General features: G+C 51.3%; 8 protein-coding genes, 1 long non-coding RNA gene and 1 other non-coding gene across 33 annotated transcripts in view; 5 read left to right on the forward strand and 5 right to left on the reverse strand.

Moving 5' to 3' along the window:
• UBE2Z (ubiquitin conjugating enzyme E2 Z) overlaps positions 1-13,539 on the forward strand; it is a 15,113-nt gene extending 1,574 nt beyond the window's left edge. The window contains exons 2-7 of one of the 2 annotated variants that reach the window (XR_007149425.1): positions 853-925; positions 2,876-3,063; positions 5,122-5,233; positions 8,419-8,784; positions 8,969-9,059; positions 11,445-11,485. Coding sequence is in view for 1 of the 2 variants with exons in the window: in XM_047845644.1 (XP_047701600.1) it covers positions 853-925; positions 2,876-3,063; positions 5,122-5,233; positions 8,419-8,531; positions 8,969-9,059; positions 11,445-11,615 (748 nt within the window). In the remaining variant the exon portion in view is untranslated. Of the gene's footprint in view, positions 1-852; positions 926-2,875; positions 3,064-5,121; positions 5,234-8,418; positions 8,785-8,968; positions 9,060-11,444 lie in introns of both variants that reach the window. The other variant, XM_047845644.1, reaches the window with a different exon arrangement.
• Positions 13,540-14,929: 1,390 nt separating this feature from the next.
• SNF8 (SNF8 subunit of ESCRT-II) lies at positions 14,930-23,680 on the reverse strand. Of its 3 annotated transcripts, none has more exons than XM_047845647.1 (8): positions 23,531-23,680; positions 23,114-23,164; positions 20,107-20,245; positions 18,699-18,803; positions 17,979-18,051; positions 16,895-17,036; positions 15,949-16,023; positions 14,930-15,154 (listed from the first exon to the last, which is right to left on the reverse strand). In XM_047845647.1, the coding sequence occupies exons 1-8, from the start codon at positions 23,582-23,584 to the stop codon at positions 15,017-15,019; spliced, it is 777 nt and encodes a 258-aa protein (XP_047701603.1). In that variant the 5' UTR covers positions 23,585-23,680; the 3' UTR covers positions 14,930-15,016. The 3 variants fall into 3 exon arrangements, with proteins under 3 accessions (XP_047701603.1, XP_047701601.1, XP_047701602.1); XM_047845645.1 differs by having other exon boundaries at positions 14,930-15,338; XM_047845646.1 differs by lacking the exon at positions 23,531-23,680 and adding an exon at positions 23,381-23,523 and having other exon boundaries at positions 14,930-15,338.
• A 4,250-nt stretch (positions 23,681-27,930) lies between these two features.
• On the reverse strand, positions 27,931-32,180 carry GIP (gastric inhibitory polypeptide). Its single transcript, XM_047846028.1, has 5 exons — positions 32,095-32,180; positions 30,311-30,457; positions 29,603-29,695; positions 28,806-28,907; positions 27,931-27,940 (listed from the first exon to the last, which is right to left on the reverse strand). Exons 1-5 carry the CDS (start codon positions 32,178-32,180, stop codon positions 27,931-27,933), a joined length of 438 nt encoding a protein of 145 aa, XP_047701984.1.
• Positions 32,181-55,878: 23,698 nt separating this feature from the next.
• On the forward strand, positions 55,879-96,923 carry IGF2BP1 (insulin like growth factor 2 mRNA binding protein 1). Of its 2 annotated transcripts, XM_047845812.1 has the most exons (15): positions 55,879-56,163; positions 57,445-57,505; positions 81,949-81,997; positions 82,530-82,581; positions 85,122-85,185; positions 86,749-87,030; positions 87,950-88,084; positions 89,244-89,366; positions 90,666-90,801; positions 92,290-92,412; positions 92,703-92,822; positions 93,391-93,465; positions 94,502-94,633; positions 94,882-94,995; positions 96,831-96,923. In XM_047845812.1, exons 1-15 carry the CDS (start codon positions 55,989-55,991, stop codon positions 96,921-96,923), a joined length of 1,734 nt encoding a protein of 577 aa, XP_047701768.1. In that variant the 5' UTR covers positions 55,879-55,988. The 2 variants fall into 2 exon arrangements, with proteins under 2 accessions (XP_047701768.1, XP_047701769.1); XM_047845813.1 differs by lacking the exons at positions 86,749-87,030; positions 87,950-88,084.
• A 15,123-nt stretch (positions 96,924-112,046) lies between these two features.
• Positions 112,047-184,136, forward strand: B4GALNT2 (beta-1,4-N-acetyl-galactosaminyltransferase 2). The gene is made up of 11 exons (XM_047846029.1): positions 112,047-112,156; positions 159,802-159,990; positions 160,521-160,658; positions 165,141-165,247; positions 166,266-166,303; positions 168,871-169,051; positions 169,872-169,958; positions 179,495-179,682; positions 180,631-180,771; positions 183,200-183,419; positions 183,946-184,136. Exons 1-11 carry the CDS (start codon positions 112,047-112,049, stop codon positions 184,134-184,136), a joined length of 1,590 nt encoding a protein of 529 aa, XP_047701985.1.
• A 14,740-nt stretch (positions 184,137-198,876) lies between these two features.
• On the forward strand, positions 198,877-198,948 carry TRNAQ-UUG (transfer RNA glutamine (anticodon UUG)). Its single transcript has one exon. It is a non-coding gene; the product is annotated as a tRNA-Gln (tRNA).
• Positions 198,949-208,462: 9,514 nt separating this feature from the next.
• GNGT2 (G protein subunit gamma transducin 2) lies at positions 208,463-212,014 on the reverse strand. 2 transcript variants are annotated; one of them, XM_047845670.1, is made up of 5 exons: positions 211,957-212,014; positions 211,296-211,579; positions 210,293-210,393; positions 209,582-209,682; positions 208,463-209,206 (listed from the first exon to the last, which is right to left on the reverse strand). In XM_047845670.1, the coding sequence occupies exons 4-5, from the start codon at positions 209,663-209,665 to the stop codon at positions 209,081-209,083; spliced, it is 210 nt and encodes a 69-aa protein (XP_047701626.1). In that variant the 5' UTR covers positions 209,666-209,682; positions 210,293-210,393; positions 211,296-211,579; positions 211,957-212,014; the 3' UTR covers positions 208,463-209,080. The 2 variants fall into 2 exon arrangements, with proteins under 2 accessions (XP_047701626.1, XP_047701624.1); XM_047845668.1 differs by lacking the exons at positions 210,293-210,393; positions 211,957-212,014 and having other exon boundaries at positions 211,296-211,692.
• Positions 212,015-212,042: 28 nt separating this feature from the next.
• Positions 212,043-221,774, forward strand: ABI3 (ABI family member 3). 5 transcript variants are annotated; one of them, XM_047845648.1, is made up of 9 exons: positions 212,043-212,252; positions 212,455-212,589; positions 216,786-216,953; positions 218,049-218,225; positions 219,609-219,694; positions 219,823-219,918; positions 220,108-220,265; positions 220,455-220,894; positions 221,264-221,407. In XM_047845648.1, the coding sequence occupies exons 1-9, from the start codon at positions 212,136-212,138 to the stop codon at positions 221,267-221,269; spliced, it is 1,383 nt and encodes a 460-aa protein (XP_047701604.1). In that variant the 5' UTR covers positions 212,043-212,135; the 3' UTR covers positions 221,270-221,407. The 5 variants fall into 5 exon arrangements, with proteins under 5 accessions (XP_047701604.1, XP_047701606.1, XP_047701608.1 ...); XM_047845652.1 differs by having other exon boundaries at positions 212,052-212,252; positions 220,763-220,894; positions 221,264-221,774; XM_047845649.1 differs by having other exon boundaries at positions 212,117-212,252; positions 220,111-220,265.
• A 296-nt stretch (positions 221,775-222,070) lies between these two features.
• On the reverse strand, positions 222,071-228,938 carry PHOSPHO1 (phosphoethanolamine/phosphocholine phosphatase 1). Of its 13 annotated transcripts, none has more exons than XM_047845656.1 (6): positions 228,691-228,913; positions 228,186-228,319; positions 227,433-227,531; positions 225,536-225,648; positions 224,582-224,703; positions 222,071-223,887 (listed from the first exon to the last, which is right to left on the reverse strand). In XM_047845656.1, exons 4-6 carry the CDS (start codon positions 225,578-225,580, stop codon positions 222,999-223,001), a joined length of 1,056 nt encoding a protein of 351 aa, XP_047701612.1. In that variant the 5' UTR covers positions 225,581-225,648; positions 227,433-227,531; positions 228,186-228,319; positions 228,691-228,913; the 3' UTR covers positions 222,071-222,998. The 13 variants fall into 13 exon arrangements, with proteins under 13 accessions (XP_047701612.1, XP_047701616.1, XP_047701611.1 ...); XM_047845660.1 differs by having other exon boundaries at positions 225,536-225,733; XM_047845655.1 differs by lacking the exon at positions 228,186-228,319 and having other exon boundaries at positions 228,802-228,938.
• A 5,810-nt stretch (positions 228,939-234,748) lies between these two features.
• On the reverse strand, positions 234,749-239,750 carry LOC125158488 (uncharacterized). 3 transcript variants are annotated; one of them, XR_007149427.1, is made up of 3 exons: positions 239,430-239,750; positions 238,250-238,400; positions 234,749-237,799 (listed from the first exon to the last, which is right to left on the reverse strand). It is a non-coding gene; the product is annotated as an uncharacterized LOC125158488 (long non-coding RNA). The 3 variants fall into 3 exon arrangements; XR_007149428.1 differs by having other exon boundaries at positions 237,918-238,400; XR_007149426.1 differs by having other exon boundaries at positions 234,749-235,563; positions 235,945-238,400.
• Between the last annotated feature and the right edge of the window lie 22,815 nt (positions 239,751-262,565).

The following is a 262,565-nucleotide window of genomic DNA, read 5'->3' on the forward strand; positions in this document are numbered from 1 at the left end:
CACCTCTAACTTCAGAACCTCAGCACCCCCCTCTCTACTCCTGTACAGTCTTCCATCCCTGACTTACCTGTGAGTTGCGCCAGTACCTTTTCCCCTCTGCTCTGTCACTTGTGTGCCCTTGATGTCCCTATGTACCCTAGCAAGTCCCCAGGCTTTTCCCACCTAGAATGTCCTTTAGACCCTTGCTGACGGCTGATGCATTCTAGGTTGTGCAACACACCCTACAAATCCTCCCGTCTACAGCAGCCGCTGCGTGTCCTTCTCTCCTTCCCGGTGTGAGATTCTCGGCTATTTCAGAGGGTCCTCCTCCCCCTCCCGTTCCCCCCCCCCTTGGACCCCTGGGCAGGCAGACCATTACTGCCCCTCGCTAGCTCACTTGCTTCCTACAGTCCCCTTGCCAACAACGGTCCACTGTATGGTTTACAGCATTCGTTTCTTAGTGGAGTTGGTGATGTCTTCCCAGCTACTGAGTACGCTTCATTTAGCATTCAGCGGTAGTACCTGGGAATCTCGGAGGTGGGGAGTGAATGAATTGCCCTGTGGGAGGAAGAGAGAGTAAATGGGATGTGGCTTTTCCAGGGTGACATCTGATGCCATTGGGATCTCTGATTTTTTTTCCCCCTCCCCCTGAGGAAACAATGCCCTTTTGATAATAATTCCGCTCTCTGCTTGCCTGACGAGTACTCAGCTGAGGTTTCTCAGCCAGCGAGACAGTGCAGACGTTTGTGGTACCAAGCACCACTTTCTCAAACCCTGGCCTCATTGAGGTGATCACAACTGTTCTGCTCAAGGGATTCCCCTTTTTTCTCCTTTCCCTCACTCCCTTCCCCACCTCCTCTTGGTGTTATACAGGGATATCATGTCCATTTATAAGGAGCCTCCTCCAGGAATGTTCGTTGTTCCTGATACTGTTGACATGACTAAGGTATGTAACTCGGAAGGGGTTGGGGGCTACTGGGAAATTGGGCCCAGAAAGTTGGAAGAGCCTAAAAGATTATCCAGCCCACATCTCTGATTACAGAAATGAATAAATCGAGATCCCAAGAGAGTCCGTGGCTTGCCCAAGGTCACCCAGTGAGGTGGAGCAGAGACTTGAACAGGTGTCTTTTATTTGGGTGCCAGTCGGTCTGGCTTGGAAAATCCCTGTTGATGCCTCTTGTCCCAGCCTAACTATTGTCAGGACACTTTCACTCTCAAAAATGCTCCAGTTTGGCTGATAAATTACATGATCACCCTGTTCCTTTTAACTACCCAGTTCTTCCCCCATCCTGCCACTCTTGGCTTTTAAGTAGGGTGCTGTAAATCAGATGCGGAGAAGGTTGGGTTGGGGCGAGCCTGAGTAAGCAGTTTATGCTTAAAGGGCCTTGTTCAGGCTCCTGTCCTTACTGGTTACCGTCGAATATCCGTTCCATCCCAAAGACCATTCCTGTCTTGTCCTCCGCATAAACATGGAGGAAGCTTAAATTCCCTTGGCATGGATACCTAGGCCTCTCTGTCATTGAGTGCTCTACCCCGAGGAGTCAATGTTCACTTGATCTGATGTTGTGAAGAAATCAGATTTCCTAAATCGAGGAAACTCTCCAGAGTTTCACATTCCCTTACAGTTAAAAGTTCAGACGTTCTAGTGTTGGTATATCTATTTTTTTGTTTTGAATAGGTTTCCCTGTACACTGATTTTTTTTTTTTTTTCTTTTTATGTGGTTGGAAATATTTTTCCTGGGACATCTTGTCCTCAGTCAAGTGTCACTGTTCTATGCTAGTCCCCCGGGTCCCAGAACTGATGTCATGTTGATGCCATTTGAGCTTGTTATTCCAAATGACTGAGGGCAAAAAGATAATCCGGGGTGCCACCCGCGCAGAGTTGGGACTGAGGCATTGGATTGCAGGGCCTCTTTCGTCTTGCTGTTACAATTCTGAGCAAACCTAAATGCCTAGGAGCCTTTGTAGAAAAAGAAATATAACGGGGTCCGTTCACCTTTTCCTCCTTTCAGGAGAGGAAAGCTCGTTCAGTGATTGTGGCCGGAGGAAAAGAGTTTAGCGTTCTGTTTTAAGTGCTGCCGATTTTTTTTTTTTCTCCCTTTTTAAACTAAGCTACAGTATCGGGGAACTTTCTGGGGATGGTCTGATGGCTCCAAGTGGACCCTGAGTTTTCCCCGTTACTCTGTGTGTCTTTGACCCAGCTGGAGGCTGCCTGAGCCACATCCTCCACAGTCGGTTTGATCCTATGCAGAGGAAGCAGACACCCTCGGCCTCCGTCACAGCCCTCAGCTCGGCGCTGTGACTGCCACTGGTGCTGTGGCCACCAATCCCTCTGCTCTTTTCCATTCATCTTACACCCCCCCACCCCCAGCTTTGTACCACGTGAACAGGGTGGAGTTGCCTCATAGGCATGTTTAACCTAGGCAGATCCAAACGGACGGACTCCGTGAAAACATGTATTTGTTTCTTAAAATCAGACACGCCAGGATAATATTTTACAGATGCCTACTTTAACTCGCACAGCGGTGTTCCATCTGCATTTGTTATATCTAACACTGATCAGGGAGGCCCAAACAAAAAGCCCGCCGCGAGGGAGGGAGTTTTCAGGGACCCTTGAGGGAGGGTGATTTTGACGCGGTTCGATCTCCACCTTGGGCTCTAACCTTAGAACCGTAATCCCTGAGTAAGGCGCCCCTCCACTGGAGTGGGATTTCTCAGAATTCCAGACATAACTTCTCGGTATGAGTGAGGACAGGCTGTTCAGGCTGCACGGTGAGGATGTGGAGGATGGAAACCAGATGAAGGTCCTGCCTCTGGTGTGGGTAGCAAGTGGAAGCCAGGAGGGGTTGGGATGGGACATCACCTCACAATTTTGAGATGGGGTTTTATTTTGCAGATTCATGCATTGATCACAGGCCCATTTGACACTCCTTATGAAGGGGGTTTCTTCCTGTTCGTGTTTCGGTGTCCGCCCGACTATCCCATCCACCCACCTCGGGTCAAACTGATGACAACGGGCAATAACACAGTGAGGTTTAACCCCAACTTCTACCGCAATGGGAAAGTCTGCTTGAGTATTCTAGGGTAAGAGGAGACTTCTAAGTGGCCAAGTTGGTTGTTAGCAAATAATTACTGCAGGCCAGCCTGTATCAACCAGGGTTCCTCGTCCGAAGCACGGAACACAGCAAATGACTGGAGTGACTGTTTCCTCATTTTTCCCCAGGATGGTACACAACCGTATATCATTCTAGGTGCAAAAGAGAGAAGTTAATTTATGACCCACAACGGATGCTTCAGCGAAGCCATTTCTCCCTGAGCGCCAACGGCACCGGGGAACTTGTGGCCCTGCAGATTCTGGGGTTCCACCCTAGACTTAGCACATCAGAAACTCCAGGGGTAGGGCCCAGCAGTCCGTGTCTTCCAAGCCCTCCAGGCGATGTCTGGTGCAGTCCAGCCTGAGAACCACTCCCTTAGGGCCTCAGGGCTTAACCTCTCTCCCGAACAGGTTGAGAAAGGCTGCGGGTCTGTGCCACGTAAGGTTGTGGGTGTCTCGTTTCTGAGTCTCTCAGTGAGTGGCTTTGGAGGCGGTGGTAGTGATGAACACGATTCTGATATGTTAACAACTGAATGAAAAACGAGGTTGGAAATCACATCAGGTCAGAAACAAGCTCCAGGAACATTTTGAGTCTGGGTGCTACTGAGGTTTTGCTCCGTGCAGTTCTCACTCGTTCCCTTTCATTGCCCTTTGGGGGTTACCAGTTCAGAGTGGAAACATCTAACGTCTTCTGGATAGGTCTTTCTCGTGTGGGTGTATTTCCCTAGGGCAGAGAACAAGTACAGGTTGAAGTTGGGAAAGTTGCCCAAACCGGCGGTACTGTTTCCTCTCTTGTCCAGCAATGTCTTTCTTGTCCAGCATGTTTCCCAGTGTGCGTGGGGGAAAAGGCAGCTGAACCAAACTGGAGATCAGGATTTTTTTTTTTTTTTTTTTTTTGAATCTCTTAGATCCAGGGATGTGTTCTGTGATGGTGGCAGTGAGGAAGTCCTTCAAAAGAGGCTGCCCTTCAAGAGATCTTTTATGTTGTCAGGGTTTTTGTCTCTGCTGGAGGATAGCGGTATATATAGCCCACAGTGGTGAGGCCCTCCGTTGTTTCCGTGTGACATTTGTGCGTGACAGCGTCTCTGTACGAAGTTCTCCGCTAGGCCAGGATAAAACTGTTTTGAACAAACAACAGCCCACGGTAGAAACAGGGGAAGTAAGATGGCAGGGTGAAAGTGGCAGAAATGGGTGGGGTAGAAAAGGAGAAGCTACCTTGACATTGTGAACTTTTCCCATGAAGCGTCATAGGGTAGAAGATTGGCCAGTCAGCTTGAACAAGCCTGTCCTGGCTTAGGTTGTGTTCAGCCTCCAGATCAGGGGCCAGCTGAGCGAAGTAATGTCATGTCCGAGCTGCCTTCCTCCTCCGATACGCAGTCACGTATGTGGAGGAGAGGACCGGTCTTGTTCTGGATGCTTTGCAACTCTATTATTGCAGACCCTCTGCAGTGTAGAAATGCCCCTTACCCCCTTCCTGTCCTTTGGCAGCGTTCTGTAGTCTTCAGAGAATTTGACGCTCTCTGGGGGCTGGATCCAGAACGGGATCCCTGATCATCAACACCCCCCACCCCCCCAACACGGCCTCTGATCAGATGGCTCCGGGCCCCTCTGTGCCTGTATCTCCGCTTCTGTCTCCTCCTGACTCCTTCACCACCCTTAAATAAGGAAGCTCTGAGATCCACAGAGGTTAACATTTAGACTGCCTTTGAGGCTGTTTTCTTACCTTATTCCTTTCATTTTGATGAATGGAACCTTCCCTGGTTACTGTTTCTTTCTTAGGCCAATGAAAATCCCTTCAAAGTTATCTTGCTTGCTTTACCCTCTTTTCTTTTGTCCCACTTGATAAGAGGATTAGGCAGTTGACTGACTTCTGGTGAATGAGGGTGAGACAGGCTGGGAAATTCCAGAGCATTAATAGTGAAAGAGAAACGTTGAGTCACTGATGGTGCTGTGGTGTGGCCAGGCCCCAGGGTACTGGTGCGCTAGTCTTTCGGTGGCGGCCTTCGCGCTGGCCTCACCCGGCTACTCCCCTCTGCTGTGTTTTGCAGTACGTGGACCGGCCCTGCCTGGAGCCCAGCCCAGAGCATCTCCTCTGTGCTCATCTCCATCCAGTCCCTAATGACTGAGAACCCCTATCACAATGAGCCTGGCTTTGAGCAGGTAAGACCGGGGCGGGGCGCGGAACTGTGGGCAGAATACTGGGTTTGAAGAGATCAGAGAGGTCTGCTTCGGGGTCCTATTTGTTTGTCACCATAGGAGGAAGAGGGAGCTGGTTCGTGGGCTCCTTAAAAATGAATTTTTTTTCCTCGTAAGCCCTGATAACACCGTCAAGTTCTTGCCACGTGACTTGGGTGAATCTGCGACGTGGGAATGAGTGGAGTCATCCGGAAATTAATTCTAAGCCTGCTTTGGGGGCTGTTTTGCAGCCAGTGGGTTCTTCTGCACGTGTCCATTCTCCAGTACCCCCTTACGGTACTTCCTGGTGACTTCTACTCCCGGAGTTACCAAGTGCTGTTACCTAAAGAGCCACAGGAGCTAGTCATTAGCCAGGGCAAGCATTTTTTGGTCAAGGGACGCCTGGGGGGTTCGGTCGGCTAAGCGTCCCAACTCTTGATTTTGGCTCGGGTCGTGATGTCACGGTTCGTGGGTTCAAGCCCCGCATCAGGCTGCATCAGGCTCTGCCTTGACGGTGCGGTGCAGAGCCTGCCTGAGATTCTCCCACCCCACCTCCCTTCCTTCCTCTTCCTCTCTCTCTCTCTCTCTCTCTCTCTCTCTCTCTCTCTCTCTCGGTCTCTCTTTCCCTCTCTTGCTCTGCCCCTCCCCCACTCATGTGCGCACGCACTCTCTCAAAATAAATAAACCTTAAAAAAAAAAAAGGAAAAAAAAAATTTTAGTCAATGCTACCGAAGAGAAGGCAGAGGAAAGTCGTATTTTCCAAAGGTTTGCTATTTGCCAGCTACTGCCGAATTTTGATATATAGTATCTCATTTAATCTGTACTCGGGGTAGATGTTGTTATGCCCACTGTCAGATGAGGTGTTGGTCACGTGGAGAGGTTGATTAACTTTCACAAAGACACCCAGATCATGGTAGAACCCAGCATTTGCCTGGAACCCAGCGTTCTTCCATTGTTTAAAACTGCCTGCCAGGATTACTCATGAGTACAAGAAAAGAGTTCCAGTGATAATCCCCAAAGATTATAATTCTGTCTAGGTGATTAAAACAGTTAACTGAGTTTTAAACTATTTGGAACAAAGGGAAGTACCTTTTAAGAATGAACAAAAGTTATTCCCAAAACCATCCTTTCCAGACAGTGTATTTGATTTCAGGCTTCGGTAGAAATGGAAAAGGGCCTTACTCACTAACCGAGGAGCTGATTTTAAGGTCTTTCCTTGTTTGGAAATTCAACAGAGGTGACTGATTCTTTTCTTTTTTTTTTTTTTAAGATTTCATTTTTAAGTAATCTCTGCACCCACTGTGGGGTCCGAACTCACAACTCTGAGATCAAGAGTCGCACGCTCCGCTGACCGAGCCAGCCAGGCATCCTGTGACTTTTATTCTTTTTTTTCAACGTTTTTTTTTGTTTTGTTTTTTTTGTTTTTTGTGGTTTTTTTTGGGACAGAGAGAAACAGAGCATGAACTGGGGAGGGGCAGAGAGAGAGGGAGACACAGCATCTGAAACAGGCTCCAGCCTCCGAGCCATCAGCCCAGAGCCTGACGCGGGGCTCGAACTCACGGACCGCGAGATCGTGACCTGGCTGAAGTCGGACGCTTAACCGACTGCGCCACCCAGGCGCCCCAGTGTGACTTTTATTCTTAATACCCCGAAACATTCTCACTTCACAGCCCCCTGGTGTCCAGGTGGCTTTTTCACAGCTCCCCAGAAGGAAGGAAGTGCCCAGCTGATCCATTTCTTAAGTCTTTTTTTTTTTTGTATACGTTTATTTATTTTGGATAGAGACAGAGCACAAGTGGGGGAGAGGCAGAGAGAGAGGGAGACACTGCATCCGAAGCAGGCTCCGGGCTCCGAGCTGTCAGCACAGAGCCCGACGCGGGGCTCACACCCACAAACCGTGAGATCATGACCTGAGCCAAAGCTGGATGCTTCACCGACTGAGCCACCCAGGCGCCCCCATTTCTTAAGTCTTAAGGCTAAGCAACTTCTTTCCTAAGTGACTAAAATGGCTTAATGACAGGAAGAGTACCCTTGTTGGGCCCCACCCAACCTTGAAGATCTCGGAATCAGATGAGATCCACTGTCCTCATTTGTCTTCCCCGCTGTTTTCCCATGCTACTTGGTGTTTGTCAAAGTAGTCACTGACAGTCCAGCGTCCCAAAGATAACGTATCACCAGAAAGAACATAATGCGGGTAACAAAAGAACTGACCCACGTAGGGGACGCCTGGGTGGCTCAGTCAGTTAAGTGTCCGACTCCCGATTTCGCCCCAGGTCCCTGATCTCATGGTTTGTGAGTTCGAGCCCCTCATCGGGCTCTGTGCTGACAGCGTGGAGCCTGCTTGGGGTTCAGAGAACTGACCTGCTGAGCGCCAGCTAGTAGTTTGCGTGGCGTTTGACAGGTGGGGACCACTGTGGCTCTCCTCAAAACGTTCAACACGCCCCACGGCACCCCTGTGGTCTCACTGCGGTGCCTTTTGGAAACCGTGGCAATACGCCGAGGGTGTGTATCGCTTTCTGGTTCGTGCCGGGTTTTTAATCAGAGGCCGGGGTTCTGATTGCCGGGCTGGTGGCAGGAGGAGCGTTGAAGAGTAAAGGAAGAGTTACGAGGATGGAAAACTGTACCCCCTTCCATTTATACCCGTGCGCTCATACAGGCTTTCTCCAAGTTGGAGTTTTCTTTTGGAAGATTCAAGTTCCCCTTCGATAGATTCATATTAGTTGGTGCAGTGATGGCGGGATCCCTGCAGACCTGAAAAAGAGTTAACCGGGAAGCATCCTGGTGTCTATAGAGTTCTTCACTGAGACTCCTGATAAGTGTGCCTTTTTTGTCCCGCCACCGTCCCTCCCGTTGGTTCTTTCCCACAGAATCGACCTCAGAGGCCTCTCGTTTCAGCCTTAGGAAAACGGTGACGGACCTAGGTTGCTGCTTACAGGTCGAGTGACCCGTAACGGAGGATGGGTATTGGCCCGCGTGGCGGGGGAGGTGAATGGTCCCAAAAATAAAAACTTGGTTGCTCTCCGAGGATCTGCCACCCAGCCGGAAAGGTGTTCTCTGGATTCGTCTGCGTGGGTCACGTGCCCCATGCTCATCGTGAAGTCTCCTCCTGTTGACTTTTCTCTTTGCCTAAATTTTGTACTTGGATACTCTGGTATCTGTTAACGTTGCAGGAGAGGCATCCAGGAGACAGCAAAAATTACAATGAATGTATTCGGCATGAGACCATCAGAGTGGCGGTCTGCGACATGATGGAAGGAAAGTGTCCCTGCCCTGAACCTTTACGGTATGTATGCGTCAGGAGAGTCAGTACCCACTTGGTACTCGGTATTCTTTTTGGAGGTTTAGCTGGTTCGTACCTTTGAGAGTCTTCGGGGCAAAATCCAGCGTTGGGCACCAGGGGAGATACGGAAAAAGGAAAGATGTGGCTCGTGCCCGAGGGTTACTCGAGAGGAAGTTCGGAGAGCTTCTCTTTCCTGGGAGAGTGCCGAGCCTGCTGGGAAAGTATTAACAGTCACTCTCCTTGAATCATCCCTAAGGTAGGAGAGAAATCAGCCACGGGCCGTCGGCTGTTCCTTTTTCCATTTGCCACCGAAAGATTTCTGTAGGATGCCACACCCGGGCTCGGGAACTCTTACTCGGTTTGGCAGCGAGGCTAGATGACGGAGGGGGGAGCCCTCCCCCGCCGTGTTCCTCACGTCAGCTTCTCTGCCTCTTTTCCAGAGGGGTGATGGAGAAGTCCTTCCTGGAGTATTACGACTTCTATGAGGTGGCTTGCAAAGATCGGCTGCACCTTCAGGGCCAGACTATGCAGGTAACGCAGCCCCTGCCACTGACTCCAGACGCCTTCCCGCAGACCATGTAAGCCCCCCGCCCCGGCAAGGATAGCGCCCGCGGCTCTCAGAAGTCAGAGCCGAGAGCAGCTTGGTCCAGTTTGAGCGGCCGCGGCCCAGAGAGGAGACTGCCTTGCCTGAGACACGCCGCATCGCTTCTCCGTTCTTGGCCTAAAGAGGCGCTCACGAGTAGAGTCCGAACCGTCCTGCTTGCTCATCTGGAATGCCTTCCTTTCGTAGTAGTCTTTTCAAACTCGAGAGCTTTCGGCCTTCTGGGAATCTCCGCGATTACAAGGGCGAATCTCCTATTGGAGTTCGGTCCCTAGGTCAGAGGGGTGCTCAGAGAACGAGGCCGAGGGAAGCGTTGGATGTGTGGCGTTGTGGGTTGGAGGATTCCCGTGGCCAAAAGATAGCAAGCCCTTGTGTAGTCTCTGCCTCTACCGGGGAAACGTACTTTCCACTTGCAATGAGAATGCAGCGCTTAGGGGCGCCTGGGTGGCTCAGTCGGTTAGGCTTCCGTCGGCTCAGGTCACGATCTCTGGGTTCGTGAGATCGAGCCCCGCGTCAGGCTCAGTGCTGACGGTGCGGAACCCGCTTGGGATTCCCTCTCTCTCTCTCCCTCCCTCCCCTCCTCATGCCCTCCCTCTCAAGTGCACACTCTCTCGTGCTCTCTCTCTTTCTTAAACTTTAAAACTCCTTTAAAAAAAAAAAAGAATGCAGAGTTTAGACTTGTTTTCAAGAGGAGATTCTTACTAAACCAAATTGTAAATGGTCTCAAATATAAAAAAACCCGGTTGTTAAGAGGACAAGACTCCTGCTCTCCCGAGGACCAGGTCTTGTGTCTTTTGGGTCATTTACTGGCCATCTTGCTTTAGAATCCTGCTGACTTGGGTAAGTGACTGACATGTCCTTGAGGTCCCTCCCCAGCTCTTTCTGAGCCATTTCCCCCGCCCGGTCCTCGCCACCAGCCGCAGGGGTGAATGTCTTCTTTCCTCCGCTGCTGCTTAGAAATGGCGGTGTCCCTTTCCTTCCTTCACAGACTTTCCACCCACCTGCCACGCGCAGACTCACAGGGCAGGGGCGCCTGGCTGGCTCAGTGGGTAGGATGTGCGACTCTTGATCTCAGGGTTGGAAGTTTGAGCCCCAGCGTTGGGTGTAGAGGTTACTTGAACAAACAAAACGAAACAACCTCAGAGGGCAGGGGCGGCTCGGGGTTAACTTGTTTCCCAACCCCGTTTTTAGAGGACATGGGAGGTGCTTCCTCCCATGGTTTCAGGAACCCTTAGTGCTGGTATTTAAAAGCATTTCCATCGCTCACCCTGTGGAGGAAAAATAACTCGTGATGAGAGAAGGAGAGGGAGGAGCAGCGTCTGGGGAGGAGGGAAGTGGGTGGCTGTGGAGCCGGGGATGAAAAAGGGAAGGTTTGAAAAATTGACCGCCTCGGAGGGAGTGTGGCGTCCAGCCTCGGCGGAGCGTAGCCCTCGTAAGTGGCAACGCGCTGGAGCCCCGGGGACTGTGATCTGTGTTCCCTGGCCCCTGACCCTGAGGGTGACGTGTGGGTAAGAGTGTGGAAGGCGTTTATGTGCGAGAAGCAGAATGTGAGGGGAAAACCGGCTGGCTTTTCGGGACTCTCGAGGAAGGCGGTCCCCTCGCCTGAACCCCGGCCCCGCTGCTTGCCCGCCCTGTTCTCTCTGTGGCATTTTAAATTCCTTTTGTTTTTGCCCTCCGCTCCAACCATAGTTCTTCTTGAGACTCTCGGGACCGTGAACCCCTCTCTGCAGAGTGTTTGGAGATCTTTGATCTAGGATTGAGCTGGGTGGCCCTGGAGTCATGCCCAGAAACCTGGACAGGGAGGTGGTGACAGGTCTCGGTGGAAGAGTGCACGGGTGCTTAATCTGGAAGTCAGAGCTCCTGAGTTCTCGACCTGCCTGTGACGTTGGAAAAGCAAGTTCCCCTTTGCCGAATGTGGGAAAGGAGGATAATTTTTCTCTCGTGTGGTTTTTGTGAAGTGAATTGAAAACCAACCCAGGCACGCTTCGTGATTACGGTTCTGGTCTTCGATTTCTGTTCCTTATCTACCTCGCCTTTCCTCTGACCTCCCGCATAGTGGCTTGATTTCAGGGAACAAAAGTACATTTTCACGTTGGCCCCAGCCAGACCTGTCTGGGGTGGTTCACCTGCCACAACGTTCCTGAACTAGTCCTGTGTCATGTCGTCCGCTGTTGGCCCCTGTCGGTGCGACGCCCTCCTCCGCTCCCGGGACTCGGAAGCGGAGCGGGCGTCCCGCGTGGGCCCGGAGCTGCTGTCTCTAGGGTGAGCCGTCCAGACTCGAATCTTCCATCCCGCTTGTCTCCTTTCCCCCACAGGACCCTTTTGGAGAGAAGCGTGGCCACTTTGACTACCAGTCCCTCTTGATGCGCCTGGGACTGATTCGTCAGAAAGTGCTGGAGAGGCTCCATAATGAGAACGCCGAAATGGACTCTGATAGCAGTTCGTCTGGGACAGAGACAGACCTGCACGGGAGCCTGAGGGTTTAGACCCTGCTCCCTTCTCCCCTTCCCCCACTCAAGAGTCCCAGCAAAGTCCCTTCCCCCCCCACCCCAGGGACGGAGAGGCAGTGTGTATCTCCCTCCAGACGTGACGTCATCCTGCAAGATGGCAAGAACCGAGCAAGCTCGGATCCCAGGGTGTGGGAGCGGGGAGGCCGTTCCTGATCTGACCTCCCTGGCTCTCGAGCATCCGGGGCCATGTTCATCCCATAGCAGGGGCCCAGGTACCTATGCAGGAGCACCCGGGGCGAGGGCCCCTGGCAAAAACACGGCAACCGACACACCTCTCCACAGGGCCGGCTCCTTAGGGATAGGTGGGAGACAGGCTGTAATTCCAAGAGGGAGTGTGCCCACGCGACGTATGGGGTTATCTGGAAGGGAGCTTTGGGGGGGGGGGGGCTGTCTGTGACACTTACGCAGTCTGGGTGGTTGTCTGTCTGTCTGTCTGCAGTCTCGAAGCAGGGCTTCCCAGCGCCCTTTTCCCCCCTGCCTCTCTTCTCCCACTACTTCCCATGGGCCAGCATAATTTTGTGTTTCCTAATTTATAGTCACTGTTCTAGACAGACCAAAGAGAAGGAACAGTGGTGGAGTCTAGGCTGCTGATCAGTAAGCTTTACCTAGCACCTGAGCACCTTTCTCCTCTGCCCCGCATTCCCGCGCCCCTTCCCGGATTGAAGACGGAAGGGGACTGGCACCGGGACCGAACCGCGTCTTGGTTAAAGCCCGCACAGGCACCCAGAGAGGCTGATTTTGTTCCCGCAATCACTGATCGGAGAAGTTCCCCACACAGCCAGCTGCTGTGTATATGGGATTGGAGCCACTACATAGAATAGTTTCTTACAGATTTTCAAAAAGGCTAGTAGCCACGATGAGGGCACTTCTGAGGGCGGGGTGCGGCGGGGAGACTGATGCTCGTCCTGTTGTGTTTCCGTTTGGCTGTCCTTGTGTATTTTCACCCCAGCCCCTCCCGTGCCACCCCCCACCCCCCCCGCCTCAACTTCAATGCCCAGGAACCTGTGGGGAGCAAGGTAGCCAATGGCGGGGGGTGGGGGGTGGCTGGGACTCTGGGCTCCCCTTCTCGCCACTCCCCTCCCTCTCCCTCCCAGCTGCTCTGCCGCTGGCTCTAAGGGGTGTCCCCTGGCTGTGTCGCTTCTCTGTATCTAGCTACAGTGATTCTTTAGCCGGTTGGCTCGGAAAAATGGGCTTTAGGTGCCCTGTGGTACTGGGCGTTGAGGGAATCCAGCCTTCCCCTTTTTGGTGTGTTCGCCCCATATTTTCCGGATTCTTCCCGTTAAGGCTCCCAGTGGGGTGTCGGTGACCCATGTGACGCAGGGCCTCAGGCAGCATCCAGCCACCTGGAAGGGAGAAGGGAGAGGAGATGGCGGCGTACCTGCCCCGCCCGCTGCCGTGGAGGCGGCTGCCTGGGGGTCGTGGTGGGACTTCCCTGGGGGAGTTCCGGGGGTGGGGGGCACAAAGGAGAATGTCCTACTTGGGAGGGCAGGAAGCTGAGAAACTGGACAGGACGTGGGCTTGGGGAACGGAAGTTTATCTTGGATACCGAAGGCTGAGTCTCTTAATGAGACTCGAAAGAGGGACCCTGCTTCCCATCTCCCTCTTCCATTCCCGGAGCTAGCGCAGGGCTTAGAAGAATGCCCTTGGTCTGTTGGTCCAGTGGTCGTCTGTCATCCATTTTAAGTGTTCCCACTTTCAAGTGACAATCCTCTCCTTGGCCCTGCCATGGGCAGAGCATGTCTGGCATACCGGCCCGACTTTTACGCCCTAATCTTGAGTTGAGGAAATATATGCACAGGAGTCAAAGAGATGTCTTTATATCTGACTGTACATAAATGAAGTTTTTTGTTTTTTGTTTTTTTTTCTTTTTGGTGCAATAAAGTTTGTTTTGGCAGAAGGAGGAAGCGCCTGTGGGTGTGGGAGGGTTTGCGTGAAGGGAGCATGGGTCTCCTCGACAACCACACCTCTCCCCTGGGTCTGGAACCGTCAGGGAGGAAGAAAGCACTCAGTGAACTGTCGAAGCTGGAAGCTCCCGGCAATGTGACCTGGGTAGATGGATGCAGGGCTGCTGGTGACCAGTTTCCCGCCCACCAGAAGGAGAAGAGAGTTTCATGAGCCCCCCTCGGGCCGCCAAGGAGAGGAGTGCCACCTCGGCCTCAGCCGCTTCCAGAGAGATGCAGGTCCCACAAGGACGGGCAGGCCTCGAGTCTGGGCACCTGGCCTTGGCCCGAGTGTCCCCTGGTAAGGATAGGGTGTCCACGTTCGGGATAATCCAAACCACTGGGTTTTCTGTTTTCTGGCACTTAACCAGCCCTCAGGAGCCCAGCGTTCAGAGACCGTGGAGACGCTGCTTCGCGCAGCCTCCGCCCCACACCCCCATCCCTACTGGGTAAAGGGAGGCCCCCGCTTTCCGGCGCAGAGGCTTTTCCTCCTGGCTGACCACGGGCGTGGGGAGAAACTTCATGAAATGCCGCCCCGTGCCGTGTGCAGCCAGGATACGGGAAAGTGAGGGGGTCTGGTGGGAGTGGACCTAGGCTCTGGCTTTTCTCTTTGCTTCTTCCGCCTGGTGGCCTCTGGTAGAGGACTTGGACCCTTCGCCTGAGACATTAAGGAGACCTACTTACCCAAGTAAAGTTGTGAAGATTAGAGGGGGTTTGCAAATGGGGTAGGTGGGGTAGGTGCTCAGTAAACGATGCCCTGGCCGCCACTGAGGCTAGAGGGACCCGGTGAGCAACGGGAGAGGGAAAAGCCACTAGGAAACGGGAGAACTACCACCGTGTAGGGCCACTGTCGGTCAGTTCCCCCAGATTCCACGGTTTCCTCTAACCACCACTTGACTTTGACCTCTGTTTCACACTCAGCCGTGTCTGTCAGAACCTGCAGGGCCTCAAGGAAGCTGGATGAGACCGGACGAGTGGCTATGACTTACGGGTCCGTTAGGGTCTGCTGGTTTGAGATCAAAACATCTTTCTAGGGACCAGCTTTGAGCCAGCGGGCTGTGATTTAGGCCTCAGGGCTAGAGAGAGACTAGGCTGTCGAGCCAGGAGGCGGACAGCCTTCGTTCTAGACCCGGCTTTGCCGTGAGCTTGGAAGACCGGCCCGTAGAGGTCCTTCCCTCCGTGCTCGCTGTTCTGTGTAACTCGGGTCCTCCTTACTGGATAAATGAAGTTTTCTCCACTAAAGATGCTACGGGAAGGCACTTTAAGAAAAAACAAGCCAATGGGGGAAGCGTACAGAGGGCGCAAGAAAACTTGGAACTCTTTCTTCTTGAAAGAAAACAGAGACAAAAGCAAAGTTGTTCGGGTTTTATTCGCCAACCGCTCTCCCCTCCTCTCCCTGCCAGCTGCTGGGCCCCCACCCCCTGGGCGCTCCCAGAGTCAGGGGAGGGCTTCTCTGGCCTCCTCGGCTGTAATCTCCTGGGAGTAGAGGTCCGTGAAAAGAGCGGGCAGCCAGTAGTGGGCCTCCCCGGGGGCCTGTAGGTCCAGCCAGGCCAGCCCTTCCTTCAGCAGGTGTTCCTGGAGGGAACGGGGAGGAAGAATCCTCTGGGACAAGGGAGCCCCCGTAGGGGAGACTGACAACCCCCCACACCTGTTTTGGCTTCAGTGGGGTTTTCAGGCTGCATCTACACGAGTGCCTTCCCGTATTTACACAATGGGAGCCACCGTGCTTAGTTCCGCGTCCGTTACCTCGCGGGTAAACCTTTAGGGAGAAGTTAACGAAAGGGCTGTTAGCTTGGAATGGACTCCCGATTCCTACAGCTGGAAAGAGGCCCAAGAGGGGCTGGTTGTGCCCCACGGCATTAAACAGATGTTTCTGTTACCCTGCTTTCCAGAAAAAAAGGAGATCTAGTTTAACTGCCTGGATGAGGAAGAAGGTATTGAAGGCCAGGGTTTACAGTCTCATGCTCCTCCTCCGTAACATCGGCCTCTCGTTAGCGCCACGAAATCTGTATCTACAGAACTGTAACTACAACACGCAATGTAACAACATGATCGTGGATGTGTCATTAAGTAGTTCACAACCCCCTCACTCTGTATTAACAGCGTTACTTCTGATACAAACTACGTGGTCTGACCAGGCTCCACAGGCCGGAGACAGGAGGGGGGGTGGGGGGGCTCGCCTGCCGCAGTCAGGAGCCTGCCTCAGTTGTACCTCTCAGGGCCACCCTCAGAGACGTGGGGTCACTTCTGTGGGCCTTCAAGGGAAGAGGCCAGCGGAGCAAGGCTAGGTCCTGCCCGTGTGCTGCCTGTCCGCCCTCCTCCTCCCATCTGGGGCCCATCTTTTCTGGGCCATTCCAAAATTCACATACCAGCACTTGCCGCGCTCGCTCGGTCTCCCATTTAAGACTGGCTTGGATATCGCTGACGGTCACGTAGCCATTTTTCTGAAGGAAGGAGGGATGGGGAGTCAGGTAACAGTGTACTTTCCCTAAGAGCCCAGCATCCGCCCAGGAACAACAGGTTTACCCACATGGGACAAAGAACTGCCCTTGGGCGAAGCCTATGAGAGCACAGAAAAAGAACGTTTAGAAGTCCCAGCAAAGAGAGAGAGAAGCAACTTTCGGGCTGATGAGGTGTGTGGGGGGAGGGGGGTGAGTCTTAAAAAGTGGGGTCCCTGGTACTGAAACATTAGACTTTCTCAGAGAACTTTGGAGTATGATCTGATTCAGGACAAAGAACGGACAGGAAGGGACGGTGACCATTCCCCAGGGAGAAAAGCCCTCTCCTTCTTGAGTCTTGTTCGGGGGTATAGATTTAAGAAACCCGAACCCCTCTTTCCTAAAACCATGGTAAGGATTTTGGGGGGGGGGGAGGGTACGTGCTGAGGAACAGGGGGAACGGTAGACAAGATTACACATTTGTTCTGCGGAATCGACACCCAGTTTTAAGAAGACCTCAAAGAACCCGTCTACCCAAGAAAATACAGTTCGTTGTCTGCATGTCCGCCTATCCCGCTAGACTGTAAGCTCCCGCAGAGCAGGAACCACGTGGTACCCGTCGTTCTGCGCCCCGCAGCCTGGCCCGGTGCTTGGCACTGTAGCTGCTCAATAAACGTCTTCTAAAGAAGCTCAGCTCTGACTGGTGCATCCGCTAGACAGTCTGGGCAGAAGACCCCCCCACCTTCCCGCCCCGCCCCCCTGCCCCCCACCCCGCCCCGCCAGAAGCCCCGCCCAGGCCGCCCCGCCCACACATGTGCACACACACGCCGCCCCTCCCCTCCCCACGAGCCCCGGCCCCTCGCGAGGCCCGCGGTACCTCCGCCAGCTGCAGCACCACCGTGTGGTCCATATTGAGCTCAGCCGGAACAGACTGAATGAGGTAGGTGCCACCCACGGGGATGATGCCAAAGCCGGTGCCGAGCGCCTTCAGCTTCTTGATGGCCCTGATAAGGTCGTCTCTGAGGGGATGAAACGCTGCTGAAACACCTTGGGCCGAGCGGACCTGGCAACGACGCACTTCCGGCTCGGCCCTGGGCAGGAGGCCCCGAGAGAAGACCCAAGAGGGCGGGCGACGTTCAGTGACATTAGCGAAGAGGCGGGGTCAAAGGGCACCAAATGGTGCCGCTGCCAGTCAAGGGAGACGGTGCCCGGCGATCAGCCCGCGCACTCAGCAAACCATGCTAACCCCAGACAGAGGTCAAAAATACGCCTACGGGGGCCGTCAGGAAATGTGAACGAAGGAGCTAAAGGCAGGGGACAGCAGGGAGCGGCGTGGACTACGGCCAAGTGCAAAACGCTTCTCCATTTTACAGAGGGCCACCCGGCTGATCACTGCCATGTGGCTTTTCCCTAGTTCCCCACTAACTCAAACCAGGGAAAAAGAAAACCCGCAACACGGTGGGTTCGTATACCCAGCCCACATACTGACGGCATTTCTTTTTGTTTTTTTAAACCTTTTCTCACCCTGAAGTCCCACAGAGAGGCTGGCGAACCAGATCAATCTATCTCCCCCCATCTTCTGGCCCCCACCCCTCTCCCCAGCCTTTCTCCGTGCGGGCGCGCTAGCTTCCTGAACCCCAAGTAATCCAGAGTCTACACAGCCCCAAGTTAAAAAAAAAAAAAAAAAAAGGCAACAATACATTACGTAGACATGAAAAAAATACATAAATGATGCTTAGAAGGAAATACGCCGGAACGCTGGCAGTTGTAATCTCCCGGTGGAGAAGTTACAGGTGGTTTTTGGTTTTTTAGATCTGTGCACTTTTGGCATTCTAAAAAAACATGTTGGAATAAAATGATTCCTAAAGAAGCCCAGACATACGAGCCGTAAAGAGAAAAGATTTCATGTGATTTCTAGAAAGGCTTTTCTACACGCCAGGGGACTGGAAGGCACGACCTACTGGCTGACATCCTGTGCGAATTTGCCCCTTCCTTTTAACACCTGCTGATGTAGTTCCTCCAGAGTTATCAGACCTGTTGGAGGGGACAGAAAGCAGATGAAGTCCGCTACACCAAACCAATTTAAAAAAAGCAAAGGCAGCAGCATCTCCGAAAAGCTACAAACACTCGCTCAACGTCGAGGCTGTTATCTATTTACGGCCAGTGATTTCTAACTGGGTCTAAGCTCGCTTGCTTTCTTGACTTCAACACAGCCCATTCGATGCGCTCATTAGGAGGACGCCGCTGGAGGCCCATTTTGGGGCCTCACGTTTTGGGGAGCACAGAAACTCGGCATCACCCTACTTTCCCGGGAGTGGCAGGGCAGACCTAGAGTTCCTCGTGATAAAGTCATAACCCAGACACGTTGTGTATCGGGGAAAAGGCCTTAGCTCCTACCTCCCTACTGTTTTCTATACTAACCAGGGGCTGGACCTCCCCGGGGCAAAGGTCTCTAGAGAACAGAGACAATCATCCAGGCCATTCCATTTACCCCTGGCCATGGAGACCTGGTATAGATTCAAGGGCATGAAGCGGCTGAGACGCTTCAGAAGACCAGTTTCTCAAGATCTCACTGGCCTGCAGACTGAAGGCTGGAAAAGCTCATCTTTCAGGGCTCTCTCTCTCTCTCTCTCTCTCTCAGGGAAGCCCAAAGCCCAGTCAAGAGACTTCGCCACACTCACCTCCATTCCGGTGCTTCAGGGCCAGGCACACTTCGATGATCTGAACACCCAGCTCATAATAGAAATCTCCCACGCCCAGCATCTCAGACCAAAATCCTTTTCCAGCTAAAAGACAGAAAGGCAACAGTCTAGGTCATATGTTAGCCTACGTCCATAGTTTCTTTCAAAGCTAGATCAAAACATCTATCCTGTAGGAAGCCTGCCCTGCCTAGCCTAACTCCTTATGCTCCATTTACTACTCAGGATCCCCAGACAGTTGGAACTCTTGGAAAAATTCCTGCTAAAAAACAGGCTCAGACAGTTGTAAAGGGTGGGCCTTCTAAAAGGCATTTCTGTTTGGCTAAGTGGCTCCAGGATACTATGAAACTGAGTTTTCCTTTCCCAAAGCATACAGGGAAATATAATGGGACAAGGCTAAGAAAAAAGAATATGCAGGGGTGCCTGGGTGGCTCAGTCGGTTGAGCGACCGACTTCGGCTCGGGTCACGGTCTCACGGTTTGCGGGTTCGAGCCCCGCGTCGGGCTGTCTGCTGACAGCTCGGAGCCTGGAGCCTGCTTCGGATTCTGTGTCTCCTCCTCTCTCTGCCCCTCCCCTGCTCATGCTCTGTCTCTGTCTCTCAATAATAAGTAAACGTTAAAAAAAAAAAAACAATATGCAGACCGGGCATTCAAAAATCCATTGAAGGCCATAGTTTATGGAGTAAAAAATGCAGGCTATAGACTAGTAATTATAGCATAATCCAATATGTTAAATAAAAAAAAAAGTTTATAAATACAATGTATGTGTCCAGCAAGATAACCTTAGACTGTTAATATGTATCCCTGCAATTAGGGGACAGGATCAGGAGACTTCTATTTTCTGTTTTTCTCTTTTCTCCTTCGTTGACCGACTGCATAATTACATGCTACTTTCATTAAAATGAAAATTTTTTTTTTTTAATGTTTTAGTTATTTTTGAGAGAGAGAGAGAGCGAGTAGGGGAGGGGCAGAGAGAGGAGACACAGAATTTGAAGCAGGCTCCAGGCTCTGAGCTGTCAGCACAGAGCCCGACAAGGGGCTTGAACCCACAAACTGTGAGATCATGTTCTGAGCCGAAGTCGGTCACTCAACTGACTGAGCCACCCAGGTGCCCCCGAAATTCTTTTTTAATAGGGGAAAAAACCCATTAAAAAATCCCACTGTAGATCATTCAAGGGGAGGTCAGGCACACTGGCTACCAACCTACTCTCCAGCCTCCCCAGCTTTCCCATCAAAGCGGGCCCTCAGCCACCCTGCCAGGCCCGCACCAAAGACTACATCCTCTGGCTCTCCCTGCAGGCCCTTCTAGAAGATGCCCTGACAACAGTGATGACAAGGAGATGCGCTCCTGTCCCTAGGAGAATACCACACCCCTACAGTCAACTCCTTACAGGCCAGAGGATCCACCCCGATGGTGGCGCACATGTCCTGGAACTGCACCCGGAATTCTGGATTCTTCCGGATCTCCTGCTTATGCTTGCTGGCAAATTCCTCCAGGTTGGTCTTGAACATGTCCAACTGCTTTGACATCTGTAGGGTGGACAAGGAGGAGGTTAGGGGCAGCCCAGCTAGGTGATAGATGTCAAAAATAAGTTCTTGGCCCAGTGGCAGGGCAAGGGCTAAAATAACCCATTTCCTCCAGGCCTACTATTATGCTGTTTCTTATTCCCCCTTTCTTTAAAAAAAAGAAAATTTGTTTTAATGTTTATTCATTTTTGAGAGAGAGAGAGACCGAGGAGGGGAAGGGCAGAGAGGGAGACACAGTATCCGAAGCAGGCTCCGAGCTGTCAGGACAGAACCCGATGCAGGGCTCGAACTCACGAACCGCGATCATGACCTGAGCCGCAGTCAGTTGCTCAACCGACTGAGCCACCCGGGCGCCCCTTGTTCCTTCTCTATTGATCCCTAACTCTCCTTCATGGTTCTGCTGTCAGCTGACTTGGATGCTATAATGTTTCCTCAATTCTAAAACACACATTTTGGGGGACGCCTGGCTGGCTCTGTCAGTGGAGCACATAACTCTTGATCTCAGGGTTGTGAGTTTGAGCCCCACACTGGGTGGAGTTTACTTAACAATAAAATGTTTTAGGGGTGCCCGGGTGGCTCAGTCGGTTGAGCGTCCGACTTCAGCTCAGGTCATGATCTCACGGTTCGTGAGTTCGAGCCCCGTGTCAGGCTCTGTGCTGACAGCTCGGAGCCTGGAGCCTGCTTCGGATTCTGTGTCTCCCTCTCTCTCTGCCCCAACCCCGCTCATGCTCTCTCTCTCTCTCTCTCTGTCTTAAAAATAAATTAAAAAAACATTAAAAAATATATTTTAGGGGCGCCTGGGTGGCTCAGTCAGTTAAGCGGCCGACTTCAGCTCAGGTCATGATCTCGCGGTTCACGGGTTCGAGCCCCATGTCGGGCTCTGCACTGACAGCTCAGAGCCTGGAGCCTGCTTCAGATTCTGTGTCTCCTTCTCTCTCTGCCCCTCCCCCACTCACCCTCTGTCTCTCAAAAATAAATTTAAAAAAAATTAAAATTTTTAAAAATAAATCAAACAAGATATTTTAAAAAGAAACATAAATAAAAAATAAAACACATTTTTCCCCCCACGTGTTCCTGTTCTAAATTTTTTTTTTTCAACGTTTATTTATTTTTGGGACAGAGAGAGACAGAGCACGAACGGGGGAGGGGCAGAGAGAGAGGGAGACACAGAATCGGAAACAGGCTCCGGGCTCTGAGCCATCAGCCCAGAGCCCGACGCGGGGCTCGAACTCCCGGACCGTGAGATCGTGACCTGGCTGAAGTCGGACGCTTAACCGACTGCGCCACCCAGGCGCCCCATGTTCCTGTTCTAAAGACAGGATGCCTCTAACAATCAGTGGCACATCTAATGTAGTGCCTTCTTTTTCTTTTTCCCACAGAAACTGTCATTACATTGAAGGTGCACCTCATAATCCATTTTGTCTTAAAAATGAGGTGGGGGGGGGGGAATGACTGAGTGGCTCAGTCCGTCAAACATCTGACTCTTGATTTCAGCTCAGCTCATGATCTCATGGTTCCTGAGATCGAGCCCTGCAGCGAGGAACCTGCTTGGGATCCTCTCTCTCCCTCTCTCTCCCTCATGAGTACTCGCAAGCTTGCTCTCTCTCCCTCTCTAAATAAGCTTTTAAAAACGAGGGAATGCAGCATTCAGAGAGAGGGAAATCTCCAGCCACTGACAGAAAGGCTGAATAGGAGAAAATGAATTAGGTGCGCAGTGACTATTTAATCTTTCGGTCATGGACCTTCTTGGAATCAACTCCAAAAAAAAGAATCCCTAAGGGAAGGGTGGGGGCCTACCAGACTGCATTCCAAAGCTACGGTGCTAATGATTTGGGGGATTTTCTGACTCATGGCTGTGACTCCTTCCCTTTCTCTAATTAACAAAGCCTACTTTCTACCTGCCGGGAGAGTAACCGCTCCTGGCCCAACAACTCCTCACTTGCTACATATTAGAAACATTATAATCACCGTATCCAGTTGATTCTCCTATGTCATCTCCCTTATGAGTGGGAGCTTTTGAAGAGCACAGCCCTGTGTCTCTTTCCTCAGTTCAAGGACCCCCATTTCCTTGCTTAACTGCTTCCTCCTCTCCTTCCCCAGTCGTCATAACTGAGTAAACTTGGGGCACGGACAGAAAAGGGAAGTGTTAGAAAAGGAAACCGCAGGCCCCGCACCCCATCACTGACACACACTTCTGGAGGGGACGGTGGTGGTGCTGGATGGCACAGAGTAAGCAATATTTTCATGTCATCCCCCGGCAGGTCAAGTGAAAGCCTCCAAAGATCTAAGTCAAACGGCTCTACCAACTACTACCCAGGTAACCTTGGACAAACCACCTGAATGTCCTCAATTCTAAACTGGGAAGAACAGAGCTCTCTCCTGATAGGACTGTCAGGATGAATGAACGAGACAGGGTCGAGAAAAAACGGGCACGTGCATGGGAGGATGAAAGCATGTAATCATTCAAAGATGTCAGCTATCACTGTCATTAGCAAGTCGGTAAATGGTCTGAGCAGTCCAGAAACCAAGATTTGCCAAAGAGTCGAGTTTTAGTTTGATCGGAACAACCTAGGGGCACCCCGGTGGCTCAGTCGGTCAAGCCTCCGACTTGGGCTCAGGTCACGACCTCGGGGGTTCTTGAGTTCAGCCCCCCCGCGGGAGGCTCTGTGCTGACAGCTCAGAGCCTGGAGCCTGCTTCGGATTCTGGGTCTCCCTCTCTCTCTGTTCCTCCCCCGCTCACGCTCTGTCTCTCTCTCTCAAAAATAAATAAAGATTTCAAAATGTTAATCCACACGATCTAGTCTACATCAAGGGCGTCCTGTCCACCCGGTCGGGTCTCCCTTCCTGCCTGGAGTCCTCCAACCGACTCACCTGGGCCAGCTGGTCCTCAGCCAAGACAGTTCCTCGCTCCTTGTACTTGGCCTGTCAGACAAAGAGACCGGCGTGAGTTGAGAGTGGGCACTGGGGGCTCCCACTTGTACTGCCCCGGCTGAAGTATGAAAAGAGGAGGGTGTCTTTTAAATGGTTTTTCTTAGGGAGAGGGAGAAGGAAGAACAATAGACGACTGGTCTGTAGCCAAATTTGGGGACGCGGGGGGAAAGGGCTGGTGGACCCGGGGATGCTGACATTCCAACCCACCGGAAGCTGAAGAGTCTCAGTTCCCCGGGACCCGAGCAGCCTGCTGTCAGACTGCGATGGGGGGCGATTTGAGGGTACAGAGCTCTCCGCTCCAAGACTTCAGTCTCTGTCGGGTCGGGGGTGGCTGTGGGTCGGCCTTTGTCCCCTCACCTCGGCCAGCTTCTTCTTGGCGATGGCGCCGGCTCCCACCCCGCGGCGATGCATCCCAGCCCCGGGCCCGCGGGCCGCCCCGCTGCCGGGACCCCGGGTCTCCGCGTCCCGGGATCCGCCGCCGGCTCCCGACGCGGAAGCGCGGGCCGCGCGTCATCTCCGCGCGCCGGAAGCTACGCGCCGACTTCCTGCCGCGGGGCAGAGCGGCCCCGCCTTCCTCGGGTGGCCGGGTTGGGAGAAGCCCCGGCGGAGCCCCGCGGCGGGGAGGGACGAGGCGGCGAGGCCGCGTGTGTCGGCCGCGCGTTCCCCCACTCACGTGGGTGCCTGGGACCCTCGCTTGTTGGCGCGGCTGCCCTTCCGCCGCCACCCAGCCTCCGGCCGCCTGATACGGGGCCAGGCGCGGAGTCGCCCCGAAGCTTCCACATTGAGCATGGAACCCAACCCATTCTGCTCTAATGGAGCCGACCCCGTTGGGAGTCAAACGCGGAGGTTCTGACTGGGGCAGGCCTTGCAGTTAAGAACTTGGACTCTGGAATCGGAAAGCCTGGCCCCAGAGCCCACGACCGCTGCTTATGATCTAGTAGCTTCCGGCAAAGTCCTGAACCTCTCGTGGTCTACTGGCCACGGTTGGTTTAGAGTAACCCACTCGTGAGGTGGTTGTGAGGATGAAGGGAGAAAATACGTAACCAAGCATTTAGGGCGATGCCTGACACATAAGTAAACATCCGCTATGATTGTTATTCACCAGATGTGGGGTGGAATCCGTCTGTGTGTTTAGGAAGCTCCATAAGTTTTTTTTTTTTTCTTTTAATTTGTTTAATGTTTATTTATTTTTGAGGCAGAGAGAGAGATAGAAAATGAGTGGGGGAGGGGCAGAGAGAGAGAGGGAGACCCAGAATCCGAAGCAGGCTCCAGACTCAGAGCTGTCAGCACAGAGCCCGATGCAGGGCTCGAACTCACGAGCGGTGAGATCATGACCTGGAAGTCAGGCACTCAACGACCTGAGCTGCCCAGGTGCCCCTCCATAAGTGATTGCTATAGCACTGAGCCTAACAAAAGGACTAGTGAAGGATTCTTAAGTCAGGGAGTAAGAAGATCAAATTCTGGTTTTTGGAAAAATTAGTGACAGCCCAGGACTCCTGGGTGGCTCAGTTGGCTAAGCATCCGACTTTTGATTTCTGCTCAGGTCATGATCTCCTGGTTCCCAAGACCAAGCCCCACATGGGGCTCTGCGCTGGCAGTGGGGAGCCTGCTTGGGATCCTCTTTCTCCCCTTTCACTGCCCCTCCCCCTGCTAACATGCGCCCTCTCTCTCTCTCTCTCTCTAAACATAAATAAACTTTAAAAACAGAAAAATCGGTGACAACCTAGAGAGACTTAAGTCAGTCATAGCAATCTCTAGGAATGAGAGCTAGGGGGTGCCTGGCTGGCTCAGCCCCAGGAGCATGCCCACTCTTGATCCCGGAGTTGTGGATTTGAGTCCCACACTGGGTGTCGAGATTACTTAAATGAATAAAACTCCCAAAAAAAGAAATGGTGAACGCTAGGACTAAGAGAGTGGCCACGAGGACAGGGAGAATGGGACAGACGGGATGTTTGGGACAGACGGGTATTTGGAAGGCAGAATGGTAAAACCGATAGATGAGGGCAGTGTGGGTCGGGGGAAATGCTCCCGTTCACTGGCTTGGGCAACAGGGTGGTGCTATTCAGAGAAGGGGCGTGGGGAGACAGGGACTGACACCACAGGATGAAGCTGGAGAGGTGATTAAGAGTGGTTTTGAACATGTTGAAATTGAGGTCTCTGTAACATCACAGGAGAGATGGCCAGTGGTCATCTGGATGTGCTGGTAGGAAGGTCCACAGAAAGATCTGGGCAGAGTTACACAGATCCAGAATCCGCAGCAAGGTAAAATCGTGAATGTGAGTAATGTTACCGGAAGTTTCAAGTTAAAGGATTAGAAGAGGACGGGCGATCGTCTGCCACCATTTTGGTCCTTAAGGGATTATGGAGCCAGGAGCCAATGAGCCTGGGTCCCTCAGGATTTCATGCAGCGGAACTGTCACTGTCACACCAGCCGTGAGCTCCCTGCCTCTGGATGATCTTTATTTTTGAGAGAGACAGAGACAGAGCGAGCGCGGGGAGCGGGGGACGGGCAGAGAGAGAGGGAGACAGAGAATCTGAAGCAGGCTCCCGGCTCTGAGCTGTCAGCACAGAGCCTGATGCGGGGCTCGAGCTCATGGACTGTGAGATCCTGACCTGAGCCGAAGTCGGACGCCTGACCGACTGAGCCGGGTTTTATTTTTTAGTAATCTCCACACCCAACGTGGGGCTCAAACTCACAGCCCAGAGATCAAGAGTTGCTCGCTCCACTGACTGAGCCAGCCAGGCGCCTCTCATACCATCATATTCTTCCTACGCCACTCCCTGACACAAAAATTTGGTCCCTTCGTGACTCACTGACACAAATAGACACACCTGCTTCATTTCTCACTCTTTGACTCACACCGTATGACCCCTTAAGATACATGCGCTGATCCCTCCCTCACACCCATGTCTTCAAATTGAACTATCCATACCCTCAAATGCACACACACACATACTCACTCCCATAGGTGCAAACACCTGGCCCGAGACAAACCTTGTGACCACACTTACGCGGACACCCTCACTCCCTTATTCGGACACGTTTGTTCTCTCTTACAATTTTAGAGAAAGTATGTTGACCAGTAATGTGCTGGTAAATGTTTAACGAGCCCCTCTCCCGGCTGGGAGGGAGGAGCTCTGATTTATGGCACTTGTCAATTTCCACGGTGCACCCTGGCCACGGCCAATTTCGAGCTAACAATGATTCTACAACCTGCTCACAAAACTCCTGACAACTTAACCACGGCTCCCAGAAGCGCTCAGCCCCAGTATACGCTGTGTGCAGCCCATCACATTTGCCATCCCTTGCTTTCAGTGACTCACTGGCCTTAGCCGGAGCACGGGACTTCAGTTCTCTACCTCACGGAGGCAGTGTAGTGCATGGTTAACAGCTATTACGTTCTTATCTTAAAATGACGTCCTGAGGCTTTAAGTGATGTTTGTAAGTACCGAGCACAGTGCCTGGCCCGTAATAAGAACACTGTACCAAGATTATTTTAAATCACCCTTTCTGATTCGCTGACCCCCTGAGAACCCAAGACTCCAGAGACAGAGATCCAACTTCTTCCCCAGGACAACCAGCTCTACCATAGAGAATCACTAAACTATATCCTCTGAGCAAAGGCACGCTCTGAATTGTGTGACACACATTCTCTCCGACCTCAAGGAGTTTAGGGGAGAGGAAATCTACAACATCGGAGTTGGAAGACAGAGCCTGGCAGCCCTCAGGCAAATTCAGTTCTCAAAAGCGTTTTGTTTGGTCAGCAGAAAGCGTGTCTCTTCCATTTTCACAGTCCCCATCCTTCCCATTGTCTTACAGCCTCCCCACTTTTCTCAATTATGCTACTGGCCCGGCCCTTCAGCCGATCCAGCTGGCCACTCCCTGATTTAAAACCAATACCCTTGTATTTCTAAATTGAGGTTTAGGTGGGTAAATGATAACAAAAGTTAACTTTTATTGACCATTTACTTTGTGCCAGGCATTATCTGAATTAATACCTCAACCCTAGGAGTTGGGTGGTTAGGAATCTTCTTTTTCACAGACAGGAAACAGGCCAAGAGTGAGGAACTAACTAACTGGCCAAGTCACGGACTGAGTAAGCGATTTGAATCTTTGAATCGAGGTGCGTTTGACTCTTGTCTCCTAAAATAGGACTAGATCGAGGGGAGCGAGGGCATTCCAGGTAAGATAACCCGAGGGAAAGGGGTGGGTAGACAGCCCTGTTTTCTGTGGACACCAGGCACTGGGGGGAAGGCGGTGTGAGGCTGCTCCATTCTTTCTCATAGCACCCTACTGTTTCTTCACATGGCTTAGGATGTTAGGTGATTATTAATGTGTGTGTGTGTGCGCGCGCGCGCGTGCGTGTGTATGTATGTTGAAGATTAAAGTCTGTCTCCATCACGGGACTGCAAATTCCTCAAGGGCAAGGACTGTGCTCATTTCCTTGGCTGCCGTATTCCCAGTGGTGACCACAGTCCCTGCCAATGTTAGCTTTCCAATAAGTGTTTGTAGACCAAAGAGACGAATTATGGGTGCCGGTGGGAGCCATAGCTCCTTTGCATTGGGTGGCACACACACACAGAAGACCATTCCCTGGTAGCGCTCGGTAGACGTCGGAATAAGTTTCGACCATGGGCACAAGGATTCATTTCAGCTTAAACTTTATTGGTTTGGCTTCTCTCGGGGGCCCTGGGGTGCAGCTGAGGCCTGAGCAAGTGAAGGGCAGAGTCCGGACCTGAGCTGGGTTTGGTCTGAGTCACTGAAACCTGGGGAGAGTGGAAAGAGGAGGGGTAGTGGTTGGAGAGGGGGGTCATTATCCACTTAGAGTCGGCAAAGCAAATCCATCCGGGTGCCCAGCCATGGTTCAGCTGCTCCTACCTCCCAATTACCTTCTTAATTATAAGTCATCAAAGTAAGTCCAGAAAGCACCCACCTTCCTACGGAGAATTTCTCATACTCTTCTCCATTGTTCTGATCCCGCCCCCCTCCCCCTTTCCCTTCCTGCCCTCTACAGGAAGCCATCCCAGATTTGGTCCCCGGCTTGCCAGCATGGAAGCCCGAGATGTATTTCGGTTTCCACGTCCCAGTGTTTGCATCTTGAAATGAGTGTCCTTTAGGTGGGCGGATCTCTTCACGGTGTTAGTCATCCCTTGCTTCTGGGACATAATAGATTAAAGGACTTCCTAGCCGGTGAGGTCGATTCAAGGACCACTGAGACCCACAGAGAGAGGAAACATGCCTCCAACTCTGCAAGTGCCGTCACTGGGAAGGGGCCATGGGACAAGGGGACAGTGGGAAAGCCGAGAATAGGATGGGGTGGGCGGGGAGGTGAGCGCAGCCTGTCACCTGGACGCAGTGGAGACAGAAGTTCAAGAAGGGATAATAGCCGCCAACATCACTGAACTCCTGTTCCTCACAGGTTGCTCTCGGCTCTCTCCCTGGATTATCTCGCTTAAACCTGACAACAGTCCCGTGAAGTGGTCTGAATAAGCCTTGATTTTCGTGAAAACACGGAGGTTCGGAGAGGCTTATGGGTTTGCTGGGGTGACGATCTGAACCCATGTGTGGCCCCAGAGCCCAAGCTTCTGCGCGCTGTGTATGATGCCCAAAGCCGCCGACCGCCGCCCCCACCTGAACCTGCAGATTTCCATCCGATCCGCCATCCAAGCCAGCAGCTCTCGAATCAGTAAATCCTTTAGCAGATCTTCATCACTGGGGTTCTTGGGGAGGGAGCTGCCAAGAAGAAAGCCTTAGGGCGGGCTTGGCCATTTTTTTTTTTTTTTAGCCTCGGCCCCACCCGAAGTGAGTAAATAGAGGGCCCAGGACTCCAAGGGGCAGCGGGGGTGGGGGGAGGGGGTCAACACAGCTGCTCTCTCTCTCATCTCAGCTTTCAAAGCTCCACCCTGGTCTGCAGGCCAGGGGAATAGGGGGTCTTCAATACAGATGTCCCACCCACCCACCCAGAATGCCTTCCCCAAACCCGAGAGGTGATTTAGGGCACATTCACTCTCTAGAATGATCCGAAGCTTCCTCAGCTTGCTCGGAGAGGGGGCAACTGATGTCAAGGGACTGGCTTTGGAAGGGTCCCCGTTCCTCAAACACGGCCTTCCTGAAGTTTGTCGGGGAGAAGCGGGGAAGCCAGATCCCTGAGGTCTCTTGCGCCGCCCCCTCTCCTTGCCTCTGTGACTCTGCATACTAGGTCATCAATCGTCGGGACTCTGGCCCCCAAACCCCTCCTTGGACCCCAGCCCCGATTTCTCCCAGGCTTCTCCCCTTAAGCTTGGGCTGGCCTCCGGGAACTCAGAGAAGACCCCTCTTTGAACTGAGAGTGGAAGGGGATGCTTATCTGGGGCCTTGCCCTGCTCCAGGGTCTGGGAGAGGGAACAATGAGGCCCTGCCCCCACTCCTTCCCTTGTGGGCTGACTCACCCCTGCTGCTCCCTCGCCGCCCCCTCCTTCCTGTTAGATTGATGGGCCAGCTCCAGGGCCCCGGCCTCCCTCTGGGTGATGTTGTGCTTCCAGCTGGTCAGGTAAAGATTAGGGGGTGGGTGGGGCTGGGGAGACTCCAGATGTCCCCCAGTCCCCAAGCGCTCCGATCTTTGGGGACCTTAACCCAAGTCGCAGAGGGGACGTCTTCGTTCAATGGCCCCACTGCCTGTCTTCAGCTGCCAGAGAAGAGCTTTTCGGCGTCTACCGTGCTGAGCAAACAGCGAGGGCAGGGGAAGGGACTTGGCCAAGAGAAGAAGAAGGACAAGGGCACTGTATCCTATTTCCTAAGTCCGAAGTGACCACCACCAAATCGTCATTGTCAGCAGCTCAGCGATCTCTGTCTTAGTCCCCAGCCCAGTGGGGATCCTCTGTGAGCCCCCCCAACCCCACCCCCACCCCCCGCCCGCCATCTTCCCTGATCCTTCTCCTTAGAAGAAGACTGGAAAATTGCCTTAGTCCCACGCCAGACTGGGCTACCGCCTGAGCCCTGGTCAGGGCCACCATGTTGCCCAGCTCCCCATCGGTGCCTAAGGGAAAGGCACAGCCTGGAGTTGAAGTACAGGCCCGTGTGGCACATGTGACATCCGGTCTACACGAAGGAAGGCACAGCCAGCCTGGGGCCAAGAGAGGGCAGGTGCATTGACTTACTCATTCTTCTTCCCCTTCTGGGCCAGCAGCCAGTTCACAAAGTCTTGTTGGCGGATCTTGTCCATAGCGATGCTGTAGTCACTGATGAAAGTCCCCTCGGCGTACCTGGGGCCTCGAGGTCGGGAGCCACTGACCCTAGTGTGGAGTCTGGGGGGGGGGCAGGGAGGGGAGACGAGAGAGAAAGCAGGACACCGTGGGAGGGGCAGGGGGCGAGGGGACTCACGATGCGGGGACAAACGATCGATCGATCGATCGTCACTGACAGGAGGCTGATGTTTGAAAACAACCCTCCCCCCTTTCTTGGGAGTCAGTTTTTATGGAGACGTCCTGTTGTCTAAGCATCAAGCCCCTGGGACTCTGTCCTCAGCCCAAGGGCCCACTGCATCCTTAGTGGGTGTGGCTCTCGCTTCTGGGCAGAGAGAGATCAGGGGTCCCCTTGATCTCAGGGGACTGATCTCAGGTCCCTCCTCTACTCCTCTTGCCTGGCCCAACCCCATTCAAGTCTTTGTTCTTGATCCATACCAACAGTAGTGAGCCCTCACATAACGGCACTTACTCTGTTCCAGATCCTCTATAAGCCCTTTACTGCGTAAACTCATGTGATCCTGATAACACCCCTACAAGGTAGACACCATATTTTTAAAAACTTTTTTTTTTTAACGCTTATTCATTTTTTTGAGAGACAGAGAGAGACAGAGTGTGAGTGAGGGAGGAGAAGAGAGAGAGGGAGACACAGAATCCGAAGCAGGCTCCGGGCTCTGAGCTGTCAGCCCAGAGCCCGACGCGGGGCTCGAACTCACAGACCGTGAGATCGTGACCTGAGCCGAAGTCGGACGCCCAACCGACTGAGCCACCCAGGTGCCCCCAGACACCATATTTTTTTGTGTATTTATTTATTTTGAGAGAGAGAGGAAGAGAGAATCCCAAGCAGGCACCAAGTGTGGAGCCTGATGCAGGGCTTGAACCCACGAACCATGAGATCACGGCCTGAGCTGCAGTCGGACATTCAACCCCCTGAGCCACCCAGGCGCCCCAGGTAGACGCTCTTTCTATCCCTTTTTGGGAACGAGGAAACCAAGGTGCAGCGAGATTGATGTAGCACACACAGAGCAGGGGGCAGATCTAGGATCTACCCTCGGGCAGTCTGAGCCCACGTTCCCAGCTTCTATGTGACGGCCCCTGTCCTCGTCCACATCTGACGCGGCTGATTTGTGGGGAAGACGGCTAGTCCTTGCCTCCTACAAGGCCCAGCTCTTTGCTCAGACAAGTCCCTCCTGGTCCTCCGGAGCACAGAGGCCCCGTGCTCCACGGGCTCAGAACATCCTGCCTTTCCTCGCGGTGCTCGGGACAGCCTGCAACTCGCCTAGGTGGTTCTTTGTCCCCCACCTTGGGCCTGTACGTTCCACGAGGCATTCGTGGACCACTCGGCACGTTTATGTCCTGTGGGTGGCGCCCAGGAGGCCTTCTCTACAGTTTGACCAAAGAATGAACATACGCGAACGCTGAAGGCTTTCGCTAGGAAGGGAGGCGTCGTCCTCTAGTTCAGACACTGAGCCACTGAGGAGGAAGTCCTTCCAGAGATCTAACCACAGTCTCTCTTGTGGCAATGGGAGCTCGGAATAAATACCCTCTGGTTCTGTCCTCACTCGGCGCACACCCACTGCTGGCAGGTTCTCCCTCCAGTTCTTCCCTCTTGGCCTGGGATTCCTCCCTTTCTCATCCCCTCCGCCCCCTCAAAGCCAGAACCCGGCCATCCTCTGCGGCCTCCTCCCCTACGCCCCTACCTGGAGTGACCCTCCCCTTTCTCTGCCAGCACCGCGGCCAGGAGCAGGGACCCCAGCAGCAGACTGAAGATCTTCGTGGCTCCCATCTTCCAAGGGTTATTTCCTGAGCGGAGAGACAAAAGGGGACCAGGATGAGGGAAGCAGCGTGCTCGGGGACAGCCGGTGTGGCCGGCCACGTCCCGCTGATGCCTCAGAGCATTGTGCGGGTTCTGAAAGCTGGGGACACTGAGCTCTGGGGATCAGGGCTTTTCTGGGAGGCTGGAGCCGCGCCTTGGGGAGCGGCAGGAGCTCTCAGATCGGCCGTCACCTAAACCATCACAGAACCTCTTCCCCGGAGTGAAAGCCACCAGCAGGACCGGACCATCTCATCCTCTCCTTCTCGGGCTTCACTGTTTCTACCCGGGGTCCCCCTGCAGGAAGACGAGCCCGGACATCTCTAGGTCTGGCTCGGGCTTCTCGGGGCTTGGGAGGAAGGTTTGTTACTGCTTTTCACCCCTTTTCAAGATGCCCCCCCCCCCCCCCCCCGGATGAAATGGGGTCAGACCTGCCTTGGCCACCTGGGTGTTACAGGAATCCTGAGAACCGCCGCCTTATTTCTCACGTAGAGGAAAAGAAAGGTGCAGGGGTGACGGTGGTGAGCATTAACGGGTGCCAAGATCCACTGCCCCTCCAGTATCCCGTCCGTTCCCCGTCCCAGCTGCTCTCTTACCTGGCTTCCTTTCCAGCTCTTCCTTAGATCGAGGACAGGGCAGGGATTGCTTCCTCCCGCCTTCTGGACCTTTGGAGCCTCTCTCAAGAGAGTCGGCGGTAGCCCCTTTATATCCAGGCATCGCACACCTGCTGATTAGCCTAAAAGCATCTTATCTCAAAAAATTAAGTCCGCAGCTCCTGCCACATTAAGTCCATTTTACGCGTAATAAAGTTGCCCTTTCCACCTGAACTGTGCTAATCGATGATTAACATTTGGGTATCTCGGCTGCCTCAGACGGCAGGCTACCTTAAGGGTCCCCTTTCTTCTCCCCCCGCCCCCACTTCTGGGCACGGGGCCCTGTATTCTTCCCGCCCCACTTCCTTTGCAGGTGCTCTCAGAAAGGATGCCCTGGGTGAGGGCACACTTGGGTAGGGTGCCATTGCCTGGGGTAGGACCGCTCCCACAGGCCACAGGCCGCCCCTGGATCAGAGAGAGCAGGGCACAGTCCTTTGAACCCCAGCCCTGGATAGTGGCCCACAGCTTTGGCAGTGAAGCAATGTCCCCGCTGCGAAATCTAGGGGGATATCCCACCCAGCTGGCTGGGGGAAAGGGCTGGAGAGTGAGACTGTTGAGGGGACACGAAGAATGGGGGGTTCCTGGGGTAGCTGGGAACCACAAACTTACAGCCAAGCTGCCTTCCTCCGTAGGGGCAGGGTAGAGGCAGCGGGGTGGGGTGGGGAAAGAGGTACATTTACCCCTTGGGAACTCGAGGGAAGGCGGGCAGCTACAATTCTATCTGTAAAGATTTATTGGGGCGCCTGGGTGGCTCAGTTGGTTAAGCGTCCAACTCCCGATTTCGACTCAGGTCATGATTTCACGGTCCGTGAGTTGGAGCCCCTCACGGGGCTCTCCGCTGACAGCGTGGAGCCTGCTTGGGATTCTCTCTCTCCCTCCCTCTCCCCACCCTGCCCCTCTCCCCCTGCTCACATACTCTGTCTCTCTAAAATATAAAATAAATCCTAAAAAAAAAAGTTATGAGACCCAAGCCTCTCTCTTCAAATGCCCTATACAAGAGAAGTCTGTGGTTCTGTCTCTGCCATCAGACTGGGGGATCTGAAGGTATGCTGTCCCTGTCAGGCTGGAGGGCTCACCAGGGCATGGCTTTGTCTCCCTGATCAGACTTGGGGGGGGGGGGCTCTCTGAGATCAGGAGTGTGAACCAAAGGCTACCTGTTCACCATCCCACAGAAGCTTCCGGAGTGAGGCTAAGGCTCATCCTGAAGGAGCTGCCTCTGACTCTCTCCAAGCACTAAGCACATGGCTCTGTCTTCAGGGCTCAGGCTCGAAGGGGCAGGGCAGACACTGCATTTGGGGCGGACCCCAAGGCCTCCTTCCTAGGCTCTTCCTTCTCCGCTCGCCGTGGTACTTTGAACCCCAAACAACCAAGCTCGTGCCCTGCCTATTAGCTCCAGGCTCGGCTGATAAAGGCCACTTTCCTTTCCAGGTAAACTGTGCAGCCGGGAAGCAGTTCCAGCGTGAAGTTAAGTGCTTGTGTGGGACGAGGGGGTAACTGGACTAGGGGAGCAACTTGTCTCTGCTCCCTAGAAACCTCGCCCACCCGCCGCCTATGTTTCACCGGTCGTCGAGAAGAACTTCTCTCCCGGCAAGCTCTGCAAATTCCATCTCCCGGCTCTCAATGGGGAGACATTAGGCATCATTTCAGATCTGGCCTCCAGAGGGGATGTGGGGGTGCTTGTGATCCTGTTTCCTGTTGAGCAACAGTTGATGGGCTCGCTCGGAAGGGTGTGTGTCAAAACCTGGGCACCCCTGCCTGGAGGCACAAGGTATCCAGGAAGGGTGAACGTCATTCCCTGGGACCCCTAGGTCTAATGCCCAACAAGACTTGAGGAGGGTTCTGGGATGGGTCCTGGCAGCCCTAAGTCCCTGCCTGGTGCTCTGGGGATTTGTTTAGGGGCCAGGCTCCTCCGAAGGCCAGTTGTGCCTCAAACCCGCACGTCACCCCGTCTTGGAGGGGACCTCTCTGCAGTCCCCCAACCTGTTTCCCTTTGATCTTTGGCTCTCAGGCAGTGGACAGACTAGAGAGAATGTGCCCTGGGCCCTGGGGGAGGAAGGAATGTAGGGAGGGCCAGAGGAGGAGATCAGAGAAGATGCCAGATGCCCAGGGAGACCCCCAGCCCCCAGCCCAGGGCATATTGGGAGGCTGGAGAATGGAAAAGATGGCCTTCCGCGTTTCCGGGGATCAGAGCCTGCTGAACTTGATCAAAATAGTTCAGTCAATCCCCTGCAACCCCACCAGCCCGTCCACGCATGATAAGTGCCCGAGGGTGCAGATTCCAGCACAGTGCAGCCGTGGGGACAGGGAGGGGGACCCTGGACGTGGCAGACCCCCAGTCCACTGGGGAAACTTTCCAGGATGTGGGGGGTCAGAGAGGTCACCAGGGACGGGAAGGCAGGAGGAAGCCCGGATACAAAGGCCAATGGCCCAGACAGGTGGAGAGCGGGTGTGTGTGTGTATGTTTGGGGGGGGGGGGGTCCTAAGGACTCATAGAAGCCAGGGAATCAGCACAGGAAGGGATAATGGCAGTATTGTTGCAAGAGAACCCAGGGTCCTGCTCCCCAGAGCCTCCTGATTCTGGATTGAGGCCCCAGGATGAGAACCCGAGCAGCAGAGAGGCTTTGGGGGTTGCCGGCTCTTCCAGCAAGAAAACTGGAAGGTGGTGACTCACCCCCGCCCCCCAACCCTCCAACCCCCCCACAGCCCAAGGGCCACAGCGGACATTCCAGGCCCAGCACCACAGCCAGGCCAGGGTGACTCAGAGGGCTGGTTGCAGCCTCCCTGCCAGGGACTCCGGCTCAGAGGTCGGTCGACTCGGGCTTCAAGCTCATCGGCTGACTCAGAAAGCAGATATCCCTCTCTGATCTCTCTTACATCAGGTGGCAGATTTATACTTCCTCTCCTGCAGAGGAGACAGAGACGCAAGCTTTGCTGAGCGATCTGCTCTGCGCCTTGCCTCCCCAGTCACATCTCGAGCGCGGTCGTGGGCCCAAACATGTCTGTGCACGCCAGCCCCAGTACCCACTCCGGTCAAGATAGGTCCTTTGCCGGAGGAATCTTCGAGAAAGAAGATACTTGGTCCGGGAGATCGTAATACCCTGGCATGATGACAGATAGGTTAACCACCCTTACGGCGGTGAGCGATTTTTAATGGATTATAATTGTCCGGTCACAATGCCATACACCCCGGGGCCAATATCTGAACTAGACTTTGATGAAAATAAATAAATAAATAAATAAAGGGGCGCCTGGGTGGCTCCGTCGGTCAGGCCTCTGACTCTCTTGACTTCGGCTCGGGTCGTGATCTCCCGGCTCCGCCCTGCCCTCGCGGAGCCTGCTTGGGATTCTCTTGTCTCCCTCTCTCTCCGCCCCTCCCCTGCTCACGCTCTCTCTCAAAATAGGTAACTAAACATTAAGTAAATAAAATAAAAGTCTTCGTTAAAAACCGGGAATGTACTACCTACCGCCTCTCTCGGCCAGCTGCTATAAGGAAGCCGTTTGGAAGTCCCTCTCAATGCCGACCCCGATCCCTCTTGCTGTTTTCAAAGGCTCTCTTTTGTCGGCCTTGGTCAGGAAAAGGGCTCAGCCCTTAGTAGTCGCAGCCTAATCAGTGGGAGGAGAGCTGCTGCGGCGGCGCGGCGAAGAGGCAGAACTGGGGGGTGGGGGGTGGGGGGAGCACAAGGCTCTCATTCCCCCCCCCCCCCCAGGAAGAGAGGGAAAAGCTGGAGGTGTTTTTAGGATGAAAAGCCAAAGGGCTGGGCCTCCCAGAGAAAGCTGCATTCCTGACCCTTTCTCTGCCCCAGGTGGGAGCACATTCCAGGGGGGAGGGAGGTGAGGGGGTGAGAAGAGAGGGCCTGCCCTTCGTTTTCCCTGCAGGGGGACACCTTCCAGGGTCCCCAGCGAGCCCCCCCACACACACACACCCATTCCTGGGCTAGGCGAGGGGCGAGCCCTCTATAACCTCAGCCACCAACCAACCACACCCTTCTTTAAGTAGATTAGGGAGTAGCCTGCGGGGCGGAGAGGGGGCATTCCAGCCGCCCGCCCCTCCCCAGGTGAGGTCTGGCTTTGGGCAAAGCCCTTATCCGCGCTGAGCTTTCGTCTGCCCATCTCGGAACTGGAGATAAGACGGGAGAATCCAGGAGCGCCTGGCTGGCTCAGCACGGTTGATCTCAGGGTGGGGAGTTCAAGCCCCACAGTGGGGCATAGAGCCTCCTTCAAAAGCACACGAACAGCCGCCCCCCCCCCCCAAACAAAAACAGAATCGGTCCTCCCTACCCCGTGGGCAAGTGTGGCATTAATGTCTGGTTCGCCTGAAGGCATCCTGCCAGTGTTGGCAGGTGGCATTCTCTGGAAAGATCTCCTCCACCTCACTCTAATGGCGAGAATTCAGTAAGACGGAATAACAAATCCAGGCCGACTCGGCCCTTCGCCTGGCGCAGGGAAGGTTCACGACATCCAGGGAAGGTTCACGACATCCGCCTGTTAGGGGTGAAGGCTGTGGAGACAGACCCGCCTAGGCTAGCAGCAGGGTGGTTTAGAGCAACTAAATCAAAGGTGCTTCGGATCAGCTTTCTGGAAAATGGGGAATGTCATGATTCCTGCGTCAGAGAATTGATTTGGGAAACATGTCTACTGAGCAGATACATTGTGTTACCTTGTATGTTGATACATTCCTGATCTTTTGCAGGGGAACAAATTACTCCAAACCTTTTTTATTTTTATTTATTTATGTATCTATGTATTTATTTTGAGAGAGAGAGAGAGAGATTGAGAGACTGAGCATGGGTCGGGGAGGAGCCGAGACAGAGGGAGACACAGAATCCGAAGCAGGCTCCAGGCTCCGAGCTGTCAGCCCGGAGCCCGACGTGGGGTTGGGACCCACGGACCGTGAGATCGTGACCAGCCGAAGTCGGACACTTGAACGACTGAGTCACCCAGGTGCCCCTAAAGATTTTATTTGTAAGCAGTCTCTACACCTAGCGTGGGGCTCAAACTCAACAACCCTGAGATCAAGAGTCTCACGCTCCACCCACTCAGCCAGCCAGGCGCCCCCAAACTTTAACAGTTCAAAGCCACAGACCCTTGACCTCTCACCGTTTCTGAGGATCGAGGACTCTGGCGGTGGCTTAGTTGGGTGGTTCTTTTTTTTTTTAATTTCTTTTTAACATTTATTTTTGAGACAGAGAGAGACAGAGCATGAATGGGGGAAGGGCAGGGAAAGAGGGAGACACAGAATCGGAAGCAGGCTCCAGGCTCCGAGCCATCAGCCCAGAGCCCGACGCGGGGCTCGAACTCACAGACCGCGAGATCATGACCCGGGTGAAGTCGGACGCTCAACCAACTGAGCCACCCAGGCGCCCCAAGTTGGGTGGTTCTAGCTGAGGGTCTTTCATAAAGTTGAGGTCAGCTGTCAGTCGAGTCGCTGACACCCCCAGAACCCTGGGGCCGTAGATCACCTTCCAACACCTTCCAAGCTTGTTGCAGCGACTGTAGACGGAAGGCTTCAGCGCCTCCCCGTGTGGACCTCTCTGCGCTTCTTCCCCCAGAGCAAAGTCACGCACTTAAAATGACAGCCTAGGTGAAACTCAGAAATGACATGCCATCCCACCAGCTTTATGCTATTGGTCACAGAGACCAACCAGATTCACGAAGCATTTCTTTCCATGGCCGTAAACTCTGGCCATTTAATATCTACTTATGCTCATCTCAGTCCCCTTCCCTCTGCAAGAGTGAGAACTGAGATGATTTTGCATCCTGAAGACAGGCAAAGCAAGTAATTTCGCTGATATTCCACAAAGACCCAGCAGAGTACAGACATCAAAATGAGTTGGATTCCAAGCCTGTACTTGCTTTCTAGGCAGAAAATACTGCTTGGGACGTACTTACACCAAAAAACAAAACAAACAAACAAACAAAAAAAACCAACAACAACGAAAAAAGTGGTTTGTTTGTTTTTAATTTTTTTAATGTTTATTTATTATTTATTTTTGAAAGAGAGCAAGCAGGGGAGGGGCAGAGAGAGGGAGACAGAATCCCAAGCAGCCTCCAGGCTCTGTGCTGTCAGCACAGAGCCCGATGCGGGGCTTGAACCCTGAGATCACGACCTGAGCCAAAACCAAGAGTGAGACGCTTGACCAACTGAGCCACCCGCGCACCTCACCTAAAATAAGTTTTTAAATTGTTGTCTATCTGAAATTCAGATTTGGGGAGCTTGAGTGGCTCATAGGGTTGAGCCTCCGACTCTTGATTTCAGCTCAGATCATGATCCCAGGGTCACGGGATTGAGTCCGATGTTGGGCTTCGCACTGAGCATGGAGACTAAGATCCTGTCTCTCCCTTTGCCCCTCTCCCCCACTTGCACTCTCTCTCTCTCTCTCAGATATATTTTCTTTTTTTTATTTTATTTTTTATTTAAAAAAAAAAATTTTTTTTTCAACGTTTATTTATTTTTTGGGACAGAGAGAGACAGAGCATGAACGGGGGAGGGGCAGAGAGAGAGGGAGACACAGAATCGGAAACAGGATCCAGGCTCCGAGCCATCAGCCCAGAGCCCGACTCGGGGCTTGAACTCCCGGACCGCGAGATTGTGACCTGGCTGAAGTCGGACGCCCAACCGACTGCGCCACCCAGGCGCCCCTCTCAGATATATTTTCTACAAAACTTAACTGCACATCCTGCCCTGTTATTTGCCATATCTGGCACCCTGGCCTGGAAAGCTTTTTAAAACCCCAATACCTCGGGGTGCCTGGCTGGCTGAGTTCATAGGGTATGCGACTCTTGATCTCAGGGCTGTGAGTTCGAGCCCCATGTTGGGTGTGGTGCCTACTTAAAAAAAAAAAAAAAATCCCAATGCCTCAGCGCCATTCCCAAAGACTCTGATGTAATGACTCTGGAGATTTTTGTTTAAAGCTCTTATTTTGAAATCATTTAAAACCGGGGCTCGGTTGAGCATCCCACTCTTGGTTTTGGCTCAGGTCACACGGTCCCAGGGTTGTGGGATTGAGCCCCAGTCGGGCTCTGTGCTGGAAGTTGCAAAAATAATACAGACAACTCCAACATACCCACAGATTCATCAACTTTTAGCAATTTGCCACTTTTGTGGTATCATTCCATTATTTTTTTTCTGAACGTGTGAACATAGGTTATACATGTCATGTTCCTTTACCACTTAATAATTCCACGTGTATTTCCTAAGAACAAGGATATTCGCACACATAACAGCAATAAGTAAATCATGAGATTCGACAAATTTAACATTGGTTTAAAGCATATAATCCGTATTGCAATTTTTTCAATTGTCCCAATAGTGTCTTCTGGGGTATTTTATTTTCCCTTCGTTGTGAGATTCACCCCAGGATCATGTATCGCATTTCATTGTCATGTCTCTTTATTTTCCTTCAATTTCTCAGCCTTTCTTTGTCTTTCGTGATACTGACATTTCAGAGTAGAAATTCGTTGTGTTATTGAACGTTTCTTAATTTGGCTTTGTCTGATCTCTCTTCCAGATGAAATTCGGGTTATGCATGGTGGCCAGCATACTATACAATTTAAAGTGTGTCCTTTTGGGGTGTCTGGGTGACTCAGTCAGTTAAGCAACCGACTCTTGGTGTCCGCTCAGGTCATGATCTCAACGATTTGTGAGTTCGAGCCCCGCATCAGGCTCCGTGGTGACAGTGTGGGATCCCTGCTTGGGATTCTCTCTCCCTCTCTCTCTCTGCCCCTTCCCCACTTGCTCTCATCTCTCTCTCAAAAACAAACAAACAAATGAACATAAAAAAATTTTAAAGTGTGTCCTTGCTAAGGGATTGCACTTAGAGGATCAAGATGTCTACCTGCCCATGAGTGATGGAGATTTTCATGCTGTATAGTTACGATTTTCCTCTTTTTTAAAAAAAAATTTTTTTAATGTTTATTTTTGAGACAGAGAGAGAGAGACACAGAGTGTGAGCAGGAGAGGGGCAGAGACGAGACACAGAATCTGAAGCAGGTTCCAGACTGTCAGCACAGAGCCTGACACGGGGCTCAAGCTCACAAGCCGTGAGATCATGACCTGAGCCGAAGTCAGGCATGTAACCGATTGAGCCAACCAGGCGCCCCTCTATTTTCCTCTTTATAACTAATAAGGAATCAAATTTTTTTTTTCTCAACGTTTATTTATTTTTGGGACAGAGAGAGACAGAGCATGAACGGGGGAGGGGCAGAGAGAGAGGGAGACACAGAATCGGAAACAGGCTCCAGGCTCTGAGCCGTCAGCCCAGAGCCCGATGCGGGGCTCGAACCCACGGACCGCGAGATCGTGACCTGGCTGAAGTCGGACGCTTCACCGACTGCGCCACCCAGGCGCCCCACTAATAAGGAATCTAATACCTCCTTCCTCATTAGACTTCCCCCACCCTCAGATTTATTTAACAACCATTGACGATTCTTGCTTGAACCCATTCTCACGATGGTGATGAAAAATGCTCATTTTCCAATTTGCCCCAGTGCTATCCAGGTATAACTGACACATAATTAACTGCATATATTTAATTTAAAGTGCACAGGGGCGCCTGGGTGGCTCAGTCGGTTGAGCGTCCGACTTCAGCCCAGGTCATGATCTCGCGGTCCGTGGGTTCGAGCCCCGCATGGGGCTCTGTGCTGACTGCTCAGAGCCCGGAGCCTGTTTCCGATTCTGTGTCTCCCTCTCTCTCTGACCCTCCCCTGTCCATGCTCTGTCTCTCTCTGTCTCAAAAATAAATAAACATTAAAAAAAAATAAAAAAAAAAAAATAAAGTGCACAGTGTGAGGGGTGCCTGGCTGGCTTCGTCCATCAGTGGAGCATGTGAGTCTCGATCTCGCAGTTGTGAGGTCAAGCCCCATGTTGAACGTATAGATTAATTAAAAATAAAAAATCTTGGCGTGCCTGGGTGGCTTGGTCAGGTAACCCTCCCGACTCCTGATTTTAGCGAGATCATGATCTCACGGTTTGTGAGACTGAACCCGATCTGGGCTCCTAGATATCAGCACAGAGCCTGCTTGGGATTCTCTCCCTTCCTCTCTGCCCCTCCCCTGCTCTCTTGCTCACGCTAGCACACACAGACACTCTTGCTCTCTCTCTCAAAATGAACATGTAAACTTTAAGAAAGAAAAAGAAAAAAATCTAGAAAAACCAAGGGGCACATTTTGACGTGTTTTTTTTTTTTTAATTTTTTTTTTTTTAACATTTATTTATTTTTGAGACAGAGAGAGACAGAGCATGAACGGGGAAGGGGCAGAGAGAGAGGGAGACACAGAATCGGAAGCAGGCTCCAGGCTCTGAGCCATCAGCCCAGAGCCCGACGCGGGGCTCGAACTCACGGACCGCGAGATCGTGACCTGACCTGAGCCGAAGTCGGACGCTCAACCGACTGAACCACCCAGGCGCCCCACATTTTGACGTTTTGAAATACATCTTCTCCCGTTAAATTGTCACTACAGTTAAAGTAATAAACACCGGGGCGCCTGGCTGGCTCAGTTGGAAGGGAATGCCACGCTCGATCTCCGGGTTGTGTGTTTGAGCCCCACATTGGGTGTAGTGAACATACCTATCACCCCCCCCACCCCCCAATTTCCTTGAACTCTCTCTCTCGTGCTCACCCCTCTTCCAACCGCTGATCCGCTTTCTGTCGCTATAGATTAGTTTGCATCTCCTAAAACTTTGTACAAATGGAATTATATAGTATGTATCCTTTTTTCATCTGGCTCCTTTCATTCAACGTACTTATTTTGAAATGTAAGTGTAGCACGATCAGTTGTCTGTTCTTTTTTATTGCTGAGTAATATTCTTCCGTCATATGGATATATCACAGTTTATCCATTCACCTGTTGATGGACATTTACGTTGTTTCAAGTTTTGGGCTATTGCAATTAAAGCCGCTGTGAATATCTGTGGCCAAGTTGTTATGCGGATAGATGCTTTCTTTTTTCTTTGGTGAATACCAAGGATTGGGGGTGTGTTGAACTTTTTAAGAATCTGCCTTCTCTGCCCCTCCCCTGCTCGTGCTCTGTCTCTCTCTCTCTCAAAAATAAATAAACATTTAAAAAGGAAGGAAGGAAGGAAGGAAGAGAAAGAAAGAAAGAAAGAGAGAGAAAGAAAGAAAAGAAAGAGAAAGAAAGAAAGAAAGAAAGAAAAAGAGAGAAGGAAAGAAACTGACAAACTGTTTTCCTGAAGTGATTGTAACATGTTTCATTTCCATCAGCTGTAAGAGAGCTCTGGTTTCTCTGCAGTCTTGCCGAAACTAGATACGGTCAGGCTTTTTAATTCGAGCCATTCTCATCCGTACGTAGTGGTATCTCTGTGATTTTAACTTGCGCTGCTCTAATGCTGTTGTCTTTTCATGGGCTTATCTGCCACCTGTACCTCTTCTTTGGCGAAATGTCTGTTCAATTTTTTCTCCCATTTCGCGGGGAGAGGGTTGTTTGTGTTCTTGTTATTGCGTTTTGAGACTTCTTTATGTATTTTGGGTACAAGTCCTTTGTGAGACACGTGATTTATAAATTTTTCCTCCCAGTCTGTGGCTGTTCTGTTCACTGCCTTAAGAGTTACCTTCTAGAGGGGCGGCTGGGGGGCTCAGTCGGTGAAGCGTCCGACTTCGGCTCAGGTCGTGATCTCACAGTCTGTGAGTTCGAGCCCCGCATGGGGCTCTGTGCTAACAGCTCAGAGCCTGGAGCCTGCTTCGGATTCTGGGTCTTCCTCTCTCTCTCTCTGCCCTCTCCCGCTGTCTCTCTCTGTCTCTCAAAAATAAATAAACATTAAAAAAAAAAAAAAAAAGAGTTACCTTCTAGAACCAAGAGGGTTTTTTCTTTCTTTCTTTCTTTTTGAAATTTTGATGAAGTCCAATTTATCGACTTGGCTTTTTATGAAGTTTGGCTTGGGTGGCGTATCTAAGATATCTTCGCCTAACTCAAGGTCACAAAGGTTTTCTCCTAGAAGCCTTAGAGCTTTTGGTTTTATAGTTGACCTACATGATTACATTTAAGTGTATGATTGAGTTAATTTCTGTGTATAGGATGGGATGTGGAAGGAAGTTTTTCGGGGGGACGTGAGCATCCATTTGTTCCAGCACTATTTGTTGAAAGGATTATCCTTTCTCTGTTGAACTGTTTTTATACCTCCGTATAAAATAAATTGTGACGTATGTGTGGGTTGCACCAGGATGTTTGTTTGTTCGTTTATTTATTTATTTTTAATTTTTTTAAACGTTTACTTATTTTTGAGAGAGAGAGAGAGAGTGAGAGAGTGTGAGAGGGGGAGGAGCAGAGAGAGAGGGAGACACAGAATGCAAAGCAGGCTCCAGGCTCCAAGCTGTCAGGACAGAGCCCGACGCGGGGCTCGAACTCACCAGCCGTGAGATCATCACCTGAGTCGAAGTTGGATGCTTAACTGACTGAGCCACCCAGGAGCCCCTATTCTATTTTTTTAATTAAGGAACGTTAGGGGGGGTGCCTGGGTGGCTCAGTCGGTTAAACGCCCGACTTGACTTCGGCTCGGGTGATGAACTCACGGTTTGTGAGTTCGAGCCCCGTGTCGGACTCTGTGTTGACAGCTCAGAGCCTGGAGAGCCTGCTTCCGATTCTGTGTTCTCCTCTCTCTCTCTCTCTGCCCCTCCCCTGCTCGTGTTTTGTCTCTCCAAAACAAATAAACATTAACATTTTAAAATATATACATTAACAAACAAAAATTTTTAAGCAATCAAAAATATTTTATTTTTAAGTCATCTTGACACCTCATGTGGGGCTCGAATTTACAACCCTGAGACCAAGGGTTGGATGCTCCACAGACTGAGCCAGCCAGGCGCCCCATGCACTAGCATTTTGAAACGCCGCACTGGTGTAGGAGCAAAGACTTGGGGGTCTAAGACACTGAGGTTGGAATCCTGTTTTTGCTGCCTGTCTGTGGCACAACTGACCTATAGAGTAAAAGCCATGAAGTTACCCACCTCGGGTGTTCCCCACATTTTGCAATGTCCTCTCCCTGTTCTCGTCTCTTCTGCTCTTCTCCTGGAGCTGAAAGCTGGTCCTGAGGAATGTTTCTCGAAGCCCAGCCTCCCCAGGATCTAAGAAGGAAGGAAGGAAAGGGTGATGGGCACAGTGGTATCCACAAACTATTTTCAGTCAGTTAGGACATCTAAATCAGACATTTGCTCCCGGCAAGGCTGTATGGACAAAGTGCAGTTCCGAGTCCCTTTACTTTTGGTGGGAAGAGTGTAACTTCTCGCCACGTGTGTAGAAGTTCTGCTTAGCCGCTCAGTACGAGAACAATCTATTACTACCTGATCAATGGAATTTGTTGATAGGCAACATTTTTCAAAAGCATTGGGCTCATGGAAAACTAATAAAGGAGATCTTAGTTGGTGAAAATAATGGAAACCACTCGCTGAGACAAAAGGAAACAACACGGATCCTGCCCTGAGGTTTCCAGTGCGTCGAAAGACATGATCTCACGACGAGAAACTCCCAGACCGATGCGGAAGAATTGGGCTTCATCCTTCGAGGCGTCCGGTGAATGCACACGAAAACAAAAATATTCATGCCCGGGAGTTAAAAGGAGCGATGCGTCTGTAAGAACTGGGACGGACCGGGCAGGTGTGAATTGGGGTGCTTGTATCATCTCAGTTTGTTAGGAATGCATATATAATTCATCAGACCTTTAGCTAAAGTCAAGCCACATCCGTGATTGATCAGGGTGAGTCGCAGTTAACCCTCAACCTTGGTTACTAATGGAAGGAGAATTTCTGGCTGCATCAAACCTGGAAACAGCGGATGAACCCAAACTATCCCGTTTGGTTTGTAAAGGTATCTTGGGGTGATTCACTTGAACATCCATTTGCCTTTTTTTTTTAAGTTTGTTATAAAAATATAATAGCCTAGAAATCTTGAAAAATATAGCAGAGTCGAGAGAGAGCAACAGGGAGAGGGAAAGAGAGAGGGAGAGAGAAACAAAGACAGGAATAGAAAGAAATCCACTAATCTTAAAACCAGAGACTTACTATCGACACGGGTTTCCAGACTTTTTATTATTTCAATGGATTTTGGTTTCTTTCTTTCTTTCCTTCCTTTCTTTTCTCTCTCTTTTCTCGCTTTCTAGCTTTCTCTCTCTCCCTTTCCTTCCTTCCTTCCTTCCTTTTTTTTTTTCTTTTTTCACTGCAAAAACCTTTATTGTTTCCATTTGGTCCAAGGCTTGGGAGAGGGCTCCAGGGTGGTTTAAAAGCTGCCTGGTGATCGCAGGTCCCTTTCTTTTCTTTAAAGTTTAACCTCTTCTGGACGCATCCCTAAATAACACGTTGTTAGTTTTGCATATTTTTGAACTTCTATAAATGGAGCCATACTGTGCATATTCATCAGTCTCCAGGTTTTTGTTTGTGGGTTGGTCAGAATTGGGAAGTTCACGCCCGTTGCAGAAGTTCCTTCACTGTTATTGGCCCCAGATTCCATTGTTTAACTATACTGTTTTGCTTATCCATTCTCCTGTAGATGCACATTTGTAGGATTTCTAGGTTTTAGTATTATAAACAATGTTGCTATGAATATTCTGGTGCACATCTCTGTGTAGCCACGGGCGAGAGTTTCCGTAAGGTGATTTCTCGTCTTTTATGTTCACGTAGCTTTCATCATTGTTGTTAAGGTGGTTCCAATCAGACAGACTATATGAGAACAGATGCTAAATTGCGTGATACGCATTTTTTAAAATAACCTTCACCCAAGTTTTCTAAACCCCTTTTGGACACGATTTTTAATGGCTGCATAATATTTTACCATCTGGCTATGTTGGAAGTTGTTTGAAGATCTCCCTATTTGTAAGCATTTATATTGCTAACAGTTTTTTGTTTGTTTTTTTCCTTGACAGTGGCAAATAACATATTTGTTCAGGGTTTTTTGTTTTTTTTTTTAATTTTGAAAAGGCTAAAATTTTTTGCCTTTAAAAGTCATAGTAAAATATACATAACAAAATTTATAACTTTAGCCATGTTTAAATGTTTATTTATTTTGAGAGGGAGAGAGAGAGAGAGAGAGAGCGAGAGAATCCCAAGCGGATCCGTGCTGAGCACAGAGCCCCACACAGGGCTCAATCCCATGAACTGTGAGATCTTGACCCCAGCCAACATCAAGAGTCAGATGCTTAACCGTGGGAGCCACCCAGGTCCCCCTAATTAGCCATTTTTAAGTGTAAAATTCAGTAGCATTAAGTACATTTACATTGTTATGCAACTATCACAGTATCCATCTCAAAAACTTTTTCAACCTCTCAAGTTGAAACTCTGTACCCACCCATTCAACATTAACTCCCCCTAACCCCTGGTAACCCCAATCCTACTTTCTGCCTCTATGAACTTTACTATTTTAGGTATCTCCTAGAAGTAGAATAATATATTTGTCCTTTTTGCCTGGCTTATTTTACTTAGCATAATGTTTTCAAGGTTCATCTGTGTGGTAGCTGGGATCAGAATCTCATTGTTTTTTTAAGGATGAATGAAATGTTTCACGTACTGGCTTTTTGGTAGGAAAATTTCTCAAGGGGCGCCTGGGTGGCGCAGTTGGTGAAGCATCCGACTTCAGCCAGGTCACGATCTCGCGGTCCGTGAGTTCGAGCCCCGCGTCGGGCTCTGGGCTGATGGCTCAGAGCCTGGAGCCTGTTTCCGATTCTGTGTCTCCCTCTCTCTCTCTCTGCCCCTCCCCCGTTCATGCTCTGTCTCTCTCTGTCCCAAAAATAAATAAACGTTGAAAAAAAAAATTAAAAAAGAAAAATTTCTCAAAAGTGCAACTTCTCACGGCGCCTGGGTGGCTCAGTCGGTCGGGCGTCCAACTTTTGGTTTTGGCTCAGGTCATGATCTCAGTTTGTGGGTTCAAGCCCCACATCAGGCATGGAGCGTGCTTAGGATTCTCTCTCCCTCTCTCTGACCTTCCCCAGCTCACATGTGCGTGCACATTCTCTCTCTCTCTCTCTCTCTCTCAAAATAAACAAACTTTTAAAAAGCGCAACTTCTAAGTCAAACAATATGAAATGGCAAGGTTTTTGTTGCCTTAAAATTGTTGTCCCACACAGCCACGTGGAATGTTTTATTTCACTATATTCTTGCTAGTAATGAGTATTATACATTAAAAACAAAACAAAGCACTTTGCTATTCTCACGACCTGCTTACATTTGATTTTCATTCAGCCTGTGATAAAAAAATTGGTTTGCCTTCTTCTTGAGTGTTCATAGCTTTGTTGATAGGTGGGTCTTCAGTCAACGTGTATTATGGCAGGTGGCTGTAAATCAGACATCCTGGGAATCACTGAGATGGAAGGCTGTCTGGGGGTGACACTTGCACTCTGGATGACATACAAAATAATAAATGTTCAGATGGTTGATGGGGTGCTAGGTACCTTCCTAGAAAGAAGATCCTGAGAGATCTGTCAGCAGGAGGTGCATGCGGACCATTTCTTGAGTTGTCATCTGGTCGGATGGCACCCAGGGAGACAAGGATGGCTGAGGGTTGTGCCAACTAATTCTGTCGGTTGACATTGACCGCCTAAAGCTTTGAGTTGAGAAGAACTCCAAGGCTACTTACCAGACAGAACGGGAAGGTGATGCTCATCTGGAGGGAGACATGTGGCACAGGACAGTCGTGGGTACAAGACTAGGGAGTGACCAGCCGAGAGATACCCCTTGGTTGCTGTTCTTGATGTAGACCAATCAGCCTTTTGAATGGTTTCATCTACCTGTATTCAATCTGATCATTGCAGAGTATTGTATATACAAAAATTAAAAAAAAAAAAAAAAAAAAGAAAGAAGAAAGAAAAGAAAAGAAGGGAAAAGACGAAAAGAAAAAGCCCTTACAGACAACACAGCATTTTATTTGATTGCACTGACCATGTCTTCGTGGAGAGCATCAAAAGATACTTATTTAATATATATTTTTGGACACCTGTCAGCATTGTGTGGGACTCCTTGGGTGATATACAGGCTTTGCCCTCAGGATTTGATACATAAAATGCTAGTAACAAAATCGTTGACAAGCAACATAAGACAGAAAAATGATACAAAGAAGTAAAAGTGTCCAGTGAACTTTCAGACAAAAAATGCTGTCAGAACCCAGAGCTCTGTGGTCTGAATCACAAAGATGCTCACCTCAAAAATGTAACAAGCTTTCCGGGGTGTCTTTTTGGTGTATGAGATAATCCAAGCATCTCTATAGCCTTTCACTTCACCAGAAGTAACAGTTTGAATGACAGCAGGTTAGTGGTGGAGGGACAGGAAGAAGGAAAAGGGAAAGAGCGAAGAAAAGTATAGAAGGTTGGGATAGGTATATTGATTAAAAAGAGGAAAGAAATGGCTTGGGGGGCAGAGGAGCTGGAGAATAATAAAAAGGGGAAGAGAAGTAACAAAGAAAAAAGGAAAATTAAAAAGAAGGTACAGGGAAAGGGGGAGGGGGAAGGGAATGGACAGTGTCGGGAGAAGAAGGAAAAATGGAGGAACAAAAAGGGGGGGGGAGAAAGGGGAGGGGCGGGGGGAGGGGCTGGGAGGAAGAGGAAGATGGGGAAGGACTTCATGAAGCTCATTTCAAAGCAATTTAGAAATAACATTCATGTTTGTTTCCTACACAATTTGTAAACACATTTTAGAAAGGAAAGGATAATCATAAACCTTTTATTCAAGAATTTACCATATAAATGCCTAACCAAGTACTTTTCAGGTTATTTTTTTTAAGAATGGAAGTTAAGCTGTGTTAATAGTGACTCTTAAAAATTTGGGAGTGTTTTCTGGAGAGGTGAGTGGACCCAGACTCTTTCTAGATTGTTAACCCATGAAAATCAGAAATCAGTTTTAGACTTCTATCTCAGTTTAGTCAAACAACCCAAATAATATTCTATTAGTCTGGGTCCCTTTTCTTTACAAAACTGCTTTGTGTTACAAAGACAGATGAAGTGCTTTTAAGGAGTATTTTGGTGATGAGATTTTAGTGAAATAGTATATGCATAAAATTTTTAAACATAACTATAAAAAAAAACCATAGCAGGATCCCCTCTTAAGCACTTTGAAATATTTGAGAAAATATTTCTGGAAAAAAAAAAAAAAAAGAAAAAGAAAAAGAAAATCCTAACTGGAGACAAGAGTAAAAGCAATTGATCTTATCATCAGGAATAAAATTTTAAATAGGCAAACAAAAAGAATTTGCTTTCTAGATAGAAAAATTCTTTTAGTCTTAAAAAGCTTAGACGTTATGCAGCTAAAATCGAATTAACTCTGTGCAGTTTGATGTTGTAACTGATGCATTTTGAATTAAAATCATTTACATACTTCGAAGACATGTGGATTTCAAGTACCAAGTTTTCTTCTTATTACTCCCACTTTAAATAATATTTCCAATAATCTTTTGCTGCTTTTTATAATTTGTGGAAAATAACATTTCCTTGTCTTTTCTTGAATGATACAGTCTTCCTCCAAATAACCTGTGCTTCATTTTGCACTCTGTGCAAAATATGGACTAAACAAAATTGTTCATTATCTTTTAACCAAATGATTTTAGGCTAAAAGAAAATGCAAAAGGCAGTGTTAGTGCAGTGTGATGAATGTTATTGACCATTTTTGGTACATGTGTCAATAAGGGCTAGTGTGGTATAGTTTAATTTACTCACAAACTGACTCTGGAAACATCCATTTTTAACAAGTTAATAAAATAAACGATTCCCTTCCTTATCTAAAGCTTTCTACATTGCAAACCTGAGCCGAAACAAAAAACTGAGCAGTTTAGTCACATAGGCAACGTGACCCATAGGAAAACAAATGATTGTTCTTAAAAGTTCTCTTTTCTCTTTGAGTCTTTTCTATCTCTGGAATAAACACATTTCTCTTTAAGGTCTTAAACATACAATACTTCTCTATAATAATTTGAAGGAGGAAATTTCCCTTTTCTGCTTACAACTCCCTTACATTTTAGGAGTTATCTTAAACACATAATTATCCTTACTTATTTGACAGGAGAAAATGCTTCATGTGCTTTTAAATGGGGATTAATTTACACTTTTTCAAAGTTTATAGGCATTTAAAAGAACCACACCAAGACTTCAAGTTGTAGGAAGAAACAAAATATCCCAAGGCAATTAACAAGGACAAAAACAAGCAAACAGCAGCAAAATAAGTAAAAACTAAGCAAAAAACCAAATTCCTCCAAAAACTGTTTAGTCTAAGTAGCCATGTGTCAATAAATGTGATTTTTTTTCCTTTTTCTGTATTTCATAGAAACCATAATTCTATTTCAAAATTGATTAGGATTCATTTGAAAATAAAATACAGAAAAGTTCTAGTTTAACATATTTCCTTCCTAACTGCTTTCCAGGTTTTGTGTCCTCTCTTTTGTAAAATATGCTGAACTTTTAAAAAGAAAGTCATTGATAAATGTAAGATTAAAAATGCAGTATATATTCTGGGGATTTATTCAAGTGAGCTCATTTAAAAGAGGAAAAAGTTATATGCCCCCAAATATCTATTCACTACTTCTTACAAAAGTAAAAAAAAAAAAAAAAAAAAAAAAAAAAGAAATTGATGTAACTTACAAACCTAAAAATAATGATTAATGATTAACTTACATCTAGTGGACTGAATGTTACATGTTGGCAAAAAAATGATAGTTATGAAAACTTTGAGGCAGCTTGGGGAAATACTTCTGGTAAAATAGCAAATGAAAAATGAAGATATACACATAAGATGAGAAAATCTAAACCTATTAACAATGGACAAATACGGGGAAGATACATTTAAAAATAAAATTCATATTGTATGCCCATGGAATTGTTGATTTTCTTACTTCAAAAAAAAAAAAAAGGAAATCCACTTTTTAAAAAAAGTTGTTTTATTGTCCTCAATGTTTTTCTCTCTCTGAATTTGTATGTTCACACTGAAGGAAAATGGATCAGAATCCCATCTTTAAAATGGAGTCAAGTTTCAGTGTTTCTGGATTCAGAGAATTGAACCTTACAAGTAGACCAAATACTTCTTCAGGAAAAAGGAAGAGGAAAAGAGGGAGAGAACAAGAACAACAACAAAAAAAAGTGTAACAACAATAATAAATAAGTGGAATAAAATAATCAGAATAGTGTTATTAAAGAAATAATTTATCCTGCAGCCATATATATATATATATATATATATATATATATATTCCCTCCCCCCCCCCCCGCAGCTATATTTTTAACTCTCACAAACTAAATTTAATTCTCCACTGAAGATTAAGCCTTCCCCAAAAAAGCTGTGTAGGAAAAAATATGAAAGACAAATACAATGTTTATTAGTTGTCTCTAAGAACAAAAGAAAGCAAGAAGGAAAGAAAAGGAGAATGATAAATTATGGCATTCCAAGTTGGCCCATTCCTGTTCCTATCCTAGGAATGTGAGTCTTGACAAGAAAGAACCCTTCTCTCAGGTTAATTTTAGTGCTGGGCTCACTCAGAGGGGAGACGAAGCACCAATCAGCATCCTTCAGTACCCCCAACCCCAGCCTAAAATAGCCAGATCACTGAGGCAAAACTGATTTGGGGGCTAAAAAGGTCTGCATCTCACCCGGGCTGTGTCCTCTCTCTTGTGTTCTTGCAGCCTCTGACTACACACAGAATCCCTTGGTGGGGGCAGGGGCGGGGGGAGGATTAGAATTCACCCAGACGTCTGATTTTTAAAAGAACTAATCAGTTTCAATTTAGCAATAGTTGGTCAATTTTTATTTTCACAAATTTGTATCTTGTCCTCTACTGTCATTTTAAAACGTTGAAAAGAAACTAATTTCAACTCCCATTTAGACTTCCATTGTATTTTTTAAATGGGGGGAAAAAAACCCCCTACAAGTGAACTGAATTCAATGATTACGTTCATAATTTTTGTTTCCCTTGGAATCTAGGGTAGGACAAGGTGAGCTGCATTTTACAGGAGTTTAGAGGTGTGGATGGAAATTTTTGTGGGGTGTAACTTGCTTTTGTTTTAGGACTAAAGAGATAGAGTAGTGGGTTATGTTCCCCAGGGAGAAACCCTGAGAGGTGCTTCTATTAATTCTTAGAGATTTAAATTAAATGGAGGAAACAAACAGTACTTAAAGTTTCTGGGAACTGCAATGCCCCGTCTAGGATCCTCTGCCTTATTCCCCAATGTAACAGAAAAGATTTCAGCAGATTGGGGCTCCTATTTAGGAAGAGGCCAAGAACACAACAGCCTTTCTGAGACCATCTTTTAGCCCTTTCAAAAGTCCACACACATCACCAAGAAAAGTCCCCGGGCAACAGACACACATTCTGGCAAGATTTTTTTTTTTTTTTTTCCTGGACTCTCAATTTTCCTCTTTATTCTCTTTGCTCTGCAGTTTGCATTAGCTGGTCTTTCATTTTTTAAATGTTTATTGAATGCCTACTACGTGGCAGACACCGCTTCCAGCTCGTGGGTTTGTGTGAAAATTACGGTCAAGAGCTGACTAAATATTAAGAGTCAGAATCTGCGGGGAAGGGCGGGGGGTGGGGGGCGAGGGTCGGAAGAGGTGGGGGGGGGGTAGGATACAGATGTCGCCCACCTTCCTGCGGAGAAAACAACATTCTTTTTCTACTCAGCAACTAACAGCTCATAGTATTTTAATTTCTGTTGCCCCGAGCAGAGGGGGAAAAAAAAAAAACAAAAAACCAACAACCCGTCACAACCCCCCAAATCCGACAAACACGTGGCTGGCTAGAACAAAACGCGGATTTGGAGAGTGGGTTTTGAAGGTGGTGATGGAGAAAACCGAGTTGGAAGCCCTCCCCCCACGCCCAAGCCCCATTTCTTTGCAGCGCGCGGGGAAAACCGGGAGGGGGACAAAGGTGCGGCGTGTGGTCTTTTAACTCCCGACTTTTTGAACGGTATAAAATCGTCTGACAGAAGAGCGGTGTGCCCAAGTCGGGGAGTCAGCTCACTGACTCTGCAAACAAAAAATAATAACAAGGAAAAAAAAAAATCCAAGGCATTCATATCAGTGCAGCCAACACGTGTTGCGGAGCCGGCCCGGGCCGCAGGCGACTGAGACAATGGGGTCGGGGACGGGGAAAGGGAGAGTGACCCCCTTCCTCACCTGCCCTCGCAGCACGCGTGCCCCCGACAGAATTGTTTCTCCCTCCCGCAGAACCCGGAGCAAAACCCGAGCTTCCGCCCAGTGCAGGGAGAGTCTGGCGTTACCGGGGGTCCAGTCCCTCCCCCTTTCTTTTCCCGACCCTCGGGCCTGGGGGGCTCCGAGGTCCCCCGGCCGCGCTCTCCGCCACCCGGCCCCCCACCCCCCGGCGCCGTCCCAGCCCCCTCCGCTGGAAGCTCGTTGCCCTCGCCCGCCACTCGGCCCGGGATCCCGGTTGCGCGTGGACCGCGCGTCCCGCTCTCCGCCGCCTATCCGGGACTCCGAAACGCGCGGCGAACTGCCCCCTCCCCCACCGCCGAGACGGGGTGCGACCGCCCACGTGTCGCCCCTAGCCCAGTCGGGTCCGTCCCTCGGGCTCCCGGGGCCGGAGGATCCGGAGCGAGTTGGTCAAAGGCGAGGAAAGGGACCAGGGCGGATCCGCTTCCCCCTCCCCAGGAACGGGCGGGGGAGGGGCCACCGCCCCCTCCTCCAAGCTCCCGCCCCTCGCTTCCCCGAGCGCCGAGCGGAAATTACCCCCTCCCCCCGCGGGTCTGACCTGGGGACGTGGGCGGGGCTTCGCGCTCGGCCCCCCGCCCCCGGCCCCTCTCCCGCCTTCCCGCCCGGATCCCACCGCTGCACCCCAAACAAAGTTCCGAGCCCCTAACCCGGCGCTGGGAAAGCTGCGGTCGCCGGCCTGGGTGGGGCGGGCGGAGGGGACTCCACCTGTCTGCCCCCGCGTCAGGGAGGGAGCAGGGGAGCGTTCGGATCTCCACCCGGTCACTCCCTCCCTGAGACCTCCCCCTTCGGTTCGCTCGGGTCTGCTCACGCTACCACTCCTCTTCCTCCTCTCCACCCCTCCCTCTCCTGGGGTCAGCTTGGGCCGGAGCCGCGCGTTCCCCCAGGACCCTGAGACGGCCTCGTTCAGCAGCCGAACCCCGGGTGCGAGCCACCCTTCCCCCGTGGGAATCCCGAAACATGATTTCTCGCGGCTCCCTCGTTCCCAGCCGCGGTCCCCCGCGGTCTCGGCTTCCCGGTCCCGCGCTCGCAGGGTCCCCCGGTCCCGGATCCCCGCAGGCGGGGGAGTCTCCCAGGGCTGGGGCCGGGAAGGCCGAGACCCCTCACGTAAAAATCTAGGGGAAAAGCGCCTTTCTTTTTAAAATCGCCGGCTCGCGCGACCCCCGCCTGAAGACCCCAGAGTCCTCGGCTTCTCTTTGTCTATCTCGGCCGTTCCCCGCCTGTCAGTCGCTAGCAGTTAACCGGGGTAGGGTGGGCAAACTCTCCCCCCAGCCTGCACACGAATAAAAAAATAACCGTACATTTTACCCATAAAGAGGTGGGAGATTCAGGGCCCGACCACCCTCCCCCAGCCGGGGCCGGGGTAGGGGGATGGGTGGGGGCGGGGCGCCTCCCTAGGGGCCAGATTCTTGCCAAGGGGGAGGGGGCAAGCCGAGCCTCGGGAACGCGGCCCCCGCCGCCCTGTTTCCCCCCCGGGGGTGAGTTGAGTGCCCCCTCCCCCCGCACCCCAGGCTAGGGATTGGTGGGCAGGGCCGGGCTGAAGGGCCGATGGGCCCAGAGGCGTCGGGGGTCTTCCCGAGCAGGGTGGGTGGGGGCTTTCACCACGTGGCTTCGCCTTTTTTTTTTTTTTTTTTCCGCTCCATTTTTTTTCAAGCCGATTTTATTTAGAGGCGGCGCCAGGGCGGCCGCGGAGAAACGTGACACACCAGCCCGCTCGGAGGGGTTTCGGACAGAAGGGAAGGAGCAGCGCCGAGTCGTCCGCCTCCCAGCGCGCCGCGGGCACTTCTCCCGGGCCTCGCCGAACTCTCCCGCGACCTCTGCGCGCCCTCAGGCCGCCCTCGCCGCCGCGGGCTCCGGACAACTTCAGGGGTGGGGTGCGAAGAAAGTTTGCGGCTGCTGCCGCCGGCCTCCCGCCTCTCGGCCTAGGAGGCTCGCCGCCCGCGCCCGCCCGCTCGGCCTTGCCAGGGACCGCGTCCCGCCCCGAGACCGCCACCATGAACAAGCTGTACATCGGCAACCTCAACGAGAGCGTGACCCCCGCGGACTTGGAGAAAGTGTTTGCGGAGCACAAGATCTCCTACAGCGGCCAGTTCTTGGTCAAGTCCGGCTATGCCTTCGTGGACTGCCCCGACGAGCACTGGGCGATGAAGGCCATCGAAACTTTCTCCGGTAAGAGTGCGCCCACCTCCCCGGAAAAACCACAACGAAATCCCCGAACAACGGAGACCTGCCCCTCTTCTCTCCTGGCCCGCCAACTCCTCTGTCCCTCCGGCCTGCGGGGCTTGGCCTGGGCACCCACCCTCCGCCCACCTCCTTCGACGCCCCCTGCATCCCCCCGACTCGCCCCTCGCGCGGAAATATCCTGGACCTCCCCACCCCTTCCTCCCAGCCCCAGAGCAGAAGCTGGAGGCTTTAGTAAGGCCGCCCCTGCCCCCCACCGACGGGGCGGGGGGCCCCATTGGCTGTGGCTGTGTGTGTGTGTGTGTGTGTGTGTGTGTGTTTGGGGGGGGGGTCCCCACTCTGGCGGCCCCGGTCCGGGCATTATTTTCACGTCCGCCCCTCCCTATCCGAGGCTGGCCGCCCCCCGCCCCACCCCACCCCACCCCACCCCCCTCGGCCCCCTGTGCGAACACCCCCTGCTCCCGTTCCTCCGCCCTAGGCCTTTCCAGGCGGGGAAGGGGTCCCCGCTCCGTCTCCGATCTCCCGGGAGCCCGGTGGGGACTGCAGCCTTCGGGCAGGACCTGAGACGAGGGGGTCCCGCCTCCCGCCCAGGGCCTGGGCTTGAGCCATTTTGATTTGAAAGTGGGGCGTGAGCGGGGTGGCGCGGCGGCGGCGGCGCCGGGTCGCCATGCTGCTTCCCGAGACGCCCAGGCTGGGCCGAGAGGCGCGCGTCGCGGTCGCCGGGGACCCTCCCCGCGGGGCCCCGCACCGCTCCCCCAGGGCCTCTGCCCACCACCGGCCCCGACAGGTGAGCGCCCCGCCGCCCGGAGCCCCTCTCCGCGGCAGGACGGGAAACTAAAGTTTCATTCTGCACCCCTCCCCCGCCACACACTTTGGGAGCATCGGGGGGCCCTTTCTCTCCCGGCCCCTGCTCCCCACATCTGGGAGTGGAGCAGGCAGCCCGCCCACACGAACGCCCTCGTCGCCCCTTTCCCGGCTCCGGCTCCGGCTCCCAGAGCGAGCCACTGCCCAGCCGGCCTCGGTGGGAGAACAGAACGAAACGAAAATTAACAAAACACAATAACGAATTTATAGATTCCACCATTCCCAGAGCGGCCGTTTCGCGTCCCGGCCGCGGAACCCACTGCCTGGATTCCTAGGCAGATCTCAAATCCCAGGAACTCCTTCCTGAGTGCCCCTCTTTCTCCGTCCCTTTCCCACCCCACACTCCTGTTCCAGCTCTTATATGGTCTTTTTTTTTTTTTTTTTTTTTTTTTTTTAAATCTTTAGGGAAAGTCGAATTGCAAGGAAAACGCCTAGAGATCGAACACTCGGTCCCCAAAAAACAAAGGTAGGAAAGGGCTCTTTGAGAAGGGAGGCAACCTGGGGGCGCTTAGAGGCTGTGTTAAGGGGTCCATAGTGTCTCCAGTGGAAGAAACCCATTACTGGCCTTCCCACCCCCAACTCCGGATGTTGGGGGCAGGGAGGGAAGATTGGCTAAGATCTTGTAATGGGTGGTTTACAGCTTGTAAAAAATAAGCCGGGTTTGGGGTGGGCTGGGAGAGATGGTATTTGGAGAAGTTAAAGGGAAAAAAATCAAGAGGGGAGAAGCCTTGTGGAGTTTATTCAAGGTGTATGGGGCCATTTTTATGGGGAAGCTAAAAATCTTTGAAGAGTTGGATCTCCTGGGCATTGCTGCAACTTCTAGCAGGCCTCATTTTCTCTTTTTTCTCCACCCATCCCTTAGCATAATTCTTAAGTGGATTGGGGGGGGGGGGTTCCCCTTCAGTTCCCTAGGGGAAGTGGATTTGGAGTTCCTGTCCCCAAAAGAATTGCTTGTGCTTTATATGTATTTCTGCAACAGGCAAGGACCTTTTTTTTCTCAGACCCCTACTCTTAGTCCCTCACATCACACATCCTCCCCTCCCAACTGGATTTTGCAAAGAATATGCTTTGGCTGTGTGCTATCCTTTCTGAGCCCCCCCCCCCCCCCTTCAGTCCATTGTTACAAGGGGACCATCTGGGGTGAGAGCTTTGTGTTCAGGCTGTGAGCTGGGGCTCTTTGGAGGGTCTAGAACTCCCTGGATGAATAGTGGAGAGAGAGAGAGAGAGAAGGAGTGTGTGTGTGTGTGTGTGTGTGTGTGTGTGTGTCTGTGTCCCAGTACCTTTCTGTTCTCACTGAAGCAAAAAGTGGGGTACCTCTGTCATGTTCCCCCCAAATCTGATTCATGGAGGGGGGGGTTCCCGATCTTTTCATTGAACTCTGGCTGGGAAATTATAAGAACAGAGTCGGCTCTCTCAAATCTGACTTTAAACATGTTGACAGTGCAGTTTTCCCTCCTGTGGCCGCTCCCAGGAAATTTTTGAGCCCTGTGTTACCCTCTCCCCTCCCTAGGTGTGTTCTCCCCCTCATTTCGCTGGAAACTTGCTGCATTGAGAATGATCCCTGGCCTTTTTCCTGGCTGGGAAGGTGTAGGTGGGTGGCTTTGGGTTTTTGTTGTTTTGTTTTGTTTTGTTTTTGAGCCTGTGAAGTTTAACTGCAAAGTTTAAGTCAGATAAAAATCTGTTCCGCGGTTTTCACTTTGAGATATTTTAAGTAACTTGGAGCTATTGTATCTATAGATGATCAATATGGCTTGTAACTATGTTTATAGAGTCTGTGATTTAACCTCACAGTGCTTCCAATACTCTTATTGGAAAGGCAATTAGAGTTAGGAGTAAAGAGGCAATAAAATCGGAAGGATGGGGGGCAAAAAAAAAAAAGGCTTATTTATTATTTTGAAACATTTCCTGGAGATGGGAACGGAGAGAGGCATACTGACACCAGTAGATTTATTGAGAAGATTGTGGCTAATTGAACTGAAAGCTGAGTGTTTGAAACATGTTGAGAGAGATGCAGAATAACTGGAATTCTGAAATACGTAGGATTTTTTTTTCCCTTTGGCACTTCAGGATGGTTTAAATTGTAAAGAGAATGCATCGAAGGCAAGAGAAATAGCAAAACGTGATGAAATGGGACCCAAAACATTTATACTTTAATTTCCATGGTGCTCTGTATTTATGGATCTTACCCCCTAAGCCATCTGTTTGCTTTCAAGCCATTTTTAGGCTCCTTCTTGTTCCCTCCAAAATGCATTACTTAGGGCCCTTTTGAGTTGGGAAGGGGTGGGGTTTGTGAGAAGAGTGGGTACAAAATCTTCCTTTCCCCATCCATATTAAATTCCATCTTTTGTGTGTTCTTCCCTTCCCCGAAATAATTTTTTGAGCTCAAACACTGAGTCAGTTGTGTGTGTGTGTGTGTGTGTGTGTGTGTGTGTGTGTGTGTGTTTGCGGGGTGGTGAGAAGGCCCTTCATTTTTCTAAAATGAATCAATTTTTGAAGTTTTAGGATTTAAAAAAAGAGTTTGTTTGCATGAAGTCCGTTTGCTCTATCATTTTGAGTTCTTTGAAGGAAGCATTTTGTGGTATGTGTTTTTAGTTAGTCTGTCTGAAAACCAGTTCTTCAGTTGGTCTGGGACTGGCCTTTTCAATCCCATGGATGTATAAAACAGGAACTAGTGAATTAACTATAACTAATATTTGAAGCAAGATGAACAACTGTGCATGTGTATTTTGTGTATATGTGTTTCTTTTCACTGTTTAAAGAAATAGAAGTAACTATTTTGGGTGCACTCAGTTCCAAATGAGATATGACTTGACACATTTCTGAGAGATTCAAGAAAGTCTAAATCCTGTGTGTTCCTGTTTTTTGTTTGTTTGCTTGGTTTTTTTTTGGGGGGGGGGATCAGACAAATGATAGAAGGTTACAGCAGTTACCTTAGCATCCCTGACTCTGAAGTATGCATCTATTTTGTTCTAAGTTTGTATCTATTTGAATATAATTTGTACCTTTTTAAGAACCCAAGAGACGGAGCACTATGTGTTTAAACTGAAAACATGTTTCATTTTAATTTTGAATCGGGTGACATTCGATTTCTTCCACCTTTCCAAACCCCTTCTTAGACAGTGTTGGAATTCTGGCTACCAGGTTTGGCTTTTTGCTGAGAATTTGTGTATATTCACTGTCAAATATTAGGACAGCGGAGAAAAGCCAAGAGCATTTTTAAAACAGTTGTGGAAAGGGTTCATATATGTGTTTTATTTTGAGAGACATAAGAGTCCTTAAGGTAAGGGGGGGGGTCCCATTTTAGACCTGTTTACCTTGGGAAATGACTTGCTTTTTTAAGGGAATTAAACTTTTATTTCATTTGCCACTGTGTGTGCCTTTTTCTGGAGGAATGTGACGTAAAGACAGCATACCTACTGTCAACTGCTGTCATAAAAATAAAAGGTGTTGGCTGTTAAAAGGAAAATGCAAGAGGGGCACTGCCTTTCTGCATGAAATGTGTTCAACTTAAAAGATTGATTTTCCTAGGCAGGTTAATGGTGGTTCTTTTCTCTAAGCTGACTTAACATGAGGTGGGCTAACCCCTTTCCCCTTAATTTTCCAACTCTTACTAAAAAAAACGCCCAAACAGAAATTGGGTGTCAGAGCCACGGAAGCGTGGGAACCCTCCAAAAGGGCTTCCACTTTATTCCGATTTTACAGTTGAATTTCCCAAAGTTAGCAGCTTTGGAAATCCGTGCGAAGGGGATGTCCTGTAAGTGGCAAAAATATTATTTTTAATTTTAAGTGATTTGCTCTGAAGTCCTTGGATCACTACATGTTTTCAAAACAAGCAAAAAGATTTTGCCTTCAGAAATGGATTTGTCTTTAATAAACATTGTTCTCAGGGGCTGAAAATGAATTATAAGGGGTTTAAGAAGCAAGGGAATGTCTTTAAAAAAAAACAACAAAGGAGTAAAAAATACAGGAGTGGGAGGATTTTCAGGCACTTTTACTTTAGTGGTTGCAGTTGAAAGATACATCTGACCTGTATTAAACCAGTAAGTTTCACACTTTTAGTAAAAGGTTTTCTTGTGAGTATGTGGTTAGGGCTTTTTGTTTTTGTTTTTGTTTTTGTTTTGGCCTTGATATAAATTTAAAAATGGTTGATTCTTAAATTTTTCTGCACTCTTTGGAGAGGGAAGGTGGAAATCCATTCATTCTCACTTAATTTCCACCTAGCATGTAAACCTTACAAATTCGTGAGTTCTGTTTTCTTCGCGGCCAGAGAAAACCCTTCACTTGTTGCCATTTAGGGCACAGCATTTCAAGATCCTTTCCTAAGGACAGTGGTGTTTGACTGTCCATTGGAAGAGTTGTGGGTTGCTAGAATCTTTTCTTTTCTGACCCAAAGTCAAAAGATGAAATTTTGGGGCGCCTGGGTGGCGCAGTCGGTTAAGCGTCCGACTTCAGCCAGGTCGTGATCTCGCGGTCCGTGAGTTCGAGCCCCGCGTCAGGCTCTGGGCTGATGGCTCAGAGCCTGGAGCCTGTTGCCGATTCTGTGTCTCCCTCTCTCTCTGCCCCTCGCCCGTTCATGCTCTGTCTCTCTCTGTCCCAAAAATAAATAAACGTTGAAAAAAAAATTTAAAAAAAAAAAAAAGATGAAATTTTACTTCAGTGCTTTCCCCGATGGAGAACTTTGGAGGAAAGGAGGGGAAGAGTTGTAATTCCCATCGCTAATTTATTCCAAGTATAGTCAACTCTTCCAAATGTACAATTTTAATGGCATAGCTTTTGGTGGAAAAAGAGCAAAACATTCTTGTAATTATGTTTCAGAGATGAAATACATGACATTAGCAGTTGGAAAAATCTTGATTCAAAGGTTCTGAGCTTCTAATCTTTTCACATTACCTTAATATACATCATTTGAATCTATGTCATGTGTTTGGGTAGTTTTAAGGCTTATTTTTTAAGAGTTTATTCTACACTTTAATGTGTAGCAGCCAGCTGACAAAGATTACCACTGAGATAGGCTAGGGAGGATACAATTATAAAATATTTTTAACAGTTTCAGATCTGGTTTAGTTGAGTAAAAAGGGGGGGTGGGGAGACCAGCAAATGCTGTGTGAGATTTGGGTGGGGGGGGGTTTGCTGACAGACCTTATACGGGTTCTATCTCTTGGGTGGCAATGTTGTCATTAGAATGAAAGTGTGAACCAGAGGCGTTTGAAGAACAGACATTTTGCCAGCTGTTAGGATTTGAATCCAGTCTCGTTCTCTGTCCACCCCCTATAAAGATTCCTAAAACGTGGCCGATGCCTTCCAGAAAGTGCAGCTTAGAATTTGGGGTGGGAGTGTTGAGGGAGAGGGGAGAGGAGGGGAAGGGGGGAAAAAAAAAAAAAAAAGGCAGCAGCAGGGGAGACTGGAGAAATCAGACGAGTTAGTCCCGGGTTGGAAATTCCAGACGGGGGAAAAAAAAGAGAAAGAGAGATGGGGGTTGGGGTGGAGTCCCCGCTTCCCTTTTTAAAGAGAGGCGGCCGGAGGCGCACAGCGCCCCACGGGACAGAGGGGGTCGCAGGCGGGCGCTTTCGAAGACGGGTGGGAGATCGGGGCGAAGGGCAAGGCGCTTTCTGCCGGCGGGGTTGCCCGCCTGCCCTTCCCCTTTTTGCAAAAAAGCCGAGAAAGTCGCGGCGGCGCCGGCTGCGCTTCCTGGAGGGCCCGCGCCGGCCCCGCTGCCCCACGCCTTCCCCGCCCGCAATCTCCGCCCGCTCCGTTCCTGGGGGGGGGGGGGGGGGAGGGGGGCCGCCGGCGCGCCCGCAGGCCCGGGGATTGGGGGGGGGGGTGTTCCCAGGAGGGCTTCCCTGCCCGAGACCCCCGGCCGCGGCGCGCGGCCAGACAGCCTCGCCTTGGACCTGAGAGCCCCCGGATCCCCAGCGTCGCCCACGTGGAGCGGTCCCTGGCTCTGGGCGCAGCCCTTTCCAGCGCCCGGGCTGTCCCTAGACCTTTCCACTCCAAGGCAGAAGCAAAAGGCCAAGGAGGAGCCAAGAGGGCTGGGGAGGGAGGGTGGGGAAGCAGAAAAGGGCGAGAGAGGTGGAGAGAAAATGGAGGTGCATGTGGTTGTTGTGGCCCTCTCCCAGCAGCTGAGGCCCCTTGGCAATGGGGCGTAAGACTGGAAGAGTCAACAGGGTCCAGGAATCTTTAGAAAATGGACTGGCTCCACGTTCCAAAGGCTGTGGGAAACAACCACAAAAGGGAGTAATGGTAGTCACCCGGGCTTCTAGGACGGGTTTTGTTCCCGGGGGTAAAAGGTGGACGACAGGTCCTCCAGTGGGCCACTGACTGGCCCTTGAAGAGTTTTCTCAGGGTCTCAGCCCGGGGTTTGACTTCCTGTGAACGTAAAATTTGCAGGCCATTTCCACCTGTGCGGGGCACATTTCCTCTCCTCGCCCACACCTTTTAAACCGCCTGTCAAAACAAAAGCAAGGAAAGGTCTCAGAAAACATGCACTGGAGAGAGTGCAGCCTTTTTTGGTTAACTGATAAAAAGTTTGATTTGGCTAGGAAGACATCTTTCGGGGGAGCGTCTGTGCTAACATACCCTTGGAAGGAAGGCACGGCCAGCAGGAAGATACTCAGTCTCCAGTTGGCTAACTCCATTCCGATAGAAAAACTTGGATGTCCCCTCAGGTTTTGTTCAAAGGGGCCTACGTGCTTTTTTAGTGAGTGGGAGGGGTCATCCTGATACTGAACAAGCAGAGCCAGCTTTGTAAGGCCTTATGTTCGCAGCTAGTAGGTTTGCAATAAATAGTCAAGGGATGAAAGGCACAGCAGGTTCAAACAAGTTTTCATCCTAAAGACAGGTCACCGAAATCAAACGTATGTTGATTACGGGTAAATCACAGGAGAAAAGTGGGTCTGCAGCTCATCATTGTGATACAGTCGGAGAAAACCTGATTGCAAGACACTGGAGTGTAACTGTACGGAACAGACAGGGCCAGAAATGGAGTCGCATCGCAGAAGGCCAGTCCTCCAGGGTCCGGAGTCCTGTCGCAGAAGTCCAGTCTCCCAGTTGTATGGCAGAGAGCATAGAGCATGGCGAGCCATCAGTAAACTGCTTTTGAGTGAAAGAGCAAACAGCTAGATGATGAGAAGAATTTTGGACTGGTATGTCCAGATATTTTCAAAGCCCCTAAGGACAAGTCTGCTTATTAGACAAGTGGCATTTAGGTGGCTCGAGGCAGCTGAGGGACCTGTCAGGATGGATGGGTGTGAATTTCGCTCCTAGCGTAGGGGAAGGGAATGGAGAACTGTCTCTTTGAGAGGAGACAGGAGGGGACCTGTTTCCCACACCATGTCTGTTCCCTGGATTCTCGTCCGCCCTCTCAGTATTTCTGTAGAAGAGGGTTAAGGAAAACTTCAGTTTTTTTATTCCTATAGCGTTAGTTTCAGTTGAAAAGCTAGTCCTTCATCCAGATGTTTTGGCCACTCGCAATGGAAAATGTTAAGTCTGCGTGAAATTTGATTGGATAGTTTCGTTGATTGGATGTAGTTAGACTCTTTCAGAGGAGAAATCAGAATTCAGGGAAAAATTGTTTTGTGTAAAGGTTGTTTGTGGGGTCTGAGTTCTTTGGCAACAGGAACCTGGTGGACAGGAATCACCGTGAACTCCTGAGGCTCAAGGAGAGAGGAAGCTCTATTAGGTCAGGGTCTCGTGACCTACCCTGGGTCCCTCCCTCCACCCTCTATTGGACTGTGGAGGAAAGGTCTCCCAGGAGAGCCCGGTGTTTAAAAAACAAGAGCTTTGGAGTCAGGCGATGACTATGAAACCGCAGAAGTTAATCTTCTTCAGCCTCAGTTTCTGTAACTGTAAACCGGTGTTACTACACATTAACTATTATTATTGCTGTTATTTGTTTTAGATAGGGACCTCTCTGCCTTCTGTCTCTGGACTGGCAGCTTGGGGCATAGGTGCTTATGTGAACGTGGCCTGTAGTTTACATGGGACAACGAGGGGTAGGCATGTGGCAGGGGCTTTGTGTGTAGGGAGCTCTGATAACCTGCATGTTGAAAGGAAAAGCCCCCTTTTGGGAGAGGGAGCTGAGGCTTACCAGGGCAATCCCCCCAGACCCCCTGGGATGTGGACCCCGCTGCCAAGTCTCTTACCCATCCCGTCAGACAAAAGGCTCGAAGAGAAGGTGCGAGCATGGTGGAGATTGCTGCTACTGGTTATTCCTTAGGGGAGGGGGCCGCAGATTCTATTGTTGTTGATGCCATGAGCCCGGGCCAGGTGAAATTTCACACTTGAGGGCTACCGTCAAAGGGGCATGTGGTGTAGGGATACTGGTGAGTGAGGAGCCACCTTCGTGCTGCCGATGAGGTAAGTGTTACAAGAATTCAGGATGGGAAGGGGACAGTGGGAGTCCTTGAGCGTCTGAGGAAGGAAGAAATGAGAGCAGCTTCCCCCATCTGGTGGGAGATGGGCGTGTTTTGCCTCAACGCTCCTCTCTCTCTCTCTCTCTCTCTCTCTCTCTCTCTCTCTGTAAGCTAACAAAACAGCCTTTCGGGAGTTGGGGATCCCTGGATGCCCGGGAAGTGACTGCATACACTGTTCCCCGTCCTGGGCCCTTGTAGACGGCAAAGCTCCAATGGCTCGCTTTCCCTGGCCCCCTGGACTGGAAAGGGAGCACTCCCCCCCCCCCAACATCCACTTCCTCTCTCTGGTGCTCCCTGTTCAAAGGGTGCACAAACACGCGCTCGCGCAGACCTATTGCCCCTTTCGAAATCGCAGTGTAGGGACTGAGGATTGAACCTTCTCTTAGCGGGCTGGGGAGAGGAAGGGCTTCCAATCCGGATGTGGGTTTTGGCCATTTAACAGGCTTGTGACTTTAATCAGTTACCATAAAGGGTTTTTACAATTAGTTGACGTGGAATGATATGTGTTGCCTCTTTACTGGAGTGGCGTCTGGGATTGCTTGGGGCTCCTCAGCTTCCCAGGAGGTGCTCTGAAGATGAAGAGGAGAAAATGAGGGGAGACAGGAACTGGGCTGGGGGCTGTCGGGTGGAGTAAACTTGTTGAGGATGTGTGTTCAGAGCTAGAAATATTTACTCTACTTCCTCCTCCAGGTCTCTAAGTTGCTTGGGAGAAGTCCGTCTGTAATAGAGCATTTGCTTTGGCAGGATTTGGAGACAGAACCCTAAATTAAAGAGTAAAGATGATCCTCTGCAGACCAGGCTGTTGGTGGCTGCAGCCAGTATGTTCTGAGCAAGGACTAGACAGAGGATGTTGGCTTGGGAAGGAAGGCAGCAGGGTTCAGAAGAGTATTTTCTTTGAGTTCTTTGGTGGAGCGTCCCCCACACCAGCAACTTTTTACCGAACGTAAAAGAAGGGAAAAAATCTAGCTAGCTGACTAGCTTTTTTATCGAGAGGGTTTTCCTGAATATGGTCATTACCATTTTGAACCAAAGCGGCTGCCGCCGCTGCTGGCTTATTTATTTATTTTTTATTTTTTTTTTAATGTTTTTACTTATTTCTGAGACAGAGAGAGACAGAGCATGAGCAGGGGAGGGGCAGAGAGAGGGAGAGGGAGACACAGAATCCGAAGCAGGCTCCAGGCTCAGCTGTCAGCACAGAGCCCGACGCGGGGCTCGAACTCACGGACTGTGAGATCATGACCTGAGCTCAACCGACTCAGCCACCCAGGTGCCCCGCTGCTGGCTTTTTAGAACAGGGTAGAGTGAGACCTGTCCAGAGTAAGCTGGGGGCAGGCAGGCAGTGGAATAAAATGATCTTCCCAAACATCCTAGGTCTTCATGAGATAATCTTTCACTTTCCTACCCTTGTCCCTCGCCGGGCTATCTTGAATGAGTAGTTTGCTGAATTGAAACTTTTTTCTTAAAAAAAATTTTTTTTAATGTTGATTAATTCTTGAGACAGAGACAGAGCGTGAACAGGGGAGGGGGAGAGAGAGAGAGAGAGGGAGACACAGAATCCGAAACAGGCTCCAGGCTCAGCTGTCGGCACAGAGCCCGACGCGGGGCTCAAACCCACGAACTGTGAGATCATGACCTGAGCCGAAGTCAGACGCTTAATTGACTGAGCCGCCCAGGCGACACGCTAAATTTAAACTTCTAACTGGAGGAAGAGCCATGCCTGTCTAGGCCCAGGCTCCTTCGGTCTCTTCAGAACATCCCATGGTCAGCAACTTTAGCCTGGGCGTGTGTGTGGGGGTGCTCTGGCATTCTGGCATTAGCCGTTTTCTGCAGGGGGATGGAGAGATTTTAAAGATACGTGGTTACAACCAAATGCGGCGTAAGAAAATCTTTAACAAGATGGTACGGACTGGTGGGATAGCTTGCTTGCATTTTGCGGTGAAGTTGGGTCCCTCTGAAATATTTGTAATTTAAAATTTCAGTTTTTTACGTTAAAAAAGAATTTTAGATATTTTAATTTGGCTTTTTATTTTTAACCTTCTATTTACTTAATTCTAAGTGGGCTCTAGGCCCACAGTGGGGCTTGAACTCATGACCTGGAGATCAAGAGTCCCATGGTCCACTGACTGAGCCAGCCAGGTGCCTCTTAGATAATTATTTTAAAATAATTTAAGTCAGGGGCACCTGGGTGGCTCGGTCGGTTAAGCGTCCGACTTCGGCTCAGGTCATGATCTCACGGTCCGTGAGTTCGAGCCCCACGTCGGGCTCTGTGCTGACCGCTCAGAACCCGCAGCCTGTTTCAGATTCTGTGTGTCCCTCTTTCTCCGCCCCTCCCCTGTTCATGCTCTGTCTCTCTCTGTCTCAAAAATAAATGTTAAAAAAAAAAATAAAATAATTTGTCAATTAAATATTTTTAAAGAATAATTTTATGTGGTGAAGCATACGTAACATGAAATTTAGCATCGTAAGCATCATTTAAAAAAAAATTTTTTTTTTTTAACGTTTATTTCTTCTTGAGAGAGCATGAGCAGGGAAGGGGCAGAGAAAGAGGGAGACACAGATTCTGAAGCAGGCTCCAGGCTGTGAGCTGTCGGCACAGAGCCCGATGTGGGACTCGAACCCATGAACAACGAGATGGTGACTTGAGCTGAAGTCAGATGCTTAACCAACTGAGCCACCAAGGCACTCGAGCATCGTAACCATTTTTAAGTGTGCAGTTCAGTGCCGTTAAGAACATTCGCAGTGCTGTGCAGCCATCGTCTCCACAACTCTTTTCATCTTGCAGGACTGAAACTGTACCCAGTAAACAGAACCCCCCCCCCCCCGCCCCTCTCTGGGGGATTTCAACTGTTGCCAGTTTTGCTTTTTCCTACATGGTGGTCACCTCTTCATCCTATATAAAACGGGAGTCTTTGCCCTGCTTCCCCCCCCCCCCGCCCCCCGCACTGCATTAAATACTAATTATTGGGTTTTTATTTAGCACTATTGGGTCTTTTTCAGGGTGGGGGAGAGAAACGAGGGTTGAGAGGGTGCTGCACAAAAGAGGTACAGGATGAAATCTCTGCCCTCCAGCATTTTCACTTCAGATCCAGGAAAAAAAGCTGTGGGACAGCAGAGGCCAAGAGACTACGTATTAAAATGGGAGGTACACAACCTCAGGGACTAAAATAGAGGAGGGAGGCTTTGAGTGAGCTAAGCTGTGTTTTGGAGGATAGGCAGACAAAATAGGAGCGGATTAAGGAGAGCATTATGGATCGACAGGGAGATGTTGATGGGAAGACAGTTCATCTAGGAGAGAGGGGTAGGTAGCATTGTAGTGAGGAGGCCTCAGGCAGGGTAGGGCACATATCCCTGTTTCTTTCCTTCGCTGAGCATCTTCTTTGCGCCAGAGTTCTGTTCGAGGCGACTCGGGTCAAAAGATGAATTCCTTCGACAATTATAGGGAGCATTTATGGAGTATCTGTTCACATTTAACCGACGGTCGCTTCGCTGAATTCTCATAAGAGCCCTGTGCAGGTATCTTCACTCTCCAGAAGGAAGCTGAAGCTCTGAGTGGTTCAAGTAACTTAGCCGGTCAATACCCAGTCAGTACCTTGAATAGGGAGTAGCACTGGGATTCACACCCAAGCCTTTCTGCCTCTAAGGCTGAGCTTTCTAAGAAGGTGGGAACAGGTGATCTTTTAACCGTCCAAAGGAATTTATTTATTTATTAATAGAATTTTTTTAATGTTTCTTTTTGAGAGAGAGAGAGAGAGAGAGAGCGCGCGCGAGAGCGAGCGCGCGCCTGGGTGGGGGAGGGCCAGAAAGGGAGGGAGACACAATCCGAAGCAGGCTCCAGGCTCTGGGCTCTCGGCACAGAGGCCGACTCAGGCCCAAACCCACGGATCCGTGAGATCATGACCTGAGCCGAGGTTGGATGCTGAACCGACTGAGCCACCCAGGCACCCTAGCGCTTCAAAGAAATTGAATCTTCAGGCGCCTGGGTAGCTCGGTGGGTGGTGTCCGACCCTTGATTTAGGCTCAGGTCATGATCCTGGGGTTGTGGGATCAAGCCCTGTGTCAGGCTCTGTGCTGTATAGAGCCCAGACAGCCTGCGAGCCTGCTTGGGATTCTCTCTCTCCCTCTCTTTCTGCCCCTCCCCCTAATAAATAAATAAATAAATAAATAAATAAATAAATATTAAAAGAAATTGAATCTTACTTTGAGCTTTTTTGGGGGGGGGGAGAGCATAAGGTTAGCAAATGAAGACATGCCCAACGTTAATGCCTCCGTGAAATCCCATGAAATAAGCTGTGTCGGTATTTTGAGTTACAATTTTGAGTTACAAGGGCCTCCGTCGTGTGGCGTTCTGGTAGGCACCAGCCCAGGAGCCGGTGGCCTGTCCCTCCCCCACCTTTGTTTGGGTTCAACTGGGAGAAAATAGGAGGCTGGGGGGAAGGGCAGGGATTGAGACGCTTCTCCCACCCACCCCCCTCCTCCTAGCAGGAAGGGACAAAGAGTTGACCTTTGTGACAAGCCTACAGAACCATAATTCATAGCTTACGTATGTTTTGAGGCAAGAACCCAGGTACCTGCCCTTGGCTGACAAGCAGGAGGCAGGCTTCACGTACAGCGACACTCGCTGGCTAGCGTCACCTTGAGTTAGTCACCTAACCTCTCTGGGCCTGTTTTTGAGCTGCAGAATGGAAATAAAACAGTCTTCTGTGGTGGCTCAGAGGCTCAAGTCAACCTCTTGTCGCTGTTCTGGGTTCCTAGGAGGTGCGAGTGTAAAGGACTTTGTAAACTCTCAAGTACCGTGCAAATGTGAGTTATTAATAAGATTATCATGAATTGATGACACCCCAAGAGGGCAGACAAAGGAGGTCCTTCTCACCCCCAGACGAATGCCCTACGCTGCATGGGGGGTATGACTCTTCGATTGTAACTTTTCAGAGGAGGCTCCTGGGACGCCCCGGGAAGAGGGTCTTTTATTCTCCAGGCCCGGAAGGCCCCTCCGTTCCGTGCCCCCAGCCCAGCCCAGCCCAGCCCAGCCCACTCCCGGGCCTCAGTTCCTGCCTTCTCGGTGGGAGGCCTCCCTGGCCTGGTCCTGCCTCCTCCCGCAGCCCGGCCGAGGTCTCTAAGGAATGCCGCCTCCCGGGCCATTTTCTCCCCTCCAGCTTCTGCGGCCCCACTTCCAGCCCTCTCCCGGCCCCCTACCCCCAACCGGTTCCCACTTAAATGCTTGCAGGCCTGTTTGCAGGCGGGAAGCCCCCTCCCCCACAGGACCACCTCAGTCACAGCCCTGACCACAGGGAGGTCGGGTCTGGATTTACTAAAGGACCCCGGAGGGGGAGCCTGCCCCTCGCTGGCTGCCTGGCTCGCTCATGGGGTCGGGTTTCGGCCGGTGGCTCTGGAGAGAGAGACAAAGGGCAAAGTCCCGTCCCCACCCCCACCCGGCAGCCCGGGGGCGCTTGTCCCCTCCCCCTCTGGGCCCCGCCGGGGAGGCGAGGCCCCCACCCCACCCCACCCCCTACCCTGGGCCGGGCGGGACCCGCTCCCAGCGAGTCGGGGTACCGAGGGGGTTCTAGCGGCAGAACATTCTAGACTGCCGAGCCTGCGACGGGGGCGGCGGGGGGGGGGGGGGTTGGGAAGGGGGGGACCGGGGGCATCGTCTGCCCCCTCCTTGAGCTCTGCCGACAGGGCCCACCCAGTGGCTGGGGTGGGAGGCCGCGCGCTCAGCTTTCCCTGGGCGAGGTGAGGGGCTGGGGGAAGGGGCCGCCCGCGTGGGGCGCAGGCCCGGCGACGCCAGCGCGGCCGCTCAGCTGCTCGGGCCTTCTCAATTGCCCGTTCATGAGGGCTCCCCTCCTCCCCCCCAGCTGCTGCCAGCCCTCCCCCACCCTCAGCTGCTGCCGCCCTTCCCAGGCACCTCTTTCTCCTCCTTTGCCCTGCCTGCCCCCGCTTTCCGCGGCCCTCCTCGGCCCTCCTCGCCGGAAGGCCCCGCTCGCCACCCTGGGGCTCCTGGCAGGCCTGCGACCTTCCTTGCCTGCTGCACCATCTTGGGACGCGCCGGTGCAACCCCACCCCGGCCGCGGTCCTTCTGCCCTGGGCTGGGGAAGGGTAGAGAGGCAGGATGGGTGTCCGTGTCCGAGGAGAGTTGTTCCGATGAACTACTCACCCCACGAGGAAGAAACAAACACCAGCTTCCTGAAGTTTGCGACTACCAACAACAGGTCTTGGCCGGCAGCCGGAGGGGAGACAGGAGTGAATCCCTTGAGGTGGTTACCCTCCTGCAGGAGGGACACAGCCAGCGCCCCTTGCCACTGACAGGATGATCAATGTTCATTTGTAAAAATGTGTACTGGGAGGCATTTACATCCTTTCATAGGGAGCACTTGCGATTCCGAGAATTAATGCTAAGTCCCATAGGGTCTTGTCTTCCCTTCCGGGTGGAATGGAGTTGCTGCAGACTGATTTCTCTTGAGGCTGGTCTAGTTTCCTCTTCCTTGCTTCTGAGAGCCCCCCCCCCCCCACCCCCCGCCTTGCAAAATCTTGTCTTGAACTGGGCTCTCCAGGTTTGCCGTTCCCTGCTGAGGAGAGGCTCAGCCTCTCTCCATTCCCAAGGCATGCCCCATGATGCTTTCCACCGAGCCCCAGCTCCGTCCTCAGCCAGGTCTCCTCTGGGTCCCAGAGTGCCAGATCTTCTGGCTCTTAAGCTTTCTGGAGAAATGCTGAGATCCCCCACCGGAGGGTGAGAGTTCAGCCTGCACCCCTTGTGCGGTCAGGGCAGGAAATAGTCTTTCTAGCCCTCCCTCTAAGAGTATATTAGCCTACCCCACTGGTAATATGCTGGAAGATGCTGGAAAGGTCTCACTGCTAGCCTGAAGAAGGTGGTGAACAATGTCCGCAACAGTTCGTTTCTTTTCTTTAAAAAAAAAAAATTTTTTTTTAACATCCATTCATTTTTGAGAGACACCGAGAGACAAAGCGCGAGTTGGGGAGGGGCAGAGAGAGAGAGAGAGAGACAGACACAGAATCCGAAGCAGCTTCCAGGCTCTGAGCTGTCAGCACAGAGCCCGACGCGGGGCTCGAACCCACGAACCATGAGACCGTGACCTGAGCGGAAGTCGGACGCTCCACCGACTGAGCCACCCAGGCGCCCCCGCGACAGTTCATTTGTCATCCCACACCATCGCTACCTCCGCTAGGAAGGCTGCGCTGCTCACCGGGGGTCACCTCGTTATCGTTTGTCCCTGCACAGTAGGTTTATTCCGAAGGCTGCTTCTGCCCACCTCCCCATCCCCAGATTCCCCTTCCTCACACTTACTGGCCTAGATAGAGCTCACGCGGCCCCCCCCCTCCGCTCTAGGAACCACTCAGGTGAAAGACAACAGTTCTAGGCAGAGAGCAAGGTGGAGGGAGGGAGAGGCAGTTGGCCCCGGGCGGACTTGAAATTTGTCTGGAAAGAGCTCCACTGTCTCAGAGCTTCTGTTTTGGCTTCCTCTGGTGCTGCCCAGATGGGCAAGAAAAAAACGTGGGCTGTCTTGTCAAACCATGTATTTCCAAGATGAGTGAATTGAGCAAAGTATTCGTCTTTGAGGTTTGCTTGCTAACACCAGTGAACGCCTCCCCTGCTCCGTGTCTCACCTTTGCTTCCTCGCCTGTCCCTAGACGTACACGAAAATTCGCAAGAATTTTTGGTGACTACCCTCTTACGCTGCTAACGTTTCTCTGACAGTCATCCAGCCGTATTATAGTATAGTTAGCTTTTCTGTGAGTTAAACCCTGTGCCCAAATTAGAGCCGCATGCAGTAAAAGCCAGTTGGCACGCGCTTAGCCATACAGAATATGGGCATTTTTCCTGCTGCTGACATGGGGGCTATACAGGCTTCTGCTGTGTTAACACTTCTTGTCAGAGAGAAAGCAGCAAGGTTTGGTGAGATGAGCACACGCCAGCCTGGAAGGAGAGCTGGGTTCTAGTTCTACCTTACAGCTGCCAAGGCAAGCTTTTCCTTTTTTCTGAGCCCCCGTTTCTCCAACTGTCAAATGGAGGTGACTGGTTGAGGACCCTCTCAGCCTCGAGGGGCTTACTCCTCCTCTCCTGCTCAGTCTATGAATCTGATCTCCTTTAACGGGAACTTCCCAGTGCTGGCTTACGGGCTGTGTGTGTATGTGTGTGTGTGTGTGTGTGCGCGCGCGCGCGCACGCATGCATGCATGTGTGTGTCCTTGGTCCCATAAGAAGCCTAGCGATCCCTCACCCCATCCTTCTTCTCTGCCTCCAGGTAGGCCAGGAGCACGTTAAACATAGTACAGAGCCTTCGAAGGAGAAGGCTGTGTGGTTCATTTCAGAGTCTCTTCTGGAGATTTGCTTTTTCCCTTCTGCTTGTCTCCGGCATTATTAGCACAGGAATCAGCACATGTGGGACAGTACGTGTGTGCTACATACATTTAAAACAACATGTTCACACTGGGGCCCCTGGGTGGCTCAGTCGGTTAGGCGTCCGTCTCTGGGTTTCGGCTCAGGTCATGATCGCAGGGTTTGTGAGTTCGAGCCCCGCATCCGGCTCCGCGCTGACCATGCAGAGCTTGCTTGGGATTCTGTCTCCCTCTCTTGCTCTGCCCCTGCCCTGCTCGCTCGCTCTCTCTCTCTCTCTCAAAATAAACAAACAAACATTAAAAAAAAAAAAAAAAGACCATGTTCACAGGACCACAGATACACCCAGTGGTGTCCCTGCCTTCCCGTACCCCCACCTACACCCTGGCATTCACCTGGGTGGTGCATCTGCTCTGCCTGGTCTTGTACCTTTCAGTAGGTTAATATTTTCCTTTCCAGCCCCTACCCTGCCCATCAGCCCACCCGACAGCCTGCCTGTCTGGCTGCCCTGCCTCTGGATCAGCCTGGCATGGAGCCCTGGGCACGGAGCCAGCTCCTCCTCCCCCCCCCCCAACCCCGCCCCCTTTCTCAGCTACTGCCATGCCTGGAGCGTGCCAGGTCCGCCTCCTTCAGAGGCTTTCCTGGACCATTATTTTCTTCACCTCTCCACCCTACAGGGGTGCGGGGGCAGGGTGGGGAGGAAGGATGGGGTCAGTGGTGATCTTATGGAAAAGGCAGAGGTTGGCACTTCGGGACATCTTTTATGTGTGACTTCCAGCTGGAAGACACTGGGAGGAGAGCCAGCTTCGGGAGGGTGCTTCTACTCCAGCACTAGTCACAGGGGACTCTCTTGTTGAGAGAAGTCCACAGCATCACCCACTTCTGAAGGGATCCAGTGGACAGCCGCCCTCTCCTCTCCAGTTAACCCTGTCTGTTCCCTCCTCCCATCCCCAACAAAATGGGGTCTCCTCCTGGACTGTCTTCTCCATGAGAGCAGAAGGCATGCCTGTCTTCCATCATGTTAGCTCTGCACTGTAGCACCTCTCAGCCTCCTGCAGTAGAAATGCAGTGAGAGCCACATACGTAAGTAAATTTTCTTTTTCTTTCTTTCTTTCTCTCTTTCTTTCCATTTTGCTTAGATTGTTTTTGATTTTTGGAATTTTCTAAGACCCATGTCAGAAAAGAGTGAAAATAGTGAAAAGGATTAATCCTAACATTAATTGAAAAGTTCAAAGTATTGTTATCGTTAACGTTTATTTATTTGTTGAGAGAGAGAATCCCAAGCTGGCTCTGCACTGCCAGCACAGAGCCCGACTCGGGCCTTGATCTTACGAACCATGAGATGATGACCTGAGCTGAAATCAAGAGTTGGGATGCTTAACCGCCTGAACCGCCCGGGTGCCCCTGGAAAATTCAAAGTATTATTCATGCAGCATGCCATCAATGTAATAATGAAGTCTCTATCTTGGGGGGTGGGGTACACAGTGGTAAAGAATCTGATGCATGTTTTTTTACGCTTAGGGCCTGTCCTGATTCAGTTGCTAGTAAGTTTTCATCGGAAACGTTTGATCTGTATTTAGACTTCACAACTTTTACGGAGGAAAAGTTAAAGTTGTATAAACACAGAAGACAAGAAAATTATGATCCCGGTTGCGGTAGCCACATTGCAGTTGTTCCCAAGCCACATGTGACGAGCGGCTACTGTGGTGTAGACAGCACGGGCCCAGTGCTTAGTAGGTGCCAGGAAAATCTATGGAATGAATGACTGCGGCAGCTGGTCTACAGAAACCTTGAGGCAAGTCACGGTAGCGAGTTTCTTGACTGCTTCTTAGGATTGAGCAAGCATGATGCGTCTGCCGGTGTGTAACATCTTTGCTCTTTTCCAACGTGCACGTGATAACTCGAGCCCCATCCCCGGCCAAGCTTATTTTCTAATTGCCTTGGGTTAGTTTCTTCCCAGCTTTTTGAGAAGATACCTGTAGGCTCGAATGAAGACTTGGACGTCATTGGGAAGAGTTAAATGCGTAGATGTGTGGGAGGATGTCTTAATTTGGGATATAACGGATGGATTCCGAAGTTTTCATTAGCTCCTGAAATCTTGAAATTGTGTGCAAACTGTTGGCGTTTTTCTGGCGTAGAGTGTTCTTACCTTTTCTCACACTGCTAATGGAAACCCAAGTCTCAAAAAAGGCAGGGGGGCGTCTTCAGAACCACTTAACCTAAGACCATCAGGGCCCAGAAAATTCCTCTGATTAAGAAAGCCTTTACGGGGCACCTGGGTGGCGCAGTCGGTTAAGCGTCCGACTTCAGCCAGGTCACGATCTCGAGGCCCGTGAGTTCGAGCCCCACGTCAGGCTCTGGGCTGATGGCTCAGAGCCTGGAGCCTGTTTCTGATTCTGTGTCTCCCTCTCTCTCTGCCCCTCCCCCGTTCATGCTCTGTCTCTCTCTGTCCCAAAAATAAATAAATGTTGAAAAAAAAAATTTAAAAAAAAAAAAAAAAAAAAAAGAAAGCCTTTTCCTACAGGTGGACCGACTTGATCCCTGTCTGGGGAACGCAAGACTCGGTAAAAGGCTAATCCTAATCCTTGTTTCCCAGATGTGAGAAACTGAGGTCCGGGGAGTTGAAGGTTTGACTTGCCCAAGGCCACATAGCCTGTTAGTCAGAAAATCACAGCCAGGGGGAGGCGTAGAGGTGCAGGATCTAATCTGGAAATCCCAGTTTAATCCTGGTTCTCTGCAGAGATGAAAGTCCAGGTTTGACTTTTGATAAGGGGCCCAGAGCTTGACAAGATTTCCAAAACCTGTTGCTGCTTCCCTCCCCCCACCTTCCACTGGTTGACCCCACCCTGGTTTAAAGGAACCCCTCCTAGAGAGGGGTGAGGTCATCTGCTTGACTGAAGATGGCACCTTCCCCTGTGGCTATGGGGGCGGAAAGAAGAATCCAACACTCCCTGGGGCAGTTTTCAGCTTTGCTCCAGGAGACTTGGAGTTCTTCCTTATACCTAGGGTGCATTCTGCCCTGCAGGGAGCCCCCATTCTGTCCTCTGCAGGCTCACAGCAGAGGCTCGCATTCTTTTTTTTTTTTTTTTAATTTTTTTTTTTAACGTTTATTTATTTTTGGGACAGAGAGAGACAGAGCATGAACGGGGGAGGGGCAGAGAGAGAGGGAGACACAGAATCGGAAACAGGCTCCAGGCTCCGAGCCATCAGCCCAGAGCCCGACGCGGGGCTCAAACTCACGGACCGCAAGATCGTGACCTGGCTGAAGTCGGACGCTTAACCGACTGCGCCACCCAGGCGCCCCCAGAGGCTCGCATTCTTGCTAATACAACACCAACTGGAAAACCTCATTTGTTAGATGCATTCATTTAGAACTTGCTGTGACTTTAAAACGGGGTGAGCTATAGGGCGCCTGGGTGGCTCAGTCGGTTAAGTATCCGGCTTTGGCTCAGGTCATGACCTCACGGCTCATGAGTTTGAGTCCCGAGTCGGGCTCTGTGCTGACAGCTTGGAGCCTGGAGCCTGCTTCAGATTCTGTGTCTCCCCCTCTCTCTACTCCTGCCCCGTTCGTGCTCTCTCTCTCTCTGTCTCAAAAATAAATAAACATTAAAAAAAAAAAGCTGGGTGAGCTAGAGTAATTTAAAAAACAATTTTAATGATGGGAAACAAATACAAAAAAGTAGAAAGGATAACGTAATCTCCCGTGTACCCATCACCTTGCTTTAAAAATTACCAACCCATGGGGCGCCTGGGGGGCTCAGTCGGTTAAGCGTCCGCCTCTTCAATTTCAGCTCAGGTCATGATCTCCTGGTTCGTGAGATTGAGCCCCGCATCAGGCCGTGCGCTTGCAACAGAGAGCCTGCTTCTGATTTTCTCTCTTCCCGTCTCTAAGTAAATAAATAAACAAAAAATTACCAACTCCTATCTGATCAGTGTTTTCTTCACCCCCTGATTATTTTGGAGCAAATTCTAGACACCTTATTTTATCTGTAATGGTCTTTTTTTAAAATATGAGAACTTGAGGAATCATTAGTTCTTAATAGTGTAATCAGATATCTAGTCAGTGTTCAATTACGCCATAGAATCACTTCACCCACTCACGGAACTACGCAGCTAGGGAAAGTTACTAAGCTCGAGAAATTACGGGTGGAATGTTCTGATTTATTGGAGAACAGTACCCACTTTAGCCGGGCCCATTGTTGACCGTGTTGTATGAACTCCGAATATTTTTAATTTGTCCCGCGGCCTAACTTTGACTGTATTTTGGCAAAGGCTTTTTTTGTTCCTTTTCTTCCTTCAAAACAGCAGCTCAGGGGACAGTGCACCGAGCCTGGAATCAGACAGGTTTTGAGTTCAAAGCCTGACTCTGTGTGACTTGGCCAAGATACTCAATCAGTCTCCCATTCTTGGGGCCCTGGTCTCTAAAAGGGAGCCATGGACCCCCAGCATCATGGGTCATGGGAGTCTTCTAAGCAAGTGCAGAATCTCAGCTTGGAATCTTTCAAGTATTCCTCAAGTGTTAGGCCCTTCCCTAATTGACCTGTTTTCCTTCCCCGTGTATACTTCTCTGAAAAGGTGAAAAGGATGAGAGCTTCCTTCCCAGGGAGAACTCCCAACCACATCCCTTTCCTGATACCCAACTCCTGTCCTTCCTGAAATTCTTGGTTTGCTGCTTAGCTCCTACTGCCGTTGAATGGGTGCTCTCTCCCTCCGTTCTCTCCTGGAATCTTCCCAGGGCTAGAAAGAAATGGTCACTCGGCTCTGTGGCCTTCCCCTCTCCCCCACCGCCATTAGAGAAATCAATCCCCTGTGGTTGCTCTGTACTGGGAGCTGCCCCAGGGCACGGTCAGGGCAAGCAATGCCTTCAGATCCGGGCAGGCAAAGAGGTCAGAAGCCACAGGGTGTTGGCACCCAGGGAAGCAATTAGGTTGGCGAAACCATTGCCTTCGCTGCCAAGAGCTATCACTCAACAGGTTTGTCAGCTCCTTCGTGGACGGACGGGTGGTTGTTCTTGTACCTCTAGGCATTCTCTGGCCTTTTCTGAACAAGCGATGTTGGGGTTCAGGCCCTCCAGGCTCCGCTCAGACTCTAGAGCCCTGCTGCCTGTAGAGTAAAGGTACCGCGCGACCGTAGTGGGAGCTGATGCTCTAGAATGTGGAGTGGGTCCCTGGGCCGAACTAGAACCCTTTGGTTGTCAAGGGAGGCGGGGGAGTGGGACTATGGGCAGTGGTATTTCCCACGATTTCCTCAGCACGGCAACCTGAATACTTACAACGGTTACCATCACGTTGAGTGCTCATTGTCGGCCCTACCTGGCGGTCTCCTCCCATCCTTGTCTGGACCCCTGTAGGCTCCTGAGGGACCTGGATAGGGATTGAGCACTCCCTCCGAGTCAGGTGCCCCAATTCACATGCCTTGTCTCTTTTAAGCCCTCACAAAAGCTTTATCGGTTTCCACAGGAAGAAACCAAGGTACAGAGCAAGGAAGTACCCTATCAAATGCTCTTAGCTTCTTCCATGGACTCCCAAGCCCTCGGCGCACTGCCCCGGCCCAGCGTGCATCAGGCCTACATAGTTTGGGAGTTACGCGGGGGTCCCGGGAAGGGGGTACTGGGTGTAGTTCCCGACATTGCCCCATGTGCTCTGGGCCTGAAAGAAATTAGGTAGCACCATAAGTAATAGAAACCAGGCCAAGGGCTTAAAAGACAAAGGGCCTTCGTGGCTTCTGTTGTGCTTTTATCAGGGTTGGGGGCTTTGCTGAAAGGAGGTTTGGAGGCCTGAAGGAGCCTGGCATGGTTTCCCAGGATTGGGTGTGTGTGTCCTGGAGGGGTGGGTGAGTCCCTGCCTATTGGGGGTGGGAGGGGGCTGCCAGGAGGTCTTTTCTTTCATTGGTTGTGTGGCCCTGCCCTCCTCCCCTCTCCTTCTCCTGGAACATTCCAGACATTCCAGACTGCCATTGCTTTCAGGATATGGATTAAAATCCCAAACTGAGATTTGATTTCCTCACCTCATCCCCTCCCCAACTCTTCCCTACCCTGAAAAGAAAGCCCCTAAAACTGGGAGTTTGAAGGAGGAGGGGGAGGGTACTTTTGACTTTTGACCTGAGATTACACTAAGGGACCCTCTCGAAAGAGCCATCTTCAAACTGAGCTCCTGTACAGGGGTTGCTTTAAGCCCTTGCAGGTTTGAACTCCCAGGCAGGCCGCCCCCACCTCTTCCATCCAGAAGAGTTTGTTAGGGCCTCCTCCCTCAGCTTGAGTGACTCCTGTCATTGGCATCAGGCTAGATCAGTGTCCTCAGTCTTTGAATGGTGTAACCTCAACCCTCCAAGAGTTGGACTTGCACTGTGAGGGTTCTTGAGTTTTCTCTGCCCATTTGGGCACAAAATGAGTGCTGTATGGGACGTCCCTCGCAGGGGCAGAGACCGTGGGGCTCCCTCTTTTGCCTGTGAACGAAACCGAAGAAGGTGGTCCGGTATGCGATCCACAGAGGACCCACAGAACTGGACTGACTTCTTCTGGTTACTCTTTTTGTCCTGCACAGTCGTCTGACTTTAGGTCGGGTTCACGAACCAATCAACCGAGAAAGCCACACACAGCTTCTCAACACCTATCCTCCTTTGCCCTGAAGTTGTTTCGTCCCGGGGAGAGGTTTCCTTAGTAGTGTATTTCATCAACAAAGACTTTATGTGCTCAGAGCTGCATAGCTAGAAGGGATCTTAGAGACCCTTTGGTTTCCGTTTTGCAGCTGAAGACACTTGAGGTCACAGGGATGGAATCGTGAGTGAGCTGGCTCAGGACAGAGCCAAGAGGGAACCATTTCAGTTAGAGCTCAGCATCCTTTCTCTTGTTCCCATGTGTTTACACTCCCGCCCGCCCCCCCAGCCTGGCAAGAGCCGACGCGGGCCTTGTTAGGAACACTGAGGCCTGAAACTTACTTGGCTTAGTCAGTTGAAGACCCAGTCAGGGTAATTTAAGGGCTAGAACTGGATTTTCTTGCTTCCCAGGCCAGTTTTCCCTCATGCCGTCAGAATTTCCTTGGACCTTGTCCCTGAACTAAGTTTGTGATCCAGGATACATGCAAAGACCAAATGACAGTTGACCGATGAAGATCAAGTCAATTGAAATGTTGTAAGCCCAGGGATTAGGGCATTGATTTGGGTGGTGAGCAGTTAATTGCCCTGGGAGTCAACGTTGAACCTAAAAGCCTTCCTGCAGGTGCCGGGGGCCGGGGGGGGGGGGGGGGGGGGGGGTGGTGGTGGGGGTGGTGGGGGTGGGGAGACTACATTTTTAAGAGGTATTTGAAAGCTGGGAAGGAGAGGGTGTAGTCATTTGGGAAGAGGAGTGGTCGTGATGATGTGTTGTGTGTTAGCCATTCTGGCCGGAGCATTCCAAGATGCCTCTGTTACAACACTTCTGAGTACTTGAAGCTCTTTGCTAAGCTCTAATATTACCTAACAGCACCTTAAACCCTGTGAGTAGGGATTATTCCCCTTATACAAAGAAAGGAAAGTGAGCCTCAAAGAGGTCAAATTTTAAGAACAGTGCTGTTAAAAGTGGAATACAGATTGCAATCCAGACCTGTATAAAAACCACTTGACGACCGCACTATTATCCTGCTGTAATTTGGCTGCACGTATGTCTCCCCTAATAAATGGTGAGCACCTTGAGGCCAGGGACTTTGTTTTGTTTATCGCCGGGTCCCCAGCATCTAGAGCAAAGTCCAGCGCGAAGTAGGCAGCAATTAAATAGGTAGCAGATCAGCGACTGATGTTTTCTGTAGCAGCTTTGTACTCCAAGTGCCTGAAACGTAGTGGGAGGTAAAAGACGCTTACTGGAGAAAAGGATCAGTAACACCTCAGTAGAGGGATAGACACAGCAGACGCGAGTTTTAGGGAATTCCGCGGCCCTGGTGCTTAGGGCATCTGGTTTCAGGTTTCCCATCTGTGGTAGCACTGATAATTTACTCTCTGGAGTGAGGCACCCCTGCACCAATTCTGTATCCCCAAAGGTTATCATTCATGGATTCTCAGACTTCGGTGTTGAACAGAAGGGAGGGAGCTAAAGACTGAGGCAGGGATTAAACACCGCGAGGTCAGAGGCTCCTGAAGCATCCGGAGCCGTCACTAATCCTGTTCCTTCTAATTTCAGGAGTCGGAAAATCCAGATTCGAAATATCCCACCCCAGCTTCGTTGGGAAGTAAGTGATTGGGGGAGACTCAGTGGGTGGGGTAGCGGAGACCGGAAGGGAAGTCCTGGTCAGTCTGAGTTGGTAGAGACGACTGGGGAGGTTCCCTGGTGGCCTGGGGGTAGGCCAGGGCTGCTAGTGCTGAGGAAGGTTGCTTGGATCTCATCCTCAGCCTAGGACTACCAGTGTTAGCCCTTTGGGCTTGGCCCTGTGGTGAGAGGCGTTACGGAGGTGGGTAGGATGTTCCTCGGGCCCCAAACTTAATGATGGCAGAACTTGACTCAGGGACCCTGGCGACCCAAGTCCACTTCCAGAACGGCCCTTAAATGCTTTTTTGTGCTCAAGCACATTTCTGTAAAGATACCCCGAAAGGTCACTGCTAGTGTCGACGCCCCAGAAAGGGTAAGCCGAACCCGTAGTATTCAGTCCCCATCTAAGGCTCGGCCTGTGCCACTGTGCTTTGGGGTGAGGGGTGTCCGGGGCTGGCTTTGTCTCAGTTCCTGGGATGCCCAGAGTAGCCTTCCTCCCTTCTCTGTGCTCCTAGGTGCTGGATAGCCTGCTGGCCCAATATGGTACAGTGGAGAATTGCGAGCAAGGTAAGAATGCAGAGGGGGTGGGTGGCGGGGAAGGAGGGTAGGAGTTGGGGGGGGGGGGATCTTCTTTGCTTCCTTTTCCGTGACCACATCTACCTGGTGTACCGAAAGAAGACAGGCAGACTATGGCTTGGAGGGAGATACACCACACGGGGGCTGTGGGCATGTTCTCCTAGTTTGACTGGGCCGTTTATCTCTGGGACGGGTTTCTCCTGTGAGTGAGCAAGGTGGCTCATTTCCAGCATGGTGTCCCTAGGCCCCATAGGGATCAAGCACAGTAGAATGGGGTCCCGCTGTTTTATTTATTTATTTATTTTTATTTTTATTTTTTTTAACATTTATTTATTTTTGAGACAGAGAGAGACAGAGCATGAACAGGGGAGGGGCAGAGAGAGAGGGAGACACAGAATCGGAAACAGGCTCCAGGCTCTGAGCCATCAGCCCGACGCAGGGCTCGAACTCACGGACCGTGAGATCGTGACCTGGCTGAAGTCGGACGCTTAACCGACTGCGCCACCCAGGCACCCCTGGGGTCCCGCTGTTTTAAAAGCCGTAGTTTAAGAATGGAAATTGGGCGCTCGGCCTGAGTATGTCTGCAGCCTTTTTTTTTACTTTAAAAGCTTCGTGATTCTTTGTTTGGCTGGACTCGTCCGTCAACTGATGGTCTCTTTTTAGAAGCTCTGATTGTCAGGTGCACATCTTGGGTCAATAATAATAATTACAAAAAAAAAAAAAAGCCGAAGATTTATTCCTTGGCACATAGTGATGGGGAGGCATAGTCTTTCAAGAGTGGGCCCACAGCAGAAATAATAAGAAAGCGGTCTAGGTCAGAGCACATTTGGCTACGATTTCTGAGGATTCTCCATTGTTTAAGATTATAAATAAGTTTCAGAAGAAAGGAGCTAAAATGTGGAGTGATTTTGGTTGGGCATACGATGGTAGAGCTTGGCCAATAGAAAAGCTTGTACTATTTGAGTTTGTAGTTCTTCAAGGAATGTGCATCATCAGCTCGTGAAGATTTAAAATTTCCTCTCAAGTCTCCATGGAAAGGTACGAGCTAGAAATCACTCTAGATGGAAATATGTGCCTGTACCAAGGTCAAGGCCCATCAAACAGGATCTCCTGCTCTGATCCTGTAGCTTGCCCTTTCATCATAAATATTTGCCAAGACACGACCGGGCACACTGATAACCATTGCCCGGTACTGCTCATGCGTTAGACTAATGACGGAGTTATTCCTGGACAAACGGCAAGACGGAGCCCTGGCTTGGGAGCACATCGGGAGCCTCACCGGGCAGCCCGGCAGGAGCCCACATGAGTTTAAATCTGTGTGGGGCTCACCAGGGAGCGATGGCACGAGGAACTGTATCAGGAGGGGACGCCTGCTACCTGGAGGAGAGAAGAGAGTGGGAAATGTTTGGTTTTGCTGGACAGCAGAGTCTTCGAGTGTCAATTTTCCTTTCTGCCCACCGCATTTAAGATCGTTACTCCTCACCACCGCTTCCTTTACCCTGGTTTACGTTTCTCCATGGCCTTGATCGATCTGTGATGCTCCCGTAGAATTTGCTTATTGTGCTTACTGATGTCTGTGCCAGCTGGAACGTAAGCTCTGGGAAGGCAGAACTTTCGTTGGTTTCGTTCATGACTGTGTGTCAGTTTAACTGGAAAGATGATGATTCTTGGAGAATCTCCCTCACCACTGTGGTGGGAGAGCTCTGTGGAGGAAGGCCAGAGGGGTTAAAGAGTGGTCTGCCCTAAGGATTTGTGGCCCACTGACTCACCCTCAGCATGGTTGGGAGAGAGGCGTGGTTTTTGTCAAGTGTCCTCCACCCCAGGGCTGAGCAGGCCCAGGAGACCCCAAATCAAAAGACAGTGGTGCACGAGACAGGTTGATTTTATTCATTTAAAATGAGAAGTATGTCCCCAGATCGCCTGGAATTCTAACGTCCAGCCCAGTCTCCCGTAGGAAAGAGTATATGGTAATCAAATGAAGACCAAGGGGTTTCATGATGAGAGCCTAGGACGTTGATGGGATTAATGGCATGTGCCATGAAGTCATGATAGAGTGCATGTGCGTTTCCCCTGTCAAGATCTTTGGAATGCCCCGTCAGGACATTGGCTTGCCAATCTCTGTGTGTGTGGAGTTTTAACTAGTTTAACTTCCCGAGAATAAATTTGTATCCCAAGCCAGGTGTGTGTGTGTGTGTGTGTGTGTGTGTGTGTGTGTGTGTGTGTTTTCCTGCCGCCTAACTGCTGATATGTTGATCACACCCTTTTATTGCCCAGATTCTGAGGGGCTGGGTAGGGACAATCAAAGGAAGACACAGAAAGGAAAATGCAAAACAGGTTAATTTCAATTTTCCAGTTCTGGTGAGAGGGGCCTAAATTAGGGGAAGTATTTTGCCTTGTCATTCAGCTCTTTCCTTCTCATAACGCATGTAACTTCTCATAACCTGGAAAGATGAGCTTTTAACACTTGGGGTTCATCGGTGGCATCTCCAGATCTCACGGCTCTAACCTTGGCCTCTGTTTTGCTCCCCCAGTGAACACCGAGAGTGAGACGGCAGTGGTGAATGTCACCTATTCCAACCGGGAACAGACCAGGCAGTGAGTGGGCCGGAAAGTGGGGCAGGGAGGGTCTTTTGTGGGGTATTGGGAGCCAGGTACCCCTGCTTCCACAGGCTTGGGGGCCTGGCCGGCGGGAGTTACTCCTTCGGTTCGGTTATGGTGATAGCCAATCCCAGACTCTTGTCTGTTGGTTCAGGGATCTCAGAGGTACAGAAACCCAGAAACTCAGGGATCGATAGCAAACACATGGAAGGGAACGGACCCAAAGACCTCCCAGGAAAGGTATACCCTGGAAGTGCAGAGGGCCTTTGCTGTGTTGATGGCTCCATCTAGTGGTAGTCGGGAGGGACTGCGAGCTCTACAAAGGGGATTTGTTCATCTTCTGATGTGGCGGGGGCAGACATTTTATTGCGGCGATGCCATGAGCCCAGTTTATGCCTTTTGCAGGATCCTTTTTGTCCCGTCACACCCACGATTTCTAGCTCCTTAAGCCCTTGGGCTGAGCAGTTACACTTCTCACCCACTGGTGCTGACAGAGTTTGTACATTTTGTGCGTGTACTCATTTATATCCGACCCGTTTGCTTTTGGTGGCTTTCTTGTTCCTGCGGCAGGCCACCTTTATCTTTTCGGTGCCCTGCAACCTAGTGTTAACGTCGTAAAGTCCCACTACTTCCTCAAATAACCACTGTCTTTTCTTCTTTATTTATTTTTTATAAAAGTGTATTTATTTTTATGTAATCTCTACACCCAACGCGGGGCTTGCATTCACGACCCTGAGATCAAGAGTCGCATGCTTTTCCAGCTGAGCCAGCCAGGCGCTCCTAAATATTTTTCAAAGTAATCTCTCCTCCCAGCGAGGGGCTTGAACTCACGACCTCAAGATCAAGCGTTAGCACACTCTGGCGACTGAGCCAGCCAGGCGTCCTGCCCCCATTGGGCTCAGACGGCTCAGAATTTTCTGGAAGTCCCTACTGCCCCTTGTGGCCAGTGTATGGTCCTTAGCCTGGCTTTGAACGTCACGGCAACACTCTCCTCTGGCTGTTGTTGCCTTGTTGATATTTCTAACCTGCATCAGCCAGTGTGGGACTGGATGGAGCACGTCTTCCTGCACAGGGGTGAAGAACACCCCAGGTTGGCAGACATTTCCAGATACACTTAAACTCCTGCTTCCAAGTGGTAAGCAGGGCGCTGTGGCTCTCTCTCTTTTTTTTTTTTTTTCGTACGGTTTCATCAAACATGGGAGGTGCCAGACTCAGCAGGTGCAAAAACAAGCCTCTTGTGTCATCCTCTTTTTATCTGTTAACATTTATTCACCATCACGACCTGCGATTCTCACGTGAGTCTTATGATTGAAATTATTATGTGGCTGAAATTCATGAGCCCGATGGAAACCACCGACGTAGGTTTCCCTTCGATGTCATCAGCCATCTAGACTGGAAAGTTCTCTGAGGTGGAGGTTGGAAGGGGGAGGGGGGGCACGTGGTCATCTCCCTGGCTTTTAGCGGGTTCCAGTTTGGAACCCAGCGTGCTTTACACGTGGAGGGCATTTGCTGTGACTGGCATGGATTGGTGTGACTGGTAGATTCTCCCTCTGTCCCCAGAGCCATCATGAAGCTGAATGGCCACCAGCTGGAGAACCACGCCTTAAAGGTCTCCTACATTCCCGACGAGCAGATAGCACAGGGTCCTGAGAACGGGCGCCGAGGAGGCTTTGGCTCTCGGGGTCAGCCCCGCCAGGGCTCCCCTGTGGCGGCGGGGGCCCCGGCCAAGCAGCAGCAAGTGGACATACCCCTGCGGCTCCTGGTGCCCACCCAGTATGTGGGTGCCATCATTGGCAAGGAGGGGGCCACCATCCGAAACATCACGAAACAGACCCAGTCCAAGTGAGTCTTGGCTGCTGGGAGATGGAGATCGGGTGCCTCCGGGAAGCACACCGAGGAGCCTCAGTATTGACCTCTTAGGAAATGTCGCCTGGAACGCGTTCCCTTTTCTCTGTGTTCGTTCGGGAGTCGCTGCTTCCAGTCACGGCCTCCTAGGAAGGCAGGGGCCGGTAGGGGTGGGGGGGGGGGGTGTTGAAAAGGCCTGGGGCGGGCCATTTGGTGGCAGCGGCTGGGCCGCACAGACCTTAGAGGGGTTCTGTGATTTCTTGTAGGAAAGTCTCATCGGGCAAACCTAGTCTTTGTGAGTCAGCCCCTCCTTGGTGTTCTGTGGTTTCAGTACTGCCTGTTGGTGGCCGGAGGGCTGGGCAGCCTGGCCAAAGTTGGCCCTCAGTAACAGGTCATGATCCTGCCCCATCGCCCATCCACCGAGGCTGCTCCTCTAATCCCTTTTTAAAATTTTTTTTTTCCAGTCGCGTATAGTTGACCCCTCTTCTCTAATCTTTATGGCTGATCAGCGTACTCTGGAAAAGAACGGGTCACGTCGTGTCCTTATCGCGAAGGCATCCTTTAGTATTTACTTTTAATTTGGGACAGCGCGCCTTCCCTTTATAGTTGTACGCGGGGCGGGATCCAGAATTTAAGGGAGAAGTGCAGCTTTCGAGCCGTGGGCTGACGTCCGCCAACCCCGTGTTCCCACCCCAGACGCCACCGTTGTCCCTCCCCACCTCCTGGTTGAGACACAATCCGGAGCGGCAGGCTGGCCGGGTTTCCCTGGCCCTTTCTCTGCCCCTCCCATTCTTCACTTGGACGTGTTCCAAGGGCCCCTTCTGTACCTTCGGTTGAGGAAAGGTGGCCGGGAGTGGGAAGACGACCCCGGCTTTCACCAGGGACGCCTAACCGTCTTTGACCTTGTGGTCCTCAGGATCGACGTGCACAGGAAGGAGAACGCAGGCGCTGCGGAGAAGGCCATCAGTGTCCACTCAACCCCCGAGGGCTGCTCCTCTGCGTGTAAGATGATCTTGGAGATTATGCATAAGGAAGCGAAGGACACCAAAACGTAAGGCTTTCGCCCGTCGTGTCTTGTAACGGGAGGATTGCCACTTCCCCCACCCCAACTACGAACTGTTAGCAAGAATGGCGATAAATGAGACGTAAACTGGGAAACGAGGTTCTCTTTCCACAAGGAACACCCTGTACGTATCCTCTTAGCGATCCCGTGAACTCACGGGTGTTTGTACATCGACGTGCTGTGCACAGGTGTATGTGTGCACACGTACGTTGTAGCACAAATAGGGTCCTGATGAACGCGTTCTACAGTTGGCTGTTGCACTTAACGTGGATCAGTAATCCTAGACCCACCTCATTTTTTTTTTTTCTTTTTTAATTGCCTGGAATTCGGTAGTCCGCGATGACCCCGGTATACGGTTGGATGAGTTTAACAGGCATACACCTGCGAAGCCATCGCCCCACTTCTGTAACGAGCATAGCCATCGCTCTGGTTGTCCTTCTTCCCCTTGGCAGCCCAGCCCCGCTCCCACATTTCCGTAGCCCTCAGCAGCCACCGCTGTGCTGGTTCTCGGCATCTTTTATTTATTTATTTATTTATTTATTTATTTATTTATTAAAAAAAATTTTTTTTCCAATGTTTGTTTATTTTTGGGACAGAGAGAGACAGAGCATGAGCGGGGGAGGGGCAGAGAGAGCGGGAGACACAGAATCGGAAGCAGGCTCCAGGCTCTGAGCCATCAGCCCAGAGCCCGACGCGGGGCTCGAACTCCCGGACCGCGAGATCGTGACCTGGCCGAAGTCGGACGCTTCACCGACTGCGCCACCCAGGCTCCCCAACGGCATCTTTTAAAATGTAACTCTGGGGCGCCTGGGTGGCGCAGTCGGTGAAGCGTCCGACTTCAGCCGGGTCACGATCTCGAGGTCCGGGAGTTCGAGCCCCGCGTCGGGCTCTGGGCTGATGGCTCGGAGCCTGGAGCCTGTTTCTGATTCTGTGTCTCCCTCTCTCTGCCCCTCCCCCGCTCATGCTCTGTCTCTCTCTGTCCCCAAAAAAATAAATAAAGGTTGAAAAAAAATAAAAAAAATAAAAAAATAAAATGTAACTCTGTCACGTGCTTTGGCCTGGAAACCCCACGTCTGTGGGGGCAGGATGCTCGAGTCTGAGCGTGGCCTGCCATTTAAGGAACTCTTACTCCTCACTTCTTCCCAAGGGCCGACGAGGTTCCCCTGAAGATCCTGGCCCATAATAACTTTGTGGGGCGGCTTATTGGCAAGGAAGGGCGCAACCTGAAGAAAGTGGAGCAGGACACCGAGACGAAAATCACCATCTCTTCGTAAGGCTCTCATTTGCCTCTTTATTTATCAAAGGACTTTTAGAGCACGAGCAGGGGAGAGGGGCAGAGATTTTTGTTTGAAATTGTTTAATGTTTTTTTTTTTTCCCTTTGAGAAAGACAGAGCATGGGCGGGGGAGGGGCAGAGAGAGACAGAGAGAGAGGGAGACACAGAATCCAAAGCAGGCTCTGGGCTCTGAGGCATCAGCACAGAGCCGGACGCGGGGCTCGAATCCACGAACCGCGAGTTCGTGACCTGAGCCAAAGCCGGACGCTTACCTGACTGAGTCACTCAGGCGCCCCGAGAGTATTTTTTAATAATGTTTATCTGTTTTTGAAAGAGAGACCGAGCAGGTGAGGGGCAGAGAGAGAGAGAGAGAGAGAGAGAGAATCCCAAGTGGGCTCTGTGCTGTCAGCACAGAGGGCTTGAACTCACGAACCGTGAGATCACGGCCTGAGCCGAGATCAAGAGTCGGACACTTAAACCAACTGAGCGACGCAGGCGCCCTGAGGGAGAATCTTAAGTGGCCGGATGTGGGGCTGAGCCCCAGTCACAGAGTCGGACGATCAACTGACCGAGCTTCCCAGGCGCCTCTTTATGAGTGGGATGCCCCAGGGGCTCAGGGTCAGCAGTATTTCATTATTGAGCCTCAGTACTTGGCCCCTCAAGTTGGATGCGGTTTCTGCCTATTGAAGGGTAGTCAGCAAAGTGGCAGAGAGCATTTCTCTCCGTGAGGGCTGGTGGTGTGGGAGTGCCTCCCTTCAGCCCTCCGGCCTGCGTCTCAGAGAGCCTGCGGCCAGGAGCCAGGGCCTCGGGGTTTCAGACCTACCTGCCAGGCTGAGAAGGGGCCGGACCTAGGTCCTATTCTGAACGGGGACGGAGCGCGTGCTCTCCCTGTGCAGTGGCCTTGCCTCTCCGGCAAGAAACAAGGCCAAGCAGCTCGATTAGGTGGGTCTTTGGTGAGCGCTGTGCCTTGTGGACTTGCTCTGCTCCGGAAGCACAGGAAGTGGATTGCCTTGGACCACGGGGGAACGTTCCGGTCCTGAGCATCTTCCTTTCCTGGTTTTACCAGTGGTGAAAACCTGTCTGAGTGGACTCCTTGCAAATGGAGGGGTGTTTTCCTCTCCCTGGCACTGTGCCCCCGGCCTGGGTTCCAGACCGAACGCCGGAGACCAGGAGCTACTTGCCAAAAGTGAAACAGCCTGCAGACACGGTTTCTGTGGCTAGTTACGAGCCGGGGTCCGCTCCTGGCCCCGGCCGGTCAGTGTGGAAGGGTGACTCAGCTCTGCTCTCCCACCAGGCTGCAGGACCTCACCCTCTACAACCCCGAGAGGACCATCACCGTGAAAGGGGCCATTGAGAACTGCTGCAGGGCCGAGCAGGAGATCATGAAGAAAGTTCGGGAGGCCTACGAGAACGACGTGGCTGCCATGAGTGTGAGTGCCTCGTGCCCCTGCTGACCGCTCTCCGAGCGTGCGCCACGGCAGAAGGGGGTCTCCATGTGGGGTGGGGAGGCCACGTGCTTTTGGACCTCCATTCCTCAGAGTCTTTTAAGTGTAATTAATTGAGATTCTTTATCGGATTCCTGGGGCGGGTCTCCTCTTGGGCTTCAAGGTCCGTGATCTTCCTGTACAATTGGTGTCGGCGTGTAGTTCGGTGAGGAGAAGGGTCTGTTATTTTAATCTGATCAAAAAAAATTTTTCTAGTATTTATTTTTGAGAGAGAGAGGGGAACAGAGCGCGAGAGGGGGGGGAGGGGCAGCGAGAGAGAGGGAGTCACAGAATCCGAAGCAGGCTCCAGGCTCCGAGCTGTCGGCACAGCCCAGTGTGGGGCTCGAACCCACGGACTACAAGATGATGACCTGAGCCGAAGTCGGATGCTCAACCGACTGAGCCACCCAGGTGCCCTAAATTTTTTTCTTAAGTTTATTTATTTATTTTGAGAGAGACAGAGACCGTGTGAGTGGGAGAGGGATAGAGAAGGAGACAGAGAATCCCAAATAGGCTCCGTGCTGTTAGCGCAGAGCCCATCGTCTGATTTTTATCGTATTTTTAAATTTTATTTTATTTATGATGAACAGGCTGTAAATTTTTTTTTTTTTAACGTTTATTTATTTTTGAGACAGAGAGAGACAGAGCATGAACGGGGGAGGGTCAGAGAGAAGGAGACACAGAATCCGAAACAGGCTCCAGGCTCTGAGCTGTCAGCACAGAGCCCGACGCGGGGCTCGAACTCACGGACCGTGAGATCATGACCTGAGCCAAAGTAGGACGTCCAATCGACTGAGCCACCCAGGCGCCCCTGTAAATTTTGTTTTAACGTTTATTTATCTTTGAGAGACAGAGAGGGACAGAGCACCAGTGGGGGATGGGCACAGAGAGAGGGAGACACAGCATCTGAAGTAGGCTCCAGGCTCTGGGCTTGAAACCACAAACTGTGAGATCTTGACCTGAGCCGAAGTCGGACACTTAACGGACTGAGCCACCCAGGCACCCCGCCCTTCCCCCACCCCCCATCTGATTTTTAAAGGGGAGGGAGGATGGTGGGTACGGGAAGAAAGGGGAGTCCTGGAAGTTAATGGACATCTGTCCTCGCTGTGCCTTCTCATAGGAATGTTCCAGTGCAGGGTTCAGTGGAGTAAACCACCAGAGATGGGGGGGACGACATCTGAGGCTCTGTTGGACCCTTCTGGGGGGGTGGGGGGTGGCCGGTTCTTAGTCCAGGGATAATGTACCACGGCTCACAAGTCCACGCTCTATGTGTACGCGAGCGTGTGTGAGAACCACAAGGACACACCGGTTTTGTGCAGGTACAGCACCCAGCGCTCCTGTGTTGGCCGCCCCCCCCCCCCTTTCCCTGCCTCTGGGCTCAGCCAGGCCCCTGCAGGGTGAGCTGACCTCTTCCTCCTCACCTTCCTTCCCCAGCTGCAGTCACACCTCATCCCCGGCCTGAACTTGGCGGCTGTGGGTCTTTTTCCAGCCTCGTCCAGTGCGGTCCCGCCACCGCCTAGCAGCGTCACTGGAGCGGCTCCATACAGCTCCTTTATGGTAGGTGCAAGATCTCACCCCAGGGGACCCCGGGCCCTTCCGTGGCCTCCCTTCGGGCCCAACCCCCCGTGGGGGCCCGATGCTTGGGGATGCATCTGCAGGGAGAGGGAAGGAGGAAGGTCTCGGATGCCTCCTCATGCGCACTCCCGGCCGCTGGTGCCCCGCTGTGTGGAGGGCGCAGCCCCTGTTGGCCGCCCGCTGCCTGCACCCTTCTGCCTCGAGGACGCGCGCCCCGGGTGCGGGAGGGCTGCACCCCTCGCCCGTGCTAACGGCACCCCCTATCTTGGCAGCAGGCTCCGGAGCAGGAAATGGTGCAGGTGTTCATTCCCGCGCAGGCCGTGGGCGCCATCATCGGGAAGAAGGGACAGCACATCAAACAGCTCTCCCGCTTCGCCAGCGCCTCCATCAAGGTGACCTGCTCTGCCTGCCTCCGGGTCCCTCGAGGAGGGGAGCGCTCTCTGGCTGCCGCGGGCTCAGACCTCTGTTTCCCCACGCCCCGGGCGGCCTGCCCTGGGGCGGGGCCTCTTCCTCTGAGGGATCGCAGCCCCCTTTGCTTTTCACCTTGCCAGGGTCTTCCTTGCTTCCGTGCTCTCAGACGAGGGAGGGGGCGGGTGTTGCAGCGTAGAAAGCGAACTTGGGTTCTGGCACGGACTGACGTGGGTTCAAGCCCCCGCCTGCCCCTAAGCCAAGGACCTCAGCCTCCGGTTTGCTCACGACTGCGGAAGCCGAGGCCCCGGGCTCAGGGCGCCTGGCGCACAGTGCCTGCTTTGCTAAGTGTCAGGCTGGCTCTACACCTTGGTCGGCCAGGGTCCAGGGCAGAGAGCAGGGAGAATCTTTCCTAGTGAAACTAAACGGTTAAGTTTCACAAGCCTGAATCCATCTGTGGTCTTAGAGGAGCTGGTGAGACGCAATGATCCGTCTCTGGTGAAGTGTGGGCGGTAGGGGGTGCCTCTTTGACCACCTCTGTTTGCTTTGTAGATTGCTCCTCCCGAAACTCCTGACTCCAAAGTTCGTATGGTCATCATCACTGGACCCCCGGAGGCCCAATTCAAGGTTCTCATCTTTGTTTTTCCAAGCTAGACCCGGGAGCTGAGGCTGGGTGGGAGTGCAGATCCGCACGACGCTTTTTAAAAACGGTTTTTATCCATTTCTTGGAGTAATCTTTTTTTAAACATTATTTTTCAAAACGTTTTTATTTATTTAGGGGAGAGAGAGAGAGAGAGAGAGAGAGACAGCGTGAGGGGGGGAGGGGAGGAGAGAGAGAGAGGGAGACACAGAATCTGAAGCAGGCTCCAGGCTCCGAGCCCGACGTGGGGCTCGAACTCGATAACGGTGAGATGAAGTCGAACGCTTAACCGACTGAGCCACCCAGGCGCCCCGATTTCTTTTACATAATCTTTATACCTGGCGCGGGGCTCGAACTCACGACCCCGAGATCAAGAGTCTCCCGCTCTACCGACTGAGGCAGCCAGGCGCCCCTGCAGGATAAAGCATTGCAGTGCTGCTTCCAGTTGGGCATCACACTTAATTTCTGTTGACTTCTGTTTCCTTCTTTACGTCGGAAGGTGAACAGGAATTCGGGACAGAAGGAAACCCTAGGGCTTGGCTTCTTCCTTGGGCTTTGCCTTAGTTACATCAAAGGAAGACCTTTGATGCCAAATTTCCTTCTCTCCTTTGTACCCATCGCTAAGTGCCTGCACTTCTGGTCACATAGCCCAAGAGCCGACAGTGAGCACATCCTGACCGAGGCAGGGATGGAGAACACAGCCTGTTCTCGGCGGCCTCATTCAAGTCCATGGGGTCATCCCAGACCCTATAGGGATTTGTAGCTTATGAATTGTTCTGGGAGGTATGGGTTCAGTTACTCTGCCCCGGCTCTCCAGTGTTACAAGCAATCAGAAGGAACAGGCCAATGCCACGACAATGGCATTTTCGGTCACCTGGGTAGATGGTTGATCTACCCCTGGGTGGGGCCTGGGGGGCAGCAGGGGAGGGGCTGGAGCTTGGGGACCGGACGTCTCTGTTTACCTCGCTTCCCTTTTCGTCGCGTGTTATGGCCTGCTGATTAACAAGGACCTCCTCCTCTCAGGCTCAGGGAAGAATTTATGGAAAACTCAAGGAGGAGAACTTCTTTGGTCCCAAGGAGGAAGTAAAGCTGGAGACCCATATCCGGGTGCCAGCGTCAGCTGCCGGCAGGGTTATTGGCAAAGGTGGCAAAACGGTGAGCCTTGAGGGCCAGGCGGAAAGTTCTGGATCTTTGTCCTCAAACCCGACAGCTCTGCTCTGGCTTCCCTCTCCCCTACCCCGCACAACCTGAGGACTCCCGACGTGCCCCTTGACCTAATTCTCCTCCACAGCCCAGCTCTGGAGTCCTCTAGTTACCTGCTAGCGATTTGCCTCTTGTCCTTCCCTCCACCCCCTCCCTTTCTTGATGGCGCCCTGAGCTGCTCTTCACCCCTGGCCACGCAGGTGAACGAGTTGCAGAATTTGACAGCAGCCGAGGTGGTGGTGCCCAGAGACCAGACCCCAGATGAGAACGACCAGGTCATCGTCAAGATCATCGGGCATTTCTATGCCAGCCAGGTACACGTGGCACCCCCCCCCGTTTGCGGGAGAGCGTCAGGAGCGCGGGGATCAGAGAGGGAAGACTCCAGATGTTGACCTCCATGGCCTGGATGAATCCGGTGGACTCTGCCTGCCTCCGGGCTGGCTCAGTTTTCTTCTAATTTGTTTTGAGAGAGCAAGAAGAGGGGCAGAGAGAGGGGAGAGAGAATCCCAAGCTATCTCTGCGCTGTCGCGTAAGCCTGAGGTGGGGCTCGAACGCACAGGCTGTGAGACCGTGACCTGAGCCGAAATCGAGAGTCGGACACTTAACCGACCGAGCCACCCAGGCGGCCCTGGGTCATTCTTTTCTAGGTGTAGGAGTGTGACGTGTAGATGTCTTATTTCCTCTTGAGGCTGGAGGGAGAGCGGTCTGAGGATTTTGTATATGATATATATCCTATATAATAACCAGTATGTATTCTATATTCTTGGTCATCAACTAAGGGTCTTTCCTGTTGTCTAACGTTAGTGCTTCGCTAACGCCTTGTGCACAGGATGAGAAAGGAAATTGGTATCACCCCCTTCCCCCGCCAAGTCTTGTTTGTGAAATAGTAATGCCAATAACAACATTCTGGATGGCCCTTCCCCAGTACAGTCCCTTAGCCTTTCTCACAATGACTTTTCCATCCCTGCTTCCAGTTCTTCCACCGTCCCATTGCAGAACTCCCCACCCCCACCTCCAGGGAGCCGGTCGGCACTGCCCAGCATTGGGACTGACCCCAGAGCCTGCAAAGGAGAGTGGATGTCGGGGTCAAATGCCCTGTACTTCGAAAAGTCAGGCAAAGGATGACCGGAAGGGAGTGAGGTTTTCCTAATATCCTCCAGTGTCGGAACCGGAAGGGGTACGGAGGCCTTTGGACGCAACCCCTTCCTCTTAGAGGACAGACGTTTCACAGCAGGCTTGTGGCCCGACCGACACTGTCTAAGGCAGTACGGAGCCGGGAATCCGGGCTCTTGGTTCCCAGTGTGGTGTGGCCGCGCAGCAGCAGGAACGTGGGCTCTGGAGGCAGAGGCCTTGGAACTCAAACCCCCCCCTTGCGTGGTCTTCTGCGCCGTATGGCTTTGGCTAACTTTTCTGGGACCGTCTTTTGAGAAGTATTAACGGTAGCGTCTGTGGCCGAGTCTGCTGCACCAAGCACCATTCTGTGTGGTTTACATATATTAACTCGTGTAAGCCCCACGATAGCCTCATTTTATGGATGGGGGTGTGAGCTTAAGAGGGTAAAGGGCGTACGCAAGGATGCACAGGGCCAGGAGGTTTTCAGTACCGAAGCGGGGATGGTTTTCATCTGTTAGGATGAGGAGTAGAGAGAAGAGCTACGTAAGCCGTCCGCTCGGGGCTGACCGAGTAGGAAGTGATCTCAAAAAAGGGAGTCCACCGTCTTGCCTCAACCTAGACCGCCTTTCTGTTTAACCAAGAAACCAAGCACGCCGTGGGTGGGAGGACGCGATTCTGGCGACCGGTTCCGGGCGTCGCATTGTGCTGTTGATTTCCCTCGTGGAACCGTGTTCTTGGGGAAGGCGCCTTTGAGAAGGGGAGGGGAGAGGCACCGATCCATTTTGTACGGTGGGGCTTCGGTGTCACTGCTGGTTTCTAAATCCGTCTCTGGACGTTTCGTTCTCTCTCCTGGGAACGTCGACGTGTGTGGTGGGGCTGTGGTCAGTGGGGAGGAGGTCTCCGAAGTGGATGACCCTCCGAGGGAGCACACGCTCCTGGCGACTCCAGGAGGTTGATTCGGGGTTCCGCGGTACGTGTGGCAACTTTGTTAACCGGAGGCCCTCACTCCTGCCGCTCGTCTGTTTTTTCCTTACAGATGGCCCAGCGGAAGATACGAGACATCCTGGCCCAAGTGAAACAGCTGCACCAAAAGGGACAGAGTAACCAGGCCCAGGCACGGAGGAAGTGACCGGCCCCTTCCCTTCGCGGCGACTCAAGGACAACGGGCTGAAGTCGAGAGCGCGTTCTCCCCAGCAGGCCTGAGAATGAGTGGGAATCAGGGACCCTTGGGCCGGGATGTAGACCAGGTTTGCCCGCTTGGCTTGAGGAAAGACGTTCCAGTGAGGAACCCTGATCCCTCGGCCCCACACGCCCAACCAATTGGCCCGACACTGCCCGCCCCTCAGGGTGTCACCATGGAAATTCTAGCTCAGGGTGCTTTTAAACGTGGATTGTTGAAGTAAGTTCTCCAGGTCCCACCAAGAGAGTGGGTCAGGCCCCAGTGGGAAGAGAAATAAAATTTCCTTCAGGTTTTTAAATCATGCAGAGGGGTGTTTTAATCAGCCTCAAAGGATGGTTTGCTTCTCAACCCGAAAATCCTTCCAGCCTTCTCCTACTTGGTTCGTTGATTAAAATACCTCTACTCTCGTGCCCTGACATAACCTCTTCCTAGATAGCCTCTTCCTGAAGTCACGCTAATTGTTTTATCTGTACTGCTACCAGAAAAGGTGGGAGCCAGTGCATTGTTTTGCTTACGTTATTGACCCAGAGGAGAAGACACACCAGCATCCTATAGTTTAAGTCCACTCCTTCCCTAACCGACCAGTAGGAACAGCAAGGAATAAAGAACGGGGGAGAGATGTGATTAAACTATATAGTAATCCACGTTTAAAAGGAGTGCCCTTATGGCCGATCTAGTCCAGATCGCCATCTTGAAAAATTGGCGCGATGAAAATGTTCTCCACTCTGTCGGGACTTCCCCACCGAGATTCCCTGCCCCATTCACGTCCTTCTCCCCATCTAGGTGCACATGGGCGGTAGTGAATGCTCGGCAGGGTAGGGGCTGACCACTGTACTGTCCCTGATTCCCACCATTCTCAGGCAGATTTTATATTTTTTTAAAGTCTATTTTAATGATTGGATATGAGCACTGGGAAGGGGACGTAACTCCCCTTGATAAAGTCTCAGTTCCATGGAGGACTTGAGTGGCCCCAAAGGCTGCCACTGTGCCCTCACTCCAGCCCGTGTGCTCCTATAAGGGCTGGTTCCCAGAGGCAGGGGTTGCGGGGCACTCCCCCGCCACGGCACTGTTCCCTTGGTGGAGGTGGGATGTGGAACCCAACCCCGAGCTCCCGGTAAAGCTGAAGTCCACCATCTGGCGTACGTTATGAATATTCAGTAAATGGGAGAGTATTTGCTTCTGTCGTTATCCCAGGGGCATATTTAACCGATGGCTTCTGCCTCCGTGAACCATCGGCATGACGAAAGTTGTGCCTAAAAAACAAAGTTCAAAATACCAGCAACCTTATGCACAAAGGGGTAAATAAGCTTAATTTATTAATTTCCCAGGCTCAGTAAGATCCCGTTGGAAGTTCAGCCCTTGTGGAAGACAGCAGCCATCAGTTGAATGAGGTTGGGCCTCCCCTCCTGATATACTGATTGTCAACGCATATCAGCCAGGTGGTGCACTTTAGTTAGCTACCTTGGACAATGCTATCAAGTGTGCTGGGAAGGGAGGAAGGCCTCTCTGCATGTGGAAAAGCCCATGCGTGGAGTCCCCTCCTTCCGACACTGCAACAACAACAGTAGTAACAACGAGACAACCATGACACGTGGGCGGAGTCAGTCAGGTAATGCTGTGCGCGAAGTAAACTACCTCAAGGTATGAAGTTACCTCAGCAATTACTTTCCTTTTTGTCCCCCCCACCTTTTTTTAACCTTTTTTTTTTTTCTTTGCGGCTTGCTGATATTTTATATAAAAAAAGAAAAGCAAAGCAAAAGAGAAGCTGATAGTCTTGAATATTTTATTTTTTTAATGAAAAGAAAAAAAAAACGAGAAAGTTATGTTTCATAATTTCTTACAACATGAGCCAGTGTAAGCCTTTAGGATCTCTCTATGGAGAACAGGCCCTATGGGAAGGGCAGCAGGGGCTGGCTCTTTGGGAGGAGGCTGGGGCTCAGCGGCCCAAGGTGGAGAGAGCCCGGGGTGAGGCCCTGATCTCTGACCCCCAGATCCCTAAGCCACTGGCCTCTCCTGGGAAATCCCGCCTGCTGGGGATTCAGAGACCTGGCAGAGCTGTGGGCCTCCAGTGGCCAAACGGCCGTCCCCAGCCACCTGCTCGTGGCGTCTCCTCTCTCCCTTTTTGGTTAAAGGGCATCCCAGCCAGTTCTCCCCGCCAGTGGTGCTGTTGAGATATTTTTAAATAATTGCCTCCGTTTTATCGAGGAGTGAAATAATACCTAAAAAGTATACCCACTTAAAAACAAAAACAAAAACAAAAAACCCTCTATTTCTCTTTCTAGAAGTATGGGAGCCAAGATTCCGTTGGTGGAAGAGACACAGCTGCTCTCTTACCCCCAGAGAGGTCCACCTGGTTTGTCATCGCAGTCTTTTCTTTTTTTGGTGTTGTTTTCATTTCAGTCCCATCGTGCTGTTCCTTTGGGTCTGCGTCAACAGACCCAAGGAGCAGACAGACGCTCAGATGATTGCCCCTTCGTCTCCTGTCATCTTTAGATTGATCTGATTGGTTCTAACAGTGGACCCAAACCTAAAGGAATTCTTGATTTAGGGTGGTGGGTGCAAGAGCCAGTAGGGTTAGGGTTATGTGACTGGGGACAGGTTCCTGCCTCGCTCGTGTCTTATCCTTGCGTCCCCATGACATTCCTTTACAACCTCCAGAACTGTCTACCCCAAAGAGAGGAAGAAGCAGGAGAGCATTTAGGGGTGATATCAGGCCTATGTAATTGAGCTTCCCACCTGCCCTAACCACAAAAAAAGGGTCTCCCAACTTCCATCTCTGGCTCTGTATGCTTTAGCCCAAAATGAAGCAGATAACGTTCAGACATCGGCCATTTGGTGATTTAAGGCGAATTTCCAGCAGCAAGCATGCTTTAATATCCGGTTCGAACTACCAGCAGAAAAACAAAAAACAAAAACCAACAAACAAAAAAAAACCACCCACAGTACCTGAAATGTGATTGTTGCAGTGTTCAGTTTCCTTGGGATCCTGCTCCCGTCACACCTTAAGCCCACGTCCTTTACCCTTGGCTGGTTCAGCTCCCGGAAGAGACCAGGAAGTGTGGCAAGGGACTGTCAGACGTTAGTTGAATTAGGCACAGCTTCCACCCATCGCTGACATTTGCCCAGCAGGAAAGTTGTGAAAGTTACCCTATCAGAAGCAGAAGGAATATGGTTTGGTGGTTAAAGTTTAGCGGGATAAAGGGACCTGTCTCGGTGGGCCCGCCTTTGACCCTTAGGCTAGGTCTTGGGGCAGTGCCTTGCCCTGCTGCACATCACCTCCATTTCCCCGTCCTTGGCGAGATAAGTCAACGTGGAAAGCACTTGGGAGATTTGGATGATCAGAGAAAAGTGACTTAGAAAACCACTTCTATACTGAAGAGAGAGAGAGATATATATATGTGTGTGTGTGTGTGCGCTACATATATATTTTTAAGAAAGGACCATCTCTTTAGGATATATTTTTTATTCTGTGGAACACAAAAAAACCAAAATGGTTTGATTCACTTAACTTCAAAGCTGCATCTGACAGTTACACCCGGATGGCTTTAATCCCCTCTAGGGTCTGGTTGCCTTTTGCAGTTTGGGTTGTGGACTCGGCTCCCCAGAAGGGTCTGGGTAGGAGAGAGCCATACGTAGGGACAGAGTTTTATCCCCTGCTGCCCTTTCCTGCCCTCCCCTGGGTCCTTGTCAAGTCCTTATTCCTTTCCCGTGAGCTCTCCACCTCCGGGCGGGGGGGGGGGGGGGGTGGTTGGGAGCTATTCTTAGGTATGCCTCACTATTGGCAGGAAAGACCCCATGTAAAACCCAGAGAGCACTGCGGGGAACACTCCAGGTGGCTCTGTGTCCGTTTTCCTCTGTGCCAAAGACAGACAGACAGACAGGGGCTGAGAGAGGCCGTTTCTGAATCCGAGCAGTTGCCATCTTTCGACGTATACTTGGGCCCTCTGAGAGGGGCTCCTGGAAACAGTGCGAGCTAAAGACGCGTCCCTTCCCTTCTGAGGCTCCTGGGGGACGTGGGGGCGGTGCTTAACTTGCCAAGGGGTAGGGAGCTGAGAAAGGGGTCCATTGGCTCCCGGTTGCACTTTGGGGAAGGAGGGGAAGTTTGGGGCTCCTCCACGTGGGACTGCTCTCTGTCCCCTGCCCCCACTGCAGAGATAGCAGGGCGAGTTCCCTTCAGGCCTGGCAGACTGGCAGCGAGGAGGGGCCTCAGTTAGCTCTCAAGGGTGCCTTCCCCTCCTCCCACCCCAGACATAACCCTCTGCCAAACTGGGAACCAGCAGTGCTATGTAACTACCTCACAGAGCCCCAGAGGGACCCCCCCCCCCCCCAGGCTTCCAGTTCACTCCGAAGCCGAAGCCGGCACCTCTATTCCCCCCTTTCCTCCCACCTCCCACCCGGGTGGGGGCGGGGAGGGGGGGCCCATCTGCTTTCGTTCTCCTGAAGTGTTTTACGGGGAGATCCTAGTGGCTTTGACATTCAAACCGCGCCACTGTTTTTTTGCCTGTTTGTGGCAAACTGGTGGAAGGAAGACAGCACAGCCTGACCACAGTAATTGCAGGAAGATGGGAGACCTCCATGCCAGGGGACATAAAGCCATTTTCCTTCCAAACGCTCGATGGCGTAGACGCAGAAACGTCTCTCTGGTACCCAGACTTCGAGTAACGCCAGCTGAAAGCTTCGGTTTCTTTGGATACGTAAGGCTTCTCTGTCGGGGTACAGGGCAGGGAGGAGGCCTCGTGACCGAAGGTGAAGGTAGAGGGCGAGGGCCAGATCCCAACCTTGACCCTTGGGCCCGTGCACCCCCTTGGGGCACAGCCTGATGCGGGCACCATTTGCATGGTGTCTTAGCGTGGTTGAATCCGGACTGACGAGACATGGAAGAAGTTTTTGTTCTCTTAAAACAGCAGGAAGCTCCTCGGGAGCGTGTGTTTTCGAGTTACCACAGGTGATGGATACTACGAGTAGAAATGGATTAACTACCTCAATCCTTACAATAAGATTGGAACCGAGGGCAGGGACTCGTGCATAAGGGTATGAATCCTAGCCAGGAGAAGTGAGTTGAGGCTTGTGCCACAAAAAAGGTTTGTTCTTGAGGAACAGGCAGGCCTGCCAGGACTCCCCCCACCCCTGTCCAGGGGGCTGGGCGGTCCGGCAATTAGGTCCCCCCCCCCCCCCTTCCGCCTTCCTTGCCCGGGGGTCCAGCGTGTCACCCCTTTCCCTCCGGCTTGACCTCCGCTCACTTGCCCTAGCCTATCTCGTTGGACCAGAGAGGCTGGCTGGAGGTGAAATCCGGGGCTTTGGCCTGGAACCCATCACTCAGCCCTAGCGTCAGGAAGCCTGGGGAAGCCAGAGCTAAGACCTCTTCAACAGGGTTTCTTTGAGATGCTCCGCCTCCGCTGTGTCCTCAGTCTTCACAGGGGGGGCGGGGGGGGGAGGGGGGGGAGGACAGTTGGCTCTAGAAGAGGTGGTGCGCGATCCTTTGTCCTGAGAGAGTCCAAGGCCCCCGGTCCTCTGGTCGCTCAGGCGTCTTTGTAGTCGGGGAGTCCACTGGGCGATCCCAGCCCCTCCCCACCCTCTAATGGACCTCCTCATAGAAGCCCCATTTCACTTTTGTTTTATCTACCTCTTAGCAAGACAATAGAGAGAAATTAGGTAGTGGCAACTCCACTTGCTTAGGTTAGGGGGGGAAAAAGATTTCTTTTTCCAAAGGAAAAAAAAAATATTACCTTAAAAATACTTTCCAAAAAATTTAAAAAACCAAAAAAAAAAAAAAAAAAAAAGAAAGAGGGAGACATTTTCCAGTGACCACTGGATTGTTTTAATTCCCCAGACTTTTCTCTTTTTTTCCCCCGTAAATAAGTTTCACTCTTTGGCGAGTTTCTCCACTTGTTTAAGATAATGTGCTGTCCTAATTGGGACGGCGATCACAGTCTGCCCCCCCTGGCTTGTCCCACCCCTACACCCTGTTCCCACCAGTGAGTCTTAACCTGCGCTCCTCCCCCTGACACCCACCCGGCCAGGTGACTTCCGTCCCCCCAGCAAGAATAAAGACTGTGTGTGTGTTGGGGTGCTTAAGTCTTGACTCACCCTTTTCCCCCTGTGGGGGTTGGGAGGCCACTTGTAACACTTCCGTGTACATTTTATGTAACCCACTGCGATGTAAAGGTGTTCAAAATGAATTTCAGCAGATGATGAGTTAGCCTAATGAATAAACATCCTCTGTCGCCACTTGGATGCTCCCCTTTTCTCCAGCATCTTCCTCCTCCTGGTCCCGGAAACCAGAATAAGTCAGAGGAGCCCCCTCCCCAATGCAAAGTGAATTCGCATCCAGTCCTGAGACCCCTCTTAACTCAGGAGAGTGGAAAGTGTTTTTCTGGAACGCGGATCCTGGCGGCGGCCGGAAGGGGCTCCTGCATGTGACCGAGCTATCCCATTCTGTAATTCGCGGCCACTTTGAAAATTGTACCTGGCTGGAAGTCTGCCAGCCATCGCCACGGTATTTCGATTGTACCCTTTTTCCCACCCTTTAATCTGTACTTTGCTTTGTCGGGGGAGGTGGGGCAGCTGACTCAGACTTTGCGAATTTGTTCTTTTGCTGGATGGGCGCTCCAGCTTTTCCCATGAAGGTTGTTTAAGCTACAGACCACTTCATTCTGCTGTTTTTCAATTTCAAAAATAAAAAGGAAACTTCTATCGAAAGCTGCGCACGCGCGTGCGTGTCTGTCTCGTCTCGTCTCGGGCGGGAGGGGGGTTGGTGGTCTTTGGGGTCTGGTAGCGGGAGATACTCAGACCTCCAGCAGCCGACTTCAGTGTTGAGAGTCCTGGTTCCCAGGGACCAGAGTCACTCAAATGCAGACGAGGCCTTTTTCTTAAATTCACTGACAGCCAACAAGGAGTGGCCTTTAGACGGTGCCTTGCTGTTAACGTCCTTTGCATGTTGGAATACGGCCTCCGCCGTATTGCAGAATCGGTGCATGTTGGGGAATCAGTGCAGAGCAGTCTCGTTGGCTCCGGAGGTCAGGAAGAGGTGTTGCCCTTCCTGACCCCTGCCCCAAGAAAAACTATGCAAATGGCTTCTTCCTTCCGGGTTTCCGTCACCAGCTACCGTGACCCTGCCCTCGCCTAGTTTCCTTTCTGAATGTCCGCAAGGTGGAGGGACACAACCTAGACTCCCAAGCGTGGCTCCCCGGATTCTTGGTCCAGCCCTTTCTGCCCTGACATCTTTCAGAGATGACCTGATGGTACAGGACGATACCATGCTTAAAGAAACGTTCTAGGCCATCTGTTCAGACCTAGGGCTGTTTGGACCCTGAATAGATGGGTCTAGCGCCAGTTACGGTGTTGTGAAATCTGATGTCAAGGGGACAGCTAAGAATGGAATGATCTGTCCCTCCTCCTTATGTCCGCCCTGGGTATTGGGCAGATCTGTGAAGATTTCGATTCCCCCCACTTCCAGGACGGTGGGGAACATTTGCTAAGAATGGTTATACCTGTCTTTTCTCCTCCTAATCCTCTCCACATCTTTTCTTTTTTTCCCTACGTAACCCAATCTTTTTTTTTTTAGTTTATTTTGAGAGTGAGAGTGAGAGTCAGTGGGGTAGGGGCAGAGAGCAAGGGGGGGGGGGGAACGCAAGCAGGGCTCCATGCTGTCAGCGTGGAGCTCAAACTCACGAACCCCGCAAGATCATGACCTGAGCCGAAACCAAGAGTGGGATGCGCGACCGACTGAGCCACCCTGGCTCCCCAAATCCAATCAATGTTTACAAAAGGTTTAATTAAGGTGGATCTGGATAAAAGTCATTAGGCTGGGTTTAGTGTTGGCGGTTATTTGTGCCCTCCCACATAAGGAGATCAATGTCGGGACATGATTTTCCAGTCTTGCTAGAAACTTCACGCAGGAGGTGAATATTTATTTGTTCCCTGCCCTGTTTCCGAAATCATTTAAGGTGGCTGAAACACGGGGATGAAGCCCTGTGGACACTTTGCTGATAATGGCCAACGTGTGTTGGGATCAACAGTGTGCTCACACCCATTTAAGGCATTCGGGGCCTTACGTGACGGCATGTTTAACTCTCCCAACAATCCTGAAATGAGTGTTACTCCCCTTTTATACACAGAACGGAAAATCAGACAGGTTATGTTACTAAAGCCACAAAGCGTTTGATTCTAGAACCCAGACCTTTGCCAGTACAGCTAACCACCAGCTCTGCAAGAGGAACCTTCGCTGGTGTAGGCGAAACATGGAAGCTACTTCTGCTGACGGTTTGCGAGAACACCCTTCTTTTCACCATCTGTGTGAGTAATCAGTGGTAAATTCACAAAAGCGGCTTTTTGTATCGTTTCTGGTCAAATCGGTCAGAACTGGCTTTGGCCTTGCCTTCCCATGTGTGCACGAGCCTGACAACTTTGGTGCCCAGTGTGGGGGCCCATGAAGGTACGGTGCCCTTAAAAGACTGGAGGCTGGGGCGCCTGGGTGGCTCAGTCGGTTAAGCGTCCGACTTCAGCCAGGTCACGATCTCGCGGTCCGTGAGTTCGAGCCCCGTGTCGGGCTCTGGGCTGATGGCTCGGAGCCTGGAGCCTGTTTCTGATTCTGTGTCTCCCTCTCTCTCTGCCCCTCCCCCGTTCATGCTGTCTCTCTCTGTCTCAAAAATAAATTAAAAACATTAAAAAAAAAAACATTAAAAAAAAAAAAAAAAAAGACTGGAGGCTGCATGGGCCAGGGTAGGGGGTGCTACACGTGGCCCAGGGTCTGGTAGCTTAGCCCTCACCTAAGTCGTGGGCGAGAGGGCAGGTGTCCTACTTATTCGGGAACTGCGTGGGTCAGGTTGGCGTATAGGACTTTCTGGAACCTCATGGTTAACACGGCGGCGAGAGGGAGGATCGGTGCTTTCAGGTGTTAAAGGTGAGTTTGAGGCTGAGTTGATGGCCACTTAAAACTGAAAGGAAGTGCGGGGCGCCTGGATGGCTCAGTCGATCAAGCATCCGACCTCAGATCAGGTCATGAGTTCAAGCCCTGAGTCAGATTCTGCACTGATGGCCCGGGGCCTGGAACCTGCTTCAAACTCTGTCTCTGTCTCTCTCTCTTCCCCTACCCCCACCCCCGCTCCAGTGCTCATGGGTGCTCTCTCTCTCTCAAATGTAAATAAACATTAACAAAACCCAACGCGAAGTTGTGCAAGTGGCTGCGTAATTCCCACAGTGTCTGTGTTAAAACTCCCTGGTTTGTGTTTCTGTTTTTTTTTTTTTTTTTTAAACACCTAATGGATTTGGGCAAAAAACTTGCAGGAAAGCGGTGGGGGGTGGGGGGGGTGCTGGAGGTAAAGATAAAGGAACTTTGCAAGTGAAGGGTCCAGACCATTTACTGTATGAACTGTCATAACCGGGACTGAAATGCGTCACAGGCTGTACTGTGAATGTACACAAAGTGCTAGAAAATTCTTCTGGTGTCCAAAATTTTCAGTCTATGATGATATCTTTTTTTTTTTTAATCTCTGCATAGGAAGGTTTTTATTTTTTCCATTGTACATTATATTGCTCTATTTGTCTATAATAAACATGTATAGTTATATAATATTTATTTACTTATTTATTCATTCTTTTTTATGTTTATTTTTGACAGGGAGACAGAGCATGAGCAGGGGAGGGGCAGAAAGCGAGGGAGACACAGAATCGGAAGCAGGCTCCAGGCTCCCAGCTGTCGGCACAGAGCCCGGCGCAGGGCTCGAACTCAGGAACCGAGAGATCGTGACCTGAGCTGAAGTCGGATGCTCAACCGACTGAGCCACCCAGGCGCCCCTAATTCATTCATTCTTGAGAGAGGGAGAGAGAGTACGCGCTTGCTTGCCCATAGTGGGGGAGGGGCAGAGAGCGAGGGAGAGAGAGAATCCCAAGCACGCTCAGGGCTGTCAGTGCACGGCCAGACACGGGGCTCGAACCCCCGAATCGTGAGATCGTGACCCGAGCCGAAATCAAGAGTTGGACGCTTAACCGAACTGAGCCACCCAGGTGCCCCTTTATTTTGTATTGGGGTCAAATTGGTATATAACGTTATGTTAGTTTCAGGCGTATGGCACAGCAGAGTGACACGTGTATACTCCCTGCAAAGTGATCGCCACAGTAAGTCTAGTTGCCATTCCTTACCATACGGTTGACCCCCCCCCCAACCCTTTTCACCCACCCCCTCCCTCCTTTCCCTCTGATAAACACCACTGTATCTATCTTCTGCGTCTCTGAGTTCTGTTTGTTCAGATCGCTTTTTAGATTCCACACAGAAGTGAAATCATATGTTATTTATCTTTGACGTATTTCACTTAGCTTAATGTCCTCATGGTGCATCCATGTTGTCACCAATGGCGACCACATTCTTCTCTATGGCTGAGTGGTATTCCGTTGCCGATACGGATCACATCCTCATCCGTTCATCCACCAATGGACACTTAGGTTGCTTCCATATCTCGGCTGTTGTAAATCATGTTGCAATGAACGTAAGGATGCGTGCATCTTTTCGAGTTAGCATCTTCCCTTTCTTTGGGTAAGTACCCAGAAGCGGACTTAGAATTGCTGGATTGTATGATCGATGTACTTGTAATTTTTCGAGGAACCTCCGTATTGTTTTCCTTAGTGGCTGCACCAATTTACTTTCCCACCAGCAGCATCCGAGGGCTCCCTTTTCCCCCACATCCTCATCAACTCTTGTTATTTCTTGTCTTTATAATGATGTCTTGTTGTTTGGCGAGTTCAAGATCCCATTCTTCATGGCCTTGGCTGCCTGCCAGGGGGAGCAACCACAACCAGTAATCCCAGCAACTCTCGAGGCCTGCCGGCCAGGGAGAGCGTCTTGAAACAGTGAGTTTCCCTGACAGTCCAGGGAAAGCGGCTGTTTTTTTACAAAGTAAAAAATCCCATGTTCCTAATTCAACATTTGTAACTCTTGGCAGAAGTTGGTCAAAGTTGGCCTATGTGTCTTGCTGTAAAGAGGCTCTATTAGGGGCGCCTGGGTGGCTCAGTCGGTGAAGCGTCCGACTTCGGCTCAGGTCATGATCACGCTGTCCGTGAGTTCAAGCCCTGCGTCGGGCTCTGGGCTGACCGCTGGGAGCCTGGAGCCTGTTTCAGATTCTGTGTCTCCCTCTCTCTCTCTGACCCTCCCCCGTTCATGCTCTGTCTCTCTCTGTCTCAAAAATCAATAAATGTTAAAAAAAAAAAAAAAAAAAAAAAACCCGAGGCTTTATTAGTTTCCTAGGGAGGCTGTTACAATTCCCTCGAAGCTGGTGGCTTAAAACGGTTCCGGAGGCCGGAGGTCTGAAATCAAGGTGTCAGTAGGTCAGTTCTGGAGACCCTTAGACCTACGCCTCTCTTCCAGCTTCCAGTGCTTGACAGCAGTCCTTGACCCTCCTTGGCCTGTAGACAAATCACTCCAGTCTCAGCCTTCGTCTTCACATGGTCTTCTCTGTGGCTCTGTCTCTGTCTCCTATGAAGACAGTCGTTATTGGACTTACGGCCCACTCTCATCCAGGATGATGTAATCTTGAGATACTTACAGACATCTGCAAAAACCCTTATTTCAGATAAGGTCACATTCTTTTGTTGTTGTTGTTTTAACTTTCTTTTAATGTTTGTTTGTTTTTGAGAGAGAAAGAGAGAATGAGTGGGGGAGAGGCAGAGAGAGACGGAGACACAGAATCCGAAGCAAGGTCCAGGCTCTGAGCTGTCAGCATAGAGCCCGGTGCGGGGCTCAAACTCACAAGCAGTGAGATCATGACCTGAGCTGAACTCGGGCACCTAACTGACTGAGCCACCCAGGCTCCCCTTTTAAAAAAAAAATTTATGTTTATTTTTGAGAGAGAGGGAGCATAAGCAGGGGAGAGGCAGAGAGAGAGGGAGGCACAGAATCCAAAGCAGGCTCCAGGCTCTGAGCTGTCAGCACAGAGCCCGACGCGGGGCTCGAACCCACAAATGCGAGATCATGACCTGAGTCGAAGTCGGACGCTTAACCAACTGAGCCAGGTGCCCCCAGACAAGGTCACATTCTAAGGTCCAGGGTGGGCATATCATTTAGGAGGATGCCATTGAACCCATACAGAGGCCATACTTCATGGGGCTTGGCCCACCTGCCCCTGACAAGTTGCTTATATTGGATTTTTAACACCTCTTCTTCTGGAAGTTGAGGAGATCGCAGTGTCCTTTTGGAAAGACATAGGTGAGACCCTGCAGCCCAACTCACCAGCTATGGGTTAGGATGTTTGGATGGTGGTGACCGTGGTTGCTGAAGCATTTGGTGACAAGGGGGACAGGTGGTACTTTACTGTGGCCCCAAGACCCCAATGTTTTGGGTTGGCTAGAGTTACAGATGAAGGGGAGGGGCTTATAATTGTTCCCCTTCTTGCACAGGAGAGAAGGACTCCTTCCCTCCAACCTGTGGCTGTGACTGTAGGTCAAATACTCCCTGGTGGTCAAGGGCAGTCATTTATGCAGAGTTGTACTAGGGTCTGCTCTTGAGTGAGTGGGAAGGGAGGAACATTGGGGATGGTTTGGGGCAAAAGCTAGATTATCTTTTTTTTGAGAGAGAGAGAGAGAGAGCGAGAGAGAGCATGAAAGCGGGATGGGGGCGGGCAGAGGGAGAGAGAGAAAGAATCTTAAGCAGGTTCCACGCTCAGCACAGAGCCTGAGGCACGGCTTGATCCCACGACCCTGGGATCATGACCCGAGCCGAACTCCAGAGTTGGACGCTCAACCGACTGAACCACCCTGGCGCCCCAAAAGCTGAATGTCTTGGTCAGCCTGGGCTGCTGTAACAGAATACCACAGACGGTGTGGCTTATAAACCACGGAAATTTATTGTGCACAGTCCTGGTTCCCCGGGAGCCTGGGAAGTCCAAGGTCAAGTCATAGGCAGCTTGGGTGTCTGGCGAGAAGCAGCTTCCCGGTGTAGACAGCCATCTTCCGGCTGTCCTCCCATGGTAGGGGGATGACGGAGCTCTCTTGGGTCTCCTACAAGGGCACCAATCTCAGTGGGTCTTTACCTCAACAAGGAAGCACTGGCCTGTCCGAGAGAAGCTTTCTGAGAGGTCCCCGTGGGCGACAGGAAGGGAAAGCTGTAACTTCCCTCCGAGTCACTGTGACCTCAGCCTGGATTTATAATGGAAAACGTAAGCACCCAGATGATGAGGTAGCCACTCGGGGGTCGGACTGACCGGTTCGTTCGATTGGCACCAACTGTCAGGGACAATTAAATCCAGAAAACTTCAGCCACTGGGCAACTAACTCCCCCCCAAATGGCGGCCCAGACACGGGTTCAGGTAAATCCCCCTTCGGGCTGCAGGGGAGAAAACAAATCGAAGGTGCAGGCTGCAGGCCAGTTGCACGGGAAATGGGTGTCCTATCACTCAGGGACTCTTAGATGGGCTGCGTCACGTTCTGGGGCTTCCTGAGCACAGCCCTTGGTAGCAAAAAGTACCCAGCAGTGGGCAGCACCTGGGACATTCGCTGGACCTTTCAAGCTGGCATCATCCCCAGGCAGCAGGTGGCCCCGAAAGATGGATGGACTCCTGAAAGGGGAAAACCCAGAAATGATAACTAACCGGCCAGATGAGGGTCACCTCCCCGCAGAACACATTTCAGACGGTTCGGTCTCTGCATGTGGCAATTCCCTGGAAGGTACCTCCCACTGAAGTCAGTTATTCAAGGGGGCGCCTGGGTGGCTCAGTCGGTTGAGCGTCCGACTTCAGCTGAGGTCACGATCTCGCGGTCCGTGAGTTCGAGCCCCGCGTCGGGCTCTGGGCTGATGGCTCAGAGCCTGGAGCCTGTTTCCGATTCTGTGTCTCCCTCTCTCTCTGCCCCTCCCCCGTTCATGCTCTGTCTCTCTCTGTCTCCAAAATAAATAAACGTTAAAAAAATTTTTTTTTTAAAAAAAGAAATACAATTCCACTCAGCCATATCATCCCGTACCATAAAATTCACCCACTTGAAGTGTGTAATCCCTTGGGTTTTGCACAGTCAGAGTTCAGCATCTATCCCTGCAGCCCCGTTTTAGGGCATTTTCATCCCTCCCCCGCAAAGAAACCCCGTTCATGGTCGTTCCCCATTGCCCCCTTCCTCCAGCCCCCGGCAACCAATCTGTCTCCCTAGATATGCCTGTGTGGCCATTTCATAGACATAGAACCGAAGGAGCTATGGCCTTTGGTGACTGGCTTCTTTCACTTAGCCAGTGTTTTCGAGGTTTGTTCAGGTTGTAGACGAAACCAATACAGGCATACCTCGTTTTATTGCACTTTGTAGACGCCACGGTTTTTTTTTTTTGCTGTTGTTGTTTTTTGTTTTTACGTTTATTTATTTTTGAGACAGAGACAGACAGAGCATGAACGGGGGAGGGGCAGAGAGAGAGAGGGAGACACAGAATCTGAAACAGGCTCCAGGCTCCCAGCGGTCAGCCCAGAGCCCGACGCGGGGCTCGAACTCACGGACCGCGAGATCGTGACCTGAGCCGAAGTCGGCCGCTTCACCGACTGAGCCACCGAGGCGCCCCGCTGTTTTTTGCCGTGAAAGCTTGTGGCAGCCCTGGAGTGAGCAAGCCGATGGCGCCATTTTTTCCAACGGCACTCGCTCGCTTTGTGTTTCCGTGTCCCCTTTTTGTAATTCTTGCCACGCGTCAGACTTTTTTCGGTTATATATGTTTGTTACGATGACGCCTGCCCAGTGATCTTTGATGTCACTTACTGTGCCTGTTTCAGGGCACCACCAACAGCACCCATGTAAGACAGTGAACTTAATCCCCAGGCATCCCTATTCCCCGAGACCCGGCAATACGGAAGTCAGGCCCGTTAGAAACCCGACAGTGGCCTCTAAGTGTTCACGGGAAAGGGAGAGTTTCACATCCCTCCCTTTAAATCAAAAGCTGGCAATGATTAAGCGTGGCGAGAAAGGCATGCCGAGAGCCGAGATAGGCTGAAAGCCAGGCCTCTCGTGCCGAACAGTTAGCCAAGTCGTGGATGCCGAGGAAAAGCTCTGGGAGGAAATGAGCAGTGGCAGCCGCGGGGAACACAGGAGTTAGGAAGTGGAACAGCCTTATGGCCGATAATGGAGAAAGTGTCAGCGGTCTGGAGAGAAGATCAAACCGGCCACAACATTCCCGTAAGCCACGACCTCATGCAGGGCAAGGGCCCCAAAGTTCTTCAGTTCTGTGCAGGGTGAGAGAGGTGAGGGAGCTGCGGAAGGAAAATACGAGGCGAGCAGAGGTTGGCTCGTGGGAAAGAAGTCCTCTCCATACCATAAAAGTCCAAGGTGAAGCAGCACGTGTTGATGTACAAGTTGTAGCACGTGATCCTGGAGATCTAGCTAGGATAATTATTGATACCAGATTTTCATGGGAGGCAAACCAGCCTTCTTTGGAGGAAGAGGACTTTCATAGCTAGAGAGGAGAAGTCAATAACAGGCTTCAAAGCTTCAGAGGATAGGGTGACTCTCTTGTGAGGGACTAACGCAGCTGGTGACTTTCAGTTGAAGCCAGTGCTCCCCTAGCATTCTGAAAACCCTCGGGCCCTGAGGAGTTATGTTAAGGGACGCCTGGGCGGCTCAGTCGGTTGAGCCTCCCAACTCTTGATTTCGGCTCAGGTCATGATCTCAGGGTAGTGGGATCGAGCCCCGAGTCAGGCTCTGTGCTGACCATGGACTCGCATGGGATATTCTCTCTCTCTCTCTCTCTCTCTCTCTCTCTCTCTCCCTCTGCTCGTGTGTGCTCTCTCTGTAAAACAAAACAAAACAAAACAGAAAAAACCAGAATGAAAAAAAAAATTTTTTTTTAATGTTTATTTATATTTGAGACAGAGACAGAGCATGAACAGGGGAGGGTCAGAGAGAGGGAGACACAGAATCTGAAACAGGCTCCGGGCTCTGAGCCGTCAGCACAGAGCCCGATGCGGGGCTCGAACTCACGGGCCACGAGATCATGACCTGAGCTGAAGTCGGACGCTCAACCGACTGAGCCACCCGGAGGCTCAACCGACTGAGCCACCCAGGCGCCCCAACGACGAGGGGACTTTTGTCCTCAGGTGTAATCGAATTATCCTGAACTTCAGGTTCCTCTTCCTCACCGAGTAGTTAACTCTTTTTAGCCTGTGCTGGAGAAATGGAACAAAGCCTGGATGAGAGCACATCTGTTTACATCATGGTTTCCTGGATATTTTAAGCCCACTGTTGAGAACTGCCGCGTTGGAAAGGAAAAAGGTTCCTTTCCAAAAGATTACTGCCCACTGACAATGCACCCTGGTCACCCAAGAGCTCTGGTGGAGATGTACGAGATTAATGTTTTTTTCATGTCTGCTAACACCACATCCATTGTGCAGCCCTTGGATAAAAGAGTCATTTTGACTTTCAAGTCTTGTTGTTTAAGAAATATGTTTTGTGAGGTTTCAGCTCTCCTAGATAGTGATTCCTTTGATGGATCTGAAGCAAAGTAAATTGCAAACCTTCTGGAAAGCTTTCACCATTTAATTTTTTTTTTTTTTTTTTTTTAGAGAGAGAGAGAGAGCACGAGTTGGGGAGAGGAACAGAGGCAGAGAGAGAGAGAGAGAGAGAGAGAATCTTAAGCACACTCATGCTCAGCAAAAAGCCTGACATAGGGCTTGATCCCACAACCTTGAGATCATGACCTGAGCCCAAAATCAAGACTCGGACGCTCAACCGACTGAGCCCCCCCGGGTGTCCCAGGATTCACTGTTTAGATGCCACGAAGAACATTTGTGGTTTGCGGGAAGAGGTCAAAATATCATCGTTCACAGGAGTTGGAGGGACTTGATTCCAACCCTTGTGGATGGCTTTGAGGGGCTCAGGACTTGAGTGGAAGAAGTCCCTGCAGACGTGGTGGAAAAGCAAGAGAACTAGGAGCAGGAGTGGAACCAGAAGATGGGAGTACATTGCTGCGATCTCGTGACTAAGTTGAACAGATGGGGGGGGGGGTGCTTCTGAGAGGGACCCGGCTCCCGGCGAAGATGGTGGGAAGAGTGGCAAAAAGACAAACACCAGATTTGGGATATCACACGAACTTCATTGATAAAACAGGGCTTGAAAGCCATGACTCCACAATTTCGAAAGTTCCGTTGGGGATGGTGCTCTCACGCAGCACGGCACGCTGCAGAGAAGTCCCCTGTGAAAGGAAGCGTCGGTTGACACAGCCCGCTTCCTTGCTGTCTTATTTTAAGAAATCGCCACAGCCACCCCAGCCCTCAGCAGCTGCCACCCTCATCCGTCACCAGCTGTCCGTCTCAAAGCAAGACCCTCCACCAGCAAAAGATCACAACTCGCTGAAAGCTTAATGATAGCATTTTTTTTGCAATAAAGCATTTTAAAATTAAGATGTGTCCTTTTTTTTTTAGACGTAATGCTATTGCACACTTGCTAGACTATAGTAAGCTGTAAACCTCATTTTATATGTACGAGGAGACCAAAAAATTCATCTGACTCATTTTATTGCAATATTCGTTTTATTGTGGTGGGTCTGGAACCAAAGCCACAATATCTCCGAGGTATGCCTGTGCTTCTTTTTTTTTTTTTTTTTTTTGAGATGTAATTGACATATAACGTTATGTTAGTTTCCAGTTTCCAGCCTAATGATTCGATATTTCTCTATCTTTTGCATACATCATTGTTTTTATTCCCAAATAATATTTCACTGTATGAATGTGCCATACAGTGCATTTTGTTTATGCATTCATAAATTAAAAAAAATTTTTTTTTTCTTAATGTTTATTTATTTTTGGGACAGAGACAGAGCGTGAGCAGGGGAGGGGCGGAGAGAGAGGGAGACACAGAATCTGAAACAGGCTGCGGGCTCTGAGCTGTCAGCACAGAGCCTGACACGGGGCTCGAACTCATGACCTGAGCCGAAGTCGGTCGCTTAACGGACTCAGCCACCCAGGCGCCCCTATTGTCTGTCTTTTTGATAATAGCCATGCTAGTGGGTGTCATAGCTCACTGTGATTTTGATTTGCATTTCTTTGATGGCCGATGATGTTAAGTATCATGTCATTGCTTCCTATTACTTAGAAAAGTTTTTTCTTGTAATGAGCACTTTAAGATTTACTTTCTTAGCAACTTCAAAATATGCAACACACTATTGTTAACTGTAATCACCATGCTGTACATTACATCCTCATGACTTATTAATTTTATAATTGGAAATTATTAAAAAAATGGAAGTTTGTATGTTTTGATCCCCTTCACCCGTTTCGCCCACCCCCCACTTGTGGCAAGCATCAGTCTGTCTCTTAAAACTTTTTCTAAGCTTGGGGTGCCTGGGTGGCTCAGTCGGTTGAACGTCCGACTTCGGCTCAGGTCATGATCTCACCTTTCGTGGGTTCAAGCCCCGCGTCGGGCTCTGTGCTGACAGCTGGGAGCCTGGAGCCTGCTTCGGATTCTGTGTCTCCCTCTCTCTCTGCCCCTAACCCACTCGCATTCTGTCTCTGTCTCTCTCAAAAATAAATAAACATTAAAAAAAATTTTTTTAATTTATTTTCTAAGCTTATTTATTTTGCTTCTTTTTGTAAAAATTTTTAATGTTTATGTATTTTTGAGAAAGAGAGAGAGAGACAGAGTGAAAACAGGGGAGGGCAGAGAGAGAGAGGGAGACAGACCCGAAGCAAGTTCCAGGCTCTGAGTTGTCAGCACAGAGCCTGATGTGGGGCTCGAACTCACAAACTGTGAGATCATGACCTGAGCTGAAGGTGGACGCTTAACCGACTGAGCCACCCAGGCGCCCCTATTCATTCATTTATTTATTTATTTATTTCGAGAGCACAGTGGGGAAGGGCAGATATATATATATATATATATATGTGTGTGTGTGTGTGTGTGTGTGTATACACATATATATATATATAGAGAGAGAGAGAATGAGAGAGAGAGAGAATCCCAAGTAGGCTCCACACCACCAGTGCAGAGCATGGTGCGGGGCCCAAACCATGAACTGTGAGATCATGACCCGAGTTGAAGTCAGACTCTTAACCGACTGAGCTACCCAGGCAGCATTATTTACAACAGCCAAAGGTGGAAATGACCTAAGTGTCCACCAGTGGTTGAAAAGATAAAGAAAAAATGGAAACCAATTTGACAATAAACTTCATATATTGAAAAAAAAAGAAAAGATAAAGAAAATTGTGTAACTATATATGGTGAGAGATGTTAACTAGCCTTACCATGGTGATTATTTCACTATATACTATAAAGATAGATAGATATCATCCTATTGTATACCTGAAACAAATATAATGTTGTCTATCAAATATACCTCAATAATAATTTAAAAATACCGTGTGAACCAGGTATAAAGTTGTTAAGGAGTTCACTCAGAGTATAAAAAGAGAGCTCTAGGTTATCATGGAGTTAGAAATTGTCTGAAGTAGCTACAAACAAAAGGAAGAAGTTTCTTCTATGGGCTCTTTTGTCTGCAGATCATTGGTTGCATTTTCCTTCTTTTCATGTGCAGTAATTTTTTATTGTATGTTGGACATTGTGCGACTACGTTGTAGAGGTTCTGAAATTACTTTATCTTCCCATAAAGAATATTACGCTTTGTTCTGGCAGGCAGTTAAGTTACTGATACATAACCCTGTCTTGCTGAGGCATGGTTTCAGGCTTTGTTACAATGGGTCTATTTCAGTTTTATCCCTAGAGTGTATGTAGCTTTACTGCTAGAAGAGTTCAGACTATTTGCCAAGCTCTCTTCCTTCTGTACAGGGCACAATCCAGGCTGACCACAAAAATCCATATGTATGAAAATAAAATAAAATAAAATAAAATATAAAAACACTTTAGATTTTATGGGAAATTTGCTGCCCCTCAGCTGGCCCTTCTAGAGAGAATTTTTTTTTTTTTTTTTTAAATATGCCTCGCTTTTCATTTCTCAGGATGGGATTTTCTTCCTCACACTTTGAACAAAAGTCTAGAAACTGAGCAGATAGAACAGAACAGGTGTAGTTTGGGGGGTTAAAGGTGTCAAAGATTCTAGAAGAGGGGCCAAGATTTAGTCTTTGGTGGAAGTTGTGAAGAGATTAAATTTTAAAAAGCGGAAGTTAGGAGAATGGAAGGAAGAAATGAAACGAATGGAATTTGATAGAAAAACAAATGCTGGGGCGCCTGGGTGGCGCAGTCGGTTAAGCGTCCGACTTCAGCCAGGTCACGATCTCACGGTCCGGTCCGCGAGTTTGAGCCCTGCGTCAGGCTCTGGGCTGATGGCTCGGAGCCTGGAGCCTGTTTCCGATTCTGTGTCTCCCTCTCTCTCTGCCCCTCCCCCGTTCATGCTCTGTCTCTCTCTGTCCCAAAAATAAATAAACGTTGAAAAAAAAAATTAAAAAAAAAAAAGAAAAACAAATGCTATCTTCCCCTTTAATAAAAAATTAGATTGGTCAGGGGTGCCTGGGTGGCTCAGTCGGTTAAGTCTGATTTTGGTTCGGGTCATGATCTCACCATTTGTGAGTTCGAGCCCCGCGTGGGGCTCTGTGCTGACAGCTCAGAGCCTGGAGCCTGCTTCATGTTCTATGGCTCCCTCTCTCTCTGCCCCTTCCCTGCTCACACGCTGTCTGTCTCTGTCTCTCTCTCACAAGTAAATAAACATTAAAAAAATATTAAAAAATTCGATTGGTCTGTAAGTTGCTATAAGCTAGGCATTAAGAATCGTCTATCCATCTATGACTGTTTGCACAATCATCAGGAATGTTTATTTTAGCCAAGTCTCAGTTATGCATTGTTGTTAGGGGAGGCCTTGGATAATCAGAAATTTAAATGCTCATCCTAAGCAATAGATTTGCCTACCTTCTCTTTCTTTTAAATTCTTCACTAAGAACCACTCACACATAGGGAATACTATGATGCGCAAAATCATGATTTGGAAAGTTTCTCTCTCATTTTCTTCCTGTTTGGTGGTGGGGCTTCCGTGCAAAAGACGGGGATGGTTAATCCATAAGCGGAGAGCATCACGCCCTTGAATCCCTGAGAACCGGCTGCCTCCTTCACTCTCAGGGGCTCAGTTTTCCATCTGGCCTCTCTGGGGGCTTCCAACAGGCCATCAAAGGATGGGCCCTAGTCGGAGGACGGGGGTCCTAGAACCCGCAGCCCCCTCCCCTTGGGAGGTGGGCACTTGAGTAGGTGCCTTCTGGTGCCCACGGGTGGTTGTCTGCTTCAGATCTCCTCGCCGAGGGCGACAGAATGACGTGCGGGAGCCGTCGAGGCAGCCGAGGCTTCTGGGGTGTGCCCTCGGTTTGGACCCGGATGTGGAGGTGGAAGGGCGTTCTGGCCTCACAGAGGCCTCCAGCTGCCAGAGCCATTCCTGGCCCCTTCCTTCCAGCGGCCACGGGGGCCCCGCGGCAGCGCTGCCTGAACAACCCCACCGCCTCATCTCGCGCTCCCTCTGTCCCCTTAGACGCATCTGACCTTCGGGAAGGAGTTCACAGAAGCGGAAGAGGCCAAACAGGTGGCTGGGCAGGAAGGAGAAGCAATTCCCAAGGTCAGATCGGAAGGACTCCGCAAAGCATGCTCACATAGGGTGGAATAATGACAAAGGATACAATACAGCTGGAGAACGAAAGCCCAAGTAAATATCAAAGAAGTTCAAGACACCCAGGTCCTTTCTCAGTTGCCCAAAACATTCTTTTTGGGGGGATCACAAACCACCAAGATGTCGGTGAGATACATAGGTCTTGCAGGAAAACAAGAGGACAGAAAAAAGCAAAGTTGTGGACCGAATTGTGTCCTCTCTAAGAGGAAGCCCTAACCTCCAATGTGATGGTATTTGGAGCCGGGGCTTTGGGGGGAAGTAATTAGGTTTAGATGATGGCATGAGACAGGGGACCTTAAGATGGGATTAGTGCCCTAATGAGATGTGATGGGATCACTCAGTGAGAGAGTAGCAGTCTGCTAGCCAGGCCGAAAGCTCTCACAGGAACCTGACTATCCTCGTATCCTGATCTCACACTTCCAGGCTCCAAAACTGTGAGAAAAGAACTTTCTTTAGGACACCCGGTTTATGGCATTTTGTTATAATGGCCTTAGCCGATTAATACATTAATATATGTTGTTCCAGAGCAAAAACGTCCCTTATTCCGGGCAAACTAGCCCCGCCTCAAGTTGGGTGAGAATAACTCACCTAATTTCGCTCATTTATCGAATGCTTATGTTGTTCCAGCCTTTGTATTGGTACGGAGGACATAGGATAGTGCAAAATAAATGAGATCTCCACTCTCCTGACGCTCCCATTCTGCAGGAGGCGAGGAAGTAATAAACAAAGAAAGTGATTAAGACGTAAATATCCGGGGGGCACCTGGGTGGCTCCCTCGGTTGAGTGTCTGACTTCAGCTCAGGTCATGATCTCACAGTCCGTGAGTTTGAGCCCCGCATCGGGCTCTGGGCTGACAGCTCAGAGCCTGGAGCCTGCTTCGGATTCGGATTCTGTGTCTCCCTCTTTCTCTTTCCCCTCCCCTGCTCATGCTTTGTCTCTCTCTTCTCAAAAATATATAAAAACATTAAAAAGAAGAAGAAGAAATAACTATCCAGGAGTGATAAGTGCTATCCAAAAATAAACAGGGTATGATTAGGGAAACACATTAATATCAAGAGTACCCGCATGTCCTGGGAGGTGGCATTAAATTGAGGCCCGAGTGACCAGAAAGGGGCAGCCGTGTGACCTGGAAGAAGAATATTCCAGGCCGGGGAACAGCTGGTATAAAGGCTGCAGGGGGGAAGGAACTCGATGTGCTTGAAAAAATGAGATAAGGCCTGTGGGGCTGGAGTGGAGTAAGAGTGGTGGGAAAATAGAAGCTGAAGTCTGAGAAACAGCCAGAGATCAGATCACCCAGGCCATGGTAGGAAGCCTTATTCCGAGTCAGTGAGAGATACTGGACTTTTTTTTTTTTTTTTTTTAACGTTTATTTATTTTTGAGACAGAGAGAGACAGAGCATGAATGGGGGAGGGTCAGAGAGAGAGGGAGACACAGAATCGGAAACAGGTTCCAGGCTCCGAGCCATCAGCCCAGAGCCTGACGCGGGGCTCAAACTCACAGACCACGAGATCGTGACCTGAGCTGAAGTCAGACGCTTAACGGACTCAGCCACCCAGGCGCCCCGATACTGGACAGTTTTTAAGCAGGGGAGTCTCATCACCTGATTCTTCACCTGTGATGTGAAGAATGGCCTGGAAAGCAGGAGAAGACGCAAAAGAGACCGGCTGGGACGCTTGCTTAAACCAGACCGGAAACAAGCGATGGTGTTGTGGGCCAGAGTAGCACCTGTGACAATGAGGCGATGTGAACAGGTCTGTCATGTGGCTTGGCACTTGCTGCTAGGTCAGATACCAGGGAGTAGGGGGAGGAAAGAATAAAGGACGATCCCCAGATTGTTGTCTCGAGAACCTTGTTGAAAGAGCCTGTCATTTCCTGAATCCAGGAAGACTGGGGGGGACGATCCAGTGTGGGGAAAATTCAGATTTGTTTTCAATGTGTGAAGCTTGCGATGCCTGCTAGACTCTCGAATGTCGGGTAGGCAATTAGCTGTGTCAAGGAGATAGCTGGATGTGCAAGTGGTGTAGGGTAAAGAATTTGGCTGGTCTTTGGCTGTGGTTCCGGGGAGGTATCCCCTAAATCCTTGGGATTTCCCAAGTGCCGGGATTTTCTTTGTGAGTCCTGGGCCATTCCTGAGTTAGTGTGAGACTGACTGGAAAACAAAGGCATAAGAAATACAGAAAAAAAATGAAACTTGCAGCCCTTGACGAGTACTGGAGACAGGCAGGGTGACCTTCCCCCAGGAACTCAGCTGCCTGGGTGTTAATGCTTTGCTCCAGGCAAAAGGCGACCTCAACCTGACATTCGCCTCACCTCCAGGACCTGTAAGTCTTCTTTAACATATGAAAATCCCTTGGGGCGCCTGGGTGGCTCAGTCGGTTGAGCTGAGCGGCTGACTTCGCCTCAGGTCATGATCTCGCGGTTTGTGGGTTCGAGCCCCGCGTCGGGCTCTGTGCTGACAGCTCGGAGCCTGGAGCCTGCTTCAGATTCTGTGTCTCCCTCTCTCTCTGCCCCACCACCCCCACACTGTGTCTCTCTCTCCTTCAAAAGTAAATAAACATTAAAAAAAATATATGAAAATCCCTTTGAAGGGGTGCCTGGCTGGCTCAGTCCGTTAAGTGTCGACTTGGCTCAGGTCATGATCTCGCGGTCTGTGAGTTCGAGCCCCGCGTCGGCTCTGTGCTGACAGCTCAGAGCCTGGAGCCTGCTTTCGGATTCTGTGTCTCCCTCTTTCTCTGCCCCTCCCCCGCTAGCGCTCTGTCTCTGTCTCTCTCAAAAATAAACAAAAAAAAAAAATTTTTTTTATTAAAAAAAAATATTTTTTTTACATTTTATTTATTTTTGATAGACAGAAAGCTCTGTCTCTGTCTCTCTCAAAAATAAACAAAAAAAATTTTTTTTATTTAAAAAAAAATTTTTTTTTTTTACATTTTATTTATTTTTGATAGACAGAAAGAGAGCACAAGCGGGGGAGGGGCGGAGAGAGAGGGAGACACAGAATCCGAAGCAGGCTCCAGGCTCTGAGCTGTCGGCACAGAGCCCGACACGGGGCTCGAACTCACAGACCGTGAGATCATGACCTGAGCCGAAGTCAGCCGCTCAACCGACTGAGCCATCCAGGCGCCCCAAAAGAATTTTTTCTTAACTGTTCACTCCTGGACCCCAATATTTCACATCAAGATGACTCAGATGGGGGCTGGCTAGAAAGAGCAAATGGGACTAGAGGGTTGGAATTTTGAGCCTCACCTCCAGGCAGGGGAGGCCAAATCATGAATTCAACCACATGATTAATGTATCAATCCATCCTACCTGTGTAATAAGACCTCAGTGAAAATTCTGCATACCCAGGGCTCATTGAACTTTCTGGTTGGTCAACACATTAACGTGCTGAGAGGGTAGTGTCCTGATTCCGTGGGGGAGAGGACGAAGAAATTCCGCACTTAAGACCTTTCCAAGCCCCTCACTGTGTGTCTTTCCATTTGACTGGTTCTGATTTGCATCCTCTGTGACAAAACTGTGATAAGAAGTATAGAGTTTCCTGAATTTTGTGAGTCATTCTAGCAAATTATCAAATCTGAAAGAGGGGGGCAGTGGTAACCCCTGAATGTGTACCCAGTTGGTCAGAGTGTGGGTGGTCTGGGGTACCCCTGAATTTGGCTTGTGAAGCGAAGGTTTTGGCGACTGTGCTTTTAAACCCGTGGAATGTGTGTGCTAACTCCGGGGGGTTAGCGTCAGAACCGGATTGCAGAACACTGGGGAGTCTGGAGTGTAGGGAAGTGGCCGAGATAGAGATTTATTTGATGGTCGCCGGCCCAGAGATGGTCTTCAATGCCATGGTGTTGGGTCCTGTATAGCTGGAGAGAGGAGTCTCGGGAATGACCTTGAAGGTGTTTGAGCAGAAGAGCCAGGAAAGGAGACTAGAAAGCACCTGGCAGGGATGTAGGAGGGAAATCTGAAGGATGTGGCGCAGTACAAGCCCAAAGAGGACTAGATTCCTGGAAAGACGGAACGGTCAACGGTGTTAAAAGGTCCTAAGAAGACAAATACAAGGAGTGTAGCAAAGAACCTCAGTGGAGCATTTACTACCCAAGCATCCTTCCTGTTAGATCCCCCTCAATACTCACCAGGTCCTTCCTTTCTCGCCTTCCTCCTTGGTCACATTGCAAGAGGGCGTTGAAAATATGCCCTCTGTGTTGGTGGAGAAGCTTTCTTAGCCGCCTTTCTGTCTGTAGAAAATTGGGGGCACAGAGGTCCTTTTGTATCTCCAGAAACTTTCAGTCCCGAGTGGGGGACAGTCTGCCAACGTAGTTCTCTCAAAACTGGATATTTTCTAGGTCTTTCATTTCAGACAACTTCATGGATCAAAAGCAATGCCCATAATTCTTCTTTTTTTTTTTTTTAATTTATTTCTTTTGAGAGAGACAAAGACAGCATGAGCAGGGGGGGAAGGGCGGAGAGAGGGAGAGAAAGAATCCCAAGCAGGTTCCCCACTGCCAGCACAGAGCCCGATGCGGGGCTCAAACCCACCAACTGTGGGATCATGACGTGAGCCGAAACCAAGAGTCGGACACTTAACCGACTGGGCCACCCAGGCGCTCCATCTTTTATTTTTTTTAAGTTTATTTATTTTTTTCAACGTTTTTTTTTTTTAATTTATTTTTGGGACAGAGAGACAGAGCATGAACGGTGGAGGGGCAGAGAGAGAGGGAGACACAGAATCGGAAACAGGCTCCAGGCTCCGAGCCATCAGCCCAGAGCCTGACGCGGGGCTCGAACTCACGGACCGCGAGATCGTGACCTGGCTGAAGTCGGACGCTTAACCGACTGCGCCACCCAGGCGCCCCAAGTTTATTTATTTTGAGAGAGCCAGACAACACGAATCGGGGAGGGGCAGGGGGAGGGAGAGAGAGAGAGAATCCCAAGCAGGCTCTGTGCCGCCAGCAGGCAGAGCCGGACGCTGGGCTCAAACCCACAAACCAAAACCGCAAGATCATGTGTGATCTGAGCCAAAACCAAACCAAGAGTGGATCAGGATCTCAGCCAAAACCCTGAGTCCAATGCTGAACCTGCCTGAGCCACCCAGGCGCCCCACCCACAATTCTTTCCTGCATTTCTCCCTAGACTTAATTTCAGATACTTAAGAGCAGCTATCAGGCTTCTGTGGGTTTACGGTTAATCATTCTAGGAACTCTTTTGTCTAGCTGAATGCGTCTACAGGCACCAGCTTAATCCTTTCAGCAGCCGAAAAAAGGGTGTGACAGCCATCCCCTTGGTTTAGTCTTTGTGCTAAAGCCTTGTGGTCGATTGCAGTAATGACCACAAATTCCATCAGTGGCTGTAGGCACGCCCCTTTGCATTGTGACTACCCTCCCTTCAAGAGATAGAGTCTATTTCTCTCCCTTCTCATCTGCTCATCTGCTCAGGTGCCTTTCTCTATGCAATGGTACATCAGCAAAAGTGATGAAAGGAGAGACTTGAGGAGGGTTGGCCGGCTCTCGCTGAACTTAGGAACCTTCTGCCATACGGGAAGAAAACTGCTGGAAAGTGACAGACCAGATGGAGCAGAGAGCAGCAGTTGCAGCCAAGGATTCCTTAGACCACTCAGCCTGCCAGTGATCAGGCATGCAGGTGAAGCTCTCTTAGCTCTCTTAGATCATCCAGCCCCAGTCCAGACCAGAAGAGCTGCCCAATCAACCCACAATATCATGAGAAATAGAAATGCTTACTGTTTGAAGCCATTACAATTTGGAGCTGTTTGTTATGCAGCAACAGCTAACTGATACAGGCTGTAGCTTCATGGCAGCATCCTAGTTTTTTTCTGAGTCCTCACATAGTCATTAAATAAGTATGGATGGAAAAGTGGTCAGAGGTAAAGATACACGTGAGCTTCTGAATAATGAAGACTGGCTCTCTCAGCTGAATGGTCCTGGGCTCGGAAGGAGCGGAGTTGAAAGGCCGGAGAGAGGAGGTCTGGAGAAGTCACGTGTGCATGGATCCACGGGGGCAGGCATTAGTGTGCTTAGGTTTGTGTTTTCCATCAATAACCATCAGAGAGCATCCGCCCCAGAGGCGCTCAACAGCCAGGTGGGTACGCTAAGTCATTCAGTGGATGTCAGGCAGCCTCTGTCCTTCCATCCTCCCCCTCCCCACTGTAGTGCTCACCAGTGGGCCCATGAGCAGAATAGACATAATGGCAGGGATGCAGCTATGCAAGGGCTCCCGTTACCAAGGCTGATCTGTCTTCTTTTTCTTTAAAAAAAAAATTGTTTTTTTTTTTTTTCAACGTTTATTTATTTTTGGGACAGAGAGAGACAGAGCATGAACGGGGGAGGGGCAGAGAGAGAGGGAGACACAGAATCGGAAACAGGCTCCAGGCTCCGAGCCATCAGCCCAGAGCCTGACGCGGGGCTCGAACTCACGGACCGCGAGATCGTGACCTGGCTGAAGTCGGACGCTTAACCGACTGCGCCACCCAGGCGCCCCAAAAAAAAAAAAAAAAATTGTTTTTAAACGTTTACTTATTTTTGAGAGAGAGAGACAAGGCACAAGTGGGGGAGGGGCAGCAGAGAGAGAGGGAGACGCGCAAATCAAAGCAGGCTCCAGGCTCTGAGCTGTCGGCACAGAGCCCGACGCGGGGCTCGAACTCACAAACCGTGAGATCATGACCTGAACCAAAATCAAGAGTTGGAAGCTTAACCAACTCAGCCACCCAGGTGCCCCACCCTTATTCTTTTTCCACCAAAATCTAATGTTGACTCATCAAAATGTCTCTCCTTCTGAGCAAGACAAGTGTCTTAGCATCTTTTTTTTTTTTTTACTATATGCTAAACTTTCCTTCTTTATATCTTATGCTCTTGCTTTCTGATATTTAAATTTACAAATATTTACATATCATTCATTATTTTCTAGACACACCAATTTGTTTTATTGATTTTTATTTTAAGTAGGCCCTATGCCCAACATGGGGCTTGAACTCACATCCTTGAGACCAAGGGTCACAGGCTCTACCGACCGAGCCAACCAGGTTCTCCTATTTTATTGGTTTCTAATCTTACTGTATCTCTTTGCATTCCACTAACTTCCTTCTGGGTATATTTTCCTTCACTCAAGTACATATTTTATTTTATTTTTTAATTTGTTTTTTTTTTTAATTTTTTTTTAAAGTTTTTTATTTATTTTTGAGACAGGGAGAGACAGAGCATGAACAGGGGAGGGTCAGAGAGAGGGAGACACAGAATCTGAAACAGGCTCCAGGTTCTGAGCTGTCAGCACAGAGCCCCACGCGGGGCTCGAACTCACGGACCGTGAGATCATGACCTGAGCCGAAGTCGGACGCTTAACCAACTGAGCCACCCAGGCGCCCCTTTTAATTTGTTTTTGAGAGAGACACAGAGCATGAATGGGGGAGGGGCAGAGAGAGAGGGAGACACAGAATCCGAAGCAGGCTCCAGGCTCCGAGCTGTCAGCACAGAGCCCAATGGCGGGGCTCGAACTCACGGACCGTGAGATCATGACCTGAGCCCAAGTCGGATGCTTAACCGACCGAGCCACCCAGGCGCCCCTAAATACGATTTCTAAGCTGTTCCCGCCACACTTTTGAGAGTCTCTATTTCTTGGAGAAGATTTTTTTTTTGCCTTTATTTTTATTAAAACTGTTTTTAATGTTTATTATTTTTTTTTAATTTTTTTTTCAACTTTTATTTATTTTTGGGACAGAGAGAGAGAGAGAGAGAGAGCATGAACGGGGGAGGGGCAGAGAGAGAGGGAGACACAGAATCGGAAGCAGGCTCCAGGCTCTGAGCCACCAGCCCAGAGCCTGACGCGGGGCTCGAACTCACAGACCGCGAGATCGTGACCTGGCTGAAGTCGGACGCTTAACCGACTGTGCCACCCAGGTGCCCAAATGTTTATTTTTTTAAATATATTTTGAGTGCTTATTTCTTTTTGCGCGAGAGAGATGGAGAGTGGGAGAGGGGCAGAGAGAGAAAGAGACGCAGAAGCGGAAGCAGGCTCCAGGCTCTGAGCTGTCAGCACAGAGCCCATGGCAGGGCTTGAACCCGCAAACCGTGAGGTCACTACCTGAGCTGAAGTCGGACGCTCAACCGACTGAGCCACCCAGGCGCCCCTCTTGGGGAGGATTTCAATTTCTCACGGATACTCAGTGTATCTCCTCCCTGTCATCTGGTAGGTGGACAGATTGGCTGGGGTTCCAGCAGCTTCCTTGTAAGTGCCCGAACGCTGGAAGGAACTTGGGCTCCTGAGATCATGTGTATATAAGCTAAGTGTCTCTACAACACTGAATAACGGGGCAGCTCGGTCCCTTGTTCACTGAATCTATGCTAGATGAAGGAGCGTGGTCAGAAGCTCCCAGAACTTTACCTATGCTTCAATCTGAAGGCCAAGGCAGAACTCCACTGAGGCTCACCACCTCTAGTCTTGCTGCGTCCAGACCTGGGACTTATAACAGTGCCACCAAGCACCCGACTAAACCCTACTGTATCAGGTACCCTGAGGTTTACACAGTGTCACCCGGTTGAATGAAAGCCCTTTATAAAGTATAAAGGTCAAAAGTACGCTCACAGTGAACTGCAAACAAGTTCTAGACGCGGATTACCTGCCCACCTGGGTATGCACGGAGCCTTCGAATTAGCTACTGGACGAACACAACTGGGTAGTATTCTCGGCGGAGTCAGATTACAGGCGGACAAGGCCATTAGGGTGTCCTTTGGAGGGGGAGGTCATTCTGGGCCTTGGCACAGCAGAAGTTGGGAGCCGGTGGTGGTGGGGTGCGGGGGAGAAGGGGGGTCCCCTGGGCACTGGGTGAAGGGTTCTAAACACAGACGAGACCCTCCTATGCCGCTTTGATGGTAATTGTGGCTGGTTCACTCAATACCACGCTCCCCATATTTGCTCTGCGTGGAGTTATTTCTAGAGAGTGCATGGTAAGGCCTGGGAAGGGGTAATTGCTGAAACGTCAGCGATGTTCTGGTCTCGCGGCCGTCGAACGCGATAGCCCTAGGAGGGCCAGAGCCCCGAGAGCTTCCTGGAGCCAGTTGGGGACCAGTGCCACTGTGATAGCCCAGCAGTCCTTGGAACCGCACATCTTCCCTGCGTGCTTTCCCCGTAAACATCAGATGTGTGCTTGGTCTACGTCCGGAGGCTCTTAGTGTTTCCCTCCCATGCTTTCTCACTCTTTGATGTTTACACCCGGCGAACACGAAAGAAAGACTGCAGTTGGCTGCTGCGGCTGATTCGCTGGCCGAGACAGCCCTGCACGTCCGCTCCGTCCAAGCATCGGAGAACTTTTCCTTCGGCTGCAAGCGGCGCCCGAACAGGGACCCTGCAGAATCGACTGGGTCCCGGCTGCGAACCTCGGCTCTCAAGCCTAGAAACGGGAAAAGGACAGTCCTGCCCACGACGAGACGAGAAAAATACCCCCAGTCTTTCCTGTTCCAGTCAGGCGTGCAGAACCCCTCGTCTTCTTGTTTCTTTCACTTGTGTTTTCCTGTTCGCCTGTCACGGGAGTTTCACCATCCAAACAGAATGTACGCAAGGAACAACTCCATGTGCTTTTGCACTCGTCGGGTTGTAAGGTCCCAGACACAGATTGAACCCAACTGCTTTGCAGAATTTATCAGCAATGCCCCTGGTACCCCGCTGAAGGGTCCCTTGAAATGGCCGATTGGGAGTGCGCAGGGCGCTGCTTAAAAAAAATGCTCTTGGCCCAATAAAGATCGCTCATTTACACACCCGGAATGCATGCCATACTGCTATTCACGTTTAACCAGAAAAACCTGATTAAAATCGTTGCAGGGACTGGAAAAAAAAAACAAAAAAAAGAAGAGAAGAAAAAAGAAAAAAAATTCTGTGCTCATCTATCCGAGCCAACAGGCTTTAGGACCGGGAGACCCCTTTCTCTATCCTCTGGGCTTTTATCCATCACCAGCCTTCTTGAGGGCACCTCACGTCTTCTATACTCCTCCATCCCCTGGGTTATGAGAAATTCCCTCACATACGTTGTTTCAATACGACTAATAATTCTCGCAGAGTCTCACAACGAATAGATGACATTCGGGCACCCTTGGAGAAAGTTAGTGTCTCTCCTGGATTGCTGAACTGGTTTGGAACCTGGGGACATTATCTTAGAGATGCCATCTTGTTGGTCAATATCACCTTTAGTGTGCGTTTTTCTCTTTACATCCACTAATGTTTATGCCGCTTCCTGCCTGCCAGCCTTCCCATAAAATTATACCTTAAACCACTCAACCGACCCTTGGGTGGACTCTGACTGCCATACCCCCAACCTCGTCCCTTTATCAGCTTGAAGAAGCCAGATCGGTCATCGGCCCTGTTCCCTAAAGGCAGTTGGGGGCGGTGTTCCAGAGGGAGAAATAAATGGGGGAAGGGTTACCATTAGGCAGGGAGAGAGAGGGGACCTTCAGGGAGGCAGACTGTGGCCGCAAGCGGGAGGCTGAGAAAGAGGCAGCGAGTTTGGGGAAAAAAGGGGATGAAATACACATGCTCCAGACCTGCCTGAGCTAGGTGCCATGACAGTAGTCTCTCACAGTTAGATCTTTAAAAGAGAAAGTAAATGGTCAGAAGTTCTTTATAGGCAGGTGTTCCTTGCTTTACAGGACCAGGCAGACTTATGTAAGAGTTGTAAGTTACATGCCCACCTCCTGGCCCCTCAAAGTGGCCAAAAAAGGCAAGCACTTATAGACTTGCCCCCTGAAGCCTCTTCTCAGGAAAAGCCACCTGTTAGACCCTCCTGCCCTCCATATCCAAGATTGCCAGGGATTAAAAAAAAAAACCTTTCCCCTAAAAGGATGTCACATTCCATGTGTCCATTGACTAAAATGCCTCATGGTACATTTGGCCCCATAAAGGTTTCGTTTGCCTTGAAAGATCTTAAACAAATAAAAAAAGGACCTGAACAAATTTTCAGACAGCCCCGATCAATATGTATAGAAGTGTTCCAACACCTAACCTAGGTTGCCGGAGAAAACACAGGCCATCCCTGACGAAGGGGACTCTAACACTCTCTCGCCGTTTCTGCTAATACACTAAAATGTTGCTAAATGTAATTAAGACTGATGGAAATAAGGAAAATAACTATGTAGAAAAGCAGGAGATATATAAGGAAGATATAAAGAGTGGAAATGCATTTTTATTGAAAGTAAAGAAAGTAATTTTGTCCTAAATGAGATTGGTTCTTTTAAAAAAAAAATTTTTTTTAACGTTTATTTATTTTTGAGACAGAGAGAGACAGAGCATGAATGGGGGAGGGTCAGAGAGAGAGGGAGACACAGAATCTGAAACAGGCTCCAGGCTCTGAGCAGTCGGCACAGAGCCTGACACACGGACCACGAGATCATGACCTGAGCCGAGGTCGGACGCTTAACCGACTGAGCCACCCAGGCGCCCCGAGATTGGTTGTTTGGAGAAAAATGGCTTAGGTCAAAATCTATAGGCTCCGGGTTCCAAGCTGTCAGCACAGAGCCCAATGTGGGGCTTGAACCCCCGAACCATGATATGACCTGAGCTGAAGTCGGAAGCTTAACCAAACTGAGCCACCCAGGTGCCCCGACACTGACAAATTTTGAGGCTTATGACTGTTTTGTGGAGAGGACACAGTGTATCAGGCTGCTATTGCTACAACAGTGCTGCGTAACAAACAGGCCCAAACTCAATAGCATAACACGGTGAGCATTCATTTTCACACTCATGCTCACAGGTCAGTGGGTCAGCTGGAGGAGCTCTGCTCACGTAGCTCTCATATTTCTGGAACAAGGGCATCTTTTTCTCATGACAATGGTAGCAGCCCAACAATCTACGTAGGAACATACAATGGGTCTCAAGTCCAGGGATCATTCATGCACAGCGTCACTTTTGCCCCTACCCTGCTGGCCAATCATGCACAGCGTCACTTTTGCCCCTACCCCGCTGGCCAATCCCAACACAGCAGAGTGGGGAAGATACTCCACCTTTGTTAGAGGAGCTATAGTCACATCACTAAGGGCACCGAGACAAGGAAGGGTGAATAATTGAGAAGAATCACGTGATCTACTATGTGTGGTCTGTTCATCACCAGTTAGGCTTCTAGAGGTATATCTAGTCCCACTTTCTAGACCGAGGACACTGCTGAGAGCATGAGAAAGACAAAGACTTAAAGTGTAGCAACGTGAAGGTCACTGGGGATCTTAGCAGAAGCAATTTCTGTGACTCTATGGGGTAGAATCCACACTGGAGAGACTGAGGCAGGGGTGGCAGGTGGAGGGATTGGGGGCAGGGGAATCAGTACAGACAACTCTTTAGGGAAATCTGAAATCTGACTGCAAAGGGAAGAAGGAGAAGATGGTGTTTTTTTTTAAGAAAAAACTGGGGAGAATTTTGTTTTCCTGTTTATGTTTTTTTTTTTTTTAATTTCATATTTTATTTTACCTCCAAGTTAGCGTCTGGTGCAACGATGATTTCAGGAGTAGATTCCTTAATGCCCCTTATCCATTTAGCCCATCTCCCCTCCCACAACCTCTCCAGCAACCCTCAGTTTGTTCTCCATATTTATGAGTCTCTTCTGTTTTGTCCCCCTCCCTGTTTTTATATGATTTTTGTTTCCCTTCCTTTATGTTCCTCTGTTTTGTCTCTTAAAGTCCTCATATGAGTGAAGTCCTATGATTTTTGTCTTTCTCTGACTAATTTCGCTTAGCATAATACCCTCCGGTTCCATCCACGTAGTTGCAAATGGCAAGATTTCGTTCTTCTTGATTGCTGAGTAATACTCCATTGTGTGTGTGTGTGTGTGTGTGTGTGTGTGTGTGTGTATACACATCTTCTTTTTTTTTTTTTTTTCTCAAGAGCCCCGAATGGGGTTTTTGTCTCCATATATATTTTTTTTAATTTATTTTTGGGACAGAGAGAGACAAAGCATGAATGGGGGAGGGGCAGAGAGAGAGGGAGACACGGAATCGGAAACAGGCTCCAGGCTCCGAGCCATCAGCCCAGAGCCCGACGCGGGGCTCGAACTCCCGGACCGCGAGATCGTGACCTGGCTGAAGTCAGACGCTTAATCGACTGCGCCACCCAGGCGCCCCTGTTTTGTCTCTTAAAGTCCTCATATGAGTGAAGTCCTATGATTTTTGTCTTTCTCTGACTAATTTCGCTTAGCATAATACCCTCCGGTTCCATCCACGTAGTTGCAAATGGCAAGATTTCGTTCTTCTTGATTGCTGAGTAATACTCCATTGTGTGTGTGTGTGTGTGTGTGTGTGTGTGTGTATACATCTTCTTTTTTTTTTTTTTTCTCAAGAGCCCCGAATGGGGTTTTTGTCTCCATATATATTTTTTTAAATTTATTTTTGGGACAGAGAGAGACAAAGCATGAATGGGGGAGGGGCAGAGAGAGAGGGAGACACAGAATCGGAAACAGGCTCCAGGCTCCGAGCCATCAGCCCAGAGCCCGACGCGGGGCTCGAACTCCCGGACCGCGAGATCGTGACCTGGCTGAAGTTGGACGCTTAATCGACTGCGCCACCCAGGCGCCCCTGTATACATCTTCTTTATCCATTCATCCATCGATGGACATTTGGGCTCTTTCCATACTTTGGCTATTGTCAATAGCGCTGCTATCAACATGGGGGGGCATGTGTCCCTTCGAAACAGCACACCTGTATCCCTTGGATAAATACCTAAAGAGAGAAGCATGGACGTGTTTAAATATTACCTGTAAGGGTCCAGTAGAGAGGGAGAAGGTGAAGGTACAGGGGTAGAGGAGGAGGATTGGTAGGGCAAGGTCCTGAGAAGGGGGGCAGGGAAGGACGCAGGGAACAAGTGGAGACTTTCCCCAAAGGTGGGAGGAAGGACCCCACCACGTCTCACCCTTGATTCCTGCTGCAGGAGAGATGATACCAACTTCCCCATCTTGTTCACAGCCGGTGTGGTTAAGCTCTGAGCCCCTGAACGGAGCATCAGTGGTTTGGATCCGAGCGCATTTACCCTCTGGACACTTACCCCTGCCGATCTCATCAGAACGGGCTCAGTCGTTACTAGATAGAGCCAGGTTTCCTCCGGTCTTGTTTCTGACACCTCGGGTGTTGGCCCCACTTTTTACCTTTGAGTCACCTGGAAAAAGTTCATACGTATGTGAACAAAAATTCATTCTTTATCCTAGTCCTGGCGTTGGTGGGAGGAGACAGTGGAGACTCTCAGGGTCTCAACATGCTGTCGGGAAGTTATGAGGCAAGAGGAGGGAGTAGAAGCTGAGACCCAAGGGGCGAAGTGACCTTCTCAAGGACACACACAGAAGGACACAGCGGGGGCCTCACTCAGGAGCGGGTCCCTTGCTTCTTGGCTTAGGGGCCTGCCATCCCCGCTCTGCTGATGCCAAAAGCTCCAGCCGGCAACTGTGGACTTTCCTAAGTGCCTCTTTGTCCTTTACTCCGGGTCTAGGGTGTCACCTCGAAGCGTGAAGCCAAGCGTTGGGCAAACTCCAGGGTCGTAGCAAGATGAAGATATAAGGGTTTCTGCAGCCACAATTAACGCCCGGCTCAAAGAATTTAAGCAGCGAGGCTTGAGGAAAGGTTACAGCTTTACCAGAAGCTGGGGCACCTGCTCCTTGGAGGTTTCAGTGACTCACCAGTGTCGCTGAGGATCTGAACTCACGCTGTTTTCCTCCTTCACTGTCCTTGCTACCGGCTCTCTTCACGGCAGAAAGACTAAGGCAGTGTGGCTCCTCTAATGGGGAGAGAGGGGCAGGTGCTACCTGTGTCACTTGCCTCCCTGTGTCATTTACCGGTGTCACTTCCTCCAAGCTCCTTCCCAGCCCCAGTCCCAGGCCAGGCTGTGGAGCAGAGTCTGGTGCGGGGAGAGGAGTACCCGTGTTTTATTTTTTATTTTTTTATTTTTTTTTCAACGTTTATTTATTTTTGGGACAGAGAGAGACAGAGCATGAGCAGGGGAGGGGCAGAGAGAGAGGGAGACACAGAATCGGAAACAGGCTCCAGGCTCTGAGCCATCAGCCCAGAGCCTGACGTGGGGCTCGAACTCACGGACCGCGAGATCGTGACCTGGCTGAAGTCGGACGCTTCACCAACTGTGCCACCCAGGCGCCCCTTGAGTACCCGTGTTTTAAATCCGCTTCCTGGGGCACCTGGGTGGCACAGTCGGTTAAGCTCCCGACTTCAGCCAGGTCACGATCTCGCGGTCTGTGAGTTCGAGCCCCGTGTAGGGCTCTGGGCTGATGGCTCAGAGCCTGGAGCCTGTTTCTGATTCTGTGTCTTCCTCTCTCTCTGCCCCTCCCCCGTTCATGCTCTGTCTCTCTCTGTCCCAAAAATAAATAAACGTTGAAATCCGCTTCCTAAGAGTGGATGTTCCAAGCCAGGACTCTGTAATAGTCAAGGGCTCACCAGAAAAGCAGAAATAAACAAACAAAAAACAAAACAAAAAAAACCCCAATAAGCTAGCTATATATATATCTATATATATATATATCTATATATATCTGTAGATAGACTTATTGTTTTTAATGTTTATTTTTGAGAGAGAGAGGGAGAGAGAGGGAGGAGCAGGGAGATGGGGGCACAGAGGATCTGAAGCCGGGTTCTGTGCTGACAGCAGAGAGCCCGATGTGGGGCTCGAACCTACGAACAGTGAGATCATGACCTGAGCTGAAGTCGGATGCTTAACCGACTGAGCCACCCAGGTGCCCTCTCTGCAGATAGACTTATTATAAGGAGTTGTCTCGTGTGATTATTTTTTTAAATGTTTATTTATTTTTGAGAGACAGACAGACAGGCAGAGAGCACGAGCAGGGGAGGAGCAGACAGAGGGAGACCCAGAATCTGAAGCAGGCTCCAGGCTCTGAGCTGTCAGCACCGAGCCCGACGTGGGGCTCGAACCCACGGACTGCAAAGACCAGTCGGACGCTTAGCTGAGTGAGCCATCCAGACGCCCCTTTCATGTGAACAATAATGCTGAGAAGTGTAAGATCTGTGCAGCCGGCAAGCTGGAGACCCAGGAGAGCCGAGGGGATAGTTCCAGTCCAAGTCTGAAGGCCTGAGAACCAGGGTAGAAGAGGGCGGGAGTTCCGGTCTGAGTCCGAGTCCGAAGGCAGGAGAGGATTGATGGCCCAGCTTGCTGACAAAGAGAATTCCCTGTCACTCAGCCTTCAACAGGCCAACATCTGCTCTCCTCAGCCTACAGGTTCAACTGTTGATCTCCTACCCACCCAGACACAAATGTCTGTGTCTGGACACCTCCCCGCGTTGAGACCTAAAAGTAAGTTGGTGCAGATTCCAAACAATTCTGGGCATTCTGAGCCCGGGTTAGAACCGGGTGCTTGCTCTCAAGGAAAAAAATGATGTTGAGGGAATTGTGGAATCCGTCCCCCCTCCCCCCCCACCTGGGTCTTTCTTTGTTTCCCAGGAAGATCTCATTCCTTGTTTACTCTAGAAGGGAGTATCAGAGGGAAGTCTAGAATGATGTTCTTGAGATCAGGGCCGCTGAGCTCTTGTGCGCTCTTGCTTCAGCTACGGGTCTCATCTCCGTCCAAGGCCATGCTTTTTTGTGTGTGTGTCCTGTGATGCCGCACACAGCCCTGGAGGTACGTTCAGGCACATTTACGCCTGGAGGGAGGGAGAATGTTCTCAGAAAACAGCTCCCGAAGCTTATCCCCTGACTACCTTAATTTGCTGCTCCTTAATACAATGAATCGCATGCAACTTCCATCCAAGCAGGGAGGAAATTAGATGAAATCTTTGGGGGTGAAAGCTACAAAGCGGGTCATAGAGTCAGAGATATTGTAACAGTGTTGCGGGGTGACAGGTGCAGCAGAAGTGTAGACTTGTCGACTCACTCCATTGTGCACCGAAACTGATGCAACCTTGTGTATCAGCGAGGCCTCAGTAAAAACAAAAGAAAAGAATTAGATGCAGTCTTGGTGAGAGTGAAGACTTCAGCATACTCGGGTTTTTTTTTTTTTTTCCTATTTTCTTTTTTTTGCTTATTTTTAAATTTTTTTCAGTATCGGCAAATTTAACGCAAGGAGTAGATAATGGTGTAGCGTGGACCTAAAGGGATAGGTCGTGTGAGAATTCCCTAATTATAGGATACGGATTTGCAAATTCCAGCTGGCTGAGTGTTTATTTAAATCAGGGAGCGGGCAAGTCTTGTATTCCAGTAAAAAATTTCCAGCTGGTAAACAACTTAGCCTGCGGAGCCATGGTCACCCCAGTTATTTCTGAGTAGACTGCACTAGTTTTCTTAGTAATGAAGTTTATTTTAACGCCTGGCTAGTTGAGTTAAATACAGGGAGAATAAAATACATCAAACCTACTGTATTCGTACCGTATTTGGGGGCTCATATTCAGGAATGATTTGTGTGTTAGTAAACAATCGGATCATTGATTCCAGACTTGTGATGCTTAAGAGAAATGTAGGAGACTGAACTGCGTTTATAAAGTGTTGGGATGTTTTAAGAGAACTTGAGATTTACTCTATTTTATCGGTTTAATTGATGAGGTTTTCCTGGGGAGTTAAATTACTTGGAGAAGTTTGGCTTGTCTGAGCAGACAGATGAAGTAATGAAAAGAGAAAAAAAATGAATATAAATATGGTGCCTTTAAAAATGCAACTACATTGGGGCGCCTGGGTGGCTCAGTCGGTTAAGCGTCCGACTTCAGCTCAGGTCACGATCTCGCGGTCCGTGAGTTCGAGCCCCGCGTCGGGCCCTGGGCTGATGGCTCAGAGCCTGGAGCCTGTTTCAGATTCTGTGTCTTCCTCTCTCTGCCCCTCCCCCATTCATGCGCTGTCTCTCTCTGTCTCAAAAATAAATAAACGTTAAAAAAAAATTAAAAAAAAAATAAAAATGCAACTACAGGGGCACCTGGGTGTCTCAGTCGGTTAAACTCAGGTCCGACCTCAGCTCAGGTCATGATCTCGCGGTTGGTGGGTTCGAGCCCCACATCGCGCTCTGCGCTGACAGCTCGGAGCCCGGAGCCTGCTTCGGATTCTGCGTCTCCCTCTCTCTCTGCCCCTCCCCCGCTCACACTCTGTCTCTCTTTCTCAAGAATAAACAAACATTAAAAAAAAAAATTAAAAAAAAAGAATGCAACTACAGACGGTCCCTGACTTAGATGGTTCGACTTACGGTTGTTTGCCTTTACAGTGGTGCAAAAGCAATATGCATTCAGTAGAAATCGTACTTCAGATTTTGAGTTTTGATCTTTGCCCAGGCCAGCAAATCTGCAGCACAACGCTCTCTTGCGATGCCCAGCAGCGGGGGATCCCAGTCGGCCATCTGATCTCGAGGGTAAACACAGCCAGTAACCTATAACCATTCTGTCCCCATACAGCCATTCTGTCCTTCACCTTCAGCGTGGTATTCAATAAATTACAGGAGATATTCCACACTTTGTTATAAAATAGGCTTTGTGTTAGATGATTTTCCCCAACTGTGGGCTAACGTAAGTGTTCTGAGCACTTTTTAAAGTTTCTTTATTTACTCTGAGAGAAAGCGCATGGGAGCATGAGCAGGGGAGGGGCAGAGAGAGGGAGGGAGAGAGAGAGAGAGAGAGAGGGAGAGAGAGAATCCCAAGCAGGCTCCACACTGCCAGCACAGAGCCCGACGTAGGGCTCGATCCCACGAACCATGAGATCACAACCTGAAACGATGTTGGATGCTTAACCGACTGAATCGCCCAGGTACCCCCTGTTTAAGGAAGTTTATTTTTATTTATTTATTATTATTATTATTTTTTTTTAAGTTAGCTAGTTTTGTATATTTGCAATACACTCTATGACCCGGAGTCCAGTTAAATGAGTTTCTTTGGACATTCCTTTCTTTCTTTATTTTTTAATTTAATTTAATTTAATTTAATTTTATCGTTTTTAAATATGAAATTGATTGTCAAATTGGTTTCCATACAACACCCAGTGCTCATCCCAACAGGTGCCCTCCTCAATGCCCATCACCCACGTTCCCCTCCCTCCCACCCCCATCAACCCTCAGTTTATTCTGAGTTTTTAAGAGTCTCTTATGGTTTGGCTCCCTCCCTCTTCCCCCACCCCCACCCCTTCCTCTCCCCCATGGTCTTCTGTTAAGTTTCTCAGGATCCACATAAGAGTGAAAACATATGGTATCTGTCTTTGTGAGAAGAAGTTTAAGTATTAATCAACGTTTCCCTTGAAACTCAGGGCTAAAACTTACTGGATTTCCTTCTTTTAATTTTTTTTCATGTTTTTATTAATTTTTGAGACAGAGAGAGACAGAGCATGAGAAGGGGAGGGGCAGAGAGAGGGACACACAGAATCTGAAGCAGCCTCCAGGCTCTGAGCTGTCAGCACAGAGCCCGACGCGGGGCTCGAACTCACGGACTGTGAGATCATGACCTGAGCCGAAGTCGGATGCTTCACCGACTGGGCCACCCAGGTGCCCCCTTACTAGATTTCTTGATAGAAATATGTCTCAGTTGACTTTTGCTACAATAGTGTCATATAACAGACCACCCCAACAAAGCTTACACAAGCATTTAGTCTCAGGCTCAGAGGTTCAAAGATTAACTGTGGTTCAGCAATCTAGGCTGGGCTCAGCTGGGGGACTCTGCTCTCGACTGCTGGCCAGCTGGGTTGGCTCCAGGCCACGGGTTCGGTCAGGTTCTGCTTCCTGGGTTTTCTTCCAGAGCCAAGGCTGAAGGGACAATAACTCACGTCCTTCTAACCGCAGATCCCTGGAACTCAGGAGATAAAGCCAATCCACACAAACACGTATCAGCCTTTGCTAACAACCATTTGACTAAAGCAAATGTTGTGGCTGAGCCTAAGTGACGTAGAACTTCATTCCAGGGAAGTAAAGTCTTGGACCCAGTCATCATTCCATGGCAAATACAAAGATCTGTCCATTGAATATAGAGCTTGCCCTTGTGACTTCGCTAAACTGAATATTAATGTAAAACCTAGTAATCACAGAAAGACTTCTCAAAGTACAAAAGCTTCCCTTCCGATAATAATTCCTAACACTTACTCTGGAAGTATGACGTTCTGGGGCACTGTTCGAAGGACTTCACATGTGCCAACTCACTTAATTCTTAAATCAGCCTCACAAGACGGGTGCCATTATCATCTACAATTTTTAGGGAGCGAGAAGGGGAGAGGACAGGAGCAGATGGAGAAAACACAGAGAGAGAACGCTAAGCAGGTTCCATGCTCAGCATATAGCACGACGCGGGACTCGATTCCCCAACCCTGGGATCGTGACCTGAGCCGAAATCAAGAGTCAGACGCTCAACCAAGGACTGAGTCACCCAGACGTCCCTGTCATCTACAGTTTTACAAGTGAGGGTACTGAGGCACAGAGAGGTTAAGCAGCATGTCCAAGGTCACACAGCAGGAGTCAGAGCCAGGCTCTGGAGTTCATCTTTTAACCAGTACGCTGTGCTGTTTCTTGAAGGCATCCAGACAGTTCAGAGAACAACTGAGAAGAAATCCACAGCCTCCCGAGTCTGTGGGCCTTTTGCTCTGGTCCACGCCAGGGAAGCACTTTCTCAGCACCACGGTCAAGCTGAAGCCAACGGGACCCCATCCTTGACTTCTGTCCTTGTTCCACTGTCTGGTCCTTCCCGACTTCCTTTCTGCCTTTTCTGTGTCTCTCTCATTCTCACTAACCTGGGCTCTCCCTGACACCGGGCAGCGGGGCAGAGGAAGGGCTACGCAGCCAGCAAATCTGGCTCCAGTCCCTCTGGGTCTGTCACACGGCCCTGAAGTTCACCTGTCTCGTGTAAAAATGAGACCGACCAACGCGGAAGGCCCGCCATTGTTCTGAGCTTTGAAGGGCATAATGAAACTCATTCATTCCTTTCTCCATCAGAAGGGTCTTGAGTATCAATTGTGAGCCAACCCCTCGGTTAGTGCCCGCGGGCGACAAAACCTTCCCGCCACTCCAGGCGACCATTCACTCAGGCGGTCAATGAATCGGACCCACTCTGAGCGGCCCTGTGCGAAACTCGAGGAGTAGCAAAATGACCAGCATGCAGTCGCCTTCCTCTGGAGCTAATAAGTGGCTGTTAGGCACCAGCACTCAGGTAGGGTGTCAGAAATCCTCTGACTTCCTTCTTCGCAGAGCACCCCGCCTCTTGGCCAAAGGCACTGTTGTCATTGGACCAGGATGCAAAGCTGGCTTGATCGGTCTTCCAAAGAACATCTTTCAGAAGGCTCACCTGTGACAACAGGATCCGCCAGAAGCACTTGCGTCCCCTGTGGGCCACTCGGAGCTCCTCCCACGGGGGACAAGTTGCCTGCTGGCCAAGGTGACGCTGCAGGTGCGGGGAGTGGCTGGAGTCACCAAGCACAGAGGTGATTCGATTACCTGAGAACTTGCCAATGGGCCCACAGCCAAGGAGAAGGGGAGGGCACGTCCCGGTGGTAAAAATAGTCACGGTGAGGGGCGCCTGGGTGGCGCAGTCGGTTAAGCGTCCGACTTCAGCCAGGTCACGATCTCGAGGCCCGTGAGTTCAAGCCCCGTGTCGGGCTCTGGGCTGATGGCTCGGAGCCTGGAGCCTGTTTCCGATTCTGTGTCTCCCTCTCTCTCTCTGCCCCTCCCCCGTTCATGCTCTGTCTCTCTCTGTCCCAAAAATAAATAAACGTTGAAAAAAAAAATTAAAAAAAAAAAATAGTCACGGTGAAAAAGCCACCCACAGGGGGAGAAGAGACCTACCTTCAGGTGGACCCCAGACAGCACCCGGAGTGAGAGATGGGCACAGGCCCGGCCACCCATCAGCTCTCCAGGGTCATTTCTTGTCTGCCTCTCAGGGCAGCAACGAACATCCTGCTTGGCTCTGGGTCTAGACACCCCGGGGACCACAGCCCGGCAATGCCAGGCAGAGCTGGTGTTAGAGCTTCTGGCTGATCGAGCTGAAAAACAGCAAACACGTCGTCGCTTAGCCAACGCTTCCCTTCCGGCCAACGCTTCCCTTCCAGCATCGTCACAGGGGTTAAATTGAGAAGGGTGATGGATGTGACAGCCTTTTGTAAGCAGTGACTTCTTTTTACTTCAGGCACATGGTAAGCACAATGCTTTACCGATGTGATTTGTCCGGGAAAGCAGAAGACCCCTTTTCTAGCCGTTTTCAGAAAGCCGTCATCTGTCATCGTAAACCCTCCGGGCATTTCTTTCTACCCTTTTTGGACTTACCTGGTTTGAGTGATTGGACTATAGCATTTTTCTTTTTTTTTAATTTTTTTATTTTTTTTAATTTTTTTTTTTAACATTTATTTATTTTTGAGACAGAGAGAGACAGAGCATGAACAGGGGAGGGTCAGAGAGAGAGGGAGACACAGAATCGGAAGCAGGCTCCAGGCTCTGAGCCATCAGCCCAGAGCCTGACGCGGGGCTCGAACTCACGGACCGCGAGATGGTGACCTGAGCGGAAGACGGATGCTCAACCGACTGAGCCACCCAGGCGCCCCTAGCATTTTTCTTTTAGTCACACGGCCTGGTATGCATTTCTGTCTTAAGTCCTCTTGGGGACCCAACAGCATATAAGTACATACATACCGCATCAGAATAGAAACCTTGGTCATTTGGCAAGCGTTCTGCATGGTGTTGTTTTGTTTACTTAAAAAAAAAATGTTATAGGGGCGCCTGGGTGGCTCAGTCGGTTGAGCGAGGGTCGGACTTCGACTCAGGTCATGATCTCACGGTTCCAAGTTCGAGCCCCACATGGGGCTCTGTGCTGACCGCTCGGACCCTGGAGCCTGCTTCGGATTCTGTGTCTCCCTCTCTCTCTGCCCCTCCCCTGCTCATGCTCTGTCTCTCTCTGTCTCAAAAATAAATAAACGTTAAAAAAAATTAAAAAAAAAAATGTTACCTTTGCAATGTAAGCTAGGTGCTGGTAAAATACAGGACCGTCACACTGGGGCTGAACCACAGAAGGCTGCCCAGCACTGCGCCCGGCCTATGAAAAGGGTCCTGCGATATTTTCATCTGAAATGCACTAGATTCTTCCAGGCACAGAGGTGGGCCCACAGGTCTCTTAGAGGGAGGGATTCAACCCACTCCAGCTTCCCTCCCCGAGTCTTTTGCCAGAACCCAGCGGGCGAGGCGGTGGGTGGAGGCGGGGCCAAGGCAGAACGTGCCCTTGTGGATACGTGAGCTGTAGGCTGGTGCTCTGGCTCAGGATCGTGCGCCCAGTTTTTCACGGGGAGGAAAATGGAGGGGCCGCGGTGACAGGGAGGCTAGAGGTGACCGCACGGATTTTGTTGTCCTTTAAGGGGATCATAGATGTCCTATTACCATCCGAGGACAAGGAAAAGAGGTCCCAGACAGAGGCTGGGAGACGGGCGAGAGAACGCGGGGGTGGGGGGGTGGGGGGGGGGGAGCCTGACCGCAGCTCCGGGCAGGGTGCGCTCAGGGTTCCGAGCGCGCAGCGAGGACCGACCGGCTCCGGCAGCCCCGGGGAGGAGACAAGCGCAGGTGACACCGTGACCACCCGCGCTCCCGTCCAGCCTCTCGCAGCCCCTGGCCATTCGGAGGTCTGCGTCACGCGCTGAAGCCACGCGCTCCCGGGCACGGAGGGCCCCTCTACCACCGACGCGGTGGAGACTGGCGCGCTGGGGACGCCAAATGCTCCACTCGCCGGAGGGGCTTCCCAGTCCCTCAGACTCCGTTCCCACCCAGCTCCTCCACCTACTAGCCGATCGCCCCGTGGTGCCTCAGTATCCCCGCCCTAAAAAAGTGGGGCAAAGCGCAAAGAAAACGTTTAGCGCCCGGCCGGTCCCTAGGAGGTATCGCGAGCAGGGGCTGTGGGGTTTATCACCACCTTCTCGAGTTCTCCAGGGCGTGGGCCCGCGGCGGGTCTGTTGGCGAGAAGGTCAGTGGCCCCCAAACGACGGCACAGATGTTTGGGCGGACGCGGAGAGCCGCAGGTGGGCGGGGACTGCCCAGAGCTCTCCAACCTTGTGCTCCTGCCCGGCTCCCAGAAATTTGCCTCTGGCAGTCGGCGCGGGGAGGGGGGAAGGGGAGCCCCCGTCCTGCTCGACGGCCGCCGGGTCCCCGCGAGGCGGCGGGATTCGAGATGCCTTGGTGCAGGCGAGTGTTGCGGGCGGTGGGGCGCGCCGTCCCGGAGCCGGCAGGTGCGGGGGCGGCCGGGGACGCCAGGGAGGGAGTCGCGGTCTCCGGGTGGGGCCCGACCCGCCCCCGCCTAGGTGAGGAGGGCAGCTGGAAGGGGACGGCGCTCGGGGATGCGACGCTGTGGCCAGCCCCTGCTCTTTCGGGAACGCTGCGCCCCCTTCCCCGGGGAACCCTGGTTTCCCCAGCTGGAAAATGGGACGTGGACGTTGCGTCTTGGTCCCGGGGAAGGTGTCGCGTGGATGTCCCGAGCGTGGGATTCTGCCCCGGGGGACCGCGGGCTCTGCACGGACGGGAAGCCGAGGCCGCGCGCGCGCGCGCGCGCGTCCCCTCCGCGGCTTAGAAGCCAACCGGCGCTGTCGGGGGGGGATTTTAGAAAGTCGGGTTTTCGGAGCGTCTGTTCTGTCGCCAGGGCGCAGTGGAGCCTGAGAACTGGTGCAATCAATAATGCGGAGAAGTGGACTGGGAAGTCTAATTTCATTTTTGTAGCCCCCGCCCCGCCCCCAAGGATCAAAATCAAAACACATTCTGTGCCCTTTTACCCTCAACGTTTATTTTCTCCGAATTTTTCAATACTAGATAGAACAATCCTTAATACTGACAAGGAAGGCATCTTGCGAAAATCTTGCAAAAGCGCGTCCGTGAGATGATTGATGTTTTCTAAGCATGAACGCGAAGCACGGGGTATCCAGAGGATGTGACGGAGGGAGGGGAATGTTCTGGCTCCGGCTTGGCTTTCGTTCCAGGCGTTGGGGCTCCTTCCCCGGCGTCCCGCCCCCCCCCCCCCATTCTTTAGTGTGTGACCCAGAAGTCCTGGCATCAGGCTAGGTGCCAACGAATTTAAAGCTGGCAAGGCCTCGGCAAATGTGACTTTCCCTTCACACAAAGACAGCTGGAATGCAGAAAAGGTCTTGGGTTTTAATGGGTGGTGTTTGCTCTCTTTATAACCTGGGACCTTAAGGCTGCTGGCCTTTGTGACCATGATGGAACTAATGTTTCTTTTTCAGAAGAAACTTTTTTTTTTTTTTTAAGAGAGAAAGAGAGAGAAGAGGGGCTCAACTTAAGCAGGGCTTGTGTTTTTTGTTTGTTTTTACCCAGTGAGGCGGCACCAGCTCGCCCAATGCGCAGGACTCGGAAACCGTGAGATTCTGACCTGAGCTGAAGTTAGGTGCTTAACTTGCTGAATCACCCAGGGGCTCAAGAAACTAATTCTTTTTAAAAGATTTTTTTAGGGGCGCCTGGGTGGCGCAGTCGGTTAAGCGTCCGACTTCAGCCAGGTCACGATCTCTCGGTCCGTGAGTTCGAGCCCCGCGTCGGGCTCTGGGCTGATGGCTCAGAGCCTGGAGCCTGTTTCCGATTCTGTGTGCTTTTCCCTCTCTCTGCCCCTCCCCCATTCATGCTCTGTCTCTCTCTGTCCCAAAAATAAATAAACGTTGGAAAAAAAATGTAAAAGATTTTTTTAAATGTTTATTTATTTTTGAGAGAGACAGAGACAGAATGCGAGTGGGTTGGGGGCAGAGAGAGAGGGAGACACAGAATCCGAAGCAGGCTCCAGGCTCCCAGCTGTCAGCACAGAGCCGGACGCGGGGCTGGAAGTCATGAGCTGTGAGATCATGACCTGAGCTGAAGTCAGACGCGAAACTGACTTGAGCCACCCAGGCGCCCCAAGAAACTAATTCTTTTAATCTTTTATTTGCTTTTTAGTTTCTTCCTTTCCTTTCCTCTCGTCTCCTCCTTTTTCTTTTTTCTTTTCTTCTTTCTTTTCTTTTTTCTGTTCTCTTTTCTTTTCCTTCCTTCCTTCCATCCTTCCTTCCCTTTCTTTCCTTCCTTCTTTCTTTTGAAGATTTTCTTCTCTTTTTTATTAAGTAATCGCTACACCCAACTGGGGGCTGGAACTCACCACCCAGAGATCAAGAGTCACATGCTCCCCTGACTGAGCCAGCCAGGCACCCCTAGTTTCCTTTTTTCAATTAAAAAAAAAAAAGTCTGATTTATTTCCGATTTTGTCCAAGACAGGGTAGTTCGCCCCAACACGGGAAATAATCATTATAGTGTCAGCCGCTAAGCTCCGTAAACTGGTGAGTTCACGTCATTTCATACACTAGGCTTATTTATGTGTAGACCCTGTTCGAGATTGACCCAGGACTGCTCACAGCGGCACCCTCCTCTTGTGCCCACTCTTCAGTTGTGGAGACTGAGGAAAGAAGTTGCCCAAGGAATACACTGGAAGAGGCAGGTTGGGATTCAGCGCCATATGAGGCTACAGCTGATGCTTTTTGATTGCATGGGGCATTTTGGTCATAATATTTCACTCGACAAGTGTTTGATAATCTATTATGTGCTAGGCATCGTGGTAGGTACTGGGCACACAACCGTCCTCACCTCTCGGAGAAGCGGTGACCCTAGCGTATTTGTCGTTCTCAGCTACTCATTTTTAAATCTTTAAAAAATGTGTATTTATTTTTGAGAGAGAGACAGACCATGAGTGGGGGAGGGGCAGAGAGAGAGGGAGACCCAAAATCCAAAGCAGGCTCCGAGCTGTCAGCACAGAGCCCCATGTGGGGCTCGAACTTGGCAACGTGAGATCATGGCCTGAGTCGAAGTCCGACGCTTAACCAGCTGAGCCACCCAGGCGCCCCTCAGCTACTCATTTTTTTAACACCCCCTTCCTCTGCAGGACGGAATCATTTTCAGCAAAAAGCGTGTAATAATCAATAATAATTGTTCCCTTGCTTTTCCTTTTAAGATCGTTAAGAAGACTGTCATTTCTAAAGATACCAAAATTGGGTGGAATATGTTACGTATGAATTAAAATTCGCACCCACCAAACAAAATACCACCCCTGGCAGTTTGTCCTGTGTTGCTGTTTTAAATTTTAAGCACTAATGGGGCTCCTGGTTAAACGTCCTCCCCTCTTGATCTCACAGTCTTTTGGGTTCAAGTCCCAAGCTGGGCTCTGTGCTGAGCGTGTAGCCTACTTAAAGAAGGAAAGAAAGAAAGAAAGAGAAAAAGGAAGGAAGGAAGGGAGGAAAGGAAAGAAAGAAAGAAAAGAAAGCAAAGAAAAGAAAGAAAGAAATATTTTAAGCGCTAATGAAAAGGTCCGCAGTCACACGGAAAGACAATTAAAGTGACTGAAGTTTGGTTTATTCATCTTTAAAATAGGTGATGGGGAGATAGGAGCTTGCTCGGGTCACTCCAAGCGTTGACCCGGTATTGTAGTACTTCCGGGAATGGTACACCCTCTCGGGGACTAAAAAAAAAAAGTGTGCTATTTGTGTTTATATCACATCCACTGCTTAAATGGAGGAGGAGTAGGTAATACCACCTGGGTTAGAGCCAAGCCACTCCCTAAGCCAGCCTGAACAATTCCCAGCGCTCTCCATTTACTCTGGTTCCAGGCTTACCTTTGAAAGGAACCTAGGGTGGGTCCCTGAATGGCTCAATCGGTTGTGTCTGTGCCATGATCTCTCTGTTCAGGAGTTCGGGCCCCGCATCAGGCTCACTGCTTTCAGCACAGAGCCCTCTTTGGATCCTCTCTCCCCCTCTCTCTGCCTGTCCCTTACTTACTCTCTTTCTCAAAAATAAATAAACATTAAAAAAAAAAAAAAAAAAAGGAAAGGAATCTATGCAGCTGAGCGAGGTGTGTGTTGGGAGCCGGCTGTGTAACTGAGTTGTTCACGTCAAATTCCACGAAGAATATAATTTTTATAAAGGATAAAGAATAAATGGCGCTAATTTGAAGCTCGAATGGATTATTAAAACATCAAGGTAAGTGCAACGGTTGCTTGGAACTTAGACCAACGGTTCTCAATCTTTTTGGTCTCAGGATCCTTTACGTTCTTAGAAATTATGGAGGACCCCCCCTCCCCCCAGGGAGCTTTTGTTTATGCGAGTTGTATCATTCCCATTACCACAGGAGACATTAAAACTGAGAAAGTTTAAAAGATGTATTTGTGAAGTTGTTAAAAACATGGGACGCCTGGGGGGCCCAGTGGGTAAAGTATCCAACTTTGGCTCAGGTCATGATCTCATGGGTTGTGAGTTCGAGCCCTGCATCGGGCTCTGTGCTGACAGCTCAGAGCCTGGAACCTGCTTCGGATCCTGTTTCCCTCTCTCTCTGCCCCTCCCCCACTCACGCTCTGTCTCTCTCTCTCTCTCAAAAAGAAAACAAACATGAAAGAATTAAAGGGGCGCCTGGGTGGCGCAGTCGGTTAAGCGTCTGACTTCAGCCAGGTCACGATCTCTCCGTCCGGGAGTTCGAGCCCCGCGTCAGGCTCTGGGCTGATGGCTCGGAGCCTGGAGCCTGTTTCCGATTCTGTGTCTCCCTCTCTCTCTGCCCCTCCCCCGTTCATGCTCTGTCTCTCTCTGTCCCAAAAATAAAATAAAAAACGTTGAAAAAAAATTAAAAAAAAATAAAAATAAAAAATAAATAAAATAAAAAAGAATTAAAAAAAAAAAACCCAATCATCAACCTACCAGATGTTAGCATAATGCATTTTAATGAAAAATTAATCATTTGAAGGCTTGACCGGGACTGACACCCTTCCTAGGTGACTCATGGGATTATTGGCCGGAGGCTTTGCTGTGTCTCTCTACATGGCACTTCATGGGCAACTCCCAACACGACAGCGAGCCTCCCTAGAGCTAATTACTTGAGAGGAAACGCGTCACCAAGGCGAAGACCACAGTGGCATTTACTACCTAATCTCAGAAGTGACTGTGATTTTTCTTTCTGATCGTGTCTTTCTCAGGTTTTCATAAACTGGTTACGTTGTTTCACAAAATAAGTTGGGGAGTATTCCCTCTCTTCCTATTCTTTGGTCTTCCAAAGAATAGAATTTTCTATTCTTACAGAAAATGAAATAAAAAGGAAAATGTGGCATTAAAATGATCATTATACCATTTGGATTATTCAGAATTTTCTCTTTTTGCCCGTGTCCACTTTTCTAAGTTGTATTTTTTCTCGTTCCTCTGTGCTTTCGAGTTTATTGGTACAAATTGTTAATTTATATTCTCTTATTGCTTCTTTAATGGCTGTAAGATTCTAGTGATGCCCTCAATGTTCCTGCCATTGGCGATTTGTGCCTACTCTTGTTTTTCTCTTGATCCCGCCAATGGGTTTATTAATTTTATTGACTTTTAAAAATAAAACAACTTTGGCTTTGATGATCCTTTGTAGTGTATATTCCTATCTCATTAATTTATGCCCTCACAGTTAATACTTCCTCCTTTCTATTTTATTTGATCCTACTCTGCTAACTCTTTTTTCTAAACTCTGAGATAGATGTTTGGTTTCCCAACTCAGATTTTCATCTTTCCTAATGTAGGTGTTCAAGCCCCATAAATGTCTCTTTTTTTTCCTTCCCACTCCCCAGAGATGTCCAGTGCTAACAATCTGATATATTTGCTTTTATTTTTACACAAATAGGATCCTACCATATATGCTATTATGGAACCTACTTTGTTTTTCTTTAAGACATATTTTGTTTATTTTTTCAAGTTTATTTCTTTTGAGACAGAGAGAGAGCACAAGCAGGGGAGGGCTGTCAGCACAGAGCCTGACGTGGGGCTCGAACCCATGAACTGTGAGCTCATGACCTGAGCTGAAGTCGGACACTTGACTGACTGAGCCACCTAGGCACCCCTCAAATTCTTTTTTTTTTTTAATTTTTTTTTCAACGTTTATTTTATTTTTGGGACAGAGAGAGACAGAGCATGAACGGGGGAGGAACAGAGAGAGAGGGAGACACAGAATCGGAAACAGGCTCCAGGCTCCGAGCCATCAGCCCAGAGCCTGACACGGGGCTCGAACTCACAGACCGCGAGATTGTGACCCGGCTGAAGTCGGACGCTTAACCGACTGCGCCACCCAGGCGCCCCCAAATTCTTTTTTAGAAACAATAAACTGAAAAAAGTTTTTTTAAATTTACTTTTGAGAGAGAGAGAGAGAGGGAGAGCGCATGAGCAGGGGAGGGCCAGAGAGAGGGGGAGACACAGAATCCGAAGCAGGCTTCAGGCTCTGAGCTGTCCGCACAGAGCCCCACGTGGGGCTCGATCCCACCAACCGTGAGATCGTGACCTGAGCCCAAGTCAGACGCTTCACTGACTGAGCCACCCAGGGGCCCCTCACCGGAGCCTTTTGTCATGGGTGCAGAGGCCCGCAGGACTGAACAGCCTTCAACCCTTACGCCATCAAACAAACTGAACCATTTGCGAGTTCGACAAAGAGGAGAGGAGGCGCTCCCCCAGGTTGGTTGAAAACACAGGCAAAGAAATGATTAGCTTCTAAAAACAATTGTTTAAAACTGTGCGGTAGCCAGGCCCTCTCAATGTGGAACCTCTTCTGCGACCTCTTCGTCAGGCTTCAATGCTTCATCCCCGGTGGGTGACCGGTGTCATATGCCACGAGCAAGGCGTACCCATGATCCTAGGCTCCTCCGTCCGGAGATGAAACGTTCTGACCCGTGATCAGGAAGGATGACCTTTGTATTTGGGCATTGTTACATTTGGGAAAGGATTTCCCTCCGGTCTCTCCCTCTCCCCTTCTCCCCCTCCTTCTGTTCCCCTTCTTTCTCACCTAGAACCCTTGTGTTTATACGACTAGTCTCCGCCCCCATCAAGTGATGGATTCCTGGAGGAAAGAGACAAGCGTTGGTTTGTTTCCGTTTTCCCAGCTGCCTCCGGCAGCGCCCGGGCTGGTCGGCACCTGCTGTGGCCTGCGGGCAAGTTCATCCTCTGCAGGAAGAGATTGGAGGTGGAAGCTTTTAGTAAATGTGTTGTTCTTCAGCTCACGCTCTGCCTTCAGAGATGATCTCTGTTACTCACATGCCTGGCCTCCTCCTGACATTCACCTTAGCCTTGGGGGGCGGTGCTGACGCACAATGACAGGTGGTGGGGGCCGGACTTCGAAAAAGGGGCTTAGGGAGGGTATCACGCGGCGCTGAAATGCCCGTTTTATGAAGGCTCAATGTGTTTTTAAGGAAATGGTTGGCGAGACAGAGGGTTATGGCAGGCAGGTCATTGGGGACTTTATGGAAAATGCGTAATAGTACGCTTCTAAGTACTGCTCTCCAGCCTCCCAGGCTGCTCTCCCAGGGCCTCTGCTAGGTGCTATTTTCGTCTTCCTTTAGGTCACTGCCATTGTCCAGTTTCCATTGTGGTTTCTTCTTGGGCCCGCGGTTACTTAGAAGCGTATTTGTGAATTTCCCAAATCAGGGATTTTTTCTAGTTATGTTTTTGTCGTTCGCTGCTAGCTGCACGGCGTGGGGGGCCAGAAAATATGCGCTATGTATGTTCTTTGAAATTTTGGACGCTTGTTTTCTGACCCAGCATTTGTAATGTTCTGTGTATGTTTATTATTTTTTTTAATGTTTATTTATTTTTTGAGAGAGACAGAATGTGAGCAGGGGAGGGTCAGAGAGAGAGGGAGACACAGAATCCCATGCAGGCTCCAGGCTCCGAGCTGCAGGCACAGAGCCCGAGCCCACGAACCGCGAGATCATGACCTGAGCCCAAGTCGGACGCTTCACCAACTGAGCCACCCAAGCGCCCCATGTAATGTTCTGTGTACGTTTCAAGGAATGTGTATTCTGCGGTTGTTACATGTAATATTCTGTATGTTCTTTATATCAAGTTTGCTGATTGCCTGGTTCAAGTAATCTGAACGCTTGCTAATTTTTTTATTTGCTTGCTCGTTGGTTAGGGAGGGAAGTGAGTTAAAAATCCCTCACCATGGTTCTAGATTTGTCTGTTTCTCCTTGTCATGCTTTCACTCTTTTGCGTTTCGTATTTTGAGGCGTTATGAGAAAAAGGAATTGTTACCTCTTCTTGTGAACTGAGTATTTGACAACTTTGAGGTATCTGGCTTTTTGTCTTTATTTTTTTTTTAAATTTTTTTTAACGTTTATTTATTTTTGGGACAGAGACAGAGCATGAACGGGGGAGGGGCAGAGAGAGAGGGAGACACAGAATCGGAAACAGGCTCCAGGCTCTGAGCCATCAGCCCAGAGCCCGATGCGGGGCTCGAACTCACGGTCGGAGAGATGGTGACTTGAGCTGAAGTCGGACGCTCCGCTCAACCGACTGAGCCACCCAGGCGCCCCTGGCTTTTTGTCTTTAAAGTCTGCTTCCTCTGATGTTCATCTAGCGATATCAACTTTATCTTGGTTACTTGGTATATTTATCTTCCTTATTACTCTCAACATTTCCATATCCGTGTGTGTTTTTGATGTTTCTCTTGCAAAACCGCATGTGACTGGTCTTTTTTCCATGTGGCCTGACTATTCCTTGCATTTTAACTGGAGTATTTAATTGATTTGCATTTATGTAATTACTGGGGTGGTTGGTTTAAATCCAGCATCTCACGGAGCGCTTTGTATTTGTTTTACCTGATCTCTGTTCTTTCCTTTCTTGCCCCTTTTTGGTATTCATTCTTTTTTTATTATCCCATTTGCCTGACCCTGACCTTGAAACTTATTCACTATTTATAGTATTTCCATAGTATTTATGCTATAGATCATAGCATACTTTTGACCTATGAAAGTCTAAAATTACTCGGTATTTTTAATCCTCTTGGGCAATGCAAAGACCTTATCACACTTTTAGTCCACTTACTGCCTTTCCTGAGTTACTTTCCTTTCCTTTTTTTTTTCTATGATATACAAAACAGTATTATTGCATTATGCAGTCAGTAGTGACCTAGATTTACCCACTTATCTGCCATTTTGATTTCTCTCCATTCTTTCCTTATGACCTTCCCTTCCATCTGGGATAATGTGCCTGCGGGAGCTCCTTTAGTGGGATAGTGCTAGATTCCCTCAAACTTTGTTCATCTGAAAATGTCTTTGTCGCGCCTTTATCCTTGAATATTTTTTTCTGGTATAGAAGATATATATTTCTTAACATTTATTTATTTTTGAGAGACAGAGCATGAGCAGGGGAGGGGCAGAGAGAGGGAGACACAGAATTGGGACCAGACTCCAGGCTCTGAGCTGTCAGCACAGAGCCCGACGCGGGGCTCGAACCCACGAACCATGAGATCATGACCTGAGCCAAAGTCGGACGCTTAACCGACTGGGCCACGCAGGCCCCCCTAAAAAAAATTTTTTTTTAACGTTTATTCATTTTTTTTTTAACGTTTATTTATTTTTGAGACAGAGAGAGACAGAGCATGAACGGGGGAGGGGCAGAGAGAGAGGGAGACACAGAATCTGAAACAGGCTCCAGGCTCTGAGCCATCAGCACAGAGCCCGACGCGGGGCTCGAACTCAGGGGCCCACGAGATCATGACCTGAGCCGAAGTCGGCCGCTTAACCAACGGAGCCACCCAGGCGCCCCTAAAAAAAATTTTTTTTTTTTTTCCTTTTTTTTTTTTTTTTTTTTTAAATTTTTTTTTTTTTTTTCAACGTTTATTTATTTTTGGGACAGAGAGAGACAGAGCATGAACGGGGGAGGGGCAGAGAGAGAGGGAGACACAGAATCGGAAACAGGCTCCAGGCTCTGAGCCATCAGCCCAGAGCCCGACGCGGGGCTCGAACTCACGGACAGCGAGATCATGACCTGGCTGAAGTCGGACGCTTAACCGACTGCGCCACCCAGGCGCCCCAAAAAAAAATTTTTTTTTTAACGTTTATTCATTTTTGAGAGACACGGAGAGAGCAACTCACTATCTTGGTAGCCACCCGAGTCCTTCACGCAGATGTGTTGGTTTTCTTTCCGTTTTTCTAGTTCTCGTCGGTGGGCTGAACCAGGAGAGCAGGTGGAATCCGCATGCATCGGGTGCGGGCGCCCACGCTAAGCGTGGGGTGTGGCGAACTTTAATTGAGCTCACGAAAATAAAGGAGGTGTTACTGGTGCTCAATATTGTGAAGCGATTCATAGTTATTATTATATAACGGCAGGTGATCCTCGGAGAAAAATGGGGGTTACGGGCACTGACCTCCCCCTTCCCCTCCTGCATAGTCGAAAATCCATGTGTCACTTTTGACTCCCCCCCCCCCCCCAACTTAACAGTTTACTGTTGACTGGAAGTCTTACCGATAGCATAAACGGTTTGACACATACTTTATATGTATGCGTGTTAGGCAATGTGTTCCTTTTTTGGTTGGGGAGAGAGAGAGAGCAGGTAAGAGTGAGGGCGAGCAGGGGAGGGGAGTGGGGGGCATGGGGAAAGAGAGAGAGAGAGAGAGAGAGAGAGAGAGAGAGAGAGAGGATCTCAAGCAGGCTCAATGCTCAGCATGGAGTCCCATTTGGGGTTCAAGCTCACGACTCTGGGCTCATGACCTGAGCCTAGATCAAGAGTTGGGACACTCGGGGCGCCTGGGTGGCGCAGTCGGTTAAGCGTCCAACTTCAGCCAGGTCACGATCTCGCGGTCCGTGAGTTCGAGCCCCGCGTCGGGCTCTGGGCTGATGGCTCGGAGCCTGGAGCCTGCTTCCGATTCTGTGTCTCCCTCTCTCTCTGCCCCTCCCCCGTTCATGCTCTGTCTCTCTCTGTCCCAAAAATAAATAAACGTTGAAAAAAAAAATGGAAAAAAAAAAAAAGAGTTGGGACACTCAAATGACTCAGCCACCCACGCACGCCCAAAGTTATTATATTAATTTCAATTTTTTTTTTTACGTCTCCGGTGAAACAAATATATATATTTAAAGTTTTTATTTATTTATTTTGAGAGAGAGAGAGGACAAGCAGACGAGAGGCAGAGAGAAGGGGAGGGATTGGTGTGATAAAGCAAACAGAAATTATGAGATTACTTTCTCACGCGGTAGGCAGATCCTGACTAACCGGCTTCCGTTGTCTGCTGAGACGTGGGGCCATCTGGACCAGCCCTGCTAGGGTACAAGAGCCCCCGAGGGCGGGGAGTGACACCGTCTTCTGACTCGGGACCCAGGAAGTTACTCCAGTTTCTTCCTGGTCCCAAAGTTCTGTACCTGGAATATGAGAACTGCTTGGCAGGGGTAAATAGCGTTATGGGACTTGAAGGGACAGGTTGCCATCAGCCCACACGGGTGACTGACTCATTGTTCCTCAAATATGGTCCCACCAGAATAGCAGCCTCGTACAATTACAGTTTGAACCGGTCCCCACGTAAGAACATGAAGAGTGCGATTTTAACATCGTAGGACATGTGTAGTTATCTGATAAAAATTTGGCTGCTTAATATTGGATTGGTAATCTCTCACCAGCCAGTTCTGCTTCATGACTGAATCGCAAATGCTGTCCTTAGCTGGAACCAAGGTTTGGTAAAATCAGAACTCCAAAGCTGAGACGGGGGTGATCACATGGTCGAACTTGAGTAAGGGTTAAGTAAAGGTCTATTTTCTGCCGGTGTTTCTAGAACGTGATTAGTTTAAACATGTCTGTCTTTGTCTGAATGTCTTTTTATTGTTATTTTTATTATTTTATTTATTTATTTATTTATTTTTAAAATTTTTTTTCAACGTTTATTTATTTTGGGACAGAGAGAGACAGAGCATGAACGGGGGAGGGGCAGAGAGAGAGGGAGACACAGAATCGGAAACAGGCTCCAGGCTCTGAGCCATCAGCCCAGAGCCCGACGCGGGGCTCGAACTCCTGGACCGTGAGATCGTGACCTGGCTGAAGTCGGACGCTTAACCGACTGCGCCACCCAGGCGCCCCTAAAATTATTTTTGAGAGAGAGAGAGACAGACAGACAGAGCGTGAGCACAGGAGGGGCAGAGAGAGAGAGGGAGACACAGAACCCGAAGCAGGCTTCCAGGCTCCGAGCCGTCAGCACAGAGCCCATTGCGGGGCTCGAACTCGCGAACTGCAAGATCATGCCCTGAGCCCAAGTCAGACACTTAGCTGACTGAACCAGCCAGGTGCCCCTGAATGTCATTTTTAGAAGATGCAGATGTTACAGAAATCTATAACAACAGAGTGGATATTCCACGTGAACCTTTTATATATACTCAAGTATTTCTGGGCTTTGGTTTATTCCATTCACCTATTTGCTTATTCTGGAATCAGTATTATGCTTTTAATAACTGTAGCTTTCTAATAGTTTTATGCTTTAGTAGTACAGCCATCCCTCTTATTCATATTTTCCCTGCTATTCTCGTGTGTTACTTCCGTTAGAGTCATTTTGACAAACAAATCCTGTTGTGGATTCGTTGACGTGTTATTATGCTGAACTTACAGGTTGATACAGAATGAAGTTACAGCTCTGAACTGTGGAGTTATTCTAGTTAAAAATAAGAAATTGGGGTGCCTGGGTGGCTCCATCGGTTAAGCATCCGACTTCAGCTCAGGTCATGATCTCCCAATTCGTGGGTTCGAGCCCCGCGTCGGGCTCTGTGCTGACAGCTCGGAGCCTGGAGCCTGCTTCGGATTCTGTGTCTCCCTCTCTCTCTGCCCCTCTCCTGCTTGTGCTCTGTCTCTCGCTCTCAAAAATGATATAATATTTTTAAAAATTTTTAAAAGGAATATGTTGACTGAAAAATTCCTCACTGTAATCTGATTCTTAGCATTGACTAGAATTAATAACTTGGTGTATGTCATTTCAGATATTTTTTCTGTGACTCTACGCTTTAAATATGCATGTGGTCTTGTATTCAGTCCAATAAGGTCTTAGTGTTTTAAAGGATTTATACTATGTCTATTCAGTCGTCTGCTTTTTAAAAGAATTTTTTTTTTCATTTTTTTTTCAACGTTTATTTATTTTTGGGACAGAGAGAGACAGAGCATGAACGGGGGAGGGGCAGAGAGAGAGGGAGACACAGAATCGGAAGCAGGCTCCAGGCTCCGAGCCATCAGCCCAGAGCCCGACGCGGGGCTCGAACTCCCGGACCGCGAGATCGTGACCTGGCTGAAGTCGGACGCTTAACCGACTGCGCCACCCAGGTGCCCCTAAAAAAATGTTTTTTAATGTTTATTTATTTTTGAGAGAGAGAGAGAGGCAGACCGCGAGCAAGGGAGGGGCAGCGAGAGAGGGAGACACAGAACCGGAAGCAGGCCCCAGGCCCTGAGCTGTCAGCCCAGAGCCCGACGCGGGGCTCGAACTCGTGAACTGTGAGATCATGACCTGAGCTGACGTCGGACGCTTCACCCACCGAGCCACCCAGCCGCCCCTCAGGGATTTGCTTTTCAAAATAAATGGCATTTCAGTATTTGTTCAGCTGTTTAAAGTCTCACACTAGGGCTTTACAAGCTGTTGGACATTTGACAAATTATTTCTCCCGAAGAACCGTAACGCACATTCCCAGACAGTATAAATATATAATGGAACTAGTATTAATGTATATCATTATTTATAAACGGATTATCAAGTGCTAAAAAATCAGCGTAATAAAACCAATGATCAAGTATCCAAAAATTAGGTCACACAGCTCAAAAGACATACACATACATTCTCTCCCTTTTGAAAGTTCCTATTATAACCCCTTGGCTTTTACGAAGCTATATTGGTACTTAAACTTTTGTTAACCAAAGGAAACGCAAAGAGGATTTTTGCTGTAACCGAAAAAGGCGAAAGGGAAAAATAGCGCTGCTGGGTTTGTTTTGCAAGCCTGGGGTACGGAGGCGGCTCGCACCCTGAGCAGCCCCAGGGTCGCCCCCAAGCACCTTGCCCGGGGAACTCAGCATCTCAACATCAAGCAACCCTGTGTCGGCGAGCAATTGCTTTACCTCCGTTCATTTTGTGCATCCGTTAGCAAGATGCCCCTAAGGTATCAGAAAAGCCTAAATGTAGTTAGTTTGGGGGTCTGGGAACACTAAAGAATTTTCCATAGAAATTCATGGTAATTTAACGGTCTCGTAGGATTGTTTTCCTTTCAGAGGGTGGGAGGAACCTGTAATACATTAGATAGCGGCTCAGTTCATTGCCAGAAATTCACTTCCTTTTTTTTTTTTTTTTCTTTTTAAAGGAGAGGCTGGGAAGAGGGGAAAAAAATTCACACTTCAAACAAAAATAGTAGTGGTAAACAACTTCCGATAGGTCTGTAAAAGTTAGGAGATGTTCAGAAATCTTATGATTAAACTTCGTTTTAGTTTCAATAACAAAGCCTCACTGGCCTTTCAGAAATAGTTACTAAGTTAAAGGATATATTCTACATGTTTTGCACAAGACAAAAGGCAACCTTTTATTAAAAGTAGGAATAAAGGGGCGCCTGGGTGGCTCAGTCGGTTGAGCGTCCGACTTCGGCTCAGGTCATGATCTCACGGTCCGTGAGTTCAAGCCCTGCGTCGGGCTCTGTGCTGACAGCTCAGAGCCTGGAGCCTGTTTTGGTCTGTGTCTCCCTCTCTCTCTGACCCTCCCCCGTTCATGCTCTGTCTCTCCCTGTCTCAAAAATAAATAAAATGTTAAAAAAAAAAAAAAAGTAGGAATAAAGCCTGGGGCGCCTGGATGGCTCAGTTAAGCATCTCAACTCTTGATTTCAGCTCAGATTTCAGATTTGATCTCACAGTTCATGAGTTCGAGCCCTGCATCGGGCTCCGTGCTGATGATGGGGAGCCTGCTTGGGATTCTCTCTCTGCCTCTCTCTCTCTCTCTCAAATAAATAAACTTTAAAAAATTAATAAAATAGGAACAGTCTTCTCATTCTTCTTTTTTGAAGTTTATTTTTCATTTATTTATTTTTTTTTTTTGAGAGAGAGAGAGTGCAAGTGAAGGGCTGAGAAGGAGAGAGACAATCCCGAGCAGGCTCTGTGCTGACAGCATGATGTCACAGCGACTCAAGTTCCTGAACCGTGAGATCATGACCTGAGCTGGCATCGGGAGTTGGACGCTTAACCGACTGAGCCACCCAGGCTCTTAATTTTCTCACTAATTTTCAGGCTTTCCCTGTTAAGTTGTTGCACACCAAGTGCAAACATTTCATTAACTGTAAGGCTTTTGCCTGAAGACTTTACAGGGTGTGCTGCTGTGCAATGTAGAGTTTCCAAGTGGAGGTTTTCTATTACAGCACAACGTGAGACTTACAGAAAGACAGATCATCACGGTAAGAACTTGGTTGACATCCAGCAAAAATCAGCGATTGTAGAAACCCGATGTACTTTGGTACGAATTCGGCGGAAGTGAACATAGAGTAAGCAAGCGAATCACCATACGAGTTTCCACTGTCAATGTTTGAAATTCCTGAAGGCATATACCACATCCAATGAGAGTGTTCATGGCGCCTGGGACTTTCATCCATGTGATACTGAAAATATACACATATTGGGCTGGGTATTTCGGTACTTCGCATCTCTAGATTTTCTTGGCTGTTGATAAGATCTTGGGATGAGAACGGATTTTTTTAAAAAAGTTTATTTTTTTTTTTGAGAGACAGCGTGCAAGTGAGCTCAAGCAGGGGAGGAGCAGAGGAAAAGGGGGGAGAGAGGATCCCAAACAGGCTCCGTGCTGTCGGCGCGGAGCCCAAGGCGGGGCTCGAACTCACAGACCGTGAGATCGGGACCTGCGCCGAAGTCAACAGCCAGACGCTTAACTGACAGCCACCCGGGTGCTGCTGGGATGGGAATAGATTTAAAAAAAAAATTTTTTTTTAACGTTCATTTACTACTGAGAGAGAGAGAGAGAAAGAGAGAGAGAGAGACACAGAGCGTGAGCAGGAGAGGGGCAGAGAGAGGGGGAGACACAGAATCCGAAGCAGGCTCCAGGCTCTGAGCCGTCAGCACAGAGCCCGATGCAGGGCTCGAACTCACAAACCGCGAGATCATGACCTGAGCCGAAGTCGGTCACCCAACTGACTGAGCCACCCAGGCGCCCCAAGGGTCCTCACCAAGTGTCCAGAGAGGACCAGGAGATCAGGATCACACGGGCCACCTTCCCTTCAAAGTTTTATTTTTTAAAACTGTCAAATTGAAGAAAACTTAGAACAGTGTTACCATGAATACCACGAATACACCTTCTACCTGGAGATAACAATTATTAATATTTTACCACATTTGCCTGATGTCTCTTTTTGTCTTTCAAATGGCTGGGCCATCTGAAAGGACGTTCGAGACACGTGGACACGTCACCTCTAAAGATTTCATCAGGCTTCTCAGAATGACCACATTCCTCTATAAATTTTTTTTTCAACGTTTATTTATTTTTTTTGGGACAGAGAGAGACAGCGCATGAATGGGGGAGGGGCAGAGAGAGAGGGAGACACAGAATCGGAAACAGGCTCCAGGCTCTGAGCCATCAGCCCAGAGCCCGACGCGGGGCTCGAACTCCCGGACCGCGAGATCGTGACCTGGCTGAAGTCGGACGCTTAACCGACTGCGCCACCCAGGCGCCCCCCACATTCCTCTATATAATCACAAGAGTACCAGTTCACCTAAAAAAAAAAAATGAACAATTCCCTAAGATAATCTAACCTTCAGCCCATGTTCAAATATTCATGATTGTCCTGAAAACGTCATTTAAAATTTGATTTTTGGAACAACGATCCCATCAAAGTCCACACGTTCTGTCTGGTTGCCAGATTTCTTTGATTTCTTCAGTATCGAAAGCTTTCCCCATCCCTCCACTGTTTTTTCTTTTGGTAATACTGTCTTTTTCAAGAGTCTAAGCCAGAGGCGCCTGGGTGGCTCAGTCAGTTAAGCGTCCCGCCCTTGATTTCGGCTCAGGTCACGATCTCGTGGTTCTTGAGATCGAGTCCCACGTTGGGGTCTGTGCCGACAGCGTGGAGTCTGTTTGGGATTCTCTCTCTCACCCTCTCTCTGCCCCTCCCCCCAGAAAACCATTTTTTTTTAATGTTTATTTTATTTTTGAGAGAGGGAGGGAGAGAGATTGACAGAGCGTGAACAGTGGAAGGGCAGAGAGAGGGAGAGACACGGAATCGGAAGCAGGTTCCAAGCTCATGAGCCGTCAGCACAGAGCCCGACGTGGGGCTTGAACCTGTGAACTGGGAGATCATGACCTGAGCCGAAGTCGGACGCTCAACCGACTGAGCCACCCAGGCGCCCCTCAAGAAAAGAGATTCTGGGGGCGCCTGGGTGGCGCAGTCGGTTAAGCGTCCGACTTCAGCCAGGTCACGATCTCGCGGTCCGTGAGTTCGAGCCCCGCGTCAGGCTCAGAGCCTGGAGCCTGTTTCCGATTCTGTGTCTCCCTCTCTCTCTGCCCCTCCCCCGTTCATGCTCTGTCTCTCTCTGTCCCAAAAATAAAAATAAAAAAAAAAAAAAAAAAAGAAAAGAGATTCTGACACAACTTGTTCTCTCGTGTGCCTACAGGTGTGAATTTCTATGGCTCCTCAAGATTTCGGCGTTTCTCTTAGGCCTTGGCACTATTGGGTTTCTGTGCGTAAGCGTGGGGCTAAGTAGGCTCCCGCCAGAGCTCCCTCCTTCTGCTGTGGCTGACCAGCCGCCGAAGCTTCTACCTGAGGAACGTTTCCAGAACCTCTTTACCTACGATGGAATCTGGTGAGGTTCAAGTCCACGTTGTTCTGATGGCTCCCTTGCTCCCCCTACGGTTTACTGTGCCTCCTGGTGCCCATTTTATAGCCCCTTCCCCGCCTTCCCGAGCCTGCGCCCGTCGCTAAAGTGAACCAAACCGGGGCACCAGGAAAGGGTTCGGTCTGCAAGGTGCACAGCACCTACCAAAGTCCCTTACAACTGCGGAGGGCCTGTCCGGCCAACAGTGTGAGGAAGGGGCAGCCTTTTCCACCCGCTGGCCTCCTCCTCTGGTGGGGCCAAGATGCCCCTGGCATCCATGTGACTCGAGTTTAAAGAAAGTGGGTGCAGGGGATGATTCCAGAGAGGGGACCTTCTCCCCCTTCTCCGTCCCCTCCCCTCCCTGCGTCTCCGGGAGGTGTTGCTGCTGGGATCCCAAGTACGACCTGGGCGGGTGTGGGAAGGAGATGCCCAGGGTGGACGGTGAACCGCACGCCGGGTTTTCGATGGCGGGTTCTCCCCCCTCCCAGCCCCTGTTCACAGCCCTTTTCTGGTTTTAGGCTGTTCCCGAGAAACCAGTGCAAATGTGAAGCCCCCAAAGGGCAGGGAGGCTATAACTTCCAGGATGCCTATGGCCAGAGTGAACTCCCTGCGGTGAAAGCGAGGAGGCGGGCTGAATTCGAACACTTCCAGAGGAGGTAATGCAGACCGGGGCGGGGGGTGGGGGTGGGGGGGTGGGGGGCGGGGGGCTCCTGGGTCTCTCCTGTGTCCTGAGGGTGTGGGGTCCCAAGAGAACAGGGAGGATCTCCTTTCTTGCAGGGGCCCCTGGGGGTGTGGGGGAACCGTTAGGAATAAAGCAAGGAGTGAGAACCGAGGAAGATGGAAAATGGCCCGTCCATGAAGACGTATCAAACTTTGCACTAGGGCATTTCCTCGTAAGAATCGAGCAGAGGAGTGAAGATAGTCTGAGGCGTCCCTTCTTTCCTTCCTCCCTTCCTTTTCCTTTTTTTCCAGCAATCATTTATGAATCATAGTGGAAGGCATGCTATAATAAAAAATAAAACGAACAGAACCACGCTTAGGGACTTGAACTCTGGAACAAGCTGGATGCCAAGTTACCTGCCCCCCCCGCCCCCGTACTTAAGTATCTTTATATGAAAAATGGCGATAGAGGTACTTCTTTCGGAGGTTTGTGAAGGCTCGTAATGAACACAGCTAGTATCTCGTAAAGGGTCTGACGGACCGAAGCCTTGCAAAAATATCACCTACTATTATTGTTGTGGTTTACTATCCATCTTACTCTGCTTATGGTTCTTACAGGAGGTACATGATTCATGAAGAGATACATAAGTCACCTAAATATTAGATCGTTCTAAGTGCCCTGTGGAGGTGCCAGTTAAATTCGTGTGGTAGAATGCTACTAAATGCCTAAGATTTAATGGGATGGTGAAGCAAAGTGACCTTGGACTCTGATTTGTATATGAAGCAGGAGTCCCCAGGGTCTCCTGTAAGGGAGCATCTCAGAAGGAAGAGTTAAGGCAGGGCCCAAAGCCCGGGCAGGTGGTGGGGGGGTGGGAGGGGTGGATTTTGTGATGGCTGAATGACAAGAAAGCAGGTGACGGCTGTTGGAACCTAGTAAGTCAGGGGAGGGCTGGTGGTGCATGAACTCAGACAGGCCAGGAGGCCAGGAGGCCAGGAGGAAGGGTGCGCCTTTTGCTTTCTGAGTAATGCAAGGAATTAGACAGGGTTTTTTTTTTTTTTTTTAATGTTCATTTATTTATTTTGAGAGAAAGAGAGAGAGAGAGGAGAGGGAGAAAGAGAGGGAGAATCCCAAGCAGGCTCCAGGCTGTCAGCACAGAGCCCCACGTGGGGCTCGATCTCACGAACCATGAGATCACGACCTGAGCCCAGATGGAGAGTCAGACGTTTAACCGGCTGAGCTACTCACGCGCCCCAGAACCGAACGGTTTCTAAAAGTGGCCCATTCTTACCTGAGATGCTTTTGTAAAACGCATCTCAGGGGTTCTGGCTTTTCGGTGCAGAGTACATAGTAGGGAAGGTATAGGGAAGGCGGGGCGACCTGTTGAGGAGGCAGCTGGAAGGTACATGTTCCTTCTACTCCTGGGACAGCGGTGTCTCTGGGATGAATGGTCCCCAGGGGCTCAGTTGACTGAGCCTGAGTCATGAGTCAAGGAAGGGGAAGGGTGAGTAGGGCCCCTCCGGTTTGCTTGTGGGAATCAACCACTACCCGCCCCCCCCCCCCCCCAAACTACATACAAATAGAAGACTCCAGAAAAAGAGATGGGGCAGCGGCAGGAGGCAGCGTTGCAAGTCGAAGAGCCAGGGGAACACAACAGATGATTCTGGCATGGCTTTGAAGCCTGGCCCCACCTAGCTGCGTGAGGAGCATTCGGGCTCCGCGGTTAACAGTGCGTCTTCCGTGTCCCAGCCGGATGACCTTGGGTGAGCTGCTTACCCTCTTCTGTATAATGGAGACAGTAACAGTACCCGGGGCTGTTGGGACCTGTAATGAACTGATCCACGAAAGGGCTCAAAACAGTAGCGAGGTTGTAGCCTCAATGAACTGATAGGACAGCAGAGGTCAGAAAAGCGTATAAACAGCCATAACTTGATGTGATAAAGCTGTCACGCCAAGCGGGACCTGTGCCTGGCTCCGCGCCCAATGGCAGCCTCTGCTTGCCTCCTGCCAGTACTGTGGTTCCCACTGGCTCTCCTGGTCTCCCTTTGCCACTGCCTGTGAGGTCCCTGTAGTCGGGGACTTGAGGTGGCCTCAGCGAGATGCCCGCTCTGGGCGAGGCGCCGAGTTAGGTACCGAGACAGGACTGATCTGAATGCCGCTCCCGGGACGCTCCCAGAGGAACAGAGAGGACACAGTCTGCGTCCACCTCACCGTCCCTGCCGCTGCTGTAAGGACCACCGAGCCCCAGCCCGGTGCGGGGTGACTGTGGGCGGGCTGTGGCCCACGGAAGGTGGTCAGCGACCCGCGCGGAGCTCAGAAGTTCAGTCCCAAGCTCAGTGTTTACAGGACCAGTCAGAGGGAGGGCCGGGGAGGGGGGCGAAGCCTGAGGAGGGAGAAGGGCTTCCCATTTTGGGAATTCCAAAAGGGATGGTTCCAGAAGGCGTCCTTCAGAGCTGGCCTCATTTCTGTGACTGAACAGGTGACCTAGGATTCCGGTTATGGGTGCCTTAGTCCTCCAGCAGTGGGACCTTCTCGTCTCCTTGCCTCCTCTGTAACACAGGGGGGCAACGCGATCACATAGAATAAATAACCCAGAATCTTCGGCCCCTGGTGCATGTCACCTAAGCTGTGCAACTCTCTGGGGGTCATAGAATGGAGATGGTTCATACCTTACATGCTTTCTGCCATGTGAGGGAATTCAGCCAACCCCCATTTGGAGATCACATTATCCTCGGCCAGAGAGCACGTCTGACGTGGGAAGGCATGACAGGGGATCCCCCCCCCGGGATTCCCAAGATCTCTGTGTGCTCTGTCTGTGCCGCGTAATTGTCTGTATCCTTGACACTATTATCATGATTTTATTTATTTTGAGAGAGAGGGCGCATGAGAGCAGGGGAGGGGCAGAGAGAGAGGGAGAGGGAGAATCCCCAAGTAGGCTCTGTGCTGTCAGCCGGGAGCCCTACCCGGGGGCTTGATCTCACCAACCGTGAGATCCTGACATGAGCTGAAATCCAGAGTCTGTCACTTAACCGACTGAGCCACCCGGGCACCTCTGCTTAAAAAAAAACTTTTTTTCTGTTTATTTTTGAGAGAGAGAGACACACAGAGTGTGAACAGGGGAGGGAGGGGTAGAGAGAGAGAGGGAAACACAGACTCGGAAGCAGGCTCCAGGCTCTGAGCTGTCAGCACAGAGCCTGATGCGGGGCTCGAACCCACGAACCGCGAGATCATGACCTGAGCCGAAGTCGGACGCTCAACCGACTGAGCCACCCAGGCGTCCCAGCACCCCTGCTTTTTTTGTTTTATTTTAAGTAATCTGTACACCCACCGCGGGGCTCGAACTCACAACCCTGAGATCAAGAGCTGCATACTCTACTGAGTGAGCCAGCCAGGGGCCCCTATTTCATTGTTTTAGAAGTTGCATTTCCCCGATTAATTTTGAAGCAGAGCACGTTTCATATATGTATTCGCCATTTGTTGTTTCTCTTCTGCTAGTTGCCTATTTATATCATTTTCCATTTTCAAATTTTCTCTCTTTTGTATCGTCGTAAATATTCGCTACAGTCGTCTGATCTTTCTTCCAGGTGATCTAAATGACACCCTTGGCCACACTGGATCCCTAAAAGGCTGCGTTTCAACCATATTCCCTTAGTGCCTCAAAGACTCCGTCTCACTGGATTCTTCCGCGCTTGCCCTTGACTGAGGTTGTTACAACAACAAAACCATAGGAAAACTGTCACTGTGTTTGCTCTGAAAACATCAAAGCAACAAATCACGTTTCTTACGACATATCTTCTTTGTGAGTTCAGTGCCAGGAAGAAGTGTATTCACCTCGGGAGTTGTTTGCTTTTGTCTTTTTGATAATAAGACCAGAGTCCTGACTGGCCACCCGTTTGGACCCTGGCTACCAGGAAGTGACCCTGGCATGGGGCTACCCGCAGCTGGGTTGGCCCATATGCTCCGAATATTTTGTTTCTTCTTTTTCGCTGGTTGTGATTTGGATTTCGCATGTGCCTTGTTGTAAACTGCCTCGATTCCTTTGTGGGATTCAAGGCTGGAGGGAAGGGCAGGAATAAAGGAGGGAGGGGATGGAGGGGTGCACAGGGCAATCGCTTTCACTTCCTTCCCCCTGGCAGCACAAAGCTCTGGACACAGGCACCACTTTAAGAACCGACGGGGGGCGGGGGGGGTGCCTGGGTGGCTCCATCGGTTAAGCGTCTGACTTCGGCTCAAGTCATGATCTCGCGGTCCGTGAGTTCAAGCCCCGCGTCGGGCTCTGTGCTGATCTCTCAGAGCCTGGAGCCTGTTTCAGATTCTGTGTCTCCCTCTCTCTCTGACCCTCCCCCGCTCATGCTCTGTCTCTCTCTGTCTCAAAAATAAATAAACATTAAAAAAAATTAAAAAAAAAAAAAAAAAAAAAGAACCGACCGGGGAGACATGTCAGAGCGGCTGCTAACGGTTCCGGTTCTGTCCCCTGCAGAGAAGGGTTGCCCCGTTCACCGCCGCTGCTGGCTCAGCCCAACCTCCCTTTTGGGTACCCGGTCCATGGGGTAGAGGTGATGCCCCTGCACACGGTTCCCCTCCCAGGTAGGTACATCTCCATCTGGAGAGGAGCCAGGCAACTTTCATAACCCTTCTGAAGCAAAATTGGGGAGTGGAAGGGGACAGTCGTGTATTGAGTGCCTGCTGTGTGCTCAGCGCAACCAGGAATTTGGCGTGATTTCGCTGAATGTCGGTCTCACTGTTTCCGCCCCTGGGAATCACCCTTAGTAGTGGTGACCTCCCAGGGGACCCGAGATGACACAGAAGAGGACAGAAATCTGTGTGCCTCAAGGGCTCTTAGGACATCGTTGGCTTTTTGGCGTCCCGTCACTCATGGGAACAGGCCAAGATGAGCCCACCTCCTGGGACAGCATATTGAAAAGAATATTTATGTTGGTTAAAACGCCCCTCCAACAAGGGATTTCTAGACATGTCTCTAGTTCGGGACCACATCCCTGTGAGGTAGATGTTACTTTGCCAATTTCACGGATGATTCCTTTTTTTTTATTGTAAAATGTGCATATCCTAAAATTTACCGTATCCATCATTTTGAAGCACACGGGGTTGTGGCATTACATTCTCATCGTTCGGCAACCGGCCCGTCATCCGTCTCCGGAACTTGTTAATCTTCCCCCACTGAAACTCTGTACCCAATTTAACATTAAGTCCCTTCCCCCCACTGCCCGTGGCAGCCACCATTCAGTAGAATGTCTTGTCTCTGTGAATTTGACTGTTCTAGAAACCTCATATACAGTATGATCCGTTGCGGCCTTCCCTTCAGTAACAGAGATGCCTGGAAAGTGCTAGATTAATGCACAGTCCCCGTCCAGTGCTGAGGGTGGGCATCAGAGGCTTTAGAACCACTGGAATTTGAGGATAGGGGACACCCCCTAACACAACCCCCAGGGAGAGAGGAGTGTTCGGCAGATGCCCTGGGTAGGAGGGACACTGAAGGGATTCTGGAAGGATGTACAGCATCCACCGGGAGGGTAGGAGCGTCAGGGAACCTTTGACACCCTCTCAACTGGTGTTTTTTTTTTCTCCTTTCATCTGTGTCTTCCAGGCCTTCAGTTTGAAGGACAAGACGCCCCCTTCTTTAAGGCAAGTCCCCTTCCCAGCCCCTTTTTGGGCTTGGCCTCCTGTCCACACCCTGCTTCCCCAGTGGTGGCTGGTCTCAGATTTTGACAGAGTCTTTATCCAGATTGAATATCTGACATGAGTCCCAGGTGGGGAGAGGAGAAACGGTGCCTCCAGAAGGCATGATTTTCATGAACTCCAGCGGCCAGAGCTCCGAGGAGGACTTCTAAAGACCTGGGCCATCACAGATGCTGCTGCTTCCGCCTCAAGAGGAAGTTGCGACCACAGCCGCGGCCACGGCCACGGCCACGGCCGTGGCTTCTGTGCATGTTGCCTCTGTCAGGGTGAGCTCCGGCAAGACCGATGCTCCGTGCCCTTAGCCTTCCGTGGCCCGCTTAACACGGCTCCAAATCCAGCTCTCCTGCGCGTAGAGCTGATGGGTTGGAGGCAAGACATCCAGAGCCCTAATTTGAAAAGGAGCCTGGGAAATGTAGCTTTAGTTTTCCCACTCTGCATGCCACAGGTTGGAATGGGTGATGAGTGAGCAAATCTGCAAAACTACTCAGTGCCCGATGGTCTTCCCCCCTCCCAGCAAAGCGCTCCCCCCCCACGCCCCGCCCCGCCCCTTTCCTAGTACTCTCATATCTTCTTCAGGGTGCCTTTCTGTACCTGAGTTATTTTATTATTTATTTAAAAAAAAATTTTTTTTAATGTTTATTTATTTTTGAGACAGAGAGAGACAGAGCATGAACGGGGGAGGGGCAGAGAGAGAGGGAGACACAGAATGGGAAGCAGGCTCCAGGCTCTGAGCCGTCAGCCCAGAGCCCGACGCGGGGCTCGAACTCACGGACCGCGAGATCGTGACCCGAGCTGAAGTCGGACGCTTAACCGACTGAGCCACCCAGGCGCCGCTGTACCTGAGTTATTTTATATGCATCATAATAGACTGGTGGCTGACCTCCCCCACCAGAATAGAAGCTTCTGGAAGGTGTGGAGTTGGTTTTATTCACTGCTCTTCTCTCAGTGCCTCTAGTTTGGATCTCAGAAAACACCTGCCCGCTGACCAAAGCGTTCTCAGCAGACGTGACATAACCCAGTGTACCTTTCACAAAAGACGTCTGGATGCACAGAGGACGAGGAGGCAGGAGAGGAGAGGGGCTTTAAGGAGTAGCAGTGGGATGGAGAGAAGGGGACCAGTCCTAGCTACGTGTTGAAGGTAGACCCAGCAGGACTCCCTCAGAATAGCAGTGACCTCCATCAGGGACGTCACCAGTTGAATGGATGAAGGCTCCATTCACGAGGCCGGGAGAAGCAGGGAGAGAGTGGAAAACAGGTTGATAGAGAAAAATCAATAGTTTGGTCGCGAAGACTTAACTTTGAGTTAGTCGCCTGGGGAATTTCCTAGCAGAGCAAACAGCCGGGCAGTTAGGGCTCAGAGAGATGGGAGCTGGAGGCATCCATTAAAAAAAAAAATTTTTTTAATTTTTTAAAAAAATTTTTAAATTTATTTTTGCGACAGAGAGAGACAGAGCATGAGCAGGGGAGGGGCAGAGAGAGAGGGAGACACAGAATCCGAAGCAGGCTCCAGCCTCTGAGCTGTCAGCCCAGAGCCTGATGTGGGGCTCGAACCCACAGACTGTGAGATCATGACCTGAGCCGAAGTCGGACACTTAACCGACTGAGCCACCCAGGCACGCCCCCCCCAAAAATTTTTTTTAACATTTTTATTAATTTTTGAAAGACAGAGACAGCATGAGTGGGGGAGGGGCAGAGAGAGAGAGAGAGAGAGAGAGGAGAGAGAGAGAGAGAATGTGAAGCAGGCTCCAGGCTCTGAGCTGTCAGCACGGACCCTGACGCGGGGCTCGAACCCACAGACTGTGAGATCATGACCTAGGCCGAAGTCAGACCCTCAACTGACTGAGCCACCCAGGAGCCCCTGGAGACATACGTTTTTAAGCCAACAGCCTATGAATGATATTTAAAGATGCCTCCTCTAGGGGCGCCTGGGTGGCTCAGCTGGTTCAGCGTATGACTCTCGGTTTTGGTTCAGGTCATGATCTCGGGGTTTGTGGGATCGAGCCCCGTGGCTGACCGGTGTGGAGCCTGCTGGGGATTCTCTCTCTCCCTCTTTCTCTGCCCCTCCCCCGCTCAGGCACATGCTCTCTCTCTCTCTCTCTCAAAATGAATAAATAAACTTTCAAACATATATACATAAAGCCGCCTCCTCTAGAAGGTGTTGAGTAGGAAGAGAAAAGAGGACAGAGCCGAACCCTGAAAAACTCCATTTGGAGGTCAGACGGAGGAAGAGGCAGCCAAAGTCAAAGGAAGCAGCCCGCGGCAGTAGGCAGAAATCTAGAAGAATGGTATCCCGTAAGCCAAGGGATGAGAGAGCAGTGGCCCTGGAACACTCCAGGCCCCAGGACTTGATTCTGCTTTGCTGAGAGTAAAGCTACAACTGCCTGCGGTGCCAGACCCCAGCTTTCAGGAGCACCCCGGAGCGCCTCCTCTTTCCCGCCTGTGCCCTGCCCCCTGCTGGCCATCCCGGGTATGTGCCTTTCCTCGCATGCAGCGTCCTACCTCCTCCACCCTAGGTCACGCTGACAGCGTCTCTGGGGATCCTGAACACCCTTGCTGACGTCCCGGACAGTGTGGTGCAGGGCAGAGGCCAGAAGCAGCTGACCGTTTCGACCAGTAACCGGCAGCTTTTGAATTTCGTCCTCCAGCACCTGACATACACCAGCACAGTGTATCAGCACCCCAGGGTGGATGTGGGTGAGAGCCTGTGCTTGGAGGGCAAAATGCGAAGGGAGCGGGAAGGCAGCCACGGGCCCCTCTCAAAGTCTTCCTCCTCCAGGAAGCCTGCCTGCGTTTAGCACGCTTGCCTTGCTCCTGTTTCTAACCCTGGATGTCTCACCTTCCCAAGTACTGTATTCCATATTATCCCCATGTTGCCACTGACCCCATAGCCTGACTGGAAGGAAAGAACACGTACCTCTCTGTGAGGACGGATCATTCGCGCTGTGTACCTGGAAGCCATCGGGCCCTGTTCCCCGTTATCTGTAGCTCTCAGCTGCGGGAGGGGAGGGAAGCAGTCTGCGCATCCGTATCTCGTCCTGGGCACTGACAGGAAAGAGGGATGTGGGGGAACTCCCAGTCCCAAGGGCAGTGGTTTTGTGTCCCACCCCCCACCCCAGGGATTCCCTGGGAGAACAATCCTTGCCGCCCTGATGGCAGTCCCAGGTTCTTTCCGGATGAATTCAAGTCGCTCTTTTCCCTTTGGGGGCGCCTGGGTGGCTCAGTCGATAAAGCTTGCCACTCTTGTTCTCGGCCTCGTGGGTCGTGAGTTCGAGCCCCGTGTGAGGCATAGAACTTAATTGAAAAAAAAAGGGGGGGGGGCAGTCAGCAGGTTGCCCCAGGGACGCAGAGCAAGTCAGGTGCCAGAATGCTGTCAATGTTATGGGGTCCTCAGTCTCATCCCAGGTGGGACATTCTCTACCGGGCCTTCACCTGGCTTCAAATCAGCTTCCTTGGGGCAGCGTGGAAAGTGACCCAGACGCGGTGCTGCCCACCTTGCCTTTCTGTCTCCCTCCAGTGAGTCTGGAGTCCAAGTCCTCAGTCGCCAGATTTCCAGTGACCATCCGCCATCCTGTCATGCCCAGGTTGTATGACCCTGGACCAGGTGAGGCCCTTGCCCCCGGGGCTCCAGGGTGGGATCCTGTGGAGTTTTGGTGACATTCGGAAGGCATCCCTCCTCCGCCCCCCCCCCCCCCCCCCCCGGGAGGTGGAGGAGGAGATTCAATGAAAATAACAGCTCTGATTGGATTCCTGACAAACAAGCTTTGCTTGGTGGGGGTGGGGGTGGGGTGGGGGGCGGATTCGAGGACACACACTCCTAATATCGCTTAATCATATTTAACTTATTATATGGTTGGGCTTACTTTGCAAAAAAAAAAACGAATGACAACGTCTTAATAAGTAATAGTAACAAGAACAGAATGGTACTGGGATGTGGCTAGATGTATCAATGGAGTCCAACTGGAAATCCAGAAACGACCATGTTAGAATTCTACCATGTAATGAAGGCAGCTTTTCAAATTAAAGGGCAAAAAAAGATGGGTTAGCCAAGAAATCCCATGGGACAGCTGTGGAGCTATGTGGAAGATAGAAAGTTGAATCTGTCTTACGGCTCATACCCAGAGAAATTCCAAATTGATCAAATATCGCATATTTTTAAGTGCTAGAGCAAAAAAAAAATCCATGGAGTGAAAAAAAAAAAAAACAATCCTAGGGGTGCCTGAGTGGCTCAGTTGGTTAAGCGTCTGACTTCAGCTCAGGTCATGATCTCACGGTTCATGGGTTCAAGCCCCATGTCGGGCTCTGTGCTGACAGCTCAGAGCCTGGAGCCTGCTTTGGATTCTGTGTCTCCCTCTCTCTCTGCCCCTCCCCTGTTCATGCTCTGTCTCTCTGTCTCAAAAATAAATAAGCATTAAAAAATGAAAAAAAAAAAAAAGCAATCCTAGAGTATAAGACCTTTCTAAGTACGTCACAAAACACAAAGGCCAGGAAGGAAAGAGTACCCACGTAAAATACCCAAAATTGTTCAATGTTTTTATGGCAGAAACCCACCAAAGGCAAAGGCAAATGACAAAGAACAAATTGGGAAAAAAAAAAAAAAATCTTCAGCACGCGTTAAAGTCAAAGGTGTGCTTTTATTTGCAAGCGCTTGTGAATCAATAAAAACACCTAATAAGCCGGGGCACCCGGCTGGCTCTCGGTGGAGGGTGTGTCTCTTACTCTGGGGGTTGGGAGTTCGAGCCCCAGGCTGGGTGCAGAGATTACTTAAATAAATAAACGTTTGAAAAAAAACACCTACTTGGGAATGCAAGCTGGTGCAGCCACTCTGGAAAACAGTATGGAGGTTCCTCAAAAAAGCTAAAAAGAGAACTACCCTACGACCCAGCAATTGCACTACTAGGCATTTATCCAAGGGATACAGGTGCTGTTTCGAAGGGACACATGACCCCCCATGTTTATAGGAGCACCATCCACAATAGCCAAAGTATGGAGAGAGCCCAAATGTCCATCGATGGATGAATAGACAAAGAAGATGTGGTATATATACACAATGGAGTATTACTGGGCAATCAAAAAGAATGAAATCTTGCCATTTGCAACTACATGGATGGAACTAGAGGGGTATTATGCTAAGTGAAATTAGTCAGAGAAAGACAAAAATCATATGACTTCACTCATATGAAGACTTTAAAACACAGAACAGATGAACATAAGGGAAGGGAAGCAAAAAGAATATAAAAACAGGGAGGGGGACAAAACAGAAGAGACTCATAAATATGGAGAACAAACTGAGGGTTCCTGGAGGGGGTGTGGGAGGGGGGATGGGCTAAATGGGTAAGGGGCATTAAGGAATCTACTCCTGATATTATTGTTGCACTATATGCTATTTGGATATAAATTTCGATGTAAATTTAAAAAAATAAAAAAAAATAAAAAATGCCTACTAAGCCGATGGAAAAATACACAGCTTGCTACAGATTAAATCCAACAATACTTTTAGCCATTAAAATATGTACTCAGTCCCATGCTTAAAAAAAAGCACAACTGTGAAATACATTCATATCAGAAAGGATTGGAGGAGGAGTGGGGGGAAGGCACTCTTTGAAAAAATTTTTAAATCTTTATTTTTGAGAGAGAGAGAGAGAAGCAGAGCTCCAGCGGGGGTGGAACAGAGAGAGAGGGAGACACAGAATCCGAAGCAGGCTCCAGTCTCTGAGGTGTCAGCACAGAGCCCGATGCGGGGCTCGAACTCACGAACTGCAAGATGATGACCTGAGCCGAAGTCAGACACTTAAACGACGGCGCCATCCAGGTGCCCCAGGGTGCAGGCATTCTTATGAACCCCCGTGGGACGTGTAAATTGGCATAGCCTTTCTGGAGGTAGTTTGGCAATATCTATCAACATTTGGGATGTGTATTCCCTTCGGGCCAGCAATGGAACTTCTAGAGGTTGTCATACTATGCTTGTATCTGTGTGAAATGACGTTTGTTTGAGGTTCTTTATTGCAGCAAAAACCTGAGTAGTGGGATGCATTGGTTAGATCAAGTGGGGTCCATCCATATAATGAAATTCCACGCAGTGGCATTCTGAAGGAGGGAAGGGGGAAAACAGGAGATTTTTTTTTTTTTTATGCTGGTACAAAATGATTTCCAAGTTATAGGCGGGTACAGAAGAGAGGGAAGGGTAAGCTACCATGTCTGTAAAAAGGAAGAGAGAAAAAAAATGCATCTACATTCATTGCTGGATTAAGGAAAAACGAACAAGAAGTTGGTAACATTGGTTGCCTCCTGGTTTCCTCATTGGGGGACAGAGATGGGAAGAAATTGTTCCATGGTATAATGTTCGATATATTCAGAATCTTGAACTGCTTGGCACTTTTTGAATATATTACGTATGTATTCAAAGTCTATTCTATCCAAATAGAGTCTATTCAAAATACAAATTGAATTACTATTTAAGGGTAATAGCATGAAATATCCAGGGAGAAGGATTTAAAATATTTGCCTAACACAACTATCTCAAAAATAAGAGAATTAAGTACAAGAAAGTCACATAATTTGTTTTCTTTTTTGGCTTCAGGTTTGCTTTTAAAGACAAGGTGTTATTTTTAGGTAGAAACTTCCACAATCTTATCCCCCTCCCTTCTGTTAACAAATGATCACATATATCTTTCTTTTCCTGGTTTTTGTACATTTCATACGTAAATTTCTATTTCCACCCGCATGTGTGTGCGCGCATAGAGCATTGAGCGTGGTTTTGAGCTGTTCATAAAAGTTATCGTACCTTATGGTGTGAAGTTCTAGATTCTGACCTTTTTTTGTCAATCTGCGGCTTGTCTTTTGATTTTGTTTCTGGTGTCGTTTGTTATGTGAAAGTTGTATCCTTTAATGTAGTACAAGTGATTTTTTTTCCTAGCTTTTGCTTTTTGTGCTTTGCTCAAGAAATTCTTCCCTACCTTGAAGCCATAACGATATTCTCCGGTATTTTTCTTTCAAAGTTGTAGGTTTGGTTTTTCACATGTAGATATTTAATCCCCGCACAAGTTATTTTTATGTGTGGCATGTGCTGGGGATCTGATTTTTTGTATATGAATAGCATGTTGTCCCCACACCATATATTAATGAGCCTATCTATCCTCCTCCTCCATGGCTTGTGTGACCAGTCTGTCACATACCAAGTTTCATATATGCAGGGGTCTGAATCTTGGCTTTGTTGGGTTGCATTGGTCTGTTTCTCCTTGGGCCAATCCCATAAGACTTCAGTAAGCTGTATAAGTTTTACATCTGGTGCTGATAAAATCTATACTTCGGGGGCGCCTGGGTGGCTCAGTCAAGCATCCGACTTCGGCTTAGGTTGTGATCTCACAGTCAGTGAGTTTGAGCCCCGTGTCCGGCTCTGACTGACAGCTCGGAGCCTGGAGCCTGCTTTGGATTCTGTGTCTCCCTCTCTCTGACCCACCCCCGCTCTGTCTCTCTCTGTCTCTAAAATAAATAAATATTAAACATTTTTTTTTTAGGGGCACCTGGGTGGCTTCGTCGGTTAAGCGTCCGACTTCGGCTCAGGTCATGATCTCACAGTCCGTGAGTTCAAGCCCCGCGTCGGGCTCTGTGCTGACAGCTCAGAGCCTGGAGCCCGTTTCAGATTCTGTGTCTCCCTCTCTCTCTGCCCCTCCCCTCTTCATACTCTGTCTCTCTCTGTCTCAAAAATAAATAAAAGTTAAAAAAATTTTTAAAAAAATAAATAATTTTTTTTTTAATCTATACTTCAGGATGACTGTACTTCGTTTGCAACATTTTCTTAACTCTTCTTGGTGTTTGACTTTTCCATTAGAATTTCAGGATCCTCTCATCAAGCTCCTCCAAAATCCCTTGAGATTTTGATTAGCATATCATAGAATTTATAGATGAATTAGAGATGAGTTGGCAACTTGGCAAAGTTGAATAGTCTCAGTCACGAATCTGGTATACCTTTCCATCTTATGGTTTCTGCGATAGTCTCTTCATAAGCTCTTCAATCATTAATTTATTTTGTAATTTTATTCGTAAAGAAATTGCACACATTTTGTTGGATTTAGTCTTAGGTGCTCTATGTTTTTTATTGTTACTGTGAATTGAATCTTTTTCTTCTTTAAAAAAATTTTTTTAATGTTTATTTATTTTTGAGAGAGAAAGTATGAGTGAGGGAGGAGCAGAGAGAGAGGGAGACACAGAATCCGAAGCAGGCTCCAGGCTCTGATTTGTTTTTTTTTTTTTTTTTTTTGAGAGACAGAGAGCGAGAGAACATGCAAGCAGGGAAGATGGGCAGAGGGAGGGAGAGAGAGAACCTTAAGCAAGCCCCATGCTCAGCAGAGACTGTGACGTGGGGCTCGATCCCGTGACCGTGAGATCATGACCTGAGCCAAAATCAAGTGTTGGACGTTTAACTGACTGAGCCCCAGGACATCAGTGACTTTCAAACGTTGGACTCATAAAAAGCATCTTTGTTGCCCTCTTATTGATGATGTGTTTAAACACAAACATAGAGTCTCTTAGATAAGTACTGATTTTTTTTGTCCCTTCCTTTGCTTTTAATTCTTATACTTTTTTTTTTTTCTTGTCTGACTCCATTTGGCAAAAACTTCCGGTATAGGGTTGAATAGTGGCAGTGAGTCCTAGAGGGCGATTTGACTTGTTCCTGAGCATTCTAGTGCTACACTAGTAATGTTTGCTGTGTGGGAGTGGTAAATGTATCAGGCTAAGAAAGTTATTTCCTTCTGCTTCTATTGCCAAGGCTTTTTCTGTTTCTACCTTCTATTTTCTGTTTTCTTACTAAGAATTTTTATTATGGATGCGTGTTGGATTTTAATCAGATAATTTATCTGCATCCGTTGAAATAATTTTTCTCCTTTAATTGGGTTCATGTAGTGATTTACATTGGGTGATTTTCTTTTTTTCTTTTCTTTCTTTCTTCTTTCTTTCTTTCTTCCTCTTTCTCTCTCTTTCTCTTTCTTTCTTTCTTTCTTTCTTTCTTTCTCTGAGGGAGATAGAGCACGTGAGTGGGGGAGAGGGGGAGCGGGAGAGGGAGAGACAGAATATTAACCAGGCTGCACCCCCAGCATGGAGTCCAACGTGGGGCTCGATCTCACGGTTGTGAGATCATGACCTGAGCTGAAATCAAGAGTTGGACCCGTAACTGACTGAGCGACCCAGGAGTCCCTGATTAATTTCCTGCAGCGGAATATCCTCACGTGTCTGGAACAAACCCATTTTTTTTTAACTGCTTTATTCTATTTATTTATTTCAAGTAACCTTGATGCCCGGTGTGGGACTCTTGATCTCGGGCCAAGAATCACATGCTCTACAGACTGAGCCAGCCAGGCGCCTCTGCAACAAACCCATTTTTTTTTTTAATATAATTTATTTTCAAGTTAGCTAACATACACTGTGCTCTTGGCTTTGGGAGTAGATTCTCATGATTTACCGCTTCCATACAACAGCCAGCGCTCATCCCAACAAGTGCCCTCCTCAGTGCCCATCACCTGTTTTCCCCTCTCCCCCACCCCCATCAACCCTCAGTTTGTTCTCTGTATTTAAGAGTCTCTTATGGTTTGCCTCCCTCCCTCTCTGTTTGAAACGACTTTTTCCCTTTCCCTTCCCCCACGGTCTTCCGTTAAGTTTCTCAAATTCCACATATGGGTGCAAACATGTGACATCTGTCTTTCTCTGACTTCACTCAGCCGAATACCCTCCAGTTCCATCCACGGCAACAAACCCATTTGGGTGGCAGTGTGTCATTTGACCAAATGCTGAATTAAATTTGCTACTATTTTGTTTAGGATTCTTGCGCCTGTGTTCAAAACTGAGACTATCTTTTCTGGTAATGTCCTTGCCCGGTTTTGTTATCTATATTATACAGTCTCATAAAATGAGTTGAGTAGCTCTCCTTTTTTTAAAACTAATTTTCTGAAATGAATTGTAACAATACAGGAATTACAGGTCCCTTGAAGTTTTTTTCTTTTTTTAAAAAAAAATTTTTTTTTTCAACGTTTATTTATTTTTTTGGGACAGAGAGAGACAGAGCATGAATGGGGGAGGGGCAGAGAGAGAGGGAGACACAGAATCGGAAACAGGCTCCAGGCTCCGAGCCATCAGCCCAGAGCCTGACGCGGGGCTCGAACTCGCGGACCGCGAGATCGTGACCTGGCTGAAGTCGGACGCTTAACCAACTGCGCCACCCAAGCGCCCCAAAGTTTTTTTCTTTTAACTTGTCTGGTCCTTGTGTCTTTTTTCTTTTCTTTCTTTCTTTTTTTTTTTTGTCTTTGGTTTAAGTTTGCGGGGGAGGTGTTTGGGGGTTAAGGGAAGGAATGTGAGTGGGAAGAAGCGAGAGAAAAAGGAGGAATTTTAAAATATCAACTCTCTGTGTCTTTAGTGCTTATTGATCTGTATGTACATTGAGTCCGTTTTTAAGGGTTTCTATAGCACTATCCACTTGATATAAAATCACCAATTTGGGGTCATAAAAGTTGTTCATAGCATTCTCTTTTGCTTTTAAAAACATTCTAATACATGTGAAGTCATGTCCCTCTTTTGGTTCTTACCAGTTATTTTCTATAATTTTAAGTTGTTTTCATATCCAAATATTTTCATTTCACTTATGCCTGATTTATTTCATTTTCTTTTTCATACATGTGATTCTGTTATTTCTTGCTTCGAAGATTAAAAAAAAAAATGGGGCACCTGGGTGGCTCAGTCGGTTAAGCGTCCGACTTCGGCTCAGGTCATGATCTCACGGTCCATGAGTTCGAGCCCCGCGTCGGACTCTGTGCTGATAGCTCGGGGCCTGGAGCCTGCTTCAGATTTTGTCTCCCTCTCTCTCTGCCCCTCCCCCACTCATGCTCTGTCTCTCCCTGTCTCAAAAATAAATAAACATTAAAAAAAAGAACAAAATATTAAAGATTAAAAAAAATTTTAACGTTCATTTTTGAGAGAGAGAGAGAGAAAGAGAGAGAGCAAGCGAGCATGAATGGGGGAGGGGCAGGTTGAGACGGGGACACAGACTATGAAACAGACTCCAGGCTCTGAGCTGTCAGCACAGGGACCGATTTGGGGCTCGAACCCATGAACCGCGAGATCATGACCTGAGCCAAAGTTGGACGCTTAACTGACTGAGCTACCCAGGTGCCCCATATTGCTTCAAAATTTTAAGCATTCTCATTTTAGTTTATTATTTTTTTTTTAATTTTTTTTTTCACCTTTTAAAATTTATTTTTGGGACAGAGAGAGACAGAGCATGAACGGGGGAGGGGCAGAGAGAGAGGGAGACACAGCATCGGAAACAGGCTCCAGCCTCCGAGCCATCAGCCCAGAGACCGACGCGGGGCTCGAACTCACGGACCGCGAGATCGTGACCTGGCTGAAGTCGGACGCTTAACCGACTGCGCCACCCAGGCGCCCCAAGCATTCTCATTTTAAATCGTTTTTGGATTCCTCTGTTATTGCCAGTCTATCTGGAATGGGTTCATCTTTGTGCTCAATCCGTGGTGGACTCATTGGCTGTTGTTCATCCTAATTTTTCTTTGGGTGTTTTGTAATTTTTGTGGGTGAGCTCATCCTGAGTAGGAGATTTTGCTTGCTTGTTTTGTTTTCTCTCTCCCTTCCCTCTCCGGACTCTGCCTCATGGTGATATCGGGGTTATGGAAGAGCCAGTTTCTGGGTCCGACGGTGGCGTGGCACAGGTCATGGCTGGGGGGGGGTGGCGTCATTTCTGTTTGGGCCCAGACGTGTGTGCAGGGCTGATAGCCATCCTGGGGTTCCTTGCCTGGCAGGGAGTAGGTGGCGAGGGATGGAGGGTGTGCAACTTAGCTCCATTCTGTGGCTTCTAGCAACAAGCCTGGCTCTGGACCCGCACGTCCCATGAGACACCTTAATTCGCTCACCCCTCAGAATCAGCCTCCGCCGATGCTTCTGGTTCCAGAACGCAGCAGGCCCCAGCTCCAGCCCCGCTCAACGGCTTTTTATTTCTGTTCCTTGGGAACTACTGTGTGCTTTGGAGCATGGCGATATCTTTGTATCTTTATGATTGCTCTATATCGGGAAAACTAAGGAATCTCGAACAGAAAGCTACACCACCAACTTAGCCAGGAGTCCCCGACCTTGACCACATCCTATAGTAATTCATGCCCCGGGTTCTCTCTTTCCCGCAGAACAAAAGAACCCGAGGCGTCTTGTGGCCCAAGGAAAGGGAGGAAATGATTCATTTGACAGGCCCTTGAACGCCATTTACTTGACCCTTTCCACCGATCACTTTTCTCTCACTCCCTCAGACCCGAGGGGAGCTGACGTAATGGTGCAACAGGTATTTACGAAAGGGGCTTCTGGAATGATGACGTCTGTCATTCTGAGAAGGAGCGCTGCCTTAGGGATCTGGAGCCGTCGCCCACAAGCCATGGATGGGGTGATGGCTTTCAGCATGTTTTTATATAATATTTTTGCTTCCCTTCCCTTCCCTTATGTTCATCTGGGTTTTTTTTTTTTTTTATCTTAAATTCCTCAAATGAGCGAAGTCATACGATGTTTGTCTTTCTCTGACTAATTTCGCTTAGCGTGATACCCTCCGGTTCCATCCACGTGGCTGCAAATGGCAAGATGTCATTCTTTTTGGTTGCTGAATAATACTCCGTTGTATAGATATCCCACATCTTCCTTATCCATTCATCCATCCAGGGACATTTGGGCTCTTGCCATACTTTGGCTATTGTCGATAGTGCTGCTATAAACATGGGGGGGGGCACGTGTCCCTTCGAAACAGCACCTGTATCCCTTGGATAAATGCCTAGTAGTGCAATTGCTGGGTCGTAGGGCGGCTCTATTTTTAACTTCTTGAGGAGCCTCCATACTGTTTTCCAGAGTGGCCGCACCAGTTTGCATTCCCACCAGCGGTGCGAGAGGATCCCCTCTCTCCGCATCCTCGCCACCATCTGTTGTTGCCCGAGTTGTTCACGTGAGCCGTTCTGACAGGTGTCAGGTGATATCTCATTGTGGTTTTGATATTTGTTTCCCTGATGATGAGTGAAGTTGAGCATTTTTTCATGTGTCGGTTGGCCATCTGGATGTCTTCTGGGGAGAAGTGTCTGTTCATGACATCCACCCTTTCTTGGCCAGAGAGGAAGCTCAGAGACCTGGTGACCATCGCCACCAAAACTTTCCTCCGTCCCCACAAGCTCATGACCATGCTCCGGAGCGTTCGGGAGTTCTACCCAGACTTGACCGTGATCGTGGCCGATGACAGCAAGGAGCCCCTGAAGATTAACGACGACCATGTGGAGTATTACACCATGCCCTTTGGGAAGGTGTGTCCCCGGCAGATGGGGAGGCATCTGGGTCCTGGGACCCAGAGTCAGTTCTTCCCTGGATGGGGCTGCCTGAGTGGCCTTCCCAAGGAAGCCCGATTCTGGGGTGGAGGGGGGGGGGGGCTCTTCTCTGAGCCCCGTTGCTGACTCCACCTTCACAGAGAAATCGGGTCACTCTTTTCTGCACTAACGAGGCGATCAGTCCGTCTTTCCTCACGCTTGGTGTGGACATTAGTCTTTCTAAGTGACTTGAGGTGTCGGACGTCCTAAGGATTCCTGACCTGCAGATTCAAGAGCAGAGAACCTCGTGATCCCTGTGATTCCAGCCAAGCTAGAGGCACTCTCCCTCTCTCCCTTTCTCTCTCCTTCACATACCCTTTCCTACAAGGACACACAGAAAGAAGAGGGGATGATATATACTATAGCGTCCCACCCTCCAACACTTTCCAGGCACCAGGAGGGGAAGTGGAAAGAGAGTCAGAGAGTCAGGCGAGAAAGGACTCCGGTCACCCCACATTGGCCCTGGGACCAACGAAGGGCTTCCTGGTCTTTTCTTTTCTTTCTTTTTTTTTTTTTTTAACGTTTATTTATTTTTTGAGACAGAGAGAGACAGAGCATGAAGGGGGGAGGGTCAGAGAGAGAGAGAGAGGGAGACACAGAATCGGAAGCAGGCTCCAGGCTCCGAGCTGCCAGCCCAGAGCCCAACGCGGGGCTCGAACCCGTGGACCGCAAGGTCACGCCCTGAGCCGAAGTCGGACGCTCCACCGACTGAACCGCCCAGGCGCCCCTCCTGGCCTTTTCTTCATGTCAACCTCTGATTCAGGGAGTCCCTGTCCTTCCTCCTGTTTGGGGTGCAGCCTGGCTGTTGGGAACTTAGCAAGCTCCCGGGGGGATTCTAACACGCGCCCGGGGCCGGCAACCTCTGATCTCCCCTCATGCCACCCGCAGGGCTGGTTCGCCGGTAGGAACCTGGCCATCTCTCAGGTCACCACCAAATACGTTCTCTGGGTGGATGATGATTTTCTCTTCAACGACAAGACCAAGATTGAGGTGCTGGTGGATGTCCTAGAGAAAACGGAACTGGACGTGGTAAGGCTGAGCTGCCGCTTTTTACCCCTCCCCCCCCCCCCCCCCCCCCCCCCCCCCGCTGCAATCTGTAGAGACAGCCAAGAGAGGGAAGGGGAAGGGGAGGGAAGAGAGGTAGGGGCAGGGGAGGGAGGGTTCCCGGGAGGGCGAGGGGCTCATGCAGGAGATGGGTAAGCCAGCACAGCTCGGGTTGAGAGCGCCACACCGGGGATCAGGAGGTGTGCGGCCTCCGTCTCTGCCTCCATATTTACTTTTCTCTGAGTTAATGACCCCCCCCCCCGCCCCACCCCTGCTCCGCTCCTAACCCTTGTTCTATCTTTAAAACGGTGTGTTTATGGGATCACTTCTAACTTCCTCCCCGGACCGGTGTGAGGGGAAACAGAGCAGTGCTCTCTGTTGCTGTCACACGCCATTGATTTGTTTTATTGTATTATTATTATTATTATTTGTAAACACTTCTTATTGTTTATTTATTTTTGAGAGGGTCCGAGCGTGAGCCGAGGAGGGGCAGAGAGAGGGGGAGACACAGACTCGGAAGCAGGCTCCGGGCTCCTAGCTGTGCGCACAGAGCCCAACGCGGGGCTCGAACTCACGGACCTGAGATCCGTGATCTCACGTATCTTACAGATCTCACGGTCGTGAGATCACGACCTGAGCCGAAGTCGTACGCTTCTGAGCCCCCCCAGGCGCCCTTCTGTCACACATCATTAAAAAAAAATGTGAAGGGTACAACGTTTTTAAAAGCGTACGTAGCCTTATTGAGGTTACAAAAAAAAGAGGAAGAAGAAGGAGAAAGAAGGGACGCCTGGGTGGCTTAAGTCAGTTAAGCATCCGACTCTTGATTTTGGCTTAGGTCGCGATCCCAGGGTTGTGAGATGGAGCCATGCATCAGGCGCTGCTCTGAGCGTGGAGTCTGCTTGGGATTCTCTCTTTCTCTCTCCCCTGCTCTCTCTGGCTGTATCATAATTTAGTCCACTTAAAACTCAGAGGGTCTATTTGCTGAACGAAGAAGGAAAGAAGTGGTGATTCTTCTCTCCTCTCAGGGTGGGAGTGGGTTGGGGGGGGCGGGGCAGGAGCAGAGCAGGGGGAGGGAGGCAGCTCGAGACACAAGGCCCCTTGCAAGAGGGCCGGCAGTGGTGATTCCACAAAGGGACCCTTGTGCCCGCAGGCTGCTGCGGGCCTGCCCCTGAACACTGCTCCGCCTCGTGGGAGGGAATGACTTACCTTCTGGAAAGAGCGAGCTTGCTGGAGCAGAGTTGTCTGCCCTTTGGACATGGTGCTTTCTGCTCCCACCAGCGAGATCTCCTGGGGTGAGCAGGAGTGAAAAGGTCAGGGGCGCCTGGGTGGCTCGCTTGGCTAAGCGTCCGACTTCAGCTCAGTTCGTGATCTCCTGCTTTGTGAGTTCGAGCCCCGCGTCAGGCTCATCTGCTGTCAGCCCGGAGCCTGCTTCGGATCCTCCGTCTCCCCCCCCCCCTCCTCCTCCCCTGCTCACTCTCTCTCTCTCTCTCCCCAAAATAAATAAACATTTTTTAAAAAAGAAGGAATGAAAAGATCAACGGACCTTGCTGGTGGGTGGAAAGGCACGTTGGGACAGCAAAAAGAGTGAATCCCAGGGATAGTATGAAGGGTAGATACGGAACAGGTGTGATTCTTGTTTCTATTGTTATCTTTTTACATTTCTAAAAATGTTTATTTATTTTTGAGAGAGAGAGAGAGAGAGAGAGAGACAGAGCGCAAGCAAGGGAGGGGCAGAGAGACGGGGAGACACGGGATCTGAAACAGGCTCCAGGCTCGGCGCCGTCAGCTCAGACCCCGACACGGGGCTCGAACGCGGTAATGGTGAGATCATGACCTGAGCGGAAGTCAGATGTTTAAGCCAGGCGCCCCAGGCATGATTCTGGTAACTGATGTGGTTTGGAGTGTTGGGGTTTGGAGCCGATGGGCCAAGAAAGAATTCTTGAGACACCTTCGGTGCAAAAATGTGTTTTTATTATAGCACAAGGAGGGGACCCTTAGGCGTTATAAGTGTGTGAGAAGCGACTGATTATATGAGAGTTTCTGTCCTCTGGAGAGGAGGGTGGCATGAGGGTCCCAGGAAATCGACTCTCTATGTTTCTGAGATTACTTTTTTCTGGTAAATCAACAGAGTTGCAAACTGAGGGGGACTCAGGTCCCACAGGACTGTGATCTCTATCAGCTAACCATTTGTTTTCGCCTCTCCTTTGTTCTCAGGCACAGGCACATCCCACCGTGGCTGTGGGGGTTGGGGGTGGGGGGTGGGGTGGGGGGTGTCAGCTTCTGCTTTGCCCTCAGCCTGCCTTTTGCTCCCTCATCAAGTGACTGAGGTTCAGTCCAGGAAGGCTTCCTGGCAGAGGCAACCTGAATATCAAGTCTGCGTTCTCTGACGCGCGTCTCTCTGCCCACGGGTCAGGTAGGTGGCAGTGTGCTCGGGAACGTGTTCCAGTTTAAGCTGTTGCTGGAGCGGAGTCAGAATGGGGACTGTCTTCACCGGAGGCCAGGCTCTTTCGGACCCCTGGATGGCTTCCCCCGCTGTGTGGTGACCAGCGGCGTGGTCAACTTCTTCCTGGCCCACACAGAGCGACTCCAGAGAGTTGGCTTCGACCCCCGCCTGCGGCGAGTGGCTCACTCAGGTGGGGAAGAGCTGGAAGGGTGAGGAAGGTTCTGGCCTCCGGACCGACCTCAGGAGTCTGTTGTTTCCAAGGGACACGCGCCACCGATCGTGGTCCTTGCCTGCCACGCTGGGCCTCTCTCCCTTTTCCCCCAGACTAGGGAGTTCAAGGTCTCTCTTGCCTCCCTTCTCCCCTCTCGTTTTGCCTCTTATCCCCCAACGGCTGCTCCCATGTGAGACGCCCTCCCCCTACAGGTCGGTCCCCTCCCTCGTTCCCCTCTTGCTCCCTCAGTTCGGGAGTTCATAGTTCTGTCCAGCCGGAAAGCTGATCTGTGTCTCTCTGTGTCTCTGGCCACATCCCTGAGAAACGTGCTTATGAATTCCTTCGCGCTCATCAGCCTGGCAGGTGGCTTTGCATGGGCTCCACCTCCCGAGGGGTATAAACTGTGCCCTGCCCCCTGCCGCGCCCCCCCTTCCCCGCCCCCCTGCCCGGACCCTGGGATATGGCCCTGGGGTCTCTCTAGCTGATGTTCTCCCTCTCTTCACAGAGTTCTTTATTGATGGGCTCGGGAGCTTGCTTGTGGGGTCGTGCCCAGAAGTGATCATAGGTCACCAGGCCCGTTCTCCAGTGGCGGACCTGGAGAAGATGTACAGCACGTTCCGGACCAACACCCGCGACCAGATCCAGTTCAAGCTGGCTCTCCATTACTTCAAGAACCATCTCCAGTGCTCCACATAAAGGTGCCCAGGCATCAGGAATGCTCTAGACGTACCCGTCGTGGGACCCAGAACAGCGGGACTGGTGCTGGGGATACCCAAGTATAGACTCCTGAGAAGACGGATGTTGGAAAGAATAAGCCAGCGGGTGGGGCAGATGGGTCAGGTTCAGGGACGAGAAATGCCCGTCAGAGCCTAAGGGTCGTTAGAAAGGGACCAACCCCCGATAGGGGCAACAGAGGCGTATCAACAACAGTCATTATTTGTCTGTAGGACCCGTTACCAGTTAGGGACACACAGCATCTCGCATCGTCTCATTTGACCTCACGCAAAAGAGTCCATGGTGGGTTGTATCCTTGGTCGAAAGAGTGGCTGCTGGGGTTTTGAGGGTTATTCGATAGAAGTGATATCATGGTCAGTGGCACCGCTTCCGGCATCCGCAAATGTTTATTTGTTGTCACCCTGGGCGCTCCGATAATGTGAATGACGCAGGGTCCTTGCCTTCAGGAGGCTGCAGCCTGGTCCAGTCGAGTCCGCTAAGCGGAATCGTGCAGCCAGGCTCGGAGAAGCGGAGGAGGAAGGGTGACCAGTGCCCGGGCAGCTGAGGAAGGTTCTGTGAAGTGAGCTTGTCGGGAGGCTGGAAGCCGAGGGGATTCAGGCAGCGGGGGGGGGGACAGCGCTGGACTCCACCGTCCGCCAGAACGAAGGTTTCCCTGGCATCAGACTCATCACCGCAAGGACACATTTCCAGAACGCCAGGGATTGAACTCCGACCCCGTGCTAAGCAAGGTGCCGTGGTCAACAGAGTAAGTGCGATGGCATTTCCGGGAACTGGACACCAACTGCTGACCACTCAAGTCCCTGGTCGTCTGCAGAGAGGAGCCATCACATGTTGTTGAGGAAGGCTTTTTCTGTTATCTCAGGAGTCAGCAGATTCCCCAAGTGCTGTATTAGCCCTGCCGTTAGGGTTTCCACTCTTTCCTGCGGAAGATCGTCGAGGGGAGTTCAGGATTTCTGAAAACGGGGCTGTGGGCTGGGAATAAAACGTCATGAAAAATGTTTTGGTGGTCCGATGATTTTGGAAAATACCGCAAGACGTAGCTCCCTCTTGGAAAGTTGCGATGCACATTAGCACATGTGAATTAGCATGTCAGTTCGCTAATTCACGTTAGCATAGGCTCTGAGAAGTCCTGCAATAAAGAAAGTCAGGTTGATTTTGTTTAATTCGGGCTTGCCTGGGTATGGATATACGCTGGCAGTCTTTTTTTTTTTTTTTTTTTTAATTCTCCCAAACCCAGAATTGAACGCATACCTCGTCCCGTTGTGTAGGTCATAAAGATTCTACTGCAAAAGCTGCGGCAGCTTTAACTAACAGGGACAGTCATTCGGTGCTGGTCCGTTCACTTGACCTCCAATAACATAGCTATATAGGAAGACCATGTTGGATTGTCCCATCCAGTCCTGCCTTTAGAACCAGGCAAGAAAAGCCCCTGTCTGGAACCTTTAGAGAACCCTGTATATCACATGTGCTTGCTGACGAACATCTGGGCGTCTCCGTCACTCGGATTCAGTGCTCTGTTACTCTCGATATTCACTCCTAGGACTAACAGCATTCAGGCCCGGGGGGAAATGCTTCTCCACACCTTATGTCTTCAAAAGAGGGCTGTATCCGGGGGCGCAGTGAAAGCCTGAGGCCGTTCTTTGGATGCAGGTAAGACTTGAGCTGCAAAATGCTTAGGTAAGAGAAAAAGACGAATGTTTTCATTTGTTAAATTCTTCCTCTCAGATCCCACACAGAGCAGGAGAGTCGTGGTTCTAAAAGCGCTAAAAAAAATCAGTGTAGTTTTCACAACAACTGCACATAGTGTCTTCTGGGACATTTAAAAAGAGTAAACCATTTGTACTCTTTAGTTTTTTTTAAAAAATTTTCAGTGTTTATTTTGAGAGAGAGAGAGACAGCGCACAAGCAGGGGAGGAGCAGAGAGAGAGGGAGACACAGAATCGGAAGCAGGCTCCAGGCTCTGAGCCATCAGCCCAGAGCCCGACGCGGGGCTCGAACTCACGGACCGTGAGATCATGACCTGAGCCGAAGTCGGCCGCTTAACCGACTGAGCCACCCAGGTGCCCCTAAATTGGGTTTTTTAAATGAGCTTTTGTCCATTATCATTTTGATTTTGCCTTTTAATCTTAATAGATCATTTTGAGTATTTACAATTTTTTTTAAGATCTTTTTTTTTTTTTTAAGCCGTCTCCACACCCAGCGCCCAAACCCACAACCCTGAGATTGAGTCAACATGCTCCAGCAACTGAACAAGCCAGGTGCTCCAATTTTGAGTATTTTAGAAGAAAAATCACTTTCAAAACATGAAAAATAACTTTAATTTAAAAATTGTTAACATTGGCTTCAGTTTACCCTTAGGGCACATTTCTCGCAGTTTGAACACAATCATCTTTTATTTATTTATTTTTTTCAAAAGGACGTTTATTTATTTTTGGGACAGAGAGAGACAGAGCATGAACGGGGGAGGGGCAGAGAGAGAGGGAGACACAGAATCGGAAACAGGCTCCAGGCTCCGAGCCATCAGCCCAGAGCCTGATGCGGGGCTCGAACTCACGGACCACGAGATCGTGACCTGGCTGAAGTCGGACGCTTAACCGACTGCGCCACCCAGGCGCCCCATCTTTTATTTTTTTAATTCCTTGGATTATTGCGACTCAGAGGGCAGGTCTACAGATTCCTAAAGAGCATGTGTCAAAAGGTAGTCAACACACTGCGTCCTTCATTGAGAAAATCTTGCCACGAAAAGCATCAGCTCAACTAAAACAACGGGCTGAAGGATCTAGATGGTTTAGTTCTGATGCAACCTCCTTATCTCAAGGCAGAGAGGTAGCCAAGAGCTCGCAGACCAGACCTCAGGACATACTTTGGATTAAGGGTTGACAAAATTTTTGCCAAGGACAAGATGGTAATTATTTTAGATTTTGTGAGCCACTTAAGGTCTCTATCACATATTCTTTTTTTTTTTTTTTTTCCCCATAACCCTTTAAAATGTAAAAACAATTCTGAGCTTGTGGGGCCAAAACTAAACCATATAGGCTGTCTTCGGTCCATTGGATACAGTTTGTTGACAGTTTAGCACTGTCATTGGCAAAAAAAACAAACCAAGACAAAAAACCGAGGTGCCTGGGTGGCTCGGTCAGTTACGTGTCCAGCTTTGGCTCAGGTCATGATCTCGCAGTTCGTGGGTTCGAGCCCCGCATCGGACTCTGTGCTGACGGCTCAGAGCCTGGAGCCTGCTTCCGATTCTGTGTCTCCCTCTCTCTCTGCCCCTCCCCTGCTCGTGCTCTGTCTCTGTCTCTCTCGAACATAAACATTAAAAAAATTAAAAAAACAAACAAAAAGCCCAAACTGCCATTGGCTACAAATTACATGAAAAATGTCGATTATAAAAACATAATTAGTGAATTTCCACAACAAATTCCAATAATTTGTGGAAGCAAAAGCAAGAAAGTTACATTATATGGCATAAATATATGATAAATTATGAATTATATTCATTATCTATCTACTTTTTCTTTTTTTTATGCGTATTTATTTTTTGAGTATGTTTATTTATTTTGAGCACATATTTTTTCTTATCCATGTGTCACCAGTGCATGAACTAAACAACCAGACATGTTCAATGATTGTTAAATTCCGTTGCTTCGGTATCTTGCCAACTTTCAGTCCTGTGGAAGCCACAGCTTGACAATATTTGCGATTTTGCCATTATGAAAAATTTTTTTAATGTTTATTTATTTTTGAGAGAGAGAGAGTGAGACAGAGCATGAGCAGGGGATGGCCAGAGAGAGAGGGAGACACAGAATCGGAGGCAGGCTCCAGGCTCCGAGCTGTCAGCACAGAGCCCGACGTGGGGCTCGAGCCACGAACCGTGAGGACGCGATCTGAGCCGGAGTCAGACGCTTACCCGACTGAGCCACCCAGGTGCCCCGTGATTTTGCCATTATAAAGATAGATTTGTCAAGGTTAAGAGGCTAGAACGTGTATCTTTTTTTTTTTATTTTTTTTTTTTCAACGTTTATTTATTTTTGGGACAGAGAGAGACAGAGCATGAACGGGGAGGGGCAGAGAGAGAGGGAGACACAGAATGGGAAACAGGCTCCAGGCTCCGAGCCATCAGCCCAGAGCCCGACGCGGGGCTCGAACTCACGGACCGCGAGATCGTGACCTGGCTGAAGTCGGACGCTTAACCGACTGCGCCACCCAGGCGCCCCTAGAACGTGTATCTTAACAGTTTGCTAGTTTCAGTTATTATTAGCGTTTAAACATTGAAATTCTTTTAAATAGTTAAGATATGAATAAAATATTTAAATATATTTTTTAAATGTTCATTTATTGTGAGAGAGCAAGAGGGAGAACGGACATGCGCGTGAGCGGGGGACGGGCAAAGAGAGGGAGAGAGAGAACCCCAAGCGGGCTCCAGGCTGTCAGCTCAGAGTCTGACGTGGGGCTCAGCCCCACCACCCGTGAGCGCATGACCTGAGCCGAAACTAAGGGTCGGATGCTTAACCGACTGAGCCACCCGGGTGCCCCTACAATATTTAAATATTGAGACAGCTATTTAATTTGTCCCAGGCCTGCTTCCAGAAAAATGTCTGCCTTCCTAAGTAAATATTGCATTCATGCTATAGGAAAACACAGTTGTGTGCTTTCACAGAAACGAGAGCGTCCTGCAACGTCCTTCAGCGGGGACGATTCTGACATGCTGTCCTTGTCGTGGGTATGTTCCAGCCAGGCACATTTTTTCCGCCCCCGTCCCAAGATCTGGAACCGTTTAGTCCAGCAGGGAAGAGTAGTTCAAACGGAGCGCTTGTAGGGTGTTTGCCTAAACTGCGAGCCAACTTTCCAGGCGGATCAACTACCCGGAGAGTGTGTGACTCCACAGCCTGGTCAAAATGTATCAGACCAAGAGCGTCAGGCTCCTGCACCCACGGCCAGTCAGGCTGTGTCTCCTGGAATTTGAATCGGTCCCGCAAAGCCAGGCTCTCCGGGTGGCCGGACGTCAGATGTCACGCACGCAGGAGCTGCGGGCATGCCCCTTCCGCTGCGTGGACTGAGGGGCTGAGAAGGCCGGCCTGCAGCTAGAAAAAAAAATGCAACGTGTGCTCAAGGAGAAGCTGAAATGAGAGACGCCTGCCAGCCTTCTGGTTCTTTCCCGAGGTCTGGCTACAGTCCTGCCCTGGGATTTTGTGAAACGCTATACCCTTATAATTCTTCCTTTTTGCTTAACCTAATTTGAGTTGGCTCCTGTTACTTTTAACCACAGTGTCCTGAATCATACAACCATTCTGTGTGTCCGCCTGTTCTCAAACCAGAAAAGCATACACGAAAAGTCTTCTCCTTGGGTGGTTTGGAAGCAGAAATCGGGTCACAGACAGTAACAGGCACACAGGCCTCCCTCGAGCCTTGAATTTCAGACACGAGCAAGCAGCCCGGACCAAAGCAATGACACAAGTTTCCTTCCAGGGCAGTGAAAGTGAAGTATCCTTTACAGTGGTGAAGGAGGGCAAAGGTAGTGAAGGAATCCTTCCGGATACTTCTGCGAGACACCAAATGTCAGGGCAAGCTGGTGCAAATAATTGTGTTGGCCTGCAGAGGGAGCTCGAGTCTGCTCTCTCCGTCTCCCCTCTATCCACTGATTCCCAGCGCCTTGCTCAGGAAAATTGCTACAGTAATGACTTTCAGAAAAGAGGAATTTGTTGGCTACCGTGGTAGTTGCTTGTTTGTGAGGGTGTGTCCATTTCACGTGGGTAAACGACATGGGGCTGGGAGCTCTCTCCTCCACCCTTAGGGAGGTCCCTCCCCAACTGATTTTGATTTTTAATGGACCAAAACCATATATAAGCCACTACGAAAAGGTCATCTAAGAGGGCCACCTGGGTGGCTCAGTTGGTTAGGCATCTGACTCTTGATCTCAGCTCACGTCTTGTTCTCAGGGTTGAGAGTTCAAGCCCCGTGTTGGGCCCCATTCAGGCCTCTTGTTGGGCCCCATGCTAGGAGTGGATCCTACTTAAAAAAAAAAAAAAAAAAGGATTATCTATTAGAATGCACCAGAAACTTGACCCAAGTTGAAACTTGTCTTGAACGGTCTCATATACAGCTTGAAGCCTAGAGATGGGGCAGACCACAGGTGTCCTATGATCGGGAGGGAGATCAGGGAGTCTGAACCCTGGCTGTTCAGACCATCTGGCAACTCCAAGTTCTTCCCTCTCGTAGGAGTCCCCTTTTCCATTATCTTCCATATCCCTGTCTGAGGTCCTTGGGCAGGGTGACCCTTCTGTGGCCTGTCAAAGCTTTAACTGCCCACGCCCTGTTAGGCAGGTGCGCACCTGCCTGGGACTGGCCCTAGGAGGTAAAACTCATTGGCAGTTATCAGTCAGATGTTTAAGGAAACGGGAATTGCCAGTGAAACCTTGTTAGCTACTCCGTAAAACGTAAGAGGTTTTCTGTCATTTCTTTTTAAATTTTTTTTTCAACGTTTTTTATTTATTTTTGGGACAGAGAGAGACAGAGCATGAACGGGGGAGGGGCAGAGAGAGAGGGAGACACAGAATCAGAAACAGGCTCCAGGCTCCGAGCCATCAGCCCAGAGCCCGACGCGGGGCTCGAACTCACGGACCACGAGATCGTGACCTGGCTGAAGTTGGACACTTAACCGACTGCACCACCCAGGCGCCCCTATTTCTAGTCGATTCCAGACATCTTGTCTAGATGTAGTCTTTGAGACGGGGAAACTCGTTCTGGTAACCACAGGCCTCTATGCTTCGTTTATCCTCTGGCCCTCAGTTAAATGGCTTCTGCCTTGAGGCTATTCAAAATCTTCTAAGGTACAGAGAGACTATAATCTGCACAGAGAGACTATAATCTGCTCTTTGCCCCCAGCTGTTTCCTCTTTGTGAGCAGAAATTTTTTTTATTTTTTAATTTTTTTTAACGTTTATTTTATTTTTGAGACAGGGAGAGACAGCATGAACGGGGGAGGGTCAGAGAGAGAGGGAGACACAGAATCCGAAACAGGCTCCAGGCTCTGAGCTGTCAGCACAGAGCCTGACGCGGGGCTCGAACTCACAGACCACGAGATCATGACCTGAGCCGAGGTCGGATGCTTAACCGACTGCGCCACCCAGGCGCCCCGTGTGAGCAGGAAATATTTCAAACATCACAATGTACTAGGCTGGTCTTTGGCTCAAACGGGTCTCCTGCCAAGTCTCTGGTCTCTGTTGGTGCTTTCTCTCGGGTTCGAGAATTTAGCTTTCCCCCGCCCTGCAAGGCTCCAAATTATAGGATTGCCAGTAAGCTTGGATGGTATGCCACCCCTAAAAGAAACATGTTACACCTGCTTGAAAACAGGGCGCCTTCAGCCCGAAACTTGTCTTCCCTTTACAGGGCCATCCTAAAAGCTACCGCATGAAGTCACTAACGGATGCCGACATCCTGATTTTTCCTGCCAGTTCCCATTCTCAACACTCTTGATAGGCACATAGTCTGTGCTGCGGACACCAGCAAGTTTCAGGGACACCAGTCTTCCAGAGGTCACCGTCTCTACCCCTTCTCTTCCGCTCTTCAGTTAAGGTTTGTGCCTTCTACTTTATGTAAATAGTATCTCAATAAAATATCATTAAAAACATTAGACATATATACTATTATGGAACAATCTTCAAGATGTGGTGCTAAATGAGTAAAACAGAGTACAGAACAGCGTTTCCACTTCTTAAAAGAAAAGGAGGGGCGCCTGGGTGGCTCAGTCGGTTGAGCGTCCGACTTCGGCTCAGGTCATGATCTCACAGCTTGGGAGTTCGAGCCCCGCGTCGGGCTCTGTGCTGATGGCTCAGAGCCTGGAGCCTCTTCAGATTCTGTGGCTTTCTCTCTCTCTCTGCCCCTCCCCCGCTCACACTCTGTCTCTCTCTCTCAAAAATAAACATTAAAGATTTAAAAAGAAAAGAAAAGGAGTATGGGGTGTCTGGCTGGCTCAGTCAGTAGAGTTTATGACTCGATCTCAGAGACAGGAGTTCATGCCCCACGTTGGACACAGAACTTACTTTAAAAAAATAAAAGGAAAGAAGTATGCATATTCACGTATATTTGTGTAAGAATAAAATATCTCTAGGGGCAGCCGGGTGGCTCAGTCGGTTAAGCGTCAGACTTTGGCTCAGGTCATGATCTCATGGTTTGTGAGTTCAAGCCCTGTGCTGGGCTCTGTGCTGACAGCTCAGAGCCTGGAGCCTGCTTCGGATTCTGTGTCTCCCTCTCTCTCTGCCCCCTCCCCACTTGTGCTCTGTCTGTCTCTCAAAAATAAATAAAAGTAAAAATAAATAAATAAATAAACTATCTCCAGAAGAGTATCAGAAGTTGCCTCTGAGAGCAGAAAATTATAGTGAAGAAGTTTTATCTGTGCATTTACTTTTGAATTTTATATTGTGCTCATGTATTGCCCATGTAAATATTTTAAACTTTTTAAGGAAAGAAGAAACAAGGTTTTTAGGTAACCTGTCATTATTATGTTAAGTGCAAAAGCGGAACATGAAATTGTACAGTGACGATTATGTAGAAATGCATTTTTTTTTAACTTTTATTTATTTTTGAGACAGAGACAGAGCATGAACGGGGGAGGGGCAGAGAGAGAGGGAGACACAGAATTGGAAACAGGCTCCAGGCTCCGAGCCATCAGCTCAGAGCCCGACACGGGGCTCGAACTCACGGACTGCGAGATCGTGACCTGGCTGAAGTCGGACGCTTAACCGACTGCGCCACCCAGGCGCCCCTAGAAATGCATTTTAAAAAAGGAAATGAAAAAAAAAATCCAATGTCAAAGGTGCTTGTTGGCTCAGCTGGAAGAGTGTGGGGCTCTTGATCCCGGGGTTATGGGTTTGAGCCCCACATTGGATGGAGAGATTACTAAAGAAAATAAATAAAAAACAAACAAACAAATAAATAAAAGTGCTTGTTGGAATTGTAATTATTTTCAAATCCTTCGCCGTCCTTATCAAAATAACACCCGCAATCTTCACAGAGTCTAGAACAAACAATCCTAAAATGTGTATGAAACCAGAAAAGACCCCGAATAGCCAAAGCAATCTTGAAAAAGAAAACCAAAGCAGGAGGCATCACAATTCCAGACTTCAAGCTATATTATAAAGCTGTAATCATTAAGACAGTATGGTACCGACACAAAAACAGATACTCAGATCAATGGAACAAGAATAGAGAACCCAGAAATGGACTCACAAATGTATGGTCAACTAACCTTTGACAAAGTGGGAAAGAATATCCACTGAAGAAAAGACAGTCTCTTCAACAAATGATGTTGGGGGGCGCCTGGGGGGCACAGTCGGTTAAGCATCCGACTTCAGCCAGGTCACAATCTCGTGGTCGGCGAGTTCGAGCCCCGCGTCGGGCTCTGGGCTGATGGCTCAGAGCCTGGAGCCTGTTTCCGATTCTGTGTCTCCCTCTCTCTCTGCCCCTCCCCCGTTCATGCTCTGTCTCTCTCTGTCCCAAAAATAAATAAACGTTGAAAAAAAAAAATTAAAAAAAAAACACAAAAAAAACAAATGGTGTTGGGGAAACTGGACAGCGACATGCAGAAGAACGAAGCCGGACCACTTTCTTGTAACACACACAAAAATAAACTCAAAATGGTTGAAAGACCTACGTGGGAGGCAGGAAGCCATCAACATCCTTGAGGAGAAAACAGGCAACAACCTCTTTGACCGTGGCCGCAGCAACTTCTTACTTGGCATGTCTCCAGAGGCAAGGAAAATAAAAGCAAAAATGTACTATTGGGACCTCATCAAGATAAAAAGCTTCTGCATGGCGAAGGAAACAATCAGCAAAACTAAAAGGCAACTAAAGGCAGAATGGGAGAAGATATTTGCAATTGACATATCAGATCAAGGGTTAGTATCCAAGATCTATAAAGAATTTATCAAACTCAACACTCAAAAAGCAAATAATCCAGTGGAGAGATGGGCAAAAGACATGAATAGACACTTTCCTAAAGACATCCAGATGACTAACAGACACATGAAAAGATGTTCAACATCACTCATCATCAGGGAAAATACCAATCGAAACCACAATGAGATATCACCTCGCACCTGTCAGAATGGTTCACATTAACAACTCAGGCAACGACAGATGTTGGCGAGGATGCGGAGAAAGAGGATCTCTTTTGCATTGTTGGTGGGAATGCAAGCTGGGGCAGCCGCTCTGGAAAACAGTATGGAGGCTCCTCAAAAAGTTAACAACAGAACTACCCTATGACTCAGCAATCGCACTGCGAGGTATTTATCCAAAGGATACAGGAGTGCTGATTCGAAGGGACACATGCACCCCCATGTTTATAGCAGCGCTATCGACAATGGCCAAAGTATGGAAAGAGCCCAAATGTTCACTGATGGATGAATGGATAAAGAAGATGTAAAAAAAAAAAAAAAAAGAAAAAGAAAATGTGGTGTATATATACAATGGAATATTATTGGGCCATAAAAAGAATGAAATCTTGCCATTTGCGACAATGTGGATGGAACTAGAGTATACTGAAGTCGTTATTACTCTGGATGTTAACTAACTTGGATTTAAATTTAAATAAGTAAGTACATAAATACATAAATAAATACAAATCTTTCTACTCGGGGCGCCTGGGTGGCTCGGGTGGTTAAGCATCGAACTTTTGATTCTGCCTCAGGTCAGGATTTCACAGTTCTTGAGATCCAGCCCCGCGCTGGGTTCTGCGCTGACAGCATGGATCTTGCTTGGGATTCTCTCTCTCCCTCTCTGCCCCTACCCCGCTCACACCCGTGTGCCTTCTCTCTCTCAAAATAAATACATAAACATTTAAAAATCTTTCCACTTTAACTGCCTTTTCTACAGTTTCCATTAGAAATGCTTTACCTTTTTTAAAATTAAAAGAATTGTTTTTAAATGTTTATTTTTGAGAGAGAGAGAGAGAGAGAGAGAGAGAGAGAGAGAGAGAGAACGTGAGAGAGGGAGACACAGATCCGAAGCAGGCTCCAGGCTCCAAGATGTCGGCACAGAGCCCGACGCGGGACTCGAACCCACAAGCCATGCGACGATGACCTGAGCCAAAGTCGGACACTTAACTGACTGAGCCACCCAGGCGCCCCTACCTTTTCTTTTTTTAAGTTTCTTTCTTTATTTTGACAGAGACAGAGACTGCGTGAGTGGGGGAGGGGCAGAGAGAGAAGGAGAGAGGGAAAATCCCAAGCAGGCTCTGCACTGTCAGCCCAGAGTCCAACATGGGGGTTGAACCCACGAAAGCATGAGATCATGACCTGAGCCAAAACCAAGAGTCAGACGATTAAGCAACGGAGCCCCCAGGCGCCCCATAGAAATGCTTTACCTTTATAATCTGAAATGATAAGGTAATTATTTTATTTAAAAAAATTTTTTTTCAACATTTTTTATTTATTTTTGGGACAGAGAGAGACAGAGCATGAACGGGGGAGGGGCAGAGAGAGAGGGAGACACAGAATCGGAAACAGGCTCCAGGCTCCGAGCCATCAGCCCAGAGCCCGACGCGGGGCTCGAACTCACAGACCGCGAGATCGTGACCTGGCTGATGTCGGACGCTTAACCGACTGCGCCACCCAGGCGCCCCAATAAGGTAATTATTTTAAAAAGAGAAAGTGAAAACATTCGAGAAAAGGATAAAATGTGGATGCTGCTTTGTTCACAGAAAGCAGCCAGATTGCCCCATCAGAGCCTCAGGAACACGAGGCCCAGAGCAGGGGGCTGGGCAGGAGGCTCAGAGACTCAGGGCATCACGGGTCACCTTGCACGAGGTGGCACTTAAACGGCTTGTCTGACATAGCTGGGGCTCCCGGGGCAAAGTAGGGGATTCGTGGCAGATGTCACCTATCCTGGGTGCAAGGACACACAGCAAGGCTGGCTCTAGCCCAGCTAACCTGGAGCAGCGTCAACATGGATAAAGGAAACTGACCAGACGTAGACTTGACAATGAGCATGAATGCTTCCCGCTTACTCAAAACGCTATTGTACCTTCGCTAGCCATTGATAGGCTCACGAGAAACTTGGAAGAATATCTGAAAAGTCTCTAATCCCGGACTTTAGCTGTCTTTTCTTAACCTCTGACCTCATTAAACTTTCAGGGGGTCCCTTCTGCCTCAGTCCAGCCGAAGCCTTGCTATCCCCACCTCTCACAGAGCCCCAGACTTCCCCAAGCTCCAGGAGCCACCTTGTGGAAGGCGAGAGTCTATTCTCCAAGCCTTCACGAGATGCCGTGTTTGGGGGGTCACGCATGATGCATTTACGTTAAAAGAAACTAGTTATGCTGGGGCAGGGAGATTACATATCATCTCTGTTTTCTCTGGTGTCTCAAAAAGAACAAATGTGATGTTAAAGGAAATGTAGCTTCTTCCTCCCCAGTTCTCCTGGGGCCTCCCGAGGGGGTTCTGTGAACGTGTTTGGTATGGCACTAGCCACATTTAAAAACCAGCAAGTCCTGGACCCTGCCCCCCAAAGAGTTCACAGTCCAACCCAGGGGAAGGGGGGGGGAGGGAACATGGGAGAGACTGAGCCACAGAACACAAGTACCTATCATTCCAGCAAGTAATGACACAAGCTGTAAGGGAGATGATGCTTTCCTGCCACTTGACGAATTCACGAGTGGGGATTTCGGCGAGGGTGTCTGGCTGGTAAAATTTTTCAAGCTGAGGAGGTGGAGGGAAGCGGAAAAGAAGTAGGGAATAGGAGGAGGGTGAAGTCCTCCCGCCGGACAGAAGGAACCATCTCCTGTCCACTTCCAAAGGGTATAATCGCAACTCTTTAGGGTTTCGATAGTAGCTTTTGAAAAATTAATTTCAATACACGTTCACCGGTACAGGAGGAAATAGATGGGAAACCAGAGATGCCAAAGTCCTTTGATATTTACTCAATTCGATATTGTCGCTCCAGCCTAATAAAGAGATGTCACTCCAGCCTAATAAAGAGACACCCTTATCTCACCATAGAAACTCAACGGGAGTTTGGTTCGTTCCTCAAAATGGAAGATCTTTAATGTTTCTTCTGACAATATACAAGAATTATATTTGTTCAAGGAATACAGAAAATCGTAAACTAGGAGAAAAGAGCCTCATCAATTTATTCCCCAGGGCTCTCTGTCAACAGCAGACCTTTTCGGATCTGGGCTCAGCAGATTTTTGACCCAATGCAACAGAAAAGGATTCTGGGTAACTTACACAGGAAAGGTACTCTGCTGGAAGGAAGTCAGATAGCTCCTGGCATCAGAGAAGCAAACTCAGGAAAATGGACAAGAACCAAGGGGAACTAGGCAACCAGGAACGGCCCCAAGGTCAGGACCCTGGGCTGTCTGTCTCGGGCGCCACTTCTGGGGCCAGTGGGCATGGCTGCTACCACTGACCCCGAGGCACTGGGTGTCACAGCAACTGCCAGCTGCAGGCCAAGTTCTAAAACGTCCCCGTTTCTGGGCATCCGTCCCTTTGGATTCTAAGTCCAGCAGAGCAAGCTAAGTACACACTCACTGTCACGAGAGCGAGTGTATCTGTCTTGGAGCAAAGCCGTGCTATCACCCAGACCCACACAAGGCTGGATCCCTTAAGACAGGCAGTCAGATGACACAGGGCATATCAATCAACGGCAAATGTCTGTCACACACACACGGACACGGCTTTTCTGTTTCTATGTAAGTGGGCATTCTACACACGAATTAGTAAATAGATTTTTGTTTTGGTTGGGCTTGTTGAGGCCTGTCGCTCTTTTCATGTCAATACAAGAAATCAAAATAATGCAACAAACCAAAACGATGTCAATGCAATAAAAACGCATCCCCCCAATACCTGCACAGCAGTCATCGTACAGAAACTGTCAATATCTACTAAACCGATTTTCAACTGACGGACATTTCTTTTCTGCTCTTTCCCACGATGAACATCACAGCCAAGAACACCCCCGAACACTCCGCCGCACCGGTCTTAAAGTAGTCCTTTAAGGATAAAGTTAACAGAAGTGAAACCGCTGAGCCGAAGGTTCTAAAAGGCTATTAAAAAGTTGACGCGAAAAAGCCCAGGCGCGAGTCTGCCTCCCGCGGACCCCAGATCCACAGGCTGAAAGGAAACACCACCGCCGCCGCCGCCGCCGCCCCCCCCACGGGGGTCCCGCCGCGCAGGACGCGGAAGCGCCTGATCCCGGGTTCCGCCGTCGCCCCCGAGTTCCGGTAGGAACCCGGGGCTCGCGTGCGCGCCCGGGCTTTGAACCGCCGTCCCGCCCAGTGCCGGGCCGCTTCCCTCCCCGCTTGGCCACCGTGGCCCGGGCAGAGGGCGCCCCGTGGAAATAAATAAATAAACAAGCCCGGAGCCCAGGCAGCGTGCGCCAGGCTTTCCGCTCGGGGCAAGGGCCGAGGCCGCCCCGCTCCGCCTTCTCCGCCTCCCAGCCCGCCGTTCTTCCGGCTTCCCGGGGGCGCACGTCAGGACCCCCGGAGGAGAGCAGAAGAGCAGGAAGAGCGGCGGCAAGAGATGACACCGCGGGACTCGCAACGTCGGGGGCCGCGGAAGCCCTTGCTGGTCCGCTTCCGCCCGCCCGAGCGGTCTCGGGCCCGGAGCCCAGGGCCCGGGCCGGGAGAAGCGGGCGTCCGCCGTCCCTCTCGGCAGGCAGCTCCGCGCGCCATGTGGCTTGAGAAGCCTCCCGGCCGCCTAAAGCAGCCAGCAGGTCCCATGGTGTAATGGTTAGCACTCTGGACTTTGAATCCAGCGATCCGAGTTCAAATCTCGGTGGGACCTCACCAAACCTTTTGGTTTTGCAATTTCTGTTTTGAGGACTGCTGGCGGCGGCGGCCACCTCGGGCGGGGTCGCTACCTCCGTGACCTAGGGGATCGCGGTTTAGGGTCCCTCCCCCTCTCGTTTCACTGCCGGCCTGAGGGTCGCAGTGCGCATGCGTGAGAGTCCGGGCGGAAAAGTGGTGGTGACCCAATGTGCCTTTACCCTGGAGGGGACGGCGGGGAAACCCGAGGGACCCTGGGAGCCTGCTTCGGGCGGCAGCCTGTGGGTCTAGGGGGACACCCCACCCCCACCCCCCCAGCCAAAGCTGCTGGGAATCCTTCTTCCTATCGGCTAATGTGCAGTGTGCGCTCAATCACTGCTTTGTAAACCTGGAATGAAATGCCGGGCGGTGGCAAGGGACGCGGGAAGCAGTAACGGGCTGGGAAGTAGGGTGTGTGTTTGGGGCCAGTCCGCCTGGGAGTCGGTCACAGAGTGAAGCGGGTCTGATTGGTTGTCTGTCACTCAGGCAGTGAAGTTGTCCGTGTTTGTTCATCAGGCCGTGCCAGCGGGTCAGAGGATCTCCGCCGGCGGTTTCTCCCCATATGGATGGGGTGTTTCTTCCTCAGATGGTCAGAACCTCAACCAACAGGACTGAGCACGTCTATTGGCGCATCTGTCCAGGATCGGTGTTTGGGGCGCCGGCCAGACGCGCGGGATTTGCAGGAAAGGGTGTGCCTCCGGGATGGAAGGGAAGAGACGCGCCTGGAGTGTTGTCTGCTTCGAATTGTATCTGGGTTTTGAGAGCTGCGGGGCCCTCTGGGATGAGAGACGACGGGGCCCAATGACGCATTTGTGATCTCCCTAACAGGGTGATTGGCACTGTGGCTGTACGTGGCCGCCCCTTGGGAGGGTGCCATGGAAACAGAGGATCCTTGCCCTGCTCGCTGCCCTGAGCACCTCTCCTCCCCACCCCTCCCGCACGCTCCGTAAACGTTTGAATGGATTTGTGTGTATGAGCGATGCCGGCCTCAAAAATATCTAGGTATGAGAGGTGGGAGGGCTTACTCTACCAGATATTAAAACTTATTATCATCAACTATAAACTGTAGGAATTAAGATAGCGTGGTACAGGTGCAGGAGAGACCAGCATCCCAGTGGAACAGAATAAAGGGCCCAGATACAGCCCCACACGTACTTGGACAAGTGATTCAAGACAGAGGTAGGACAACAGAGCAGCAGGGAAAAGAATCTACATTTCAATAAATGATTCCGGGAGAATTGGGCGTCCACATGGAAAAATAATGAAATCAAATTCCTCCCAACTTACACTAAACACATCAATACATTCCAGGTGACTCATAGACCTTAACGGGAGAGGAAAAGCAGTAAAGCTTTTGGAAGAGAACATAGACTATCTTTATAACCTTAGGGTAGGGAAAGTCCTCTTAAACAAGACACAAATATTTCTAAAAGCGTAATATATGTCACCATATTAATATGATGCTCTATGTTCTCCCTATCAAAAGACCCCAATAAGAAATTGAAAAGGTAAAGCACAGGATAAGAAAAGATCTTGTAGGACCCCCTCACGTATGACTCTTTGTGATGCATAACTGGCAAGGAAATTGTATCTAAATTATTTAAAGAACTTGTCATAATAAGGACATAAAATTAAAATGAAAAAAAAATCGGTAAGAAGAAACACAAACAACCTAATAGAAAAATAGCAAAATACTTGAACTGGCACATCACAAAAAAAGGAAAGCCAGGGGCACCTGGGTGGCTCAGTCGGTAAAGCGTCCGCCTTCGGCTCAGATCGTGGTCTCGCGGTTTGTGGGTTCGAGCCCCGCATCGGGCTCTGTGCTGACAGCTCAGAGCCTGGAGCCTGCTTCGGATTCTGTGTCTCTCTCTCTCTCTGCTCCTCCCCCGCTCATGCTCGCTCTCTCTCTCTCTCTCTCTCTCCTTCAAAAATAAATAAAAACTTAAAAAAAAAGGAAAGCCAAAATAACTGTTATAGGGGCTCCTGGCTGGCTCAGTCGGTAAAGCATGTAACTCTTGACCTTGGGGTTGTGAGCTGGAGCCCCAAGTTGGGTGTAGATATTACTTAAAAATAAAATCTTAAAAAAAGTAACAAAATACTAATATATATATATGAAAAATATATGAAAAAAAATTTCACTAATATATATGAAAAAATTTTCATATAAAATTTCCAAAAAAATTTCACTGATATATATGAAAAATATATGAAAAAAATAACAAAATACTAATATATATATATATATATATGAAAAGCTGCAAAGCATCATTAATCATCAGGAAAATGCAGATTAAAAGCTCCACGAGATACCATTACGCACTCACCCGAATGACAATGCTGAATATTAATAAGGATAGGGAATGTGAACCCTCAGAGAAATGTAAACCGGTAGAAACTAACTTGGCATTAGCTACTGACACTGAAGATACTCCAATATCCTGTGATCGAGCAATTTCAGTCTTGGACATACCTCCACCGAAATGGGCGCATTTGTGTACTTGGAAACGTGTATAAGAGCGTTTGGGCAACATGATAGCGAAAAATTGGAAAGAACGCAAATGTCCGGCAGTAGAATGGGTAAGTAATTGACAGGCCGTACAATGGAATATTATCCAGCAACAAAATGGATGAGTCTTTTTTTTTTTTTTTATTTTAACATTTATTTATTTTTGAGACAGAGAGAGAGCATGAACAGGGGAGGGTCAGAGAAAGAGGGAGACACAGAATCTGAAACAGGCTCCAGGCTCTGAGCTGTCAGCCCAGAGCCGGACGCGGGGCTCGAACCCACGGACCGTGAGATCATGACCTGAGCCGAAGTCGGACGCTCAACCGACTGAGCCACCCAGGCGCCCCCAAAATGGATGAGTCTTTAAAAAAAAAAAAGTATGGAGCGAAAGAAGGCCGGTCTAAAAGAATAAGTCATGTGGGACTCCATTAAAAAAAGGTGCTAAACAGGTAAAACATAACTACCATATATTGTTTAGAGTTGCAAACTTAGATGGGAAAACGATTAAGCAAAGCAAAAATTCCCCCGTAAGTGAGGATACCCCTGGGGAAGAGAGAGGGCCATGATTGGAAAGGGGCCAGCAACAGTCTTCTGGGGCTACTGGTATTATTATTATTATTTTATTATTTTAAGTAATCTCTATGCCCGGTGTGGGGCTTGAACTTATGATCCCAAGATTAAGAGTCACACGCTCTACCAGCTGAGTCAGCCAGGTGCCCTGGTACTGCTATTATTCTATTTCTTGTCCTGGGCGGAGGTTACACGGCCTGTTCGCTACAAAAATCTGTTAAAATGCACATTAAGTTATTCATTGTTCTGAATGTGTATTGTATTTTGACATTTAAAAAGTCAAAAAAAAAAAAGGGGGTACCTGGGTGGCTCAGTAGGTTAAAGTGTCTGACTCTTGATTTCGGCTCAGGTTATGAGTTCATGGTTCGTGAGCTCAAATCCCGCGTGGGGATCTGGGCTCACAGCATGGCACCTGCTTGGGATTCTCTCCCTCTCTCGCTGCCCCTCCCCTGCTAACTTTCACTCTCACACACACTAAATAAACAAACTTAAAAAAAAAAAAAAAGTCAAAAAAGTACTTATCTAGAGATGTGTTTCTGCCCTGGTCACAGATGAGGAATCTGAGATCAAGAGTTTGCCCACAGGGGCGCCTGGGTGGCTCAGTCGGTTAAGCGTCGGACTTCGGCTTGGGTCATGATCTCTCGGTTTGTGGATTCGAGCCCCGCATCGGGCTCTGGGCCGGCCGACAGCTCAGAGCCTAGAGCCTGCTTCCGATTCCGTCTCCTCCTCTCTCTGCCCCCACCCCCCACCCCATGCTCATGCTCTGTCTCTCTGTCTCTCAATAATAAATAAACGTTAAAAAAATAAAAATAAATAAAAATACCAAAGTCTATCCACAGACTGGGAGCTTGGGGAGTCAGGAGAGCGATCCTCCCCACTGAGCCAGCCCGAGGGCATTCGGAGGATCAGGTTCAATTCTAGGCATTGCATGAAGACATTGATGAATTTCCCCCTGCCACTAATTGGCTGAGTGCATTTGCGTAAGCATTTCAAATCCTCTGAAGTTGTAACTCTGTGAGGTGATGGATGTGTTAATGAAGCTTACTGAGGTAGCCATCTCACAATCCATAATGATAACAAATCATGATGTCGTACACCTTAAACGTATACAATCATAGATGTCGATTACATGTCAGTTATCTGGGAAAAAAAGATTCGGAGCCTCACTTGTAAAGGAAAAGGGACAACGGTGCCTTTTGCATAGCAGTGTGGCAAGAACTAGTAAAATAGTAAGCAAAAGCCCTTTCCTCTGCTTCTGAGCCAAGACAGGCTCTATAATAGTAACTGCTAGAAAGACTGTCAGAATAGTGAGGATTCCGGAAGCTCAGATCCTTGAGCAAAGAACACAGGCTTATATGGGGAAGAAAACAAGACTTGGAGGGTAGCAAATAGAGGCGGAGAACGAGAACGTGTGGGTGGAAGTTAGAGGGACAAGAGGAAGAAGTTTCTAACAATTTGAGCTGTTCATCCACGGAACAGGCTTGAGAAATTCTGAGCTTCTCATGCGTGGTAGTCTCCCGGGCGCGTTCGAAGGTCTTTGTCACCTGGAGGTGTGGGAAGGTTTCTAAAAGTGGGTCTCCACCTGCTAAGTTGATTTCACAACTCACTAATGGCTCTTAACCTACGCTTAGTAAAACACCAGCTCCCCAGCCCCGCCCCAGCCCCCTCTGTCCTTCCAGATTTTCTGAGAGCCTCTCCCCATTTCCTTCTCGGAGCCTCTCTCTCCTCCGACAGTCTGAGGAGCCCTTTGCAAGGATTTTATTCCCACGAAGGGCCCCCAGAGGCAGCGTTTTTCAGAAGGTAGTGACTGTAGTATGTTGTCCTTGACCAGAGGGACCAGGAGCGGGCAGAGACCAGGGCCACCAGGGAAGCCAGGCCTGTGCCTAGCCTGGCCTCCCCCTTGTGCTGGATTCCCAGGGCGATCGGTTTATTACCGTCTTTGGCTACTGGTTTGCACGTGGCATGATGTGTCTCCAACACTTCTCACAATGCCTGGCCCCTAGAAAGTCTATAAATGCCGGGACACACGCGGTCATTTAACACCCATTGTTGTGTGCCTACGATGTTCAGGGTGCCGGGAATACAAAAGGCAAAGACTTGACTTCTGCCCTCAGGGTGCTTGAAAGGTGAGCGGAGACACTGAGGAGGAGAGTGTGACATGAAAAGAAACAGGCCTGGGAGTAAATGTGGACACAAAGGTCAATGAAATCAACCAGGGAATAGGAAAGCCAGAGGGGCCCAGGGGATGTGGAGAAACGACTTCAGAGTCGCCTCCCCTCCCCCAGCTTCTAACCTCAGAGATGGTGGAGGAGGAGGAGGACAGGGAGGAGGACGGTGAGGGTGCTATTTTGAACCCTATGTTAAACTCTGCTCCCCACTCCCCTCCCCTGCTTCTAAGGCCTGGGGATCCCACCCTGGGAGTCTCTGGTGAACGTGGACTATGGAAGGAAGAAGACAGAGAATTTAAGAATTCTTCAGCTTGACATTTCGTTGACCAGGAAATCGGGAGTCCGAGCCCCTCTCTGCCTCCCTTTTCCTGACTCGGTGTCATTTTACTGCTCAGGGTCATCAGAACTTCAGCGGCCCGCTCTGTGCTTGGCCTCCTTGCACCTTGGCCTTCCCTTCTTGGTCCTTTTCATGGCCCTTCCTCCTCCTGAGTCGCTGATGTTCTCCAAGCTCCATCGTTGGCCTCTTCCCATCCTGCCCCACGCAGCCATCCCGCACGGACTCACCTCCTCTTTCCATAGAATCAGCCGCCACCTCCCAGTGGGTCTCAACAGGGTACGAGGGGAGGGAGGAGAAGCCAAGGGGAATCACCTAGAATCATCTGGGGAGAAGGGCGTTCCCACTGGTGACACCACCATTCGCTCGCTCAGTCATCCCAGAAAGAAACTTGAGGTCATCCGTGAAAGTCACCTTGCCGTCCCGCTGGGAGTCGAGCGACCTCCAAGCCCTGAAAACGTTACCTCCCGAGTATCATTCCAACTCATCACCTCCTCTCCGTTCTTACTCCGATCCCCCAGTTCAGGTCCTGAGCCAGTCTGCGCACCTGGATCCCCGTGGTTCCCCTTTCTCTGGGAACCACCCTTCTCAGAGTGGCCCAAAAATCAGCAGGGAAAGGAAACTCCTTCCTCTCTGATTCCTGGGGAGCAATCAAGGTTCTGGTCCGATGATCAAGGTCTTAGAGCCCAATGGAGGGACTGAAGACAACGGTATCTGGGGAGGGCCGTGTGGTTGGTCCACTTAGGCTGAGTTCAAGTGGCATAAGTAGATTTACCAGAAGGCCGCCCCTGCAGAAGAGGCTCTTTGTAACCCCACAGACGGGGGGACCCCTGGGCCGACGGGGACTCATGAAACAAAGCAGCCAGAGAGGCAGGAATAGAGGCTGCGTTGCACGTGCCGTGGCTCTGGAAGATGCTAACATCAGGCGAAGCTGGGGGAGGGGGACACGGGAACCTTCTGTACCATCTGTGCAAGTGTTCTGTAAATCTCAGGCAAGGAGCGAATGCTCTCAGGATTTGCTGATCTCACCGTGTGTCCGTCTGTCCGTCCTCTGGGGACCCTGCCGGCTTTATAAAGCGAAGGAGGGGTCCGGCGAAGCCCGGGCTTGGTGCCAGCTGGGAGACACCTGGCAAAGACGAGGTGCCGTCACAAGACGGCTGCTTGCGCTCTGAAGTGAACCAGTCACGACGCACGGGGCTTTTCTCTCATGGGTGTGAAACCCCCGGATCTACGGGACTGAGGCGGGGACGGGGGGGCTTAGATGACACCCAGGCGCCCGCCCCCCCGCCAGCTCATCATCATGCTCATCGCTGACCTTGTGAAGGTTTGGGCATGCGGGGAAGGAATGCGGCCACCGGGGCACCAACTAATAATTCCTTTGACGCTGATAACTCCTCGGCCCTTTGAGGCCCCTCCTGGCATCCGGAAAACAGACGGAAGGGGGGCTCGGAGCAGATGGCTTAGGGATCTTCTGGTTGCTCCCACACCTCGGGGTGGACGGGACGGGTGTGGGAGGAGCCAAGAGCACACCCGGGGCACCTGGGCAGTGTGCCCTGACAGCAGGTGCGCAGAAGAAGCTGCTACTTTGTGCGGAGCCCCGTCCAGGGTTCAAGCGCCCCAGAAATAACGGTTAGAGTCACCCCTCGACCGAAGGCTCCAATCAGTGAGATTCCGCCTGGAGGTAGCATAGCAAGGACCGGGCGGGTGGAAGAAGGAAGCCACAGCCAAGGGGCCTGTGGCCCTATCGCCGTAGCCCCCACTTGCTTTTCCTTTCCTACCGCTAGAACCTTCTGGAATGTTCACCCTCCCCCCTCCCCGCCTTAAAAAAAGAAGAGTTCTTGGGGCTCCTGGGTGGTTCAGCCGGTTAAGCGTCTGACTCTTGTTTCGGCTCAAGTCGTGCTCTCACGGTTGGTTGGGTTCAAGGTGCGTGGGTTCAGGCCCCACATCGGGCGCTGAGCTGACGGTGCAGAGTCTGTTTGGGGTTCTCTACCCACCCCCCTCCCCGGCCTCTCCCCCCCGCCTCGTGCTCGGGCTTTCTCTCTCCCTCTCAAAACAAGTAAACATTTTTAAAAAATTAAAAAAAAAAACCACAAGAATTCTCGTATTTACGTCTTTGCCCTTTCTCGTCCCTCCCTTCCTTCTCCCAGGCCGGGTATGTTGCGAGTGGCTGAATTTATTCGAGGCTGAATCGCAGAATGGCGAGGTGGGGTCGGGAGGGAATTCTCAGGATGGCCTGGGGAAAGCAGTGGACCCTTCCCAGGAGGTCCTGGATTCATGACCAGCGGCCATGACCTCACCAGCAGGCCCTGGGTGCGAAGAGAGCGGGCAGCCCCAGCGGGATCACTGTGTTACGCTGGGTTTTGTTTTCCCGTGGGTGACCGTTCGGTCATATCCGGTCGTCTCCCAAGCCAGGAACTCGTCCTCCTCGACCGCTCCCTCTCCCTCGGCCACCACTCAGCGAGGTGTCAGGACCTGAAAACTTTATTTTACCCAAAGAACTCCTCACCCCCATCTCCCCGCTCTAGACCTACGACGGCCAACGCCCCGGATCCAGTGATCATTCCCTTCATTGTCTCTCTGTCTCCGTGCTTTCCCGCCTTCAATCTTGCCAAACACGTTTTCTTCTGACTGCAAACACCCGCCAACCCGCTCCCGGCTGACGAAGGTGGGTTACACCAAGACCCCTCTGCTCACCTCCAAGCCCACATCTCTAGCCGTGAACTCCAAAGCTCTAGGCCCCTCTCTTGTTCCCCCCTGGACCCTGCTTCGGATTCTATGTCTCTGTCTCTGTGTCTCTCTCTCTCTCTCTCTCTCTGCCCCTCCCTTGCTTGTTCTCTCTCTCCAAAATAAATAAATAGACATAAAAAAAAAAGAATATGAGATAAACCATGACATCATGAGGCTATCACCTCCTTCTAGAGGCCTTTCCCTGTTTTCCCTCCCAGGATGCAACTCACTCATTCAGCTGGATTAGGCTGTCCTCCTCTGGGTCCCCTCATCCATCCCCCCCGCTGCCCCCACACGTTGCACTGAGCGCCCTGTATCACGTGAGTCCGCCTGTGGCTCCCTAAGACCGTAATCTCCTTGCTAACAAGGCCCAGGAATCAGCATCCTCCTTCGTGGGGTCCAGCCTCCCTTCTGCGAGTCAGTTCCTGTCCCTTGGCTGCTTAATGCCTTCGTAGGCCTTCTGCTGCAATGCGAGTGAAGAACCAAGTTCTTGACTGCGCGCGCAGAAGGTTCTTGAAGGTTTGACCCCCTTCTCCCTCTTGGGCCTCTGTCTGCCCGGTTCCGCCCCGCTGCCCACCGGCCTGCAACAGTTCACGCTGACCTTGCCCACAGGCCTGAGTGTCTGTGCTGTGCTCCTCCCTACACCGCCCTTGACGTCCCCTCCCGCTCAGTTGTGCCTAGTTGTACACCTTCTCCGCTAAATTCCATGAAAATAGCAGCCACGTGAGCGTCGTCATTCTTCCCCCCTCGTGCCCAGCACGGAAGAGACACTCAAGAATCTCAACTACAGGGGCGCCTGGGTGGCTCAGTCGGTTAAGCGTCCGACTTCAGCTCAGGTCACGATCTCTCGGTCCGCGAGTTCGAGCCCCGCGTCGGGCTCTGGGCTGATGGCTCGGAGCCTGGAGCCTGTTTCCGATTCTGTGTCTCCCTCTTTCTCTGTCCCTCCCCCGTTCATGCTCCGTCTCTCTCTGACTCAAAAATAAATAAACGTTAAAAAAAAAAAAAAAAAAAAAGAATCTCAACTACAGGGGCGCCTGGGTGGCTCAGGTCGGTTAAGTGTTCGACTTTGCGCTCCGGCCGTGATCTCACAGGTTCGTGAGTTCGAGCCCCACATCGGGCTCTGGGCTGACAGCTCGGGGCCTGGAGCCTGCTTCAGGCTTCTGGGTCTCTGTCTCTGTCTCTCTGCCCCTCCCTTGCTTGTTCTCTCTCTCTCTCCAAAATAAATAAATAAATAAACATAAAAAAAGGAATATGAAAGAAATCATGACATCATGAGTTGCCAAGCTCTTTTTGTCCTCAGGCCCCTCTGGGGCGATCTAAAGTGACTAGGGGGAGGACCAAGGGATCGGACACACGATGGAGAAGAAGGATCCCCCCCTCCCACCCATCATTCCGGCCCTCAACCCAAACTACTCTGAATAGGAATGCCGGTTTGCGGAAGACAGTGGGGGGGAAGACAGGACGGCCCTGTGGTGGCCCAGATGTCTCTAAGGATTTCCATCTCGGGTCTCAGGGTGTCGCACGCTCTTCAGACCCCCACCGCACAAGGTGCCAGCTGCTGAGCCAAGGAGGCTCTCCTCAGAGGGTCTCCAGGCGGGACCAGCAGTGACCCAGCAGGTGGAGGAGGGGAGAGTCGAAGGGGTTGGGGAACGGACCCCCAAGTGCACGGCCCAGTGTCTTTACTCATGTTGTGGCCCAGAGACGGTGAAAACTGCCTGGCTCCCTGGGCGTCCGGGGACACTCGCGTCCTGGTGGAGAGTGGGGCTGAGGAGGGACGGACGTTCAGGGCACGGGGGCCCCAGGGCCGTCAGCTTATCACACAACCGCCTTTCTCCTTGAAGGGATTCTTGTCCTCGGGGACGCCTTTGAGAAGAGGGTCATTTCCTGCTTCAGCCTCCACAAAATCCTTGATTTCCTTTCCCGTCTTGGAAATCTGTGAGGAAACAAAGTGTGGCCCTAGAGCCCTTGTTTGTCTGTTGGGATCCATGATTCGCTCGGTCCAAGAAAACAGGTCCTAGGCAGGGTGGGGACAGAGGCTGCAGAGGAAAAAGACCAAAGGGACAGGCAGGGGCTGGGGGGGTGAGTTCTTGCCTCCGAGGGGCGCTGGCCGGAGCTGGGGAGGCCCGCCAGGCCGCGGGCCTCGCTCCTGGCCACCTCCATGGGGCTGACCCCCAGCCTCCCTCTGCGTGCTATCTCTCCTGCACCATCCACCCCACCGTCTGTCCCTTCTTCCTGGGGTCCCGGGTCCGGAAGGACCAAGCTGTGGTGGAGAAGAGAAGAGGGGCAGGGGAGGGAAGACGAGGCTTACCGGAACTCTTGTGTTCTTCACTTCCTTCTTGAGCTGTTCAACGTTCATCTTCAACAGGTCCTTCTCGCTGAGCTCCTGGGCCATCCTGCCCCCCGGGACACCTGGGTCACGGAAAGGATTTCGCAGCTGGGATCTCAGTCCCCGTGAGCCCTCTTCCCTGCCCTGCCCTGCCCCTCACCTCAGGCCCTGCGTATTCACACCCTAGACTCCCTCCCCATCTGCAAAATGGGTATAATGATGGTACCCTCCCTCCTTGTATGATTTTTGCGAGTCCTAGGAAAATAAACGCATCTCAAATATTTTTAACGCTCTGGCTGGCGCATAATGAATCATAAACGCATTTATTATGATGACGGGAGTTGCTGCGATCAGCACCATCACGACAGGGTCATCGGGAAGGCCTGCCAGGTGCCTCACTTGAATAATTCTAAGACTAAAGCCCAGGGGCGCCTGGGTGGCTCAGTCGGTTAAGCATCCGACTTCAGCTCAGGTCACGATCTCGCAGTCCGTGAGTTCTAGCCCCGCGTCGGGCTCTGGGCTGACCGCTGGGAGCCTGGAGCCTGTTTCAGATTCTGTGTCTCCCTCTCTCTCTGCCCCTCCCCCGTTCATGCTCTGTCTCTCTCTGTCTCAAAAATAAATAAACGTTAAAAAAAAATTAAAAAAAAAAAAAAAGACTAAAGCCCAGCCCAGTGCAACCTCAGCCCCTCTCACCTGCCCGGAAAGAATGTGCACTTCAAGTCCCCGACTCAGACAAGACGGTGTTTGAGCTTCCCCCGCTTATCGGCTGGAAGTCTTCAGATAAAGCAGATGGTCTGGAAGCCAAAACCTCTGATGCCTAAGCTGATCAGGGGCTCAGGGTTCTAAGCCCATCCACTGGCCTGAGCCTCCAAGCCCTCACTGCCCCTGGAGCAGATACCCTGCCCCGTGCACCTGCCCTGCTCCCTTAGTGACCCTCCTGGCTTACAGCCAGTCCTCACCCTCCGGCCGGACACACTCCCCTCCCCGTGCCTTCTCTCCCAAGCCCTCCCCTCCCCTCCCTCTGAGCCTCCTCTGAGCCTTTTCCTCTCAGTGAAGCAAGTCCTAGACCAGCTCCTAACGTCCCTCACCCAAGAAACGGTGGTGTCTCCCCCTGGAGCCCTGCGATGACACCTCACAATTTCCTTCCAGCTCGTCCAGTCCTTCCTTTGCTTACTGAAAACAACAGACTCCTCACTTAGGAGGCTGTGCCTGCCAGCACTTGGGGCCACGGCCACCTCTAACGCCCGGGTCCGTGCTTCTTGGCCTTCACGTGTCCCTCTGAGCCCTGACTGCGGGTCTCCCTCTCCAATCGCTGAGCACGGGGCCCACATCCTGATATTTCTCTCGGCCTCCTTCCAGAACCCCCTAAGGGCTAAGCTGTCTCGTAGATCCTGAGCTCCGGCTCAGGCCGACACCTGTCCCACGACAAAGGGACCCTGTCGAGAAGCAGATGCCGGAGACACCAATATGGCCAGTAAGGCATCCTCTTCTTCCCCTCCCTCTGGGTTGACACAAGGGGCGCTGGAAGGGGCTGGGAGGAGGCTGGGGTCCACCCTGACTCCCCCCCCCACCCCCACCCCGGCTCCAGACGCCGAGCCCCACCCCCAGCTGCGAGCGCTAAGAATTTAAGGGCAGGCCAGGGCCCTGCAGGCCTCCAGTCCAACCGCCCTGTTCACGCAGGACGGAAAGCACGCACCTCTTGAGACCAGCTCGCTGCTCTGTCCGCCGATGCTTCCTGAAATCCACCGGCTAATCTGGACCTTACACCTGGTGCTTCTCAAAGCCAACTCCTTCCTGTTGTCTAATCGGAGTCCTCATCTCGTCTCACCTCCGTCAGGCACAGGGCATGGGCCCCAGGTCTCCCTCCCACATAAGCCTTCAGAGGCTTGGGAACGCTTCTCAGGGGGCCTCTGGCTGTGTCTTCCCGGTGTCTGAGCCGACTCCTCTCGTGCTGGCTGTGTTCCACTGTTGCTCAACACCCTACGGCCCCCAGCACGACTGGTCTCCATAGCCTCACCACCCTCCACTCCCCAGGCCCTTGGTGACTCATCCCTGAGCTTCCCAAGGAAACCCCCACCCTCTGCCCTTTCCTCCCCTTCCATGAGTGGAAAATCCACCTCCACTCCCCAATCCCCCCAGAGCAGGCCAGCCCCCTTCCTCCTCCGTCTCCCACCCCACCCCCACCCCCCACCCGCCTAGCAGTTTCCTCTCCAGGCCCAGGGAGCAATCACAGCGCCCCGACCTTGGCTTCCTCTGCTGGGAGGGATTGGGGGGCTGGGCTCCCAGAGGGGCCCCTGGCTTCCCCCTTCCTCTGGGCAGGGGGCAGAGAGTCTCAGGCCCAGGGAACAGGGACTCACTTCCTCTTGTCCCGGAATGAGCCCGCCTGCCCTTTGCAAGCAGGTTTGGGTCTCTCACGCAGAGGAAACCAAAAGCGGTGGGGGGGGTGGGGGGGGGGAAGGGAGAGCGACCAATCAAGGACAGGGTGAGGCGCAAAACCGGCCGGCTCCCAGGGGAGCCAGCCAGAGGCTGGGGGGCCATGGCCGAGCTACAGCAACTGCGGGAACTTGAGATCCCCACGGGCCGGGAGGCCCTGCGGGGCAACCACAGCGCCCTGCTGCGTGTCGCCGATTACTGCGTGGACAACTACGTGCAGGTAGGCAGACGGGGCACAGGCCCCGAGGGGCCCGGAGCCCACCTCCAAGGCAGGACCACGGGAGCCATTCTAACAGGTGCTGGCGCGTCCTGGGGCCCGGCTGGGAAATACTCCACCCCAGGCCCTGGCTTCTTTCCAGGCCCCCGAAACTTCAGCCCTGGTGCTGTGCTACCCAGCCCGCGCCCACCCCCACCCCCCCCAGGTTCCTCCTCTCTCCCGGAGCCTCAGAGACGCCCCGGGACAGGCCACTCGTCTCCTTCCTGGGTCCCGCTCGCACCCACAGGCCCAAAGCCTCGTCCACATGCAAATGCTGTCATCGTTCGCAGGCTGTCTCCAGGTGAGACCTCAGAACTCTCCAAACAGTGAACTTGAGAGAGACGAGGGAGAGAAGCCTCTCCCTGATATCTGAGTGAGAGGAGACAGACCTCCAAGACCAGGCTGGGTTAAAGAGACGGGGTCTGACGCAGAGGCAGGGGGAGGACAACGTGATGGCTGGGAGCCGTCTCCCGGCAAAAGACGACCATCGTGGCGTTTTAGAACAGTTCCCTACATTGTATAGTTGTTCCGAGACCCTCAACGTAGATTCGTGGATCGAGGGAAGAGGGGCGAGGGAAGCTTGGCAATGACTGAGCACCTCTGTGTTTTCGTTAATGCTCGTAAGCACCTTATGAGACAAGTAGCGTTATTCCTCTTTCGTAGGTGAAGAGCCAGCAGCTCAGGGAGGCAAGGTGATTTGTCCAGGGTCACCCAGCTCGGATGTGACAGAGCTCGGCCTCGGCCTCCTGACTTCTGAAACCGGGCTCTCTCCTTTCCCCCTTTCCCCTTCCCTGACATGCCCTATGAGGCAAAGCCAGCTCATTCGCACTGGAAGGCCCGGGGACCTCCCGGCGCAGTCGAAGTGTTGGAAAAAAAAAATAATTATAAGGAAAGTAGCAAGTGCTTATGGGAAAATGGCAGATTAAAGAGGGTCGATGATAATAGCAGCTAAAGCGCTCTGCACCCTTCCTTTGTGCAGGCACGTGGCCCGCATGGCCTCTGTGGGTCCTCACCCCCCCCACCCCGTCCTGAGAGGGGAGAGGGGCTCTCACTTTACAGCCAGGAGGCTGAGCCTCAGAAAGCCGAGCTCGCTTTCCCGAGGTCTCCAAGCCGGTGGCCGAATCCGGATGCGAACCCAGAACTCTGACTCCAGAGCCCATCCCCAAACCTCTAGGTGAATGTGCGGCCCTGAGAAATAATCGGTTTGCGGAGAAGTTGAGTGACCCGTTTGTGGAGGACACGGACCCTGTGGCTCGGAAGGCAGCCGGGTTCTCGTGGTGCTGGAGGGCATCCTCTTCTGGACGAGGGCAGAAGGAGTTCTGTCCGTTCCTTCAGTAGCCTCTGTGCACCCCCAGGCCCTTTCAGATGGGTTCTCGCTTCTATTCACCACGCGCACAGGGGATTTAAGGGTCACCGAGACCCGAGTCCGATTTTTTTTCTTTTCTTTTTTTTTTTTTAGTGTTTATTCATTTTTGAGAGACAGAGAGACACAGAGCATGAGCGGGGGGAGGGGCAGAGAGCGAGGGAGACACAGAATCCGAAGCAGGCTCCAGGCCCTGAGCCGTCAGCACAGAGCCCGACGTGGGGCTTGAACTCACAAACCGCGAGATCATGCCCTGAGCTGAAGTTGGGCGCTTAACCCCCTGAGCCACCCAGGCGCCCCGACCTGAGTCCGACTTCTAACTCCGCTGCCTACCAGCGGCGAGACCCGTGGCAAGATACCCTCTGATTCTCACATCTTTCTTCGGGAAGGTCACACGGGTTCAGTTGTGATCATGGTCAAAGCAGGTAGCCCGGCACCTGGCCCTTAGTGGGGACGGAGCGGGGGGATAAATGGAAACCATTACCATTGCTGTCATCACCACCGCCATCATCATTCATCGGAACGATGAAAGGCACAGGCAGATAATGAAAGTCAATTCGAGCGAGGTGAAGCGGCCCTTGTAAAAATACCGAGGGCATCGAGAGCCCTGACCCAGGTCAGAGTCCCCGGACCCCTGCTTCCTTCACGCAGAACACTAACTAATGGACCTCGGTTACCTTACCCGGCCTCTTTGAGCATATCGGTCTGGGGAGCAAATGCCTATGAGGGGTTTGGGCAACTTCTCAGAGCTGCTTTTTTTTTTTTTTTAACATTTATTTATTTTTGAGACAGAGAGAGACAGAGCATGAACGGGGGAGGGGCAGAGAGAGAGGGAGACACAGAATGGGAAGCAGGCTCCAGGCTCTGAGCCATCAGCCCAGAGCCTGACGCGGGGCTCGAACTCACGGACCGTGAGATCGTGACCTGAGCTGAAGTCGGACGCTCAACCGACTGAGCCACCCAGGCGCCCCTCAGAACTGCTCTTAAACCAGGCCTGGTTCCCATGCCCTCGGGCCTCCCCACCTCCCCCTCCCTCAGCCCCAAGGCCCCAACCAGGTGTCAGGAAACCCGTGGGGAATGGGGGAGGGCAGGCTGGGGTCAACTGCAGAGTTCTCGGTCAGAGTCCACTGAGTTTACAGACAGGGTAATTTGCATCATGAATGAGCAGCGGGCCATGAAGGGGGATCTCACACCCTCGTACCTCCAGGCCCGACTGTGGGCCAAGCCCAAACCAGGGGTCAGCAGGTATCCAGGCCCCAGCCTCCCAGAGCTGGGCCCAAGCAGGCACTGTGCTATCTGGGCTAACCGTTCCACACATCGGTCCTAGCAGGGGACCTGGGGGGAGGAATCTGGGTGGGGACCAAGGAGGAGTCATCATTGCCCCATCTGGGCCTTTGTGTCCTCACCTGTTAAAGAAAGGTCTTGAACTAGAAACTAGACCTGCTATCCGTTCTGGTTTAAACACCCCAGGTTGATTTCAGGTTGATTTCTTCGCCTTTTCAAGGCTCTTGGTTACGTACGCTGATGAGGTGTAAACTCCGGGCAAATGAGTAGCTGCTGGAACAGAAAGGCAGGGAAGGGCCGCCCACAAGGATCTGGGCCGGCCCTTTGACTCCAGCCTGGCTCAGGCCACCCTGGAGGCGTCCTGCTCTAATGGGTTCTACGCCTTCTCTCCGCCGACGGGCCCTGAGGAGCACGCAAGGGCTTTTAGCAAGGGGGCAGCATGGTGCAGCCTTGTCCGTCAGTGCTCGGGCCTGGCCCAGACTTGCCCTGGACTCACCCCTACCCCCTAGAGAGGGGGACAGGCTAAATCACAGCAGTGTCATGATCTGACCTGAGATGAGGAAGCTGCGTGGGGAACCAAATAACAGAGAAGTTTTGCTCCAGCGCCCGTGGTCTGACGGGGCACTGAAAACAAAACAAAACAAGCAAGACAAAACAAACAAACAAACAAGCAAAACCCTTTTCTGTCTTCAGCCATTCCCTGCCCACCGTTCCATGGCTGACTGGCAGTGGGACTCCGGCCAGCACCTGGCACAGCGCCTGCCGTGCACTAAGGAGATGCCCAGAAAGTGTTTGGGGGTCACAGTCAATTCATTACTTAACTCACAGACGCGTATTTATTAAATCTCGTCTGTGTGTTGGGCACTGTTCCGGGGCAGGGTACAGAATAAAACAGACAGGCTCTCTGCCTTCACCGTGCTTACGTGTTAGTATATGGGAGGGCGGATGGGAGGGGGAGCTAGGTAATAAATAGATCAATCATTTCTGACAGTGCTAGGTGCTATGAGGACCAGGCTCCAGGAGAAACACTGAAGAGAGCCAATACAGAAATAGGCTAGGAGAATCTTAAGGTGGTAACAAAATATGTCTCTAAAGAGCTGAGACTTAACAATAAGGGTCCTGGCAACAAGTACAGTAAGTGCAAAGGCCCTGAGGTAGAAACAATCTTAGCTTGATGAGGAACAGGAACCTAATGGCCAATGTGCTTGGAGGAGGGGGGGCGTGAGAGGGGGTGGCAAGGGATGAGGGGGGACAGAAAAGCAGAGCCCACCCTGTGGGGCCCTATATAGGCCATGGTTGGAAGCCTGGATTTACCGGATTATCAGTGTATTGTTCCCAATACGCTGAGGGAATGAATGAATGAAGTCACTCGTCTCTGGGCCTCAGTTTCCTTGTCTATAAAATGGACTAGGCCATTGGCTCCCAAACACCACCCCGTGGACTGGAGAAAATCAAGAAACCCGAGAGTCACCTGGGGAGCTTTTAAAGGCACAGACTCATTGACCGCATTTCCAGGGCTTCTGGTTAGAAGGGCTGGGATTGGGGCACCCAGGTGGCTCAGTCGGTTAAGCTTCCCACTTCGGCTCAGGTCATGATCCTACGGTTTGTGGGTTCGAGCCCCGCGTCGGGGTCTGGGCTGACAGCTCGGAGCCTGGAGCCTGCTTCGGATTCTGTGTCTCCCTCTCTCTCTGCCCCTCCCCGTCTCTCACATTCTGTCTGTCTCTCTCTTTCAAAAAGAAAGAAAGTTCAGCCCCCCCCCATTCCCTCCACCCTCTCCCACCCTACCCGCCCAGCCAAGGCTCCAGCGGAATCCTTGGGCTGGCTTCAGACCAGGGCCTTGTGTGTTTTAGGCCACAGACAAGCGGAGGGCGCTGGAGGAGACCATGGCCTTCACCACCCAGGCTCTGGCCAGTGTGGCCTATCAAGTAGGCAACCTGGCCGGACACACTCTACGGATGCTGGACCTACAGGCGGCCTCCCTGCGGCAGGTCGAAGCCCGTGTGAACACGCTGGGCCAGGTAAGGGGCGTGTGGGAGGGCCTCTTGCACCGGCCCCCCATTCTGCAGCGCCCCCTGCTCGGCCACTTCCTCCGGCGAATGCTCTTTCTCGCCTTCCTCCAAATGCCTTCCTCCACCACAGAAGCCTGGCGCTTCCCAAGCATTTTGAGCCTCCTCCTCTCTGGTTATGTCTCTGTGCTGGGCCTTGCTGCCCTCCCAGACTAGGAACTCCTTGAAGGCAGAGCTTTCTCCTGCTCTGAACTCTCGCCGGCGCCGTAGGCAGCAGGCCTGACCAGCCCCGGTTGGCCGTACAGGACAAGAAAGAGGACGAGGGGCCTTGTTTGCATCTCATCCCCGGGGTGGTAACGGGCTAAGTTGTCCTAGACCCGAAGTGTTTGCTGGGCAAGGCCGTCTTCAGCCCCTGAAGACAATGCCACCACGAGACAGTGGCCCCCCGCCCATCTAGCACACTCACCCTCCTCCTTCCTTCCTGGATCCCTGGCGGAGGAACTGCCCCATCAACAACACGCTCAGACCCGCTGGAACATCAGCCTGGGTTGCCCATCACCCACGTGTTCACGGCGGGGTGTGTCTTTTCCTCTCCTCCCCCCCCCCCCCCCCCCGCGGACCGGAGTTCCCACCCTCTGGATGCTGTGAGTTGCCCCACAGAACATTCCAAGAGGAAGCGAATTCACTTATCCGTCCCCCCAAGAGAGTCAGCTGATACAGCCTCGATTCTCCGCCCCCTCCACACGGTCCACACCGTCCACCTCTGCTACTGAGCCAACCCGGGGCTCCGGTCTCTTCCCAGCATCTGCAGGGATGCCGGGTGTTCTCTTTTCCGCTGGATCCTGCTCCAGCTAATAATAACCCTCATGCTCGCTCTTCCAGCAGGAAGTCTCTCCAAAGTGGCTCCTTCCTCCCCTGGCAACTCTTTTCCCAAATGCTGCGTGGCCCGGGGGGGGGGGGGAGAAAATGTACTCTTTCTCTGGATCTCTCGGCCTCCCATGGTCCCCACCCCCACCCCAAGTCTCTATCCTCCTCCTCCCTTAAGAGGAAGGGCACTGGGGCAGAGGCCACCTCCCCCCTCTGTCACCTCAACCCCTGTCGCGGCAGATGGTGAGTATGCATATGGAGAAGGTGGCCCGAAGGGAGATCGGCACGTTAGCCACCGTCCAGCGGCTGCCCCCTGGCCAGAAAGTCATCGCCCCGGACAGCCTCCCTCCCCTCACGCCCTACTACCGGAGACCTCTCAACTTTGGCTGCCTGGATGACATTGGCCATGGGATCAAGGTAGAGAGAGGGCCCCTCCTCTTCCCCACAACCCACCCTCTCCTATTCCGTGTCTCCCTTCTCCCCAGGCCCCCAGTTCTCTTCCACGACCATGTTCTTGTCCCAACCAGCAACCCTTTTTTCCCCTGACTCTCTGAAGCATTACCTTAGCTGGACCCCTACTCTCCGAGCCCCCCCCCCTCCTTCCCGGCCCCTCCCTCCATGGCCGGCCTTTAACCCTGTCCCCAGATGGTCTGCTGAGGGTGGGGTCTGAGCAACCCCCTTCCGTGGGGGCTGGGTGGGTGTGAAGGGGAAGAGGGGAAGGGAGGATGTCAGGGGCGTGCATGAGAATCGTTCCCCAGCCACACACAGAGAACAGCAACTTCCTCTGTCTGGAGGTTTGAGGTCACCGCCGAGCACTCACCCAGGGGGCTGCTGTGGGGGTGGGAAGGGGCGGGGATGCATGCGGCCACTCAGAGGGGACCTGTGAAGCCAGGGGAGCAGGGCCACTGACATTTTCCGCTCGGCTCATCTCCTGAGAGGGGGGAGAACACACACGGTCCGTTTCGTCAACATGCCAGGCTAGCTTAAGGCTCCCCTGGATCTAAAGGACCTCTTAACACCCTTAACGGCCCGTCTTCCCCAAAAGGGGAGACGGCACTCCCTCCTCCAGCCACCAGGCCTCCCCACCAGTGAGTTCTCCTCATTGTCCAGCTTCGATTCTTTCTTTGCGCCTCAGCTCGGGTCCTTTTTGTCTCGTGCCTCGAGGAGTACAGCAGAGGGCAGCGTTCCCCAGGTCCGCGGACTTGGCGACACCCCACCAGTAACGTGTGGGCTCGCCCTTGCCCTGTGTGCACTTTAAACGCCCTGCCCCCCTCTCTGTCCTGAGCCGCCCGAAGCCAGCTCTGCAGGCCCATCCAAATGATGGGTGGGACATTGCTAAGTGTGATGGTCCCCTCCGCCCCCACCCCACCTCCTGAGCCCCGCGCGCGCGCGCGCGCGCGCGCGCGCGCCTGCCGGGTTAGGATCTATCAGAATTAGAGACCACCAAGCTGGCCATTGAGATGCTTTGGGGAGCGAGGTGCGAGGTGCGGATGCTAAGCTGGTTGGAGGAAGTGGCCGTCAGACCGCGTCTGCTCAGGCTTCCGTCGGGCCTGCGGCCCCGACTAGAGGCCTGGGGCCCAGGCAACAGCGAGCGGGGCGTGGGGGGCAGGGGTGGGGGGGGTGGGAGAGGGGGCTGGGAAGTGGAAGTGGGAACTTGCTGTGAAGGCGCTCTCCCTCCCAGTTCTCGGTGCCTCTCCCTCATTTCCTTTCTGGGACCAGGGAGGGTACTGGGGAGGGGTTCCCATAGACGTCAGCCCTGTCCCCTGCTTCCTCCTCCCCCCCCCCCCCCCCCCCCCGTAGGATCTGAGCACGCAGCTGTCGCGGACGGGGACCCTCTCTCGAAAGAGCATCAAGGCGCCTGCGACGCCCGCCTCCGCCACCCTGGGGTGAGGCCTCCGCCATCCTCAAACTTCCTCCTCCGCCAGCTGCCCCCTCCTCCTCCCCGCACCCGACCCCCGCTCGCCCCGGAAGCCTTCCCGGCTCCCCTGACGGCACCCCTCCCCTCCGCCGCCAGGAGGCCACCGCGGATCCCGGAGCCGGTGCAGCTCCCGGTGGTGCCCGACGGCAAGCTCTCCACCGCCTCGTCTGCCTCTTCCCTGGCCTCTGCAGGGTGAGCCCCACAAGTCCAAGTGAGGGGGTTGAGGGGCCCCCCTACCGGTTGTCAGGGGGACTACTAGGGTCCAGAAGACTCTCATCACAGGCCCCCCGGCTAACGACTGGAGGGGCGGGGCCAGCTGGGGGATGCTGTTAGGGGAGGTGTCCCCCAACCTAGCCGAGCCCCGCTTTCTCTGGACTTCAGCAGCGCCGAAGGTGTGGGTGGGGTGTCCGCGACCAAGGGGCAGGCAGCACCCCCACCCCCACCTCTCCCGAACCCCGTGGCTCCACCTCCTCCACCGGCCACCACCGAAGTCTTCCTGCCGCCCCCTCCGCTGGAGGAAGTGTCCCTGCCCCTGCTGGGTAAGGAGCCCCGCCCTCTCCTGGCTCCACTGTCGGGGGCGGGGTGGGGGGGGGGTCTCTTCTCACCTCCTAACACCCCAGCCCACCGCTATGCCCCTGCATGGAATTGGCTCGCCTCAACTCAGCGCCTGCTTTCTACCGGGCTCTGTGTTCAAGCTTCCCCTCCATTTTCTCGCTTGACCTTAACAGCCCTACGAGGGTGTTCACACTCTGACTTCACAGACGCAGTCGGGGCTGACAGGTTAAGTCGCTTGCCCCAGGGTCACCCAGCTCAGTGGCAGAGCCTGACGGCCGCACACTGCTCAGTATTTGTGTGTTTGCTGAGCGCCTACTGCATTCTAGAGACCAGGTGGGGGGACCGTGGTGGTGGAAGGCTGGAGAAAGATGACCTCAAATGGGTAGATCCTGGAGCCTTGCTTCCGAACAGTGAGGTTTTCTGGGGCCAGTGGAGGGGGTTCCCGGTGCATATTTGCAGGCTCTCTGCTTTCCCCTCCCAGCACCAGAGCTGCCCCTGGACCTGCCCCCTCCTCCACCCCTGGACGTCCATGAGCTGGGACTGCCACATCTGCCCCCACCAGGCTTCGGGCCAGAGGAGCCTAGCTGGGTCCCTGCTGCATACCTGGAGAAAGGTACCTGACTCCCGGGACTAGGGATCCCCCCCCCCCAATACTCTAGAATCTTCAAGGGTGTGAGCCTGCTACACACACACACACACACACACACACACACACACAGACCCTATTTTCTGATGAGCTGACCGAACGTTCACCCAGGAGTGGTGAACCAAGCTGGACAGACAGGCAGCTGGCCCAGCACTGAATATTAATCCGGCTGGGGAGGGGGTCCCAAGAGTTTTGGAGAAGGAACTCCCCCCCCCCATCCCACTCCCTGCAGCCGCCTCCCCTAGACGTTGCCTGGAATCCCGCCCAGGGGCCCCTGCACCCCCCATGGTAAGGCAAGAGGCGCGTCTCACGGCACCCTCTCCTCCCGCCCTGCAGTGGTGACGCTGTACCCATACACCCGCCAGAAGGACAACGAACTCTCCTTCCCTAAGGGCACCGTCATCTGCATCACACGCCGCTACTCCGATGGCTGGTGTGAGGGCGTCAGCTCGGAGGGGACTGGATTCTTCCCAGGGAACTACGTGGAGCCCAGCTGCTGACACTCTGGGGCTTTCTGAGCTCCTGCCCGGAGCACTGCGCTGCGAGCCTCTTGAGCTCCAGTGCAAAGTCAGCTCCAGAGTCAAGGCGGGACCCGGCCTGCCCACCTGTGAGCTGTGCCTGCCCCTTCCCCCTCCTTTCGGTGGTGGGAAGGGGTCCTGGGGAGAGAAGGGATGTATCCGAAGGCCTGCCGCAGACAGGAAAGAACCGGAAGTCAAGGACTTTGGTGATCTTGTCCACAGAAGACCCACCCCTCCATGCAGCATTGAGTGCCAACTTTGAATAAAACTCTGATGACCTCCTGGTGATTGCCCCGCAGGGCTGGGGGGCCAGAGAGGAGGGAGTTAAAGGCTCCTGCTCATTATTGAGCCCCCTCCCCTCTGCTGCCGCTGGCAGCAGTCTGTCCCCGTCTCTTCCGTCCTCGTGAGGTGGCCCCTACGCCAGCCCCCTGGTGCCCCCTCTGCATTGACTGAATCTCCTTTTTTGGCCCGTTGCTCGCTGTGTTACTGTTCGGGTTGGGCTGCCCGAGCCGGGCGCTCTTCCCAGAGTGGGGACCAATTCCCCCGCTGACGTGGGGCTCTCTGGGAGCAGGGGTCGCCTCACCCTCACCCTCCGGACACCGGCGCGAGAGACCTCAGTCAGCTCTTTGCCCGTCACCTCCTTTATAGCGGTAGAACACCAAAGAGGGAGGAAGGGCTTGGCTTTCGCTGGCTCTGCTTGAAAACATCATGGCTTTCTGTTCCATACGGGAGGAGGGGGGCGCAGAGGGCTCAGCCCGCGGGGCGACTTTGGTAAAGTCCCTGGTCTTTTGCTGCATAGACGAGGCTGGGGTGAGAGGAGGAGACACCGTCGCGCGCGGCGAGGTCCCTGGCTGGAAGGCCCCGAGCCGGACGGTGCGCTACCTCGTTCCACCACCAGGAGGCGACTGTTCCCTCTGGCTTTTTTTTTTTTTTTTTTTCTTCCCCCTTTGGGGAGGCTGCCAGGGCGGGCGCGGGAAGGGGGGCAAAAAGGAAAAAGGGTGTCGTGTGGGGACGCAATAGGTGAAGCGAGATCTAGGCCTGAGGCCCTCGGCAGAGGGCCTCCTCTCTCCCCGCCGGGACTGCGGCGCGGCCGGGAGGATTTCGGGACCGGGGTCCCCTTGACAGAAGACTGGGGGAGAGGGAAGGTTTCGCGGCCCAAGGCAGCAGTGAAAGCAGTGGGAGATGTTCCTTTCCCCCACCCCGCCAGGGAACCCCTGCCTCTCCGTTCGGAGGGCGAGGTCTTTTTGGAAAACACTGCTGCCTTCCAGGCATGCGCACCACCCCGGTGGGGGCCAGACTCCAGAATTTAACATTGCAGTGGAACTGGGTCGGGGCGGGGGCGGCCGAGCCGGGTTAACTGCATAGATAGGGACGGCTCCGAACTCTCTCCCCCAGCCCCCAGGTGGACGAGCCCGGAGTTCCCGAAATTCCCGGAGGGACATACCAAAGCGAAAGGGAAAAGGGAGTAGGCAAACTAGGTTTTGTACTTCCCGATCTCCCCGCCCCCACCCCGCCCCCTTCTCCGCCCGGGCGCCCCCTGCAGGCCGCGGTCCTCAGCACGTCTTCAGCACCTGTTGGAGGTGGAGGCGCACGTCGGTGGCCGTCTCCCAGGGCACCACGCCGGCGCGGAAGGCGCTGGGCTCGGCCTTCTGCGCCTCTTGGATCAGGCGGTGCATGGGGTAGCCGCGGCGCGGGAAGGCCACGTCGCCGCCCGCCAGCAGCCCCATGGGGCAGAAGTCGTTGGCGCCGTCGCCCACGTAGAAGAGGCGCTCGAAGTGCACGCCGTCGTGGGCCCGCTCGCGCAGGTAGTCGCTGAGCACCTTGTGCTTGCACATGTTGGCGGGGCAGCGCGCGCAGCTGTGCGTGTGGAAGGGCCGCAGCGCCAGCAGCCCCCGCGCGTCGGGCCCCGACGGGTTGCTGAGGATGCGGCGGAACAGGCCGTGGTAGCCGGCGGCGCGCAGCGCGCTCTCCACGCCGAAGGTGTTGGCATCCGAGATGAGAATGACCTCGAAGCAGGAGCCCTGCTTGGCCACAAACTGCAGCAGGTCGCTCATGCCGGGCGACAGGGGCAGGGCCTCGTAGATGGCGCGCAGGTCCCGCGGCCGCACGCCCTGCTCGCCCAGGTACTGGAAGACGCGCTGCATGTACTCGTTGTAGAAGCCCTCGCGGTAGGTGGCCCGCAGGCTCTCGGGCAGCCGCTGGCCCGGCGCGGCGCGCACGATCGAGTCGTCGCTGTTTTCGTCCACGATCGTCTCGTCGAAGTCGAAGGTCAGGAGGAAGCGCGGCGCGCCCTGCGCCGCCATCCCGCCGTCCTGGGAGCAGGGGGGAGAGGAGCAGGAGGAGGAGGAGGAGGAGGGAGCAAGCGAGAGGGGGCGCGGCGCGAGCCGGCCGGGGAGAGGCTGGTTAGCGGGCCACGGCCAGAGGCGCTGGCACATCCAAGACCTGAGGAGGACCCAAGGCTGGTTAAGCTGGTTGGAGTCCCCAACGCCGCCGCCCTCTCCCCAGCCTTCCCTGCCCACCCCGTCGGCACCTCTCTGCAAACTGTGCGGGGCGTCTGGCCTCAGAAGACCATCCTCCTCCTCCGGACCCCAGGAGGGCGTCCTTGGCACCTGTCTCTGCTACTCTCATCTGGGGCCACTGAGACCTAACGGGGTCAGGTTAAAAGAGGGGAAGAGCAGCTTCCAACGGGTCACTCCTTTGGGGAGGTTTCTGGACGAGGCCGTTCTGGAGGCTCCCAGGGACCCCGGTTGTTGGTGTGGAGTCCTCTCCGCACCCTTCTTCCCTGACAAACACAGGCAAGGGAGGCTGGGCACTCATCCCACTGAAGCAGCCTCCTCCTTCCCTTTTTGGGCCGTGCCCCCTCGATGGGACTGCGGACAATAAGGAGTCAGGAGCCAGGGAACGCTGTTGGTATCATCCAAGGCATGTGGATTGCGAATGCCAGGTCCTTGAGCCTCGATAGGAGCTAAGGGCTGCCAGAGAACTGGAGTTTAGCTCTTGGAATAACCAGGCCGGCGAGGTGACCCAGGACGGCTCTCTGGGCGCTGTGGCTAGCGGGGGTCCAAGGATGGGACACTGCTTCTCCAGGGAGTTTCTAGGGCCCTGTGCTGACAGCTCATCGTCACTAATCACTTGCCAGTTCCCTGGGAGGAACACGTCAGCGGGTGGGGTTTCTGCCAGAGTCCGAAGGAAGTGGGCACCAAGAGAAGCAGTGGGGCCTGGGGAGGTAGGAGCTTCCCGAGCCAGGCTGCGACATACCTGGGAGACAGGTGAGGGAGAGGAAAGAGAGCAGCGTGGCTGAAAAGGCAGAGGGGAGGGGGAAGGGGGCGGGCGCCTGGCAGGGAAGGAGAAGGCTAGGAGGAGGTCGTGCCAGGGGAGCCTAGAGGCGGACGGGACAGAGAGACAGAGTGGGGAGGAGGACTCCGGGAAGTGGGGGCCTCGGGCCAGCGTCCCCCACCTCCAGAAGACATGGGAGAGGACAGGGGACAACAGGGCATGTGTGAGGCACAAAGAAAGGCAAGCAGATGGAGACTGCAGAAGCCCTCAGAGGCCTGTCCCTGCCACCTTGCCTGCCCGCCGCGGTACACGACCGGGTGGCAGAGAGCAAATCGCGTGCAGCTTCAGAATATCCGCCACGCTGCCTTTCTCCCACCTGGCCTCCCACCCCAGTTACTCCAGACGGCCCCACTCTTCCTTCTGGTTTCTTCCTAACTCGCTCTCTGATATTCCTGTGATGCTTCTGGCCCAGCCCGCCTTGTGAAACAGAAGTCCGAGCTCTCAGTTTCGGAGCTGGGATGTGAACCTAGCTCTCTGCTTCCCTAATAGAACTGTCCCTTTGAACTCGTCCCTAGGGTCACCCTCTGGTCTCACTGACATCCATCTGGGAGTCTCAGGGGCCCAGGATCCCCGGAGTTGAAGATGTAAATAAAGCCTCAGGCCCCCACACCTGGGATGGAAATTTCCAGGGATTAGTGGAGGCCCAGGAGAGACGAGGATAGGCCAAAAAGGGGCTGGATAGGGCTCCTACCACTGCAGCAGGGGAAGGGGGCTGAGGCCTCATCCTGAGAAATCCCCAGAGGGACCCACTTACCCTAGACAGGCATCGGAGGCCAGCAACTGGAAAACACCCACTCATCGTTGGTACATCACCCCGGGCACCGCCTGCAGGGACTCTGTGGGGCCTCCAGCCGTCGTCCAGAGCTCCTGACAACCACACAAGGTCTGTTGGAGGGTGCCCGCAGCTAGCTTTGTTTCCACCACGAATGCCGGCCTGCTTCCGTCTCCTCTGCTGCGGATGAACCACCCCCAGGGGCTCCGTAAAAACCCCTCAAATAGACACAGTTCTCCCAGGCGGCCAAGCCCTTGCGAGGCATCGTCTTCACAACCCCCCGGCAACATTCGAGAGGTTAAAGGTGACGTTATCGGAGACCCAGAGAGAGGTGAACCGCCTTAAAGGTCACTCACTGTAAGTGGCCAAGACAGACCGCGAAACCAGAACTTGGCGTCTGAGGGTGAACATGCCCCAGGCTGTGCTGTTTCCACGGGGAGCCTGGTTCACGAACTGCTGGCCACAGCCTTGCGTGCTCTCTGCCCTTAAAGGGGGAGGGGCAGGTGACCAGGCTCATTGTACCACAGGTGGCCGGGGGTGGGGGCAACAGGACCCCTGGGCATCACAGGTGATCAGAGACTGGCCTCCCTGGTGCCTTCAGAGCTTGGCAATCGGCCAGAAGTCAGTTTGGAATTTCTGCGGGGCTTTGCTGTGTGGCTCTGGGGACAGGGTTTAGCTTTGTGGGGATTTCACCAACTCGGCTACAGAGGATGTCACCTACAACTCCCACTGCCTCCCCATGCCCCATCCCTCCGCTCTGCTCCTGGGGTTCAATGAGCGACTAGAAGAAGCTGGGCCAGATCTGGAAAAATATTGAGAACCCACGACTAGCCGCGCAAAGGAACAAGTGTCTGGCTGGTTGCTGCCCTCTGGTGGTGACAGCGGATGACACTGGAAACCCCTGACTTTGTCAAGGTGACACTCACCCCAGATCATCCCAGAACATCAGGGAGAACCTCTTGCCCCCAAGACAGAGACTGGGACATCCTAGCAACAGGACACAGGTCAGAGGGACAGGCCGTGTCACCTCGAGCCACCCCAATCCCACCCCCCCCCCCCCACTCCCGAACCGTACGTGCACTGAGCCCTTTTGACAGGGATGGATGTGGGTCTCAGCCTTTCCCTTAAGAACTTTTAACCTAGGAATTGGGAAAGGCAGCCGAAGCCGAATGGGGCAGGGGGCAAAAAAGGGAGGCGGTTGGGGGGGAGGGATCAAGAAGATGGGGGGGGGGAAGGGGAGGGAGGCATGGGGACGTTGGAATGGCATGTTTTGGAGGATGGGAGGGCTGTCCCCAGGCCCTATCTGGAGGGAGTTCCAACCTTCCAGAAGCCTGCCTGATATCCTGCGTCTGTCCCCAGGCCTAGTGCATTGGAGGAGAAAGGTCAAGGGATACCCCTCCCATGGTAGAAACAAGCAGGGTCAGACACGGACGCGTGCCGCGCCGGGCACGGGGAGACAAGTGAGCGGGAAATACAAAGATACAAAGAGAACACAGGCTGCTCAAGCAGAGAGCGACTTTCATCCCATAGAAAAGGGTCTCCTGGTGTCGGTTGCCCCTTGTTTCACTTTCTTCAAAAAACAAAAAATTTGGTAGAATATTCTACTGATTTTCAGTTGTATACAAAACTTATGCATCAGAGCAAACGATACAGTTACATGTTTTTCATCTATTCAGGGAAAATGAGTTGAATATTTACTGTTTGGTGAACTGCCTTGGTTTCTTTTCGTCCCCAGAGCAGAAAGCCAGGCATCCTGGGTTTCTTCCCCCAGAAGCTGAGCAGGGCCAGGCAGCCACCCCCCGCCCTTACCCCCACAGCAAGCAGAGGGACCCAGGCCCCCCGGGACCTCATTCTCATGACGTTCAAAAAGCGTACTCACCTCCGGCAGCTTTGTCCTAAGTGACCAAATTCTTTTGTGGTCACCAGAAAGAGTCCCTCAGAGAAAAGGGAGACGGGGTCTCTGAGCTTCTCCAGATGGCTAGAGCAGAGAGAGGAGAGAGGGGGTTTCGTTAAGGGTGGCAGGGGGTCCATATTCTAGTCCCCTCGAAAAGTGACGCCTGCCTACCCGATTCCATATCAGATCACCGGATTCCTCCTTGCTCCCTCCTGCCGTTTACAACAAATGCTTATAGATGACATTTGTGGGAATGGGGTGGCAGATGGGGCAGGGAAACAGACCCCTCTTTGGCATGGGCCCTAAGTTTGAAAGTCCCCTCTTAATGAATGGGTGGAGCTCACAGGACAGGCTTTGGGGACAGTTTCCCCCCAGGAAACGTGCCGGAGAGGGATGGGGGTGGGGAGTGAGGACCCTGGAGATATCATAGTGACAAGCCCCCTGCCCAAGACCGAACCTTCTGGTATCAATCACTAGGAATTGGATGTCACAACTAAGCTGAGGTTTTCTCCCTTTCCCAGGCAGTATTCCCAACGTCACCATGGTCTCTTCCTTCTCGCTACCACCGGCAGCAAATAGGAAAAAACCCGAGGCCCCGAGAGGTCAAGCTAACATCCTGGAGGTCGCACAGCGTCAGATTCAGGATTAGAACTTAGGAGTCCCTGGTGGCTCTTGGGACAGCGGCAGCCAGGGAGCGTCCCCTATCGCCCTGGAGAGCCCCTTGAGCTGTGAGCTTACTGTTCTGACTAGCTGGCGTGATGACCTGTAGCCCCGGTGTCGGTGCAGAAGCTGAGACCAGGAGCCTCCTCTGGGCTCACCCTGCCTGGGTGGACAAGCTGGAAGGGGATCCTCAGTGGACAGGGAGGTGGCAGCTGCCGGTGGAGTGGGGGGAGAGATATTTTTAGAGGTGGCTGGAAAGCAGGCACTCTGGCACACCCCCAGCTGGCGGGTGCTTCGCTCCAATGCGGGGCGGGGGGGGGTGCGCAGCTCGGGGAGCCCAGGGGGGCTCGTGGGTGGCGGGGAGCAAGGCGGGGCACAGATTCCTTCGCTTTGCCCGAGTAGGGGACAGAGGGCTACCCGGGCACGAGGTTCCCGGGGTAGCAGAAAGAAGGAGGACTCATTTCTCCGCTCCAGGGGCTGCCCCCACTGACACGCGTGAAGGAGCGCCCTCAAACTCCACACAGCCCCCACCCCGCACTGGGACCCCAGCCCTCCCCTGTACCTCCGGGAGCGCAGGACTCACGCGGGGAGCGGCGGCGGCAGAGGTCTGTCCCGGCTTAGTTTGGAGTGCAAAGAGTCGGGGAGAGGGGCTAGCTGAGGTATCTGGGCGCAGGATGGGCTAAGGGGTGCTTACGGGAATTGGAGGGGACGCGGTGTCTTGTCCACCCCCGGATTTCTGGGCTCCGGCTCACGAGTCCCTCCAGTCCCGAGGGGCCGTGGATGATGTGCGTCTGGGCCGTCCCCTCCACCTGCCCCCCATCCCCCCCCCCCCCCACCACGGGCTGCCGCCGCGTCCCCTTTAAATGCCCGGGAGCCCGAGCCGCGGCTGGCGCTGCGGCTGCCGCAGCACCCGGGCCCACCGCAGTCCCCTCACGTCACAAGCGACTGTCCAATCACAGCGGTGCCGGTGCACATCAAAGGGGCGGGCCGCCCGCGGGCCACGCCTCCCGGCTGCCCTGGAGGCTCCCGGAGCTGGAGCGAAGGTGGGATTGCGCGCAGGGCGGGGAGAGGGCAGGGGAGAGGGCAGGGGAGGCGGGCCGGAGCGCGTCCCTCCCGAGGAGCGTGGGTGGGGGACACCCTCGCTGGAGCGGCTGCGGGGCTCTACGTGAAGCCCCGCCCGTACACCCAGAAGTGTCAGGGCTGTGCCTCCAGGGCGCTGAGCCCTGAGCTTTGCAGAAATGCACCCCCACGCCCAGCCCTCGTTCCCTTCTTCTCTCCGAAGCCTGGCGGTAGGTACGGCTTGACCCAGCCCAGGGAAAGCAGTTCCTCTCCCACGTGCGCGTCGCTCTGTCCTCCGCGCGCCGAGTCCCAGCACCTCGCCTCTTGGGACCCTTCCCCCGTTACAGGTTACAGGGGATGGCCGGGAGAGAGACTCTCCCACTCCCCCTACCCCATAAACCCCGATTTAAGGACCCAACTGTTTGCCCTTTGCAAGTGATGTTGTAAATTAAAAAAAACCCGCTTTCGAGAGTCCGTGCCTAGCCACGCTCCCCTGCTCCCCTACCCCCGACTGCCCTGCAGCCGGATGGTTGAAGAGAAGATTCTGTTTTGAGAGCAGAGAGCTGAAACTTGTATATACTGAGTAGGTGCTCTGAACCAGACGCTGTACTAGGTCGCTGCACTTACGGTTGAATATTCACAACAGGGGAAATTATTTGCCCCGGTTCAGACCCAGGCACACCTGGCTCATGGGGTCACAAAGGAAATGTGTGGATGCAGAGATTAGGTGCTGCCTGGGTCTAACCGCCCCCCCCCCCCAACCCCCACCCTGCCCCTGCTCCACTCCTCCAAGAGAGCCAGAAGATCCAAAGGCCCTGTGTGATGTGGCATCCGATGGATGGCGCTGGAAACCAGAGAGGGAATGCGGGTCAGCAAGGAATTACCCTGTGTCGGGGTGTGGGGGAGGGCTGGGGGTACATGAAAGAAACGGACAGATGTGTGCCATGTTTCCACATACACAAAGGAGAACGAATGCTTTACAGCTGCTTAAAACCCTCGACAGTGACTTCTAGTGTCCCAACTCTGTCCCTGGCTTGCTGCTCATGCCTCTGTCCTCACTGCCCACCCTTTCTTCCAGCACTCCGGCACACCTGATTTTTCCTGGGGACCTCCGTCCTCAAGTACGCTCCTGCCCCATTTGCTGGGCAAGTCCAGCCTCTCCTGGAGCTCCTTCTTTTTTGTTTTCTTTTTTGTTTTTTTTAATGTTTGTTTATTTTTGAGAGAGTGAGAGAAAGCATGGCGGGGGGGGGGCAGAGAGAGAGAGGGAGACAGAGAATGACGGGAAGCAGGCTCTGTGCGGACAGCAGACAGCCTGATGCGGGGCTCGAACTCACGAACCATGAGATCATGACCTGCGCCGATGTCAGGCGCTCCAATGACTGAGCCACCCAGGCGCCCCCTGAAGCTCCTCCTGAAACTGACTTGTGTGCTTCCAGAACTTGTGGTTAATGCCGTCAGTATGTTTCCATGTGTCAGTTCGTGTGATCCTCACCACTCTGTGAAACGGCTCCTTTCGCTGTAGGGAGATCAAGGCAGGAAGAGTGGAGTTGACCCAGCGGGGGGTCGCTGGAGGTGGTCTTCCAGCCTGGTTGTCTCAACCATTACCCCACACCTTCTGGCCTGTAAGCAACAGGAAGACGGAGACCACATTTGTATTATTGGCTCTACCTAGTGCCTCGTTTGTGTCTGCTCCATTGTTGAATCTCCTGGCTACCAAGTCACTCCAGTAGCATCCCCATTTCACAACGGGGAAATTGACACTCAGAGAGGTCAAATGGCTTGCCCAGGGTCACATGCCCCAAGGAGGTACCAGATTCAAACCCTGATCCTGATGTAATTAACAGCCCTCTCAGCTATTTCCAGATTCACTGCTGGGGCTGGGGCTGGGGCTGGGGGTGGGGTGGGCGGGTAACTTTTCTGGTGCTGCCTAAGCGAGTTCTTGCTGCCCACCTCTGCCTGCCAGCCACGGGAGCACCGAAACTCACAATCTAGAAACTCCCAGGTCCCCCTACACGGAACTTTTCCGGACACAATCCTGCCTCTCTTAAACTCTCCCCCTCGTTGTGCCAATGAACACAGTTGGGCGATTGGACAAGCCTCCTCCCGTGGGATTCACCTTAGAACTCTCCGGTCAGTCCATCTGGCAGAGAGAGCTTGTGGGGACAGGGGACTCTGGTGAACCCTGATTCAGGTGGCCAGGTACGGGGCTTTCCAGGTGGCCTTCACAAAGAGGGTGTGACTCTTCCCCCCCCCCCCCCCTTAATTCAAACTCTTGTGTCTTTCAAACTCTCGTGTCTGACTTGCAATAGATCTCTTCCAGGGAGCTGAAGAGGGCGTGACTCTGGCCTCAGGTTTTGGTGTCACAGCCAGAGAGTCCAGGAATCCAGGACCAGGGACTCCAGCTCTGCAATAGACCTGGTGGGGGGAGGGGCCAGGGCTAGAGGGAGGAGCCGATCCTACACTCCACCTTCGGGAAGGAGGATTTTGTGCTGGGCACATAATCAATCCCCACAACAACCCTGGCAAGATGGGTTTTTAATATTCTCCGTAATACAAGTGAAAAAGCAGAAGCTTGGGGACGTTAAGAAAGCGCCTTGCCCAAGGACGCTGTGTGGCAAGTGGCGGTCAGCCCAGATGTTCAGGTCTGCACTTCTCCGTAGAAGGCAGAGGGCCTTCAGTGACCTGGCGCCGGACGCAGGTGGGCTTAGCGCAAGAGGCCCCCGGGAGCGCCCCCTTCAGGCAGTTCTGCGAGTTCTGTTGTGGGTCCCTTGGGTCTAAGGCGTTGTGCTGCGGGGGGCGGGGGGGGGGGGGGGGGTTGCTTAGGGACCAGAGCCGAATACATCCTCTTTCAGGTCTCTTGTCTTCTTCCTAGCCAGCAATCACTAGCATTGATGGAGCGCTCGCTGTGCGCCAAGCGGTGTTCTAGAAGCCTCAGCTCTCTTCCTGCTCGCATCAACCTAGGACCTGTTAGCCCGGCCATTTTACAGACAGAGACAAATGAGGCACAGAGTGGTATGTAATTTGTCGAAGGTCACAGAGCTAGGCAGTGGCGAAAGCAGGATTTGAGCTCAGGCAGTCAGCTGCAGGGTTCCTTTTTTTTTTTTTTTTTTTTTTTTTAAGTTAGTTAATTAATTTGTTTGTTTGTTTAGAGAGCGGAGGGCAGGGCAGAGAGAGAGAGAGAGAGAGAGTGAGAACGGGGCTCTGTCTCATGAACAGTGAGATCACGACCTAAACTGAAATCGAGTCCAATGCTCAACCGACTGAGCCACCCAGGCGCTCCCCGTGTGTGTTTGCATTCATTCCACGAGTATTAACTGTACCAGGCACTGGGAGATCAGACACTGAGGAGACGTGGACCCTGCCCTCAAGGAGCTTACAGTCGAGAGAGGAGACGGAGACCAGCCAACAGGCCTTCCCGAAAGAGTGGCGGAGAACAGATCTGTTCTACCTGTGACCACCAGGGCGATTCTGTCGCGGACTTCAGCAGCTGAAGCAGCTGGGACCTGAGGTGCCTCTGGGAGAAGGTGGAGACTCATAATCCAGGGCTCAGTTCCCCCAGGGGTGCCCCCTTCTGACCACTCTCCTTCCCTGTCCCACCCCAACTCCTGCCCTTGCTGTGGCTGCTGGCTTCCCCTCCTGTCTTTCCCCATGTCCCCCTCCCCAAGCAGCCTGGAGACACTCCAGAGCAACCTTCTCCCCACCCCAGGCAGTCCCTCTCCCACAACAGACTCACCCCTACAGGGCTGTTCGCTGTCCCTCACTCAGTAAGCAGCGAGGATAGGGCATCAGGAGACAGTGAAAGTGCAGACACCCATTCTGCTACCTGGGACACACACACAGCAGGTGGAGTGAGAGAGTAACCCCCCAGGGTCCCCTCTGGGCCAGGAAGTCCTTGCAGTCTGACTCAAATCCCACCTGCTAGGGCACTTCCTCTCATTTGGCCTCTAAGACACCTTCCCTCGGGGTAACGGCTATCGGAGACTTGAAATACGCCACTCCAATTCCTTCATTTTTGCAAATGTCACATTAAAGTGAACAAGGTGACTTCGCCTCTGCCTGCTTCACGGCCTTGGTTACTTCTTGCATCCTTGTCCCCCTCCCTCTGTGTAATAACCTTCTTTTGGACTTACAAATGTGCTACCGCAGGCCCTTTGCACTTGCTGTAGCCTCTTTCCAGAGGACTTTCTAGCCCATCGATGGCCTCCCACTGAGTTCAGGGCTCAGCTCATCTGTCACTTCTTTTTTTGTTGTTTTTAATTTTTTTTTTAACGTTTATTTATTTTTGAGACAGAGAGAGACAGAGCATGAACGGGGGAGGGGCAGAGAGAGAGGGAGACACAGAATCGGAAGCAGGCTCCAGGCTCTGAGCCATCAGCCCAGAGCCCGATGCGGGGCTCGAACTCACGGATGGCGAGATCGTGACCTGAGCTGAAGTCGGACGCTTAACCGACTGAGCCACCCAGGCGCCCCTCATCTGTCACTTCTGAAAGGAAACTGGTCCTCCCCAGACACCCTCCCTCTCCCCCGGAGATAAGGACCTCTGATCACACACCTCCACAGCACCCTGGGCCTCTCCTGGCTGGTTGATTAACATCTGCTTCCATGAGACTGTCAGCTCCACGGGGACAGGCACCATAATGGGTTTGCTCCCATGGTGGTTAGGTGCTGGGGAGCACCCCGTGCACGCCTTGATCTGGAGTAGCTGCTCAAAAAAATGTATTTGTGGCCTGAATGACTGCAGGATTCCCAATCCAGGCCGGGAATGACCCAAGGCTGGGTCGTCTGACTGGGAGGGGCGGGAGATGTGCTCACAAAAGGAAGGACCAGCAGCTAAGGGCTCCAGGGACGAATCTGTCCACCCTCAGGGCAGATCTGTGCTGGAGAAGAGGCACCGTCCAGAATCAGGTCCAGCCAAAACGAGAGCTCCTTGTTTTACCAGCAAGCTTTGTAACTTACAACACACTCTCCGCCATTCACATTATTCCCCTGATGCGGGAAATGGGTCCGGGAGAGGTTAGGTGAGTCCAAGGTGGCGAAGGCAACACCCGAATGCAGGTCTTTTGAACCCAGCCAGCTTTGCCGAGGCCACGTGTACAAGGGGAGAGGATGCGTTGCCAGCCAGCAAAGATTCCAAGATTCTGGCCTTCGGGCCATTATTTGACTCTTTCCGGGGTTTTTTATTCGTTCACGTAGGCGTGCATTCATTCATCGGTTCGGGAGACACGTGCTCCAGTCGACCGCTGCCTTCGAGAAGGCCATAGTCCTGTGCTGGCCTTGGGAATCTGGGGTCCATCTGTGATTGGCCTGAGCTTATCATAGGTAATTTTTGTGTGTTTACGTATAACTGTCCATTTTTCACGTAAACCTTCACAAAGCTTCCACGACTCCAGCCGTCCTTCCCTCCCTGCTCTGCAAAACGTTTAAGAATCACTGGCTAAGTCGGTATTAAAGGACAGCAGCCCCTGTGCTCGTCAGCCCGTCCCGCCTGTTTGGGTGACGAAGGCCCCAACACATGACCACGTCTGGTCCAAGTGATAAACCCGCTGTCTGGCCCGCATGACTCACCCAAGGCGCTGCCGACCTGGGACAGCTGCTCTCAGCCAGTGCTCTGGGAAGAGAACCGTATAGAAACACACACATACACACACACACACACACGCACGCACGCACGCACGCGCGCACCACCCCCAGCTCTAAAACGGCTCCTGCCTCCAGGAAGATACTTTGGTTTTTCCCTCCCGTAATAGCAACAGCTGCCCACGATGGTGTCATATACTGAGGGCGTGTGTGTGTCAGACACTGTGATGCCTAGCGCCTCATCTTTTTACATCCCCACGGCAGGCCTCCGCGTCGAGGAACTTGCCCAAGGTCACACGTCAGGGGAGAGGTGGGGGTGGGGGTGCGGCGCCGAGGAGAGCAGCAGGTGTTTATGATCCTTTGGGGCTGAGCCCACACCCTGGTGTCCACACTGTCATGCCCGCGCCTCCCACGCTGTACCAGAGTCGGTCTGAGTGACCAGTGGCGCTGGGCAGAAGCCAAGGCCCGGCTCAGCCGGTGCGGGGTCAGGACAGACGACGCTTCATCTTAGGCGCTCTCTCTCACTCTCTTGCTCTGCCCTCTTTCTGGATCGCTCGCTCAGCCGCCAGGCTTCCCCACGGGGGACGCTCCCAAGGCGAGGAACTCAACTCAGCCTCGGGCCAGCAGCCAGGGCAGACCCGACGACAACCACATGAGTGAGTTTGGGCGCAGCCCTTCCAGCCCCAGTCAGGCTTCGAGATGACTCTGCCATCTCATCGGGGCTCTTGGCTCGCGGGCACTTGGAGAGCTAAGGGCTGGTTTTCAGCTGCTGACTTTTGGGGGTGATCCGTGACTCAGCAATAGAGAACCAGAAATACACCTGTAAACACAATTGCTATGGTTCTCACGTTCTATTAAAGGAGGCAGACCGTGGAAGGAAGGAAGGAAGGGCGGGGGGAGAGAGGGAAAGAACCCAGTATGTCAGATAGCAGGAAGTGCTATGGAAAAAAATAAAGCAGGGAAATGGTGGTGGGGGGGGGGAGCTTCGATTTAAATAGGGTGCCTAAGGAAAGTCTGACGGAGAAGGGGTCAGTTAAGCAAAGACCCGAGAGAGTGAGCGCTATGGAAATCTGAGGGGAAAAGAGAATCAGGCAGCACGAACAGCACGTGCAAAGGCCCTGGGGTGGGAGCATGTCTAGATCACGTGACCCGCCCAGGGCACAAACTTCGTATATGTTGCCACTGGATTGATTGTCCTCACCAGGCCTGTCTTGGGCCATCTCATCCTGCGGCCTCCAGGAGTGGGGAGGTGGCCTGCTGAGCCCCCACTGCTCTCTTCTTCTCTCCCTTGACCTTGGCTCCATGGCTGTGGTCCTGGGAGTAAGTCTCAGGTTCTCAGGACGTGGAAGTGGCCGCACAGGCAGATCTTCCCGGCCTCCAGGCAGGGCGGGTGATCTGGGGCAAATCCAAGCGAGACCGCAGGACAAGAGAAATGACGGAGGAAATGCGATTTGGACACACAGATACTCAAATTTCAGGGGCCCTCCACTAATTTATGGGGCTGACTGGTAGAAAACTCTAACTCCAATCCTACCGCCATAGTTGTAGGTTATTCTTTGCCATTTTCCTTTTTTGAAACAAGCAAAATACAAAGCGTCTCCGTGTCATAGCAGAAAGTGCCCCAAACCGCCCATTTGATATGCACACTCGCCCTCCTTCTCAGTGACAGATGTTGCTTATAAGTGACCCATGGCCTGAGGACTCCCTCTTTCTGTGCCCTCCTCCTCCTCAACCCAGGGATGCCTGCCATGTCCTTTCTGCGTCCTCAGAATCCCTCAGGGCTCCCCACAAGCAGGCCCATGGCCATAGCCACCGTATTTTCCAGATCAGGATGGACAGATCAGTGCAGGAAGCCTGAAGTTACACACAGAGGGCGAAGGGACAGAGCCTGAAGACGGGGTTTCCTGGGACAATCAAGGGCACAAAGTAACAAGTCTTTCTCCAAGAGACCCACTCATCCCAGGGGACAGAGGAATTGTTTATTTACTTACTCATGTATTCTTTCAACAAATTTTTCATGAACCAGGACTGGCCTTGGTTCTGGAGGAACAATATAAGCAAGACAGAGTTCCTGCCCTGGGAGTGCTTACAGTCTGCTAGGGAGACAGACAAGGCGCATCAGCAGGGGCCTAGTGATTCTGGTGAACATGGGAGGGACATCCAACCCAGTTCAAGGGGGAGGACCAGAGGCGTGTATATGTGTGGTGATGTCAGGGGAAGATTCCATGAGAAGTACTTTCTAAGCCAAGACCTGCAGGATGTATAGGAGTTGGATAAAGAGGAAAACTTTAAAGAGGGAGAGCTCGTGCAAAGGTCCTGAGGTCCGAGAGGTGGTAGAAAGGGCAGAAGACGGAGGGTCTTGTGAGCTTCCTCCCTAAGGGCCATGGGGAACCACTGCAGGTTTGGAGCGAGGGGCTGACACAATCACATCTGTGTTTTAGAAAGATCACTTGTGTTGCTGTTACTGGCTGCCCCTCCTTCTTTTCATGGCCCTGTGGCTGAGCAGGGCGGCCTCTGGGGAGACCACAGCCCAGGCCAGCCCAGTTCTCAGAGTGTCAGGAGGATGATGGCAGGCTCTTCTCTTTCCTGTCCCCCCTACCCCGCCTCGGCCGACTTCAGGGTCAGGTTCTGAGATCTGCTATATTGGGCTCCCGTGGGTGAGGCTTCCATCCCGCCTCTGGCCACATCAGGCCAGCTTCCCCCAGGATTGAGGGGTTATTTGTATCTTCAGGGTGGCAGGGCCTCCTCCCCAGAGGCAAGGAACCCAAGATAACAGGGCAGCCTGGGAGCTGTTTATGAAAAGGCAGCGTCGTAGGGGGTGGGCAGGGCCCGCGGGCACAGTGACTGCTGCCATAGATATAGCAATTGGGGCGGGGAAGGCCGTCTAAATTACAGCTCCCAGAATAGAGGGGCCCAGAGGGAGTGGTGGGGCATCCTACCAAGGGAGCTGGCGTCCTGCCAGCCATGTCCAGGCTCCGGGCCCTGCCGCAGGCAGAGGTGGGGTGGCCACGGGCCCGGTGGCCGCGAGGTGGAGCCAGGCGGTGGTGCGGAGGCTCCTGGGGGTTGGGAGAGAACCAGCCTGGGGTGACCTTCTGGAATAGTGAGGGTGGTGAGGGGAGGGGGGAGGGGGGAGGCGGGGAGGCGCCCGCTTGCCTGCCCCTGGAAGAGACTCACCGTCACATCCCTCCGTGGATATTTCACCCAAGTGTGAGATACGGCGAAATTAACGAGAACGGCGGGCATCCTCATAGCCGCTATGGGCCAGGAACCGCTCTAAGCAATAACGTACGTCAGTTCCCCCTCCCGGCTCCCTGTGACGTAAGGTATCATTGGCCCCATTTCATAGATGAGGACACTGAGGCCCACTGAGGCCCAGTATGTGCCAAGTGGAGCTAGGGAGTGAAAAACTAAGGTGTGTGAGCCCAGGTTCGTCTGACTTCAAAGACCAGGCTTCTGAGCCAGGGAATCTGTTCGAAACCTTCGCCTCCCGGAGTCGGTTTTCTCACCTATGACGTGCGTCACGGCCTCTTGCTCTGGATCAGCCTCCCAGAGCTGTAGGGATCACATGGGGACAGTGTGGGACGCTGGGAAGAGCTTCAAGGCGGGAGGCTTGGCCGGACTCTGTGCCGTGCCCACTGTAGGCCTCTGTTTCCTCCTCTGTAAAATGGAGATCATCATAGGTAACCCACAGGGTCTTCTGAGACGCTAATGGGAATATATATGTATGAAAGTTCTCATATCTTTGAAGGCAGATTGTAAATTAGAAAGTGCCACATTTCAGGGGCGCCTGGGTGGCTCGGTTGGTTGAGCGTCCGACTTCGGCTCAGGTCATGATCTCGCGGTCCGTGGGTTCGAGCCCCGCGTCGGGCTCTGGGCTGACAGCTCGGAGCCTGCAGCCTGCTTTGGATTCTGTCTCTCCCTCTTTCTCTGCCCCTCCCCTGCTCGTGCTCTGTCTCTCTCAGTCTCTCCAAAAATAAATAAATGTTAAAAAAAATTTTTTTAATTAAAAAAATAAAATAAAATGAGGAAGCATCCCTTTGATCATACTTGGTAGATATTCAGTTTTCCTGTAAGTTAAAGCAAAATACATCTACGTTCTTTCTTTTTTTTTTCTTTTTTTGGTGAGGATTTGCGGCCTTGAAACTCTATTTCTTCAACTGCTGTACCTAAGGTGCTGATTTTCAGCTGAAACTGAGGACCACCCCCCGCCCCATCCCCAAGTCCCCAACACCAGCTGTTTCCTGGGCTGGGGTGGGGGGTGGGTCTTGGTACAGAGACATAGGTTTGGACAGGATGACTCTTGCGCCGCTGGCTCTCTGAGCCTCCTGCCTTCCTAGGTGTGTTACTTAATGTTGTTCAAGATCCTCTGGCCCGCCCCGGGGGGGGGGGGGGGGGGGGGAAGTGCTGCAATGAACCTTAGAGACCGGAACTTGCTGACTCATCAGGGGAGCCAAGGGCAGGTTAAGGGCATTGAGTCCCGGGAAAGGAGGCGACACCCGTCAGGCAGCCTCACCATCACTCCCCTCCTGCCTGACTGCCTCCTCTCTCTCTCTCTCTCTCTCTCTCTCTCTGTGTGTGTGTCTGGGGTGACCAGGCAGCGTGCAGGGAGCAGGGAACCACGCCTTGCACTCACTCATCCCCAGCCTTTCCAGGGCCGGTCTTCCCCTCCCCCCCAGGGAGCCTCACCGTCCACGTGAGGAGCTGGTTCAACGTGGCACCTGTACCTCCTGGTGGGATGCGTGATCGAGCTGGTTACCACTGCTCCCGACACGGTGAAATCCCATCGGGTTGTAGCTGCCTCCCGCCGCCGTCCGCGAAACCCAAGCTCTTGGCCAACAGGAGCACCCGCTCTATCCTAGGGAGGATTCTCTGGAGATTCACTAAGACAGACTGTTCATGCACTCATTCATTCAACGTTTGCTTGCTGCTTACCTACTGCGTATCTGGGACTGTTGTAGCTCACATCTGATGGGAGAGGCAGCCAACAAGTAAACATATTGCGTGCCAGATGATGGTAGGTGTTAAGGGTACTGAGCGGGAGGGAGGGGTGATACTTAATCAAGGGCAGTTGGAAGCCTTACTGATGAGGTGTGGGGCCCAGTGAGGGATTCAGCTGTGCGGATATCTGGAGAAGAACCTTCCAGTAGCGGGAAGCCAGTGTGGGCTTGGAGGTGAGTGAGGCAGGTGGAAGGAGGTATTCCCTAGGGAGAAGGTATTCTCCCTCTGGGGAGGGAGGGGGGGGTCTCTAGGTTTGAAGGAGGGACGTTTAGTGCTGTAAAGATTTTCCTAAACTCTAACTCAAGCCCCTCAAGCCAGTGGGTTTAATGAAGCTGGGTTAGGCATTCGGGGCCTGATTTGCTGCTCCTAAGACTCTGACCTCATGTCGAATCTCCAGGAAGCGTGGCCGCGCCTCCTTGGAAGGCAGTGCCTCCTGAATTCCTTCCCTGATCCGCTCTTCCTTCTGTCTCTCCATCCCCGCCCTGTCCGGCTCCCTGGCATCCGAGGATGACCTACCTGCCTGCCCACCTGCCTTGACCCCTCACCCAGCACACGCCTGCCTTATGTCCTTACCCCTTCTTCTGTGTCTCTTCTCTCCCGCCCACGGGTGGGCGGGACTAGTGTTAAACTGCTTGGAGCTTCTTGTGCCGGGCACCTCAGAGGTCTCCATAAATACGCTCGAACTGATCAGGACGCGGATGTTCAAAGGGGACACAAGGGCTCCAAGCAGACTTCTGTGCACAGCAGGCTTCCCATGGACTTGAAGGATGGGGGCGGGGGCGGCTGGAGTTTACCAAGCACTGGGGGTATCCGGGGCCCCCATTGGGAGAGTTGAGCTGGAACGCCTTCTCCCACCTTGAACTTGACCATCGGGATGCTAAATTCCTGTCGCCACTAGGATGTCCCCCCCACCGCCCCCCGAAGATGAGTTGAGACTGTGGTCTTTCAACCCCTGGGTTCCAAGGAGGCAGCCACTGGGGCTGCCAAAAGGCAGGGGGGTGGGTTCAGTAAATTCCCTCTGCCCCCCCCCCCCATGCTGCAGCGGGGGAGGGGCTTTGCTTTTATTTATTTTACACGTATGTTTCCAGGGATGGTTTCGTTTCAAAAGGGGATTTCCTTCTAAGGACACACATACAGACACGCCGTCTTGAGAACATCAATGGAGCGGAAAGTGATAGAAACCCTGGGTCTAGATCCGGCGTTATTGGAGCGGGTCTGGCCTCAGCCTCCTTGTCTAGAAACAGGAGGAACATATGGAACGATCTCTCCAACCACAGGACGGTAGCCGTCACAGTCCTCCGAGCAGTTATTTTCTGACTTTAATGTTTGGACCTGGGGAGCAGACCCTCTGGCGATTGTGACGCAGGTCGTCCGTCCACCACGTCTTGACAGACACGACTTTCTGAAAAATTCCTAAGAGAGGATGACTTCTGGAAGGACATGTAAGAAGCTAGCAAGGGCGGTTACCTCCTGGGAGGAGAGCTGGGAGGCCTGAAGGCAGGGGAGGCACGGAGACTTACCCACCACTGTATTCTCGGTTGTACCTTGTGAATTTCGTAGCGCACGCGTAGGTAGCCGAACCACATACCCGCATAAATAAACGTCGGTTTATTTGAAAAAGACATTGTAAACGTTTAAAGCACCACTCAAGCACGAGGTAAAAAAAAAAGCAACACGCCAAATATAACCCTTGCCTTGTTCCCGCCGCGGACTGAAGCTGAACCGCAGGGAAAGCCAGCAGACTTGTTCCCGAGGCCTTTGGGGTGACAGAGCGACCCAGAGACCTTGAGAGAAGCGGGACGGGGGGAGTCACCCAGCCAAGCTCTCCCTCGGGTGTGGCGCCCGAAGTGAGCGAGGCGTGGCAAGCCCTGAGCTGTGCGTGTTTCCCTTGAGGGAGCTGCTAATGATGGCAGGGGTGTTGAAACAACAGAACAGGGGCGCTTGGGTGGCTCAGCCAGCCGACGTGACTGCCTCTTGATTTCGGCTCAGGTCACGATCTCACGGTTGTGAGATCGAGCCCCGCGTGGGGCTCAGTGCTGGGCCTAGAGCCTGCTTGGGACTCTCTCCCTCTCCCTCTCTCTCAAAATAAATGCACTTGAAACACACACACACACACACACACACCCCAAAATAAACCCAGTACACCCGGCGGGGAGGCGGTGCTCGTGCCGTACGGCTGTCTGCTTTATAAAAACTGCCTTGAGGTGTCGTGCGAATCGGTGGCCTGGGCTGTTCTCTAGCTCCAGTCTCAGTTCCTCCAAGGCAAAGACCGCGTCTCGTTCATCCTGTGCGTCCTGGGCCCGCGCCTGGATGCGCGTGGCTGAGAAAGCTCCCCGTCGCCCCACACCGGGAAATCAGGGGCACCGTTGCTGCCACAGGACCTCGGGAGGTGGCCGCGTCTGCTCCTTGTCCCACGAGGGGATGCGGAGATTCCTCGGAAGGGCAGTTAAGCACAGCTATTTTCTCTCGTTGCTTTGCTCATCGTCAGGCATTTGTTAGGAGACAGGGACAGGCAAAGGCAGACCTTTATACTTATTCAATCGCCTTTGCGGAACACCCTCACCTGCCCAGGCACTGGGAAGGCAACTGTAATTAAGATACAGAGAAAAGGAAGGAAGGTTCATTCCTCACGGCGGGCTGGTGCCTGCAGCGAAAGTATCCAAGTATCCTGGAATATGAGGGCTGGAAGGCTTCTTAGGGGGTAACATAGCCTCTCTTATATAGATGGGAAAACTGAGGCCCAAAATGGGGTAGGGGCTTGCCCAAGTTCCACAGGTTAGAGCACTCGAGTGGTCTTTAATCGGATTTATGAATGAGAAAGTAGGAGAGTTGGTTCTCAGCCTCCACTCCTGACGGACTGAAGCTGGTAACAGGTGGAGCCTGGAAGACAGGAGGGGGAGGGTGGTGTCATCGACAAAAGGAAGGCGGGGAGCCCAACACAGGATGGGAGCCCTCAGTCTTCCCTCCCTCGGGGCTTGGAAATCCTTGCTGATGGCCAGTTCCTTACCAGAGGTCGCAGACAAAGAGGGAGATTTCTGAGCCCAGGGCATCACCCCGGGGGGAGGGGGGAAACGGCAGTGAGGGATGGGAGTTCTCTTGTTTCTGTTACTTGTATCTCGAGATGTGCCTATGGCCGAGTTGCTTCTCCCCTCAGTTTGCCATCCGTAAAATGGGGTCACCGTCCCTGCCCCACAGCCTGTGGGGCCAGGATGCCCTAAGGGGATCAAAAGAGGGGAGCACGGAGGCAAGGTTGTGTGCCTGGCTGCTGGCAATCAGATTCCTCCCCGCTCCCCCCGGACCTGCCCCAAAGAGGCGTCTGGAAGTTGCACAGAGCCAGCCAGTCTGGGCGCGAGACAATCAGCAGCCCCGACGCCGCCGCCGACACAGAACAGCAACTGAGACGGCGGCGGGGGGCGGCGGGGGGCGGTGACCCGGCCCAGCCGCGCGAAGTGGAGACGGCCGCGCGTCACCGCGCCTCCTCCCCGCGGTCTACACCCGCGGACGACGCCCCTCCTCCCGGGGCTCCGTATGCACGCGACCCGCCGCCGCGTCGGCCCGGGCGTCCCCCCCCCCCCCCCCCCCCCGCTTCCTATTTGTGGCCGGGAGCGCGGAGCGTGTCACGTCCAGGAAGGACGAGCCGGGCCGCGGCGGGGACCCGGCGTCCGGCGGGCAGCGGCCCCCGCCCAGCCCCGGGCACGCCTCTGCGGGCGCCACGTCCCCGGCGCGGGTGCGGTCCCAGGGCGGACGGGGAGCCGGGGTGGGGGGAGAGGAGCCCAGCGCCCGCAGCGGCCCCGCCCCGCGAGAGGGGGCGCCTCCCGGAGCCTCCTTTACAGCCCCCGCCGCTTGGTCAACGGAGAGCTGGCAACTCGGGCTCCCGAAAGCAAAGCCAACGGGGAAGAAGGGGGCGCCAACCGCCTGAGCTGGGTCCCCTCCTCCGCTCCTGCACTCGGTTCCGCTGCCCCTGTCCCTGATCTAGGACCAGAGCCAGCCCTAGAGCTATAGGATGACATCCTATGGCAGAGGAAGGTGGGGACAGAGCCTACGTACGGGTCAACCCTGTGGTTTGACGGATGCGAAAACCCAGGCCCAGAGTGGGTCCCCCCCCCCGACGTGTTCAAGGCCCCCCACTGTAAGTCAGCGCCTAGCCCACGTTTTTGTTGCCCAGCCCAGGGCCCTTTCTCCAACACCCCGTACCCTACTTCAAATGAAATCAAATCCACCCTTGGGCTAAGGACAGCCAGACTTTTTGCCAAAGTGTGGTTTGGCTAAATTAGTCAAATGCCAGGAAAACAGAATGGAAGGTTTCTAATAAAATCTGTCTCCACCGGCCGGGCAGGAGTGTTATAAGGGCTCACCCTCTGGTTCCACAAATCACCTGCACAACCTTGTTTGACATTTGCAGCCTGGCAGCAACAGGCACCCGCCCCCCCCTCCCGCCCCCGCCACACACACACAATGGCATTTTCTTCTCCGGTACCTGGAAGGGTCAGAAATGCGCAGTGACCTGGTTTGCCCGGTGTTGCCCGTGTTTTTTTCCTCTACCTTTAAAAACTGGCCAGGGCTGGGAAAATGGGGATAGGAAATGGATTCGAATCTCCTACTATCTTATACCTCAGCTTAGGGCTCTTGCATTCTACCCACGGCGAGTCTCAAACTGCGTCCCATGATTATATTTAGACCTCCCTTCTTTCCCCGTCTTCATAGAGGGCTAATTTAGCTATTGTCCAAGCACAGCCAGAAGGCACAGTTTCAAACCACACCAAGGATGACCCTCTACTTAAAAGGCCCACATCAAAACTAGCGCCTCCCAGATCCCCGCCCTGCCCCCTGACAGTGCAGTGAGGAAATGGACAGCTGCCCGTGGCGTAAGTTGCAAGCCTTAGCTTGTCAAGACTTCCTTGGTCAACCCCGATCAAGGGTCAACCCCACAGGGGGAACTGCGAATGCTCAAAATCTAGATCACCTTCGGGGCGCCTGAGTGGCTCATTTGGTTAGGCGTCCGACTTCGGCTCAGGTCATGATCTCGCGGTTGGTGAGTTCGAGCCCCGCGTCGGGCTCTGGGCTGACCGCTCGGAGCCTGGAGCCTGCTTCGGATTCTGTGTCTCCCTCTGCCCCTCCGCTGCTTGCACTCTGTCTCTCGCGTTGTCTCAGAAATAAATAAACATTAAAAAAAAAAAAAAAGCTAGATCACCCTCAACGTGCATGTGGTTGAGGAAATCACTCGACCCTTCTAAGACATTCTGTGCCTTCATCCCCACGGTCTTGGAGAACCACTCCGTCTTCTCACCTGTTAGAGAAACGCCACCTCGTCTCACAGTGTGATGACTGACCTCAAAAATGCTTTCAGATGACCGATCTATACTCGCGGCAGGAAGGGAGGCACGTCCGAACCCCCAAATCCTTGTCATACCTGTGTGTATAATGTGTAAATCTAGTTCTGCGTCCCAGAGACCAGCTTGAGGGTTTACGAATCCTGGGTCTCTCACCTAATGCCTCTCAGCCACTAGGGCCCAGTCTTGGGAGTAAGACTGTGGTCGTCGCAGACTCTTAGATGGGGAAGCCACCTTCAGGATCCTTCTCATCCTGAAGCAATTTCATCATAATTACTTTGCATATCGAATACCTGCCATGGGTTACAGCTAGTGAGTGTTCTCTTCACCCAGCCTTGCAGTCGGACTAGGAGACCAACAGGTCAGACGCCAATTATAAATAATGTGAGAAGTGTGACAGTCATGGGGAGAGCATAGGAGGGACGAGCTTGGGGAAGACCCCCATACGCAGAGGGGGTGATACTTGAGCTGGGTTTTGAAGGATGAATGGTTGGCCCAGGCAGGTGGGTTGGGATAGAGGCTGAGTTAGGAAAGGCAGTTTCCATTTCTTTCTCCCCTCGTAGGCACCGGAAGTATATATAGCCTGGCGAACTTGAGCATTGGGGTCTTGATTATTGGTGCCCAGACTCCCCGGTCCCTGCCATCCGGCATGGGGTGCTCAGAGGAGGCAAATGCCTTAATACAAGGCAACTTGCTGTGTTAAACATGCAACTGAGGAATAACTATCCAACAAAAATGAGGTTGGCACTTACTGCTTTTTTGGGGTCCGTCTGTATATTGCTTCCCTTCCTTTAAAATATGCAGAAATTCGGATTTTTGTATTATTTTTAAAGACTGGAATAAGAGACATACTACTATGCAAGCAAAGGGACGAGAAAGGGGTGCCAGACGGAGGTCCTGGGACTGACTTCCTGAGGGAAGGAGCCGCAGCGAGGCCGTGATCTTGGGATTCGCCAGAGTGGGTTCCCCCAGGTCCGTGGGGGTTTCAGATTCTCCATCCACGGTCTCCTGAGCCCCAGTCCCCAGCTCCCTCCCTGACCTGTCCCTAGGGTCTAAAATCCTGGATCAGAAAGAAGTGGAAAAACCCAAATCCTTTGAAAAGGGTCCTGTTCTTTCATTCAAGACAGTGGGTGTGAGTCCCGATAGAGCCAACCCAAACATGTCACATCATCCCCAAATACATAATGGCGTTCATTCTCCTTGTGGTAGGGATCTGGGCAGCAAGATGGGGCTCCCCACGGCGAGGGAGGTATATAAAGGAGTCTTAATTTGTAACTAGCTAATGTTTGACGTTCTAATTTTGTAGCTTTCCAGGCTGAGCATTATTTTGTGGTCTAAGATTGTCTGGGATATTATTTGCTAACCCAAGCCACCATCATTCACCTCAGCTGGCCTACATGCCTGTTCTTTATAAAAGTTCTGCTGCCCCGGGGCCTGCCTCGGGCGGGCATTTTCCCCGATGAGTTCACTGGACTTTCATCCACCACCGCGCTGGCCTCCAGCAACGCATACCCTCTCACCCGGGGCCCGGCGGGTGACCAAGCACAAACCCAGCCGTGAAATCAGCGCACCGGTCAAAGCCGCTCAGTGCCTTCCTAAACTGATTTTCACAAAGCCACAACCGGAGAGCAAGAAAAGTGATTTCCACATGCTGAATACCCACTGTTTCCATTTCTCGGTTCAATATTCCTGACCCCGGGGACTCTGACTGGTCAGTCTATCACTCCTCTGCTTCTGACCCCCTTGGTGTGGTCACTTCACACACGAGGGGCTGCTGGGGACTGTTCTCCTGCAGTCATCCCGTGGGGACCCCTGACCCCTCCCACCCCCAGCGTCAACACCTGCCCGTTTCCCCAGGGGCTGGGGGAACTGCCCAGCAAAAGTCTTCTTTGGCTTGACCTGTGCCCACCCACTCAGGTCGGCCACACTCCGTGGTTACCATTCCTGTTATCCACTGACGACACTACAAAATGTGACTTTACCCTCATTTGTGGTGATTAACCCTGCGCATCAGCACAGAATGCTAGGCTGCGGAGTTGTGGCCCTGAATAATTTCCCTCTTGCCTGGTCTCAGCTGCGACGTCAAGTTCATGTTAACGGACGGCGCACAACAGGTGCTTGGGACAGGTTAGCTGTGCTCTTAAGTTGGGTTCCCGGGAAACTGGTGATTTGGGACGAGGCTTACTGCCCACTCCATGACTCCTTTTTGTTTCTCATTTTTCTTTTTTTTGGTTTGTTTTTTAAATGTTTCTTTTTTTTTTTTTAATTTTTTTTTTCAACGTTTATTTATTTTTGGGACAGAGAGAGACAGAGCATGAACGGGGGAGGGGCAGAGAGAGAGGGAGACACAGAATTGGAAACAGGCTCCAGGCTCTGAGCCATCAGCCCAGAGCCCGACGCGGGGCTCGAACTCACGTACCGCGAGATCGTGACCTGGCTGAAGTCGGACGCTTAACCGACTGCGCCACCCAGGCGCCCCTTGGTTTGTTTTTTAAATAAACCCTCAGGGAGTGGGGCGCCTGGGTGGCTCAGTCGGTTAAACCTCCGACTCGATTTCAGCTGAGGTCATGATCTCACGGTTTGTGAGTTCGAGCCCCACATCAGCTTCTGCGCTGATGGCCTGGAACCTGCTTGGGATTCTGTCTCCCTCTCTCTCTGTCCCTCCCCTGTTTGCTCTCTCTCAGTCTCAAAAATTAAGTAAAAATAAGACTTAAAAAAAAAAAAAAACCCTCAGAGAGTGATGTTGGCACAGGCCCTGTATCATTCAGGGCTCTACCAGAGAAACTCACCAGGAGGAGAAACTCTATCTGTATCTTTCCCTCTGTATCTATCTGAGTCATCAATCTATCTGGGGATTTATTGCAACACACTGGCTTGCACTGCCATAGGGGCTAGCCAGACAAATCCAAAATCCATCAGGCAGGCCCTCAGGCTGACACTCTAAGGCAGGAGCGAATGCTACAGTCCATGGCAAAATTTCTTCTTCTGCAGGGAAACCTCAGTGTTGATCTGCAGGCCTTTCAACTGATTCGACGGGGCCCACCAAATTAACCAGGATAATCTCCTTTAGTGAAAGTTAACTGTAGATGCTAAATAACACCACAGCGACACCTAGATTAGCATGTGGCCGAACAAGGGTGCTATAGCCTAGCCGAGCTGGCACACAGGAGTAACCATCACAGACTCCGTGGCAGGAAAGGCAAACCCAAACTCGGAATATGTGTTGATTCCAGTCAGGATGAATTGTTGCTTCGTCCAGAGTGGAAGGGATCCAATCTAATCACCTTGATCTTTTTGAGGTGGTGCCGTATTAGGGGCATGGCACCGGTCTCTTACTGGCAGACTGGTTTGTAGCCGCTAGATGAGTCTTGGTGAGTGGATGCTCGTGCTATTTGACCCAGTTAATAGCTTTCGTGAGTTACTCCCATGGATCTCCACTCGCGCATCCATTGAGCGAGCACTGGGCTGACCAATGGCAGAGGCTGGTTAATGTCAAGCGGCCCCGTTATTCAGTCTACATCGTTGCCTAAGGGCATCTTCCATGGCGGATGCCCTCGGGGGGGGCATTAATGTGTAATTCATCTCACATCTTATGCCCATTCCCACAGGCCCGTCCCCGTGTCTCTTCACCATGCCTCCTTGTCCCTGACCTTCCAAACTTTATTTCTCAACCCCCTGGCCAACCAGTCAAGCCATTCGCTGCGGTCCATGTCTCTGGTATATTCTTACCTTGGGCCACTTTTCTTTCCACACGTAGCGAATGTCCAGGGACACTGCCAGAGCTCTGCCCACTGGGGGTTTCCCTCATGGCTGTTTTTCGGGAACCCCCTCCCCCAGAGTAGGACTGTAGTGCAGCCAAAGTCTGTTCCCAGCTGGCATCCAGCAAGACGATCCATCTGCAAACCAAGCTCTGCGTTTTTCCCCTCTGCCTTCAGATGATCGTAAAGGACCCTCCACCAGCGCCCCCCACCCCTGCTCCCTTGGGGCCACCATACACGCAAGCCAGAGGAGAGGCACCAGGGTAAGAGTGGTGGACCGCACGGGGAGGGGGCCGGGCCACGAGTTTGGACAGCTTCCTCGTATGTCTTACTTGTGCCCCCTTGTTTTTGCTCAAGTGCACTCCTGGGTGTACTCTTTGCATCTCAGAGTGCTGCTTAGGCCCACGGGACATGACACACGGAGCTCACGAGGGAAAGTTCTGGCTGCGTGAATCTTGATGGCCATGGTCAGGTGTTCTGTGCCTACCAGGATCCAGCATTCCAGAAGCTGTTTTGCAAGTGGTTTATGATGATCTTACACAGATAGCATGGGCCACGGTCTGCATCATTCTCCTGACGCGGCCTGCCATGACCTCCACACGGTTTCTTCATCGAAGCTGCTAATGTCATCGTTGTCTGGCCCTTACCTGCCCGGGATCATGGGACCTCTACGCATTTTACGGTGGGTCGTGGCAGGTGCTTGAATCTTCTCAACGGTTATTTCCCCCCCCTCCCCCCCCCCCCCCTTGAGTACATGTGTCTCAGCAAAGCCTCCAAATACTTGCCACTTGTCACCCACGCCGTCTGACGAACAGGATGTCACCATTGTCGTGGAGCACGGTGATACTCTTCGGGATGTCACAAACGTCCCTTTGGAGGGTGGGGTGGGGAGGCGACACAGGAGGAGGGTGGGGGGAATTAGAGCACGACGTATATACTTGTACCCATCTAAACGGATGTGGATTTTTCCTGATGCGCCTGGCAGGGAGGGAAAAGGAAGCATTCTCCAGACCGGTGGCCGTGTCATTCAGTGTCCGCCCGGATGCCACAGCTGCATGGCACTTTCAGTGGACCTACGACTTGTTGAGTTTATAGTGGTCCAGTTGGGTCTCCGAGGCTCTGTCTGGTTTTCGCAGGGGCCAGACTGGGGAATTTAACGAGGCTATGATGGAGATCACCGCTCCTGGCATGTTGTGCTAATCAATCACCTCCACAGCTCTGCCATCACTCCCCCCACTTCCGGCCCCAAATCTGACGCGGCCACTCACTATGATAATTGAACTCACTTGCTGCTGATGTTTGCTACCATCTGGCCTCTATTATGCAAGGATCCCGTCATCCCCATCGCTGTTCGGGAGTCGCCTCCAACCCCATGGGACCCCACATCCCTCGATCCAAGCCCCATCACCCCGTCCCGGCTCCTATCAGTACATGTTGGCCGTGTCTATGCAACTTCAGGATACAGAGCCCACACCAGGCGGGGTCCAATCAGGAGACAGAAGCCACACAGTGATTTGCACAGGGCACGTTTAATACGCAAATAAGGACGTATGACAGGGAACTGGAGTAACGAAGGGTTGGCCGGTAAAACACAACGAGAACTCGGAGGTGTATGGGACTAGCAGATGTAAGGACCAGCCGCTACCCCTAATGCCGAGACAGGGCCCTCAAGAGGCTTCCCTGCGGCGGAGACCTAGATCTCATTAAGAGGACGCAGTCATGGCTCATCGGATGGCAGGAAAGTTGTTGGGCTGGGCAACGGGTCTCACTGGCAATTTGTCCAGCGGAACTCGCCAAAATCTCCCCTCTCGGGTGCCTGGGAAATCTGTGCATGAGGAGGTATGTCACAGGAGGTGGTCCACTCTAAAAGTGCCTCGGGGGGGGAGTGCTGGGGAAGGCTGCTGGCCTCCGGGGGCTGCTGACGGCAGGGTCCTAGGACCAGACAAAGGACCAGCTGCCCACGCCCCAGAAGCCAGAGCCGGAGAAGCTGCAGGAACCTGCCAGAAGTTCCACCATAGAACTGGGAAGGAGAACCCCTCTTCCCCTGCAAAGTTTCTCCACGGCCCTCTAGTGACAAAGCCTGACCTTGCGCCAACTGGCAAAGGTGAGCTGTGTGTAAAGGGTTCGGATCCATTTTTACAGAGCGGGGAATGAACTGCAGATTTGGAGCTAAGAGGTCACAAGGTGACAACGGGCATCGTCCTTTTCTTCCGTTAGCAAGGCCGGCACTTCCCTAGCTAGGCTGTGACCGGCCTGGTGGCCAGGAGAAGGGGTGGGGTAGACCCAGAGAGGGGTGAGGCAGAGGCCTCCGCATCTTCTTTAAGCAAGAGGGGAGCACTGGCCTCTTACTGGGAGGCAGGGGGCACTTCTGCAGTCCCAGAGGGTTAAAGGGGATCTGGAACTTATAGGACCCCCATGTCTCCATTACAAAGCTCAGGGGTCCCACCCCTTCCCAACCAGGCCCCTGATGATGGTCTCAGTGGATAAGAATTCAACTTTATCTGGAGCCCTTTTCTTAAAGTTTATTTATTATTTATTTTAAGACAGGCGGGGAGGAGCAGAGAGAGATTGAGAGAGAGAGAGAGGGAGAACGAGACAGAATCCCAAGCTGTCAGCTCAGAGCCCACCGCGGGGCTCGAACTCGCAAACTGTGCGATCGTGGCCCGAGCCAAAGTCTGACGCTTAACCGACTGAGCCACCCAGGTGGCCCTGGAGCTCTGCTGCTTTTATACTTAAGTCTTGGGCCTGATCTTCAGGTTTTCTGCTTTCAGGCTGCAGGAGATGAGAGTTGGTCCTTACGTTGTTGCCAAGGCAGTTCGTGCCTGACTGCTGACACCACAAGCAGCTGCTTAAAACACCACCCATTTATTAACACTCGCTTCCGTAGGTTAGGAGTCTGGACAGGGATGGACTGGGGTCTTCTCAGGGTCAACTGTGCCAGGGAACATAACATGATCATGGGAGCAGAAATTCCTCATACTAACGGTTTCAGGGATCAGGGTGGAGAATCGGGGGGAGGGGGCTGTTTTAGAATTCTGCCTACCCACGGTCTGCAGATTCACAGCTCTCCCAAAGGCAAAATACATTCACCCCCTTCCAGGTTTCCAAGAGTCTCGTCCTATCGTAGCATCAGTTCAAAGTCCAAAATGCCATTTAAGTATCATCGGCTCCAAAGTCCAAACTTGCATCATCGAAATGAAATACACATGGATTCCCCGAGTACAACTCATTCAGGACAGCTTCTGGGCGCCATTCCTCTCTGCCTACGGACCCGTGAACCTAAGGAATTTAGGTTACGTGCCCCCAATGCTCCCAACATACGTGGCGAGACAGGCAAAAAACGACCGTTATGTTCTGGTTCGAAACGGGGAAATGTCGCCGGTCCAATGGAGCAAACTCTTACAGGTTTCAAGGCCATGGGATTAACCCTTCCAAGGCTCTAGACTCTGCCTCTGGGCTCTCGGATGTCCCCTCTGAGTCACTCTGCCTTTCTCGTGAAAGATGGCACAAGTTTGCAGCTGAGAAGTGCTATCAACCTGCTTCCTGTCAGTAACACTTGGGGAACCCAAAGGCTTCTTTCATTTTCTACCGTCTCTTTCAATCTATCCTCGTGAGGTTTCTCCAGACACAAACTTTTCAAGAACTTGTGGGCTTTGCACGGCATGCACGGGGATCCACTCCATTAGCCAAAAGGCTCTCCCACGGGTCTTTCGGGGACAGTCCCTTCTCTATATCTGCCTTCTGCCGGGATGGGTAAGGAACAGTACACAACCTAAGCTTCCTAGAGCTCCCCTGGTTTGACTGCGGCTATGAAGAATACCCCTGATATAGACTGAATTGTGTCCTCCCACCCCTGAAATTCACATGTTGAAATCCTGCCTCCCGGCCCCCCAGAATGTGACTTTATTTGGAAACAGGGTTGCTGCAGAAGTGATTAGTTAAGATGAGGTCAACCTGGCGTAGGGTGGGCTCATAATCCAATATGCCAGGTGTCCTCACAAAAGCGGGAAAGCTGGACCCAGACCCACACAGGGGAGCGCCGTGTGAGGGACGCAGAGGTGGGTGATGCTTCTACAAGCCAAGGAATGCCAAAGATTGCCGGCAACCCACCCGAAGCCAGAAGAGAGGCTCGGAACAGATGCTTGGCTTCAACCCAATGACACTTTGATCTCGGTTTAGTAGCCGAGATGGTACATTTTTACCGTATAAGCCATCCAGTTTGCAACACTTTGTGATGGAAACCCTAGCCAGCTGGTACAACCCTTGATCTCCTGTGACTCTGGATCTTTCTCAAGTCTCAGCAAAAACATTGCAGAGACATATACCGAACTTTTTTCTGCCCTGCCTCCAGTGCCAATCGTGTGTCCCTCACTTCCTTCCGAGTCCTGACCAGCAGTGTCTTCAAGTCCAGGCTTCAGGGTGCAGCCCAGGAAACATCGTGAACGGTATTCCGAGAGCCTTGCGTGGGGACCGGTGGTAGCTATACTCGAGAGACCTACCCTTTGACTCTGGCACCCCGATCTTGAAACCATCCCCTATAAAAGCACAAATGACGAACAGATATTTATTGCGGCACTGTTTTATTTTATTTTTTGTTGTTTATTTCGAGAGAGACAGAGACAGGGCGAGCAGGGGAGGGGCAGAGAGAGGGAGAATCCCAAGCAGGCTCTACACTGTCAGTGCAGAGCCTGACATGGGGCTGGAACTCACGAACTCATGAGACCATGACCTGAGATCACGAGATCATGAGGTCATGACCCATGAAATCAAGAGTCAGATGCTTAACCGACTGAGCCACCCAGGCGCCCCGGGTTGGATCTTTAACATACCTCTGAACCAACCAGTCCCTGGATGTGGGCTGTGCTTGGGGAAGGGGAGGACGAATGACTTTTGGGGAGGTGGCTCTCTTCAGTTGAGAACAGTTCCTGGGGAGACCTTCAGATGAGAACTGTTGGCACAAACACTCTCGAGCCTCAACCCTGAAAGGGGGGAGCATCTGGGTGGCAGACCACAGCACCCACTTCAGTTCTTGTCTTCTGTAACTCCTCATAGCTAATATGTGTGCTTTGTATTGTCTATTGCTGCATAATAAACGACTCCCAAACTTCGTAACGTAAAGCAGCAATTTGTCAGCCCGTAGTCTCTGTGGGTCACGAAACTGAGCTCGGCTTAGATGAGGATCTCTGGCTCAGGGGCTGTCATGAGGTCATCAGGCTGCTGGCTTGGGCTACGGTCACCTGGAGATTGCCGTGGCTGGCGAGCCCACTTCCAAGCTCACTCGTGTGGCTGTTGGCAGGCCCCAGAAGACCACTTCCAAGTTCACTCACATGGTTGCTAGTAAGCTTCCCGTTCCTGGCCACGTCCTCCATAGGCTGCCTGTGTTTTCACGACGACGTAGCAGCTGGTTGGAGAGATGCCACGCCCAGTCTTTTTGTAACTAATCTTGGAAGTGACCTCATATCCCTGTGCTCATCTTCTACTCTGTAGAAGTCAGTCACCAAATCCAGCCCAACCAAAGGGGAGAGGACTACACTGGGCGTGAATACCTGGAGGTGGGGGTCACTGGGGCCACCTCGGAGCTGCCTGTCCCAAACGCCACCTGCCAAGCACTGAGCTGAGCCTTCTACCTGCTGCTTTGTTGAATCTCACCATCACCTTAAGGGAGATGTTACGAATGTCCTCATTCGCAGACGTGGAACCGGGCTCAGAGTGGTTAAATAACTTGCTCACGGCCACACGGATCACTGCGTGGGCGAGAAAAGATTGAGCCCAGGGTCTCCCGTGAACAAGCCTGTGTGGCCCTTTTACTACAAGGTCTCCCTCAGTAGCATCTCCAGAAGGATCCAAGTTGTTGCAGGGACCGAGGCTGAGATGTACCGGTCAGGGCTCTAAAGCCGAGCGTTCCCTCACTCGGGGAGTTCAGGAATGAGGCTGGGAACACAGACCAGCAGCAGGCCAGAAGACCGGCCGGAGGGGAATTCTGAAATGTCGGTGAAATCAGCTGTGGACATGAGGAAACCCTCCTTCCTTCCCGGTTCGTAGCTGCTAAGTATGGACTGGAAATAGAGACAGCAGGAATCGAAAAACAAATGAGCTAAAACCATTATTCAGCCATGGCCAAAAAAGGTTAAGCTTCTTGCATAAGGGACTAGGCAAAGCAACAAGCTCTTAGTAACTGCTTGACCTAAATCTGAGGGCTGTTCCAGGTTATCGACTGCTCTGTAACCAACCACCCCAAATCTTAGTGGCTGATTGTAACAGTAGTTCACTTCTAGCGATGCTTTGGGTTGGCTGGGCAGTTACCCTGCTCCTAGGCGTGCATTTCACTTTCACTAGAAGGGCAGCTGAGTCGAAGGGTCTGCCATGTCCCCGCCCGCGGGTCTGGAGCCTTGGCAGGGCGGGCTGGGACCTCTGTCTCCACACAGCCACCACTGGGTGGTACAACCCAAGCTTCCTCATGGGGGTGGTCGGGTTCCAAGAAAATACAGGCAGACGCCGCAAGACTTCTCGAAGCACAGGCTCCGGGACTCGCACACCTTTTTTGCCATTCTACTGGTCCAAGCAGTGACAAGCCCAGACTGGAGAGTGGTGGGAATGGCCACGCCACTTACTGGGAGCTTACTGGGAGGAAGGTCGGGGGACGCACGGGCGTGAGACGCATCCGGGGTCGTTATTATTCCCAGTGACGACGGAGGTCTTGAAAGGGAGTTTATGTTTAAATTGCGGGGAGGTACAGTTGACCCTCGAATGTGGGCTTGAACTGCGGGTGTCCACTCATAATGGGGGTGTTTTTGAAACAGCACAGGACTGCCCACGTATTTTCCTCTTCCTTATGATTTTCCTAATGAATTTTTTCCTCTAGCTTACTTGATTGTAAGAATACAGTACAAAATACACAGAACATGCAAAATATGTGTTGATCGGCTGTTTCTGTTATTGGCAAGGCTTCCAGTAAAACACAAGGCTGTTAGTAGTTAAGTTTGGGGGGAGTCCAGAGTTACACCTGGATTTTTGACTGCACAGGGGGTCAGCACCCATAAACCCCATGTTGTTTGAGGGTCATCTGTAGTTCTAGTTGCCCTGGTCCTCGCAGTGGGTTACAGGCCCCATGAGAAAGGACCGCAATGTGCCTGTGATGTGAACTATCTCCACCGCAGGGCACTGGAACGGGTGATCTGTGTAGGGAGCATCAGAGTTGGGACCTAGTCAGAAATAGAAACACGTTAGACTTAAAATGCTGGACCTTTCAGCTACCACAACCTGATTCTACATGAAAGTGAATTCAGGCTGTAGTTGGAATAAAAGAATATACATATACGCTGCTTTAGAACAAGATTCTTTGGACTACAGGTAGGACTTATTCATGGGTCTTAAAATTAATTAAGCTGTTTATGACTGGCATTTAAAAAATAGAAAACATCAAAGTACAGCACATACAAAGATATTTTTCTTGAATTTTTAATTTCCTTCTGTTGGATTAGCTAGGTAATGAGAACATACATTTTTTATTAAGGGTCCCAAAGGGTGAAAGCTGCTGAGTTAGTATATATTGAGGCAGGGGAGTATCTACTCTATATCCATGAAAAAAATGTGTGTTAACCTCAGTCTCTCATCAGAGTTACATGCTAGAAAGCAAGTATGGTAATTCTATGATTTGGACAGTTTTGTTCCATTCTGAGAAGTATTAAATAGAGGGGACTTGAACAAGGAGATTTTTTTTTTAATTTTTTTTTTTAGTCTTTTTTTTTTTTTTAATTTTTTTTTCAATGTTTATTTTTGGGACAGAGAGAGACAGAGCATGAACGGGGGAGGGGCAGAGAGAGAGGGAGACACAGAATCAGAAACAGGCTCCAGGCTCTGAGCCATCAGCCCAGAGCCTGACGCAGGGCTCGAACTCACAGACCGCAAGATCGTGACCTGGCTGAAGTCGGACGCTTAACCGACTGCGCCACCCAGGTGCCCCCTAGTCTTATTTTTGAGAGAGAGAGAGAGAGAGAGAGAGAGAGAGCGCGTGTGAGCAGGGGAGGAGCAGAGAGAGAGGGAGACACAGAATCCGAAGCAGGCTCCAGCCTCTGAGCTGTCAGCACAGAACCCGACGCGGGGCTTGAACTCACGAACTGTGAGATCATGACCTGAGCTGAAGTCGGACGCTTAACCGACTGAGCCACCCAGGCGCCCCAGAACAAGGGGATTTCTTTTCTACCTCCTTAGCTCCCTCGCTGCAGTCCTTGAAAGGAACCAAACTGGGTGGACCCTGAGCTGGAAAAGAATGTGACAGAAAACAGGTGATCTTCCAGTGGACAGTGGAAAACAGTCCTGAGGACCAGCCTCACCCAGCATCTCACCGCCTGACATGGTCTTCGATAATCACTGGTCTCTTGAGTGTCCTCCACTTGGACAGGGTCCACGAGAGCAGGGACCCTGTCCTGCTCACTGCTTGAATTCCCAGTGGCTACATTAGCGCCCAGCACAGACTAGGCACTCAATAAACATCTGTGGAATAAACAAATGGGTGAATGAATGAATGAATGAATGGGAGGGGCCTGAAGAGGGCCCTCATCCCGAGCGCCATATTTTAAATCCTTGCTTTTCCCTGAAGGTACTTACTTCGTAAGCTGTTTCCATCCGGGCTTGGTTTTCCCCAGACTGGTTCAGATCTTGGCCACGATTCTTTCCTCAAATACTGCGTTCGAGGATATGATCAGATTATTGTTCAGCTGGACAGAGTAAGTGTTACTGAAACCGATCAGCAAGGAGTCGGGGCGGTGGGGGAGGGGCTGGCAGACGAGGATGAGAATGAATCACTTTAACTCTGGCCATGGGCCTTGAAAACGCATCATCCCTCATACAGCGGGGGGGGGGGGGGGGGGGGGGTTGTACAGTTTGTGAGCTGGGCGGGACTGACCACTGATGACAGCAGGTCAGGGCTGTTCATTTCACAGAAAAAAAAAAAAAAAGAATTCACTGGACAAGGAGACCTCAGGATGTTGTTGACTGAGGAGGAGGAAGGAATGAAAGACACACAACGGATGTGGCTACTTTTTTTTTTTTTTTTTTTTTTTTTACTTTGAACATTAGCATTAAGTTTGTTACCGTACACATCCAAAGGCCCAGCATGTCGGAAATATCATGAAGTGGCACACCTTATACCAGAGTCTCGCAAAGAATAAAATAGACAATGCTACATCGAGTGGTTAAAAATACACACACAAAAAGTAGTTTTAACAGTCTATAAATTTTTTATACTTAAAATCATGATTGAGTGGAAATTAAAAAGTGCATTTCAATTGCTAAAAAAATAATATTGGTAGAGTTCACACAAGGCGGGGGGTGGGGGGTGGGGGGTGGGGGATCAGTACATTGAGGGATGTGACAGGATGCCGGAAAGGAGACGACTCAGGGAAGCTGGGCTAGCTTGGAGGTTCAGGGGGGAGTTGGGCTCCGCCTCGCTGCAGCACCCCGGGGCCAAGAGCCCTCCTCTCTGCAGGCTCTTTCCCATCTGAAGGGATCCTGTCCCACCGACCTGTCACCACCCCGACTGAAAGACTTCTCTAAACTTCTTTGCAGCAAGAGAGGTACCTGCCCTACGTGAGTCCCAACTTGACCTTCAATTGCGTCTTCGCAGAGGTAGGAGAGGGCCACTGCCCCCTTCTGAACTTGACACAAGTACCCCAGCCGCGTGGCCTTGAGCCTCGGGAGCTGGCGGGCGGAACAGGGACCAAGCAGCTTCTGTTCTGTCAAACTCCTTTGGACAAATGTTCAACATTCAACTTTGTAAACCTAATGCTAAACAACTCCTGGCAAGCAAACTGGATTTTCTTTTAAGAAATGAGGAAAAGTGCAAGTGATTTCAGTACTGGCGGGGCGGGGCGGGGCGGGGGGGGGGAGGGGTAACAAAAATAAAACCCAGCAAGTTACTTCTGGCCACCTGTTACCTAAACCAATCAATCACAGCTCGTTTCGCTTTTTGTCAAGTGTAGGAGTGGGTCAGCCTGGGCCGGGGTTCGGGGCAGGAGCCAGGCAGAGATCTGGTCAGAAGGGAAGGCAAGGCGGCTCTAGGCGCAGGCGCCCCCAGCTCTACGGGGTAAACAGTGCCGTGCGGGGCTTTGCCCTGGGCTGTCACTGACCGGCCCACGGTGGGGCAGATGCCGCCATGAGTACGAAACTCCTGGTCAGAGAGCGGAAGGGGGTCAGCAGCCCTAGGACAAGTCACTGACAGAGGGAACACGGACTGAATCCTAACCTGGAGAGGGACCTCCCAGGGGTCAGGATGTAGGGTCCAAGGCCGAGGACTTGCTCGCTGGTGTAACAGACATCCACTGGAGCCCAGCAGAGAAGCATTTCCTCGTTCGTACTCCAGAGTCTCCCCCTACCCCCACCCCGCTGCTCTTGTGCCTCTCAGAGATGTGATCGCCCTGTGCTGGTGGTGGCATTTGTAAGGAAGAAGTAAGGAGGGCTGCCTTCCTGCTCTGCACAACCGGGCCCCCATGGGATGGTCCTGGCTTTCAATCTCCGGGCACCATTGTTTGAAGCGGCTAATTAAGCTGCCTGACCCCACTCTTCAATCTTTGTTTGCATCCTGAAGGCTGAGTAACTACTGGACTTTGTAATAAGGGAAAATGTCTTAAAAACAAAGATCTATAAATAAGCACTGAGCCAAGAGAGGACAGTCTGCAAGAGACTTAAAAGCACGCTCTTTCTTCCGAAGGTGGAGAATAAAGACGCCGAAGTACTTTGTTGCTCCCTTGTGGACAGAGCCGGTACTGCTCATGGGGTAGAATCACACAGCCCTTGCCGAGACATGAATACAATGCATATTTGAACTTATGGAAGATTGAGAAGAATCCGTCGGATTTTCAGAGGCTGCAGACCTATCCTTTGGGATACAACATTAGAAGGAAACACCAAAATAATGCTACACAGTCTCTTTCTTTCCCACTTTTGGAAAGACCTAGTGAGTTGGCTAACCAAGGACAGAAAGGCTATTTCTAAGACTGTTAAGAGACTCTGAAAGGATCAGCTATTTCCCACCGACTTTCAAATGCAATTACACACAGCCTCGAGTCCTACGCAGGCTGTGATGTGACGTCTCTGTCTGCCTTTCTGAGCACACGGTCCCTTTTCACCTGGAAAAGACAGGCAGGGAGGAAGCTGCGTTCGTTCAGCGGAGCTGGATATTCAGAAACCACCTGATTCTTTGGCACATCCCCGTCAGAGAGAGGCTCCCTGGCTGGTCAAAACCAGCAAATGCAAGTACTCCATTTCCTTCTCACGTGAAGCGAAATTCACCACCCCTGCCCCTTCTTGCCACGTCCCCACTTTCCACTTGTACCCCAGGGTGCTTTCAAGTAACTTGTAACATCCCTGATCTCACCAGAGAAGCTCAAATAGCGTGAAAGGAACCTGCGACCAGAAGGTGGAGGGGACGCTTCTCAGGGACAAGGGCCCTTCGCTAACTTGCGCCAAACGTCTCCCATCACTGAAGACATGACCGAGCCGGCGGTCCGTCTCAGGGATGTGGCTGCTCCGCGTGGGAACCCGCCGTGGCTCTCCCCAACCTGGGGTATGTGTGGCCTGTGACTCCCAAGGGAAGCCACGCATGTCGAAGTGGTTACTTTAGGGAGCCGGTTACAATACAAGAGGCCAACTTCTAGGTCAATCGTGGGGACCATCGAGGAAAACGTTAAGCGAAAAGCCCTTGAAACGAGGAAACTCTTGATACTTAATTCCATATACATCTACTTTTTGCATTCTGTGAGCTGGCCTTCCAATTCCAAACGGCCTGGGAGGCCTTCAGAGGTCTTGAATTCCTTCATTTTCGAATGTAACCAATCCTCACAAGTTTGCACCGTCTCACCAACGACATACGGTCGCCAGACAAAAAAGGGCGAGGAGTTCATTAACAGCTGCCTTCACAGACTCCCACTTGGTGTGGCTCTTAGTCTTGAAAACCTGAGTTATTAGTATGATCAGCTTTAAGGAAAGGGACATGGCAACCTAGGTCGGAAAGGAAAAAATTTTGACTAAGACCAAAATACTCCACTTAGCAGATTTCGTTCCCTTACAAAAAGAGAAAGGAAAACGCAACCGAGTTTCCTCGTCGTAAAGAGTTCTAGTTGTTTTCGGTGTGGGAGGAGAACCGAACAGGGAGCAAGGGACCCGCACAACACCGCGCACGTCAGCTTTGGCTGGGAAAGATCGGCCCGTTGTTAACAATGGTTTAGCGATAAGGTGCTCGGATCACACGGAGAACGTACTGCAGCCCCCTTATTATTCCATCCTTCATATGTTATGCATCAGTCATACTTTAAGAGTTAATTAGACGAGAGCCAGCGGAAGAGAAAGGAACTGGACGTTTCTGAGGGACAGGCGGATGAGATAGGCATCAATGAAGGGCTGCTGATAAACCCAGAGAGCAAGTTTGAAGTAATTTGACTACACTAAAATGATGGGTATGATCTTCCGGAATGTTCCTGGAAGAGAGAGAGGGCAACGCAGGAGCAGGACGCAGCAACAGCAGCACTCGGGGTACCTTAATCAGAAAGGCGGGGGGGGGGGGAGGGTGCCGTTTGGCAAGACCATGATGAGAAGGAGCTGTTCAAAAGAGGTGCTCGGTGACCTTTACTTCTAAAGGAACACCTAGTTTCCGGCGAGAGGAAAAGCCAATGAGGGGTAAGGGTAAAATCTTCCATCATTAGAGATGTTAATGCGTCAAGACGCAAGACAGAAGCGAAAGCGTGAAGTGGGATCTAAAAGCGACCTAGGGAAACAGAACAGGGAGAGGTTCAAAGTTCACATCCAAGGTTTCAGCTAGTTTGCAGGGCCAGACCAACTAGGGCAAAGGGTGGCTTCCAACACTCAGCAGAAGGAGATATTCAGAGGTAGGATTCGGACCAGGAGAAGAATGTTCCAGGATGCTGGCTTTTTTGAAGGCACTCGGGAACGGAGTGAGAGAGCGTGAAGAAGCTTCAGAGAGACAATGGGGGATTCGGGAGAGGTGTGCACTCACGGATCTGTCACAAGGAAATAAAAACCACCGCAGGAACACTGTGACAATACACATTCCATCGAGTGACCCACAGAATAACAAGGTAGTAGAGATCCACTTTGTTAAGTAGTTTCTTACAACAAGATAGCTTCGACACAGGGAGTCAGAGAGAGAAGTCTGTTTCCTGGAGCTGCCTCTCGGCCGAACAGTTTTGACCGAGATCAAGAATTCGGTAAGTGGTACGCGATCTGGTGCTTTAGGCGAATTTCCTGAAGCTAAGGCTTCAAAGCTGGGACGACCGAGGAGTCTGCTTTTCCTTTGCGTCTTGCAAAACCGATCCTCTAGGACAAAAAGGTCCGGTCACAAAGTCTATAAAAAGTCGGGAGAGTATAAAAGTACAGCGTTATGAAAGGGGACATACTGATGGCAACTTTTATGGCTTCCATAGAAAGTGGAGAGAGGATCTCTGGTTTGCTTTATCGAGGTAGCGTCCAGGGCTGGAAGGCCATCATCATTTAAGTACAAATGCTACAGATGACCGAAGCAGGGTGGTAATGTTCCTATTGCATAAGAATGCCACTAACTCCAGTGGCTAATGACCTTTCATTCCTGAAAAAAAATGATCTTTTGGGGGGAATTTCCTATCCGGACTTAGGCAACGGGCGATTAAAACCCGGTATTTACTTGTTCAATCGTATAGTCTGAGGAATTCCAAGCGGGCTGGGTTTTGTCGTGGTAGAACAGCTGA

Source organism: Prionailurus viverrinus, unplaced genomic scaffold, assembly GCF_022837055.1.
Source record: "Prionailurus viverrinus isolate Anna unplaced genomic scaffold, UM_Priviv_1.0 scaffold_35, whole genome shotgun sequence".
Lineage (NCBI taxonomy): Eukaryota > Metazoa > Chordata > Mammalia > Carnivora > Felidae > Prionailurus > Prionailurus viverrinus.

Coding starts and splice junctions, on each gene's coding strand:
- SNF8 (XM_047845645.1), bottom strand. CDS start 23,584: ATGCATCGCCGCGGGGTGGGAGCCGGCGCCATCGCCAAGAAGAAGCTG. Junction 18,804..20,106: donor CGGGGTGGATCCTCTGGCCT/GTAAGGAGTTGA, acceptor TCTGTCTTTTAG/CTGGAAAAGGATTTTGGTCT. Junction 17,037..17,978: donor TTCGCACAGGATGTCAGCCA/GTAGGTCGTGCC, acceptor TCATCCCCTCAG/AGACGACCTTATCAGGGCCA.
- IGF2BP1 (XM_047845812.1), top strand. CDS start 55,989: ATGAACAAGCTGTACATCGGCAACCTCAACGAGAGCGTGACCCCCGCG. Junction 56,164..57,444: donor GGCCATCGAAACTTTCTCCG/GTAAGAGTGCGC, acceptor TTAAATCTTTAG/GGAAAGTCGAATTGCAAGGA. Junction 57,506..81,948: donor TCGGTCCCCAAAAAACAAAG/GTAGGAAAGGGC, acceptor TTCTAATTTCAG/GAGTCGGAAAATCCAGATTC.
- GNGT2 (XM_047845670.1), bottom strand. CDS start 209,665: ATGGCCCAGGAGCTCAGCGAGAAGGACCTGTTGAAGATGAACGTTGAA. Junction 209,207..209,581: donor TGAAGAACACAAGAGTTCCG/GTAAGCCTCGTC, acceptor GTTTCCTCACAG/ATTTCCAAGACGGGAAAGGA.
- PHOSPHO1 (XM_047845655.1), bottom strand. CDS start 225,580: ATGAGTGGGTGTTTTCCAGTTGCTGGCCTCCGATGCCTGTCTAGG. Junction 224,704..225,535: donor GCCTCCGATGCCTGTCTAGG/GTAAGTGGGTCC, acceptor CCTGTCTCCCAG/GTATGTCGCAGCCTGGCTCG. Junction 223,888..224,581: donor GTGTTCCTCCCAGGGAACTG/GCAAGTGATTAG, acceptor GGTCCTCCTCAG/GTCTTGGATGTGCCAGCGCC.
- ABI3 (XM_047845648.1), top strand. CDS start 212,136: ATGGCCGAGCTACAGCAACTGCGGGAACTTGAGATCCCCACGGGCCGG. Junction 212,253..212,454: donor GCGTGGACAACTACGTGCAG/GTAGGCAGACGG, acceptor CACCCCCCCCAG/GTTCCTCCTCTCTCCCGGAG. Junction 220,266..220,454: donor AGTGTCCCTGCCCCTGCTGG/GTAAGGAGCCCC, acceptor TGACCTTAACAG/CCCTACGAGGGTGTTCACAC.
- B4GALNT2 (XM_047846029.1), top strand. CDS start 112,047: ATGGAGAAAGTGTCAGCGGTCTGGAGAGAAGATCAAACCGGCCACAAC. Junction 165,248..166,265: donor GCACACGGTTCCCCTCCCAG/GTAGGTACATCT, acceptor TGTGTCTTCCAG/GCCTTCAGTTTGAAGGACAA. Junction 166,304..168,870: donor AAGACGCCCCCTTCTTTAAG/GCAAGTCCCCTT, acceptor CCTCCACCCTAG/GTCACGCTGACAGCGTCTCT.
- GIP (XM_047846028.1), bottom strand. CDS start 32,180: ATGGGAGCCACGAAGATCTTCAGTCTGCTGCTGGGGTCCCTGCTCCTG. Junction 30,458..32,094: donor AAAGGGGAGGGTCACTCCAG/GTAGGGGCGTAG, acceptor CCCCCCCCCCAG/ACTCCACACTAGGGTCAGTG. Junction 29,696..30,310: donor CAGAAGGGGAAGAAGAATGA/GTAAGTCAATGC, acceptor TTACCTGACCAG/CTGGAAGCACAACATCACCC.